The 288358-nt window shown below is 29.6% G+C and overlaps 5 protein-coding genes across 17 annotated transcripts; 2 read left to right on the plus strand and 3 right to left on the minus strand.

Annotated features, from left to right (window-relative positions):
* The first annotated feature begins 57495 nt into the window (after window positions 1-57495).
* LOC129960212 (long-chain-fatty-acid--CoA ligase 4-like) lies at window positions 57496-140311 on the plus strand. Of its 6 annotated transcripts, none has more exons than XM_056073450.1 (18): window positions 57496-57599; window positions 120603-120697; window positions 124919-125065; window positions 126605-126808; window positions 127635-127815; window positions 127923-128029; window positions 128136-128277; window positions 128431-128505; window positions 129177-129246; window positions 130467-130525; window positions 130605-130669; window positions 132374-132445; window positions 132523-132662; window positions 133888-134060; window positions 135079-135153; window positions 136715-136903; window positions 138036-138311; window positions 139891-140311. In XM_056073450.1, the coding sequence occupies exons 1-18, from the start codon at window positions 57596-57598 to the stop codon at window positions 140070-140072; spliced, it is 2256 nt and encodes a 751-aa protein (XP_055929425.1). In that variant the 5' UTR covers window positions 57496-57595; the 3' UTR covers window positions 140073-140311. The 6 variants fall into 6 exon arrangements, with proteins under 6 accessions (XP_055929425.1, XP_055929426.1, XP_055929424.1 ...); XM_056073451.1 differs by lacking the exon at window positions 57496-57599 and adding an exon at window positions 93027-93247; XM_056073449.1 differs by lacking the exon at window positions 57496-57599 and adding an exon at window positions 103604-103731.
* Window positions 140312-146346: 6035 nt separating this feature from the next.
* LOC129960710 (leukocyte elastase inhibitor-like) lies at window positions 146347-205095 on the minus strand. 4 transcript variants are annotated; one of them, XM_056074277.1, is made up of 5 exons: window positions 205046-205095; window positions 162189-162485; window positions 158045-158361; window positions 148229-148467; window positions 146347-146763 (listed from the first exon to the last, which is right to left on the minus strand). In XM_056074277.1, the coding sequence occupies exons 2-5, from the start codon at window positions 162465-162467 to the stop codon at window positions 146414-146416; spliced, it is 1185 nt and encodes a 394-aa protein (XP_055930252.1). In that variant the 5' UTR covers window positions 162468-162485; window positions 205046-205095; the 3' UTR covers window positions 146347-146413. The 4 variants fall into 4 exon arrangements, with proteins under 4 accessions (XP_055930252.1, XP_055930254.1, XP_055930250.1 ...); XM_056074279.1 differs by lacking the exon at window positions 205046-205095 and adding an exon at window positions 189192-189288; XM_056074275.1 differs by lacking the exon at window positions 205046-205095 and adding an exon at window positions 183344-183473.
* A 10759-nt stretch (window positions 205096-215854) lies between these two features.
* LOC129960489 (von Hippel-Lindau-like protein) lies at window positions 215855-220106 on the plus strand. The gene is made up of 2 exons (XM_056073958.1): window positions 215855-216383; window positions 219339-220106. Exons 1-2 carry the CDS (start codon window positions 216062-216064, stop codon window positions 219494-219496), a joined length of 480 nt encoding a protein of 159 aa, XP_055929933.1. The 5' UTR covers window positions 215855-216061; the 3' UTR covers window positions 219497-220106.
* A 19800-nt stretch (window positions 220107-239906) lies between these two features.
* LOC129960008 (esterase OVCA2-like) lies at window positions 239907-284417 on the minus strand. 5 transcript variants are annotated; one of them, XR_008783498.1, is made up of 11 exons: window positions 275312-275746; window positions 274047-274091; window positions 273897-273919; window positions 272372-272442; window positions 271971-272051; window positions 269072-269187; window positions 263761-263839; window positions 260094-260234; window positions 259159-259286; window positions 255447-255745; window positions 239907-241546 (listed from the first exon to the last, which is right to left on the minus strand). XR_008783498.1 is itself a non-coding variant. In XM_056072998.1 (10 exons), exons 2-10 carry the CDS (start codon window positions 274068-274070, stop codon window positions 255731-255733), a joined length of 678 nt encoding a protein of 225 aa, XP_055928973.1. In that variant the 5' UTR covers window positions 274071-274091; window positions 275312-275746; the 3' UTR covers window positions 251044-255730. The 5 variants fall into 5 exon arrangements, 3 of the variants coding, with proteins under 3 accessions (XP_055928973.1, XP_055928971.1, XP_055928970.1); XR_008783499.1 differs by lacking the exon at window positions 239907-241546 and adding an exon at window positions 250830-250952; XM_056072998.1 differs by lacking the exon at window positions 239907-241546 and having other exon boundaries at window positions 251044-255745.
* LOC129959661 (uncharacterized) lies at window positions 249330-251430 on the minus strand. The gene is made up of 3 exons (XM_056072550.1): window positions 251124-251430; window positions 250232-251001; window positions 249330-249896 (listed from the first exon to the last, which is right to left on the minus strand). Exons 1-3 carry the CDS (start codon window positions 251428-251430, stop codon window positions 249330-249332), a joined length of 1644 nt encoding a protein of 547 aa, XP_055928525.1.
* Window positions 284418-288358: the final 3941 nt, after the last annotated feature.

Raw genomic sequence — 288358 nt, forward strand, 5'->3', positions numbered from 1 at the left:
AGGTAATTTTATGTTTAAAATAAACAGCATTAAAAATATTTATTACATACATGTAATTGAAATATAAAATAAAACATAAATATTTTATACAGGAAAAAAAAGAAAAATATAGTTTTATTCTTCTTTTCAAAAAAAAAAAAAAAACATCTGGTGAACATTTAGTGCGTCTAGCTTTTGTTCAGTTTTTGAATGAATCCCTGCGTTTGTCCACTTGTTTCAAAGCAAGACTTTTATAGTTAATGATAAGTTGAAGTAATCAGAAAGTTTAGCATTAAGTATACAAGTACTCAAATAGTTCATAAATACAAAGTGAATACGTGAGTATATAAACACAAAAAAGTTTTCCAGTATATAAATACAAAAAGTATACGAGAGTAAAAATACAAAATACAAAATTTATAAATAGTACTCCATATTTTATAAATATTGAATTCAAATTATGAAGATTTTTAAAAGGTAAGTATGAGCATATACCATGCCATCTATCAAAAATTCAATTCAATTCAGATTTTCACATAAACATAATACATAAATATCACAAAACATAAATATTTTATACAGGAAAAAGAAGAAAAATACAGTTTTATTCTTCTTTTCAACCAAAAACCTCTGGTGAACATTTAGTGCGTCTAGCTTTTGTTCAGTTTTTGAATGAATCTCTGCGTTTATCCACTTGTTTCAAGGCAAGGCTTTAATAGTCAATGATAAATTGAAATAATTAGAAAGTTTATCATTAAGTATACAAGTACTCAAATAGTTCATAAAAATAAAGTGAATACATGAGTATATAAACACAAAAAAGTTTTCCAGTATATAAATACAAAAAGGATACGAGAGTAAAAATACAAAATACAAAATTTATAAATAGTACTCCATATTTTATAAATATTGAAATCAAATTATGAAGATTTTTAAAAGGTAAGTATGAGCATATACCATGCCATTTATCAAAAATTCAATTCACTTCAGATTTTCGTATTCGCATGAAACAATTTGAGACAAAAAAATGTCAAACTCAAAACTAAATTACAAATAAGTTATATTTGTATCAATAGATGTCAGCACGAGTAATATTTCATTGTTTAATACACTTCATTTCCAACGGAGGCATGTTGTTGTTTTCAGAAGCATAGTTTCCATTGACTGATTGAATATCTTTTTATATTAGATTTCATGCATCACATAAGCACGAATTGACTTAATCACTTTTGTAAAATTTTGCCATGAATGTACAGTTTTAAATCAAGACTCAGAGAAGGATAAAACCATTTTTTTTAAAAAAAAATTTAATATGTATATATTATCAGCAATGGATAAAATGGTGTCATTCTATAGAATGCCTGGCGATTTTCAGCAAAGTATGAAATAGGAGAAATATTGTATTCTTTACCTAAGTATTGTATATAATACCTAGACATTCTACGGAATGACAAATGCTATTTAGGCAAAATATGAAATTAAATTTTTTTTTAATATGTATATATTACCAGCTATAGATGAAATAGTGGCATTTTGTTGAATGCCTGGCGATTTTAAGCAAAGTATGAAATAGAAGTATTGTATACTTTACCTCATCACTGTACATAATATCTAGATATTCTACAGAATGACAAATGCTATTTAAGCAAAATGGAAAAAATTGGCCATGATTAGGCCATGATTTAAAAGATGTTCATTCCTGAAAAATGAAAATATTATTTTGAAAGAATAATGAAAGAGTACTATTAAAAAAGAGAATTCAAAGGAGGTCAGTAAACAAATATAAAAATAAATTATGTATTGAAAAAAATCACGAACTTTAACTGACTCATTAAAATATGGTGTCACCAGTATACTAATAAGAGTTAATAACTGCCAGTTTTGTATTTTTTTTCACTTTTTTTTTTCGTTCCTTCAAGATTGTCCAAGACAATGACAGTTTTACTGCTCATTTCATTGATGATTTATTTAATTAACAGTCACATTATCTATCTAATTATTGCAAATGAGTTGTCTAAATTGAGCTAATACTTTATGACTGTACATACTATTTATTCTGAAATGAATTAAAGAATATTATTTCAATGTGAACAATAAAACAAAAAATCTTGGTGGGGTTTCTTCAGTGTTCCCTTGCATTAAGATATATTACTTAAAAATGAAATACTTCACTTATAAAATATTTTAAAAAATTGGAAAAATAAAAATGTAAGCACATTTTTTAAAAGCATTTTGCTTTTTTTTTTTTTTTTTGTTCACATGTGCTCAAGAAAGAACTCTCCATAAAACAATTCCCAATGGAACTTAAAACTAAGTATTTACTATAAGTTACATTAATTAAAAGTTATACAGTACTTAAGATATTGATTAAAAATTATAATAAAATATATGGATGAAATGTATATGTTTTTATAAGAAAAAAGTCTTGCTTATATGTCATAAAAAAAACTTGTATAATGACCAATACGACTTTTTTCTACTTGTCTTTTGCATCCAATTCTTAATACTTTTTACATAGAACAGTAATAGAAAAGGTTATTTAATCGGACCAAGAAAGGTTTCCTCCTATATAGATATATACAAATAGTCTGAGTGATATAAAAATGATATAAAAACAATAATCATCAGCCGATAAAAGGGCTGTATACTGCCTTTTAAGAACAAAACTAATTTCCATAAGGCTTTAAAGCATCTTAATGATTACGCAACCAATCATATTTTTTTCCTGAAATATAGCAAATTCAAAAGTTTATTTCATAAGCATATTTGCCTGTATTTATGCTGTATTTTCTTTCCACAATTAATGTTTGGTATCCCAAAATAACAAGACAGGTTAAACTTGTTCGATGCTATTATTTCTCATTCGGTTCGCTTCAAGAAGTTTATGAATTTCATGAAGCAGAGAAGATGAAATATGAGAAGCATTTAAAATTGATGAGATCCGTCCTCATAATGATACGGATTTAAACAAAATGAATACATGATTTTGAAAACAACAGACACATGTTTATAAGTTGTAAGATCCAGTGTTCAGGAGACAGATGACCCATGACTACTCATTTTACAAGAAAGAGACTGCATAGCAGTGGACTGCTCATGGTCACGCTCAGTCCTTCTAGGGGTCAAAACTGCACCGAGACAAGATGCATTCCCTCCCTGTATGTTTTTTTTTAGTTTTTTTTTTTCCTCGGAGACTTGAATGCCAAGCTCTTTGTTGAGCACTGGAGCGTATCCTTTCATTTAGTGACTGAAGAAAGCCTATAAGCCGGTCAACTGAGTAACATTCCATCAACTTTTTTTTTCTCGTTTATTTCCAAAAGTGAAAAGATTACTTACTGCAATGTTTATAATTATAGTCCTAATTTTAATTCTGTAATAAAATAAGCTGTATCTTGTTAAAATGAAAATAATTGATATAATCAAATGAAAATGCGAATTGTGACCATCGCAAACATTTTCTGGATATTCAGTTTTTCCATAATGCAGCCCTCTATACACAATGGAATGGTGTAAGTTCGAAACTTTTGATGACAGATTCAAAGGCATAGCGTAAACTTAAGATGTCTGGCAATAAAATTTCAAGGATCCATTTTGAAAACATGAAAAATATACAGTGGTGTAACAATGGAAAATGGCTCCCAGAATGCAGCATTAGTTTTGTTCACTCTTACCCATTATAATTAGCTTAGAAAGTTAATATATGCCACCATTTGTTTAAATGGAGTCCTTCAACAATGGATCCCAGAAATATATATTCCCCCTTCTACTGTTGCTTAATATTATGCTTTAAATTACGAATATTTCATCATTAATATATTTTTATTCGTTTTAAATAGATGTTGTTTTTATTATTTAATATTATTTTTTTAGTTAGTTAGCGCATAAATTTGAATGTGCTGTTGTTTTATTATGCGGGAAATAATGATTCTAGCGCAATAAAAACAATTTTCATTTAAGCCAGTCATATTTGATATTTATAATGAAAATAATTTAAGTTTATTGCAAATAGAAGTTAAAAGAAGAAAAATATAGGTTTCTTTTTTGTCGGATTTCTTAAAAAGTTACATTAATCTGCAAACAAAAACAGAACTTGCTGCACATGAATGAAAGAGATATGAAAGAGCACTAAAGATTTCTATTGGATAAAATTACTTATATTTGTTAGAATACACGGAGCAGAGAAACTTGCATTTAATGTGCCCTCCTGAAAACATGGCTGTCAATTTGTATAGTGTTGTCCGGTTCACATGTATGGCCCTGCTTAGAAATTGCTGGTGTCTATCATTCACTAGGTTTAAAACCGTGGCAGCATTTCTTATAAGTGGTCTTAATGCATTCCATGAAGTATTCGCAATACATCTTTGGTCCTGTGATGTTAAGAATCTTAAAAGTTGCAACCATCTCTGAAATGTATTGTCTTATGCGGGAAGCTCCAACAATCATTTAATGCTGGAACTCAATAAATTCTCACCTGATAGTTATAACCACATTAATTCCATTCGTTATATATATCTAACTCATACTACTGTTTTCTTGCGATGTGCCGCCACTTCTAGTGATTGCAAATTTGCCGACTTTTTCTTTTCCTGGTAATTAGAATCAGTACGTTTTTTCTATTCCCAAACAGAATCAGTACGCTGCCAAGCTATCTGAGATTCTTTAAAAATATGAATAAAAATTAATATTATTAAGGCTATTCATTTGATTTATGAAACCACTTGAAAGGTCGTAGAGAATTTTCTCTCATTGCATCAGTAGACTCAAAGCGATGACCAAAAAGAGTTATTTTTCGTAATTCATATGTTAAAAAAATTGCATGTTGCTTTATTTGGTAAATACCGAGATTGTGGCTCCCTATTTCTTGCATTTTTTGCCAAAATTCACGAATAATGAGCGCACTATCATGTTAAAATATCAATTCACAACAATAAATGCCATTCCACAAAAATTCAAGTCGTTTTAGATATAAGAACTTATTCAACACTGTTTCTAGTTGTTTAACGGCAATCGACAGACACCTTCTGATTTGAACAACATGTTAATGATTCTACAAAGTAGATGGTCTACCTGAGTGTGATTTATCTATGATGGATTCTTTAAATTTTGTAATGGGGCCGCGGTGGTCTGGTGTAAGGTCTCGGCTCGCGAGCCGTAGGGTTTGATATTCGAGACCCGATTGCACCGAAGAACCGTCGTGTAAGGGGGTCTGTTGCACGTTAAAACTGTCAGGGCCAAACGTCATCCAGCTGGTGTGGTGTGGTAGGGAGAGGAGGGGGGTGCCAGTTCAGGTGTTGTTCTTGTCATCTGATCGCGGTTCAAAATTATGAGGTCCGTCCCAAAATTGCCCTAGCGTTGCTTTACAACGAGACGTTAATATAACTAAGCTAAATTTTGTAACATTCAAATTTCCTTGTTTTTGATAAACCCCTATCTTTAAAGACTTTTTGAAATATTTCATATAAATTTGTTGCAAAAATTGCATTGTGGAAATCAGCTTGAATGGATATACTTTGCTTACTTTCATTTGCCAGTTTGGAGAAATGGGCGAAATCAAAATTCTGACCTCATTAAGATATTAATTTCAGACTATAATAGGAAATCAAATATTATGTTTACCATATGTTTATATAATCATGAAAATATCTTATAAGAGCTGCAAACAATTTTTCTCGAAATTATATTTCAAATGAAGCATTGACCATTCTTTTTGATCACAGTAGTGTATTTCTTATTTTTGGGATTTCAAGGTAATCGGATTTTTGTCTCTTCTTGAATATCCATTATGAATTTACGTAAATGAATCGTCACGAAATTCAATTATGCAAACTCAGGCTGAATATTATTTCCGTTAAAACTTTACTAAAGCATAATTAAGAGAAATAAGAGTTATTTCCTCATCCATAACAATAGATATTTTTAAGGTCCTCTGCTGCAATTTAATTTTTTTTAAAGCTTTTTGAAGTCGGAAAGATATGTTTTGATATTTCCTTTGTAGTCAGGAAGTAATTGCTGGAAAATAGTTAATTATTTCTTTCGTACTTTTTGTGAAGATTTTATCGTTATGGATAGTTCTGTTCAGTTTTTTGAAATTTATTATTTGTATCTGCTACTGAATCCTCCTCTCTAATTATATTCAATTACGAACTTTTGAAATAAATATCAAACCTCCAAGTAAAGAACGAATGAACTACAAAAACAACAAGTTTTTCTTATTTATTTTTTTTATTTACTGCATATTTAAGGTTCTTTTTTGTGATACCAATCTAAACAGATTAACATCTACACCAGACTGAAATTCTGATTTCCCCCTCCCCCCCATTTTCCTTCACTTTTTAATACTAATATTTTAAATGGATAAAACATTTTATTCTTTGATATTACTATGCAAATAAAAAACATTTCAGTATATGTAATAAATAAGTAGTTTTAAATACAATCTTAAAGACCTTAAAGAACAATGGTTTTAATTTCGAGATGGAAATATTTCTAAAATTCTAATTAAAATATCTTAAATTTAAAATCTGCATTTTTATTATTAGAAAGCATTAATATGAATTTTTGTAATGTATGCCATTTAAGGTGTATGTACACACTTGAAGATTTTTTTTTAAATTTTAACTTTAAAAGTCCAGTTTCTTCACAGTAGGTCATTAATATATGTTTGAACTCATTTCAGTGAGAAAAAACCACATTATACTAATTATTAATTAATTAAATAATATTTAATGAACTAATTAGCCTATTTTTTGAAACATGATATCTTAAATTCTAATTTGCACAGACACATAATTCTAGTTGGAAATTATGAATAATATTAGTCTCCATATTGTCTGCCTCAATCAAGTTATAAAAATATATAGTTTTTTTAAACAATTTTTTCATCAACAATGAATAGAAAAAGAGAGATTTTTTTCTGTCATTTTAACTTTTAAATAGTTATAAAAAATTTATTTCTATAAATATAACTTTGATTGAGGCACAAAACATCCGCTATTTCATACAGATTATTTTGATATATAAATAATGTATTTGGTTCATTTCTTGTTGAGTTATGATTGTTTGAATGAAGCAACATAGTGGAAAAATACCATTCTTCATAAAATGAGTTTTAAAAACACCGTAACTAGAGTTTTTAAACAAAGCTCTTCAAGAAAAATAATTATAACTCGAGAAATATTTCGAATATTGACAACATCTTAGTATCGTTTGAAAGCTAAAGGATCAGACAACATTATTAAGCAATAAAAAATATTCGATATTTTGAACGATTTTCGAAGTTTCAAGTATATACATACACCTTAATATGCCACCAGATTAAACTCACATTTGTAAAAATCATAATGAAGTTTTATGATGTTTTATACTCTCCTCCAGTGCTGGAATGAGAAATAAGATCTGTTAAAAACAAATAATACAATATTCAACAAATTTTGTTTTATATTTTCATGCTATTAAAATGTCATTAATAACACAATATAAAATCTGGGGTCTTCATCTTGTCTTTCATATTTACATGCTATTAAAATCTCATTAAAATTTTCAGCCTATAATATGATGGTTGAAAATGGCATTTCGTCATAAGCCAGATAGATGTCTTTGACGATTTTACATCTGGTCTGGCTACATAGCTGGTAAATTCTATAACAAGGAATAACAAAATCCTATTTTTTTTATTTCTCTAATAGATTAAATTGAACAAAAAATTACCATTAAACCTATCTAGACAGAGCATTTTTTTTAAATTTGAAATATCAACTAAGCAATTCTGTATAATATAGTGAATAAAATATAGCGGAAATAATTTTAAAAATCTATTTTAAACTTATATTTTATTTTGGGTAGTTAGTTTATTTATGCTACAAAGGATTCGAAAAACATAAAAAAATAAATATGTAGACCATGAGCTTCTACTGACAAAAAAAAAAAAAAAAAAAAAATAAAATAAAAAAAAATGAAAAGCTAAGAAATATTTATAAAATAATTGATACTCAAATTCTGCTTGTATTCTATTCATAATTTCAAATACAAGATTATGTCTATGATGTCTAGGCTCTCTTTGAAGCAAAGGATTAGACAGTTGTGTGACAAAAATACATTTTTATGCCTACTAAAGATAGAGTCAAAATTGACTAAATTTCGAGTCATAGAACAAAAATGTGATGCATATATGTACCACTGCTTAATGTAGAATTAATTTTTAGATTGTTATAATAGTTTCCATGAGATTAGATTTTTTTTTAAAAAAATTTATTGATTGAATCCGGAAAGCCAGTATGCCAGTATCTGTAAGTTGTATTTTTATTTACACATTTATAAAAAAAAAAAGTCACATTTTGGCAGGAAATACTAATTTATCTATTGCTTAGCATCCCATTTATAACAAATTACTTTAGCTTTATAACTTTTTTAGCTGTAATGTTCCGAATGTAAGTGCTCTTTGTGCTGAAGTTTATACATTTCCCCCCATCTTTATGACCCTTCCTTCGGCTTCATACCTTCGAATCAGAGAACAGATATTTGCAGTAATTCAATAAAGCAAGATTGATCGATATTTCATAACAGCCTGGTCGGTTACTATTGATATTGTACATACTGGCGTACAAATTTTGAGTCACAGAGCAAAAATATGATGCATATTTACCTTTTCTCAGTGTGGAATTCATTTTTAAATTATTGTAATTGTTTCCATGAGATAAAACTTTTTTTTTTATTTATTGATCAAATCAGGAACGTTAATGTCTGTGAGTTGTATTTTGATTTACACATTTATAACGAAAAGTTATAATAAATTTTGGCAGGAAATATTTATCTATTTATTGTTTAGCTTCCCATTTATAAGAAATTGCTTTTTAATAATTTTGTTAATTGCAATGTCACGAATATAAGTTCCCTTTGTGCGGAAGTTTATACATTTCTCCCCTCCCCCCATCATTATGAACCTTTCTTCGGATTGATGCATGCGAGTCAGAGAACAAATGTTTGCAGTAATTGAATAAGGCAAGATTGATTGTTTTTTCATAACAACCTGGTAGGGTTACTGCTGGTATCGTTATCGTACATGTTAGCTTACAACCTTAACTACAACTGTGCTATTTTTATATATTCTTCAAAGAAAAGAAAATCACTTTAAGTAAGTGAAAATACCTAGAAATATTTAACTGCAGGTCAATGCAATTAAGAATTACTTAGCAGTCATGTCTCTTCATATTTAATCTCTCCATTGTTCGTCAGGTCAGGCGAGATAGAGAAATGAGGAAGCTGTGAGTACAAGAAAATTAGATTAAGAACTTCAAATGATTTATGTTTTCCTTTTTGTTTAATTAAAATTTATTTTATAATAAACCTTTTTGAACTTTGTTGTTCAAGGAATGCATAGAAATTGGTAGAAAGTGATGTATTCTAAAAATTCTGATTTAATGTAGAATCTTATTTTTAAATTATTAATAATAATATCTAGAAAACCGGGACTCACTCGGTAGTTTTTTTTTTTTTTTTTTTTTTTTTTTTTTTTTTTTTTTTTGTAAAATCATGTTTTTTCGGAAAAAAATATTTAAATACGAATCACATACTGATTAAAAAAAATCATGAATGCACTTAGTTTAACATGTTATTCGAAATAATATGCTATATTACAGTAATCATTTTGCAATTTATCTATCATTACTTTTATTTTTGAACTTATACTCAGTTTTAAATGGTGAAATCGGGTCTGAGATGCCGCTAGATGACAATGTCAGCATGAGAACCGATAGAAAATTGCTCTAAAAGTTAGTTTAAAAAAATGGTTTTTGTGTGTGTGTGTTTGTAAAATTTAGTTTTTTCAGGAAAGATACCCATATATATAAACTTAAAAAGCAAAAATATTAAATATAAATACATAAGAGAAAAATAAAGCAAAAAGCATGATTCGAGCAACCTGCAACACCCCCAGCATTTATGCTGTTCTGTCCACTACACTGCACAGCCCACACGGCGAAATGGAAATTAAATATATTTATTCTAATAGTTATAAAAGTTTTGTGTGTGAAATCCGTTTTTTAGGAAAGGTATCTATATAGATAAACTTAAAATGCAAAGCCTTATCTAAATATAAAATTTGATCCAAATCATTACAGCCGTTTTCTAGATACAAGAAATAAATTTATATATATGCAAGAATTGCTCGTTTAAAGTTATAAGATATTGTTAAGTCTAGATGTTAATTAGAAATAAGTTCACCTAAATAAACTATTTTTTCTATTATCCACATCATTCGAGGATTAAAAAAAAAGGATCTGCAGAAAATACAAAAATATGTAGCTTGACACTTCTTATATAGCATTTATAGAGCATTGAAAAGTGAAATATTTTCTATAAACAAAGGCATATAGCTAGCAAAATCCGTTCCTCAATCTAAAGGAAAATTCTCAATATTAATTATATCAGTTTTTCAGCAACATTGTTCCAGAAATTACATTTAATTTTTATATACTTAATGCAGATGATTATGTTAATATACTTAATGCAGATGATTATGTTAATATACTTAATGCAGATGATTATGTTAATATACTTAATGCAGATGACTATGTTAATATACTTAATGCAGATGACTATGTTAATATACTTAATGCATAGGACTATGTGAAAACGTTGATTATTTCCGAAAATACAATTTTTTTTATTTAATATTCTTAATGCTTGAACAGTATTCTTTATGCAACCGTTTTAATTTTGTTTTTAAGCCCCTTTTTTGGGAACTAAAAACTAAACTAAAAACTAACTTTTATGAACTAAAATATATATTGATTTTTAGGTTCACATTTATCTCTTTTAATGCTATTTTCATCTTTAAATATCATTTTCACAAATTCTAATGTTTGGTAGAATTTTTTTTTTTGACGAAAAATCTCAGAAATTGAAATCTATTACCTATTTTTGTTCAAATTTATAATATTTCTTAAGTAATACTGTATATTAATAATACTGTAGTTCCTAAACATCAGAAGAAGTAATATACACATTTAGAAATATTATTTAGTTGTTTTAATGCTTCAAAATGAGAAAAAAGTTAACTGAACTGAAAATTTCTTGTTATTTATCAGTCGAACACCAATATTTAAAGAGTGGATATAATATATTTTAGTTCAGGAACTCGGTAAAATATTTCTTACGTTATCTGCAAAATTTTAAGCTAATTATTTGATAAACCTCTAAAGTAAAGGATTTTTTGTTTTATACCTCTTTTTAGGCAAAAAACCCTTACTTTCCAACTTTTCAAAAAGTTTGTAATGTAATCAGTATATTTTTGTTACCCAAAAATTAAAAAAAATATAACTATTTCAGAAAGTTTTTCAAAAAATTTACATACTTTAAGTCCAATATTTTAATATGAATGGCATTATTTGCATTCATTAATAAATTTATTAGAATTTTCAAATAATATTTTTTATATAAGTTTGTATCCTTTTCAATGTTGCCTTGCAGCTACTAAATCATCTACCATTTTTCACTTCTCTAAATGCCATTTTTTATAAACCTTTGCGTATTTCATTAACATTTTTTTTTTATCAAAAGTAATTTTTTCGATGAAAATTGGAATTTTTTGAAGTGATAGGATCTTTATATCAACTTCTTTGAATTTGTGAGCCAGGAGTCGTATCTACTTTATGGAATGTATCACGAGTTACTTATAATCTATCAAAGTCATCATTCTGTAATAAGCTACTAAAACACTCCATATTTGTTAAATTAATAGTTGTTGTTGCTTCTTTGTTTGCTCAAGGTTCAGTTATTTTGTCGGTCTGTCTTTATTTCTGCTCCCTTTAGAGAAAAAGAATTGTTTAACCTTTAACCTGCATAGTCCTTTCTGTTCGCGACTGAATAGCTTATTTCATGGGTAATAAATTTTATAGCATGACGTCCGTTTCAAGGTTTAAAATATTTCCCCTTTTTTGCTTTGTTTAACATTTGTTTCTACTCCAAACTCATCGGAATTTCAAGGATACGGTTATTTATCTAACGCCACTTATCTCCTGCAAGGTAGGATTATCAAATAAGTAAAATAAGCAACTGCCTAGGACTCCCTCGACTTTGGACGGCCCTGAAGCCATTAGACGTTTTGTGGTATTTTCAGGGATTTTTCATATATTTAAATTAAATACAAACATAATTTAAATTTTAAAACATTATTCTTAAAATCTTTTCATGTATATAAAATCATTTGCAAATCAGCGTAGGTTTTTTTCTGCTTGTAAAATTTCTTATTAGTTAACAGCCTTGGCAAACTTTGAAGTTGATTATTCATGATGCATTAAAATGTTCCGTAATTTTTATACAATTTTGTTTAAAATTAATTTCAAATTATTTTTTATACGCTAAATATTAAAATAAAAAGGTGAACGATTAAACAAATGGTCAAAAACAAGTCAAGGTTTTTTTAAACAATTCTGTCGTTATTCAAACGAAATTTAAATGCTTTGTTATTTAAGTTTGTCACTATATTTGTTACTTAAAAGCTGCTTACATTGTATTAAAGTCATTAAAAAATTGCATTTTGGAAAGGAAACAAGGTTCCGAAACTTATATTACATAAGGAGTCCTTTAGAGTTTAATTTGGCCCTCGTTTCCAAATTTGAAGATAGTGGCAGATGTACTTTGTCACATCTGTGCTTACTCTTTATCTAATTCTACCTGCTCTTATTTTTTGGAATTATTGTCACATTTTAAACTTTATATTTGTAGATAATATATGACGCGATGGTTACCTATGGTATTTGGTAATCTATCAATGTCAGTTTGAGAATGATACTCTATGTCTCTGATAAAGGAACAAAGTTTCAACGGGAAATGCTCATGGCCCTAATTATTGTTTTCTTTAAAGAAATGACTAATACTGCGTTCTAGAAAAGTAAATAAATAAAATGAGAAAAGAAAAGAATAAATTAAATGAGAAAAGAAAAGAAATAATAAATAAAAGGGGAAAAGAAATAAAATAATAAATAAAAGGAGAAAATAAAATAAATAGTAAATAAAAGGAGAAAAGAACAGAAATCTATATACTTATAATAAAGCTCAATGTGTGTGCGCGCTCTACAGGTCAGGTCATTTGACATACAGCTATCAAATTTGGTACATGCATACCTTAGAGGTCGTAAATGTGCACCTGGGGGCCCTTTATTTGAAATTTTAATTAGAATTTTAATTATTAATTAAAAACTAACTTTCCTGCCAAAAAAAAAACTTTCATTTTCCCCACCGCCAACTTTTTCACCAAAAAAATCTTCCATTTTCCCCACCGCCAACTTTTCCGCCAAAAAAATCTTCCATTTTCCCCACCGCCAAATGAGTAGGGCTTCGGTTTTTTTTCTCCCAACAGCAATGAGGCTAGGGTTAACATTTTTCGGCCGATTATTTCAAACGATTCTGTTTATTTTCTTAATGTTTGATGCATTTAAAATTAAACATTGTTAATTAATCCATGTTTCAGATTCATTCTGAAGTACTTTTGAATTAAAATAACACAGAATAAAGGAAATAAAAAATGTCTAATCTGCATAGCGTTACTCCAACTGACGTAGAAAAATTCAAGCATTTGCGTTACCGTAACTGGCGAAGAAAATTCACGCATGCGCATTGTGTTCTGATTGTTGCCATGACAACCATTATCAACAAATGATTTAAATTATTTTTAGGTTAGTTGCATGCTTTTGTAAGTAAATTGTATTTATGTTAGTTATATATTTTTTGTATATGCTTATAGTTTTAAGTACATCGTTTTTTAAGTAGTTTTTTTAACCTGTTTTCAATGAATTAAATTATTTTTAGGTTAGTTGCATGCTTTTGTAATTAAATTGTATTTATTTAGTTATATATTTTTTTGTATATGCTTATAGTTTTAAGTACATCGTTTTTTAAGTAGTTTTTTTTAAACCTGTTTTCGACCGATTATTTTAAACGATTCATTTTATTTTCTTAGTGTTTGATGCATTTAAAATTAAACATTGTTAATGAATCGATCTGTTCATGATGAATCTGACAAAATTTTGTTGACAAATTCTTGAGATATTACATAAATTAAGAAAGATATTCTTTAGTGCCCATAAAGTTTAAACGCTCAGTGACTCTATTATCAGTAATCATATTATTAAAAAAAATGTTTTGTTTCAGTAAAAAATATTATTATATTAATTGCAGATTAATCATTTACACTTTAATTTAAAGCCTAAATTCTACGAGGGGTAACAGAAAATTAGAGAGATACATATCACGTTATGACTGAAGGCCTTTATAACATTATGAGTAAATTATATGACTATCAAAATTTGAAATTTTAAAATATTTTGCTGAAGAATCTATTAAAGTTGGAATTGTGTAAAATATTTAATGGTACGACCGAAGTTTAACCCCCTGCTTGGCACAATTTTTAAAAATTGCCAACAACGGCCTTGCGAAAAGTTCAAGACAAAAGAGCAGATGTTCAATTATAGTGCATAATAAAGATTGCCAGCTTTGGCGAGTTATCGCAACTTGGCGAAGAAGGGGGTTAAACTCCGGTTCAACCCATTTAATTATTAAAATTTAAAGGAACATTAAGATTGGTGAACCGGCTGGTCGCCAAATGCGGCTAGTAATAAATAAGATGAGAGAAATGAGCTTTTAAAAAATTTATTAAAAACAGAATTCATCTATAACTTTGCTATACTGGAGATATTTGTAAAAATTATTTTTACATGTGTATAATGCTATTGCAATATAATAAAATGAGGTATAATTTTCAGTTTAATGTAAATTTAACAAAACAGAATACACAGAAAGAATATTGAACTCAGTTTAATGTGGTTGTTTTTAATGAATGTAATTAACATTTAATTCTTTCACTTGTTTCCTAACTCCTTTAATAGTACAATTGTCTTCCACAACATACTCTTTAGCAACAAAGTGAAGCAGTGAAGAAATGTACATCAGTAATGAAAATGATTCAATGTGTGATAGAAGGACTGTTTTATTTTGCCTGAAAATATTGTATCGATGACTAAATGAAAGATATGGATGATTATTACCGCCTAAAAATGACTGGTAACCAATAAGCTTTTGAAGATTCGCATTTAAATATAAATCAAATGTCATATATTTCTTGCTTCCCTTTCGATCATTTTAAGGAATCGAAAGCCTTAAAGCACTAATTTGCCATCTAACAGTATATGAATGCATTGAAAACTACTACAAGATAATCGATTTTACTGTTATAATTATTTAAAAATTATAATTGTAAAATAGATGATTATTACTGCTATTGATTATAAACAATTAATTAAAATCTGATTCATTGTTGTTATTGAATAATAACAATATTAATACTATTTTTTCCAAATAATAATCAACCACTCAAAGCCTGACTTAAATTCTGAGCGAAAACTATATAAGTTAAGAACATTCGTGCAGATCAGAATCAAATGTTTTCAACATTCCCCTTTAAACTGCTACAGAGAATTTATCTTCCATAATTATATGTCTTTTAATTATTGAAAATACATTGCCATTTTAATTTGATTAGGATAAATAATCAAGAAAGAATTTACTGAAAAACAAAAATTAGACTCGAGAATTCTTCAAATATCAATTAAAAATATTTCCAATCGTGATTTATCAAATACAAAATCAAATACAAATTATATTGTCAAGGCATACACAATGCAACTTATCGTTTTATATATTTATGATGGTATTTTAATAACAATTTCTTTTGAGACGCTTATTTTTTCAATTCGTTCTTAAAAACCATTCAGTAGTGATAATTGCAATAATTTCATATGATTGAGAGAATTCGGCAAACGTTAGTAATAATTGAATACATATATATATAATGTGTATATATTTATTATATTTGTATAAGAACAATTAATCTAACCAATTTTAAAGTAAAAGTAAATTTTTATGCAAAAAATATGCTTTTTACTCGACTGCTTTTTCCACAATCCAGTACTTGTAACATGTTGCTGAGTGCTTTCTTACATTGAAGTTCTTCCAAGAAATGTGCATTAAAATTTAATTTTTCTAGAAAATAACAAGTACTCTCGTCAAAATACGAAAGAACTCATATTAATTATATTTAAAATTCTCAAAAAAAAAAGCATATCTGTTCAATATGAAACTGCTAAAAATCACTTAAATTAATTCAGAATTCATTTATTCTAAGTAGGAAAACCTGTTCAATCATATCAAGTCATATTTTATTCTGTTTTGATTCATTTGCCGTCGTATTTAAACACTTGATATGATTGAACAAATGTCAAGAACACGTATTAAACAAGTGTCAAGAACTAAAGACTTTATTAAGATAAAGGTAAGATAAGTAAAGTAAAGATAAAGGTAAAGGAAGCAAATTGCTACTTATTTTTGTAGAAGCACTGTCAGTGATTTCATGCTAATTTTCAATCTATTCTAAATTTCTGCACATATGCTATAGGAAATCGCATATAATTTTACAATTGTTTTGAATTTTACTCTCCCTATCTTTTCCTGAATTTCTTGTCGATAGGAAAGACTTACTGAATTTGAATTATCTTATGGTCTAGACTTTTATCGTAATCTTATTAAATATTAGTCCATGAAATAAACACTTCTATACTTATAATGAAGCTCAATGTGTGTGTGTGTGTGTTGGCGCTCTACAGGCAAGGTCATTTGACATACGGCTATCAAATTTGGTACATGTATACCTTAGAGGTCGAGAATGTGCACCTGGGGTACCTTTTTTTGAAATTTTAATTACAATTTTAATTATTAATTAAAAACTAACTTTCCCGCCAAAAAAATCTTCCATTTTCCCCACCGCCAAATGAGTAAGGCTTCAGCATTTTTTTTCTCCCAACAGTAATGAGGCTAAGGTTAAATGAATTTCGGCTGATGATTTCAAACGATTCTGTTTATTTTCTTAATGTTTTATGCATTTAAAATTAAACATTGTTAATTAATCCATGTTTCAGATTCATTCTGAAGTACTTTTGAATTAAAATAACACAGAATAAAGGAAATTAAAAATGTCTAATCTGCATAGCGTTACCCCAACTGGCGTCGAAAAATTCACGCATTTGCATTACCGTAATTGGCGAAGAAAATTCACGCCTGCGCATTGTGTTCCGATTGTTGCCATGACAACCATTATCAACGGACGATTTAAATTATTTTTAGGTTAGTTGCATGCTTTTGTAAGTAAATTGTATTTATGTTAGTTATATATTTTTTGTATATGCTTATAGTTTTAAGTACATCGTTTTTTAAGTAGTTTTTTTTAGCCTGTTTTCAATGATTTAAATTATTTTTAGGTTAGTTGCTTGCTTTTGTAATTAAATTGTATTTATCTTAGTTATATATTTTTTGTATATGCTTATAGTTTTAAGTACATCGTTTTTTAAGTAGTTTTTTAAAACCTGTTTTCGACCGATTATTTTAAACGATTCATTTTATTTTCTTAGTGTTTGATGCATTTGAAATTAAACATTGGTAATGAATCGATCTGTTCCTGATGAATCTGACAAAATTTTGTTGACAAATTCTTGAGATATCACATAAATTAAGAAAGATATTCTTATTATAGTGCCCAGAAAGTTTAAACGCTCAGTGACTCTGTTATCAGTAATTATATTATTAAAAAAATGCTTTGTTTCAGTAAAAAATATTATTATATTAATTGCAGATTAATCATTTACACTTTAATTTTAAAGCCTAAATTCTACGAGGTGTAACAGAAAATTAGAGAGATACATATTACGTTATGATTGAAGGCCTTTATAATATTATGAGTGAATTATATGACTATCAAAATTTGAAGTTTTAAAATATTTTGATGAAGAATATTTTAAAGTTGGAATTGCGTAAAATATTTAATGGTACGGCCGGAGTTTAACCCCCGGCTTGCCGCAATTTTTAAAAATCGCCAACAACGGCCTTGCGAAATGTTCAAAAGCAAAGGAGCAGATGTTCAATTATAGTGCATAATAAAGATTGGCAACTGTGGCGCGTTATCGCAACTTGGCGAAGAAGGGGGTTAAACTCCGGTTCAACCTATTTAATTATTAAAATTTAAAAGAACATTAAGATTGGTGAACCGGCTGGTCGCCATAGGCGGCTAGTATGTAATAAATTCATAAACGTGGTTTTGGAATTTTTTTTTTTTTTTTTTGAGAAATCTACGCTTTATTCTTGTTGTTCTACGTTACGTTACTTGTTCTTAACTACAGCTATTTAGATGTAGTTAAGAACAAGTATTCATATTAAGATGTCATTAATAATTTATTTTAGAAAAAAAAAAAAAGAGTTTTTACACAGTTAAAAAATAAATAGCAAAGCATGTAATTGTATCCTTAGAGAGAAAACTTACTTAACTACATTTTACAAGATAATAATTTTATATTATAACAATTCATTTTACTACTATATTCTACGCAATGCTATAATAATTTATATTACTATAATACTTTAAAGATAAGGTTAGGAATTTTTTTTCGGTTTCAATAAAATGTTACTGAGATTGGAGTGATTTATTGCCTGAATTCGATAGTCAAATAAAAAACAACAACTAATATCTTAAATTGGAGACACAGAAAGTAGTTATAAATAACCAATTTTCATAAACTAGTTCAGGCTAAATCAAAATGGTTCCGTTCAGGAACATTAAAAACACTAAATGTTGAAAACCTGTTAGCTAAAGAAAAGTTAATTCACTATAAGTTTTAGAACAAGAAATAATCTGATATTAGTCCAGTTCATCTTGCAGCAGATATTTTTAATTTTAAATTTAATAACGCAAACAAGCGATTCTGAAACAAGCGAAGCTTTCTTATTAGATGGCTTCACTTTCATTTAAGAAGTTGGACAACAAATGCAGCTAGACTGTATTCCGTTGAAAACAAATTTTGTTCTTAAAAGGAAAAGAATCGGCTATGGAAGTGAAATGCTGTAGAAAGAATTTGAGAATATGAGTCTACTATTACAAAGGGGGGGGGGAGGTTCGATTGGAGATGGTGGATATTTTATAACATGGCAGACACAAAATATTCACTACTATCAAACATTATGTATATATTACTAACATCTTCTGAAATAGTTTGCTGGAATTTTTTTTATGTAATCCTTAATCAAGTAATTAGTTAAAATAAACCTCATTTCATAAGCAGTGCCAACAAAAATCAAGGAAAGAGATCCATTTCAGTTCTGTCTTTTGGTAACCATACAAGAGCATAAGCTTTAGTTTTGTTTAGTGTGATGAAACTCCCATTTTTAATCTATAAGAGGGATCTTTTTCTTCTTAAATTTTAAGGTCTGGTCACCTGCGATGGCACTCCACTCTCTAAATTTCCTCCAAAAACCACTGCCAGGACATTAGATCCTTGTCGACATTTCTAACCCTCATTAGATCCACATACACGACGGATCTCTGATGAGTTAGGTCTCGAACCTTTAACTCATCGATCCCAAGAAGACACTTAACTACTAGGTTATATAGCCTTTCCAAACATGCAAATAACTAAATAATGTAAAGTCTCGATCCAATAAAAGGTAGCGTTATGATCAAATTCTTTATTTACAGCTTTATTACATAAAAACAACTCTTTCTCATCTAGGTTAAATGAATGATGCTATTTATAGCACGAAATTTAAACAAGAATAGTTCCTCGAACAAATTTGGAGAAAACGCCTTCACAAGAACAGCTAACAGGCGGTTGGCGTCTCAGGCTACTGCCGGGTTAGCTCTAGGAATCCACCGAATTCCCTTCGGGTTGAATTTTTCTCAGAAGTCCACTTCATACCAAGCTCCTCTCTCTCCCTTCTTCCGAAAAATCTCACCTTTTATCTTTCTCTCAGACTCCACCTTTCCTGTCCACTCCCTGTTACCCAATCACCATTCAGAACAACCTGAATCGTCTCTGGTCGCCCGTGGGAAATGTCCATTGATGATCCACCCTCCACAATGGGAAAAATGAAGGACATCTGGACATCTGGAGTGTTTGACACTCTCGCCTTTCGAAGACACGATTTATTTCCCTGGGAAACGCACGTGTGGTTCCTTATCTGGATTAGCACTAATTGGCCAGACGACCGTACTTAAAAGGAGGGTCTTCCATTTGGCAATCTGGAGGCACTTAACACTGTGGGAGTTTCGTTGATGAAGAATGGCCCGGAATGTAAATTATCGAGTATGGGAAAAAGGAATGTCACAGTGGTCACCCAGGGAAGAAGCTGAATCGTTACAATAATAATTGATTTACACAGGAAATAAATCAATTTTATTGTATCACCCTGTTATCGTTTTCCTTAAATAAATTTCTTATTTTCTTTTTGGTGTAGTGGCGTCACTCAGTAGCTTTGGAATGGGGAACTGGGATATTTAAGTACCCTTGAGTGCGTCGTATAAGCGAAATGTCAGAAGGTTAATTTTTTTTTAAAGGGAATTTCCTCAAGGGAGCGAGAAATTACTATTTTGCATCAGGTGCAATTTTTCTATAATGCAGGTGCACTTGATTATGTAAATCTCCAAACTAACCATGATTTTAACCGAGCCTCTATTGAGCTCAGTTCCGTTTCGTTGAAATTTCAACTGCGCACTTGTTGTTCATCAATTGAATAAGAAAGGGAGAAGAAAAACAGCAGTCAGCAAACCGTTGGCTTTCGATGCGCAAGATTCCACTAAAGGGGAGCTAATCTTCTAACGATTCATTTGCCCTTGAACTAGTTCATTGATCAGCAGATCTTACGAACTGCTATTTTAGATCGAGCTGAAGACAAGGGAGAAAGAAGAAAAGCAGGTTTCTCTCTCTCTCTCTCTCTCTCATTCTGTCACTTACATTGACCTCGAAACTATGTCATGCCCAGCTTGTACGGTTGACCATTCCGCGCGTAAGATATCAAACTAATTATACGGTGGGGATTCTTCCAGTCATCTCAGCAAGCAAAAATGTTCGCTTGGAATTTTTACACAATTATTTTGTCCTAGATATCGAAATACCTTCCAATGCCACCCATTTCACATTATTTGTTCATGTGCTATTCATTGTGGACAACACGATTGTTGGATACCATTATTATTTTTATCAAGAGCCGTAAAATATATTTAATTTTAAAGCAGATGTCAAGCACAGTAGCGGATTTTCGACTAGGCAGCAACCTAAGGCATATACAGAAGGTGGTTGTAAACTGACCAATTAAAAAATTAGCCTAGTTATCCAATAAATAAATTTATAAAACTACAAATTTCATGATTACAAAATATTACGACTGCAATGCATGTTTACGTTGAATTACAAAAAATCGTTATTAAATAAATTAATGCATAATGAATTACCTATTTATTAAATGCCATTAATAAATTAATTATCAATTAAAGTAATGTATTTATTTAATTAATTATTAAATAATTAATTTAATCACTTATAAAATTAACACATTAATTGCATTTAATTACATTAATTAGAATATTAACTGACCTTTAACTGGTTAATTTGAATTCCACTTGGCATGTTATGTAAAATAAAATTTTTTACTTTCCTAATTGTTTGAATTTTAATATTTCCTTATTATCTATCATAATAATTGAATAGTTCCATCTGAAAGAAAGGAAATTATTAACTAATAATTGTGGTTAACTTTTCAGAAATTTTATCACTTTAGTTATTTTGCTGCATTACATACGTATCAAAGACATTAACAAATAAAAATATAAATATTTTCACAGAGTTATTAATAAAAAAATTCAACCAAAATAAATCATTAACACATTATTTAAGTTAAGATTTTAATGAAATGTGAAACTAAAGTGATTTGTATTAAATGATCTGGCATCATAATATGCACTGAAAAGGGTGACAAAAACCCAAATCCATTGCTGGGAGACAATGATATTAAAATATGAGAAGGAATCAATTAGATATTCATTTGATTTAACTGCTCAAAGCTAAAATGCATAGTTAAAATTATTATCTCCTAATGAATTATTTAAAAATTCTATTGAAATAGCTAAATGATTAATATATAAAAAATGGTTAATAATGCAGTTTTATGTTAACAGTGTAAATCGCTTATTGAAACACATTAAATAAAAATACTTATCTAAAAAGAAATTAAAAAGAATTATAAATAAAATTATTACAGTGTTGCGTTTGAGTAACTGAGTATGATAGTTTAATGATTTTTTTTTTTTTTCATTTCTTGATTTTCAAATATTCAAAATTATAAGATTTAAAGTCTGTTTTAATACAAACAAACAAAACATGAGTAATTAATAAGTATGAAAATAAAAAAAGTAATTTTTCAGGATTGCAATTTCTTAGTAATGGGACTAATAAATATGTAGCTTTGCAATATGGTGCATCTTTAAACTTCTATATTTTTGATGCAATATAGTGCATATTCTTTCAGTGCGTTAATTTAATAAAAAGCACTTCACATTAAGTTTTATAAAAATATTTTAAAAAATTATTCATCTGGAGAGAGATTAGTGTAATTAGTTTTCGAAAATTTTTATACTTATCTTTTATTTTTTCTTCGGCCTCATTTATATAAGCATTAATCATTCTAGTAAATTAAGTATATCGTGCGTTCTGTGAGCTAAAATTCCCATGAATCATCTCAAAGCATGACAATTATTTACTCACATATTTTGATTTGACAGACAAAACATTTCAAAACAGCACACATTTCCAAATTTCTTATGACAACAAATATAATTTATGGATAATAATTGTTTGTTATAAGTAGCATATTTTTAATTTTTAAAATTAGTTTAATTCATTTTTTTGATAATTAACAGGTTTTATACTCAGTAATAATGTATATATGAAATCTATTTACATGAGTATTTACATAAAGGCTTTAAAAAATTCAGTATTCGTTATATAAAAGCAAATGCGATTGGATCTTAGTTATATAAATATGTTTTTTTTTTTTTTTTTTTTTTTTTTTTGCTGTTACAGTTGTAAAAATAGAGCTTATTTTCTGAGCATCATTCAATGAATTATATGCCTCAGGAAAAGAGATTATTTTCAGTGCTTGAATTTTAATAAACAGAAATAATAAAAATGAGACATATCGTAGTTAATAATATTGTTACGAAATTTCCGGGGGTTCGTTTGGATAGTGGGAGTTATATGGTGTGGAGAACACTCAATCAGCAGTAGAAAATGAAACAACGACATTTATTTACACGAAGACACACAGGACAGCACAAAGAAGACAACTATATACAGCACAGAAAACGATTATCTTCAGCCGAGACGTGCAGCATACAACAGCAGCTCTACTCCGTCGCTTCTCCGCTTGTCCCTGTAAGACGAGTTCTTCAGCGTCGCTTCCGACTAATCTTCGACTCCACTGGTCCACGCACGACTCAATTCACCGTCCGGCTCACAACTACGACGACTCCACTGGTCCACGACCACTCTTCTCTGTCGCTTGCGACTACTTCATCACTGGTTCACCACTCGACTCACCGTCTACTCCCCGGCAGCTGCAGCTCCTTTTATAAGTCTCAGGAGGCGGGGCTAGAAGCCTCTTAACCAATCAGGAACGTCCGAGGCGTATCTCCGTTCCTACTGGACGGATCGGGAAAATTCTCGATGTTTCAAGTATAATCTATTTTGGCGCCAAAGTAGCCAAATTCGTCACCAAGTCGCCAAGTTTGTCGCCAAGCTCTGGGACCTCCTATGGAACCGACTATGCTCGGAAGCCGCCTCACAATATATATCCATAACATAAATTCAATGTGTCCCAAAATTTTTTCTCCTTATGTCTTTTCTTGAAAAATCACAATATTCACAATCTGTTAAAAAATACTTTATCATTTTTTTAAAGTTATTTAAAACATATTAGATTCATCATTTCGCCTATAAATAGAAAATGGTCCGAAAAAGCCTTCAATAAATTATGTTTGAAAATTGATACTAAATGGAATAATTCGCTATATAAAAAGATGTGAAGCCAGATTTTAAAAAATAATTCATGATAAGATTAAAATTCTTCCTTATGGAATTTAAAATATTAAAATATACACTTATAATTATAAGCTTATATAATATAATTATACACTTATAATTATAAGCTTATAAACAGTCTGAATGTAATCCGAGTTTGAATTTAAGAAAAATGTGCAGACGCTTAAATTTAAAAATCTTTTTTTTAGTAATTTGTATAGTACTCTAATGAATCCAGAAAAATTTAAATGATACAGTAAGTTTTAAAAACATCCTTTTGAATTTTCTGATTACTCCATATTTGATGAAAGCAATGCAAAATAATAAAATTTAAAACTGAATGAAATTTGTGCAAAATAGATCGAAGGAAAAGAATTATAAATTATTTTAAAATAATATTAGACAAAATAAAAATCTAAATAATTCTTTCAGGAATTTTTCACTAAGGAATTCTTTAATTATTTTAGATAAACAAAGTGCCTTTGCTGATATATACAGTATATTTTAGATTGTCTTCTGATGCTGAACTATTTCAATAGTTTTGGAGTCCTTTCAAGACAGAAAATGGTATTTTGTTACAAGAAATCAAAGTAATTTTCAAAAATATTTCATTATAAATCGCTCGTTGTGACAAGCTGGTTCGCCGGGAATATTTGTTGTATTTACTTTGAAATAAATCTCTATTAGATAACTTAATATTGACGATTCCCCCAAGAAAATAACTTCAAGCATCAAATTGTGATAGTCATATTATTTTAATCGTCTCACACCTGTTCTGTTCAGTGCGTATAAGAGTTATACTTATAGAGTCAAGTTCCATGGTAATATTAAATTTTTTTTTAGAGGTAGTGTAACTTCATTTTTTATTTCTCATGTAAATTAGACAAATGTTAAACAGAATCATTTATCATTAATCGTTTAACATCGTTCTTCTTTCGTTTTCAATATGGGAAGAAATTTACAAGATTAAATATTTGACGTAGCAGTGAAAACGGTTTGAATTTCCTTTCAACAATGAATTGTATTGTTAAAAATGATCTGAAATACATAATTTTTTAAAAATTGCCAAAACTTAGGGAAACTTTGCAAGACAATTAAATTGACATCATTAAAAAGCCAGTTAAAAAAATTTTTAAATGGTTTTCTGGTATAATATTTCAGAGAGATATAAAGAGAACCTCTCTTGATTTTTAATTAATTAAAAATTAAAAAAAACACTCAGAGGTGAGCATTCTAACCCTTCAAAGTATATCTGTGCTAAATTGGTAGCTCTAGATCAAACGTCTCTCCTCAGAGACCCGACGCACACGCACAATAATATTCTCCTTTATTATTAGAATATATATAAAAAATTCTTCACTTTTACGATTATGATACTGCATTTTTCCTGATAAAACTTTATAAGTACTAAAAACTGATCTAATTCGTTATTAAATGCGTAAAAAATATATGTATCTAAGTTAAGCATGTCAAATTTTAATCTCTCAGCAAAAGTACTTTCTCTCCGCTGGATACATTAGTATAAAAAATAGAAAATTGTCCATTTATTTCTATTATGTTTTTTTTATAGAAAATTCTGACACATACAACTTTAAAAGTTTTCCCGAAGAGAGGATGATTCTTCATAATTATTTTTATTGCTGTTTGATTTTAATGACAACAAAAACTTTAATGATTAACATTAAATTTAAAGATTAAACAACAAAAAATAGTTAATGATTAGCAATGTCATGGTTGTTTATTAGCATTTGGAGGTTTTATGCGAAAGATCATTATAACATTTTGTAATGATCTTCCTAAAAGCGAAATGATTTCCTAAATCATTATCTTAATTTTCCTAACGATTCTCATAATTTTCTTAAGGATTTTCCTTAATGATAAAACTTCTTAAAAGACTGCATTCAGTTAATTGTAGCTATTTCTTTAGCGTATTAATCTTCTGCCTAAATTGTGTTTTAAACTATTTTTATGAGCACATTTTAATACTTTCATGAAATACCTCATGGACATTTTAATTCGTCTTGAATTCGCGTTTGATTACATTCAAAATAGATGCAATCATGCATTTATGTAAAATGTTTCTTCATTGAAAATCATTTTGACAAGAAAATGCTTGATTTCGTCTTCTTTTCAGGCTTAAAAATCACTAATCTTTAAATGCAAAGAGAAAAAAAAATATTAAAGTAAATGAATCAAAACTTTAATAAGAGTGTAAAACATGGGAGAAAAATATTGTATTACCAGAACGAGTGATATGGGACAGTATGATACAGCACATGTATGTACGCACATGATACAATATATATATATATATATATATATATATATATATATATATATATATATATATATATATATATCACTGCTCACTAATTTTAGTGCCAGAATACGTGAGGGAAAAAGGGAAAAATAGTATTTGTATAAAGGGGTCTTCCTGAAGTCCTAAGACTTCATATCTTCATAACTTCAGAACGGTGATAGCTATAGCCATGAAAGTGGAGTTAATTCATTCGGTAGAATTCATAGTTAACCTTCCTATTTCGAAAACAGTGTGAGAGAGGTAGTATGAATTTACAATGTTGTACATCATCATCGATTTAATTCCTTACTTAAATCGTACAATTGCTTTGATGATGATGTATAATGTTGAACATCATCTTCGAAATTATTCCTTACTTGCGTCAGTGTTAAGATTAGAAGCCATAAAACACATATTTGTTTGCTCATGATTTCTAAAATTGTGAATTCCTCCGTAGAGTGTAAGTTCCTTTCATGTTCGCATTCGAAAAATACGGAAGGAATTAGGTACTCTTTCGTACAGCTTCGTACATGATACAGCTTTATCATGTACTTAGAGCTCCACACTACGTTCTTTGCTGACATTATATGAATGTCTGATGCATGTTTTTCGTGTAATGACTGAACAGCAGGCGGAATTCGCATTACAAGGCGTTAGAAAATCCCTTCCTGCAGTATTATAAACCATTCGATGAAGTATTATTTATGGATTAGCCAATGTGTAACCTTCTGTATTGCACTGTGTAAACTTCTGTCTAAAAATTACAATCCAGTTCTTACAGTTTTAGCAGCAAAAAAGATAAATGAGCCTAATTGCAAATAAGGTGTGTCCATTATTCAGCTTTTTGTGAGATCATTGTTTTGAAATCGAGACCAAGTAAATGCACATTTTATTCGTCTTACTCTTAACACTATATGAATACTGCATTTTTTTAATACTAAATCAGTAATGTAATATAATTTTGTATCAACTTTTATCCGCATTTGATACATTTTGGAGATAAATATGCTAACCTCGAATTTCGAAACTATGTGGAATTTTAAGGATCTCATTACGTTGCGCATAGACAATTCACTAAACTTAAAAAGCAATTTTACTACTGCCGCTGTTCTGAAATTAGGGTATTAAAAATAGCTTAACTGGGCACTATAACTTAACTATATATTGCCAATAAAAATATTGTAAATAATTATAAAATATTAGTTAAAGTACAGTGAAAAATCTTTGCACTTCTAGAAGCAAGTTTTCTGAATGATTTAGAATTAACTTTGAAACAGTTTTAGAACAAATGATATTCGAAAGTACTTTCTTCTGATCATAAAGATCTAACTTCTATTTCAGAAAAATAACGTTTTTTAAAAAATGACTAACCAATAAAAAGTGTAAAGGTTTAAATATTTTAAATACAGGAGCAGTCGATGGATTCAAATTTAAAGCATAAAACGTAAAAAAGACTTTTGAATCTTGAAAAAGACTTTTTTATGTCATCTGCAAAGAAATGAAAATGGTTATCTAAATATTTTCCTAAAATATCATGAAAATTTGATTTAAATAAATTTTTAATATTTATATATGCCACTAAATTTCTTAATATATATCATCAGGAGAATTTTAAAAAAATTCCGTATAGACATAAGTCAGTAATTTGTATGTCATTTTATTGTGCGATAGTCTTAATAAAAATTCCAAATTTTTCTCCTCAAATTTTTTTTTTTCAAATTTTTAAATTTTGCATTTAAAAATTACCTCCCAATTTTTCCCAAATACTTCCCAAATTTTGTTCGACATAATTTAAGCATTTAAAATGTAGACAACAATTAATCTTTATATAATGTATGTTTTAAAATGTTATGAAGATATCGATTTTGGAAATTCAAATAACTGTCACGTCGAAAAAGTCTTTTTAAAAACTTTTAGCCTGTAATTACATTTTTGCGTTCAGTATTCAAGAACTGTTATATACGAACTAATTTTTATGAAATTATTTGATAACCAACAACATATTTAAACAAATGATTGTTTATTCAGCGATAAAAATATAACAAAAAGAAAACAACTGCTGATTCTCACCTTTTCATACGACTTGAACACAAAATTCAATGTTTTAAAACAAAATAATTTTATTGATAAATAAATTGCATTGAGAGTTAAAGCATTTTTTGTCTAAGATCTCACATAATAATGCTTACTTGCTTGCATGTTTCATTGGAAATAAACAAATATTTGAGTAAAAATGGCGAGTTATTCAATCACTAGATAACTCCAACTGAATTTATTTTGCTTAAAATGACATCAATGTCTTGTAACATTTTACAAAATATCTAATATGCTAAGCATTACAAAATGTATAGAAACTATCATCACTATTATATCAAAATGTAGTGAGTAATATTCGCTAAAAAGCTCACATCTTGAGTAATATTCGCTAAAAAGCTCACTTCGTGAGTAATATTCGCTATTCGCTTTAGTGATGCAAAACATTTGTACAACTAAGCTGCATTTGATCTCAAATTGCTGTATGTGCTATGAAATTGTTATATGTTGTACCAAAATACCATATTTTGGTAGTGGTTCCAACTGTAACATCAAAACACCACATGTTTGCTGTTTATGTGTTTTATAATAAATGCTGAAGTGGTATTTTTTTTTTCTTTACAATTTTTTACAATGCAATGAATGAAAGAAACCGATTCTTACCCGGCTGAAGAAAAGACATAAAAAAAGTTTGAATTTCAAATAAAAATTAAATCCTCATCACAAGCAATAAAAAAAAAACTCCCATTCCACAAGAACTTCCAAAATAAACTTTAAAAATGAAATATTTGCAACGAAATGCCGGTTTAAAATTCAGATATTACCCTTGACAGTCAAACTTCCAAGATGTGGTATTCAAAAGGAAAGTTAGTTTCTTGTTCTTTAACGAATTCATAATCACTCGAACGTGACTTAACTAGCTTGAAGGCCATGGTTATGATCTAAATCCCTACCAACAACAATAAAAGAAATGAAACTGAATCCTTGTCCTAATGGTTTGATTTCGTGCTGTTTCAAATGGCCTGAGCCTAGGTCACCAAAGCACTTATGGAAAGTATTGAAGTTAGCCTTAGGCTCTCTAAAACCGGATAGAAAACATTGTTTCTGACTTTCGCTCTCGCTTAACGGGAAATGGGTATTATGATGTACCAAATAGGAGTCATTTAAATGTTTCTCATCATAAGCAATTACCTTCCGTTTATATTTTTCTAATTTCTTTTCGTAAAGTAGTCTTCATCTAATCAATGCCATTGCTGTCTTGTTCTGGATATTATCTGATTAATTTCGAAGGCGACCATCAATATTGGAGATATCTATTGCAGATACAACCTTAGTACCATCAAAAATTGTATCATCAAAAATAACATTTCAAACAATCAAATTAGCTATGCTATGATCGTAACTACCTCGAAATACTTTTTTTTGGTAAATTTTTTTACAATGTTTCTCAAGAACTTTACTACAATGGAAAAGTTTTGTCTGTCGGATCCTTTAGTTATATGGCCTATCGATCCAAGGTTCGTCTCGTTGATAAACAAATACTGATATTCCATTAGAACACATTATTACGTAGCAAATATTTGCTTTTTTCTTTATCCAGGATGGCATACTCCCTGATAGTCTTTGTGATTTTCTTTCTCCCTTTTATTTTCAAATAAAAACAGTTTTGTTTCTTTATTTAACCCTTTAAAGGGCCATTTTTTTCTAGTCATATTATGTTAAAATATTTTTAGGCTTGAAATTAGAATAAGAAAAGGGATTCATTTAGCTTATTAGATAAATTTAATTGGATTAATTAATTTGGTTAATTAAGTAACAAATCATGACACATCATTTTGTCTGAGATAAAGAACTGAAGCATCTAAGTTTCTGACTTACTAAAAAAATTTGTTAGAATTTATGCCAACCTACATAATTTCATACAAAGATTGATAAATTTGGTGGGAAGCATACTTCCTACGGCCCTAGAAAGGGTTAAAAGTGACTTCATTTCTATGCAGTTTCTATTCATCATTCACAAGCTAATTTCACTATTTTCGAATACATCTCAATTTGATCATATTTTGACACTACTTAAGAGTAAAAATAGATTATGTTGTAATGTTCAAGTGACTGTTAGATTTATACTAGACGAACTAGTGTATTAAAACTAGAGTTTAATTTAATTAATTAATTTAATTTTACCAAAAAATGCCGGATTTACCAATGTTGACCCAAAAGCACGGCACTCATACTATTTCTCCAATCGTCAAAACCTGAACAGCCATAAAAATATCAATCTCAACAATCATATAAAACTGTCAGCATTTGCCAGCCATCTAGTTTACTGGAACTTCCATTCTATGTCAGTATTACATCTCGGGAATATCAGATTTTATCGTAAAATCCTTCATGCACGCTTTACATCTTAAATGTTTTGTTTTGTTAAAGCAACAGCAGATCAGACACATTACAATGAATATAAGCCTAACACAACAAGGAATTATCATTTAAACTATATTTTCATGGGAATCAATTGCTGACCATTATTGGCATTTAAAGTGTCATATAAAAGATTATTCAGAGACAATAACATTTATTCTTAGTGCCGATGACCTAATACTTCACTTTGCATTATCGTGACACTGAATATTATAAGCATGATCAAGCGTTTAAAGTATTTACGCCAGCTGAGTGCATTCCAAATACTTTGCTTTCTTTTGACTGAATAAGGTTTCACTATTTAATAGTCTCGTCTTCTGCATAACTGATATGATCATTTTTTGAGCAATGTGCTATAATTTTCTAGGTTCTAATTTACCATTTATAAATTGAAGAAAATAAATCTAGTTCATTGTTGTTACAATGCACGTAAAGAAATGTTAAATATACGGAATGGTAAAGTCTGGGAAAAGGTACGCTATTTTAAACCCAAAAAATTTATTATCAAGGATTCATTTATATCACATGATTATGTATGGGATGTTATTTGTTATATTTGACAAAGATGAAACATAGAAATTTCGTTTTGTACTAAGCGACCAACACTTGAATCCATCAAAAAGCGAAATATTTCCATTTCAGTGAATTACTGGATTGCTCACAAGGCTATAATTCTAATAATTCCAGTAATATATCACAGTTGAATGTAGCCATCATTCAAAAATGTCATCAATCACGAAAGGAAATGCCATAACAAGATTCATTGATTTCCAAAGAAACATTATTATCATTTAATAGAAACGAATAAATCTTATGCATTTTATGCATTTGTTGCTGCAACACATGCATAAAAATGTTAAATATACAGAATTAAAGTCTGGATAGAGGTCAGATATTTTAAAACCAGATATTTTTTTGTCAAGACATCAAGTTTTGACTATCATGTCACGAATGCATTTGCGAGATCATCAAATGTATTTGACAAAAATGAAGCATAGAAATTTCGTCACTATACAATTACACATATTTTGTATTCAAAATGCCATCAACCAAGAAAAAGGATGTCTCAAAAATTCTGGACTACTAGTGATACTATTATTCCTATAATGTTGCACAACTGAATATACTTAGTATTCAAAATGCCATCAATCAAGAGAGAAAACCTCTCAAACAGATTCATTGATTTAAAAAGAAACACTATTACTATTTTTTAGCTTTCGTACAGTACAATATTTGAAAACACTATTATGAAGCAAAATAATTGTGGCTGTTTGATTGATTGCACTCAACATAAGGTTAAATAGCTGTATCCTTTCTAATTTAATCTTAAACAGCTGTACCATGTGTTCATTTTACAATTTTTTAGCTATAACATTCAGAATTTTCTCATTTAATAATTTACTTAAGTTTTTCTCTTGATGAACTTATATTAATTCTAATATTCATTTGTTTCTGGTATTATTTCACCGTTTTTATTGTTTATACTGCTTTTTGAGGTAGTTTACTTTTGCAAAAGTCTCAGGGGCATGGTGATAGGGACGTCTTTTTTTATTATAGAGGGTGTCCCAAAATTAACACAATATTAGAACTTGACACCATTCATGCAGTAAAGTGTTGCTAACCCTATTATAAAACCATTTGACAACTGATAATTTAGGATTAGTAGAAATGGAACGTTACACGATAGAATAATTCATTTAAGGCACATAATCTAGAGGTCAATTTGCTCAGAAAATCCCGTACTGGCAACACTTTTGTAATTATGGACGTCTATCGAGGCAACATTGCTCAAAATTACAGCTTGTTGAGTCTATGCAGCGTCGAGGTGCCGTACTTCGCAGGGCAAAAGTAGGTACGACACGTCATTCGGAGGTATCCCATTACTTTTTTCACATATATATACATTGATTTTATGTTTACACATATATATAATATTGTAAACATAATTTTGCAGATGCGTTGCCAAAAAGAAGAAATTTTTGAAATTCAATTTATTTCCCCGCGAGAGGTATTTTGGGAAGAAGAGAGATGATAAAGAGATGTGTTTGTTTACATCAAGACGCTAGAGAAAAGTAAGAAAAGTTTTCCCCTCTGTGATTTTATTATGAGATTCTGTTAATTATTTCTTCGACTTGTGTAGACTTAAGAAAGGCAGTCTTAGATATATTTAAAAAGAATATGTAGGTGTTAGATATTTGTATTTCTTCTCTCGTAGTGTGAAAAATAGCAATAGTCATCAGTTTACTAGAGAGCGTGTTAGAAATAATTAAATAAAAATGTGGGATTCAGATCAGGAAATAAGAGAACATTTTAGAATTAAGTAACATAGTAACATGGGCAAATTTAAGATAAAAATCAGGAAATTAATTGAGATTTAAATTAGATTAAAAGTATCGTTACACACGCGCACGCACGCACACACACATACACAATATAATATTGTAATTACAGTAACTATTTTTAAACGATAATCTGAATGAAAAGAGTATGCATATTATTTTCACTGAAATAAATGCATTTTATGGGTTTTTTAATGTGTTACTTCTTTTGATTAAATTATTCTTACAGCTTAAAAGAACTGCCATTTCAAACATTTTCAATTCGTGACATACTCATTATTTTTAAGCAAGACGTAATCTGTTTTTTTAACTTTTGTAAATTCGTGTACAGAAGAATTTCCTCTCTTCTATAACTAAAAATAACCAAGAAATGAAGATTAGAATTTCAAATCAACAACATCTTCGAGTGAGTGCCGCCCGTTGATTTGTTTATCTATTTCATTGCCGCCATTGAAATGGTATGAAATAGTAATATTCAAGCTTCATTTGTTCGTCAATTTTAGAGAAGAAAATATACTAAAATTACTATTTTTGTGTGTACTAAAACGTCAGTGAGTCAAAAATATTTTATTAAACAGAATTAATAGGACCAAGGGATTGATAAAAATTTGGATTTCGTAATGTTTTCAACAGTACGTTCATTTACTCAAACCACATAAAATATAATTCTTTGCATCGTTTAAAATATTATTTCAATTGTAATGAAAGTGTCTGTGTCACCCTTACTTCAAACCAAACTGTGTAAATATGTTTTTCATTTTTTCAACAATGGCTGAGACAATGTTGGAAAAATGAAAAACATGTGGATATAAGTGCTATTCTTTTTTGATTCAGCTTTCAAATCCAAAATTTTTACGAATAACTTTTTTTAAGCATAATATAACCAGCGAAGGAAGTTTGATCCTTTTCCTATTTTCCCGGAAAAGTCCGTTTTTACGAGTTTTATCTCAATAAAGCAAAGCACAACAAAAAAAATAACCATTGATGCATGAAATTAATTTATTTATTGACATAATTCGAAGGTAAGTTAAAAGAATTCAGAAAGAAAATCAAAAATGTTCATAATCAAAAATTCAAATGAAAAATATTAAAAACATTACCTAAAGCTACAAGAGACAAGGCTGAATAAGTATAGTATATCGAAGAAATTAGGGCAAACAACGCAACCACCACAAAATGCTACAACCACGAAAGATTATTATTTGCTAACAGATTAGCTTACGAAATACTTATGATTCTTGCAAAAATCATAAATGTTTTGAGAAAATTCGACTCATATAATAAAAGAGTATTAAAAAGCATTAAAGACCATTTTTGGAGCAAAAGTTTAAAGTAACATTATAACCGTAAAGTAGCTGTATTAGTAGCACTATCTATATTAACTGATATTTTACATGCCTATTTTTAGTGGCTTAAAAATTAGCTGCTGGGCAACGATTAAAGTTAACTTCTTGTAAAATTTAGTAGTATTTCATTAAATATTTTTGAATAAGAATATGGAAATTGAGGAATATTTTATGGATAAATTATGGAAATTATGGAATTATGGATAAATTATGGAAATATTTGTCTGCAAATTTTATTATTTTTTGAAAATGAATAGTCGTTTGCTGTTACCTAAGACATAAGATCTAAAACTAAAATCTAAAAAATGAGGGAAATCTGTGTCAAAACAAAAACCTTTTTTTGGAATGAAATAACAGATACTGGATTTCATGTTTTCAAAACGAAAAATAATGCTTAACGAGTTTATAAGTGTAGCGAAAAATAAAATCAGAAAAAATATCTGCTAGATTATATATGTTCTGGAAGAAAAAACTGCATTTTTCAAAACTTAATATGTATTAAATTTGTTTAGTATTCAGAAACTGAATGAAATTTAACTAAGCTATGCGCATGATAAACATTTTAAACAATTGCGAATTTAAATTTAAATTTCCTAAAGTTAGTATAAACATTTTGTCAAAAAAAAAAAAAATAACTGAACCAGTCTGTTAAACAACTTTATTTTGATGATTTGCTCTTGATAAGGGAATTATCAGATAAGAGAAGAGGGTTATGACCTGTCCATTGAACTGGCGCCGTGTAATCTGAGAAGGGCCCCTGATGATTGGCATGAAAGCGAATTAAACTTGATTGGATGCATTTTTTTTTCTTCATTTTTCCCTCTCTTCTCAAATCCTTTCTGTTAATTAACGAAACAGAAGAATTTATTGCCATTCATTGGAAGCAATGTTACGTAGGAAAAAAAGGGATAAAATAATATACTGAAACTTAAAGTTTGTTGACCTATTGTCTTCTTAAATAACAAAGGAATTTGTTCCCAATCACCTGGAGGCAATTTTAGCTGCAGGTATTAAATAATGATCTGATATATTGGGTTTTCTATCTTTTTTGCTTATTTACATACCGTAGTTGACCAATCATACATTTAATAAAATAGGGTACTACAATAATTTTGCATGTCAACGATGCAAATTTCTCAGAGACTCTACTAGTCTCTACGGTCATAGTTCTCCACAAAGTAACTGTAAAAGAATATATAATATTAATTATTTATCAAAAGCATCCCATCAACTATTTAAAAACAATGAAATACTAAGCATATTATATATATGTATTTGGAAGTGAAAATCTTATAGTGTATCCTTCTTTAATATATTAATGCATTTATCCTTTCTTGTAATGAATAAAAATTTAAAAATATATATTAATTTAAAAATAATTAATTTTATTTTAATTTTAAATATGTTGCAATTTCATGTGGCTATTAAATTCAAATCTGAATGGATAGCTCTTAAACAACACTATTCTGATTTTAAAAAATCACGGAAAAATCTTTATCTGCGTAAATCAATATCTTTCTATTTTCAAAAAAGATAAAAAAGGATAATTTTTCTTATTTCATCGGAAAATAATCTTGGCTCTTACTTATATCTCATGGGAATTAAGTGCTATTTTTTTCATATATCTTGATTTTTTTATCACATAAAAATCACTTGAAAGTTTATTTGTTATCATAGTTTCATGTTTATCTAGATGAGTCTGCGAAATCGTTTTGACAGGCCATTTACTTCAGCGGCCGCAACATTTTACCATTTAAGCAATTTAAGCTGTTTCTTGATTATATTGAAATTATTAATATTACGTAAATTCAAAAAATGGCTAAATACAAAATTAAACTTTTTTAACAGTAAAGAATTTAGAAATACTTGTAAGACTGCTCACATTTTTGTGAAAAAATAACTTTACAAATTTCTAACAAAGCATTTAAAACCGTTTTGTTCGTTGAAATTAAGCGAAAAGTTATCCGAACTGCATAAAGTGATGTCATTAAAGGAAAGTATTATTTAATGTTCAAAACATCTGTTTAGCATTATGAAATACATTCGTGCAAAGAAAGAATGGCAGGTGTTTTAAAGTCGATTGTTGGGTAAATTGCATTGCTATGTTTACTTGTATCTGAATTGAATTATAAAACGAATTGAATAGAATTATCTGTTTTAACAGAGAATTGAATATCTAAACTCCATACAGCATTAAGTTCGGTTTACTGGGGTAAGTTTATATATTTATCAGTAAAAATATATAAAATATTTTATGGAGTATATATTAATTTCCTCCGTAATACTATGAATAGCGAACATATAGCTACAAGTATGTAATCTCAAAACTATACAATATTTTTTCAAATGTATAAAAATTAGTTAAAAATTAAGAAAATAATTAAATTTGTATATAAAGTTTAATTAAAATTAATTGATATAGAACCATTAAATGATTAATAACAAATTCTTTCCTGAAAAAATTTTTCATTTCAAGTAAAAAATCTAATAAGTCACTTATTTAATTTTCAAAATTGATTTTTAAGGGAAAATATGTAAATGCTCTAATAGGTAGCACTACTCAGTTTATACTTGCTATTAGGATGTTAGAATTTGGAAATTTTTTTATATATTACTTTTCTTTCTCATATCTGCGTTTCTTTTAAAAACGTTCTTTCTGAATATTATAAGTATTTGACGGTAAAACTTATACAGATTATTGAAAAAAAGGTATTTCCAAGAAAATTAGATGGTTGATTGCCTTTCTTTAAAAGCTTCATATAGAAATTAAAATATCTGAGGCATATTAAAGAAATTCAAACTCTTTAATTGGCTTCAGATATTTTAATCATCAATAAAGGATTGAATGAAATTTATTCATTATATTGATGATTTCATTGCAACACAGTTTACAAAAAGAAAATACTATAATAGTCAAAATTTTCGACAGCGAGGTTTTGATAATTTTCCATGATTCAATCCTTCTTAAATCTAGAGAAATCAGTTTTGGGCTTGAGTCTCTCTAGTAGTAAACGAAGTAATTTAGAAACACAACCTGTTACAGGGATAAAATTAAATATGCAGCTTTTATAGGGAAAAAATTTAAATATCCGTGAAACCTGGGAAAAAACTTGTCGGCGCGAAGACTTCCTGTTATTCTGTCCTGCAATTAAAACACACAACAATCAATAAAGATGGAATTCGGCATTCTCTTTTATTGGCAGATTTGGAGATCTGTATTTAATTTTGTCCAAATCCTCAAAACGTTGGCAGCGTATTCGTTTACATGTGAATATGATAACACGACAAATGTATATAATAAAATTTGCCGTATCAACTTCCTATTAAAATTGTTCTGTGCTAAATTTTGGATTTATTTGCTACGAGGTTCAAAAATTCTATGTGATAAAACTGAATATTTTGTATTCTATATGAAAGCGATTTTATTTTCTATACGATAAAGTGAGCATAAAATGTGTCAACTTTTATTAATTAAATTTTTGAGTTTTTCGGTGTACCTAATAATAGAGAGACCGACAGACAGTCAAGAAGATGACAAAGTCGGTCCAACACTTGACGCAGATTTACATTTTCAGCAATAAATCTATATGCCAAATTTCATATGTCCATGAAGCTGAATAGTAATCCTTAACAGATGATATTTTAACGACATCTCTTGCAATTTGATATTATAACAAGGAAAGATAAGTGGAAAAAATTTATCTGTCAAATTGAATAAATAGAGTCCTGGCATTTCATAAATTTTCGAAATAAAATAAAGGTGCAAAGATTATGTTACGTTCTATTTAGTGACAATCTTAGATGACATTGTCTATACCATTTTGGACTTTGAATATTCCTTTATGAAATTTATCAAAATGGGCCGTTGATTAGAAATTACATTATCTTCTGCTATATGTTTTATTCCTTTATTGCCATATCACTTTGATAATAGATAGTGGGAAAATATTTCGCAGCCTTCGGGTTTATTCAAGGCAATTTTCGTTATAACTCCCAGAATTGGCTTGGTATATGCTATCAATGATCGTTTTATTTGTAGATAATAATTTATTATTCACTTTTTTTCCTTGAAGGTATTATAGATCTACATTTTAATCTTAAGAATTTTTCACTATATTTTAATGCTTGTGAAAGTATTAATCTTAGGGCTGAAGTAATTACATGGTACATAATCTCCTCTCTCCCTTAATGATTTTTCTATAAGAAGCTCTAATGTTGATGTACAGTTTGAGACGAACAGGTGTTTGTTAGGATGCCTATCAAATGTCATTTCGGCATGTGGCATATTATCTTTGAGGACATAAACCACTACATATACTCATGCCTATTAACCCCGGGAGGGCACCTCGAAAGGAGGATGAGATGGTTCCGGTATGGGGGTTGGATCTCGCTACCCTGGAGGGTACACAAAAAGGTGGGGGACCTGGCTCCTCCCATCGATGACGGGACGTACTTCCTTCGGGAAGGGTTGTACCGTGACCGGTGATGGCCCTTCAGACTCAACCATAGTTCCCGCCAGTGTTGCTGTTGCGGCGGTCCGGTCATTCAGTTTTCTTTATCCATGTGCCTTCGGGCGGGTTGGAGAGTCAGTGATATGACTACTCTTGTCTATTGCTGAAACACATCAAACGCGGGATATTTCTCTCATAGGTAAAAAAGAACAATCAAACGAAATTCAGAGACTGTTGGCTTATGTGCATGAGGGCCAATCAGATTTATTTCTCCAAATTTAGATTTCTCTTTGCCCCGTATACCAATTTATAAACATTCCTGGTTTTTATCTTCTTTCTTGAAATTCTTTATTTATTTTTTATTTTAGTTTATTTAACGTTATTTTATTTACTCATTTATTTATGCCATAACCTTATTTTAATTTTATTTAATGCGAAATTTAATGCTTTGAGTACCATTAAACTGCTTCTGTCCCTCTACCGTGGCTGTTTTTCTTTGTACTTTTCCATTTTCATGTCTATTATATCAACACATGTCTTTATATCTTTTAGGAAAGGAACGTTCCTTCATCTCTCAATTCTAAATTTGTTGTCATCGTTAATGGAGCTTATTAAGAAGCAACGCTGCTGTTGGCACATATCATATAATCAATAAAATAAAATATTATATTTAAACATGAATATATTTTGAAAGAATACGCATTAGAATTCTTGTTGCAATTTTGTAATAGGAGCAATTTTGAATTGCTGTTTCATGCGTTTTTCCTATTTGCATTTTGGAAATATTTTGAATATATGTTGCATTGATATTGAAATTTAAGAAGAAATAAGTTCTTAAATTTCAATAGAAGTCTTTCCTGTTATGTTTATAGTGATTCAAATTATGATTAGTTTTGGAAGACGCATGTGTTAGATTAAAAGACCATGCAAGAAACTTATATGTTTATTTAAATACTAAATATCAATGGATCTAAATGTTTTATAGACAAGCTCGACATGAATTTAATACAGACATTGGAAGTAACAATATAATTTTCGCATATAGTTCATCAATTTGAAAAAGAGAAAATATTGTAATCGTTACTTGTTAGTATGAGAATATGGTTATGCGGAAACGCATCTTCAGGTTTCTTGCACCCCTTTCTCCCTCCCTACTAAGTCTTTGAAAAAGTAGCTGTAACTGTAGCTTTATTTTAAAACTAAAACATATAATGAAATATTTTAGATACTATATCGATGATTATGATATTGTATTTCATATAAACATTTTTACCTTGAGCATTTTATTGATTTTGAAATATTGACTGTTGATATCTATAATAATAATATGTGGTTAATATGTGGCTTTCCACGAATAGAAATTTCAGGTGAGTAAATAATCGCGAATACGATTCGCTACTTTTTTTTTCTTATGATTTTGAAATCAAAGTGGAAACGTTTAAAAGAAACCACAGGTTCTGTACGATTACCTAGAAATAAGAAAAGTTGAAAGATTTTTCTTTATACTATTCTTAATACCTATTTTTCTGTTTAGATTCTAAGCATGGGATAATGAAGTGGCATTATATTATGTATAGTATTGTTTTGATAATTTTTCTGTTTTATTTTGATATTAGCGGTATATATCGAAAGCAGAAGACTTAATTCGTATTTCATGAATAATAAAATCGTTTTTTCTTTTTAAATATGCCAAACAAACCCTGATACGTCCACAATAACAAGACTTTTTTTTCTATATCATCGGCTAGAAAAAAGATTTCAAGAAAAATATAATGCTTTCTGGTGTATTTTTTATGTTCTAAAACATTCATTGTCTATAAGATTTATTAATATTTAACTTGTTCTTTTCTTAAATACAACCGAGAAATTTAAATGTTAAAATGTTTAGAATGGTAGATGGTTAGAGACAAAGAACTATTCATTTCTCTTGTAAATATTCTTTTTAAAGTGGGAAAGAGATATTTTCATGGTAGATACACGAACAAATCTTGAAGAATCCATCATTATAGAGGATATTAATTAAGTTGCTTAACTAAACGTTTTAATTGTTTTTACAAGTAAGCTTCTAAGCATTTGTTTAATGAATCGACCTCCACACACTTACATACTCACACAAAAAAACCCTTTTTTCAAAGAAGTTTAATATGACAAAATTTGTAGAAATTTTCATGATGCCTGTACATAAAGTTTCGCCACTGATTAATTGAATCAGCGGCTGGTGAATTCGTTAATTAGCTAAAGTTTGACAATATTTACTCTTAGAAATTAAATTGTGTATTAACACGTTGACTACCAAGACAAATTGCTGGTTTTCGGACCATGAAGTCTATTTAACTCAATCATGCTATATTATTCTTAAACTTAAAATACGAATATTCCTATAAAAGCTTCTATGAGATAACTCAAAATTCACATCCTAGAAAAAAGCGTAAAATATGAGTTATTTTGAAATTTGCAAATAACAGTTTAATTACAAAATAAAAAAATTTTGTCAAATTTTGAAAGTTTTTTTTTTTTCTGTTGGGATTTTTTTGGCGCGAATGTTACTCAAGGCTGTTTTTCACCAAACGCATGATAAAACTTAGATTCAATCATGATATTCAGAAGAAATTAAAATTTAAAAAGATCTCGGAGCTGAAACATAATAAAATTTTAAAGTGCATATTCAAAATGACTTTAAACCTATTTTAAATTCAGATAGCCTTTAAAACGGTTAACAATTTAATAGTAGAAAACTGAAGCATTGTAATAAGAGAGTCAAACATAGTTAAATTTTATTATCCGGCTGCAGATTCTTAACATTGCGCAGCCGGGCTTTGTTATGGGAATTCAAAAATGCTTGATTCCAAAACAAAATAAACAGGAACATATTCCACCATTTTTATCTTACCACAAATGCAGTATAGAATATCTTCTTTCTTAAAACTCATACTTGTGGCTTACTGCTACTTGTGCAGATATATCACCAATAAAAATGAGAGTTAGTCTGAGCAGAGCAACGGAATGCGTGCAAAAGACTATACTAGTTTTACAAAGTTCAATAAAAATTTGAGAAATTTAATTGCGTTTAGAAAGGGTTCGAGGAAAAGCAATAAAAAATTAACATATTTAAAAGCATGCAATCAAATCTCACAACTGACAGAAAAATATTTATTTACCGGCATTCGTGATCAAATCCTATAATGAAACACTTGCATCCTATTATGAAACACTCCAATTTCGTGATCTTGCATACCGCGAATATTGTGATGGTTAAATGAACTTTCTTGCCGTAGGAAAGGAATTTTTCTCACGTTGATATTGTTGTATCATAACTCTAGAAAAGGAAAGAATGCAAATCACACACACAACACACACACACACACACACACACACACACACACACACACACACACACACACACACACACACACACACACACACACACACACATATATATATATATGCTTTCAGATACAAGGTGTCCATGGCCTAATATTTAGTTTTTCAACTATTCTAGAGAATTCCAATTGGAAAAATGCTTTAAATGAATTATATTTTATATTGATTGCGTCAATATACATACAGTTGAAATTTTTATTAAATCTCAATTTTTATTCAATCCTCCAGCCTTATCAATCATAATTATAAAAAAATACTTGGAATACTAATATTCAAAACACAAAATAAAATAAAAAGTAAAGCTCTACTCTTCTGCAACTTAGAAACTTTAACTTAGAAACTTTGTATACACCAAACTTTGAACATCACTATTTTAGACAGTTTTAATAGCAGTCTCCATTAAAATCCACCAATCAACAAATGGCACTTTATTAAAATAGCTGTTGATTGGTTTAAAATAAAGAAATTCATGTTTTCATAACTCGGTCAGTATTAGCTCTCTGAAATGGGGAACTTATTTTATAAAAATATTGCTAAAAATATTTCATTAATAAAACTGGGGGCTATATATGAATGATTGCATCTCGATTTTTCAATAGTACGTTTGCTGTCAAATTAGACCATATAAAGCCTTTTTTTTTTTAGTTGGAAAAGTTGTGCCTATCTTAAAGACTTTAAAGATTATCTAAAGGACCACAATTCGTATGGACATCCTGTGCACAGTAAAAAAAATTACAATTTTTCAGTAGTTCTTCTGATTAAAATAACACGTAAACTATTTTTAGTAAATTATACAAAGAGCCAATTAATAGTATTTGATATCAAAAATGGTGCTGCGTGCCAGTCAGAGGAGACAAATCCCTGGTTGAACTGAAAAGAAAAATTTGGAATCATTGTAAACGAAAATGCTGATCATAGATTTAAGAAGAATTCGGAATTGATTTCAGCTATTTAGTTGGTTTGCTTTTGCACACTTTTATTTTGCTTGATTTGTTTTATATTTTGAGCAATGAAATCTCATAAACAGTCTTTCTCTTGTTTCTTGATTCTGAACATTTCTGGGTTCTGGATGGCTGTTTAAATCTTGTCAGAACTCAATTAACCATTAATATATAATTAAACTAATTATATATTTCTTTTACATTGCACCACCTAGAAGAGCAATGCAGAAATTGATTTCTAGATTCCAGAATATTTATAATAATAAATTATAAATTAAAGGGAAAAAAGCAGAGAGTAATTAAATAAAAAATTATTTCTACTTTTTTAATACAGTAATAAAGGAGTCTTTCTAAAAATTGTATTTATTTAATTTTTGTATTATTTATAGTAATTTTTTTCCTTTTTGTTTCTTTTAGGCCCATTTACGACAAACTTCTAAAAGGAATAATATTTCTATAATCAAAAATCTATTTAAATTTATATAATTATAAGGTCTTTTTGAATACATAATGTTTTAGTCTTTTCATAGGTAATGATCTTTTGAAATAATCTCATAAAACCGATTTTTTTCAAAAATGCTATTGTCTCTATTACAAGAGAACCCCCCCCCCAACTTCCTAAATGGGTACGGGGAAATCTGAAGGTCCGGACCAAAGCGACAATTAACATAGACACTGTAATGAATTCAAAATAGCGCCCATTACGGCAGGGCTTATGCGCCAACCTCTCACTTAGGTTGTATCAAATAAACGTCCCACCATCAGAATGGTGGTAACTCAATCTCGCACCATATCAAAATCCACCAGAGAAGCCAGAACCTGTTTAATTGTATAGAAACTTATTCCCAGTCTGAAGTGCCCCTCAGTAAGAATTTTTGTTGTAATAAAATTAAAAGGTACATTTTCATTAATCTCTCTACTGCAGTATGTTAATGAAGCCATACATTTTATAATATATTTATTTTGATATACGGCATTTTCTAAATATAAACTTTTTTATTTTACATAATAGAATAAAATATTAGTGCCTAAAATTGCTTAAATAATAAGAGTAACACACTCATTTTACTTACAACGGAAGTGCCTGCAGTTTAAGGTGTCCGGTATCTTTATTTTGTCTGCCGTTTCATTTTTCTCAGTGCCTTAATTTTGATGTTAAAATTGCTTTCTTTAAATGAGTTAAGAGGGTTAATATATTCAGATTTATAGGTTTTTTTTCTTTTGAATTTCAAATAAACGGTCAAAAATAAGGAAGGCTAAAATTGCTTGGCATCAGTCTTTGTTTCGTGATCGCGAGTTCTTACCTGCTTCCATCTGATTTACCATTTATGAAGGATGGCTGCGCATTTAATTTCTCGAGGGCCAAACATTCTTATATTCATGCCGCCATTGGTGATCAATTTGTTACTCAGATTATTGAATTTTTAGACTGTTAAATTATAAAAACAGGGTGCATTTTTTTTAAAAGAAAAAATTCACCTTGTTATTTTATAAGATTAAAAGAAAAGGAATTTAAGTGAATCAGTCTTCTACAAATTGCTACACGTACAAATTAAAAAGAATTTGTACTACGAGATAAAAACGGAAGGGAGAATCCTACTTAGGAGTAAATGTCTAAAGTAATTGCTAACATCTACTCCAAAGTTAATTTTAACATTATTAACATTAACATTATTATTATTAATTAACATTATTATTAACAATTACTCCAAAATCAATTTTAACATTTGCACAAACATGTGATTGAATGTTTTTACAGATGAATTTGAATTTCCTTCATAACATTACAAGTATCAAATTAAATTTTTGAGTAACAAGTGTATCAAATTAGATTTTAAGAAAAAGATTTTAAAATAAAGAAAAAATGTACGGACATAAAATTAATATCTCTGAAAAGGTAATTTTTTGAGTTTTAAGATAATATAAAAACCTTTTTGTGAGATAGTTTAAGAAGATATAAACATAAATTTTCATTGCCCAGATATAGTGATTGCATATCTGGCGACGTTTAAGCCTGTTTTTGCACTCGATTAATCATTCCATTTGATTTCTATTTTTGTCATCTTGATTTCTTTTATATCTTTTCTTTCCTTTGACTGAACAAATTTTTCGGTGATACGGCGAGCCCTTCTCCCAACATTCCTATTACTATTTTGCAGCTCCATTAATTAGTTTAAAGAAGTGTTGAATAAAGCGCAGCTGGAAAAATATTCAGTGGAGCAGATGGAAAAGTTTATTCAGCGATTCAATTACATTTGGCTGCTGCCATTTAACAATAAGTAATAAGAACGATTCCTGTTCCATGTACGTTAGTGTTTTATTTATGTAGATGCCTGGAAAAATTGGGGTATGGAGAGTTGTCTCATGTGTTGTCCTCTTCATCTGACCACAGTTCAATAATTTCTCGCCGAAATAACCCCGTGCACCTTCCAATCTTGATTTCACACTTTTAATCAACATAAATAAGTAACTTATATCTATTAGGAGGAATATAAAAAAGAAACATCAAATTCCATTCCCATGTTTCAAAATGTGCTTTCTCAAATGTTCTTCTATTAGAATAGTTAAAAATTCTTTACTAATGCGTCAAAAAACTGAATGTCTTTCGAATTATGGATTGGTGTTATGAACTAAAGTATTATCCTACAATTAGATATTATAAATAATTGGTCCGGAACTCAAACACTATTCATAAAACGATTAAGTTGCCTGATAGAACTCTTAAAGTAAAGGCACTAGACCATTAAATTACAATAATAAAAACTTAAAGATATAAACTAGAATAGTAAACGACTTAAGGATAAAATCACGGATACTTTACTTCACACTTTAAGATCATACTTTAAGAAAAAACATTATATAGATCAAATATTTTTTTAAATATTATAATTCGAATACTAAATGTGAAATTATATTTGTAGTTAAAAAAAATGGAAATTATCGTAAAGACAAGTTTTATACAGATCAAATAATTTAAAAAAAAATATTATTCTTTGCTAGAAATTCAAGGAAATAAAATTCTTGAGTCGAAAAGTGATGAAAAATGTATATATACAAGAAACCATGTAGCTTATATCTTGTCAGATACTTAGTATAAGCCGAATCATGAACTCTTAGAGATGTAGGGATTAAGGTGATTATAAAAGTATGCTAATTGAGGGTATTATATCCAGAATATATTACTATAAACACAACGCTATCAGATAATAGTTGAAAAAATTGAAGTTGCTAAAAAAAATCTTGATTCGTGAAAATTCTTTTAAGCCTTAAGTTTCACAAATCTTTATTTTCAATTTAAGATTCAGTCATCTCACAGAATCATGTTGATTCGAGGAATAAACAAGGCATTCGATCAAGAATGTCTGATTTTGAACTTAAGAGACATCTGAAGAATGAAAAGCAAGCATTTTCTAGGAATGATACATGAAACAATTGCATGCAGATGAATTTTTACTTTCTTGTATACTTAGTATAGCATATGTATATGAACTCGATACTTATATGTATAGTATACTTAGTATATGAACTCGATACTTATATGTATAGTATACTTAGTATATGAACTCGATACTTATATGTATAGTATACTTAGTATATGAACTCGATACTTATATGTATAGTATACTTAGTATATGAACTCGAGATTTTGACGAATCTCCATGTTTTAGGCCTCCATGAATCCGAAAAGCACATTGTTTGAAAATGTCCGTTTGTCTGTCTGTCTGTGATAAATAAAAATGCTTTGATCTAGACGGTTCAAATTCCGTATGCAGTTTTTACACCAAATTTACAAATTTCTATCAAATTTTGAGTAAAATCTGTTCTGAAGAAGTCCGTCTATCCGGCTGTTCGAATATAAGTTAACACGATAATTACAAAATGGAGAGACAGAGATTAAATTCTTTATACAAATTTAACATCGATAGTGCAAACACCTGTCACATTTTGAGTCAAATCCAACAAGGGGTTGACTGTCTGTAGGTCTGTACTTTCAGAAATATATAAACGTTATGATTCATAGACGCAGTGACTTAAATAAATCAAATTTGGTATGGGACTTTGAAACTTCAATTGTAGTTCATTGTCAATTTTTTGTTTTAATAGGCTGGGAAAAGAGGGTATAAAACGCAAATTTGATTTTTGGATACTACTAACGCATGTCACGGATTAATCACCAAATAACTCGCCAAGGGTGACACGATTAATTCAATAAAAATGCTAAACTCACGCCAAAAGTTCGTAACTATTCATAACTATTGTACTCCAATGCCATGTAAAGCATTCTCTGGCCTGGGAAATTTATTAGAGTATGCAAGAAAGTTTTAGAGAGACTACTCCCAATGGTTATTATAAATAAAAATTAGCATTTCCTGACTCTTTGCTTTAATTAAAATAAATAACTATTGGGTGCGTGTAAACATTTTTGGTGCTCACTGTAATGTTAGGAAACTGACACTTTATATATCGCATTTCTTTTTTAAAGTTAGCAAACATCAAATAACAAATGAGTAATAACATTGGTAGTAATAATATGGAGAGTATTACAGCTTCACGCCGATAGATGGCGTACCTGTCCAGTACAAAATTTCTGTTAATTCTTTTTTGTATCAGAACGTAGAGTGTGTAAGAACGATTTTGTGACCTAGACGTGACATCCAATTGTGAGAGGTGTCCTAATCTGTAACAGTCTACCTGAAGAGGTACAAAAAATGTGTCCGAAAATAAAATGGTGTTTACCAGAAAGAATGAGTATTATTTGAAGAGAATTACAGAGAGGGAATATGATAAAAGAGAAATAATTGTTCTTTCATTTCTTTTCTTCTTAACCGCATCAATTTTCATCTGTTTCTATAAAAGAATTCACATTTCTTTTCAAGAATTTGATATATTACTGATCTCTCACATGTTACACTTTTTTATATTTTTGCCCTGGTTGAGAGCAACCAAGTTAAATTTCAGTTTTTTTAGTATTAGTTGTATAAAATCCCACTCTGAAGCTGCATGAGGGATATATTAGGACGGAATTCGTAAATATGAGCCATGTATATATAAAAAGGACGGGGCTTAAACTTGTAGTCTCTCTTTAATCTTTACTTTGACTTCAAATACAATCTGGCTAAAAAGGTCGATCTTTTTATAAAGGTCACCTGTTTATTGCAGCCTCCCAAATCATTTCATATTTTGCTCAAAATGACTTGACTAAAATTTCGAGAGAACCAAAAGAGGGAGCTGCTTACCTCGCTTGCCCTCCACCCTCTTTAAATTAGATATACTGTTCTAAATTATGATTTATGCTGATTACTTGAGAGGAAACTCGGTTATTTGAAGTTATTAGCCGAGATTTTAGGAAAGAAGGCAGAGCAGCTGTTTGATTTTCCAGTTTATGATATGATAGTCCAGATATTTTATTTTTCGGTTGAATGTAGCATAAGAAAATCAAACCTTAGTTCTTATAAGAAGGGAAACTGTTAGTTTTTCTGATGCTTGAAGCTGCAAGTTCTCTACTTTCTGATTCATTGCAAGAAGATAAAGATTGAGTTTTTATCTTCTTGCTATTGAGCAATTATTTGGTTTCCTGATGTTTGCATTTGCTAATTCTGACAGTTTTCGGTCGGTATCATATAAGAAAATTTTGATGTCTGTCACTGATTACCATTCTGTACAGCTGTCTACAGAACAACGATCAGATATGAATTTTGTCCTTATAATGTAGATATATATGCAAATTTGCATCTTCTATTACCATACATAAGTATGCTTTCGAGTTACAGTTATTGCTCTGACTGGATTTTCATTGCTTTCTAACTATTGTTACAATTTTTTGCTGATATTGTTTTTATTAAAAAAATTTGTTACAGTCTTCGGTTTTTCTTCTAAGTGAGTTTTAGGAAGTAAAATATCAGATTTAACTCTCCTATGTATCTCGCTTCGCAATTAAACATAGGTTTCTTTCAGATCGAATGGACAATTGCTTTCTTTCCTGGTTGTTACAAGTCACATTTTCTCTTAATTATTAGGGTAAAGGAAATTTAAACTTTAAAAAAAATCCTCGAAGGAAATTAGAGTGAGAAATGCCTGCCATCAAAATATATTTTAGTTTGAAAGGTAATTTAAAAATTTAAAAGTTCACTTGAAATAGATTGTGAGTAAATACTCCGGCGTATACGTGTCTCTAAATCATCTATCAATATATATATATATATATATATATATATATATATATATATATATATATATTGAATGATTTTTTTTATGGGAGGAAGGCGTCGGAAAGTTTCCATCCTAAAGTCGCAGGTCTGAAATCAGTGAATAACGAATATCTGACATATTCTGAGGTAATGGCGTAGCTACCACGGGCCAAGGGGGATGGACGCTCCGGACGCAGTCTTAAGTGGCGTCATGGAAACAAATATTAGTGATTTTATGTCAGTGTTTGTAGAGAAATATCATGAGAATATGAAAAAAAAAAAAAAAAATCATGTGCTAGGCGCTATTTTTCTTTGCTACGCCACCTCCCTGTTGTACTTTAAATTTCTTTTGAAGACTTTAAACCTCCTCATTTGGTGCGTTGAGTAAACTTAAAGGTAGCTTTGACGTTCTCCACAATGAAAATTGCCGAAATTTCAGTTGCAAATACAAATGTACATATAAATTTTCACATGTGAAATTTAATATTTGATAGAAAATTTAAGATATATAGAATGAATGATTTATGTTAATAATAAAACACTAGAAAATATTTTTTTAAAGCATTTGTTTTTAAATAGCAAATCAAATATGTGTTGTGATGAGATAAATTTCAAGTTCATAAACAAAACTCGGTATGCTCAGAAAAAATAATTATTAGTAAAACCACTCCAAAATTGGTATAATGTATGAGTACAGGTTTAATAATTACAGTGTGCCTTTTTCATTTAAATATACTAAGAACAAAAATTTCAAAAAATAATGAATATCATGTAATTTGAAATTATATATATATATAAAAAAAAATCATACTTTGCGTGATAAATAGCCTCGAAAGATTAATACTATTGGGCAGAAAAAAAATAAAGATATGTTTAACAGATGCATAATGTTTGTAAATATTTATTTCATAAAATTTGATATGAATGTAATGAATAGAATATATTCTATGCGCACAGAAATTTTAAAAAATACGTTAAAAATAAAATCTATTTCTCTGTCGTAGGAACTCCTTTTAGATTCATTGTTAAAGGATAATTTACAAACTTTCGCTATCTCAAATCTATTCAAATTATACATTTCTATAGTCGATGAAATGCTCCTTAAAAGTGGAAGACGAAACTTGATTCTTAAACTAAAAAAATTATCAAACTAAAACTGCAAAATCAATTGTTTGAAGGAAGAAATGTTCTCAGTTCTCTTAATGTGCATTTCTTCTCTAATATTTTATGAATTATCTGATCCACTTCAAATTGAAGAAGTACGTCATATATAGCCCTCTGAAAGTTCAAAAGAAACGATAATCTTAGAAGAAAAATAACATTTTCTTTTATTTTATTTCTCTGAATTCCACTTTTCTTTGTATAAATTGCAAAAATCAATCAATCAATAAATAAAATGGTGAAATGTGATTTTGGATTGGTTATGATAGCTACTATGGTAGCTATAAATTAAAGGGTTTGTTACTTCGTCTTATATGTTCTAATACTGAGAATTTCACAAGAAAAGACCAGAAAGTCAAGAAGCCGGTAATTTTAAAACTTACTTTAAACATTGAATTTCTTATAAATACAATGGGATATATTTAAATATTTTCAATTTCTATGTAATATCTTTCTAAAATTTTTAAATTTTACGTACGATTTCAATTTCTGATCCTTCTTGGATAAAAATAAAATAAAACTTGAAATAAGTGTTTTTCTTAATAAGGGGAAGTATTTCTACTTTTATTTATTTATTTTTGGGTTGAATCTTGATCAAACGATTATGCTAGTTAAAAAAATGAGTTTCCCATTAACTATTTTGACAGTTAGGAGCGATACGAATCGAAGGATAAGCTTCAAGAAACAACAAATGTCTTAAAGAAATCTTCCCACCTGTTGCATTCTCTTTTGACATTTGATGCATCACTAAAGAACAGACTAGTATATCTTGTTGTTTTGCGCTACTTGCAGATTCTTTTTCTAAGTAACAGTTCCTTGTTCTGAATTTCATTGTACTTGTTTACGAATATAACAGGATTGAATAAACCTCGTTTCATTCAAACGAACAGAAGTTATTTTATAAAAATTAATTTTAAAATTCTTTCACGAATTCATTTATTATTTTTACATCCTTCTTTTAAATTGACTTGTTTCATGTTTCTAAAGATGGAATTTTAGAAACTATTTTTATCTTACTTCCGTATATACTAAAGTTTTGAAATTTTATACATTTATGTATTGATGATTACAATACATTTTAATATTTTAAAAACTTAATTATGTGTTAATTGATTGATTTAATAATTGATTAACTACAGTAAATATAGCATAATCGTAATTCTGGATGAATTATGATCATGTTATATATATCGCAGTAAATTATAAACTAATTATTAAAAAGTAGAAAATAATATCAATGAAAATTATTTTTTATTAATAAAAACGTTTTACTAAGAAATGTTTTTATTAAATTTATTTTCTAAGTGATAAAGTCAAAAAAAAAAAAAAAGTTTGTCGGAGCTCTGTCACTTCGCTCATCAATGTTCGACTACATAAGAATTTTTAAAAATATTTTAACTAATTTCAGCTGAAATATAACTAAATCACTAAAACTGTTAGTATCTTTCTTTGTGTAAGAAGAGTAAGATTGATTTGTGTGTAGGGAAGACAGGGCTCAAGAGGAGGCAATTGCGTTGCTAGTTCATTCAGCATTCATGGCCGAATTAGGATCTGTAGGGGGTCTAGAAGCAATACATGTTCCGCTCCCCCCTCTTTTGTTTTTGTTTCCCAGTCTTCCAAAACCAGATATTTTTTCATTGATCTTCATTTAATAACAATAAACTCAAGCTTTAAGTTACAAATATCACGACAAACCAAAATGACAAATCATTTAATTATAAATCAGCTTCAAATGAATTGATTTTAGCTCTCAAGATTTTAAAGTGATTTTGATCAAAATGGTAAAAAAACTATAAAGTTTTTTTTATAACATTCTGAATACTTAGATGCAAAATTTGCCAGGACTTGCAAGACAATGAACAGCAGTGAGTTGTAATCAAATTGCAAGGCATGAGAAATGTCATAAAAAAGTGTTCTTAAAGTTAAGCGAGATTCGATTTTAATTTGAATATGTTCGAGCACATTTCCTTTGTATATCAAATGAGGGCACAAAATTATATTGCCCTGAAAATGCCATAAGAAAATCTTGGGGACCTCCCGAAGTAGAAGGAAGTCGTCTACTTTGCCTGTTTCATACCTCCCCCCCCCCTTCTTGTTGGCGTTATGTTTGAGCTGACAATGTTGGTAATAATCATAAAGATGGAGAAAACGCCTCAATGCAAATAGCAACATTTCTGGTTGAGTCATTTGGGTTATTAAAAAGTTTTAAAGCAGTGGTGCGATTTCTCAACATAGTTTATTTGTTGAATTGTTGAACGAAAATAAATTATTCTTACTTGCTTACTTACTTGCTTATTACTTACTTGATTTCTTATTTACTATCTTCATATTTATTAGTAAACAATCCATAACTATTAATTTACATATCGTATAAAATCTTTTAATAAAAATCTAACTAATAAGGGACATTAATCGCTATTAACGCTTTAGCGGAGCAAAATGAGATTTTTTTTCACCCTTTAGGTTAGTCACCCATTTTACTCCATTCTTGCTCAATATATATATATATATATATATATATTTGCCGAGAGGGTGCGAAAATTAAAAAGAAGGCTGGCTAAAGAAGATGGCAATTGGAATCAATGAAATATGCATTTTAATATATTATTAAAGGGAGAATAGAAAATAAAATCAGTGAATTCCTTTCAAGTTTTAAAGTCAACACTCGACAGAAAATTGAACTCACAGAATGATAAAACTCACTCAAGAAAAATTTTGTCTGTGATCTAAGAAATTCGAACCGTTAGGGAAAAAAGCGCTTTACTTTTCAACCGTAAAATACTTTATAACTAATTAAAAACAGAAAATAATTTTATTTATGCATCGCTATAAGCATTATTAATAAACAATGAAATGCATAATTTTTCAAACATAATTATAGCTAATTTAAAAACCTAAAAGCGTCAGGAATCCGTCTTGCTCCTTTTCCCTTTGAATACCAATGCTAAGCACTTCTTCCCGATCGATCTATCAAAATGCCAAAGCAGGATATGAATTGCCACCAGGAATGCAAGTTTAGGAAGGAAGAGATTATTACGAGACAGATATAGGTAAACAACTAAATGGATGCCTACGATTAGCGGTGAATGAAGCAGACAGTTAAAATAGCGATTAGCTTGTGGTGGAATCCCAAGTGGTGGTAAGAAAGAGGTGATTAAGTGGGTGGTAACATTTTTTAGGTTTCTTTAGGGAGAATTTTTAAGTAGTTTCGTTCTGTGCAAATGCGAATTGTGAAAACTTAGAGAGGTGGAATGATCTAAAAAGCTTGTAAACAGATCCCATACTGGTTTCTTGATACGAATATCTACTTTATATAATTTCAAATTCAACTTTCTGACTGAATTGTTGATAAATCGAAGCAGATTAATAATTTAGTGTATTGCAGGAGAAGGAAGATATAGATCTCTCGATAGCTTTAGAGAACAAAATGTTTATGTTTTTTCCCTCTCTTTTTAAAGTCAAATAGTTAGAGGGCGCCAAAAAATAATATCATACTTGAGACACGGTTTACTTTTGCTGAGCCACTGCTCACAAATAAGGACACTAAATCAAATTTTACCTCAGAAATCTCTTCATGCCTAGTAATTATAATAGAAAGAATTTTGTGTACATTTATTTGATTCATTCAATAGCTGGTTTTAGCTTCTGTCTACCAAATGAGAGCAGCCTATAAATAAATAGGTTTACTACTAATTTGTCTATTTAAGAACAATTTGTTTAGAGAAAGTCTTGAGTATATGCCACTTACAAGAATATAAAGATGATTTTTTCCTAAAATAGTGTGTGTGTGTGTGTGTATGTGTGTGTGTTTAGTTTATAAACGCACTCAGGAACTTGCTATCTCATTTGATCCTAAAATAGCCATTCAATTAGAACTTCAAATATGAAGAGATGATACAAGACAAACTTTTTACTTTATCTGTCATAATTTTTTTTGAGTCTAATCTTCATCGTTCTATCAAAATTTTGGAAAAAGATATTATTTCAATGTTAATTTAAATTATTGTTTCAGATTTTTTTAGTTTCTGGAACAAAATGCATTGGTAACATAGCTATATTAAATTCGGTTAAATGCTAAACAAGTACTGGAATTGGATTTTGAAATATAAATATTGTATGTCACGTAAAAAAATTGCATAATATATAATTTATTTTTTATCTCATTTGCTGTTTTACATCAATCTACTTAATACTTTAAAACCTCTGAATTAAAACATGTGAAATTAATTTTATTTATTTTATGCAGCAATGAAATGCTAAATTAAGTAAGTAATTTATAATAATTTTAAACTAATCAATTTTTGCAATCTTTACGTATTATAAGCGAGAATGTATGTGTGCGTGCTGAAGATCTACAGGTTAGACCGTTGACCACCAAGAGTTTCCAAATTTAACATAAATATACTTTGGAGGGTGATATAGTGGAGAGGTTTTTTTAAAGTTTTAATTCATTGAAAATAAGCTACATTTTGATGGGTTTTTTTTTATAACTTTCTAAAATATTCCTTCACTCCATTTCAAGGTCTAAAAAATTATCTTTTCAATGATGTCAGTTTAGTTACTGTAAAATTATTTAGACTAGATTTAATTAACTTACACATATTTTTTAATATATTTCACTACAATAATTTCATTGTTGCGAACGTAACCGAAATTGTTTTAATTTTTCATCAAATATTTGATCACCTGATTTTCTTCCATTGTTGAAAGCTAAAGAAGGATAGCATTTAATATCTATATAGTTTATAGGACGAATTAAAAAATGAAGTTATAATACGGTTAAATAAATTTAGCAATGAACCAGATATAATAGAGCTATGATGTTATGGAAATAGAACTTAGCATATAATCTTTCATATGCCTTGTTCAATTTGCATATGAAAGATTATTAAAGTAAAACAGCTTTAATGTCTGACAGTTTGAAGGAATCATGGACATACTTATTTAAACGATTTAACTGAAATTAAAAATCTTTATTGTATATACGGCGAACCAGCTTGTCTCAAAAAGAGACTAGTAAATAAATAAAAATGCGTTTTATCTGTGTCATTATAATTCTATTCATTCTCCTCTATAAAATATATAATCTATATTAATTCTTCGGAAAACATTCTTTGAAACAAATCATAACTTTTTTCCAATATTCAATAATTAAAATGATTATTGATAAAAAAAATGCGGCTATTAAAAAAAAAACCCAAAACATTTTTCGTTTTTTATTATATACCGAGTCGATTAATCGATATAATAAAATAAAAAATGCTTTGGGACCTCTCAAATATGAAGATGTTGCGAAATATACACAAATCAAAAAGAAAAAAAAAACACCTTTTTATTCTTACAAGAACACTATATTCGAAAATTATCAAGTTACTATTCATTTTGAGAAAGTAGCAGTTATCCCAATTATTTTCTTTAGACTTTTAATAATTTGACTGCGAAGCTCTTTTCATTTCTTTTGACGTTTCTATTCACCATAATGGAGTGATGTATTGCATATCCACACACCGTTTGTCATTTTATCTTAAGTATTTAAGACCATGCAAAACGATAAAGACAGTATAGAAATAATTGAAGCATTAATGTCATCCGCCTCAATTATATGTTGATTGATTGACATTTCCTCTCTGTAAATTGCGTTTCATTGAACGGAACGAGAAATGAAAACTAAGGATTTTTGCTAAGCTGAATGCCGTCACTTGAAATCCTGACTATTTTACTCTCATAACAGAATTTCATGTAAAGATGAATTTCTTTTTTGTAAATCCATATTTCACTTCCTTTATTTATCAATTTTCTGTTTATTTACTGTACTATTTAGTGTGTTATTTTCTGGGATTAGTCATAAATTAATTGATGATAAGGCATAAAATAACATTTACCAAAAAGCAAAAAATTAATAATTTTTTTAAAAAAATATCAATATAATTCTACTATTTCTTGATAGAATTATCAAAAAAAAAAAAAAAAGAAGATATTCTTTTTTTTTAAAGATAATTCTATCAAGAATTATCTTTAAAAAAATTCTAAGATAATTCTTGATATAAACCTTTTTGTCGCTGCAGTCCAGTTTAATTTTTAAGCTCAAATAATGATAAGTTGTTATAAAACAAAATAATAAATTCAAATAATTCTATATTATTGCACACTATTTCTGCTCCCAGTCAAAGTACCTGAGCATAAAATAACATTTACCAAAAAGCAAAGAATTAATAAAATTTAAAAAATATATAATATAATTCTACTACTTCTTGATAGAATTATCTAAAAAACATTAAGATATTCTTTTTTTAAGGTAATTCTATCAAGAATTATCTTTAAAATATTCGAAACTAATTCTTGATATAAACTTTTTGGTTGCCTATCAAAATGTTGCCATCCAGTTTAATTTTTAAGCTCAAATAATGATAAGTTGTTATAAAACAAAATAAAAAATTAAAATAATTCTATATTATTGCACACTATTTCTGCTCCCAGTCAAAATACCTGGGTTTCATTTAATATCAATTCATTGTGCATCAAAGAAAGATGGGTTCATAATAAAGTGGGTTAACGTATCCGTAGTTTCTCGGACGGAAAAAGAAGACGAAAACCCATACCTTCGATCAACTTTTAATTGCATACTTCCAATGAAAGAGATCACCATTAACTGAACATGCATGGCTGGCTTCACACTAGAAATTGGTAAAGCATGCATATAAATCTATCGTCTATTTGCGCAGAAGAGATGCAGCAGAGGTATCAAAGATTAAGGAAAGATACAAAAAACCATTACGAGATTTTCTCAGAAAGGTGCATTTCCAAACATGCCACTGGAGGAGCAGATCTAGTTGCACCTGAGCGAAAATCCAACTGGGGCACGAGGAAGGAAGGACTGATTTCGTGTACACAGCCCCCGTGACTGCCCTCGGGGAAGGCAAGAGAGAGAGAGAAAGAAAAAAATAAAAAGAAAAAATAAGATCGGGAATTTCTTCCTTGAGGTTGCCGAACTGTGGTTAGACTAAGGTTCAACTCCATCGATGACGAGGTTTTGGGTAATCGTGTGAGATGCAGAAAAGTTTCGTTTCAAGTCCACTTCGGTAATTCGTAGGTAGCAGTCGTTTTGAGATCATGGGTAAGTTAATGAAGTTTCTTTTCATTTCTTTGCTGCTTATGAATTTATAAACATGATAAATGATTTTTATCAATGATGCTGTTCATAGAGAGGTGTTGTAAACAAAAATTTACTTATAATTTAAGCATTTATTTATTTATTTGTTATTAGTTTTACTTTTTGCCGCTGATTAATGAATTTGCAATTCGTCCATTTTATTTAAATTTTATTAGCTCACACCGCGTAAAATTTTTATATATCATTTTAATTATTCTAAAAACAATTAGGCATCTGAGATTAATTCTGATTTATTTTGTTTATGTTACTAAGAGGTTTCTATAGCTATATCAGTTAATTATCTCTTTAAATTAAATAATGATTTTTTTCCATATCTTTTATTAACACATTTGAAGATAGTATATACTTTAACGCTAGTTTGATGATATAACACACATAAAGAATGTTTTAAAATACCTTAACATTAGTACTAGGACAAAATATTTCAAATCTATTCATTTTCTCTAAACTTTATCGGCATTAAACAACATTAAAATTAATTCTCAAAATACCACTAGTATAAAATTATTTAGCACTAATATTTTGGGACAAACCTAGTAACTGATTAATAATTCCATCCACGTCTTGCAAAGTGTAAGGAAACCATGCTATATTCTTTGATACTTTCCTTCTAAGCTGATCTAACGTCATTTAACAGAATTATGAAATATTTCGAAGGAAAAAATTTATGAAACAATGTAAATTGTGCATATGATTGCGATTATCAGCATTGTAAATGAATATTATTTCTGATAACCATATTTAGTTAAAAATTTTGCATTATTCACTGAATGCCATATAATTTAAATAACAGGAAATATATAAAACCGCTTGTTTGTATAAGATAATATCAAAATATCATGTCTTATCTTTTAATATGACAGAAGTTGATCTTTTTGTTTATGTATGAACAAAGAAACTGATAATAATTCACGTGCCGATAAAAAGAATTAAATTTCAATCTTAATTTTTCAAGACAAAATTTTCCTCATTTATAATGATGACTTAGGATGTTTTTTTTTTTTAAATTTTTATTTTGAAGAATATGCAACTATTATGATACTATATTAGAATATTATCTAGTATTAGAATAAATATATTATGAATGAAAAAAAAAATATTTGTGAAAGCTTCTCCAGTTCTACGACTATGCCGATTATTGTTTTTTTTTCGCATAACTTCAAAGCGAAAATTATTTTAGAAAAAAAATACTGAAATAAATTTGATGAATATGAAGAACTGCAAAGTAAAAATTTTAACTTTTGTGATTTAAGTTAAAGCTTGTTATCCGTATATGATAGCAGTAATTTAAAATTTTTAAACATTGTAATGATATCAGCAACATAAAAACCGATTAAACTTTTTCTTAGATATAAATTATCTCTCGTTTTTACAAAAATATATTCTTACATAAATAAAAATTTTCCTTTTTTTTAATTAACCCAAGCCAACAGTAAATAATGAACTATAAGCGACAACATTATTGATATATGATATATATATATATATATTTTAATGCGTTTGTAGTTATTAAAAAAAGATCTTTGAAATTTTAGAATTTTTTATCACAACGTACTGATTGCTGGAGTCTTAAAATAAATCCGATTATATCAATTACTTCTACGTATTAAACGTGTCAAGAATTATTATGTATATCTTAACTGATGTTGATTATTTATTGAATAATTTTTTCCTTACCGTGAGCTTTTCTTGACATTGTTAAAAACTTCAGATTGTTTCTTTATTAGTTGAAAGTGTGAGATTTCTATTCTAACACACTTTATTGAAAAACCATTAAGAATGTTTCTGAATAAAGAATAAATAAAAACTTCAAATTGTTTCTTCACAGGTTGAAAATGTGAAATTTCCATTCTAACGCACTTTGTTGAGAAACCCTAAGAGTATTCCTGAATAGGGAATAAAAAAATCACCCGTTTATTGGGGAATTAGAAAAAATTTTATAAACACCATTTTGGTCGTAGTATATTGATACTATATTACTATACTATACTATTGATACTATATTATACTATTGTATATTGATATTGGTCGTAGGATATATAGTATATTGATACTCAATATTATACTATTTTGCTTTAACATTGAGCCCATTATCAAATAATTTTTATTTGAAACTAAGCTCGTTATGAAAAATGACTTGCATTTTATATTGAGTTTATAACAAAATAATTTTCTTTTGATGCTGAATTCACCATCAAATTATTTTCATTTGATACTGAGTTCACAAGAAAATAATTTTTATTTGACATTGAGCTAACTATTAAACGATTTTCATAGCGATGTCAAGAAAGTAGATTCAAATCCTCCTAATTCATAAGAGAGTTGCTATTCTTAGGATAACTTTATTTCTTGGCATCATGCGAGTGTCAAGGTGTTGTTTATGTTTTCAGTGTCTCTTAAAACATAAACAACACCTAAACATGCGCATGGTTTCATCTGACTGGATATGTCTTCAAGCTTATGCTGTTATTGGGTGATCCATAATACATTATTTTCGCTGACGAATAATTTACAGATATTTGAAGCATCAAGAATGAATTAGATCTTAAGATACTCGATTTAACAAAACATTTTAGTATAATCAGAGAATGAAAATTCTGCTAGAATGATAGAAAGTAACTCTCAATTATATTGAAAAGAATATTTATAAATGATTCTATAATAAAAAAATAACCGATTAACTATTGGGACACATCTATAACTATGGGCAGGTATTTTATTGGTAGTTAGCATGTAATATTGATATATATATATATATATGTCTGACTTATGCCGCAGAACTTCAAGTAATTAGTTATCTATCCATTCTCTTATGATGAATTGTAGTTAGTTTTCTGAGAGAAACATATGTCATTTGTCTCACTGTAAGAAAATTTGGGCTAAAATTTCATGCAAGGATGATTTTATGTACTGTTATTTGTGTGACTGACCAAAGATTACTCGATTCTTTAGTTTCATGGCTTTTGTATGCATGGATACAAAGATGTAGTGCATGTATGGGTAACCATAAGCAGCTGCTCCCACCCACATGATGACACATGGATAAGTCTAAATGCCCTGGCGCCGCGACAGTATAGGTGGAAACTAAGGTTGAGTCATAAGAGCCATCACCAGCCACGGTATAACTCCACCCATAGGAGGCACATCCCACCATCAGTAGGGGTAGCTGACCCCACACCTTTCTGACCCACTAGGGTCGCGAGTACTAACGATCATACCGGAAGTGTCTCATTCCCATGTATGAAGTGCTAGCTGGTAAGACCACATGTATGGGCAAAGGCGGTATAGATACCGCAGACGTTGCTTTTAAGAGCATGCCAAAGAGACAAGATATTAGCTCGTTTATGCCACTTCTCAAATAGCTACTTCTACTTAAATTCAAATATGATGAAGGGAAAAAAATAATAATATGTCCTGGGTGAAATTTACTTTTGTTAAACCACTGGTGAAGACTGGTAGAGCGAAAACACATACATTGCCCGGGTGACATTTACTTTTGCTAGGCTACTGTATATGTATTTTTGTAATTATCACAAAAGAGAGCATTTTCTTTTTCAATTTGTGATTTGAACTTTGTTAAGAAACGCATATCATATCAGAAATGAAAATCAACCACATATCATTATATAAAAACCATGGCCTTATTTTCTTGTTTCCTGGGAAACTTCAGCTGCCTTTATAATGAAAAGAATAATATAATTATATAAGATAGATATTTTTGGGCCAGAATATGACAATTAGTAGAGCATTCATTGCACTCTGAAAGCACTTTAAAATTCATATTTTCATTCATTAAAAGACATTTAAAATTTACTACCAAAAGATTTCTACATATTCTTTTAACTGCAGTCATAAATTTAATGACATCGCAGATTTTTCCTGAACTTTGAGTTATTCATCCATTTCAGTTGCGTATTTTCTCTCTACATGAATGCCCAAATTAGTGTAACTTCGATACGCTCTAGTAGGTACAATCTACTCACAATTTGCCCCAAGAGATTTGCTGATTAACAGCGTTTGACTGCATTCGCAGACCTTAATGGAAAGCTTTATTTTCAAAACACTGCTGTTTATATCGTAAACTTTTAACATGTCCAGTTTTCTGCCAAATGCATTTAAAAACCACAAAGGATTTTCAAACGTTAAAAGGCTACCAAATAAATCCCAGTTTTCGAAGATAATTGGCAGCATAAGAGACAATGCAATTTTGGTTCTTGGCATCTACATCACGGAAATGCGTTCTGCTCGGTCAGTCATTTCAGTCATTGAAAGAAACGCGAAGAAGAACCAAAGTGAGTTTTTGTAGGAATTTATTCACTTTTTGAATTTATTCACTGTATATTTGTTTGAAACCAGAAATGTGTGACTTCAGTCTTGGATTTTACTGATACATTATAGTGACAGCTGTGCATTTAGTTGGTATCTTGTGTCCTTCAAGGCGATTGAAAAAAGATAAATGTTGAAAGTTAAGAAAACTTTTATTAGGCAGACATTCGCCTACCCAAGAGCGGTAAAGTTTCTCTTTTATGCCAAGATACCCGATGGCGAATGTCGGACTTCCGCTTCACACACACCATCGAAGCCTTATCTAAGAATCGAACTTTGGTCCTCTGGTGTAATAACTGTCTAATCAAGCTGGTGGCATGACAGCAATTGTTTCCAACATTCTGGTGTAAAACTCAATGCCTAATACACCTTATGTGCAATGCTACTCAGTGAAATGTTACTTAAAATGAAAAAAAAAAACTGGAATATTGAATGACATTGTATTTAATTGTCTTCACTTTTCTTCATAAAATGGGAAAGAATATGAGCTTCTTAATATTGTCTCAGCAAAATATTAATCAGAAAATTTCCTATATTCATTTCTAAAAGGATTCCATTTGTATCATATTTAGTAACTTGCTCAATCAGAGAAAGAAAATAATACTGTAAACGTCATATTTTAAAGAATGATCTTTGTATATTTTTGTCTATTTTAAGAAAAAGATTTGTGCTTTATACATTTTATATGGACTAAAAATGCCCATACGGAGGATTAATCAAATTTATTGTTTATAACCTTTTAAACGCCAAGTGTATATATAAAATTTTCAAATTGACTGCAAATATCATGTATATAAATAATATAACAATTATAGAAAAACCTCTCCTTCTATATTATTAGCACATAACAGCTTCATATCAAATGAATAAAGTCCTTTCAATGCTTCAAAAAATTTATTTTTATCACTTTCTGACTCCCCGATATTAAATGGCCTTCCCAGACTAATCTGCCTTTAATAATCACCAGATAATATGACTTGTATGACAGGCAACATGATCTGGATTAAATGTTTAAAGAAAGAAAGATTTTAATTTATTAATATAGATGAAATAAATAATTTTAAACGCGGTGCATTTCTAATTTTTTTCTTTATATATATACCGTTGATCAATAATAAAATGTAAATATAATATGAAGCAGGGCGACCGATGCATAAAATGTTCATCTGTGGATGGTATTTTCTGCAAGCAGTGTTGAACAATCAAGTGAAAAGATATTGTCTTCATCCCAAATGTTATAGTAAACCAATGTGGAACGATTGAAAATGTTATGAAAAAATCTAAGATATAAAATGAATAAATTAAAAAGAAAATGCATGATAGACCAAGATAAATGAAAAATGAAAACGTACCGATGATAAGGAAAAGACGAAGAAAAGTACATCACAAAGGAAATGGAATTTGACGAAGACATCATTTTCTCCGCTCTAGCAAGGACCGGATGTTTTCATTGTTTCAAGTAACGAGACTTTGCGAAGCATGTCAATAATAATTTTGGCTGGAATAGGTTAAAATCATTCGTAGTGGAATTCACTGAAAATTCTTCATTTCTATAATTTAATTTCTTTTAGATCTACATAGAGCATGGTTAGGTATAGATATATTTCAATATTCCAAAATCTTTGAAAAATTTATTTGTTCGCTGTTTTAAAATTCCAAGCAATGGAATTCTTCATATTATTTACATCATTTAAAAAGTAGTTATTATATTTTGAAGAAGTTATTGCATTGAAATTTCAATGATAGTTACATTATTCTGTAACGATCATTCTTATTTTAGCTGTGATTCACTCGTTTCATTGAAATTAAAATGAAAAGTAATATGCATTATTCAGTTTACATTCAATTTTTAGTTGAATTTAAAACAGTAATATGCATTTGTGTTTCAAAAAAATCCTTTTAGTAGTATACTGAAAAATATTTTAAAAGCCACATATTTAATATTTGATTAAGTTTGTAGAAATGAAATTCACTTTTATTCACATTAATATTTATAAATAATTTAATTTGATAGATTTTTTTTCTTCAAAATAACAGTTTATGGATTTTGTTTAAATTTGATAGAAAGAATTTTTTTTTATTTTCTAAATCTGCTTTGAGTTTTTTTAAAGTTTTTCTCTGCCAGTTTTGATTTTTCTTTTTAATTTGATATTTTTATTCGTTTCTTATTAATGGAAAATAATACAGATTATTTTTAACGATATAAGTGCTTTCTAGGAAAATATGAATGCACAAATAAGGAATTGCAAAAAAATGTTAAGAAATTTTATTAATCATTTCCCTTTTATTTGATTAAAAATTTTCAAATCAAATAAAAGTTTTGCAGGTTGCCTTGTCTTTGGTTTTGAAAGTGCATTTTAAAATTTTGTTCTTGAAACAAGCGCTTTGTTATTTGTATACAGTCTAAAATGAGTATTCTAACATTAAATGTCGAAATAGTTTTTTTTTTTTTTTTTACAGACAGTTTAATTTTAAAACACTTTAAACTAAAAATTAAGCATTCTTTTTATCTACCCTTATACACTTAAATAAAAAAAACTTTCTAATAAAATTTTTAAAATAGTGGGGAAATTATACATAAATGTTCTAATGCCTTTTTTAACCAAAATGTTTGTACAACAATTGATAGTTGAAATGCAAAATCTATTTTTAAAACAATGACAAAAAATGGTTTTGCAACAATTGTTTCGAAAAATGTCTGACAGAAAAATCACCGTAGCAGTTTGTAAGTCTTAAGACATGAATTCTTTTTTTTCAAAATAGATTTTTAAAAAACAAGTTCACGGAATTTTGTAAACTGGGATTTTTACCTACAAGTAGTAAAAAAAGAAATATCTTAAAATATTCAACTTGAATTTCGCCACACTTTGAATTTCAAATTCTCTTTTGAGCGAACAAGTTTGACCTCTTACGCTTGCCAAAAGGAGCTCAGCATGAAGAGACTAGCGAAGGATGTTTTTGAGCAAGTTTTATACTGCAGTATATTGCCTCTTTCTTTCTGAACAAGGCCTATTCTGTTGGTGAGCATGTTAATGAGCCGCTTTAAATAAAACGCACATCCTTAAGCATCCGTCTTAGAGGACAATTCAAGGCATAAAAATGAAACTGAGTAAAACAAGTTTTTTAGAATGAGTATTGCATCCTCACATATATTGCCACATATGTTCTTATTAAACAGTTCATTTATGAGCTAGAAAAACTACACAACTAGCTGTGTAGTGTTTGTTAGAAAAACCTTTCCAATCACATTTAAAGCATAACTGATAGAAACTAAATGTAGGACATCTCTTCCCAGTTGATAATTTTTTCTTTATTACCTTTTTGTTGAAATTGCATCATCTAAAGTAATTTATAAGGTTTTTCAAAATTCCAAAATGAGAAACTAGTCCATTCATTATAAAATAAGTCTGAAATGTATCTGAGAAATTTGCTGACTTAATTTTGATTGCTTATCAAGCTACGAAGAAAAAAAAAGAGATGATTAGTTGATTAATATTCTCGCTTCGTATTCTAATCATAAATTATTTTTAAATCTGTAATAGAAATGAAGGAAAAAAAAAACTATTAACAGACGTAAAGAAAAAGCTAATTGATAAACTTATTTCCTCGGCTTTTCTGACAGTAAAATGTTAATGGCTAGCTGATAAATATCTTACTATGATTGAATTAGAAATTTGAATTTGCATTTCTAATTTCATTTTTGGGGTATAGACAATTTTCACAAACTTTCGTTGCAGTAAATTTTCCTTAAAGTATGCTATTGAAAGGGAGACCAACTGACTTTTAATCTTGGAGCTGCCGGTATTAATGCGTTTTAACTAGGGTACACACTTTAAATCAGTTGTTCCTCTGTATGAAGTCTATAAGATATTAATTAATGTTTAGCTTTTTTTCTCTTTTTCAGCAACACTGAGTAATATAGAGTAATAAGTGTTAATCTAATATATAATACTAACATTGACTTTTTATTACAAGCCCGCCAGCGTCAATTTATTTTTTAAATATGTCCCAAATACATGTGTAAATTAATTATCCCTATTTATTTAAACTTCCTTGTGGAAGTTTGCTTTTAACTCTTTTTCTTTTTTTTACAACTTTAGTGATTAACAACGGTTAGTTTCTTTGGATATTTTTGGAACTATAACTTATTTTAAAAACTTTATACATCGTGTCAAAGCAAAATAACTTCTTTTATTTCTTGTAAAACATTTTTTAAAGTTTCTTTCATCCTCAAAAAGATGCTAAAAACTTCCAATAAATACATTACAATACCGATCATGGAGTCTAAAAAAGTTATAACAATTTTCTAATTTTTTACTTCATTTCTATTTTCTTACATAAAATTTGAACTTATTGCTACTAAGTTTTATAAAACAATGGACTTTAATAATAATCTTCCATAAATGAGAAAAAAACCCGAAATAAAGGAATAAGAATTATGAATTCGTACTTTTCAATGAAAATGTTAACGTATGAAATCTTGTTTTTGTTACATTTTAATAACTTCTCTTATCTACTTATGTAAATTTTTTGTACTTGTTACTACTATCTAACACACGCGTTGAAAATAATGTTTTTTATTGAAAGGAAATGAGCTTGTAAACCATGTGTAACAAATCCATGAAGGAACCCGAAACCCGATTGTTCAATCGTAATCAACCCATTTTCCCCCCTACAATCTTTTGATTTTTTCCTATGTTTCACGGAAGAGTGATTTACAAATCCGCTCAAATATAATATTCTTCACACGACGGAAATATAATAAATTATACAAGTTTGCTAGTAACAAACAGGAAAATCGTAGAAAGAAAAAGATTACCAAAGATTAATTGGGAATTCCCTCTTGAGAGGAATACGGTTTTTCATTGACTTGTTAATTTAAATAAATCAGAAAAAAATTTTATTTGAAGTATGCCGAAGCCCATTCACAAAAAGTGACAGATACATTAGGAACACCATTTTGCAAATATCATAAGATTAAAATCATGACATAAATACAAAAGATGGATAGGAGTAGGTCAATTAAGCAATATTTTTGTGTAATATCATTTCAATGGAATGAAATAGAATGTATTATACAAATTCAAGAACAGTTTAATTATAACACATAATTAGATGCAAGATATCTAATCATTTGCATATAAAATGTTTGAAAAGTTTGAAAAGAAATTGCTTCATGAATTTTAGATAATTTCTATTAATTTAGTAGTTTTCGTCATGTAAAAATTGTTTTATGTACTTTAGATAATTTCTATTTATTTAGTAGCTCTCATCATGTAAAAATTCCCTTTTACCCCAATTAACGAATCTGATAATTTCATGCAATATGTAAATGAGTACAAAAGAAGAACATAGGACTTTCTACAAATTTGTAGCTAATTCAAATGTTATGTTAATTAAACGTTTCTTCTTTCTTTGTCGGAAAAGCTGCACTTATTTTCTTTCTCGGTTTTAAACTTTCTTCATCAAGAACTATTTCTCATTGTTGAAATAAAAATGTTTGAATGAAAATGTTATTAAGACAATATAATCTTCTATTTAAGATTGTAATTAATTAAACTTTAATACGAATATTACCCACTAATTTTTGCTTATAAAATTATAGATAATGTGAATTAAGAAATAAACAACTACATCTGAAGCTTACTCATCGTTGTTTTATGAAATTCTGGGGAAATATGGTTCTCCAAACATTAACTTCCTCTTATGACTGCCCACAGGTTACTGAAATTCTCAATAAAAATCACATTATAAAACCAAATCACTTCCTGAAAACTTCGAAAGCTGAAAGAAAATGTTCATTTTGGAAGTTCTTTAAAACACAACTCACAACCAACGAATGACTAAAAGTGTCGCAAATCTAATTTAAAGAACCTGTTTCACCTTCGCTGAATGGTGTCAAAAACCTCAATTTGTGAAACATTTGGTAGGTGGATGGGTTTTTCTATCAACGCGCGTTATTGAATATTCTGTATAGAAAAATGTTTATATAGTCTCTCTTCCCTTTTTGGTTGAGATATAGAAAAAATTTCGGAGATTATTTATGGAAAAACTAGTAATGAGCTTCAGTTTTAATTTTTCTTCCCAATATTAATATTAAAAAAAAGGGGCAAAAAATGGCTATTTTTATTTTATTATTATTTTTTTGCTATTATCTATTATTATTTTTCTCTCTATTATATTTTTAAAAAATTTAAAATGCTATTAAACTTTAAAAGAAATGACAAAATATCAAGTTTGATTTAAACATAAAAATATGATAAACTATTATCGATATTAGCTTTTTGTCAGCATAGATGTCTACTATAAATAGTAGAATACTAATTTTTGTGGTACTTGAAAAAAAAAAAATTTTTTAAATTTATAACGTTCTGGAAAATTTTTCATAAAAAATTTAAATAATTTTTTTTTAATATTTCAACATTAATATTTTCTTCCTATTATTATTTTTCATCTTTATAAATTTTATCTTTAAATGAACAGAATCATTTTTTTTTAAAAAAATCGAGTACAATCTTTTGGTCCTATTTTGTTTTAAATTGCTGGAAATGAAAGAAATACCTATAAAGGACATTGTGCATGTTTTTACCTTTTTATCAAATAAATATGCTTAACATGTCTTATAAAATCACTAGAAAATTATAAAAATATATTTAGGATTTCAAATAATTTTTAAAAAAATCATTAGATTTTTTTAAAATTAATATCTTGCATCAAATAAGGCTAATCTAGGCTTTTATATGCGCATTATTACAGGAATTAAGAAATATGAATTTAATGTCCGCTCAAAATATGAATAGATTGAAACCATAAAAATAGGTCTCATTTGTGAGGGTTTATGGATTTATTTTTTTATTTTATTAAGATGCGGGTTTATGGATTTAGCTGCTTTCCTTTTTAACTCTTAACAATTCATTTATATTTAATAAATAATCAAATGCCGGCGTTCTGGGTATTATCATAATCAGCTCAATAATCATAATCAACTATCATATTATCATAATCAGCTCAATAATCATAATCAACTATCATATTATCATAATCAGCTCAATAATCATAATCAACTATCATATTATCATAATCAGCTCAATAATCATAATCAACTATCATATTATAATAATCAGCTCAATAATCATAATTAACTATCATATTATCATAATCAGCTCAATACGGAACTGACACAGCCTATATCAAGAAAAACTGACAGCATTTTTATCATTTCTCACAGATAAGATTTTAAAAACAAGAAAAGGAAAAGCTTGTTACGGCTGTCATAAAAGTTGAGTTAACTATGATTTCAAAGTTAACGAACTTACCGCACTAGTTATTCAAAGCATTATGTGAAAAGTTAATTTTTTGTAACCATTTCCTTGGAAAGAAATTCTTCAAATGATATTCATACCTGTACTTTTTCAGTCTTTTTGAAACGATAGTTATGGATGTGTACCAGATTTTTTCCTAATAAAATCGTGGTTTGAAATAATAATAGTAAAATTTCTGAAAAGAATTACGATAGCCAGAAAATTATTTTTCAGTCTTACTATAATTAATATACATATTAAATTAACTGTTTTTCTATTTCCAAGAAATCATCGATGTAGGATTTGCTTGCATGCATATGTTTATTAAATAAATTTTTTTTTTGTATGAGCATATTTAGAATGATTATTTTTATTATCTACTTGTTTTATGAATTTTTTTAAAGAGAAAATTTTTACAAGCTTTATTCAAATGAAGCCTGCTTCTACAAAATCTACGTTTTCGAAAAGATGAAGCTAATATTTGCTTGTAAAAAATATTCGAATTTAAAAATGCTTAATTTTAGAATAAATATTGCGCCTTGATTCATTTTCAAAACTTGTTATCTGAAACTTCCAAAATTTCGTTTATTAAATTTTAAACTTCTTCCATCTAGAATATTCTCGCATAGCAAATATTGGAGCTAAAATTCATCAGATTTATTTCTCAAATATTGGAATAAAAATTCATCAGATTTATCTGACAAATATTGGAATTGTCTCTCAGATTTATTTAGATTGAAAAATATTAACAAAATTATTGATTTTAAAATTAATTAAAATTTTGCTGTCACTGTCCTGGAATCGGTAATATTTATTTTAATAGCATCAAATTTCTCAACTCAGATTTATTTCTCAAATATTGGAATAAAAATTCATCAGATTTATTTTATAAATATTGGAATTGTCTCTCAAATTTATTTAGATTGAGAAAAATTAACAAAATGATTGACTTTAAAATTAATTAAAAGTTTGCTGTCACTGTCCTGGAATCGGTAATTATTTTAATAACATCAAATTTCTCAATTCAGATTTATTTCTCAAATATTGCGATAAAAACTCATCAGATTTATTTCACAAATATTGGAATTGTCTCTCAGATTTATTTAGATTGAAAAAAATTAACAAAATGATTGATTCTAAAATTAATTAAAAGTTTGCTTTACTGTCCTTATCGGTAATATTTATTTTAATAGCATCAAATTTCTCAACTCAGATTTATTTCTCAAATATTGGGATAAAAATTCATCAGATTTATTTTACAAATATTGGAATTGTCTCTCAGATTTATTTAGATTGACAAAAATTAACAAAATGATTGACTTTAAAATAAATTAAAAGTTTGTTGTCACTGTCCTGGAATCGGTAATATTTATTTTAATAGCATCAAATTTCTCAACTCTATTGCAATATACTTCGTACCACAATCTTGTAAAATTCATGCCATGACATGTAAAAAGAAAGTGTTATTTCAATTCAAAATTGTTAACGTTGCTGTTGCAAAGATTTTATGCCTAAAATAAAAGGAATAGCTTGTTTTAAATAGGAAAATTTATTCTTACGTTGTATCTTTGAAGCATACAAAATTATGTATGCTTGAATACAGTGAATATCACCAAATATTTAAGCGGAATTAGATTACTGAAAATTATTCTAACTTATTTTTTTTTTTTTTTCGTGGCTTCGTAACATTGTATTTTTTATTTCACTCGCGTGTTGTGAAAATTAAACCTTCTATCATGCATAAAAGTATCGATTGTTTACATGCCGAAATGATTTTCTTCTTTTCATCATTAAGCAAAGAGCAGGCATAAATTTTGGCCTTAATTTTAATTTTTTTAAAAAAAATTTTTATCGGTATAGGGAGCTTTTTCATTATATTTTATTAACGTTACCCTATTTGTGATTGCACTTTTATACACTTAATTAAGCATTAATTTTCAAAGAAATAAAAGAAATTTCTGGTTATAAGTCAGACCAAAATATTTTAAATTTGATTATTATTTTCTTTAAAACAATAGCAAGGGAGAAATTTATTAATTACATTTTATTATTTATTATTAACTAGCTAAATTTTTTTCTATTGTTACTCGAACTGATAAAGAATCGAAAATTTTCGAAATAGGATATGGAGGCAAGAGAAAACGCGAAGTAAAAAACGTTTTCAATATTTTCAGTGAATTGCAGTCATATTTAGGGAAAAAAATGAGAGATTAAGTTTTATATTTTACTAAAAATGACAGCATTGTGTCTTATTCCTTCATTTTTTACTTTAATTTTTTAAAATTATTCCATATATTTTGGAGCAAGTTTTCTTTCTATAACAATATACAAACTTATGCAAAACAGTAAAACCTTATACATTCTTTCATTTTTAAAATGCCAGCTTTAATTGTAATGACTTGAGTGTAAAATTGAAATATCTATTTAAAATATCCCTCTGTATTTTGGAACTGTTTAATCGTATTATAATAATGAAATCAATGTGATGAATTTCTTTCTGTTTTATCTGCAGATAAAATAGCAAAACCACTTCTTTGTACGCTTTTTTGAACAAGAACATTTATAAAACAAACAACCGAAAGATACAATCGAGTATGGGAAAAAACCTTTCATCCATTAATCGGTATAGGAAATATATCTTTAACTAAATCTTTCTGAGAAGAAAATATCTTTCTTTATTACCCTCGAAGCTACATTGAAACAAATATAATTACAATAAATAAATGTTGCATAGATTTTGGGGGGATTTTTTTTTGGTGGAATCATTTTGTTTTTGAAATAAATGTTAATGCAATTATATTTAAGTGGCCATTTGTTAATTTTTCTCCCTTTAGAGATCAAAATAAAAAATAAGGTAAAAATCATCTTTATATTATCCGAGAAAATGAGAAAATCATTACTCAGTTACTTGGAACGTAAATTTCTCAAATTAACTTTTTGCAGCCTTTTTTCCCCACATAAAAAAACTTCTATGTAATAATTTTTTAAAAAAATAAGACAGATTTTTAATTTCAGCTCTTTGATAATACGGAAAAGATGTACTTTCTTTATGTTTACTTCTATATTTGTTTAGGTAAATGTTATTTTTTCCAACTATCCGAATCACAAAACGAGGCCAGGTAAATAACATCACATAATAAAAGGGCAGTCTGCAAATTTCTAAAAAATTCTTTGCGCAGAAAAACATTTTATTTTTTTAAACGTTACCTATTGATTATTATTTCGAAGACACGTGTATTAGTGACACACGTTCAAAGCTGCGTGAAACATATAATTTAAATACTTTCTCAACGGCAGGCTTTCAGTCCTTGACCTTGAACACGTGTAGAGAAGTAATGTGAACCGGTTTAAACCAATCACATCTTGAAAAGATTTTTGTACTCTTTTAGCGGCATTCCCTTCTTCCTGCAGCTTTTAAAGATAATATTCCGAGTTACTAAAAAAATAAATTATCAAAGAATATAGAATTGATATCGAAAATTTAGAAAAAAGAGAAAAAATTCATAAGAAAATCCACCATTCTTTAAAAGGAAACTATTTCGATCATTTTCTTAATATTTTAAATTTCTCTTGTGCTAGTAATTTTACCATTATCAGTTATAAGTGTAATATATAAATCCAAGCAGCTTTTACAAAACAAAATTATCTAAATTAAATTCCCAATTTTTTTTTCACCCAGTTCAAAAGATTCTTCAAGAAATTATCTTCATATTTCAAATTTCTCACGCATAATCATTTTTTAAATGAGAAAGTCACTTTAATCTAGGGCAGAAACTAGCAGTTTGTATTCATGTTAATGCCTAATTGTAGCTCTCTTTAAGCTAGCCAATAATATATATAACAAAATAATATGTTAAATTTAAGAAAAGGATAACACAACCCTAACCATATATCATAAAAATTGCTTGTAAACCTTACTATTATTTTTAATCTCTAAATATTTTCTTTTGAAGACAACCTCCTAACGGCGGATCAATTGATTGTTGACAAATAAAAACCGTAATTAATTGTTGACTCTCTAACTAATAAAAGCCCGTTCAGTTCATTAACCGAAATCTCATTAAAAGCCATACTGTTACTATTTTTAAAGAAGTTTATGCTTTAATTTTATCACTTATATAAATTGAATATATTTCAAAATATTTGAAATTCCAGCTTACAGTTTGATAAAAGTGAAATCGTAATTTATTCATAAGAATTGTTAATATTACTTATTATTTTATATAAGTAATTAATTTGTAATAATAATTACCACTATTATAACACTAATAATAAATAATTAGATTGAAATGATTGCAGTACTTTTAAGCAAAATAAAAATACTCATTTTAACAAAAAAAATTATTTGGTTCAATTTTTATTAATGCATATTTCATCCTTCAAGTTGCTGACATGGTGTTCCTCAAATATTATTTTGTAAATATACTTCTTAAAATAGCTCTTCACCGAAAAAATGTTGCCGACCCCTGGTCTATAAATTTTTAAAGGTAGGGATTCGTCATCAAATGGGGTAGGAAAATATTTCTTGAAAGCTGTTAGTATCCGCATTTATATCTTAAAGATTTTGATATAGCAGAAAAAATTAATTCAAGTAAATAACCGGATTATTACCTTTTAATTGGAATTTTTAATACATATAATTGCAAATAAATGTTTCATACTATCATTTAATGTTTTAAGGAACGTTTTTTTTTTTTAATGTTTTCTTGCAGTCATTGAAAAATATTGAGTATTCATAAAGCAGAATAGTAAAATATGCATTTCAGTTAAAAGTAATACATATACATCATTTTTTTCGCAAACAAATCTTGAGAAGGAAATCCATAAAAGTCTGGTCATATCCAGACAATTTAAATCAATTCCTTTAGAAAACTCAATTCCCTGAATTTGGAAGCGTTCCACAAAATAAGACCATTATAAGATATAAAAATCTCTAACTTTCTCAATGGTTGAAATCAAATTCACTCGATTAAACATTTTCTTCAAGGTATATCTCTCTCTTTCTCTGTTCTTGGTTCCTTCGTTATCACCAGCAATGAAAGAAATTGTAAAGGATGTTGTTCAAAGAAACTAGGTTTGGCATCTACTGCATGAACTCACAAAATTATTCAAGGTAGCATTGGTGACGGCAGTTAAAAGTTATCTTGAAGGTATATCTCTCTCTTTCTCTGTTCTTGGTTCCTTCGTTATCACCAGCACTGAAAGAAATTGTAAAGGATGTTGTTCAAAGAAACTAGGTTTGGCATCTACTGCATGAACTCACAAAATTATTCAAGGTAGCATTGGTGACGGCAGTTAAAAGTTATCTTGAAGGTATAGCTCTCTCTTTCTCTGTTCTTGGTAAATTCGACAGCAGTTAAAAGTTTTCTTGAAGATATAGCTCTCTATCTCTCTGTGTGTTCTTGGTGAAATCGATATTATTAGTATTGAAAGAAATCGAAAAGAATGCTGTTCAAAGAAACTGAGTTTGGGCATTTACTGCATGCACTCACAAAATTAGTCGAGGTGGCATTCGTGACGGCGAAAACGAATGATAGAATATTTTGAGAAAAGAAAGAAAAAAAAATTATACCCATTGCAGGAAGTTAATTTTCTTATACACGTAATTTTCTAAAGCCAAGACATTAGTTTAAGTGCGAGACATTTTTAAGACATAATTTTTTAATTTAATAAAAATTATAATTTATTATAAATTTTTCAGTGTAAAAATCGTGCAAATATATGCACAATATAGAGAATGTAATGCTTCACAAGGTTGTTCGTTGGACCTGAAGTGCTCAAACTTGTCACTTAGTTATTTTTGGGGTCGAAACTACTTACTATGAAAGGTTTTTTTTTTATTTCTTATTAGATTTTAAATAAATTAAAAATTAATCTAAATTTTAACAATGCCTTCAAAGCATTTTAACGCACAAAAACTGTTTTTGCACCATTTCAAAATTTAATTTCAGAGATATCAATATTATTTTCCTGCAATTTTTCCTTTAATATCAATAATCTTTCAAATTCTTCAAGCACTATTTGTAACAATACGTTTTATAATGAATTTCAAAGTAATATCATTATTTCATCAAATTTTTTGCTCTCGAGCTTTTATCACTACAACATCATGATAAAAAAAAATTGCATTGTTTTATATATTAACTTCAATTCAGAACTTTCACTTTCGTTTTTATTAGCAGGATGTTTTTTAGTACAAGATCAATATCAACTACTTTTAACATTATGATAAAATAAGGTTATAGTGTTTAGATATTAAATTCAAATGAGTACTTTTATTTTCTTTTTTATTAGTAAAATCTTTATAGGTGCGCATTGTTTCTGTAAATAGCGTGATTAAAAAACCTTTACACGCAGAATATTTCGTCTGAAACAATCAAACCGAACGAAATAAGTTAGAAATGTTAATGTATCGAACTAGAAATTCGAAATTTAAGGAAGTTTATTATTATTATTCGACATGATTTAAAATGGCACCTACTTTAAATATCAGGGAAATTTAATCATAAATTAAGATTAAATTAACATAGATTGGTTTAGTTACATTAACGTACCATTTGAAAGCAAAACCAGGGCTACTTTGGGGTGGATTCGTGTAATTTCGAACCATCCTCAGCTGATGAGAACAACCCCTGAATTGACACCCCCCTCTCCAAACTTCCACAACACCAGAGAGAGTACGCTTGCCCCCAACGAATTTAACGTGCACCAGATCCACTTACACGACGGTTCTTCGATGGAATCAGGTCTCAAAATCTGAAACCTTGCCACCAGGCCATCACGGCCTTAAATTAACATCGAAGTGATTTACAGGTTAGTTAGTAGTAGCAGTGCAAGTATTGATTGATTAACAATAATCTGAGTATCAACGTCAAATATTTTAAGCTTTATAAAATGAAATATTTTAACATGGCTAGAACACTTTCCAGACTTTATAGAAGTCCTTGGTTTCTTATATATTATTTAACTTTTGTTCAAGGGCTTATTTTTAAAACATTTCCTTTAAAAAAAAACGAAATTTTAACCTTGAACACGCATTTGAAAATTCTGCCTCTGTCCTGTCAAGTTTATTTTCCTTTATTCTGATATTTAATTTAATAGCCAGTGAGTTTCACACCAGATAGTTATCTGACTATCAATCATACGCCAACAATTTCAGTTGTAAAGCGTAAAACATTGAAAGAGAATCGCTCCCTTTCAGTTGTGTATTTTTGTGTTAAAATGCTCTAAATCTTATAATGATGATTTTTCCTCCTAAATCTTTAATTCATACTTGCTAAAATGCGCGTTTTAATCTTTCGTAATCGTTTAAAATCAAATATATTCAAACAAGGGTTTTAGGAGATTTTTGAGGATAAAATAAAGTGGGGAAATTGTATTGTGTGTAAGTGTACCCAAAATTTTTGAGTACACTTACACTAGCACCTTAAAAATTTTAATAGCACCTTAAAGTGAGTGTACAAAAGTTTTGTGTACACTCGCTTTAAGGTGCTATTAAAATTATAATTCTTCTTTTTCAATATCCATATAACTTGTTTAGAACTAAAAAGAATCCATGTCATTGCTGCCAGTTTTCCTGTTTAATTGATGTTAAATATAAATGATCAATACTAAAACGGGGGAGCACAGATTGGAAAATTAAGTTATGGATGAGATTTAATATAATGGTTGAACAACTTTAGGGCATTCATTCATTAAATATTAAAGTTCAATAGCCAATCGATTCCGATATTTAGTAATATTAACGTCCCGTTTTAAAGCAACACTAGGACTATTTGGGACGGACCCCATAATTTGAACACCTGAGCTGGCAACCTCCTCTTCAAACTTCCACATCACACCAGCGGTAGGATATTTGGCTCAGACGGATTTAGAGAGCATCAAACCCGCTTACGCGACGGTTCTTCGGTGGAACCAGAACTCGAACTTGAAGCGCTGCTGTTCTGGAGTCGAGATCTTACCACTAGGCCACCAACCAAATCCAAGAAAACAGTCTTTAAATTTTTGGCATAGCTTATGTACAAGTAATTTGTTCCTATCGGTAAGCGTCTAAACAACGCAATCAATAAAGCATTTCCTTAGCATCCATAACGTCAAAGTAAAATTCTGGACAAGCTTTTCTTTAAAATTTTTTTTTTCAAAATTAAATTTACAACTTATAAATATTTTTTATTAATATGCGTTCATTTTTCATGTAAAAAGAAACGTTCATTTATCTAATACTTAAATTATAGGTAAAATTTATTAATTATTTTAAAGTTATAATTATTATAAAATTTATTATTTTAATTTAATTTTGTATATATATTTATTTTTAAACAAAAATAATTATAAATGTAACTTTAATTGTGACAGATATTACTTATAGTTACTCGTATGAAAAAATATATTATATTACTTGTAGTTACTCGCAACAAAAAAAAATATTATATTACTTATAGTTACTCGTATCAAAAAAATTATTATATAACTTATAGTTAATCGTATAAAAAATTATTCAACAATTCTAGATATTTCTTCTGCACTTCTAAATTTCCTCACCTATCAACAATATTTCATGACAAGTTGAAACTGAGAATTCCGATGCAATCCATTTATTTTTAACTTGCAAACCTTAATTATAAATAATTGCATCTTTTAATCTTAAGTTTGATACTTCATTGTATAGTGAATCTGGCGCGATTTCATCCTCAGCCTCCGATACGTTATCATTATCAATATTCAGAAACATTTTCACTTTAGAAAATCTTAATTATTTAGATTATGCTGAATTAATTAAAGAATGATATAAAATTCTGTAATCGCAGAAAAGTTTGAGAAAACTGTAGAAATAATTTTACAATTCTTGTAAAATTTTATAATATATTGTAATTTATAAAACATTTATCCCATTGATCGTGTTCATTACTTTCGTACACTTTCCTTTTACTGCTCGTGCAGAGGTGAATTTTGTTGAAAACTCTTCTTTTTTATTCTTATTCGAGTTTCATTTAGGGTTCTTAAAATTTTGGACCATTTGCCTACATATTCGATAATTTAACATCCGATTTCTACGGCTTATTTATACATCTAATAAACTATCATTTGTTTTCTTTAATTTCTGAGATAAATACTGTTTCGTAGAATTAGAACAAATTATCTCTCATGGTAAAAATTCAAAAATGTAAAATTTTTGGGGATTTTAAGATGATAATAGTTATTAATATTACTTATCATTCTTACATTTATAATTATTTTATTGTTTAAGAATTAAATTATAATTATAATTCAAGTATCATATGAATGAACATTTTTTTGAATAAAAAAGAGGTAACATATTAACTCAAACTATTTGTAAATTATTGATTTGAGGTAAAATAATTATGAAAGAAAATTCAAATAAAACATGTGCTAGTTCCAACACCGTCCTCGAAAATGCTACTTTAATGAGTGAAATATCTGAACTCTCTGCAAGGTAACATATGTATTATTAGTATAGAAACTATGCTGAAAGTTTGAGGGCCATTTTCTCAGAATTAACTAGATTTTGTGCTTTAATATTATATTGAATGAACAATCGCAGAGTATATTACTAGCATACTAAATCCCGTTCCGAACTGAATTTTTCAAACCCGGCCCTCCTCTTCTGAATGTGTTATTTACATTCAGGAATGTGTTATTTACATTCAGGAATGTCTTATTTGCATTCCTCTTACAATTTATTTGATACGATATGGGCTGAAAACGTTCTATGAACTAAGTAAACCACAAAGTTCAGTAAATAATGAAAATAATTTTACCATTATGTTACCTCCCAGGTCAAAATGTTAATTTCGTCAAGTTCTAATTTTTAAAATTATTTTAATTTAACATTTTAAATTAAATAGTGAAAAATGAACTTTAAATTTGAAAAAAAAATCAAACAACGTTTCCATACTTAAAGCAATTCAAGTAGCATAAAAGAAAATGTTCTGATCTGTTCAGATAAAAATTTAACTAATCAAACTAATTTTTTTTGTTACTGAAACATTCCCGTGTTTGAAAGATTAATTTAAAAGCAATACTTCGGAAATTTTCGTTATTTTCTACGCAGCTGTTTTTTGAAGCACTTTATCTTGAGCATAAAATTTACAAAGCTACATGGAAAAACACATTTTTTTAGTGTGTTTTTGTAACACAACGGAAAAAAAATTGCTGTGAATATCGAGGTATTGTTTGATAATAAAATATTAGTTTTTTATAAAATAATACAGCTCCACAAAATGGTATTTTGCTCAGCTCTCAATGCGTAGAAAATGCTAAATCATTAAAATTATCGATTTATGGTTGCTAATATATTGATGGCCATCGTAATTTTGAAATATTTTTACAAGTAAAAGCAAGCGAAATTTAAATAATAAATTTATAATCATTTAAAAATTAATTTAATTTTTCATTAATATAATAATTTTTATTAAAATATCCAGTATATAAACAGGATATTTATTTTGATTCATATATATCTATATCTATATCTATACTTATAATAAAGCTCAATGTGTGTGTATGTGTGTGTGTGTGTGTTGGCGCTCTACAGGCCAGACCGTTTGACATACAGCTACCAAATTTGGTACATGTATACCTTGGAGGTTGGGAATGTGCACCTGGGGTTTCATTTTTCGAATTTTTAATTAGAATTTTAATTATTAATTAAAAACTAACTTTCCCGCCAAAAAAATTTTCCATTTTCCCCAGCGCCAACTTTTCCGCCAAAAAAGAAAGCCAGCGCCAAAGGAGAAAGGCTTCAGTTTTTTTTTCTCCCAACAGTAATGAGGCTAAGGTTAAAATTTTTCGGCGGATTATTTCAATCGGTTCTGTTTATTTTCTTAATGTTTGGTGCATTTAAAATTAAACATTGTTAATGAATCAATCTTTCAGATTCATTCTGAAGTACTTTTGAATTAAAATAAAACAGAATAAAGGAAATTAAAAATATCTAATCCGCATAGCGTTACCCCAACTGGCGTAGAAAAAATCACGTATTTGCGTTACGTAACCGGCGAAGAAAATTCACGCATGCGCATTCTGTTCTGATTGTTGCCATGACAACGTTATCAACGGGCGATTTAAATTATTTTTAGGTTAGTTGCATGCTTTTGTATGTAAATCGTATTTATGTTAGTTATATATTTTTTGTATATGCTTATAGTTTTAAGTACATCGTTTTTTAAGTAGTTTTTTTAACCTGTTTTCAATGAATTAAATTATTTTTAGGTTAGTTGCATGCTTTTGTAATTAAATTGTATTTATTTAGTTATATATTTTTTTGTATATGCTTATAGTTTTAAGTACATCGTTTTTTAAGTAGTTTTTTTTAAACCTGTTTTCGACCGATTATTTTAAACGATTCATTTTATTTTCTTAGTGTTTGATGCATTTAAAATTAAACATTGTTAATTAATCGTTCTGTTCATGATGAGTCTAAGAAAATTTTGTTGACTAATTCTTGAGATATTACACAAATTAAAAAAGATATTCTTTAGTGCCCATAAAGTTTAAACGCTCAGTGACTCTATTATCAGTAATCATATTATTAAAAAAATGCTTTGTTTCAGTAAAAAATATTATTATATTAACTGCAGATTAATCATTTACACTTTAATTTAAAGCATAAATTCTACGAGGGGTAACAGAAATTTAGAGAGATACATATCACGTTATGATATTATGAGTGAATTATATGACTATCAAAATTTGAAGTTTTAAAATATTTTGCTGAAGAATCTATTGAAGTTGGAATTGCGTAAAATATTTAATGGTACGACCGGAGTTTAACCCCCTGCTTGCCGAAATTTTTAAAAATCGCCAACAACGGCCTTGCGAAATGTTCAAAAGCAAAGGAGCAGATATTCAATCATAGTGCATAATAAAGATTGCCAGCTTTGGCGCGTTATCGCAGCTTGGCGAAGAAGGGGGTTAAACTCCGGTTCAAGCTATTTAATTATTAAAATTTAAACGAACATTAACATTGGCGAACCGGCTGGTCGCCAAAGGCGGCTAGTATACAAATAAAGAATTGATGAAAATTCGTGAGAAACAACATTGTACAAATAACTATACCATTAAACAGTAAGTTCAGTACAGATTCAACCTTTGCATTCAAGAATCATCCAAAAGATTGAAATTATATTGAAAAAATTGATTAGAAACGGGAAATCCCTGTTTAGATGGAACGTAAGAGTTTTTAGAAAGGTTGGCGATCAATTCGAATTGAATAAAATGCTAATATTCGAAATCGTTTGAGGAAAGAAAAGTTAATTCGAAACAGTTCGATGAGGAAAGATTTATAGCATGTACTGTCTCCTGGCAAGTAGATGTACAACATTAGATGTTCAACATTCTTTGGGCCGCGGTGGCCTGCTGGTAAGGTCTCGGCTTCGGAACCGGTGGGTTCCAGGTTCGCGACCCGATTCCACCGAAGAACCGTCGTGTAAGGGGGTCTGTAGCACGTTAAATCCGTTATAGCCAAACGTCCTCCCGCTGGAGTGGTGTGGTGTGGTGTGGAGAGGGGGGTGCCAGCTCAGGTGTCGTCCTCGTCATCTGACCACGGTTCCAAATTACGAGGTCCATCCCAAAATATCCCTAGTGTTGCTTCAAATGGGACGTTAATATAACCAAACCAAACCAAAACATTTATTCTTTATTTCAACAGAAATTCGAGTTATCTTCATAAATTATAAATACGTTTTAATATCATCTAATATGAGTTATTTTAAAGCTGACAAAAAATGACAAAAGGGCTCTAATATTCATTTTGAAATATTTGGCCTTTTTCGTATGTAATGGTTAAATCTGTTTAATATTATTATTATTGTAAAAAGACACTCACTCAAAATAAATTCTTTAAAGAAGATTCAAAGAGTTATTTTCTTCAGTTTTAAGATGATAATTTTAGAATACTTCCCTGCTTTATGAAATAATATATGATTTAAACATAAGAAGAGAAGAAAGAACATTCCATAAGTACCATTATTTTCCTGTAGATTTATAAAGCTCTTCATAGAATCCGAAACTTAACACGGATATTAGATAGCTGCTAAAACGCCACTTACGATAATTGTTCTGAAACAAAATCGGAAGCTCCTAAGCACATCAATCTGCTTTACTGAATGAATGGAAACTTACTGGATTTATTACCTTGATAACATTTCATGTTTGTCTACGCCATCGTATTGTGTTAGAAGTATTTCGCTTACGGAAATCTTGGGGGAATTCTTGGACCTGCGACTTGGCCTCCAGGCTCTCCAGAACTGAACCAATTTTTTTCTTTATCTAGATATACATAAAAGCATTTGTTGCACAAGTCATCTGGAAGCTTTATTCTCTGTAATAATGGATCAGTATGGATGCGTAATATTTCTATTTGCTAAAGTGTGAAAAGAATAAGACTCCAAGTTCTATAGCAGATATTTCTAGCATTATATATATTATTATCAACCTTCTTTGTTCTCTACAAGAATTCACTGATATCCTATTGTCGATACCATAATACCACCTGTATTATGATATACATTATAGGTTATATTATTTAGGTTTAAGGTAAAAATTTTAATTTAAATAACAAATTATATCGCTGTTTTGAAATAGTTTCTAATCTACATGGTTCTTAGAATATGATTGATATAGTGAAGAATTCCCTGATATCCTATTATCGATATCATAATATCACCTGTATTATGATATACATTATAGGTTATATTATAAAGGTTTAAAGGTAAAAACTGAAATTTAAATAGCAAATTATATCGCTGCTTTGAAACAGTTTCTAATCTACGTGGTTTTTAGAATATGATTGATATAGAAATATTTTTGAATTATTAAAGGGGCTGGGATACCCTGGTTGGTAGGGCGTTAGATTCGCGTCCCTTGGGTTGCGAGGGCGAATCCCGCCGGCCGAAGACTCTCCGCGTGTGTGTGGAGGCTGGCGCACGTATAAATCTGTCGTGGTCACAATGTCTTCCATGTCGAGAGTAATACCACTGGGAGTACTGGATCAGGGGTGAACGTTCTCTGATTAAGGTTTACATTACGATCTGTGGATGAGTGAATGAAATGCATGAATGAAGTCCACCCCGTAAAAAGGGTTGTGACGCGTGAGTAGCTAAGACGTACTCTTGCCCTTAAATGGCCCTACTGAAAAACAAGAGACGCACCCTTGGCTTAAAATAACTGACTTCGTCGGTGGGTTTGTCTATGACAAGTATACCATTGGAAATACTATTTTTAAAGGAAGAATCGCATAGATTTTTCAAAAATTTGCAATATGAAAGAAAATTTATTAGTTTAATCTCATCATTTTTAAGCATTGCAAATAATATCATTGCCTTTAAGAAAAATAATTCCCGTGAAAAACAGTTTAGTGGAGTCCAAATGACAAATATGATTCCACAAGTAATATTTGAAAGGTATAAAAAATGTGCCTAACGGAGTTTGACAATATTTTTCAACAATTTATTTGGGAGCGTCTAATTATATCTATTAGAGAAAAATAATATACAGAACATATGCGTCTTCATAAACTGTGACATCTGAATTGCAGAAAAAAAGAAGAACTTCACCATAATTCGATGATATGCTATATTTGTAAACACAAATGTTACGTATCATCAATCGTAACGTAAATGCAACGTTAATTACTTTTGGAGGCGCTCTTTGTGAAATGTATTTCATAAACTTTGTTTCACTCAATATTTATATCATTTTCTACTTGCATAACAAATGATATTTTGAAGGCCGGAATAGCCTGGTAGGTAGGGAGTTGGATTCGCGTCCCTTGGGTTGCGATTTCGAAACGGCCTGACGAAGCCTCTACGTATGTGCGATGGGTGGCGCATGTATAAATCTGTCGTGATCACAAAGTCCTCCATGTCGAGAGTAATACTACTGGGAGTACTGGATCAGGGGTGATCGTTCTCTGATTCAGGTCTAAATTATGATCTGTGGATGAGTGATTAGAAGCAACAACAACATGATATTTTGAAAGAAATTTTTGTTGAAAATAAATAATCACAATATTCCTAATAAAATAAAATCGAACCCCCCCCCCCATCTATTTAACAATTGAAATGAATGAGTCTATAGGGAACAGAGGATGATTTTGCAGGAAAAAAATTTTGTATAATTCTTAATTACAAAAAAAAAATTAATATGGTCGTTAGAAATGCTCGCACGGCCATTACTAAATAATGTGTTTCTTATCATTTGATGCTCAATGATAATAGAACAGAGAAAGTTATGTGTCACGAAATAACGTCACGAGATTTTTTTCCTTACACACGTTAACGTAAGAAAGTTACTTATCTAACTGATAGTTTCCTGAAAGGAAATAGATAGAATTCAAGAATTACTATTTTGTCATTCAGAATCAAGTGCGTTCAAAGCAGAACAAATGGATTTAAGTAATGGATTAAAGTATATAAAAAAGCTAAATTACTGTTTCACGGGAATTTAAAATAAGGCAAAAGGTTCGAACTGGCTACTTCTACAGATAAAACTTTATTTTAATGAGAGATTATAATATTATAAAAAACGCTAATGTTCTCCGATTTGTATAGAACCATCTAAAATCAAAATTCTTTCTTCTAATTCATGTGTTTTATGATGATGAATTTCCATTTTCTTTCCTGTTTTGTAGGAAAATATTGGAATCAATAGAATAATCGCTTTTTCACGTGTAACATTTTATAGTATATATATTCAAAATTTAACACCTACTCCTGATTCAAACGACTGGGACACTAAGATTTATAACTGTAACATATGTTAATGTTATACCACGTGTGGATATTCTGGTAAATATAAACATCTTGTATTTATCGTAATGCAACCTGCTTTTTCAAATCTTTAGTGTTGTTTTGAAGTTTTGTAAGCGGAACTAAAATCATTTTCTAATTGTCAGGTTTTTTCTCATGACAGAATTTTGATATCACTGGCAACATTTTGTGAAAGATATTTATGGACTTGCTAATTTATCATTTTTTGGTTTTTGACTTAGTATTAAAACCATTTCTAAATAAATGGTAACTGAAAACGTATCTTAAAATTTCACAATCAATACAAATATTAAAAAAAATTGAACAGAAAATTTTAAAACAAGAATGCGTCAATGAATTTTTTCTTACTTTCAGGCTTTAATTTAATATTAAAGAATGGCCTTAAATATATGCCATTGATGGGTATTCCTTGTATTTTCCCATTATTAGGTCAAAGAATAAGCCCCCCCCCCAAAAAAAAAGCATTTAAGACTATATATTTAAAAATTAGATCATTCTTAATAATTTAGAATTCACAGCTTCATAGTAGCTTAGAATTAAATTATTGGAATTTCTGCAATAGTTCCAGTTTTTGACTTTTTGAAATTGTTCTGGTTGTACCGTCCTTCATTTGTAAATAGGTAATTTTTGTGAAAAATTAAAAAAATTGATCATCATATTAAATTTAAATTTAGTTCTCAAGTGTTCCCTATGCCAAGCATAGAATATTTTCCTTCTATTTTACTAAAAAAAGGTTATTTAATATTGCAATGGAATTTCTATGAATTTTATTATTTCAATCATGCTTCGGTTTATTCTATTATTAGAACCAATAGAAATAAGCTGTTAACTCTCTAACAACTAACGGGGTATATATGTTCCCACCTGTAGTTAAAATCCGTAGTTAAAGGGTTAAAACAGAACTTGTAGAACTTGTATCTATTGAAGAGTAAAAATAACTTCCAGAGGGTGAAGTACTACATTTAGGAACCAATAGACGATACCAGCAAAATAAAGATCAAGAAACCAAATGTCCCAGATTAACTGGGACAATGTCTGTCTCCAATTGTTTATCCCGATTTGAAAAAATAAAAGAATTCCCCCCCCCCATTTTTCTAGCTTGTCACTAGTTTAAATTCAAGAATGTTGGTCGCTTAAGTTGTGAAACACGAGTTAAAAAAATCCTAATGTTCAAGCATAAGTACTTTTCTGTCGAAATCACTATTGGGACCGAACTAGTTTTTTTATCATGACTCTTTGTCATGTAAAAGTTTTTATAAAAAATAATATCGTCCGTGGATTCTGAAAGAAATAAAGAATAGGATATTCCCAAAAATATCAAATGTATACTCTCCCCTCCCCTTCTATAAAGAATAAAAACAGCTCTATAGTGTTATAAAAATTAAGAAATATGTTATAGATAAAGTAAATATGTGAACAAATTATTATAGTTAGAATTTCATCAAGGAACTTTATTATCATACAGATTATTATTAATTATTTGTTTCATAAAAGAGAACTATTAATTATTAATCTCATAAAGGCGAATTATTGATTATTTATAGCATAAATTATAATGATTCATTTCATAAAAATGTCATTAATTAAACAACAAAAAACTTCTTGAAAGCAGTTTATAACTGTAGGAAGGAGAAACCGTCATCCCTCCGCCTTCTTTCAAGTTCTTCAATTTTGTTACCAAAAGTAATTATGAAAATCATCCTAAATTAATGCGTTTCAATTCAATTTATTGAATAGCTATTTAATATTTTTTATTCGTTGTTAATAAATAAGCCATTTTGTTATTTATTTATTTTTTTAAGTAAGGGATCGAAAGAAAATTTTTATATGCTTATTAGCGACATAAATTTTTCACATGAAAAAGACGCCGTACGAGAAAAAGCCGATTAATAACTCCATGAAAAATTTCACACTATTGAAGTTGTATTAGTACAACTAGAGGAAAAGAAAAAAAATTCTATTGTGGTACATTTTTTCGGTTTGTCATATTTATTTGTACGCTAAGATTGTTAATGTTTATGAAATATTTAATAGATTGCACTGTTTTTGAAAAGTAACAGTATGACTTTTTCTTGCTATATAAACCAATAATACAAGCACAAATAGTTCTTCCCTTTTTTATGTTCAGAAACTCTTAGTTTAATTATTTTGTTTGATATCATGAAATGATTTTTTTTATTGACTAAGACTTCTTAAATTATAGATTTGGTTATAAATCGCGTTACATAGCATTTTTGGGTCATAGGCACTCTTACAAGTACTGTTATCGAAATAAGCACTCTGGCAAGTACTGTTATTCAAGTACTCTAACAAATACCTCAATATTAGTTAAGAATAACAGTAAGAAATATGTTTTTCTGAGCATATGAACATTTGGGCGGGATTGGGCAAATTTTTGAGTAAATATAGTAAAGCGGCAGATATTTTCCTTTCTTTTGAAAAAAAAAAATGTCGCAAAAAGTAAAGTACGAAATACCCTACTGAAGATGTTTAGACACAAAATTTCACTTTCTAGTTGAAGAATTTGTATATATTTCAAAGACTTTTTTTTTATTTTTAGGTGCTTTCCATTAACTTTTGCTTAAACAAAACGACTAATGATTAAACTATTGACTATTGACTAAATGACTATTTTCTTGACACAAAATAGTCCATTTTTCAAATGAATGAATGCAGTAATTAGACTTTGAATCTCAAATATGAAGCATATTTCCAATTATTTTTTCTATAAATAATGAAAACGCTGATCAAGTGCTTCATTCAAATTAATTGCAAATATAACGTGCACATTTTAATATTTAAAAAAAAAATATTTTTCATTTCAGAATAGAATTATTTATAAATGCATAGGTTTAATTTATAATTTGTATATTTCTACCTTTATTCTTTACTGAAAAGGAAATTAAAATCTTATAACAATAACAAAAAGAAATCCCCATTTTGTGTGCGATATTTTATTTTACGACGTTCCTATTTCTTATGTTTCCTTATTGCATTTTGATTGGCATATTAAGGAATATTTCGAGAATTTCTTCCATTATTATTATTAATTTGTATATGCGATGATAACAATTCGTCGTTTAACAAAACCATTTAACATCACTTAATAAACAATAATAAGCTAAATAGTTCGCAACTTGTAAAGAATATTTCTAACTTTTATCACGTTAGATAAGAGCATATGAGTAAACTGTCTCATACAAAGTTTCTTTTTTCTTTTTTTTTAATCCTATCGTAAAATTTGGGAAATTTAGTTGCACATTGTTTCTTGTTAAGCGACGAAACTAAATTTAAAATAATCTTATCGAAAATAATTCCTTTTTTTTTCATTTATTTTAATACTTAAAAAGCTTCTTTTATTTTTTTATGTCATAAAAATGTACTTTTGCATGCGTTTTTAATAGAAACTAAATTGAACTCTGTTTGTTTCCTTTTTAATTTGGCTTGATAATCAGTTTTATTTTGAATCCTCTGAATTTGTAATATTTACATTTCTGAGATTTTTATAATTTTTAACGAGGACCATTATTCGATTATTCTACCTATCTATAAGAACACACCATTATTCCATTATTCTACCAAAATTTTGTAACAACCAGTTTTGCATTCTAATCATTCACATATGTTTCCAATTATGCTTCCTTAATCCCTGCCAATCCACTTGCTCGAAAATGTTTTGTCAAAATTGGGGCCAGATAAAAGAAATATCTGGACCCTGATCACAAATATGAGACCACCTGGGCCTCATAAAAACGGATAGTAGCCAAATTTCCAATTTATCTGAATTTTCATGGAAAAGTCAGCAATGAAAAAAATTACAACGAAATATTTGAAAGAGAAAGAATTGAAATATTGAAATATTCGAATGAGAGAGAATTGAAATATTCGAATGAGAAAGAATTGAAACATTGAAATATTCGAAAGAGAAAGAATTGAAATATTCGAATGTGAAAGAATTGAAATATTTGAATGAGAAATAATTGAAATATTTGAATGAGAAAAAATTGAAATATTCAAATATTCGAATGAGAGAGAATTGAAATATTGAAATATTTGAATGAGAGAGAATTGAAATATTCAAATATTTGAATGCGAAAGAATTGAAATATTGAAATATTCGAATGAGAAAGAATTGAAATATTGAAATATTCGAATGAGAAAGAATTCAAATATTGAAATATTCGAATGAGAAGGAATTGAAATTCACTTTAAATAAATTATATACATATTAGTGTCACACTTAGCAATGGATAAATTCTTCTGGCATCGTAAAATATGTATACATATGGATATCACACGCAGTAGTGATTAATTTCTTTTAGTATCTCAAAAACTGTATACATATTGATGTAACATACTGTAATGATTAAATCCATTATCTAAAAGACAATGCACATACTGATTAAATTTTACGTTTATCAAAAATATATTATCTTCGATGAAAATTGCTCTACTCTCTAAGCCTTTTATTTGCTAAATAAAAAAAAACTTTCCAAAATTTAATAAAATATATCAGAATTATGTTGCCTAACTGAGTTTAAAGAAAATATCTTACCTAAATCGGTAGATTGAATAAAGAAAGGGAAATCGATACCGGATGTTTTTTGACGATGATACGGATGAATACTAGAACGCTCAGCCCGTAACCTCCTACACTAATTAATTGTTTCAGGAAAGTGCCAAATAAATGATTTTAATTTGTTAAATTAAGATGCTTTTTGAAATGCTGAAGCTACATCCCCCCCACACTTTTTTTTTACATAAATGCCGGATAGATACATTCCCGATTTTCCCAGTGAAGGAACATTAATAAAGGTCATGAGTGCATATCTTATAAGGATGATAATTTACATTTCTCGATACAATAAGTAAAACTACTAGAATATATCTTATAGGCAATTCAAATTTGCATGATTAGGATCTCTTAAAATCATGCTTCCGAGCGCAAATTAGTTTCGGTATCTCGAAAATTCAGATAAAACGTAATTCTATACATTCTTCAATATTAGTCAAAAAGACAGTAAACAAAGTCATCCTGGACAAAAGTACAGAATAATTTAAAGCAATCAAACAGATTAGAAACCGCTACAACTGCCTTGAAAGCAACAACAGGAAAAAATTGAGCACAATGTATCAGGAAATTGAAAGTTTTGTCTGCGCACATAATTGCTGTACATAATTTCCGTTGGACACAAGGGCAACACCTATGAGATAATGCAATTTATATCAGACCATGTGAAATATGTTCGCAGCCAATGATTTTTGTTCGTTTGTCACAATGTACATACTATGCAATGTGTACATTTATTTCAATCTTTCGAAATTACTTCTTGTGTTTTCGTTTTATTCGGATGCGTCGTAGACTCTTTGCTAATGCTTCTTCTGCCTGTACAGGAAACGCAAAGTTTTTATTGTACAGGCAATAAACGCAACAACAGTAAAAGCATTGCGTTTACTGTAGAGGCAGTAAACACAACAACAGTAAAAGCATTGCGTTTACTGTAGAGGCAATAAACGCAACAACAGTAAATGCATTGCGTTTACTGTAGAGGCAGTAAACACAACAACAGTAAAAGCATTGCGTTTACTGTAGAGGCAATAAACGCAACAACAGTAAATGCATTGCGTTTACTGTAGAGGCAGTAAACACAACAACAGTAAAAGCATTGCGTTTACTGTAGAGGCAATAAACGCAACAACAGTAAATGCATTGCGTTTACTGTAGAGGCAGTAAACACAACAACAGTAAAAGCATTGCGTTTACTGTAGAGGCAATAAACGCAACAACAGTAAATGCATTGCGTTTACTGTAGAGGCAGTAAACACAACAACAGTAAAAGCATTGCAAATGTTTAAAGAATACTTCGCATAGTAGTGAACTGATTACTGCTTAGATGGTGTCTATGTGACCAGGATAGACTAACAGAATAATTATTACTCATAAAAAGTTTTTAGCTCCATTTTTAATTTTTGTATTTTTTTTTAGTCATTATTTACTAGACAGGATGAACTATGTGTAATCGAGGAAATAATTTTGAAATATGCTGTATTTCAATGGAATTTCATTAAGTAATTCTATAGTTTTTTAAAACATTATTTAAAATTTATTTCCCTATAGATATGCGCATTTCAGGACATGGCAATTTTTTGCTATGTAAATGAGATTTCGAAATTTTTTTTCCAGAGTAAAAAGATAACGAATTTCCCAAGCAAATTTGTAATCTTTTTTGTTTAAACTTAATTAAAATGAATTTGTCCAATTTATTTCCCTGTAGAATTTTTTTTATTTGTCACGAGAAATTTTTCCTACATGAATAGGATTGCAAGATTTTTTCCACAGAAAAAAAGATAACGAATAAAAATCACTCAAACAGAACTGTCTTGAGAGTTACTTTACTCTTTTCTGAACTAAACTAATTTTGTATTTGATATGTGTCTTGCTTACGTCTACTAAGGAAAAACTATACTTCTAAAATTAAAAATTTAGTTTCTTAAGTATTCCAACGTTTTCAAATGAGCGAAATTTACAGAGATTATTAGTACAATAATAATTTATTGACTTTTGAAGTTTATATTCATCTTTTAAAAACTTCTGGTCATTTGACGACGAGGTTTATTCAAAGTTCTTCAATTTTTAAGTTACAAAATCCAAAGTATATTTTCAGGTATTGCTCTTTTTACATATACAGCACAAATCTCATTCTGTTTTTTCGATAGTTTCATCTCCTCGATTTAATGGAAGAAAGAAATGGTATTGAAAATGCTCAATCTTGTCTTCTTGACGTTCCAATTAAATTATCTGAAAATACATAAAAATCAACAAAAATTTTTAATAAGTGTAAAATATATTGTCTAGTGGACCATTTTCTCTTTTAGTTAACATAAAATATTTCACCAATGTATTTTATCTCTGCTTGCATTATTTAATTTCGGAGAATAAAATATTTTATTTAATATAAAATAATTTTTTTTCTATTTTAGAAAAAAAAATTACAATCAGATCTATTCAACCCAATAAATCTCATTGTAGTCAGTAAATATATATATAGTTATGAGGGAAAAAATTACAAAATTTATATTATAGAGACTCTTAATGTGGGGCACATACAATATATAGGGTGTTCATTAATTATTGTCGGGGTTTCCGTACCTCATAACTTTCGAATAAAAAATATTACGCAAAAACCGATTACGTATTCGTAAATTACAACTCAAAGAATTTTATTAATGATATTAAAGTGTAAAGCTTGCACAATTTGCACTTTGTAGGCATTCAGCTGAAGGCGATTATGTATTCGTAAATTCGCTGAACAAATTTTGACTCGAATTGAGGATGATGAAAATTACCTTCGGAAAGGGTTCTTCAGTGACGAATCCACTTTTCATGTGTCAGAAAAAGTGAATAAACATAACTGTAGAATATGAGGCTCGGAGAACCCGCACGGTTATCATAAGTCAAAATTTGTTCAGCGAATTTACGAATACATAATCGCCTTCAGCTGAATGCCTACAAAGTGCAAATTATGCAAGCTTTACACTTTAATATCATTAATAAAATTCTTTGAGTTGTAATTTACGAATACGTAATCGGTTTTTGCGTAATATTTTTTATTCGAAAGTTATGAGGTACGGAAACCCCGACAATAATTAATGAACACCCTGTATATATATATTGTGTGTGCCCCACATTAAGAGTGAACAAAACTCACTAATGGCAATTCAATCCCATCGCTCCCGGTTAATTTCCGCCAAACAAAGCGAAAGAGAGAGAGAAATAAAAAAGACGTTTCAATGTGAAAAATAATAACAGACCTGTTCTGCCATAGGCAATATTAGCGCGTCGCGTTTGTTTTCCAGTGACGTCACGAAGGTGTTTCGACCTTGATTGGTCAAGCCTTTTCGTCGCACAATGATAAAACGGTGGGATTGTCCAAACGTTTTAATGGTTATCGTCAGTTGAAGAGATACCGAATACGCGGGTTACTACGTTGCATCTTTTACTCATTGTTTTTGTGTTGTTTCTTCTTTTATCATGCGATAGATTTCAGTACTCACTATGATAAAACGCATTTGTGTTTCGATTTAATGTTTCTTTTTTTCGTCAATTCATTACTTTTTTATGTGTGACTAACAGTTGAATTTGAATCTTCTCTGTTGAATCTATGAGTCAAAAGTAAGTAGGATTTTTTCTTTTCATTTTAGAAAATATATTACAGTACAGTAGTTACTTTAAAGAATTACGGAGAATTGTAAAGATTTTTTTAATTTGAATATCTTAGCTTCCATTTTAAAAGTTTAATGAATCTAGAAATAATAATTATTTGTAATCTAATTTTTAATTTATTTTTCTAATTTTTTTTTTAATTTACAAAAAAAAAAAAAATCTTTCCAATTATATACTGTAAAAATGCTGGGGGAAAAATAAGTAAAGAAAGAAAGAAATATTCTATGATTTAATTCATTTATATTCTATGATTTAATTCATTTATATTCTATGATTTAATTCATTTATATTCTATGATTTAATTCATATTTAAATCATTCATTTAACTTTTAAAAATAAATCTTTGTCTTCTACAAAGTATAGATAAATCAATGATATAGATATGTAACTTTCATTAAGGATAAATAAGAGGTGTTTTCACACTGAAAAAAAAAATAAAAAAGCTATTTTTTTTTAAATAGACCTACGACTTGTAAATGCAGAAATCTATTTTTTTAATTAAATAATAATTGTATATGCAGCTCCCTACTGTAAATACTAATTAAAGTATTTTCTTGTTGCTTCGCTTCCTTATTCATTTGCTTATCCGCTACTATTACTGGGAGCTTATTGTATGAAAAATTATTTCTGTAAACAAAGAGTTGAATTTAGGGTAATTAAATATTAATTAATAGTTTTATCAATAACTCTTAATATTTATTATTACATTGAATAATTTAAATATATATACTGATTCTCTGAAATGTAAGTTTGTATGGCATCAAGTTTGCAATAACAAATATGCATAATGTGAGACAAGTAGACACTAAATAATTTACGGTACTCTTACGGTAATTTCTCTTAAATTACTCTTACGGTAATTTCTCTTAAAATCACTTTGAATTTATTTCTAACGTAACAACATATTGAAATATATGTAAATGATTGAGCATTTTTTGAATACTGTCATTATTATACTCAAATTCCACTACTTTTTGACTTCGTTAATCATAGCCATGAATTGGGGAAAGTGGGATTGTAACAATTTTTGAAAAAAGGTTTATATTTTTTAATGTATTAGTGATTATTTGATTATAACTATTTTTAATAGCTTAATTATTGATTTATAATATGAATCGAAAAACATACAACGATTTTAATGATTTTAGCATCAGAAATAATTTTCAAAGCTTGTCGGTTGTTACAGTTGGATACAGTCCGGATATAGAGGAAGTTATAATAAACGTGGGGCAAGTTGTAACAATAACAGCAATAATGACTGAAATTTATTCCCCTCCCCCATTATTTTATTAAATTAAAATTCACAAAATATTTGATAATTATTTGCATTGGTATGGTGATTAAAAATGTTTGCAAATGATTTACAGTAAAATAAAGATAAAATCCTTCAACCAATCAACATAAGCCATTTTGCATCAGAATTATAGTAAACGCAAGTAAACAATAGATTGTTTCCTATCGCACACATTTTAAACTCGACATTAAGCATTGAGCCCATTTTCCTTCATGAGATGTGCCGGCTGCGGTGGTCTATTGTCAATGTTTTGGTTCTGGGTTTGGATTGTATCCGGTTCGATACCCGTTTTCACCGAAGAACCGCCCTGTTGTACGCTAAATCTGTGGGGACCAAAAGTAGGCCCGCTGATGTGGTGTGGAAACTTAAAGAGGGTTGTCAGCCCTGATGCTCTCCGCGTCATCCGAATGTTGTTCAAAATTACATGGTCTATCCCAGCGGTTCTTAAACTATGGGTCGCGAAGCATATTTCTTGGGTCGCGCTGAGTCGCAATTAATAGAAATACAAAGTGACCAAGCATTTCGATACAATTTCTACAAAAACACTGAATCTTTATGTGCTTTCTGGTTAAAATTAAAAACCGAAAAGCCAATAATTGTTAAAGAAGCCCTAAAAGTATTATTGCCCTTTTCAACAACATATATGTGTGAGGCTGGTTTTTCGGCTCTGTGTGTAATCAAAAACAATTACCGGAACAAGTTAAATCCTGAAATAGATATAAGGTGCTCCTTGACAAGCATTCAACCGAGGTTTGAAGATCTTTCAAAATGTATTCAAGCACAAGGTTCTCATTAAAACTGTATGACTTGCATTTCAAATTTAAAAGACTTAACATATGTATTGATATTTCTTTTTTTTTAGGAATAAGTTAAAATGTCAATTATTTTCAAAAAGTTATAAATATATTTTAATTTGGTCAATAAAAATTATTAAAAACACTTGATTATTAATTAAATTTTCCTTGGATCGAAAAGTACTTTTGTTTATCTTTATTATTAAAAAAATAAATAAAAAATTTGTAAGTTAAAAAAATCATCATCGTAGGATTGAAGATTTTTTAAAAACATGAACATATTTCTCAAATTTGGGTCGCGGCTTAAAAAGGTTAAGAACCACTGGTCTATCCTAAAAGAAACCTAACGTCGCTTCAATACGGAATGTTAATTTTATATAATATTCTGTCAGAGTTACTGCACGAATCTCCGCAAGCTAAGGCCATTCTTTTCAAAATCATCTTCTTCGTTTTTCTTCTGGATTTTTTTTAACCTCACATTTTTTTTTTTTTCTTATCCTTTTTTCTTGTTTTCGTTTTTTATTATTTATGTCACCATTTTCTTTATCAATTGCTTCTTTTGCAGATAGATCATTTAGGATGAGAAATTTTTATTAAGTGAGCCTTTGTTATTATCTTTCCTAAGCGAATCCTTTGAGAGAGATTGGATCTTTGAAGGAATATGCTAATATTTAAAACAGAAAGTCCAACTACGTGAATTACAAATAAATCAGGAATAAGTCCCACAATTGTAATATGTTACAATTTAACCCGCTATTTTATTAAAACTTGCTCCATCGCATAGTTTTGGGCATTTTTGTAGATTGAAAAATATTTTGATCAGAAGCAAAATTAAAGCAGTTTTTTAAACTTTAATAAATGTTTGAAATAAATAAGTATGAATATTTTTGAAAAAACCAACTAATTTATCTTAAAGTTTAGGAAATAAAAGGGAGAACAAAAATGAAATGGAGTGCATAGATTCTCATTCATTGGGCACTAACTGTGCTTGTGTAATAAGGTAGAATCATGTATAGAGAAAATTCTGTTTAAGAATATCAAAAACCTCTACGTAAAGTGAGTGTTACAATTTGGCCTTGTTACAACTATCTCTGGTCCCCCTAATGAAATGCTTCTCAAGTGGTCCTTTATTATGATTAGTATTAAATAACGTTACGCCATTTATGATTTAACCATTTTTTTTGTCATAATCGTAAACATAAAGGACGTAATTTTAATTGTGTATTCCATCCGCTGTGAATAATATTAAAGAGATGATTTCTCAGTGGTGATGTTATTATCAACATGATCTGAAATCCATTTGGATTTCGTTGAATAAAAATTGTAAAAGCCGAAAATTTTATTAAAGAAAAATTTACATTCGCCATTTTTGAATTTAATCAATATATATAAAACAAAATTTTAGATAGGCAAATGCAGAATCTCATACAATCTTAAAGGGTCGAGGTACTAACCCTTATTTTCGTAGCGCTAAATCTGTTAGAAGCTTAAGTTAGTTTGCTGCGGAAGTTTGGAAAAAGAGATATACTAATTTAAGCTCATTTTATTGTAATGTAATTACTACTTAGAATTATCTTTTGCAGTATCGCATGATGCAACATCGGATTTGAGTTTCTTTTTGATGAAAAATCCATTTTTGAACAATATAAGTTCGAAATATGACATAAATTTAATATAAATTTTCTTGAAATTACTGTAACATAGATAATATGTTAGAATTTTCTATAAAAATGATTGAAAAATGAGAATTCTCTATAAAAATGATTGCCATTTCCTTTCGACAATATTCTTTACTTAGATAGCATGACAATGGATTTAGTTCCAAAATTGAATGTGTAAAAAAAATGTTCATTATTGATTGAATGAATTTTTGAGCTGCGATTTATTTCATTTTAACCCAATACATTTATCTCGAGTCGAAAGCAAAAATTTATATTATTAACAGGGGAAAAACGATTAATCGCCTGTATTCCTAAACGACAAATTGTTTTTCAAGACATACGAATGACTTCTTGTCGTACTCTTTCTTCTTTATTAATACATTCATTCCGAAGGAAAAAAAAAAACTTTTTTTTAACCTGATTCTTTGAATTGTCTAAGCAATCGATAGGATACCAAGCAAATGCCAATTGTTTAAATAGATTTCAAAACAAATTAAAAGTCGCATAACAATAATAAGGTCGAAATGAAAGAAAAAATTTAATTAAAAGTAAGTATATTTTCATAGGTAGGATGTTTGAATAACTTTTAAAAACCTTTATCGAGACATTTTTGACAGCAAACAATTTTTACACAAACATTTAGATTTTCTGGAATTTGTTATTATTTGAGGTTTATTAAAAGTTTATCAAAGCAGTTATTAGAATTTTTAAATTTAAAATTCTCCAGTCGTAAATAATTTACTTTAAAAACTTGTTTGTCTTAATATTACGAAATTACCAGTTACTGAATGAGGCCAATGTGAGACGAAAACGTAAACACATTCATAAAGACTTTTTTTCATAATTCATTTTATTCTTTTTTAAAACAGACAAAAAAAACCATCGTTTCTTAGAGGTTTTGAATCAGTTTCGTCACCTGGGAATATAAAATGCTTTTCATAACAATTTTATGAAAATAAATAAGTGCTTTTCAATAAATGAGCCCGTCGGAATGTGAATATATCTTACAAATGGAGGAAAATCAAAACTCTGAAAATAAATTATTTATATCAATTTTTAGAGTCATATAAATAGGTAAATATGTTTGTTGCACTTATAAAAGCAGCCCAAATGATAATTCATGAACAGTTGGCTTGTAAAATATATCTGCAACAATATAAAAGTGATTTTGTAAAGAAGTATATATTTTTAATAAAACAGAGGAAATTGTTACTTTGGTGATCGTTTTAACCAGTTAACTGTTTCGACCTCTTCAGAAAATGCGTATCTCAATTGTGTCACAAAAATTTAGCGATGACAGGTATACTCGTCAAACACAGAGTATGTGTAATATGAAATTATGTTGTAATGAAATGACTTCTATTTTTGTTATTTCAATAACCACATTTATTTATTTACTTAAACTAACATTCCTTTTCTGCATATGAACCATAAAAATTGCCGCCTCTTGAAAACATGTAAAAAGGATACAAAAGGATCCTCATCCCGGTTTTTATTACTAGTTGCATCATTTATTGAATAGTCTAAAACAATTTATGATTGCCTAGTTGCTTCTGGGATGACGAATGCAACACATCGATACATTTAAGAAAAACAATTCATGTTATATGCAGAGTTTTTAAAAAAATAGTTTTTAATAATTCCTTTGATTTAATTTGTTCCTCTGATTTCGACTAGGCTTCAAAATATTTTAAACATCTTGAAATTTACGAATATGTTTGAATTTTTACTAAATTTGTAATTCAAACTGCAAATTGTCACTACTTATTACTCCTGACGAATAAACTCGTCACAACGTAAAATGTTGTACTTTCTATATGACGAGTATACTCGTTAAAAACAATTAACTGGTTAATTTACACAGATAGATATGTAAAACACAAATACAAGAAGTTGAAAAGGAGGCGATTAAAAATACATATAAAATATGGAAATACAATACAAAAAAATGCAATGGAATATAAGATAATTTCTATTTCACCCATAAACTGTGTCTATCAGGAAAAATAAAATCCTTATAGAAAGTCGAAAACATCGAGAATGAAAAAAGAAAGAAACACTTAAAGACACACAAAAGGAAGGAATACCGTGGAATATTACTAATCAGAAGGGAAATTTCACATGATATTCTCTTCCTGAGTAATTTTCCAAGGTATTCTTTCCTTTTTTGTTTGTTTTTTCCTGCTTTCATTTTTCGCTTCTTCTGCGTATATTACTGTATATGATTAATATTTCTATAACTATGTAATCCATATTTACTGATATGAAGCACTTTTATTTTATAAATAATACATGAAGCACTTTTATTTGATAAATAAAAGTGCTTCGGAGGTGATAATTCGGATGTGAGATTGTCAAAATCAAGCTGTAGAATCAACAATTTTGACTGTTAATGCAAAAATAATGTCGAATTCTAATCGTTAAAAAATATCCGAAGGGAAAATAATTTATAGCAATATTCATTTATTCCAATTAGATACAATACACTTCAATAAAATGCCTTTGCTTATTTTTTACTGTTTATAAAGTTTGAATTCAAGGAAAAGACTCTATCCCTAAAAAGTTATATGATATTTTGAAAGTTATGAAACGAACTTCAAGGGTCAGTCAGGCACATAGAATACATCATTTTTGTAATTGAATCTATATAAAAACAGAAATGCATAGGAAGGAAGCTCTACAAGAATGTCTTTCTCAATGATTTAAGTTAAAAAAAATACACTGTATGAGATGTACAACACAATTTTAATTGAATAAACAATAGCATAATAATCCAATTGAATGAATGACATTAGAAGCATGTATAACTACGGACAGCAAGCAATTTGAAACCTTACTTTAAGTATTCTAAAGATTTATTGTTGATATTATGGCCTTATTACCATTATTGTATTTGTCCAGCTCCATACAATTTGTAATGTTCTTATACAAGCAACTGAGCTTTATTGTACAATTATAAATTTTATCCCATTAAATCTGATTTATATTTATTTGACATATTCTTTTCTTTTATTTAATTCACAGACAAAAAGTCATGTACTAATTCCCCCTTGCATTCTCAGGCCGTGGTGGCCTGGTGGTAAGGACTCGGCTTCGGAACCGTAGGGTTTCAGGTTCGAGATCTGATTCCACCAAAGAACCGTCGTGTAAGTGGGTCTGGTGCACGTTAAACGTCCGGGCCAAACGTTCTCCCGCTGGTGCGGTGTACTGTAGAGAGGGAGGTGCCAACTCAGGTGTCGTCCTCGTCATCTGGTCTCAGTGCAACATTGCGAGATCCGTCCCAAAATAGCCTTAGTTTTGCTTTAAAACGGGACGTTAATATAACTAAACTAAACTTCCCTTTTACATTTCCGACTCCATTTTCTATTGAAAAAATTGACTTGTTTCTATGCGGCAGAAATATTTTTAAAATTTACTCCATGATTTAAGAAACACACTGCATATTATTAAATAAACAATCAATAAATCAAATCCTTTTTCATACTTTCTGAAAACTGAAATGTCCTGATGAGTTAATCCTGAAAACTGATTATAAAAAACTCTTGTATTAATCAAGTAGACGAATTTAGGGATATCGTGCTCTCCAGTATTTAACAACTCAAAGATAGGGAAATTAATTCAAGACACACATTAAGTCAGGCGAATTTCATCTTGGATTTCATTGCGTGTCTTGTATGAGGAAAAATGTAAGGCAACGAACGCATAATTAGACATTAAATGACATGCGTAATTACATTTGTCATTTGACCGTAATGACATGTGAATTGATTCTATTTTCAAATGGATTATTAGTTGAATGGCTCAATTTTGAGTATCATAATTGAAGCTTTTTTTCAGAATTCGTCGGTACAGCTTATTTATTTAATCAAATTGTACTAAAAATTGATTTCAGAAATATTAGTTTTGCTATCATAAATGCAAAATATAAAAAAAAGGATATGCAGCCAATTTGAAAATCAGATTTAAGCAATATTTTTCTATTATTTTAAACTCGGTTAATTTTTTTATTCTAATTCCAATATTTAATGTCATACTAAGAATCCGGTCTAACATTTTGAGAAATTTAATTAACTTCAGATCATTTTTTTTTTTTTTGTAGTTTCATCACTTATCCTTCAAAGTTTTCCTAGATGAAAATTCGAAAATTCTAGTTTTTGAATAACCACATTCTTCTTCAGACTTCAGTGATCTAATGGATAATGGAGGTCTCGGATTGCAGAATTTCGGATTCGCAAAAGGAGTTTCGAATTTGTGAGACCAATTGCATTAGAGATTCGTCCTGCGAGGAAGTCTCATGAAAGTTATATTCGTTGGTTTCAAATGTCTCCAAATGGCATGATGTAAAAGCTGAGGCTCGACTGAAGAGTCGGGTATCATCCTTGTCTTTTAATTGAAACTCAAATTTAAATGTAACTTCAAAACTGGACTACCTATTTTAAAGATACACAAGGACTATTTTGAGATGAAATTCGTAAATTTGAAACGTGGTTAGATAACGAAAATATCTGATTCACTACCACTCTTCATAATTTCCATTCACATCAGCGGGTGGACTTTCACTTTCGACATCAATATTTAATATACACCAGGCCCACATACGCGGCGGATCTATTATAGTATCGGATTTTGAACTTGAAGTTTTTCTAATACCTCACCATCAGATTACGCTGCCCTTTAACCCTTTAACTGTTTCATTTTATTTACTATCTAATAAGATGACTCCTTCTATTTTGGGAATATTTTCTTATTTTGATTCAAATGGAAATCCGTAGAATACTCGACTTATCTATGTAATAGAAGTAATATTAATATTGAATTATAATCGTTATGAATGGTTTATTAAAATTCGATAATGATTCGATGGACTTACGTAACTCGGGCAAAACAGTTAAGCGGTTAATAACAGAGCATCAGGCTTTGCTTCAAACAAATATCTTTCGTTTAGCTTGATGAATCTCTAGTTTTGAAGCATCATGAGAATTATTTTAAGAAGAATCTCGCTAAATTTCCCCCTGGTCAGATGTCGAAGGCGATATCTCAATAGGCACACCTCTCATCATACTTCCGCGCCACACCAGGTGGAGGAGATACTTCACATGCAGTACAAACGGATGTTAATATTTGGAGGATGAAATTTTCTCGAGATAGTGTGACGAAGAAATATGAGGATAAAAGTAGTAGTTCAAAGATTGTGTGTCATTCGACCAGGATTCAGAAATACAATGTCTGCTCCTAATTATCCTCCTGTAGTTATAAATGAAAAGTTAATGGGAAAATTGAATCTAATCTAATAGATTCAAAAATAGATTCCCTTGGTCTTTTTGGCCATCTGTATAGTAAAATGATAGAAAATAATAATTAAAAAAACTGCATTTTGAGGTTCTTTCATTAGGTTTCGCACAGGTTATGGCATTTTTTTTAAAATCATAATCACTATTCAGAAAATCGAAATTAAAAAGGTGAATAAAGGTGTGAATAATAATCAGTAACTGATGAATTGCTATTTGTGATCATTTTGAGGAGTAAATGACTTGAAAATCAGATATCAGTAATGAAAATGGTAAGCTAAATAATAGGAAAATCCCAGTGGTTTATACTCATACGCGCAAAGCATATAACTGTGGATCAATGCAAATTTCAATTAAAAACAATAAATTGGAATATATTCATTCATTTAAAAGAAAATATTTTTCATTAAAAAAAAATACTTTAAAAATAGATTGGCCATATTCTATGAGTAGTAGAAGTTAGGACTTCATTTGACATTGGTTTCCCTCTACAAGATCCTCAAAGGATGCAAGGTGCGCTATAATTAATGATTTATCGATTATTGCATCATAATTTTGATGAGAAATAATAATAGCAGAAACATGCTTAAAAGCAAATTTTTTTAAACACAGTCCCGTTATTTAAAAAGTGTCTAATGCAATCAATTTCATTGTAAGTAAGCATAAGGATAAATCGGGGCACTTTATTCAAAATTGGAACAAATCCGGAGCATTTATTTAAGACTGCGCAAAGAAAAATTAGGACTGTTCCAACTAATTGGAACGTTAAGTTAATTTAGCTATAAGCATATTAGGACTGTTCCAACTAATTGGAACGTTAAGTTAATTTAGCTATAAGCATAAACCGAGCCTTATTTTCATTAATTGATGTAATCTTTCATAGTATAACATTAATAAGTTACATGTAAATTTCTAAGGTGATAGTTATTAAATCAATAACTTCTCTCCTGCATTGATAATCTGTTATTATTCATTATTATACAGTTATCGTTAAATAACACGCCTTCCTTTGATAATCTAAAGTCGCAATACGTGTTGAATGAAAGACTCTAGAACACAAAAGAAATAATCATGATCTTCCCAGTATTCGATCATTTATGTTTTGAATAAAAGAGATTGTGTTCTATTGTTTCTGGCTCTTTCATTTATATATTCTAGACCGTGTCTAATAACCCTTGATTCAGGCTCTTGTGCGACATTCATCCAACAATAATGAAAATCAAGATTATGAACGATTTATTTATTTATTACACGGAGTTGTAATCGAGCACCAAAATATGAACAAGCAACTAAGCTTCGAGAACCTCATCAGAGGTCTGTTCGGCTTCCATTAGTCTTGTGAATGGCAAAAAGCCTTTCTCGCTTCTCCAGTGCTTGGAAATGGAACATGAGATGGGTAATTCGTTCTTTGGATTTCATCATCTCTGCTTATTTTCATAACTCTTAAATTTAAATTCTGCATTGATCTATTGATTGTAATTTTCCAATGCTTTATATTTTAATGAATTTGAACTTTTTAAGAAGAATATCATTTTAGTATCTGTTTATTCAACATGTTTTTAATAGATCATAGGCATTTATATTAACGCCAGAAGGCTATAAATGCGTTTCTAATTTACCAGAGTAAAGCACAGTATGAACAAATATAACTATTGCACTATAAAAATAACCCAAAACTAAACCTTTCTTTTCAAATGTAGTGCTACAGATGTACTCAACAAATTTGTACAAGTCAAAAGAGTAAAGCAAAAAAAGTTAATTATGTTATAAATCTTCGATTTTATTAATCATCATTTCTCCTGGAAAAAAAATTATTTTTCAAATCGCAGATTGGTAAACGGATATTTGCAAAACAAGAATCTTTTGTAATCATTTTATATAGATAATAACTGAAAAGGAATTTTCAATTTTGATTTAAAGTTATAAATTTACAAACATACGATTTCGAGCAGATGAATTTGAATTATAGAGAAAAATTACGAAAATCAAAAATTGAGTTTGCATTATTTACAAAACCCAAATGAGAAATAGGGTCTTTGTGTTTTTATCTGTAAGAAAAAATGACGTATAGAAATTTCCTATTGCGAAGAACTTCAGTAACGGAATAGTCGCTCTAAAAATGCTTTAGATCAGTTTCGTCTTCGCGACCTAGATCTTCACGTCAGTTCTAGCAGAATAAAACATTCGTCGGCAATATTGTCATTAAATGACAGTTGATTTATTTTAATATTTCACTCAATTTGAAAGACTGATTGGAAGTTTTCACTCTTTGGTTGACCAACTTAGAAATGGCGAGTATAGAGGCAGAAAACATAATTTACGATGTGAATGAAATCAAGATAATCAACTTTTTATACAAACTTATTATTTTTTTTCGTTTTCAAGTTGCATATTTTGTTTGTACGTTGTAACTATTATTGCTTAATTTGAGTTTTTATTAAGCACGGAAACTAAGTTCGAAGTTTAATGATTGCAGATAAACAACTAGGTAGTGTGACATTTGACTTCTTAATTTCTAAAAGATTAAATATTAATGAAATGGTTATCTTTCTGACAAAAGAACAACGCATCTTTGTTGTGTTTATTTATAAATTACAAAAATTAAATTATAGCATATCCAGAGTAAAGTTTCTTGAAATTATATTGATTTATTATATCCAACACTTGCACGTGTCCAGTTAAATAGCAAGTCTTGATGTATACAAAAAAATGTCTTCAGACTTTATAAGAATTCTGCATCGATAATTTTAATGATTCAAAAATTGAATATTATTTTAAATACTTAAAAAAATATTAAATGCTGAATTTTGATTAATCGTTTGGAACAAAATTCATTTTAAACTCTCACTTTTATCGCAGAAAGAACAAACTCTGTTTATAATCTTTTTTAAACAAAGACCGAACATCATTAATATTTGTAAATATAATTCTTTCGTAATATTCGGTTTCAAAATTTCATTAAAACGGTATTCATTAAGAATGTGAAAAACAATTCATACTATTTTTGCTCATTTATGAATGAAGTTTACTTATACATGATTTTGAATAAATATTTAGGAAACTTCTTTTACTTGGTTTTATACATCTTTTCTTTGTGACAGAAATTAGCAATTCTGATATTGAAATGGCATTCGACCAAGCCTCTTTCTCTACTAAATTAGACAACCAAATGTGTTTACACACAGTCCTTTAAAAGAAACTTTAGAGTTTGAAACAAAGAAAAAATAGTGACCTTCACCGGGTGAAGTCTCATCTGATGACTTGATTCTTGATACTAAAATGAAAGATTTTTATCACTGATAATAAAATATCGCAAGAAATTGGTTTGAAGTTTCCAATTTTAGAATCGGTTTATCAATGATAGAAAATTTCTAAGCTGTAGATATGTCATCACTTAACCAAGTATTTACTAGGGGGGGGATATTTCAGTAACAAGGGCAAAGTATAAAGTTTCATGAGTTTTCCAGTGAATGCTTTCAAATTATCCAATTTTCACCGGGGAGGAGCTGAGTGACGTCACTGAGGTCTCAAGTTTAATTTGGAGACAGATGGGAAAATTGGCTCGGTCCTTCTTTTTGAAATTACAATCACTGGGATTCTGCCGGCTTTGCCTTCGCTCCAGTTTTCTCCGACAGAAAATCTGTTTTCTATAGAGGGAACAATATACGTACATATAAATTTGTGTCTAGGTATGACCGTTGCAAATGCAGGTAAGGAATTCGATCGAATTTATATATATACTTATATACTTCTGCTTCTTATGTATTAGTTCTTTCGAATTGATTGATATATTTCAATAATTTAAATGCCTTTAATAATTAATAGCATTTATTAGATTACGCTTTAAATTTCTAAACCATTGGCTTCAGAATATTTCGTGCGCTATTCATCATGAATTAAAGACTACCGCCGTAAAGTTACTGGCTGACTTTTAAGTTTTTTATCAGCACACACAACATTTTTAACTTCATATTTTTGTTCCTATGCATCTGCTTTTTTATTTTGAAAGCATCTGTTTTTCATATCTAGCGTTAAATATTTTTTTTAAATGTAAAATTCAAAGCAATAGCATAACGTTATTATCCATTCGTTACTTTATTATTGGATATAAACGCGTCACTGCAGTGAAATAAATGCAATATGGTGATCATGACATTTATTTTCAAATATTTCCTTAAGTACTTAAAGCTGAATAAATCTTAAAAATTATAATAAGCTGAATTTCTATAGTTGATACTCATAAATCGTCCTTGAGTCAACTAATGTCAAAATTTTGAAAATAGCGCATGCAGAGAGTATTAGCTACTAAGTTACACAATCGCCATCTATTATATTCATTTCTATCTTGTATTCATATGGCAATTGCGATTTCAAAAGTGTTTCTTTCAAAGATTTGATATTTTTACAAAACATTGAGAGATTAATATATTTCAATTTTTTAGTCCTTTAAAATATTTTTCACTCTCGTAGAAAAAAAAAAAATACTGTCGTTTCTTCTATAAAATGTATTGTTGTTGAATTACTATTTAAAAATAAATTTTAAGTTCTGAAATTTCAATCGTATTGCACTTCTTTAATTCAAATTTAAATCTTCATTTAAAAGAGTGGTAATATCTTCGTTCTCAGAATAGAATTATGCCGTAATTAGAAACAGCCATATTAAGCCGAATCTATTAATTAATTTTACATTAATCTATTTCAGTACAGCTGCGAGCTTTAAGAATATTGAGAAAACGTATATTGTATGAGGGGAATTTTCTTATACTCGTGTACATTTTTTCGTATGAGGTGTATGCAGCAATATTTGCAGTATTAATAGGATAAAAAAAAAATAAGAATCTTTTCGATCATAAATTCCGGCACAATCTATATATAATTCTTCAAAATATGCGAGCTCGATGACTATTAACCCTTTAACGTCAAGCCAATATAGATGCAGAGTTTACAAATAGGTTGACAACTTTTGCAATATTCTTTATTCATCCGCGTGAATAAAAAAAATTCATGCTCAATTAGAATTTTTACTATAAACTGGTATATAATAATGCAGCAAATGAAATCGTATGAAATAATTCAGATAAGATTTCTACCTTGATTATTGTAAGATTAAATTTCATTTTCCGCGTTCCACATTAAAAAATTTCACTTTGAATTTTTTACATGAATGAATCGATAACTAATCGTTAACTGTGAGCTAATTCATCAGTAATGACTAAACAGTCATTAACCGAGTCTCATTAAACAGCCATTAACTAAAAGCAAATATAGTAAGCTCTTTATTTTCCTAATACTTTTATTAGAATGCGTTACTAAGTTAGAATTCCCTATTGGAAAGATATTTTGAGAACACCCAAAATTACTTAGAGAAAGCTTCTTTTGAAATTGTGGACTAGAATGATTTTCTTTAACAAACATTTGTTTCTTATTGATTACTTTTATTTAAAAATATCTAATGATTACTGATGAATTTAGCGTAATATAAAACTATATATCTTGTAAATACAAATTCACATACAGACAATAAGTAGCTTGGAGTTTTGTGGAAAAGAAAACTCTTACGTTAATCTCGTTCAAAAACCGAATCTTGCTTTTAAGTTTATGTATACTGATGCTGAAGTCTTGAAGACCGTTTTCATTTAACTCCTATTGTGATAATAAATATTTTAAGTGTATTTTCTCACCTTTTTGTTTAATCAAATTTATTTTGCTTAGAATAAAATATTGCATATTTTACTTATGAAATATTTAGGTTAGACAGCATTCAAGTAATCAAACGTCAGGGACAGTCTCATTTTCTGTTCATAAATTTTTATAGTATTCCACTTATATGAAATGGATGACATGCTTAGAAAAGGGGGGAATTCGTTTCCATTTTTCTGTATGCTATTCAAGAAAAGATTCTTTTCATCAAGAATTTTAGTAAATTTATTTTAAAATGCCCTAATAGTAAAGCAATTCTTTCCACATCACTGCATTCTAATACGGTATTGAGTTAAGATTTTGCTACATTGCAATTTGCTGTTATCATTTTTAGAAGAGTACTCGGAATTTTCTTACCGAAACTGACCTGAGCGAAAAAGCAGCGATTACCGTTTCAAATGGAGCATTGGTGCTTTTTGCATATCATCTTTATAGCACACAATACTTAACTCATGCGTATAAATAATAACCAAACTCAATCAGCAATACTGTATTTCTAATCTAGAATTCATGTCATTCACAATTTTTTTGAACGCGGTCTTTGCTACAGACGAATTCAATGAGAACTCAAAAAAGATAAAATAATTGTAGTCGCTTTTGACAATTTATTTATAAATAAAATGAACGTCCTCTCCAAACATCTAATACTTCCAACTCATCTGAAATGCTATGGAAATCAAATTCCATCTCACAGAAGCCTGTTTTGAAAATTCTAGATTGCGAGATCTCGTCATTATGAATGCGTTTGGCTGGCTGTCAAGTCTGAGAATTTATGGAGACAGCGGGGAATCCACTCCAAAATGGTATGCAAGCAAATTCTAGCGCATAGAAGCCTTTTGCTTGTAATTCCAGATTTCTCTCTTGGCGATGAATGCGCTAAGCCGTTTGTCAATTCTGAGAATTCCTGAATTAATAAATCCAGTTTCCAAAATATATTAATAAATCGGATCTAAAACTAATGCTATAAGGAATTCAATCACGCGTGTCTTGTGCAACCTACTACGTTCTACATTCTATGCGCAAATGTATACCTTTTAATGAAACAAATTGCGTGTCAGTATGTCTCGTTTGTGGTTCTACGGAGTTTAGTTATTATCGTTCCGTTTCTTTAAAGCAACAGTGTGGTTCTGTTGGAATGGGTAAGTAGTTTTTCTTTAGCTACAAAACTTTAAAGTACATTTAATAGCTTATAAGCTTTTTAAAACTATTTTTATTATTTGAAAATTGTTTGGATTGTCTCTTAATTTATTAATTATTAGCATCATGATAATTAACCGAAAAATATTTCGTTCACTCTAGATATGTATGAAGAATTTAGTTAAATGTTAAGAATATTGCTAATCTAAGCATTAAAATGTTGAACTCGGTGAGGAATATAATTGAATTAGGGAAACTAGTTATAAAATTACATTTAGACATTCCGTTCTTGCTAGGAGTGATTCTAATTTGGAATGTATTTTAAGAATCTATTTAACATAATGAATGAATTAATTATTGCAAAATTTTTTAACATGTTTTGTTTTCTTGCATTTTAGCCTTGATGCAAAGCTATCTTTATCGATTAAAAGAGAAAGTGAAAATAAATTCTACCAACAAATTTTAAACGAATAACCTTGATAAAATTGAATAAATTAGTCGCATGTTTTTCTTCGATGGGTCTATCTTTATAGTAGTGGGTTTTGAATCGAAAACGGTTACATAACAACGATGACTGTAAACATAGAAATTTATTGTTTGACATTCATTGATATCTTAAAAAGATCTCATCATGGCGTGAGGGAGTCGAAGTTTCGTTAGTTCATAAAGCACGTGCTTCTTTGGTAACGGGTAAAGTTCATTTACGAATATATTTGTCATCTGATTAGAAAACTGTACTTTTCAGTTCTCGAGCGTTTCGTCTGATAACAAGACCGCGAAGTTAATAGTCTCGGAGGACATGGTTATCTCTATGCTATGATCTTGAACTATATCTGTGGAAGAAAAAAAAATGAGTTCAAGTTCTTGAATTGCGTAAAGTAGAGCATTGAGAACAGTTAAGGACATATATTCTTAATGTGTTATTCCATAAATTAAATCTTCAAAATTAAAATGGATTGCATTTTATTTAATTTGTAAAAAATATTGCTGTTTTTATGACCCAATTTATCAGAAGGCGAGCAACTTAGTTCGTCCATGCTTTTTTATTATTTTTAGTTTATAAAAAAAATTGAGAAATTCGTCTATTTTATGAGATATTTCAAAAGTTAATTTGAAATTCACGCTGTGTTTGAGGCAAAATGATCAAAAACTATTAATACCAAGCTTGATTTTATACATTTTTAAGCCTATACATAGCAAGTTTATTAGTTGATACGAGCGATTTCTCTTTAAATAAAATAAAAAAAAATCGAGTACATTTAAAACTCTTGACCTGCGATATTTTATTAGTTAGTTCAATTTTATCAGTCGATGATTTTAAAATTCTGTGTAGTGTCTTTTTAAGTTTTTTTTTTGTTTTAGTTATGAACTTATTCCTCTCGTATATTTAAGATCAAAATCAAATAGTTTATGTATAGCTTTAAAAAGAATTAATCTAACATAGGAAAAAAAAATTTCTAAATTGAATTATGGTAGCATCAAAATATATCGCATGTTTTCTAGTACAAAGGAAAATGTACAACACTACGAAGTAGAATTCTAAAAAGTGATTTTACAACCGATAATAGCACTATTCTTAACAACTAAAAATACGGAAGCATCACAGCATTATTTTTTAATAAATTGGTCGATATTTAGTAATAAAACTTTATCTAGAGTAATTTATTTAAGAAAGAGCAATTCATCTGAAAATTCATTTAAGAATTTTTTTATGATCATTTTCACCTTTTGTTATGATTACTTGAATTTCATTTATGTCATGGGCATCAATTTAATAAAAGCACACTCACAAATAATTATAATTTTGAATAATTATTCGAAATATTATTCGAAATCGATTAATTTTTTTAGAATAACAATTTAGAAAACTTAAACCTTACAGTTACGTAACAATGGCATAATTTTTATTCATTGAAATTTCGTAAGATAACGAATAACAGTTATTTCCCCAACTTTCGTTTTAAGATATATCTTTTTAATAAAAAAAAGTTTCCAATCGTAGGATTAATGTTTAAAATTGAAATCGCTACGGCCCAATTGGCGTGTTGACTTACTCCATTGTCCATGTTTCTTCGTGAATTCAAAATCGATTATTTAACTTTTCGAAGAAAATCGAGGCTAATTTATTGCTTAAGGTAATTTTTTTTATTGATAACCTTGTTTTATTTTCAAATTCAGCTAAACATTTCCTATTAGCGTTTGATATGTTTTTGTTGTTGGTTGTAGATGAATTTTTATGAAATCAGAATATTAATATATTCCACTTTATCCTTTTATTAAATAAATGTTGTGGATAAAATAGTAAAACTTCTATTATAAAGTAATTTTAAAATCTGCTATCAAAAGTTACATTGATACTTATCACACGCAAATGACAGCTGTGTTGATCTAGTGACATTAAGTATTATGGTTTATTAATCGGTATGGGGATAGTATCAGCAGTATTAAGCGGGATTTGAAAGGGTGAGATGTCAAACAAAACATCTGCCTTTAATCACCTAATGTGGAAAGACGTCTCACGCACATCAAGATGTTTTTGTCGCAGAATCGCCGGAACGTGCTACACATGTCAGCAGGCAATTGTCACAGGAGTAAAAATGATGTTCGCGATCCATCGATACAGATAGTTTGTCGAAATATAATTTAAAGGAGCATAATCTCAGGTCGAAAATTCATTAAGAAGATATAAATCTTTTTTCTGATTTTTATAAGGTATCGGATACTTTGTGTGGCTTCATAGCGAATTATAGTGGAATGTTTTGGCACGTGCACCTGTGAATTTCCTACCACCACAAGTGGTTAAATAAGATCGAAATCTAAAATTGATTCCATTCTCTATCTTGATTAACAAGTTCTTTGGTTCACCTGTGATTCCCGTCTTTTAAAAAATGACTCTTCCTCTTCTATTATAGTAGACAGTGAATAAGAGATTGTGTGAACCATAGGCTTGAGATTTTGTGAATCGTATGTCAAATGGCTTCAATGGTAGCCAATGCGCTACATATTTGAATCTTTGTCACATTTTTATAACAATTAATGAATCACCGAGGAAATATTTTTGAAAAGTATAAGTAATGTCCAACTGTGTTTTCATTTAGAGGCAAAAGAAAATTTTCTTAATTAACTGACTTGCAATAAAGAATAGCATTTTTGAATCCGCACATTTTCAGCCAGTTTTAAAATTTATATATGTAAGATGATTATGTAGAATGTTTAATTTCATAACCTACATAGTTATTTAACAAAGGGATAAACGAATCCCTTGCGGGAAAAAGGACGAGTCTAGCTCACCGTTGGTTTTGCAAGCTATTTATGAACAATCTAACTAAAGTTACTATTGAATGGATAATAATTTAAAATATTTAGTGGATTTAATCTGACAATATTATATTCCTTTTTTATTATTTGCGTAATCATGATCATAATTATATTTAACAGAACTATTAGGTAGGTAACAGCCAAATTTCGTTAGCCAGTTTTCATTTTTTAAACATTTTCAAAACTAAATCATGTTTGTAAATGTCGGTCAATACATATTTTGGGTTAAAAAAACGTATTATGTAATAAACAGTTTAATGAATAATATTAGAGCAGACTTCGAAGAATCATCAGAAATTGTTAATATTAATCTGATTAATGAAACTTCTGGATGGAATTCTGATGTTAATGGAATAGTATCACGATGGGATCGGGAATAGAATATTAGGTGACTAATATGTGATAATAATGAAACTTCTGGAAGTGCAGACACATCAAATGAATAGATTTAAAAGGAAATAATGTGCCTAAAATTTATATATATAATTACATAAGTGCTTGTAGTAAATATTCGAATTTTTCACAACTAGATACTAATCCTGAGTCATTGGGGGTCTTTTAAAGAGTTGAATCTGAACTTTGGGAAACTTTATCAACAAAAACTAGTAGGTAGGGTGAGAAATTTTTTCATGATTAACTGAAGTTAACTCCTTCATTCCTTACGATTTAAACAGTAAAATATCACCTCGAGTGTACAAAAAAAAATGCACTCTACTAACATTAATTTCAACTGCAAAACGAATAAAATGGTAAGCCATTTTACAGTACGTTTATATTGGGTAATGAACCATTTGGCATTTTTTACTATTAATTGATACGAAATCTTTTCACGTAAGATTTGTTACGATGAAGTTGCATCATTTATTTAGCCATTACATAACAGTATTCTTCCGCCAAAGTTGAGAGATAAAATATGTTCCTGTGATTATTTTCAGATAATCGATGTTAATATAACTTGAATGGGGGGAGGGATTTTTTCCAAAATTTTGATAGTGAACAATTCGCTTCTCTCGTAGAAGAGCAGGTATAAAGGATTGCAAGTAATGTCAGCGATAAGATAAGGGCAGGGAGCGAATATACGTCAATTTAAAAAAAAATCGCTTTCTTTTTTGTGGTTATCCTTCCTTATAAAATGGTTCTTGATACTTTCATGAGAAAAGTTGGCTTTTTTTGCCTCTGACGATCTGTTGTGTTTATGTAGTTGGTGTAGGTAAAATCTACCATCGGGTTTCAAAAATATTCGTGTTATTAATGTAGTTCGGAAGTTTGTACAGTAGAGCAACAACTCAAATATTTTCCTCGTCACTTGACCACGATTAAAACTACTATCCCATCTCAAACAGATTTTATCTAGATACCAAATATAATAAGCTGAATATATAAGAATAACGAAAATTTTATAGGAAAAACTATATGTGCAATTAATATATGTCAATTTTAGTTTTGGAAATATACGCCATTTAATGGTGCATTATGGAAAATATCTCAATTTTGCAGCATTTCTTTGGAAATTGCAGATTAGCTAACTATTGCGATAAAAACATCTTACAATATCAGAATTACAAAATCAGCATGTCAGAAAATTGTCACGTAATTGCTCCTTTCTAATCAAAAGGTGATTATCATTTTATGGTGGGATTTTTATGGCATAAACATCTGCAATATCGTACAAGCGTTATTCTGGCCTTGTGGATGTTGAATATAAATCTATTTTTATAAATACTGTTGCATGTTATTTCTCAATTGGCTTTTAAACAGTATTCTGATTTTTCAATTAATCATGTAAATTTGATTAATAAAGGTATCTAAGCTCAAATTTGGCTTTACAAAGCCAAAACTGGTTCTTGTGCAATAAAACACAAATAATTCTATCTGTTTATTTAAAATGTCGTTGGGAAATGTTTTCTCTTTTCTAAAGAAAATCAAATACTGATAAGAAATCGTACTATAATTTATGAAAAACTTGAATCTTACCTTGTTAAAACCCCTTGTTAAAAAGCAAAATCTTACTGAAGTAAAAGCTTAAAAATTAAAAAGGGTTAATCTTTAAATACCATTGTTTCTACTCTCCCCTCCCTTTCTCAAGTGATTATGTTATAAAAGGATAAAAAAATTGTCGAAGTATTAATGCGCAATCATCTAAAAGAAAGAACCGGTTTCGGACTTTTGACAAAATGATGGTTCCAAGGACTTCCCTTTATGTTTTGACATAAAATAAAAAGGTTTTAATTTGTCTTATCTGGCTAAATAATAATGGCAATAAAAGTAACTCCAGCTTTTGGTAGAATAACCAAGCATTGTTCGTTTGACTTTTTTATATGGGACTGGTTTTGAAAGTTAAATACTTTGGTTTAAAAACATTCAAGCAAAACGCATTAGAACACGCGAGGCATGAATGAAACTTAACAGTTACGTGAATGACTTACTCGTAAAACGTATAATTCGACTTGGCTTAGTTCAAGTTAAGCTTGTTAAGTATAGTTAATTTTGCAGGACATCAATTCATTGAAAAATTCAAGTTTAGAAAAACGAAAACTTAAAGGATTTCAGCTTCAAACACCAATTTTTAAATCAAAAATGTCAGATATTTATTTGTTAAATTGCAGTTTTGATAAGTAATGCACAAAAAAGCAAATGGCAAGTAATCTTAATAAAATTATATTAAATATTTTATTAATTTTTTTTATTGAATACAAAGTAAAAACAAGCCTTAAAATAGTTATTCGTTTACGACCAAGTACCAACATATTCAACAACAAAAACGGTTCGGAACCCCAAAATTCAAAATAAATAAATTAGCTTTGAATTTAAATTATAAAATCCAATTTGTAGACAATATTTTAACATTAGTCTGATAAATTTCCTGTTAACATAAAGAAAAAGTTCGAATTATCGTCAAATTAGAATATAACGTTTGAAGTAGCTAATCTGAATTGCACAACATTTCTTACCTGTAAGAAGTGAATAATGAAAGCTCCACGAATGGGTTAGTATTCTTCTCCAGCATTTTAAATTGTACCAAACGTTTCGAAAATACTTGCTTGAAATGTACAGATAGGAGCTACATAATCATAATTTTGTGCTTTAAAACCAGTTTTCCAGAGGATTATGGAAAAGCTAAAATTCAATAACACAAATGTACCTAATCTAAATAGGTATATTAACACAGAAAGCCACTTAGTTGAAAGAAAAGCAGCAGTGTTTCTCATACCAAGTTTTATACAAAAGTATGTTTAATAGAAAAATTAAATTTTAGCTTAAAATCTAATTTTATTAACATGCTTTCCATTTACCGAAGACAGTTAAATTAGAACGTCTGAAAAAAGCTTCTGTGATGACATTTATTGAGTAACAGATAAGTAGAAATGTAGAATGGTTGGATTATGAATAATTATTTTACAGAAATAAAAAAAATAAAAAGAATTGAATACAGAAGCATAACTTCGCAGGCTTCTTATGTATATTAAAAACTTTGCACAATTTTGTTCATTTGATTAGACTGTTTCCAAGATTAGAATTTTGTAATCCATTTTTTATCCACCTCCTGTTTTAGAGTTTTGAAATTTCCTACACGTGTGTTCTCAATGACAAGGCTTTATTCTCATGATTTAATTATACAATCAGCGACATCTGGTAGTGAATTCCGGAAAAGATTATTTGATATTTATATTAAAATGTTAGAATGAGAAATACTGCAAATCTTTACAATAAATTTTTTTTACAAACAACTATGCTTTAAAAACAGTTTTTATTTTTTAACCTACTTTCAGAATGATAATTTTTATTTCCGTTTAGTATCGCAAATAGTGTAATTTTTAATCTTGAAATTTTCCTCTTGATAAAACACGAGTTGACTCTTTGAATCAATCGCCTCATCGCTGAACTGATGAGGTGGCACAGATAATTTTTTATCTTTTCGATTGTTTGTTTTTATTGAAATTTTAGTTTAGTTTTGAATTCACTATCGAAACAGTGCATCTATTATTAGTTGTAAATGAGGTATTGATTTTTTTCTCCCTACGAATTTAAAATGCAAATTTAATAACTAATTCAACACTTTGTATAAAAGCTGTTCAAATTTTCATGTACATATGTTTGAATTTTCAATCTGTTATTTAGTTGAATCAATAATTTGAATTTCTCATACATATAATTTTTGGAAGAACTCGGTTGAATTTTTCATGCATATAATTTTTGGAAGAACTCGGTTGAATTTTTCATGCATATAATTTTTGAAAAAATCAGTTGAATTGAAATTTTATTCAACGGATTTATGACTATGATTTTATAATCTTAGCATTTATTTCCTTGTTTTAGAAATATTTTCTTACAGCAATGTAATAATTTTAGTTTCACAATATAAATATCCAGAAATCCATCAAAGAAAAATTAATATGAGAATGTAATCTTTAGGTGGCAAATGAATCGAATTTTCACATACTTAAATTGCAAACAAAATTTTATTTTCAGTGAAGGCAAGATTCGCATAATTATTTGGCATGGTTTTTGGAAGGTAGGATAGGACTTTTTATTTAATATACTATTGTTATGTTCAATTATTTGTTTTAAAAGTATTGATTTTAATTCCAGCATTCCATTTCTCTTAAATTATACTTTGGCGACGAAAACGTCAAGCAAAAAGTTAATAAATGAGAAAATGAGTACCCATTTTTTGTGTACACAAATATAACTAATGAAGTGATGCATTTTCAGGAAGCGCTCTGAAATTACTTTAAATTTCAATAAAGGATACAAAATTTCAAAAATATTACCTCAAAAATGATACTAATTTTTATTATGATTTCTGAGAAATATATCTGAAGTGAATAATTTTAATTCCAGCAAAAAGTAAATTTTATTATTTTTAAGTATAAAAACTAAGTTATTTAAAATCATATTTTTAAAATCAAATGAAAACCACCTGAGATTTTTTTTTGGCCAAGATATACGTTTTACATTTATTTAATGTTATTTCACAGTGTAAAAATATCAACTTTTTGTTGGATTGTTTTTTCTGCAAATTCATCATCTTTGACAAATCTTCATTGTCAGCTTGAGTAAAAGCTTACTGAAATGCATAAAATAAAATTTTCGGTGTTTAAGTTACTCTTTTGACACTTAAAAACTGCGGTCTAATGAAAAAAAATGACAATGTTTAATTGGATCAAGTTAGGAAATCTTTAGAATTAAAATTTCAACCTTGTTTATAAAAAAAGGGAAAAAAATTATGTATATATACTTTTGAGTGTATGAATTATTTAACAAAATATTTACACTATGAAAAAATATATATTTGTAAACCATTTCTGAAACGTTTTGTAGATTTTTAAAAAAATTAATATTGAATATTTGTATTTAAAATGAATATTACGTAAGAAACGTACCCAATTCAAGTCGTTAAAATATCACATAAAATGGAATGAAATAATAAAATTATTTAATTTTTAACTTTAATTTCGAACTCAGATTTTTAACTCTTATTTGTTTATAAATTTGATACAATTGCTTTTGGGAAAAATTGTACAGTACAAGGTTTAAACTATTATGACTGTGAATCTGAAATACAATTCTTTCCTTTTAATCGGAATGCGGAAAAGTATTACAATATCTAATTTTTGCCATTATTTCTGTGAAGATTTCTGATGCTTCTGATTTTACAATAATATCTCGAAGCATTAATGATAATAATTCGAGGTAAATGAGTATTTGATAAGTGATAATAAACGCAAATTGTCACCCAAACATGACGTGTTGTGACGTAATGTGTGGTGAGAGATTTCCTTCGATTACAATTTGCTCACAGGTAGGTTAACATTCATCAATAAAAGAAAAAAAAATGTACGAGAGGATTACTTCGATGATGGGATACTCTCAATATGTTCTGCATTCCTATTAACATGTTCGATTGGTATGTTTACACTATTTCGCATTTTCTATGTTAATGGAAATTTATAAATGAAGATAATTTATTTCAAAAAGATTTTTAGAAAATATTTAATCAGATCCTTTATGTTTTCTGTTTTCCTTTAAACTTTAATTGCAGAGAATTGAAAAATAGGGACAGTTGAAGAGTGTCTTTTTCTGTTTTTTAACCCTTTCTAGGGCAGTGAGAAGTATGCTTCCCACCAAATTTATCAATTTTTGTATGAAACTATGTAGGTTGGCATAAGTTCTGACAAATTGTTTTTAGAAGGACAAACTTAGATGCTTCAGTTCTTTATCTCGCACAAAATGTGTCTTGGTTTGTTACTTAATTATTAATCAAATTAAATTTATCTAATAAGCTAAATGAATCCCTTTTCTTATTCAAATTTCAAGCCTAAAAATATTTAAACATAATGACTAGAAAAAAATGGCCCTTTAAAGGGTTAAACAAAATATTTTTAGACTGGCATGCAGTCTATAAATTGCCAATGTAATCACGTGCATTTCGCGCAGAATGTAAAGGTCTATTGGACAAACCACGTGGAAGCTTTATTTGATTATTGGTGCTCTCCAAGATTTTCAAAAATAGAATTACTTTTAATTATTAATTAAATAAAAAATTTGTTTTTCTCAATTGCTTACACAAAAACTATAATATTTTTTATAATTTTATTTTTGCATCATATCTTTCAGTAGTGTTTTTGTCAATAAACTAATATCCAAAGTAAGAAAGTTTTATAAGTCCAAAAGTAGAATTTTCACTACAGTTTTTATTGATATGCTATAGGCTTGCATTCTTTCTATAAACTATGATGTAAAATTCATTAGGCATGGAATGGAATGGCTGATGCAATCAAGCCTAGAACATTATCATGCCACAATATCTGATTAGAAGTTCGAAATTTAAAGATTTTTAATCTCTTCTTGCATTTAATAAGAATTACTAATCTGTGTTTTCGATTAAATTGAATTTGAATTTGCTATAGTTTTGAAATTCAAATTAAAAATAACTTTTAAGCTGATATTGAACATTATTTTTTCTTACATTAAATATATATATCTTCAGTTTATTCGAATTGCATCGAATTTCGACAAATACTATTTGGAATTAAATTTTATGAAGCTTTCCTGTCATATATTTAATTTTTTAAAAATTATAATAAAGAATGTAACTTTGTAAAAGAGTAAAATAAAAAGCCCAGGATTTGAAAATCATTCAAGATTGAAATAAGACGGTTGAATTCCATATAGTGGAACATTTTCTTGTACAACTATAAGTAATTTTATTTTTGATAATAGTGTGTGTATTTTGTTTATAAGCATTTGTAGCACCTAGCTCTCGTGTGTAATTAATCATGTGAATCTATTTGAGTTCTGAAATGGAAACGTCATTGCTAAGGTCTCTCAATAGAAATATGGACTAGATTTGACTCCCGCTCATTTAAAAAATTTTGAAGATTTTTTTACTCTTTGATAAATATTTTTCTTGTTAAATTCATAAAGTCTTTAAATATATTTCCTTATTTTCAAGAAATTAATAGCTCCGTTACTATCAACCTAAAACATGAGAGGAACGCCTGACATTCCTTTTTGAATGGTTTGTTTGAACAAATGTGAACAAATACTCCTGTTCACTAACCCTAAAATGCTGCATCTTTTTCTTTTTACTCAAACGTGATGCGAAGTTGATTCGTAGTTAGAAATATTTTTTGCTGAACTAGAGACGCCAGAATCTACATAGGCGATGTCTGGCCCTCAACTGTCTCAAAGATCTAAAGATTGCATTGCTAGAAAAAGAGATTTCCCCCACCTTTCTGCCACGTTAAACACTTGGTTGAATAAATTGAACGTTTTTATTCCAAATTTAATGCCGCATTTAATAATTTATGCAATTTTGAAATTAGTGAATGACGTTTGAAGTATTTAACGACACGTAATGCTTAACATATCCTTTTCGCTTGATTGTTAAACACCTATACATATTTAATAACTGTATACAAATTGCATTGGGAATATAGGGTTATCAGTTAGCAAAGAGCGCTAGAATATAACATTCATAACGATTTAAAGCAATTTTCATTCTCTCATTATTTATAAAAAATCTTATTATCTCAATATTTATAAATCTCGCTACATTTTAAGATCTTACTATTTATAAAAATTTCTAAACATGACATTTTATTTCAGGTAAAGGAAAAAACGGCGTTGTTAAAACCCGGGCGGCTGAGGAACCAGCTACCGAAAAGCATCGTGAAAGAATCTCAACTCTACCGAGGGAACAGGTAATTAATATTTATCGCCAAAGTAGTCAAACATCCCGGACTAAGTGGTCAAACAATCGGGATGATCTCGAATTTTTGTATCTTTGAATTAAATATCCCTGATTTTACTTGTCATTCAATGACTTGCATTGAGAATTATTAAATAGATTTCAATTTTTAATAAATAAAAGATTATTTGCTCTACTTGTAAAACTGTACTGCTACAACTCTTGGTATATACCCTCAAAGATGTCAAATTCTCTCCCTAAAATGAATGTTTTTCTAGCCTACCTAACATTATGTAACATTTTTTTTAATAAAATTATTTTACTTAATTTCTTAAATTCCTAATTTTGCATAATTATTAAATCTTACCTCTTTAACGACGGCTATATCTGTTCTATTTCCTATAGAAACATCAATTATATGCAAGAGCAAAATCAGTTCGGAAGTTTGCCAATGTTCTTTTTAATTTATAGGCAAGAAAGTTATGTGTTTATAATAACTTCTGTATTATCATGTAATAACCATTAGCCACTAACCATCAAATCACTTCGCATGCAAATCGCACTTAACCTAATAAACACGCACGTGTCGGACTTCAGCCTTGAATATAAATAAGACGATTCGAAAAAAGGACTCTTTTCGTTTTCGTTTTGTTTTGTATAGTATTGAATAAGATTAACTTTCTTTTAATTATCTCACTCTAGATTATTAACCTATTCGTTTACTTCCCATTTTTTCACTTTCTACCAGTATCTCATTCTATTTTTTACCGATTCGTTCAAAAGAAGAGGGTGGAAAGTTAAATTTTTAAAATGAATTTATCTTATGCTTGGATATTTCAAAATAGAGAAAAAAACGAACCATGCTTTTGGTGGTAAGCTGACTTTACTTTCAACATTATTGTTGAGTATTATAAGTGTTAAGATAGCTTGTTTTCGATAAATAATTTCATCTTGAGTGCGTCTAATAAACTACTAAATATCTGTGCAGGGCAAAGAAAATATTAAGAAATTTTTTTGTGTAAAATAATACCAATAACTGAAATTACTAACTATTTTTATCTTCAAGATTATAATTAAATGCCAATCCTATTTGAAACATTGGTTGCTTTCTCCTTATAAAAATCTCAGCGGTGTGCTCAATGTATTCAAGTAAGTCGCTAATTCGATGCAAAAGTCAATGATGTATTTGTTTGAAAGGTATTAATGGGGAAATTTAATAGCAATGTTTTCATATTTGAAATACTAGAATAAGTACAACCGAAGAGCTTCAATTGTAAGAAGTTTCAAGCGATTTGCCAAGAAATGAACATTCACATTATACAGTTTCGACCTTAATTATTGTTTTTTCTTGGTTATTGTTATTTCTAACATCCGTCTCAATTCATCTTTTGTAAAAAAAAATTATGAAAATTGTCTTTGATTACATAAATTAGCAGAAGAGCCTCAAATCTTCCTGGTGTATTTTGAGTTATCACGATTTCTGATTAAAACTGTTGTAGGAAAACTGGCCTCGTATTTCAGAAACTATGGAATATCAAATCGAAGAAAATCTCGAAATTTCGTGTTTTCCTTCTTAAAACCTCATTCAAAATTCGACATTCCTAATTAGAATGCCCCGAGAGGACAGCTGGTTACTCATTGTTTGATGGATAAACTATTTTGGAGGATTTAAACTGGCATAATTTGCCACAGTCACGCGTCGCTAGAATTTACAATTTTCCACAGAGTCATGCATTGATAAGATTTATAAGTATTCGCACGGCGATTTTTTCAAACAGGAATTCGTCTATAAATTCTTGCCTTGTGTAGTGCTGAAATTCCTGAAGAAAGTTTTATTCCCTTGCCCCCTCAAGAATGTAAAGATTCTACCAATAGATACCATCATTTAGCTTTTGAATTTAACATATGGTGTTAATATATTGAGTTCAACATATAGTGTTACCATATGTATTAATATATTGAGTGATAACATTTCAAGAATAGTTTAAAATGCTAGTAGAACTTGTAATACCATATTTTTATCTTCTGGGTTAAAGTTACTTTTCCTTCAAAATGTTTATAAAACAATATCCTTGTGGTTGTGTCAACTACGAAAACGCACTTTAGAATTATTTTTTTTATTAATAGTATAATCGTGGCTTTGATGGGATCAATATTTAACTCGTACGACCATACTACCCATGAATGTGTTAATGCTGTTTCAATAGTGTTTTAAATTGTAGAAAGTCCTCTCACTCAAATTTCTTCTTAACATTCGACTGGAATGAAGTATGGAGAAGTGTTTTGTTTTGCCTAATTTTTTTTTATCTCGAACTTCAGGTACATAAATTCATTGCGGGATACAAAACTTTGTCAGAGTAGAAGTCTACAAATGTTCAGAGTTTGTAGACGTTAATGAACATTTAAAACTTTTTCGATTGTTATGGCTTTGGCATAATGAAATGTCAAATCTAACATTTCTGTTACGTGGTTTATATATTCAAAATACTTTCAGCGTCTTGCAGAATATTTGCCATAATGGCTTTATCACTTTTAATACCACTATAAAAACTTGACTGAAAAATTAATAGGTGCTTTTTTTATTTGAAATTGAATGGAAGGCTATTACATTTTAAAATTTTTTTATGAAAACATTAAGCAAAAGGAACTGGAAATATGTACATGAAATCCGATGTTTTTTGTAAAGAAGAATTTAACAATTACCGGAATAGCAACTTATTAATCATGGCAGTTGCTTCTATCGGAGAGTCACTGCATTTTAAGATTTGGTAGCTTCTCCTGTAAGAATCCGAAAACTTTTTCAAATGTTTCGATTCTTGGGGAAGGGAGGGAAAATGATCACAATTCGTTTCATTATTCTTCTTATGGTAACTCTTTTTATTGTGCGAATCAATTTTTGTTTACCTTTTCATATCTTCATTATTACTGAGATATACATTTATAAAGTGCATACTATGATGTGCACTATAAAATGCACATCATTAAAGTTTTAATGAATTTAAAGTGTATGTTTTAATAAAGTTGAAAAGAAAATACGACAATTTTGTTTAGTCTAATAAAACTCATTTGCATTTAGTATGCGAGGGAAAAACATTGGAACATTATTATAATTTTATAAAAATTTTCTTATTTATTCAAGATTATTAAATTTGATTTTTTTAATTTATAAAGATGTGTATTACCTGTTTTGAAGTATACTTTTCTATTAATAATAAATGAAAAATTAAACCAATCAAAATAGTAGATTAGCAAGTACTAGGATTGGAATTATAGAATCAAAAGGGATTGGCCCCTACTAAGGAAAAAATTATCTTTTCTAAAATACTGTTAAAAAAATAGCTTTGATCTCAAAAGACGAATTGAGAACTTTTGTGAACTGCCAAAACTCTAGAATTGGAACTCAATTTCAAATTCTAAATTTGATTCCTTTTTTTTAAGACTCGTTGGAATAAAGTTTATTGTCAGTGATGTTTAGCATTTTCACTTTTTCATAAGTACTCCATTTTGAGGTTAAAGCAAGATTTGTCAAACTAAATAAAAATCAATTTTTTTACAATCTTGTATTTTAGAATAATGGATTAGTTTAAATGAATAGACTTCAATCCGATTATATTTGATCAGCATGATATTTCACGCATGATATATCAGCATGATTGATATTGCTATGAAGAAAATCTTTTGTCAGGACTTTTTAACTTGTGAATCTGGCCATTATAATATAGGCAAATTATAGATAAAAATCCTTCTCAAAAACAAACATATGACCACATATATTAAATAACACTAAAATAGGAATCGAAAGATTCAAGCTAAGAATGTTTCGGGACAAAAATTGTGGCAGGCTGGCAATTCAATGTTATTCTCTTTGGAATATTTCTAGTTCGGTCGCCTGAGGGCTCATTTGTTACAACATTTACAACACTATGTAAGAAAAAGTTGTTTTTTTGCACATTTTATATTTTTCTTGGCATTATACGCTTACACACCAAGATTCTTAATCTGGTATTAACATTATTCAAAGTGACAATTCATTGTCATTATTTAAGCGTGATTGAAACATTTATTGTGAATGTCAAATCTTATTTTCATCATCTGTTATTTGTATACAATATCTTTTGGGAAAACTCTATTGCTCATAAGATCGAAAAGTATGTTTCAAAATGATTCATTATTTTATAATAAATACTTGATGTTTTTAAAGAAACTATTGATTAAATCTGATATTCTTTTCTAGGAATCTGCTTCCACCATGGATCTAAAAACGAAAATTTTACTTTTGCTGGCAAAATGTATCATGTTCTTCTACGACGTGATCACACTCCCTGTGTACTTTTTAATTATGAAGCCGTGGAAGATCTGGAGAGCGAAGAACACAGTATGGGTAAGTTCTCTTTTTCACTTTTTATATTTGATATTTACTTCAAGAACTTCCGCCAAGGAAAATACAGCTTTAGGTATAGCCTAAATGCATTGTTACGAATTTTCTTCCTCACCGCTGGGTTCGTTTTGATAGTGGGTGCATGGTGTGGAGAATACACAATCAGCAGGCCTCAGTAGAAAACGACGTTTATTTACATGAAACACACGAGTACACAAAGATGACGAACACACAGACGACAAATATTTACAGCCGAGACAAACACAGGACAGCACAAAGTAGCACATTAAATACGACAGTAGTCCACAGTAGTAATCGTCTACAGTACACAAAGCGGCTAGACAGAATCCAGCTGGAGAGGTGATCCTGGCAGCTTCGCTCAACCATATCTCCAACGGCTGAGCTTATCGCTGTCTTCTCTCGCTTTAGCTACCAACTCACTACTTCTCACAACTGGCTACACACAATATACGACGCTACCTCCACAGTAGACAACAAAATTCAGCACACAGCAGTTCAGTACTCGCTCCACACAACGCTGGTAATTCGCCATTGCTTCGGTATTCTCTGAAAAGCTCGTTACTTGTCGGCGACTCCGACTACTCACAACAATACCGTAGCTTGAGAGTTCCGGTCTTTTATAATTCTGGAAGGCGGGGCTAGAATCTTCTAGACCATGCAGGTGTATCTCGGTTCCTAATGGGCAGATCGACAAAATTATCGAAGTTGTGAGCATTATCCATTTTGTTGCCAAAGTCACCAAATTTGTGAGGCAAATCGCCAAATGGTCGCCAAACTCTGGGATCACTAGCGCGATATCCGGCAGCCTCCAGTACGGATGACTGTAAAACGGTCTTTCTTATGAAGACACTATTCGCGCTGGGAAGCAAAATTACAGGTTTGTAATAGTATATTATAAATAGTGTTCATATCTCTGGTCTTTCTCTACATTTTCAATTAAGATTATGTTAACTGGATGAAGAATCCCACTTTTCATGATCATGTAGTTGAGGTTTCAAGTTTTGATTTCCATATCGATCTGCTGTGTTCAATGCAAAGTATACGTTAAATATGTCGATCTGTATATTGTCCTTGCGTTTAAATTGTGAAAATTTGAAGTTTAAATATTGCTCAAATGTTTCCTTTTTCGGGAAATAACTGCTATTTAAAGAATTTCACTAGCATTTTTGTGAAAATTTGATTTTATATATGAACAGTTATTTCAATTATGCTTTATTCTGACAATGGCCATCGATTTTATACGGAAATCTTAAAAAGTATCCGAAACCTCAATAAATAAAACTAACGTGGTTTTTCTTAAATGTTTTTGAATACACGAATGAATAAAAGTATTGGCACTACTTGGTATTTCTAGCTTAAATATACCATGAAAGCACAGTTGTGCTCAAATATTTATTTTGAAACACGCGATTTTAATTCTTTAAGGTTGCCTTTCTAAATAAACTTATTTTCAGTCGTTTTTTGTTTTACTGCATGTTTTTTGGAGATTTCTAATAAATATCACCATTTTATTTCTCGCAGGCGAAACAAATACGAGAAGATGACCCTTATAGTCCATGCGTACGACTTGTCCGCAACTGCATCAATCCTCTGGAAGGCATCAAAACTATGGATGAGCTTTTTCGCATGTCTGTGGTGCGGTACGGAACCAAAAAATGTGTAGGAATCCGTGAAGTCTTGTCTGAAGCTGATGAGTACTTCAGAAATGGAAAGGTGTTCAAGAAGGTAATTAATTGGAAATAAATTGGTTACTTTTAATTTTATAATCAAAAGCAAATGATTCATCTTCAAAATTTTCTCATTCTTTTTTTCTTGTGGCCGTAACTTAACAAAACTGCTGGAAGATTTTTAGACTGATGCTTCTAGTTTAACAGCTAAAGCCAATTGACAAAATATACCGAGTATGATCGTAAGCCATAATCGTGGAATTTTTTATTCCTGCTTTGTGAGTTTAAGAATTAGTCTCTATTTTTGGTACTGAAATAAAAATCTTAGCACTTCTTTTAACCATTTAAAACAATCCATTCAAATTTAGGTTATTTTCGCAGTTCAAAACTCTTCTAATTTCTAATATAATCTAAAGTTCTATTCTTAGGTTTGCCCTAATTTTCTTTATGATTGTGAGTTTAGAAGATCAATTCATTAAATATTCAAAATCCAAAGCATTGTGAAGAATACTCTTGTTTTTGGCTGGTTTCTCTTTTAAAAAAATCACAAATTTCTCAATTATTTGGAATATCAACCATTATAAAAATTGACTTCCACCAATTGTTAAATTAAAGAGAAAATTCTATTCTTGGATTTGATCTCCTTTGCTGATTACAATGAGCTTAGACTATCGGTTCATTAAATATGTAGGAACTTTTTAAAAAAAATCGGTTAGAAAATGGAATATCTTATTTGGAATTTTAATAATTATAGGAATTAGTTAAAATTAAATTGAATTATTACATTGAAATCAGGGGCAATTTTATTTGTGGGAGTAAAAAAAAATATTTAAAAAATGGAAAATGTTAATTCGCTTTTCAAGTTCATTTTCAATTTTTTACAGGTCCGACTGAGTGACGAATACAAATGGTTTTCGTATGTTGACATTGATCAGAGGGTTGAGAATTTGTGCAAAGGTATGCTTGAGCTAGGATTGCAACCAAAGAAACAAATTGTGATATTTGCTGAAACAAGAATAGAATGGATGTTGACTTGCCAAGCCTGTTTCAGAATTAATGTCCCGGGTACTGTATTTTCTTAGATATAATGGATTTTTTTTAATCAAAGTTTTTGATTTTCTCCACCCCCCCCCCTCATTTTTATTTCAACTTTCGATTATTGTATATTTTAGTGGCAACTCTTTACGCAACTCTTGGTGAAGATGGCATAGTTCATGGCCTGAATGAAACAGAAGTCAAATACATATTTACTTCCCAGGAACTTCTACCAAAGTTAAAGGTTGGGTTTATGTTATGAAATTTTCATAATTTTTTCTGGAAAAGTTATTTATATTTAATTGACTTTTGCTGTTTTATTTTGGTTGAAATATTAAAAATTTATGCAGAAAATTATTGGAAAGCTTCCTTGGGTAACCCACATAGTTTACATGGAAAATATTAGACCAGCAGATACTACAGGTTTTCCTGAAAAAGTGTCAATAGTCTCCTTTTCTCAGCTTGAAAATATGGGAAGTGCCTGTGATCCTGGTAAGTAATGCAATATCTATAAACGGAGCTTCATATTTCTATTTAATACAATGTGTATATCTGCTACACATCTAATCCTAAACATGATAAATTTGCATATATATTTAATCCTCTTTTATCATAATAACAAATACTCGTTTCATGCATTTACAGTATCATACGATGCCCCTGAGCCTAACGATACGGCCATTCTAATGTACACGAGCGGTTCTACAGGCATTCCTAAAGGTAATATTTCTTTACTTACTTTTTCATACATTAACTTAGTTTGTTTCATTTTTGAAAAATTTCATGTTTAATTTTTATAATAGACTTTACACTCGCTTTCCGATATGCTGGAATTTTTAAGCTTTATACACCTAAATGCTCCGATGCCTATACGCTGTTTTTATAATTCTATAACTTAAGTATCAACAGATAGACTAATTGGATTTCAATTCCAAATAAGTGGTGCCATCTGGTGATGAAAATGAGAAATGAAAGACTAAAAAGTGGAAAATAGTTAAAATAAAAGAATTTGTTTTTAATACAATGAAATGTTTTTAAAAAAAACCTTTTTTATTGATTACATCAGCCGAAGTCAAATGGAGTGTGATAAGATATTGTGCAAAATATACGTATTTAATAAACCTCAGTGTGATTCCATTGCATTTACATGGATAGTTGAATTTCCAAAATACAGCGTTCTGTGCAAAGAAAACAGTTTAATTTTAAATAGTTCTTTCTAAAGCCGTAAATCACAGTCCACGATGAAATCGTCGCTCGTAGCTTTGTCCTCTCTACCAGCTTGAATGGCAATGATTATAGTAATCATTTGAAATTTATGAATTCTGATTTCCAAAATATTGAGCTAAATTATTCCATTCAAACTATATCGTAATCGCAATTCTTTTTTAAAGGTGTGATCTTATCTCATAAAAATATGGTGACAACTACATCTGGTCTACTTGATTGCATCCCGAAACTGGAGTAAGTACTTTTCTTATTTTGAAAAAGAAATATCGAACCGAAGTAATCATTAACATTGTTTTTATATAACAATGTTTGGTCAATTAAGTTTGTTTCTAAGAATTCGTTTTAACATGTGGTTGGGTTTTTTTCCCAGTCAGTTTAAGTATTTGTACAGTTTATATAAGGATAGCATTATTTTCAGTAGTTTTGAGTTAAGTATGCAACATTTTTGAAACAATTTTGTGTATATTAAGATTTTTTAAATGTGCCTGATACAAGACTATTTTCATCTAAATAATATAAAACCGCAATCTAATGGCTTAACACTCGATTAGAAAATTCGTGCTTTTTTTTAATTTTTGATATGCAAGAAAAATATTCATGAAAAAATAACTCAAGATTAGGCCATTATTTTAACTAACACATTTAAAAAAAAAAATTGAAATAAGGCAGCTCCAAGGCTTGTAATATCGTCACAAGGATAAAAACCTCATAATTCTCTCGTCCCTCTCCTTGAAGACCATTGTTATTTTACAGCTTGAATAATCTGAATTAAAAAATGGTTATCTATCAATTGGAAAAAATGACTAGCTGTAATAAGCTATCTCTTTTGAACAAAATTGGTCAAAAAACTTTGTACGAGTTTTTTTGACCCCCAATCACTTTATTGAAAACCCAATTACTTTATTGAATGGTCCATAGAGGGAGGGGGGAGAGGACACGAATGTTTTGTTAATGCAATCTATCATTTCTATGCGTCTGAAGATGGTTATATTTCGTAAATTATTCAGGTTTTAATCTGAAAACTATATTGAAACGGTTCATTGTAGTTAAGTTTGAAGAATACAATGGTAGATCAGTTGTCCCTGACATCTGACCCGATTGAAAATTGAGGTCCGCTGCAAATAGTTTTCGTGTAATTTCAAAGTGAGATACTAGTATTAAAATGAATTCAGCCATTGTCCATTCTTGATCTCACACTTGTTGTTTTTCGAATTTAACTCTAAAATCCCTCAAGTCGTAGATTTTATATCCAAATGGAGGGCTTTTGAACCTCAAAATGCAAATGAATCGGAACACGGATTTAAAAAAAGGTGAAATTCATTGAATAATCTTGGAATTTTTGTCAGTGTAAAATTAATAACGTGCTGAATTAAGCAAAAAATGTAATCACTTTTTACGTAAAATGGTATCCATGTTCATAAATGTCTGAATAAATGTTATCTATTCTTTTTTAGTGAAAACGATCTCTACATTGGATATTTGCCTCTGGCACACGCTTTCGAAATATCTGCTGGTGGGTATATTGCTTTTCATAAATTTGACAATATTAGATGTTTTATAACCGATGAATTAATTGCTGGTGTTATTTTCAGAGGCCTTTTTCTGTGTTATGGGAATACCTGTTGGATATTCATCTCCTCATACAATGACTGATAAGGTATTTAATATTCTTTAATGAAAATTACCTTGTGTTCCCACATAATGAAGAATATAGTCATTTCCCGAGAAATCCTATATTTCTGTAGAATATCGTGACATTGGTGCGATATTTGCTTGCATTATTTTATTCCGAAAATCCTTATGCTTAATCACCTGGACACTCACGATCGTTAATAGATCGCAGAATCAAAGACAAATTATTTCATTCTCAGATTCGGAAACCCTTCTCGCTTTTGCGCATGCGTCAGGAAGCGTTTATTTCGGCAAAAGAAGAGATGAGAGAAAATATGAAAAGATTTTTACATTTAGTAATAAGATGAACTCGGATTATTAGTGAAATTGGGCTGCGTAACAACAAATTATCTTTCTACGTACAACTCCTTACGATCGTCGGAAAGTGTTAGTCTTGCAATCCTGAAACGAACAATAAAACGTAAGAGCACTTTGGAAAACTTCTTCCTCGTAAGTTTTTTTTATAACCAGTACATTCCCTCGCACGGAAACGTCTTCTTTATGTCTGTGAAATAATTAGTAAAATTCTCTATAAACAGCTTCAAAATTAAACTGATATACTTACACAAATTTTAAATATTTATACTTGAAATACCTTTTTTATTGAATGCATATTGTACAGACTTGTACGGCTGTTTTCAATATCTCATTTTACCTTAATTACTTCAAATATCCTTTTCCTTAATTGCATCCTTTAAGTTACATTAAATCTAAAAGATCATAAAATCTGGTCACATTAACCCAGAAATTTAGATATCGAAAAAAACTAAGCCAAGACAAAGGATTAAAAACATCTTTCCAGTCGCTTAATCATTGACAGTACTGATAGCATGAGCCTTCCGTCCAATATATTGAAGTGTTCTTATTTATTAAAATAATTATATTTAATGTACTATTAAAGTTAAATATTTACTCTTTCAAAAATTAAATACAGTTATAATTTTAATTCAGGAATTGTTTGCTTACGAGTAATAAAACTGGTCAAACGAAGAACACTAATCTAATGCTAAACATGGAGTTAAAAAAACTAAAATACTATAGATCATCTAAGATTTCTGATCATTTTGTCTGAGAAAAAATTCACTATACCCAGCAAAATCTTAGCTTGTACTGAAATCGATTACGCTTAATTCGTACTTTAGTTTGTACATCAGACGAACAGTGACAACATTTTCCGATCTTTTGTTTTCTTCATTTAATAGAAAATTTCTTATTCGTTACATAACAAAAACCTTTATTCCTGAATAAACAGAAAATATCTTCGAAAGCATGAAGTTTATATCTTTATTTCAATATCTCAGTTATCTGAAGTTTGTTCTTGATATCAGTTTAAATTTCATAAAAGTGCACAGCCTATTACATAAGCAAGTGAATAGTTAATATTTTAGCTACATAACTATAAATCGAAGAACTGAAAAGTATGATTTATTTTCTCACTGAAAAGTATGATTTATTTTCTCACTGAAAAGTATGATTTATTTTCTCACTGAAAAGTATGATTTATTTTCTCACTGAAAAGTATGATTTATTTTCTCACTGAAAAGTATGATTTATTTTCTCACTGAAAAGTATGATTTATTTTCTCACTGAAAAGTATGATTTATTTTCTCACTGAAAAGTATGATTTATTTTCTCACTGAAAAGTATGATTTATTTTCTCACTGAAAAGTATGATTTATTTTCTCATTAGGGAACTGCAATAATGTCTGGTTGTAAAGGTGATGCAACAGTTTTGAAACCCACCATTATGTGTGCTGTACCTGTAAGTATTATTTCATATTTCGCAGGTTTTTAGTTTGTTTTCAATCAATTTCTTTACTAATTTCTTTAATGTTTCAGCTGATGGCTGACAGGATCCGTAAAGGAGTGATGGAAGCTACAAAGCAAAAAAGTAGATTTGCTCAGGAATTTTTCCAGTTTGCTCTGAAATACAAGTTGTTCTGGCACAGGAAAGGATTTAGCACTCCGATTTTAAACAGGTTTGTGGAAATTTATAAAAATCTCCTTTGCAAATAAAGAATTGCAACAATTTTAATTTGAGAATATTTTCTTGAACTTCGACAAAATTATAGCTGTAAAATTATCGATGCGATTCTTGATTGCACAATAGTTTATTCGATAGTGAAGATTGTGTTCTGGAGTGAAATGACTTGAAGACACATGTTATCTTTTCTGGGGTTTATTGGTAACAATAACAACAAAAGGCACGTGAATACGCCTTAGTGTAGAAAGCCTAGAGAACTACACATAAAACTCTCTCGGAAAGAGCCGGGATCCGAGAGCCGAGATAACACTCCCTCTAGTACAGGAGTCCAGTTCGCTTCTGTTAGAAAAAATATACTAAACAGGGAGACCACGTGACACATCCGCCCAGGGAGATCACGTGGTCAACTGAATTCTCAACAATAGCCGTTAGGGAGGAAGAAATAAGAAATTTGCGTATCATCTTTATCTGATATTCAGTTTAAAGATGAATTTTTCTGACCAGCAGTTCAACAGAGATCTTTTATTCATCTCCACTGACATTCTCGTCCGTTTTAGGGTTAATAACCAATTCAGTTTATGGGATATCGGTTGTATGAATATTTTATAATAGAAAAGCATTTCTTCATGCCAAAATTGCATACTTTTCTAACTTTAAATTTTTTTCAGTTTTAGATCTTTGCCTATTATAAATGTCTCCGAATGCTAAAAACCTTTTATCTTGAAATTAGCTAAGCATGTTTCCATAAAACAAAGTGAATTTGCTGTTATGTAACTTTTTGAAAAAATTATTCATTTACAAGGATGGAATACTGAGCAATTTTGAAGACATTTTTAAAAATTATGAATTTTTGCCATAAATATTTTCTTCTTCAAACCGCCAAATAATTTCAATCATTATCTGCTTCTTAGATGAGAGTTCCTAATTTTAATTTATTTCTTAATTAATTGTGCCAAAAGTTACATGAAAGTTGCATCTTTTTTATATCAAGATTTGAAATATTGTATTTGAAATTGAAATATAAATTATTTCAAAATACGAAAAGTCTGCAAATTCAGAAAAGAAACTTCTTCCAGAGCAGTTTACTAAAAAAAATGTAATCAAGTATTATGTAATCATTTGTAATCACCTCTATAAATTTTCGTTCACCTCATATACAAGACTCATCTGTATTGACGTTTTATCTTACAATTTCTTGCTAAAACTGTATCTGTTTTCAGGCTTATCTTTAATAAAATCAAGGAGATGATTGGCGGTAGAGTCCGTATAATGGCTTGTGGCGGGGCTCCTCTTTCACCAGATACACACGAATTCATTCGAATGTCATTAGACGTACAAATGCTCCAAGCCTACGGAATGACGGAAACGGCCGCTAGCGCTACGCTGATGGCTAGTAAGTATTAAAATGTTTCTTATCTTTTAACTGCTCGTATCATGTGCACGACATGCTCAAATAAAAATGGGACTGTGGCTCGAGTGGAGTCTTTGTACCTGGTATAATTTTGATATTCAGAAAAGGGTTTTATAAGAATGGAGAAATGTTGCTTAACACTGTTCGCTGTAATTGCCAAGTGAAACAAAAGTAAAAGAGAAGTAAGATACCATGGGTTCTTCTAAAGACTCAGTGGGCAGTACCCCAGATGTTAGTGGAACTGCCGTTTACAGTCTAGTGGTATAAATGTGTACGTCACAAAGACGCTCATCTGTATCCATTCAGTTTACCAATAGCAGAGCGGTTTTGACATTTACAACTAAATATGATTGTCCTGCTCTGAGCATGTCATGTCTGCTCAGATATATCCAATACTGCAGCATCGTAAAGCTAGACTGAAAAACATAACACTATCTTCTGCCGACAAAAGTTGGATTTTTCCTTGTCGAGTCTGTTCAGAAAATCCATGGCATGACGTTATTTGTTTTATCACTTCTGTTCCACTCAACATACTGCCAATAAGTATTCTATCCTAGATTTTTTATTACATACAACCATCTACCAGAAAAATCTGAAATTTTCCTTAAGTGGAATACTGCCCCTAGAACCATGGTCCCATCTTTATTTGGAACATGCCGTATTGGTTGCATTTTTTCTTCAAATTGTTGAGCATTCAAAATAGAATAAAGGCTTTATTGGAAATCTTCTCCGTGTTGACATATTTCTGTACTAATACAGTATAGAAAATACTGCATATAATTGACGAAATTTTATCAAATATATAATAGTTGTAAAAATTTCCTTATAAAATGTATCGAATGGAATGAAAAGTTTTTTTTTTTTTTTTTTTTTTTTTTTTAATCAGGACTTGAATCAGTTTTATTAGCATTGGATGTTAAAATTACCTTGAAATTTTATAGAAGGTACATTTAAGGCTGGTTAAGGCAAAATATTATAAACCCATTTTTTTTTCTTTCAGTAAATGACTTTAGCACAGGACGGGTAGGAGCTCCTTTGAGTAATTGTTACATTCGACTTGTTGATTGGCCTGAAGGTGAGTGTACATATAGCTTTTTTGTATGTATTAATAATTTTATTTGATATTTTCAAAATTATTTGTGGGCCCGGATAGCCTGGTTGGTAGGGCGTTGGATTCGCGTTCCTTGGATTGCGAGTTCCAAACCCACCGGCCTAAGACTGTTAGTGTGTGTGGTGGCTGGCGCACGTATAAATCGGTCGTGGTTACAAAGTCCATGTCGAGAGTAATACCACTGGAGGGCCGGGATCAGGAGTGATCGTTCTCTGATTCAGGTCTAAATTACGATCTGTGGATGAGTGAATGAAAAGCATAAATGAAGTCCGCCCCTTAAAAAGTGTTGTGACGTGTGTATAGCTAAGTCGCACTCTTGTCCCTAGATGGCGGTACTGAAAAAACAAGTGACGCACCCTTGGCTTAAAATCATTGACTTCTAAAGTCAGTGGGCTTGTTTATGACAAGTGCCATTAGATATAACAACAAAATTATTTCTTCTCAAGATAAACATTTTAATTTGCTTCTTAGAGATAAGTTGTTTGTGATCGACAATTTAAAAAACATTTTAATTTTTAAAAAAACAATTTCAAAATATATATTAAAAAATGGGATATCAATAAATGATCTGTCAAAATCTATAGTCTTGATGAATGTAGATTTAAAAATTAAACTAAACAAGATACGTATTTTTCCTTTTTAAATTTAAAGCTTAACAATGATTGCAAAACCAAATTATTAATCGAACGATTTCACAACATAAATTTACAAAATGTCATTATTTTGAAAAAAAACTAATATATTTCATCAGCATTTAGATAATTAAATGAATTTCTCAACAGAAATATAGAAAGGTTCATCCTTTTTAATCAAATTTAATTGCTTTGGCCATTTGCTTCTTATATTCTGGAATTTTCTTGGCTATCATCAAACCGCAGATGTTTTTTGTGCATATAATCAAAATGACAGCGCATGTTTTTCTTATTAGCCGGACATGATCCTTTTTAGCTATTACATTATTTTCAAAATATAAAAATAAAGCATTTCGCGTCTTCAAGCAAGAAAAATTAAAATAAGTAATCAATCAAATAAAATAATTTAAAAAAAGCAACATGAGAAATTACACCATATGCATTACTACCATCAAAATTTACTGAGTAACATTTTCGAATATTAATTTTAAAGAACTTAATCACGGAAAGATCGCAATCGCTGCATATTTTATTACAAAAAATGGGAAAGATTCATTTCAGTGGGTAACTGCTATATATGGCTTTATGTATTGACCATTATAGGTAATATCACACTGCGTAAAATCATAATTTCTCAAATTATTTTCAGTGTAATTTTATTGAACTTATTAAAATTATAAATGATTTGTGTAGGCTATTTTGTTATTTCGTTGTTTATCATTTTGAAATTTTTATTCTGTTTGTTATTTATCTTTAAAAATTTCATTTCTTGCTTTATATGGTAAAAAATAAATTCCTGATATGGGCTAACTTTCCACTTTCTCCATTCATGCAAATCAATTAATGCTAAATTGTGTATATTGCAATTTGTAATATTTTTCTTTGTTGAAAAGGAAACTACCATGCAACTGACAAGCCATATCCAAGAGGTGAAATTGTCATTGGTGGTGATTGCGTTTCTTCAGGATATTTCAAAAACGAGGCCGTAACAAAAGAATGTTTCAAAGAGGAAGATGGCATTCGATGGTTCTATTCTGGTGATATCGGGGAGCTTCATCCAGATGGTACATTTAAAATTATCGGTAAGACTTTTCTTTTGATACCTGGAAACAAGTTTATCATGAAGTGAAATTCTTATTAGACTTTTCTGAGACTTGTTACTACTTGCGTGAAGATAATTCATAAAATTCTGACGCAATCAAACATTTTGAGTATATATTGGTAATTCGCAGAGTGCTGAAATTACTTTGCGTTTCCTTTTATACTAGTTTATACTGTTCTATAATAAGCAAGTTACAACTAGTTTTATTGTACACTGTTTGCGTAATAGTAATATTATTCTATTTTCTGCAAATTAAAGGCTTTTTAATTCTTCATGTATGTGCATTGTATTTTCTTACATAGCGTGCTACATTCTTTTTGAAAAAATGTTATATGGACGTAAGCTTAACAAAGATTGTCACCAGTGACTAAATAGCATTTAACTTGACTTTCCGAAATGCATGAGAAATTATTAATGTCACTAGATTTTAATAGAATTTCTTCATAATTTTATTATTTAGCTTTATTCAATTCTTTCTGAACTTAATTCCAACTTTCAGCAAGAATCAAATGTTTTGTTTCATAACAAAAACTGCAAAAATTGGCATTAAGAAATTTGAATCTGGACATCTTGATTGCTGCTTCTGTACTTTGTGCTGTATAAAATCATACGCAGTTAAAATACAGAACTATTGAAACTTTTTTTGTGTACATATAATAATGAGAATAAATTTTGCTAAATAGTTGTATAGATTTAAATTTCACTGTGGTATTTTAAAATTATTATTAAAAAGGAATCTTGAAAATAAAAAAATTCAAAGCACATTTTCCTTTTTTTCCTTGTTTATGTATATAGCTTTATTTCAACTGGCCCATTTAATTGCTTATATCTAATTAAATTTAGTCTATTGAATTAAGTATTCTCCAAATGTTGTCCTTTTCATTTTATTCGCGAACATTTTATTGTACTGTTCTTCCGCTTAAAAGTATCGCATTTTGGGCATTCTAGCAATTGTCGTTTCATGTTTGTTTTGTGAAAATAATGAACCATTTTAATGAATTTGCTGCTCCTTCAAAACCACTTCTTATAACCCAGGAATACAAATTCCGCAATAAATATATATAAATTGTAATGTTCAGATATTGCCATTTAGTTTTCTATTTCATTTGTAGATCGTAAAAAAGACCTCGTCAAATTGCAATATGGCGAGTATATATCGCTTGGAAAGGTAGAAGCTGAGCTCAAAACTTGCCCATTGGTTGATAACATCTGCGTCGTTGGAAACGGCTTGCATGACTATTTGGTAGCCTTGGTGGTTCCAAATACTGAGCAACTAAAAGCTTTGGCAAAAAAACTCGGGAAAGAGGATATGCCGATGAACAAACTATGCTTTGACCCTGCTGTAATAGCTGCTTTTTCAAAAGCTATCATGGAGCAAGGCCAAAAAAGTAAGCTTTTTTTGTCAACTCTCTATTTGTAACTAAAAATGTAGAAAGTCTACATTAATAATATTTTAGATGAAAATTGTTTTAAATCGGTTCTTCTAGTTCATGAAAATCTGGAAATTCGGATCTCTAGGATCTTCAATAAATTTGTTTTAAATGTATAAAATGAAAAATTTCTTTTCGCACAATTGCTCCTGGCTCTGCTTTGTATTGAAATTGAAAAAAGTTTTATTTACAATAATGTTGAACAAATTTTAAAATCGGAATTTTTAAATGATTGGTGTACAAAAGAATTTGGTAAGCTTTTAAAGAATCCGTTCCATTCAGATAGTTCCAGATTTTATTTCGAAATGAAATTATAAATTTCACCTTGTTCAAAACGTAATGCTTGTACCTTTATAATAAATAATAAATACTCTTTAACTTAATAATACTAATGATTACGGGAAAAAAATTGATTTTTTTAACAATTTTTTTTGTGAAACCTAACTTTTTTTGGGCAGCATTACAAAAATAAATGGCTATGGCATCATCCAACTCTTTTAAAATAATTAAGTTTATTACATAAAACTTTCAGATAACACAGAATAGTTAAAAGGTAAAAAAAAAACTAATATCGAAGAGAATAAATCAACTTCTAAGCACAGATTCGTCAATTGGTACTGTATAGAAGCACTTTTGTTACTGGTGGTGTACAAGTGTCTGTCCTTGATGGAACACGAATTTTTCGATTGGCCCAGTTTTCATTAACACTATGCCGTCCGCACGTCTGATCGAGATATTTTTGTTTGGTGCCAGTAGGACTTCTTTGGCAAGCGGTTGTTTGAAGTTTCCTTGATCACAAATTTTCATTTTCATAAAATAAATAATTAATTGGAATAATTTTCGTAAAATAAAGAATGATAAATGATAAAAAAAAATCATAAAATAAAAATTCTCGAGACACTGAAGGGGTTTCCAGACATACGTATGGCATAGTATTAATAATCCCAAACTCTATTAAGTTTAGTTTAAAGTTAGTTCGTGAAAAAGTTCTAAAAAAAACAAAACAAATAAAGATGCACTTTGAGTAAAAAAAAAAAAAGTATTATCTGTCTGCTGAGGGCGAGGTTAAAGAATGTTGAATGTAATCTTTTTGCCGCTGCGAAGGCTTTCTTTTTGTAGAGGAAATAAAAAAAACTTCGTTTCTCTGAAGAGAGGTTGGTCCCGATTTGGGTGTGATAAGCTGAAATTTAAAAATGTTTGTCTTGTAAATGCAATTTTCCTAAAGTTCTGACGATTTCCGTTGGAAAAGATGCATTGATAAATTGATGTATATCGGTGACAAAACTGATGTTTTTTTTTTTAATTCTTAACTATGAACAATTTTATTAAGGTCTATATCTAAATTTATTAATGTATCCCTAAAAAAATTGTATGAAGATAGTTTAGTTTATAACCTCAGTTAAAAGCTTCGGAATTATTGCATAATATATTTCACACATCCTAATTCTCAATCAGTAACTTTTTAAATCTTTTATTGTGTTGATATGAACTCAATTTCTTTAGAGCTATATTTTAAAAGAACATTCTTGTGTTTTAGGCAAACTAATGCGCACAGAGATTCCGACCAAGGTGAAACTGTGCTCTGAAGAATGGCAACCCGAATCGGGTCTGGTCACAGCTGCTTTTAAAATTCGAAGGAAATTCATAGAACAATTTTATCAGAACTCCATAGATGAGATGTATAATTCGAGTTTAAATGGTACATCTAAATCTACATGATCCTGTGCTGAATATGTGTTCACTTTTCTAGGATGGGAGAAAAAGACTATTTCATTAAAAGTACTTTTGAGCTGAGAAGATTCGGTTTTGAAGTTATTTATAAAGTTCATTATGGACATCTTTTACTGCACCTTATTAGAAACTCCATTCACTCTAGTTTTATGTTTTGTGGTTCATGGAAATATAAATATTGAAAGTTGTTTTTGTATATTTGTTTGATATTAAATATTTTCTATTTATCTTTGTGTGCCATCCGTTCTTCTGACTACAAAACAAATACATAATTATATAATGAAGAGATTCTTCGGACAATAAATGGTCAGGGACTTAGAGATATTATATATTATGTACAGATGTACAGTCATTTCGTTTTGAACTAAATAGAGCAATACTAATCTTGGGCAAAAACATACGAATATTACTAAACACATCAACTCTTTAATCATCTCTTAATTATACGATACATTCTGTTTAAGGCCTACGTTGATATTTCGATCCATAGAGGAACATAAAATGCCTAAAATAATTGAGTCTATCTAAATATATCCTTAAGTAATTAGAATTTTGATGCAGATTTTTTTTATTCAAATTAAATTATAATTCGATCTCCAAGTCGGGCAAGTAATTGTAGCTAATGTTAAATTACTCAAATTGTTAAAGCTTTTCATAATTTAAATGAAATTTCTTACTAAAACCAAAATATCTTACAATGCGATCAACAAAAATCTTAAATTCAGAAAAATATAATCAAACGTGGGTCTCTGTGTTTAAATAAATGTAAATTTTAAATAAAAAAATTATCAATTTACTAAACAGTAGAGATTATTGCCTACTTTTTAATCTTGATAATTGCATGGTGGCTCCACGCAATAAGAATTCAAAATTTCATTGATGATGTGAAAACACAGTTCTGAAAATGCAAAGATTTTTTTTAAAGAAAGATTTGTAAAATTTCTGACCTCATCATAGTAAGAAGAAAGAAGAAAAAAAAATAGATTACAAAATTTCATATAATCAAACACCGAAATGTCACGTTATATAAGTGCTTTAAAAACGGAAGACAAACTTTATACATTTTGGATGGATGTAATATCCTTATCCGTGGACAGTTGGAGCACAATGCAAGACTTTCGACTTTCATTGTGTTCCAACAGCTCAATTTAAAAAATAAAACTTTTTGACAATTCCTTAATCCTCTCACTTTAATGAAATCTATTCTCACAGTTAAAACACATTATGCATTTAATGATTATTAAAATTGGAGTTAATATATTAAAGATTTTAATTGTTCGAGGTTGATGAATTTCACCTTAAAATCTTCTTAGTATTCTGATATTTTGATTTGAAAAATAAAATACTTAAATGCTTTTTTTTTTGTATTAATACTTATCGCCATAAAGATAGATTCTAATAAACTTTAGTTTTAACTTAGTACACCTCAACTAAAACAAGCCAAAAAAAAAGTGTCAACTATTTCGTTAGTTGAATTTATTGTTTCTCGGAAAATCAATGAATTGCGGCACCAATATTACAAAATAATGCTTTCATTCTAGATGGAAGAGTTTGGAACTTGCAAAATAAAATGGAACCCCACAAAAACCTGTTTTTACTTGCATTTCATGAAATCATTTAATATATATAAATTATCCGGTTTAAAAGTTAACAATTATTTTTCTTGGAAGAGAAAGCAAGAAATTTTTTTACTCAAGAATATTCTCAGTATAATATAATTTTAGAAATACCTCCACTTTATATGGTAAATTTTCTTGCAAGATTTGCCTGAAATAACCTGGTTTACACGAAACTATCCGCAATACCATCGCACTGGTGAGATTTTCACTTTCGTGAAGAAAGATTTTGATAATCACGTCATGGTTTATCTGCACGCCAGCGCTTGTTGTATCTCCATAATTTCGATTTATTTCTGTCATTCATTTGAAGAATGTGTTGTATTGAGAAAATCCCATGATATATAGTACCGACCAGCTGATAAGTCATTAATGTGCAGCAATTCTATTAGCTATATGTACAGAAAACCACTGCTGATTTCGCATTTTTCTGGAGGTTACGACATTGCTGGAAATTGGATTGACTGACTTCAGAAGTCAGAGCACCTCCTATCTACATAGTTTGGTAGTAACACAAAGAAACATTAATTTCCTACAAGATTACTTAAATAATTAACACTTTTACTGTAAGTTTTATTTTAAAAACTGCTAGTTTATTGAAACATAGCTTATAAGTGCCTTTTTCTGCATGCACACTTTAATATTTTATAAATTACGATGGATTTATTTCTCTCCCTCACATTTGCTCCCCCTTGATAATAAAAGTAACGTTTTATTTTATTATTAGATAGCACATAAAATTTGAAACAAAAAAATGGATATATTTTGATTTTTTTTCCACTGAATTTTTAATTTTTGTATGGTAAAATTAACACCAAAGAAGTTGCCTGTGATATAAGTTGCCTCTTTTATTTTATTTTTTTCCCACGCAATTTTCTCCTGAGTTTTAATTGATAACCATTATTCAAGAATATGCTTATGTTGAAAAGTAGTGTTAATTAATTATAAAACAATGTTTGCTATACATTTTTTGACAATCCAAACAAACAAACAAAAAAACCTTGATTTGGTTTTATACCATTGTATAGCCACGAATTTTTGAATTTTATCTTTCGTTTTTAAACATACCGGGCGCCATCTATTAACAAACAAAAGATGCTATAACATCTTTTGCACATTCTATTAAATTCTTTTTTTTTCTGTTCTCCCCCCCCCCCCCCAATTCTAAGAGAAGTTACATCAGTACATCATTACATTCGATTATTAATGCAATGATGTATACAACAATAAATTCACCATATTTACGAAAATCCATAGTTCTAACTTGTTTTATAAGCAAATTATAATCGAATTTATTCTTTCGAATTTTCAGGGGGGAAAATAAAGGAGGAAGCCATTTCCTCTCTCCTCTGAGCTGGGATGTTTTCAGTTCTCAGTAGCCGAAAGTCAAAAGAATATTTGATTAAACTTATATATAATTTTATTCTTCATTACAAGCATGTCGTGGCGCCATCTGTTGCTAAACGAAAGATATTTTAAGCCTCTTGCAATTCATAAAATTCTATTTCTTTTCAAATTGAAGTGGGCTAACTAGCTCCTGATTACAAATATTTCTCCTTTAATATATATACTAAGAACAAAATACGCCTTTAACTTGTTTTCATATGGTTTTCTCCCAGCTTAGCATTTAATAATGAATCAAATTTAAATGTGTGAATTAAATTTGATTCATTATTAAATGCTAAGCTGGGAATGTGTGAAGCATTTTGCACGGTTTTGCACTCTTTACTTTTTTTACTTTAAGCATACAGTGAGCAGTGAGACATATTTACTTTACCTACATTTTTATTTTTTGCAAGAATCATATAAAAAAGTAAAAAGAATCTACATACATAAGAGGAATGTAACTTTGTCTTTAACACAAAGCTAAAGTTTGGGGCCGATTTTGCAGAAATTTATCACTTGTGTCCTTCAAAATAAGTGAAAAATCATTGTCAATATTTTAAAGTTCCAGAAGTTTTTTTAATTCTTTTCACTTAATTAAAAATTTAGCAATTATTTAGGGTCTTTTCATCCTATTTCCTAAAATAATATATCGCAAGAATGATTTTTTACCATTTTAAAATGAAAAAAATTATCTTCTATTCATTGATTTAATTATTGGAAAATATTTTCCCCTGTTATTAACAAATTGATTTCTTATGTGTTTCAACAATACTTTTCACTGCAATGACGAAAATCAGATTATTTTCATAGTTTTATAGCCGTATAAAATTATGTAATATGTTTCTGTTTTCTAACTTATTATTTTGAATTAATAAATTAAATTATTTAGTATTGTTTTTGACATTTAATTTATTAATATTTTTAAGAATATTTGTGTTCGTTCCAAAGATTTTATATATTTAATAAATATTAAAAACTTCTGCTGTCTAGGTGTTGCTTGATTTCATGGCATAATTTTCTGTGTCTCCACAATTTCATCAAAATCACATTATCATTTTCCATTGCTAAAACAATGATTATCAAAGTTATTTTCTTTTGATACATTAATTCTAAAGTGCAGATTCCAACTTACAAGAATATTTGCATAATATATTTTCTAATTTACGTTTCTCAACTCAAATCCAATTAAATAAAATGATTTTAATTTCATTTTATAAGATTTGAATAGTTAAATAATTTCTTGTACGATTCTTTTTCATGCAATAACGGAACAATACTTTTTGCTTTATTTTACAATGCCAGAATGTTATTTTCATTTTCGCAGTTACTACAATTTAGGATTTTTTTTTTGACAAAGAAAAATATAAAAAAAAAACTATAACTCTTTATAAAATTCATTATTTGGGAAATTCTGGCCGCGAGCTCTTTTTAAATGATATTTTTAATAATTTTCTTGATCCAGCTTTGGAATTTAATTTCTTTTTCAGGTTATTTTGTTTAGTTTTCCGGTCATCATATTATGTTTTGATCCTATATATTTCATAACGAATATATTTTTAAAATTTCTCAGCATTTGATTTGTGTTCTCTTATTTGTTGTACATCAAATACAGCAAGAGTTATCGCAACTGGCAATCGGCAAATAGCCATAACATCAGAACAATAATTGAGGTTTCTGAGATTTAAAAAAAAAAATGCATAATGGATTAACAATCAGGCAATGTTTTAAGACGAAGAGTCGAATGGCGTAACCATTTATGTTTTTAAAATGAGTCAGTTGGTCATATTTCACATTTTGGATTTAGTTATAGATTCGAAGTAGATTAATGAAATGAAGAGAATACAAGTCTTGGAAAGATATGTATAATCATGTTCTCTTCACTCTTAATAACGACAAAATAAATGCACATATACTGAAAAGGAAAATGACAATAAAGATTTTGAAGACGGCGCGAACCAAGAAATTCATGCAAATAGATGACGGATTGCAAACTTTTACAAAATTTACCGAGTAATTTTCATCCATATCGTCAAACGATGGTATGAGATACGATGATTTTTTAAAAATTTCGGCGAATATCTAGTTATTAGGGAGAGATTCGAGGTGATATGTTATCACACCATGAAATGTGCAATTTTCATGTAACAGCATGAGAGATAATTTATATGAATATTTAATTGTGTTTTTCTGAAGCACAAAATTATATGATTTTAATATGTGCCATTTTCAATATTATATTTAAAGGTGGTCAATAGATAAAAATCAAATGTCCAAAAGACTTCACATCCTACAAATCCTTATAGTGACATCCGTAACATGAACAAGCTGGTAAGTTCTAGAAACATAATTTCATTTATTGGAATGATATCTTTTCTGGAATCAGTGGGGTTACGTTGCTGCAAGATAAGATATTCATTCTACTGTACTTGTAGAAATACTACTTGGAGATGCATTCTACTGTACTTGGAGATAATTCAATCCCTCAGCCTTAACTCTATTAATACGGAAAGACACCAAATGCTGGTTTAACGAAACTAGGTAGACGCCTAGATGTATGGATATTACTATGAAAATTTCCCCCTTTCGTTAAGCGTGGTTGAGGAATACCCGAGATGAATACTTTGTTCATTAACTAAGTCACCCAAATTGGTTGGGGGATATGGAGGTTTTCTGAGGTTCTAATATTCACAAAAATATCCGAGTATACATTTATTTAATAGCTATCAACTAGTAGGTCCTCTTTTGTATATCAACTCCTTCAGAACACAGGATCTCGTGGTTTTTGAGAAAGAGAGGGAATTTCATTATCTTTGAAAGAGAAATTGGGATGTTCCAGCATTTGAAATACATGAATTCGAATGATCTTAAAAATGAGATTGTTAATGCAGAAACTAGAAAAGCAACAATCAATCATATTGCCGGAAGCGTCTAATTGTCATATAAGAGGTGCCTCCCTCTAGAGGGATGCTAGAGAGGAATAAAAACGTCTTATCACGTTTTTTTCATAAGTGTATGAAATTAGTGAAATTAAATAAACGGCTTTCAACAATACAAATCAAGCTTTCTTCTGTTCTTATTTGTGATCCCTATGATCTAAAAACTTTGTTGGCCCATAGTAAAAAACAAACATATTTATGCACTAATAATATAGATCTTTTGTAATAAGTTTATTAAATAAGTTAATATATAAAAGGAAAGATATAAAAACTTACATACAATAGACACATGCAATATAATAACTTAGCAATGAAAAAGTCACAACACAAGTTCTATTTTTAATACACATTAAAAGTATGAAAAATCCGTTCAAATGAAAAGAATATATTTTCAAAAGCTAGCAATGCGCCCAATAAATAAGACAGCTCCTGATTTTTTGTCCATTACCAGAAAAATAAATGGTCGATTAGCTTCAAAGTATTGTTCATCAGCTTGTCCAATTCTTTCTGCTAAAGCCACGGTTGCAGCATTAGCTAGACTTCCCTTTTCATCCACTTGAATGAGTGCTCTGTGAATGAAATCTGTCACAAATAATCCATTCGAAATCCCTCTTAAATCTGCTTCAGTCGGAGAGAAGATATCTTTGATTCCTAATGTCCACAGTAAGCCAGTCAGCTGTGGACTCCTGTCAATTGTGAAACGTGGTAAACGGATATTGACTTCTTGTTTCTGCATTGTGCCTAAAAATATGAAAAAAAAAATTATTGGAGTAACTAGTGTGGTTGGATGTATCCAGAAGCTTTCGGTTTTAATTTCATTTCATCAGCTGTAGTTTTTTTTTTTTTTTTTTTTTGTCTTTTGGTATTTGATCGCTTTTTTTCGTTATTGCAGCGATTCTTGAATATGATGTATATTAAATCAAGCAAAAATATCCTACCCTGACCCTCTTAAGAAAAATTTATAAATAAGTAAATATCATTACATAAATCCACAATCGCATTCCTAGGGTGTAATGGAAAGTTAGAACGAAATCAACTCATATTTATTATTAAGGCTAGTATATCGTAACACAGTTTCGTGAAAACAATGGAAAGCTATTTATAGTTATAAATATTTCGCATGAAGGCTTAACAATCATTAGAATAACTAAGATTTGATGTTGCGTTTAGTGAATAAATAACATAATTTTATATAATAATAATATTTGTGTAATATCGATTTGTAAAATTAAAAAAAAATGTTAAACAGAAAAATTTGAATTTTAAGCATTTAAAATTAAAGTAAAGTAAATAATGTTTGAAAATATATTGATCATTTTTTTTTAATTATTATTTAATTTTCATCAAATCTAAAGGTTTTAAAAAAATTCAAACTGCTAATCATTTAAACCGTAAAAATAGAATAAACTCCTTATGAAAACAATCTGGAACGCTAATAATATCAGTCCTTATATGTTTGGGACTTTATATGAAAGAACAGGAGATAATACATAAATTTTTGACAATGCGTTGAAAAAAATGTTCTTGTCATTTTTCCTTTTTATAGTACAAGGTAAATTAAAAGTTATCCTTATTTTTGCGAAAAAAATAGATCTAAAGAAAAAAATGACTACTGTGCGCGCATCCATAGAGTGTGAATACTGTGATCATGTGAAATAAACTTGATTCTCATAATGCCTTTTTCTTTTCGTTTTTCTTTAAGTCTATACATGGCCACATGCCAGCAGCTTACACCAAAGCAGGAGCAGGGAGCCGTCTTCCATTTTCTTTGGTCGAAAGATTTTTTTTCAGGAGTTTAAATTATTAGGACACTTCACACAATATGGAAATAGTACTCTTCCACATTGAGGCGTATACAAATGGATCAAGCTGATCTAAAACGACCAAATACGTTTGAAGCATGATGAGATACACGGAATTTGTATTGCATTAGATGCCTAGTCAAAAATCCAATTCTCATATAGAATGCATAAGCATGTGAAAAGCAGAACAAAAAGTATCAAAAAGGTAGGGGACGTTATTGAGAAATGACCTTCTTACTCATCCTCTGACCTTGTTGACTTACTGTCCAAATATAAAGTACGAATAATTATTTATTTGCCCTATTACTCTATTAAAACCGTCACAGAAATATCATCCATGCATTTCTTTTCTATACAAAAGCTTCATATACAATATTTTACTATAAAACAAAAGATAACATTACCTATAAGATATTTTAAAGACGTCGCATTTAGCTGAAGGAATCCTCTTGCATTGTCTGGGAGTATTAAGAACATGGATACACGTGGCTGTACAAAAGGCAGTTCAAGGATACTGGCTGAAATGGATGGGCTATGACCAAGAGCAACGAGCATCTTTCCAGACATAATTGGCACTTGAACACGATGATGGGGTGTCACGTAAAAAAATCCATTGGGTTCAGTGGCTTGAGGATTGAACTGCCTACAGGAAATCAGAAAATTAGGATTAAAATTTTACATAGATTTGTTTTATTGTTTCGAATTTGCTTTAGCTTATGTTATCGCATGAATGTCGAATATTTGGATATTAGCAGCGATTCCTAAACCAGAAGAAAATATTATGCCAAACATTTTTGAACATCATATAAGAAACTTTATTTTCTAGCTACATCATTATCTTATCATTTGTAGAAAGTGGATTATTTATTTTTAGCTACATCATTATCTTAACATTTGTAGAAAGTGGATTATTTATTTTTTAAATTCAATAATTTACAAAAATAAATTTTATAAAAGGAATGATGAAACCTCATCATGATCGACAGTTAAGAGTCTTTCTATTTGCATATTAATGGAATTCTTGCTTTCATTTTATTGTGGACTTAAAGGAAAGGATAAGAGTCTTTTTCAAATTAATATTCATTTTGTAGTCATCAAGATTTCAATATTAGTTTCGAAGCAATGCAGTCAGTAATTATTTTCTGCTACTTATACATTATTTATTGATACTAATACATTTACTTATAGTATAATCAATGTTCGACACAGACTTTTAAAAATACGTTTTTTAAAAATCAATTTCAAATTTTAACGCACAGAGGAATAACAAAAAATATTTATCGAAATTAGATAATGCACTACTTGATCTATACTGGTTTATACTGGTTATGATAGTTTGCAATAGTTTACATCTTCAAATTTTCTCACGACTGATGGTTGATTCCGATGGCTGTTAACTGCTTAAATACAGAATTAAAATGAAGTTATTTTCTGTTACATACAATTATACTAATTTTCTAACCCCAGTTCCAGATAAATTTGATATCTCAAGCGACTAACTTATTTATCGTCATTATAAATGTTTCTTTATTTTACTTACTGTTAATAATGAAAGAAAAATATAAAAAATTTACATCTATGTAGAGAAAATAAAATATTATCAAAATGTCTTGAAATGTTAATGGAAAAAAGTAAATAAAACTAAAACTGAATTATTATTCTAAAATTGTATTTAATGCCCAAAAAAATCCCTAAAAAGTATAAAAATTTAAAATTAACGAAACTGGGAGTTAAATAAGAAATGACATATTATTGAAACACTGCCAGTTCTAATCCATTCAAATCTCTTTCATAGATAGACAGGTATAATTCCAAAAATACTTTTTTTCAAATTCATGGAGGCTAAAATGTAGATATTCGTCAAAGTTTGAAGGTCAAATTTTTCAATAATTACAATACAGTTTCTTTTATACTCCATACACGAGGAAATAAAATCCTAAATACAGAAAGAAAAAATACAAAACGAAGAGAGCTAGATGGATAACATTCGGTACACAGATTTAACATCCATGATGTAGACAAATTTTGTGCCAAATCCTACAAGGGGTTGACGGTCTGTCGGTCTTTACTTTCAGAAATATGAAAAATCAATAACTCAAAAATGCAATGACTTAAATATATCAAATTTGATATGTAATTTTGTGACCACAATTATAGTTCTGGGTCAGTTTTTATTGCAATCGGTTTCTAAACCACGTCTAAAATCCAGATTTGATTTTCGGATACTATTAACCGCATATCAGTTAATCGCCAAAATCATCGCCAAGGATTACACGATAAACAATTAGAAATGCTAAATTCACGTCAAAGATTAATATCTCATAACTATTGTTCGCCAATGCCGTGCATGGAGTTTTCTGGGATTTTCTTTGGAAAACCTTTATTAGAGAATATGCAAGAAAGTTTTGAAGAGACCACTCCCGCTAGTATTATATTCATGAAAATCAATATAATAATGTTTCTCATATCGATAAACAAATTCATATCTAAATTGTTTCCTATAAATTTATATTTCAAGTTTTTATGAGAAATCTGAAATATAAATAAGGTTCGATAATTATCAATACTTAATTGCAATGCGATATAATATAACAAAACCAAGTAAATATTTAAAATAGAATAATCTGTAGAATGAAATTCATATTCTTTTTTAAGGCAGTGATGAAGGCATATTCTTTTTTAAATTCCCTTCAATCCTTGAAATATTTTTTGCTCGAATTACAATGTCCGATCGTCATTCTAGCATGCAAATTAAGAATTATTTATCTTGCTTAAAATAACTACACGCATGGTTATAAATGCTACAATTATCAGCTAGAGAATACGAGATTATCAACAATTAGAATCCTAAACCTTTTAAAAATTGTTATTTATAAAGAAAAAAATAACTTCTCGTTGTTATTAAAGTTAGACGTATGGTGGATTTAAACTTATACAGCATAAATCAGGATTAGCCTCCCTTCGAAAAGAGAATGCACATTAAAGCATCTTAAGTACACTTTGAAACCAAGACAACCTTCACTCTATGTAATTCCTAAGCCATTGCATCTTAATAAAATCCCTCCCCGCTCTTCAGATATTTTAGTCCTTTATTGATCCGGAGGCTGAGAAAATGAGATTAAATTATATTTAAGCCAAATACAAAACAGAAATACAAAATTTAGCTGGAAAGCAATAAATGATACTAAGTATATTAAATGATAATTTGTATCTTTATATTGATACAAAATATATTATATTATACTTTGTATCATTATATTGATACAAAATATATTAATCATACTTTGTATCATTATATTGATACAAAATATATTATATCATACTTTGTTTCATTATATGATTATTCGTATTATTATTATGATACTTTGTAACAATAAAATTATACTTTGTATCAATATAAAGATACTTTGTAACTATAAAATTATACGTTGTATCAATATAAAGATACTTTGTAACTATAAAATTATACGTTGTATCAATATAAAGATACTTTGTATCCTTATAAAGATATTTTGTATCAATATAATGATACTTTGTATCATTATATTGATACAAAGTATCTTTTAAGATAGTTTGTATCCTTATAATGACTCAAAGTATCATTTTAAGATAGTTTTTAGGTGGGAATCTTGCATTTTTATTGAATTTATCGTGAAAATATGTATTTCGGGCGCTTTTTTGCGGACAGATTGACAGAAACTTTGGCGTGAAACTACAATTGTAATCGTAAAATAACATAACGAATTTCATTGAGTAAGGCATTGCATTTACAAGCTTGGGGAAGTATAGATAGACAGATGGTCAACTTCTTGTTGGATTTGTCTCAAATTCTGAAAGATATCTGCAATGCAGATTTTGAATCTGTGTACCGAATTTCATCCATCTAGCTCTTTGTATTTTGGAGTTATCGAGTTCGCTTGTAATTGAGCAGACAAATCAATAGACTTCTTATAAATGGGTTTCGTTCAAAAAAAATTTTTTTAAACTATAAATTTGGTCATTAGCACATACACCCTTTGTGTAGTTCAAACAGTTTTTGAGTTAACGTATTCAGATAGACAGACAAACATAATGCTAAAAAGAGAATTTTCGGAATCAGGGTGGTTTGAAACATGAAGATTCGTCAAATCCTTGAGTTTGAATTTTTAGACGATTACAGTGCTTCCTCTGTTTCGTGCAGGCCGCGGTTGCCTGGTGGTAAGGTCTCGGCTTGTGAGCCGTAGGGTTTCAGGTTCAAGACCCGATTCCACCGAAGAACCGTCGTGTAAGGGGGTCTGTTGCACGTTAAATCCGTCATGCCAAACGTCATCCCGCTGGTATGGTGTGGTGTGGAGAGGGGGGTGGCAGCTCAGATGTCGTCCTCGTCATCTGACTGCGGTTCAAAATTACGAGGTCCGTCCCAAAATGGCCCTAGTGTTGCTTTACAACGGCACGTTAATATAACTAAACTAAACTAATCTGTTTCGTGTAAGAGAAAGTAAAAAATCTATCGATTTCTGAAGTGAAGTTGAGTTTCCTTTTTAATCAGTCATATGTTTATTTACATTTGGATGTATGTGGTTTAAACACCCTTTTTGTGTTCTGATATCGGAAACATGGAAAAATCCTTTTTTCCTGTGGAAATAAAACTAAATAAATTAATCAGGCCGCTGATTTTCTTACTTTCTTTTTACTTGCTCATATACGTAGTTTAGTGAAAATATTCAAAAAAATTCGAACTCGAGATTTTGACGAATCTCCACGTTTCCTGAGTTCGAGAAACACATTTTTGGAAAATGTCTGTCTGTATGTATGTGACAAAGATAATTCAATAACGCTTTGAGCTAGACATTTGAAATTTGGCATAAGGTCTTAACACCAAATTTGCAGATTTATATCAAATTTTGAGTAACATATGTTCAGAAAAAGTCCGTCTCACCGGCTGTTTGAATATAAATTAGCGCTATAATTACAAAACGTATCGAGCTAAATAGATAAAATTTGGTATACAGAATTATAATCTATAATGTAGACACCTTTCACATTGTGAGCCAAATCCAACTATGGGTTGATTGTCTGTCGGACTGTACTTTCAGAAACATGTTAACGCAATATTTCAATAACGCAATAGTTTAAATATAACAAATTTGGTGTGGGATTTTGTGACTACCAGTACAGGTCTGGGTCAAATTTTTGTTTGAGTCATTTCGGAAAAGCATTTCTAAAACACAAATTCGATTTTTGGATACTATTAGCGCATGTCAGGGATTAATTGTCAAATAACTTGCCCAGGATGAGGCGATAGATTCAGTAAAAATGCTAAATTCACAGCAAAAAATATTTTGTAACTATTGTATGCCAATGTCAAGTAAGACGTTCTCTGGCGTTTGGCTCTGGCTCTTTAATTTATTAGAGTGTGTGCGAGAAAGTTTTGGGAAGACCACTTCAGCTTTTTTTTTTTTTTTTTTTTTTTTCAAATTTTTGTGAAAATTATTCAACGGTCTTTTACTTGTTTGTCAATTCGTGTGCACATGAACACCAAACGTATGATTTCATCATCAAATTTGCAAATCTGCCTCAAATTTTGGAGAAAAACAATTCACATTGATTGTTTGTTTTTAAAATTCAAGTGTGTATAAAATCGATAACTCAAAAATGTAACTCATTAGATAAATGAAATCTGCTATGTAATCTTTTCTTTAAAATTGCTAACATATACAAAATTTTGGATAAAAATTTTGAATTTTTTTTTTTTTTCAAATTTTGTTGAAAATTATTCAACGGTCTTTTACTTGTTTTTCAATTCATGTGCACATGAACACCAAACGTATGATTTCATCATCAAATTTGCAAATCTGCCTCAAATTTTGGAGAAAAACCGTCCACATTGATTTCTGTTTTTCAAATTCATGTGTGTATAAAATCGATAACTCAAAAATGTAACTAATTAGATAAATGAAATTTGCTACGTAATCTTTTCTTTAAAATTGTTAACATATACGAAATTTTGGATAAACTAGAATGGATGAAAAAGTTATAAAATGCTTAGTAAAATTTTTTATTATTATTAAATGCATGATATTGTGTTATACGAAAAAATTCAGAGGATAAAACAATCGGTGGTTGTATATCTCAGAAAAACTCCTTACTTGAAAAAAAAAATGATGTTGAATCGTTTAACTCTACAATTCCCCCCTACATTCGCTACACTATTAAAATTCTACCGTTAAATTGTTCTTCTTTTTTTTTTTTAATGTGCGTCTGAGAAAGGGAAGGAGTACAAATTACAAAGAAAAATAACTGCTCTATCTTATAAAATTAAAATAAAAGTAGTTTACTGATCTCTGTGATGTAATTGTTCAGAAATGCTCGAGTCGATACGCATATATGAAAATACGCTCAAATATAGTACATGTTTACGAACACTTTATGAAAGAATTTAATGACCACCTGAAACGAGAAAATAGCAGAATTAGATCGCCGTGTCTAAGGAGTAGATTAATTGCATTAATGACCTGCTTTGAAGCAGTATAAGGGCTATTTTAAGATGATTTCGCAACTATGATAAGTATCAATGGTTAGATAATGAAGGCGAAATCTAAGTCAAAATGTCAAAGTACCAATCTACTGGATAAATGGAGAAAATCAGTATTTTCTCTATTTATCTATTGGGAAAAGAATGTTGGAAATGATTACTGTTATTTCTAGAGATATAAATTATATCATTAGGCACATATTTTTATTATTTCAATAGATAAATTTTTATTTCCGTAAACAAATTTTCTACATAAGCATATGATTTAAGAGGTCACATTTGGAGGCATACCTTATAATATTTAAATATATTTATTCTAAGCTGCACTGAATTAATATAAATGAACATTTATTCTAAGCAACACGTTTTACTTAAAACAAGGATAACAAATGATATGGGTGTTATCAAAATAATTGATGAAATGAAAACATCAAGTATATGCATCAATATGAATGCATGTGCGATTAATTTATCTAAAATTGATAAAAGAATTAAAATATCATTTACAGGCAAATATTATATTATTCGTGTATATAATTTAGCTCTATACATTTTACTGTTCCGTCCAGAACGTTTAGAGTCAACAGCTTATATAATAACATTTTTGACAAATTTAATTATGTAGATAAATCCTCATTGTATAAATATTATAAAATTTTAAACAATTTTTTTTAATAGTAATATTTTTAATGTGTCGTTTGGCATTTTTAAAATCACATGTCTGCAAGTTTTAAACTTCTGTTATTTTTTTTATTGTTTTTATCTCCGATTATATTCGTCTTTTGAATTGATTATAATTTTTATCCTTTATAATATTGATTTTATTCAGCTTTTGGATTCACACTACGTTTTCAACATTTTTGAGGTTAAATATATTTAAATTTTAAATCGCTCGCATATTTTTAATGTTTTTAGGGTTCACAACTTTTTAATTAGTGTGTTTTTATTATTTTTAGATTGACTGTATACGCTTATTAAATATTTAATATGCTTTATAATATTATTGTTATTTATTATTTATAGTTTTTTGTATATTATTCATTTTGTAATGCACTCGGTAATGGGGCTTCTTCTGTAAAGTGCATTTTCTATTAATAAGTAATAAATAATAGTAATTATTATTACAATAAATTAATTTTTTTGGTCTACCTATTTCAGCCCACTGTTTTGTCTATTATGCCAAAAATAAAAGAATTTAAAGAATTAGCTGCAAATTGGAAGGTAATGGAAGCTCCCGTTACAGCATTATTTTCTGAAATATTTGATATTTCAAATAAAGGATGTGAAAGTTATGTCTTCTGCAGGTGATTCTATTTAAAATTTAAAATTATGTTAACAAAAATGCATATTAATAAATACATTTATAAATTAAATGCCGCGTAAAATCCCTTTTATAACTCGCAAATTTAATCGGATGAGAGAACAAAATCGACAAACGGTTTTCTGTCGGCCGTATCGATTTAATGCAGTCGTTTCCATGGTGAAGTTGAAATGAGCGAATTGAAAGAGATGTTCTTGTTGCTAAGCGTGTGAAAGGAGGAGGGTAAAAGATAAGACTTCTAGAGTTGCTTAAAAGCTTATGATGAAATCTAATGTGCCTAAGCTCCCGGTCTCCATTCTCGACCCACGTTTACGTATTCTTGAGACGCCAAAAATAATAGCATGTATCTCTCATGATTATGCTGCATATTAACTCTCTGACTGTCGAATTTTCTTAAAATTCTATGTAATATTTGCAAATAAGTTCGGCCATTTTTAAAGCGAAGCAAACTGCCATTATATGCCAGCCGATAATAGCATGATATAAATCAAATCTGTAATAGTAAAAGATAATATCATTAACTCATGTAAACAACGGGATTTAGTAGAAAATAGGCATCTAACCCTTGGAATTCGCTGGATAAATAATTGGAGAGTAAAATATAACCATCTCACGACGATAAATAGACAGACAAGATATAAAGACATGGACGGACGTCGAATTTTATGTTTTAAAGATTCTTTGAATACATTTTTACTTTTTTGAGTCTCACAACGAAAAGCAAAGTATTATTATCACCAATTAATTCAACCAACATATTTTAATGAATCGATTAGTTTCAAACTTTCTTATTCTCGAAAAAAAACATTTTTAGAATCCTTTCTCTCTCTTTATAAATAAAATAATTCGAAAAACTGAAATGAACTAAACAAGTGAAATTTGGTAAAGGATCTTAGTATTATATTTTTAGAGTTGTGTCATATTTCGAAGCAAATCCGTCAAATAGAAGTTCGACTGTTTATCCATCCGTCCATGCGCATGCAAACGCGATAACCTAAAAGCGCAACGAGCTATGTGGGTGAAATTTAGAATACAGTGTTTTTCGCCAAAATTGTAGTTCTGTGTCATACTTTGGATCAAATCAGGAAAAGGGCTGATTCACCGTCGATCCATCTATTTGCGCATTGGTAAACGTATTACCTCAAAACACAACAAGATGCTTGGATAAAATTTAGCATGTTGTATCCTATTTTTATATATGGGATATCTGCTTTGAATTTTGGAAGAAATCGGGTAAAGTGGATAGGTTCAAATTGGATATTAGACTTTCTTCACTAGAATTCGAATCTAAACACGAAAGTCATGGGTAATGAGAAAATATCTAAGGAAGTCAAGGACAGAACATTCCTGCTTATTAGAATGCGTTATTCCGCAGGAATTAAATTTGTTTTTATCTTTAGCATCATGAAAACATGGCTCGCTACTGCTGATAAGTAAGCTGTCCTTTAAAATCACAGTAACGACAACCACTAACAAGTCTGATGACTATTAGATGGTTGCCATACTTAGGGGAAGTACTATTACGTCATGCAAATGGCTTAGTTTAGTTCAGTTATATTAACGTCCCGTTTTAAAGCAACACTAAAGCTATTTTGGGACGGACCTCGTAATTCTGAACCGTGGTCAGAAGTCGAAGATGACAACTGAGCTGGTACCCCTTCTCCAAGTTTCCACACCACACCAGTGGGAGGACGTTTGACCCCGACGGATTTAAAGGACACCAGACCCTCTTACACGATGGTTTTTTTGTGGAATCGGGTCTGGAGCCTAAACCCTTCCGATTCCGAAGCCGAAACCTTACCACCAAGCCACCGCGGCCCAAAAATGTCTTGGAGGAAAGAAGAAAAATAGGATGCTTAGATCACCAGGGCTTAGAATGTCTTGTCAAGTCATAAAAAGTGAAATCTGAAATCTCACCATCGCATTAGAGTTTAACTGAAATTAAGAAACCGTTTGTCAAAAGTTCTTTCTCTTGACATTGCTGAGAAATTTCATCTTTTACCGGTTCAAAAATAAATATTTTAAATATCTTAGTGAGGCAATGCTGTTAAGTTTAACACCATATATCTTCTGAACTAACTTCTCAATTTCAAATCGCATCTTTGACACTAGATTGAAATAACCATCTGTTGGAAAATTAATCAATTTATGCAATACATACATTTCAAAGAAAATGAAAAAAATATTTTTAATTATTTTTTACTTTATGCATTAGAGCTGATAGTATATTGTCACACAATATGCTGTTTGCGGGTTTTTTTAAACAGCAGGATTATTTATAAATAACGAACTTTACATTATTATTTCTTTGTAACTCCGAAAAATATAATTTTATCAACAATTCATATGTCTACCAATTAAAATTTAAAAATAAGTATACTTAACCATTTCCATTGGCTTCTGAAATGGACAGCATTAACGATCATCATTTTCGTGGCCTGACTAGGACTCTTATGAAGAACGGCTTGTATCTTGCCCTTGGTGGATTGCCGCACCCAAGAATTGACAGCAGTTAAAGCAGATGTGTTCCTGAAATCCACTTCTGTCAAAGATGCAGCGTAGATATATCGTAAGGCGTTTTCGTAATAGCGAGAAATATTCGAACTTTGCTGCACGAAGAAACCGTTAGCAATTTCCAAAGAATCCCTCAGGCTGTTGTCAGCTGTCAAATCTTTACAAAGTTGTCCGAATGCCTCGTGGATCTGAACGAAATAAAAAAAAAATTGTCAAATACATTTATAGGATTGCTTCATTTTAATTTTGAAATGATAATATAATAACTAATTTATTTCAAATTTTGTTTGTTGTAGTTTTACAGTTCATAATGTAATTGCAACTTTCGGTAAAAATCTACTCAACTGAAGAATTTCTTTAAGAGAATGTAAATTTTGAACCTACTGAAATTTTAATACTTTATGATTTCCCGATTTGAGGAGAGAGTCACGGAGTTTCTGAACTCAAGGTTCTTAACCTCCAGACATAATAGGTGAATAGAATATGGCATGGCAATGAGATTACTTAGTACGTGGTTGCGAAAGATAAATGAAGGATTAAATTATTAAATAACAAATTACTAATAAATGGCGGGAGAATGAAGAGAAGGAAAAAAATTTACCTGATTGAACTTCGAGAAATTCTGTCCAGAGATAAGTTGGTGATAAAGCTATGGTGATGTCCAAGACAAATAGAAGATGACGAGGTAGCACTTTTTTGGAAGTGAAGTTGTCGTAATTTTCAATTTCTTTAATTTCAATCTTATCGCTTTTGTCGATTTTTTCAAAGAAACGCATTGACAGTTTCTTGTGGAAGTCTTGCAAGGTTGCAACATTAAGATCTTTCTGTATGCCTTGGCTCCTGACAAATCATGGCACTGATTTGCCTAACCGTCACATTTTGTAGTCTTTCTAATGATATTATATAAGTCCTAGCGGCAGTCGAACTGATTTGAGATGCATATGATATGAGAGGTCGGAGCATAGTCTTGAAAATGAGAAATGTATTCCTTATTTTGTTAATGAAGAATACTGTCTCTATCTTTTAATGTAATAAAAAAAAGTTTCAAAAATTTTTACCGAGCTGATTTCAACCTTCATGGCAGGTCTAGGACATCTAAGACATTTTTAAACCAGACGATTTCATTGGAAGGGAAAGAAGCGTGAATATTTATCATAAAAAGTATTCAAAATAAAATAAGTTCTGAAATTATTAATCGTCTTGCTAATAAAACTGATAAATGTGTTTCAATTGATAATGTAGATTGCGTTGGCGGCGACGGTATTAACAATAAAAATTTAAGCCTGAAACACCTCATTGAATAGTTGCAAATTGCATGTAATGACGGATTAAGTGAATAGGAACCTGCTAAACAGAAAAATTCATCAATGTAAGGCTACACCCATAATAAAAAGTATATTTCCTCGTTTATTTGACAAGGATTGATTAAGCGTTTCATTGGAACTTCCTATTAGTTCGTTCTTTGCATTGTGCTTAAAATATACTTTGTTTCTTGACAAAAATTCATATAATTTCCTACGAGATTGATTTTAGAAATTATCATTTTCAAAGCCTGAAAAGCATTTATAATTGCAGTGAAAGCGGAGAACAGTTGAAATCTGATCTTTCAGAGAATAAAAACACTTACTTATTATAATTCAGAATCGCATGATCCCGTTCGTTGCCACAATTCATGCCTGCAATTTGGACTATCTATACTCAGAAAGTACGTGTGAATCGCATACGATTCACATGACAACCACCACATGGGGGGGGGGGCTACTTAAGGGGAGATTCAAAAAAATATCGACACATACACAACCAAAACGTTTATCGCTTGTAATGGTAATTATAATATTCATGAAAAATCAGATTTTAATTCTTGAAGGGAGTAAAGTGATAGCAGTACAGAAATAATTGTAGAATTCTTGAGTTACTTGATTTATAAGACTAAATATCAATTTATATTTATGAAATTATAAAATATTACATAAATAAAATTGGATAATATATGTTTATAAAGTAATAATAAATATTAATTCATAACTAAATAACTATAAAATTTTTAATAACATGCGTGAGTGTCCTGAAATATTAATACTCAATTATCTTCATTTCGCTGTGTCAGAGAGCTAAGAAAAAGGACTGTTTCAGAACGTTTTTATTAAATTTAATTACACAAATACTTTTTCTTTGTACAAATTTTTTATTGTGTTTTATTATATGTTGATTTTATTTTTCGATGATGAGTGTGTGTGTTATGATTCATTGCTCTTTATTTTGCTTGTTTCCTTTTATTTGTGTGTCTTATGATTCATTGCTCTTTATTTTGCTTGTTTCCTTTTATTTGTGTCTCTTGTGTTCATGCGGTACTGTAGATGAATTTTTCTGCAAATGACCTTCAATTCCTTTAATTGACCGCATAAATAATTAATCCTTATAGACGGAATTCTTTTATTCGTTTCTCAAGACATGCTTCGTCCAAAAATTAAACTGAACTAAGTTTTTCGGAATGGCACCATCATAATTTTCATCAACTTATAAAATGTTGAGGCTCTTTATGAAACGAAACGCAACCAATCATTGACAGCTGATGGGTCACATCAGTTTAAGTTCCGATTTTGATCTCTCAAGAATTTCAGTAATCTAAACATTATAAACAGTGAAATATTAATTCATAATTCATAAGCTTTTATATGTGTTAAATATATATAATATTTGAACATTATTCTTGCAATCAAAACTTCATAGCTATAATTTCAAGAATACTGGCTAAAATTAAAAATTATAAAATTAAAAAAAATTTGTACTGTGTATTAAAAATTCTGTTTGTATCTATTGATTTTCCAAAAATTTAGTGAGAGAAATAAAAATGAATGTACCAATTTATGAATTGATTTTTTTAGAATGATTTTATTCTTTTGATATAATTTGGTAATTTATATCATTCCCTAGGAAATCCAAAAACAATATAAAAGAAATTATATTAGAAATATTCAAAATCATGTATTCTTTAAACAATTGCTTTGACTTTAAAAATTATATATATTATTAAGCATTAAAAAAAAGTTAGAAACAAAATTTAACTTTGCATTCATAAATATTCTAGAGATCAAAAAATAGTTGATAAAAACAATCCCGTTGAAATATGTCAAACGTAATATTAAAAAATCATCACTGCCTTGTACGAATGGCAAATTTTCCGAGTACTGCGTGTTTGTCGAGCAATTTTTCAGTGATACTTTTTCGTAACGTTTATCTTACAGGCATAATAAAAACTAATTATATGTAAAATATTCTAAAATAAATTTTTTAATAAAATAAATTAAAATTAAGCATTTCTAAAATAAATTTTAACAAATTATTTGTTTTCGAAAGCAGCATTGTTTTTTTAAAAAATATTAATAAGAAAATAATTGGTGACAAAATTTAATTATATTTTAGAAAGGTTTCTACTGATCAGAAAAGGATTCTATGAAAAAAATTTTACTGAAAAACATTGAAATAAACAAATTTATCTCATTATCATTCAAATGACAATTTCTCAGAGTATCATTTGTTTGGTGTGTAGTTTTTCAATGATTTATATTCCACTGGGATCATTTTACAACCTCATAAATAATGTAAAGCAAATAATATATGCAATATCCAAAGGCATTCTGAAAGTAATTTTTTTAAATTTTCTTTAATCGCAAAGTTGCGTGCACAATAATATTAAAAAGTAGTTACATAATTTAATTATACAACTAAAATCTTCAAACAGTTATATGCAAAATGTTATGTTGAAATACTTGAAATCAAACAAATCTAGCTCAGTATTATCTAGTTTAAATACAGAGTCTCCAGAATATTTAATATTTGCAGAGAATTTTTCTAATGATACAAATTCTCTCAAAAGTTAGATCTCTATTGATATATTTAAAAAAAACCGTTAGTAACAAAAATTAATATTCGTTTGAAAATGCTCTAACGATAATAAAATGGCTATATCCAAATAGTTCTGTTAAAATATTTAAAATAAACAAACTGATCTTACCATTGTCTTGTTGAAATGGCAAATTCCCAGAGTATTGCATATTTGTTGAGCAGTTTTCCCTCTTGATCCAAGGTGAGCCATCATTAGTATGCTGTATATACTGAAAGGAGAGTAGAGTATATTGCCTTGTTGAGGGCTGTTTTGGACCAGAAGATTGAAGCCAGTAATTGAGAAATCTAAAATAGAATCCATCAAATGCTCGTATTTGAAGCCAACGGGATATTCTGTGGTAGCTATTGGTACCATGAAGAATAGGGGAATGCAATAGATAAGCCACATTTCTAAAGAAGCTGGATTCTGCAAAGTAGAAAATAACTACTAAGTTAAGACAGGATCAAAGCGAATTGAATGATATGTATATAATAGAGCACTTTCAAGAAACTTTATGTTGACTTGAGCCTCTTTGACCTTTCGGGATATACAGAAACCAGTCCATGTTTGTGCTTCCTTCGGGACGTGTAATGTGTATTAAAGTGAGACAGATAAAAGCAGTTAACTATGCTTAGACTGAATATATTTACAATTTGTATGCATAGTATATTCTTACCTTAATTTGACTCGAATAAAAGATATTTTTTGCAAACTCGGTTGTCAAAGTTGCTTTGTAGAATCAGAAAGGTGGGTATAATTGATGCTGAAATCGAGTGGTTTTTTCCGTGTACCGCTTACACCGAAATGGAACACAATTATATCCTTTTTCTTCTATCGTTTGGTTCTCTTACCTTTCAACAGAAACAAAAAAAATAAGAAGTTAATGTGATGCGTTGCTGTATTAAATGAATTTCGGGTCATGCTACATAGAGGGCACTGATACCCATTCATTAAATTTTTGCCCCACCCCGACTTCACTTCTCCAACTCCATTTGACGGTAACCAATCGAGTTCTTAATTGACAGTTATTTCTGCCCAATTCAGTAATTAGTCATTTTAGTGAATGGGGCGGTGTAAGAAGCGTAGTAACGCCCTTGAGTAAGTGGATGAAAAGTCCTTTTCATTTGTATTAGCCGAGATGTTTTGACTGCACTGGAAATCGACAATCTTTCTTGGTGAACTAAATTGTTGACCCTCAACAACTGTAAAAAGGTTCTTGCTGCATATTAATAATGATTGGTTTTATTGTTTAAGGAATAACGTTACGAAAATTGTATTGAAAACATTTAATTTGTCAGTTTTCCTTAAAAAGGTAGCATTTTTTTTATTGTCTCTCTAAATTCATATTAATTATAAATCTAAAGCTCGTATTAATTATAAATAAATAACAAATCTTCATTCTTATATCAAAATAAAGGAAATAATAAATCTATTGTTATATACTATATCAGATATAATGAGTTCATTATCATCTGTTTTTCTAGAAAAAGCAATATAACGCAAGCAACAAAAATAGCGAAAACGGCTCATGGCTCATTTCTCGAATACTTATCTGTCAAATCTTATATTTAAGAAAAACACTAAATTGTAAAACTGCATAACTACATTGTGGATATTTAGGACAAATAAAGGAGTTTTGTTTAAATATCAGTAAAATATTAGCATTTTGTTTAAATGTCGTATTCGATTATGCGAAATAGGATATCTGATTGATAGTTCAGGAGATTCTAGTAAAAGCTAAAACACCATGAAAAAATTGTCTAAGGGCCAGAATATTAAAATGTTTTTTTAATCAGAACATAGGCTTGGTACTAGAAGAAAAATGGGAATACAATGCAAGCATCAAAAAATTATATTTAGTACAACTAATCACACGAATTTGTTTTTTACCAAAGCTTATATTTAAGTGAAGTAATAAATTTTAGCATTACACATTACATTGTGGAGATTTAGCATATGTAGTTTAATATTTTTATGATTTATAAAAAAATTAATTAGTCGGATTTTGAAAAAGAAAATATGTTTTGCTTAGCATAGATGCAAACATGTAGTGTTACATGACCATAAAATTTTTAGTAGTAATAGTTGGAATAGTAATATTATCATATCAATTTGAAATTGCACGAAGGTTATTTTGGAGTCATTCTCGTAATTTTGATCCGTATTCAGATGGCGAGTATATCGCATTAGCTGGTTCCACCGCTCCAAGCTTCCACACCAGACCAGCGGAAGGTTGTTGCAACTTCATATTTAAAGTCCACCAAGTACCAAGACATGGAATGCGAGTATCATAACTATGACCATCTGATCATAAAACTGAGATACTGTTAGTAAATACCAAATATAAATAAAGCTTGTCCATAAAAAGATTTTTTATGTATTTATGCGGTGTCTACTGATAAAAATGTACAGTGCATGTGGTGGATAATTCACTTTTCTCTTGAAGGCTTGTAGATATTATATGAATGAACATTATACAAACGGCCCGTTTTCTTCAGTATAACGTTCCAAATCGACATAAACTGAGAGTATTTAGAATAATATTTCAAATAGGTTTAATTCACTTACTAATATGCAATAGACTCGCTTCATACAAATAAAACTTTAATAAAAATTAAGAACTGCAGTTAAGAACTACATAAATTCACAAATTAATTAGAGAACTATATAATTTTACAAATTAATCAGAGCACAATATGACTTCAAAAATTACTCAGAAATCCAGACGATGAAGAAAACAGTAGATTAGACTCAACTTTCCAGGATTCTACATCAAACTAAAGGGAAGACTTATGATTTATCTAGATAAATCTAACGTACATAAAACTTAAATACATGGCAAATATTCGACGAAATTAATATTAGAACACAACATCTTCTAAAATTCTGACTCACATCTAAATTTTGCCTTCATAAGTTGAAACCCACTTTCTTCTTTTTATTCGATGATTTCTAATAACGAGATATTCTAAATTGTGAGATTTCATTGATATAGGCAGTGTTCTCAACGGGTTAATAAAGGCCATTAAAAATTTTTGATAATTTTTTTTAGTTAACCAGAATTTGGGAGTGTCGATTATTTAAGAGGAAATCGACGCAATTTTCCTGTCCAGTTCTTTTAAATTTATTTAATTTAGTTATGTCTTATTTAGAAATATTGAGTGGGAAGTAAAAAGTTAAGTAACCTTTATGGGAAGTTCACTGAAAAAAAAAGCACGTAATGTTGGAGAATATCTTTCAACCCTTTACGAACAACTGTCACGTTTGTTGTGACGTCACAAAATTGGTGCACAAGACAAGCCGCCCTTCCTGTTGTGATATAAACGTTCTTTTTTTTTTCTTCTTTGTTTGCTAGTTTTAAAATAAATTACAATTTTTTAGAAAATAATTCTAACAAATTCAATCCTTATTCATTTCCGTTCATATTATCCACAATAATTGCTCAATAATTTGAAATTTCGAGAAGAAAAAAAGACTGAATGCTCATTGTCTAGACGCATTTGTTCTATTTCGTCTTTTCCAGATTAACATCATATTGTTTTCTTTTATAGAAAGAAATATTAAAAATGTTAGAAAACTAATTCCATTTGCAAATATATCCTTGGAGTTCATTCTCACGATTGTTTCGAGAAATATGAAAAGTAGGTTTCTCGACAAATATTTTTAATATTTATTGCTTAAATAAAATAATATCTTCATTCAGAAATATTTTCATTGAATATGTAATTAAGGTCACGCTTATTGCAATATAAATAAAAGTCATTGTGATTATGTTTGCATATAGTATGCATTTTTGTTCCTCCAAAATAAATAGGTCGAGTTCTTCGAAATTTTGTAATGAAAGTAACCAAAATTTCGATCAGAAATTAATCAAAATTCTGTCTTTTCCTATAATAATTTTAAGAGGAAATTAATCTAGAATAAATATTTTAAAACCGTTTTAAGATTCACCTTAAGATTTACCATTTCACTGATATTAATTTCACTTTTGCATAATATTTTTTTCGATCGTTATTAATTTTTTAAAATATAAACGCGATAAAATTAATGTTAATTTTAAACTTCTCTACCCCTATTTTTTAATTTTTGTTTTATTTTTAATGCATATTTAACCGGGTCTTTATCAGTAGCGATTTAATATTACTTGAAATCAGGCATAAGTCAATCACTCAAAAGGAGACGAGGAAAGTAAATTATTGCCAGAAATGAAATACATTTTCGATTACGGCAGCCGTTTCAGGTTTTGAGAAATTAATCAATAATTCATTTATTTTCATAGAAACTTCAGAGCAACGTATTCTGAAACGGTTGATTCTAAGATAATTTTTTTTTAAATTACCTTTTCAATGACACCGATTTTATTTTTGTGACATTTTTCTATTAATTGTTATTAATTCTTTAGAAAATTAATTACAGATGACTTTGAAATAAAGAAATTTGTAAGTATTCATTTTGATAGGTAAAGTTAAAACTTTGAGCTACTCAACTACTATTTTTTTTAATTTCTCTTTTATTTCAATGCCTATCAGGAAAAGGATTATTTATGTCACAATATTTTATTGAAAAATAATTTCTTTGACAAAAATAATATATATGAAAGACTTTAAATTCCAATTATCCCCGGGAATATGAACTATTTTCAAACTGTATAGCCACTAAATCATCTGTGGATCAACAAAAACATCTGAAGGAAATGTAATAATATTTCAAACATGCCATCGGATAACTGCTGGCATGGGGACATGTGCCATGAAGAATTTCAAATCATGCAATGTAAGCAATACTTGAGCTGACATTCTGATGTCATTTTGCCGACTTTTTAATTCTTTTGGAAATATCACCACATCATGAAATCGCCTTTTGAAATAGAAACGTATTACCAATCTATGGTACAAGTACAGATATTTCAAGACTTATTCTTACTGTTTCTAAATGCAGTAATACTTTTCAGAATTCTAAGATTCTAAAATATTAATAACTATTAATATTACTAATTAAGTATTGAAAACTAATAAGCTTTTTATTATGTTTTTAAAGGCTATTTTTTCTTTCTTTCCAGAATTATAACAACGCCATTTTAATCTTTATAAAATGAGATTAAGTTGAGTTAAACGGCACACTAGATTTCTAAAGCTCCTTTAATTTATTCATATAAATGTGGAATGCAATTACTCTACTTTGTTCGTAACATTTAATTAAAAGTTATTAAACTTCCCTTACTTGTCATAACATTAATGATTCAGTTCTTTAAGTTCCTCAAGATTATTAAAGCACTAGAAAAAATTAAGTATATGAATGGCAATAAGATTTTAAAAAAAAATTAAACTGAGAAGAGTGATATTTTAAAAAATGACACATTTCTTTGTCAAAATGCTCTGAAAAATATCTAAGTTTTTCAGTAAAATATTTAAGACAAAAAAAAATTGAAATTTTTAAAGCTAGAGAAAGAAATTGAAATACATTCTGCCCTTTGATTTATTTAATATTACAGTGTATATTTCAGTTACTGAAAAAAATTTTATTTTTTTAAATTTAGCACATTTTTAAAACGTCTCACATTAAACTATCTCTCGTCATTTTAAAAATATGGAGATTAATGCTTCCGTTTCAAATAATCAAAGGATAAGTCATCTGTTAAAACTCAATATCCGAACAGCTGCAATTGTGTATTTTAAATCAAGTACAATGGAAATGTATTACAAGCGGTTTATGAGTTGAAAACTCACAAGAAGGTACGTCCCGTCATCGACAATGACATCACTAATTAAGTAACATGGCCATGAGTGTACAGAAGTGACAAAGAAGTTGCTTACGTACACAGAAATTTCTCATTCTCGTGATCGAGGTGGTTACAAGAAGCATTACGCGTCCAGGTGTTAAACTTAAGAGCAAATGCCTTGAATATGCTTGAAAAATAATGAAAGAAAGTAACCGTTCAATGCAATTATTCACTGTCGAAATTGTCGCAAAAATATTTTATCAGCTTACAGGTTCTCAGAAACTTTAGTTAAATATGCTTGGTAAAATATATTAAATGCGAAATTTTTAAAAATCAGATTTATTTAGAACTGACAACTTATTTTCCAAATTAAATTTTTCCTTCTTTCATAATGCTGATAATTCTTAGAGAAAAATATATTAAAAAAGAGATATATTTAATTTTCTGATGTTTTCGCATGTCTAATACAAGTGCAAGAACTGCGCCTTTGTAAAATGAAAAGTCGAAATTCCTCAGATTCAATAATAAAAATTATATTATCTAAACAAGACTTATTAAAATAGGATTTTTAAAAAAATTATAATATGTTCTAAATAAGAAGAGAAACTTGTTATTTTAGCTACTAATTTTATAGCCATGTAGTAAAGTTACATTAAGCAAAAACCTTTCTGATGCAAAACAAGGTCTTTTTGTTGCGGGACTCATAATTGTGAACTTATTCAGATAACAAAAATGACACCTAAGTTGGCACCTCTCTCCAAAATTCCTCACCACACTAACAAAAGAATATTTAACTTTCAATGTCATATTTAAAGAAACCCAGGCCTACATGTGTACAAGATATTACAAAAAATCGAGATTCGAAGCTTCCCCATACACACCTTCCTCAGATTCGAGGTGGAGTTCTTATAAATATGCCAACGTGTTTTAGGAATCATATAGAATCTGGCATAAAATTTGTGTGCAAATCTCTTCATTAGATTAATAATTTTTTTTGTTTATTAAATGTAGAAAATTCCCTTAATTTAAAACGAAGCAATTAAATTTCCCAAACAGCTAAATAAAATAAAAAATGTAATAGTCTGCTTTTGTGTATTGCATTTTTCTAAACTAATGAGATTTTCCTTCCATTTATAATGGGATCGTGACTTTTTTACAGTTGAAAAAATTGAAGAAGCTCTCCTTTAAAATCATTTTAGTGTTAAAATTCGTATTTGAGTTGCTGCACATTGAACTTCTATAATCTACTTTTAACAAATTGCTAATTAAATTTGTTTTTTTATTAACAGGATAAAAATAATTTTTAGCATTGTATTTGCCATCATAACATGAGTTTCCAACAGTACTAATTATTTTTTTCATTATTTAATCTCTCGATCTGAAATTACTTGAGAAAGTGAATAAAAGAATGACAAGGAAATAATCAAGTAAAGGGAATTTTTAAATATTTGTCCTTAATTCATGTTCTCATTCTCTAGTGACTTTGCTCGGTGACCTAAATAGTCCAAATTCTATGTAACACATTAGAACAAAGGAACTTTTTTATTTGTTGATAATGATGCGATTTCAATAGATTTTCATAATAAATTTTCAAAATAGATGTGTAGTTGTAGTATGTAATGCATATGTGTATTTAAAGAAAGAAATTCTATTGTAGAGTTTAAAGAATGATTAAAATTAAAATTCTGATGATTTCGTAACGTTGTAAATGAAAATCACTGTTCAAAAATGACTCGAAATTTTACCTAAATCACTTAAAGCTAAGGAATTCTATTTGGGGAAGAAAAAAAAATATTTCAAATATGGTGTCATTAGAAATTGTATATGAACCTATATAATAGAAAATCCTTCATGGTAGACAATGCGACAATTTTACAGAGGTAAAAATAAAAGTGTGGATAAATTTAGAATTAAACTATAGCAATAAAAGAGATAGTGAAAACACTATGAGATAATACATTCACAAGAATGCCTCCTTCCCCCTTCACGAATTTTGCAAAGCTTTATTTTTCATGTCAACATTTGAAAGATTTCATAGCTTCTTATTGAAGTTTTTATATCTTCTTATAATTAATATATTTGAAAAAAGAAGGCATTTTAGTTATTTTCAAAAACCGCAAGTGACTGTTTTGTCAAAAAATCATTAACAGCCCTAAAAAGCGCTAAGAATAAATATTGTTTGAATGAGAGAACTCTTTAGCTTTTTAATACAATAGACTTATAAAATAATTTTTAAACTATTCGCTTTATTTACACATTTTTTAAATAATTTTATTTTTATCTTATGACTGTTCAGAACTCAAAAAATTGATACAATCGTTTCACTTTTTCATTTTAGTGTAATAGAATTTCAGTGTAAACAGCAAGCGATTATTTTTTTCAAAAATAAAAAAGTCTGAAAAAAACGCTAAAAATAAAAATTAGTTAAATGAGAGGACTATTTCGTTTTTTAGTACAATAGACGATTAAAATCATTTATAAAATTAGTCGCTTCACCTACACATTTTTTTAATATTTTTATTTTTTTATCTTATGACTGTTAAGAACTCAAATACTTAATACAATCATTTCATTTTTTCCATTTTAGTGTAATAGAATTTCAATGTAAACCGCAAGCGACTTTTTTTTGTCAAAAATAAATAATAGTCTGAAGAAAAACCACTAAAGATAAAAATTGGTTAAATGAGTGAATTCTTTCGTTTATTAATACAATAAACGATTAAAATCATTTTTAAAACCAGTTCGCTTCACTTACACATTTTTTTTAATCTTATGACTGTTAAGAATTCTAATACTTAATACAATCGTTTCATTTTAGTATAATAGAATTTCAATGCAAACCGGAAGCAACTTTTTTTTTTGTCAAAAATAAATAATAGTCTGAAAAAAAACGTTGAAAATAAAAATTAGTTAAATGAGAGAACTTCCCCGTTTTTTAATACAATAGACCATTGAAATATTTTTTTTTAAACTATTCGCTTTATCAATGATTTTTTTAATTCATTTACTTTTATTTTAGGACTGGAAAGAGCTCAAAAACTTAATGCAAGAGTTTCATTTTTTTTTCATTTGCGTGTAATAAATTTTTTAAAAAGATAATATCCCATTGAGAGCTTTAGAAGGAAAAGGTCCCGGCCAATAAAAAGTAGCTGATATATACCAGATAAAAAAAAAATAACATCTATTGCAGCGCTTTTTATTAATTTTTCTCACAGCAAAATCAACAATTCCTAAGTCTAGGAACTAATATCATTAAACGATATGTACATACATCTGTTAAAAGAAATTGCTCTTCTTTTGAATCAGAATGAGCCGTTTGCCTACTGGAGAAATAATATTCTTTATTTTTTTCTGAGAAATAATTATTTTTAATAGTTGAACATCTTTTATCCATCACTATAAATAACTCGTTAAGTAGGGTCGTTTAATGTTTTCTTCCCATTGAGGCCTCGGGGATGTTTACATTAACACTGCATTTATACAAAACGTGATCTGCTTGTTCAAGTCCCTTTTGATCCCTCGTCTCCCAGGAACTCCATTACTCTTACTTACTGCATAATAGATGTTGAATTCAAAATTAAATTAATGCAAATATTTAAAAAAGAATCACGTGTGAAATATAATGTCCTTGACTATTTCAGCTTGAAAGGCTCTGGTACTCAAAAAGCTGGGGGGAAATCGGTTTTTATTGTTTTTCTTTAACGATAAGGATGATTTGGATGCAAAAATAGGAAAATGACATTTATGGTCCGCATTCAATTTTTAAATTTTCTCCCTTAATATTTTTTTAACTGAATCCATCCTTCGTTAAACAGACGATATAAGTGAAAACATATTTCCACATTATTTTAATCGATATCTTTCTTCCTTTATATGTTTTTTTTAATTTAGAATTGTTAGAGATGAGTTTCAGTAATGTTAGTTTTCTATATAAAGTTAGCTTCTAATCCCGAAATGTACTTATTCCCAAGCAATGTATGGAACTAGTAGCTGTAAAGACACAACACAGTAAACTTTTCATGCAAATTTGTGTAATAATTCCTAAGAAAACCTGGCGCTGGATTATATATATATATATATATATATATATATATATATATATATATATATATATATATATATATATATATATATATATATATATATATATATATATATATATATGAAAAATGTGAAGATATACCACCAACGAATATTACTGCTAACATTAAGCTCTTAGCCAAATTGGCAGTGTTATGATGCATTTAAAAAATCCATCCTCCTCATATGACTAAGATCATAATTTTTCAATGCCCATGATTGTTAAAAATAAAAATTTCTTCTTACTGTACTTCTAATTTCAAAGTCACCTATTACAAATCTTTGTATGCTTATTTTCACTTTTTTCGGAAAAAAATTAATTTTTAAACGTGTTTTATAAAATCATTTGAATGCTATGAATACAAACTTCCGTGAAATTGAAGAAAGATTATAATTTAAGTATTTAATAATTGAAATTTTATTTGGTCCGAGGAAAAAGGGAAAATATAAAAAAAATCTTATAGAGGAATAAAGTTTTAACTTTGGCAAAAAAAAATTAAAAATAAGAAACTATAAAAAGAATTGTTGCGATACAATGCAAAAAATAAGACTCATTTTTCTTCTTGTTAAAGCTCCAAACCAAGACATAGGAAAACAAAATTATTTTATTCAATTATAAAAAAAGAACCACCCAAATTTATTCTGCTGTAACTCATCGTATAGGAAAACTAAAAATACCATCTTAAAGGTAATAATATATACTAAGAGATTCTACGCCTAAAATGTTCATAAGGGATTGTCTACACATTTAAAGCAGTGCAAACTTTGAAATTTTCCATGGCTCCACTATTTTTGATGTCATAAAATAGATTTTTCGTCAAACAATTATCCAGAGTATAAGTTTTGTTTCATATATGACAATTGTATAGGGATATATTTCACATTTTCTGTTAAAGAGTCTTTTCCATATTTGGATGTATAAAATTTAGATATTTTCTAGATGTTGGTAATAGTATTTTTATATAATTTTTTGACATTTTAAAAGCATCTCTAAAATTACAATTTGCATGTTACAATCGACTGATGTTTAATACATGGCAAAAATTAATCTGAAAATATATCCTACGTTCTACCAACCTGGTACACAAATCGCAGAACATTACTATAAGTGTAAATTCATTTTTTACGTACTTTCATTTTCCATACTTTCAGCATTTTTTGAATGAGTTAAATTATTGATTCCTCGCATATTCTGATATAAATAAAAATTTAAAAGCATGTGTAATTATAGGAATAATTATTATATATATCATTATAAGAAGAAAGAAAAATCCATAGGATGCCTTTAAGAAATAACCACCTCAATAATCGAAATTTTTTGTTAGAATGTCTTGAATAAACAATATTAAATGCATTCAATTCAATTGGCATAGAAAAAATATAATTTTATCAACAAAATATATTAAATGGAACAATAAAATTAATTAATAAGAGTTAAAAACATTAATAATAGATCTAAATTTAATTTATCAAAAACAACCTAATTATACTTAAAATTCAGAAATATGAACTTAATTCTTGCATCGGTCTACAAAGCTTAAAATTTTTTTCAAATGGATGTAAAAGCAGCGTCTTAACAAAATTATTTGACGAATCAAAATTGTTCATTTAATTGAGATCTAATAGATATTAATTCTAGATAGATTCATCTAATAGATATTAATCCCAAGTATTTAAAGGTTACTTATAATCTCTTTTTTAATTTGTAAATATCGAACTTTTAAAAACAATAATAACATAAAAATGAATTTCATTCCAAATTTTATGTATTTTTTTAAGAAAAACACTTTTACTTATCAAAAGAAATTCTTACAAAACTTTATTAATCTTTATTTATTAGTTCATTCATCGAAGAAATCAGGTTGATTGAAATTTATTATTTTTAAATTTTATTTAAACTACTTCATCCGTCCTTTAAATATAAAACAAAAAAATGAGTAATTTGATACTGTCAAAAATAGCTGTAATCTAAAATATTAATGTTTCTTGTATCTATAGAATTATTTGAAATTGTTGATTTTCACCTGTATACGGAATAAATTCAAAATACATTTTGCATCCAAAAATTAGAACTGAATCCGTCATCTGATAATATTTCGAAGCCTGAATTTAATGCCTTTTATGATTATATATTATGTTATAGTAGTTACAGCTACAGAAGATTAATTTTATTATATATAGGACTTCTGTAAAAAATCTTAAGCACATACAACAAACATCAACAACTTTAAACCTACTTCTATGTTCGGATCCATTTCGGTACTAAAGCTATTTAATTTTGTCATAAAATTAAAAATAACATGGTTATTACGTTTTTATTTTTAATCAACATAAGCCTTTTTGTCAAAAAATGCTTACATACACTGTGTTCGGATACTTTTGGGTCCTAAAATGCATAAATTTAAAAAGAAAAAGAAAAATTTCCTCCTTTGCAATATGAAGAATATACTTATAAATAAAAATATATTTATTATTAAATCCGAATGATCGGTTTTTTAAGGAAAGTTCTTGATTTGTTCATGTGATTTGTTATATATTATAGCATTCGTTATATGATATACTTGATTTGTTATATATTATAGCATTCGTTATATGATATACTTGATTTGTTATATATTATAGCATTTGTTATATGATATACTTGATTTGTTATATAATATAGCATGCGACAACTTCTCTCCCTCATAAATACTTGGAGAGATATTACTGAAAAGGAATATAACTATGATTGGAACAATGAGAAGAAGCAAATCTCCCAATCCCTCAGAATTGCTCCAAATTAAAAACAAGAAAGTTTGTTCATCTTCATTTGTGCTTACAAATAACACTATCCTCGCATCATACATACCCAAAAGAAATAAATTTGCTATTGCTCAAAGCACACTACGCTCTTGAAAAAAAGAAGACACATCAGAATCTAAAAAACCTCAAGTAATCTTGATCACAATTCTACAAAAAGTACCGTAGACACTTTAGATAAAATGATTTCATCTTATAGAATAAAAACTAACAGGTTGCGAGTCATAGTATTTTCAAATATTTTTGATATTTCGGTGGTGAATGCGTACACACTATTCATGGCAACAAATCCTAATAATTGGAAAGAAAAATCCAAGAGAAGATAGTCCTTATTGGTGATCTATATATGGCATTAATACAAAATCATATTTGTAGAAGATATGTGCTCTCACATCTAGAAACTGCACCTAAATTAGTGAATAGTTAAATGATTTTAGAAATTCTAATGCCGAAACACAGAGCTAGGCGAGCACAAGCAAAAAATGGAGGTCACTTCTATCTCTGTATGTCAGACAAAAAATTTCAAAATGTTCATACGATACGTGGTAACTAACTCACGTCGCACTTGAATCAAGTAAGTACAAATTTTACTTTTACAGTTTCTCAGTGAGGAACATTTTTTTTTCTATATTGGAAATACAGTTGTAAGCAGGTAACTTTGTCCATATAATAACATAAACATAGAAAAGAATAAAATTTTTACTGTATTTCAATTACTATTATTTTTTTTAATATCGGAAATAACTGATAAATTTATCTAACATAATTTTAGCTTATGTTTTTTTATGTGTAAAAAACGGGATTTTATGATGTTTTTATATTTCCTTTGTGCACTATTTAGAATTATATGTAAATAAATATGCATAAAAAATGTTGTATTTTATGTCAAATACTTTCTTGAAGATAAAAAGAAATTTTTCCATTAATTTTGTTCAAAAAATTGAAAATGAAAGTATTGTTAGCAAATAAAATAAGAAAAATTCGGTTCATTTGGGTTCGAACGCATTGTATGTATATTTGAAATGAACACAGCAGCAGAGTAAGTTTAAATAAATAGAAATGGCTCATTTCTTTCTAAAATATGGAGTTTGCTATACATTAATTATAAAAGGAAAGAATTTAATTAGTATATAAGTATATAAAATTAAGGAATTACTGTCTTGCAAGATATTTATTGGGAAATAAAATCCAATTAATTGTTGACTTATATTCTGAAAGTGACATGCTATGAGCCGACGAGTGAAAATTCTAAACTGCCACAAGAATAGAGATTCACCGCCATATTTAAAATTTATTAATAAAATATTACTTTGATTTGATATTTTTGCCACTGACGAAGATTTTTATATATTCTTACGTTACTGATAAGTATTGTTTTATCTGAGGTATTTTTTTTCAACGTTTGGGATAACTATCGCTGCTTATCTTAACAATTTTGAAATAAAGAAGTTTTTCAAACCGGCTGCGACGGTCTGTTGTGTAGAAAGTAAAATTTAGAGCATGCGGTGCCTTCGGCATCTGAAGAAGGCACCAGGCAGAATTTTTTAACTTAAAAAAATATTCTACGGCTTTGCTAGCGCCTGCGCGAGATCCTAGTAGCTTTGCTAGCTCATTGAACATAAGGACTGTGTGGATAACAGGAACAGTACATCATCAAAAGAAAAACAAGCAATCAAACCATTATCTATTACAAAATTTCAAACAAGCATCCTTTTCCCTACTTCATCAATTCGTAAAAAATATATATTCCACTCACCCTTCATCCATTTTGCAGGATCAAAATATTTCCTGCCATCCCATTCACCACATATATGTTCTTAAACAATTAGCGACATAGCGAATTATCAAGGAAACCGCCAGATCAGAAAAACGAAAAGTGCAAGGAATTCCATTGCAAACAATTTCTTAAATTAGAAATTCAGACGATTTCTAAAACAAATACCTACAGCTAAGTATTGCAAAAGAATAAATATATTCTGTGCGTATTCACATTAAAAATAACATTACAGTGTCTTATTAACAATAATAATTTTTTAATTATAATACAAAACTGAATGAAATTTTTTTTCTAATCTAAAATCTACAAGTGTTTTTCATAAAATAGTTGTAGTTCATGTATAACTCAACCACTGTAAAAAGTAGTAAACAAAACAGCATTTGGGTTACCGTATTGGTGACAAACTCGGGCGCACGCTAAACTACGCTTCAACCAAAAAAAATGTATTTCTTAGTGCACTAAGAACTTAAAAGTATTAAAAACTGTTTTAATTATTAAATGTATGAAAAAATTACCATTATCATTCCACAGATACTGATAATAAAATGAGAAATGATGATGCATAAAAACTTGAAAATTAAACACTGAAAATTAAAAGATTATGCCTGATGTGCAAAATCAGTTTTTCATCATGAGAAAAATTATCGTAGATTTACTTGATCAAATTATAAACATTTAAGAATTTCATTTTTTCTAAATGTATTTGTTTTGATCATCTAGATGTGTGTGTGTGTGTGTGTGTGTGTGTGTGTGTGTGTGTGTGTGTGTGTGTGTGTGTGTGTGTGTGTGTGTGTGTGTGTGTGTGTGTGTGTGTGTGTGTGTGTGTGTGTGTGTGTGTGTGTGTGTGTTTAACAATAATTTAACATGCATATTTTGAATCCGATAGTGGAAAATTTTGAAATGAATGTGGCTATAATTTTGTAAGTAAATCAGTCTGCATTTAACTTCCTACTGCTTTTAAACTCAAAAGCAATTTAATAAAACCACATGTACAGCCGCTTAATACATATTCAGCATTAGATATGAAATATTTGAAAATAATTCAGCAAAAAATCAGATAAACTCATTCAGGGTGCTATTTTTGATGGTCGTGCATGTTTTATGACTCGAAAGTCAGATTCAGATATACCGTGTCAAATATAAGATAAAAGTTTAAAAATTTCAATAAATTATTCAGACATCTAGTGCAATGCGACAAATTAATAAGTTATAGAATAATCAACTTAAATAGGAGCTCTGATTGAAACTCGGATCTGGGGTGGTAAGGTTTAAACTGTGGGATCAGAAGACACCAGGTTTGAAACCTGATTCCATTAAAGATCTGCCTTGCATATGGGCTTGGTGTACAAACCCTTTGATGTCGAAATCCATTTCAAAAAAAGCAATAGAGTTGCTTCAGAACGAAACGAATTTCTTATGCAGCTCCAATAAAGTTGTTGGTTTTGCGATATAGAATAATACTCTTAATTATTTTGCATTATAACTAGTTAGTGAATTATTAAAACTGTACAAAAACCTTTGTCTACATATCAGGCCTTCTTTATAATAAGCACATGATGATAAACTTAAATTTACATTTCATCCTTTATGATTTGTATGCAGTCAATCTGAATTCGGTTTCTCTTAAAATTTTCAAAATGTCAAATTAATGTTTTTTCACAAAGGACAAATATTTTTATAATTGGTGTTCTTAGTATTCGATAGAGTACAAGCTTTTAATTTCAAAAATCATGATTATCTATTTTAGTAATTGAAATATCAACTATTCCAATGTTTTTAATTGACTGGAATAATTTCTCTGATAAAAACTCCATGTTTAAATGGTGGTTGTACCAACTGATAAAGACCTACAGAATTCTAGGCTCTCAGAAGCTAGATAAAAAGCTCTCTGTTTCGTGACTGGAATCTTGGAGAATAATCACGATTCTATCTTCAAAATGCGAGCTTAGGAATTGTATAGTGATGTTTAATTTCATGGAGCCAAGAACAGCGCTTGTACCAAGACAGTAGAGGGCCGCAGAAATCATGCAGGCATGCCCAGTTTCAAAATCACGAAATGATCTATAATGGTTTTCTTGCATATTTAATAATAATAATAATTAACAATAATAATTTTATATTTAGTAATCAAAATAATTTAATATAAAGCTTGATATATAGCTTCTTCCCTTTTTTAAATTAATTTGGAGCAATTTAATCCAAATTTGATAATTTTAAAGATCACATATCAAAAGCTATTTATCTTGCTTCTTGCAGATAAACATGTATACTGCGTACCTTTTGATGGATTTGGTCCAAAGTAGGATACAAATCTACATTGTAGATATTAAGACCACATGTCAAATTCCATTCATCAGTTTTTGCATCATTCATTTATCGTATTCCCATATACGCGAATCGGCAGGCATTCTTCCTTTTGGCAGATTTGACCCAAAATTTGACAGAAATGTACAAATTTGGTATTGTGTTACATATTAAATTTTACTCATTCATCTGCTTTTTTTGTTTTTGAATTATGATGTTTACATATACACAGCTAAACATAACAGACATAAGTCTAAAATATGATTTTTGTACTTGAGAGATGGCAAGTCATCATTTATTATCCCTAAAAGAATTTAATGTTGGAAGTTATCCGTGAATACCATTTTTAAATATTTGCTCTTAAATTGTATTAAATGTTCAAAAGCTTTTCTTCGTTTCACATGAATATAAACTATCGATTCCATTTATTATGTGACAAGTGAAAATTTTATTAGCGCATGCAACAAAACATAAAAGTTAGTCAGCAACTGTTAACAATTAATCTAATTTACATTTTAAAAATTCAATATGTATTTGTTTACTAATTTGTAATCTTATTTAACGAAGAATTCTGATCATGGAATTAGTGAGACATTGTCCAAAATATAAATAATTTTCTTGTTCTATTTCTTGCTAAAAAAGTTTTATTTTTTCAAATGGCAGATATTTTCTTAAAAACACTAAATTTTTTTCAAATCTTTAACAGTGAGAAGATGTTATTTTATTATGACTTTATCAATATTCAAATGCCACGTTGAATTAGGCATTCGGAGAATACAAAATCTAAATGTACTAAATGTACTGCTATTAAAATAATTTAATCTTCTTATCAGCTAAGAAAGGAAATTACTGCATGTCTGATGAAGACTGTATTTGAAATTTAAAACATTCATCAATAAGAAAAGCAATGCTTAATTGTTATATCTGTTTAATTTAGAGCTTATTTCAGGTTACCAACTACACTTCGTTTGTTTTCGTTTTATTCATTCTAGTTCATTAATTAAAATCTGATCCAGTCTATCAGCAATATCATTTATTATGAATAAGTCATACGTGAAGTTCGATTATCCAGTCGCAGCTCCTCCTCCCAAAGGCCAACGGTTAATTAGTAAAACTAATAATCCGAGCTGTAACGTGCTGCGTGGGGTCTTTCTGAAAGATCATGACTCATACAGTTCCTTGTGACTGACACAGCCTACGGATCTCTTCCGTAAAAGGGTTGTCAAGTCTTTTGGAAAATTCGCCAAGTGGCTCTAACAGACGAAAACAAAAGCACGTGTATCCTTTGCGAATGATTTCGACTCTCCTGTGATTAATCGTGTGAAGTTTCTATACAGTTCTGTTGCAGAAGAGTTGATGTCTCCCGCCAAAGTATTTTATATCCTAACGCCATGAATAGCTAATATATTTATTCATTGGTGGAATGCGGAATCGAATCTGATTCGCATTTGTTCGAAGACAAAACACAAGAATATTAGATTCAATTCAATGAGACTATAATTATGGAATGAATTCGTAATGAAAATTAAAATGAAATGTATAATTTAACCATAAAATATGATAATAAATCTTTAAAGAGATACTTCAATATTAATAAAATACGAAACTTTTTCTTGACTGAATATTTTGTTTGCATGTGCTGTTTAATAATAAGTATTATTTGCATCATAAAAGCAAACAAGGGAAAAGTTTTCTAAAAGATGTTCACTTTTCATAACAGCCACAATTAATGACAGACGTCTTAGAAATGTCAAAAGTGGGCAAAGGAAAATTAAATTTTAATGCACTCGCAGGACCAATTCTCTGTAACTAACCAAATAATTCCAAATCGCTGATTACACTTGATTATTAACATCGAAAAACAAAATAATTCTATTTCTAAACTTCACTTTACAAATCTATAAACAATGTCTTAATACCTTTCGTAAGTGAAAAAAGAGCATGTTTGAAAGCTTATGAATAGCTCAAAACTTGCGAAATAATATGTGCTTAATAAACGAGATCTGTATTGTTTGCTAGATTGACTTGCATACTCTATACCAAAATAGATAAAACTGCACCTTATGTCAGCCTTAAGAAAGAAGACACAAGGTGAATAAAATGTGACGAATTACTTCCTACCATCATATTCATGTCCATCATACAATGCATCAAAGCGCACAGATCCCCAATTCTGCGCACAGCCGATGGCCGATCCAGTGGACAACTAATTGAAGAGGTCTAGAATCACCAAGAATAATCTAGGGATGATTATAAAAATAGAATGTATTTAACGAACTAGTATTCCTTGCCTTCTATGTACATAAGCGGTAAGCTGACAGTCCTCCTGGATAGGCAATGGTTGAATATGCTTTGTTCCACAAATGCAATGAAGTTTAATTAGAGAAAGAGAACGACAAACTTTAATTGATGTTTACTTATTTTGAGACTTACTATTTCAAAAGCAGTTGTTTTAGCTATTGGGAAGACCGAGTAGGTTATTAATGTTTATTCCTTCTCTAATAGCTACAACCAATGTTATAATGATAATATGAATAGTTACGATGCCGGAATTGTTAAAGAAGCATGGGCAATTTCTTGCTTTAAGATCCTACCTCCAAATTTCCTCAATATATTCCAAATTAAAGACATCCGATTTGGAAAAGAGAACTAACACTATATCATCATAGCGGTACTGCTTCCAAAACTTCCTGCATCTTCATTTTAAAATCGGTGCTAATCCGAATGGATCCATTCTAAATTCTATGAAAATGCAATGGTTGATTGCATACATCGACGTAGTGTAATATCTCAATAGTGCTCATATCATTAAATTTTAATATTGGGTTACCTGGATTAATATCTATTACCGACAATGCCACACAGAACCAAAAATCATTCCAATAAAATAGGTATGAATTATTTGTCATAAGAATTTTCAGTTAAATTTTATTCAAATTTCTTTCTTTCTTTCTAAGTATGTCATTCGAGAACTCTAAGGTTTTTGGAATTAGTAAGTTAATTTTATTATCGTGGCTATTTATTATTAAAACTTAATAAAGAAAAGCACAAACACAATTGTAGCGGCATCAGTATTTTGTTTTTGCTCAAAGTTACAGTTCACTTAAGAGAATTTAAAAGATAATATTTTAGATCATAAAGTTTAGAAGATTATTCTTTCGTGGTAAATTTCAAACTAATGACTATTTTTGATTTTGTTTTACTGTTTCAATTTCATAACATCATTTCCATAAATAAAAATATAAAAGTAACCATTCTTGAACTTCTTTTCACGATCAGTTTAAATTATTAATGTCATTGCAATTAGTTAAATGATTAATGTCATCGCAATGTCATTACAATTAGCTCTACTTAGGGAGTGATTCATGTTTATATTGTTGCTATTTTTAGTTCTTTTTCACCAAATTTTGAAAAATATAACTAATTAATAAAATAAATAACTATATTTTAAGCTTGAAGGAAAATGTTTTAAGAATAAATGAATCAAGTGGTGAATATTTTAGCTAACCTATGTTAATCAGAGATTAAGCCAAAAATTATTTTTAGAATATTTTTCTGAAACTCATTTATCTAGATTTACTTTTTTTTTTTTTTTTAGAAATAAGACAAATTCATCAATGTTGAGTTTAGCATTCAAGGTGATTCATTTTTAATTAAAAAATCCTTTATTTTATCAACTATTAAAAATTTTCTTTACTTCATGAAGATATAAAAGAATTAATTTTATTTGGATTTTTTTTTCTATCTTTTACTCAAAATGAAAGCGTCTAGCATATATATCATCAATAATTGAATGTCAAGAAATAACTAAAACCCAGAAGAAGATAATACAGTTTATTAAAAACATTGATCATTTAAATTAATAGCTTACTAAAACATTAAGAAACTATTATCAGTGCATTAACAAGATGCGCATGATTTATATTGTCGATTTTAATTAAGAAGCGATTTTATTTTATAGTAAATCTGTATGCATGAGAAAATAAACCATTAAAAAATCCATTTTCTTTGAAATAGTGTTCTTAGAATCTGAAAGTTAAATAAAAAATATCTTATTAGAAGAGAATAAATGAATCTATTAACCAGTTAACTGTTTCGACCTCTTCGGAAATTGCGTATCTAAATTGTCATAAACATATATAATCATAAATATAATGATTGAACAATTATTATATAAATATAATAATTGTCCTTGAATAAACTCGTCATAACGCAAAATGTTGTACTTTTTCCCATGACGAGTATACTCGTCAAAAACAGTTAATTAGTTAAGCTGTATTGTTGAAGAACTGCACTATTCCCCCCCCCCTCCTTATCGAAGATAAGTAAAACTAAGCAAAAGAAATCATAAGAATCATACCCCTCACCTTAAACATTTACGAACGGACATCATTTATTAGAATTTATAAATCAAATATGTTCTCTTTAATAATCATGTTCACAATCCTTCTAATAAATGGCAGCATATTTTTAATCTACACGAATTTTCATTTGTTATTGTTAATAATTTCTTATCATCGAATATTTACTTTAAAAAAAATTATTATTCACCTTGATGAGAACGAAATATTACCTGAGACATAGAATACTTTTAACTATAGTTACCATAAAAAAATGACCCTGTTTCATCTTTCGATATCCGGTGCACTTGAATGACAGGACAACTGCAGGCAATAATATGGGAAATGTGAACCTAGCAAAATAGATCCCATTACGAGTTTTTCATGCGTCGAACCCCTCACGAGTGGGATACACTCACTCCATTAACCAGTCAGATCAACCCCATTATTGCACAAGCAGGGGAACTCGGAACCTGCTGACTCACAATCAGCTCATCCTCACATTCGAGGTGGTCTTATTTGGCGAATTCATGTTGTAATAAATGAAAATACAAGTTGACAGCAATTAGAAAAATATGAGTAGTTGTCTTGTCAAGGAGAATAAAACGCCTCCAAATCTGTAGAAAAAGCTCTATGAAATGATAATATTTTCGTATAGAATTTAGTTTTATTACAATGAATATTAATCCTTGATGTGTATATAAATATTTTAATTGCATTTAAAACATTATGATCATATCTTAATCTGTCTAATCAAAAGTAACAGCATAGTTAACAATCGATCTGAATTGTCATTGTCTGTAACAAAATCAGCTACATTAAAACTAAATCGTTCCTGTTTTTTTTTTTTTTTTTTTTCCATGATAATAATCTTGCTTCCTTTTACAACTAATTTCCTTAAGCTTCTTAAAGGACAATTCTTTGTGTGGTCAAGTGGCTATATTTATTTCAATATCAATTAAGTGAAATAGAGAGGAAATGCAAAACAATTTTTTATAAGTTTTTCAAATAACTTTCAATCAATTTTCACTCGGAAGGATTTCATTTTAAAAAATTAAACGTTATAGTATACGCTCGCGTCCTTGAAAAAAAAAATTAAGATAAGTTTTCTCTGTCTCGACAGCGTCGAGCAATGAGCTGGGGTATAGGAGACTGCCCTTATTTCGTTGGTCTAAACTTGTTCTTTATTTTATTTTATTATCTCGTCAAAATGCAACTGCTATATTTACTGTCCCTTTTGTATTAGCATAATGGCATATTCGCTTTCTTAAATAATAATATCATCGAATGAAATTATTCTTATCAGAAATAAACCTTGCAATGTGAAGTTAGTCACTAAATAATAAATAACGTATCTTATTTTGAGATCTATGCATCTATCCAATATCAGTCTATCAATATGGCGATATTGACTTTCATAAATACTGGAATGTTTTGTAAATCTTTATATAAATATAAAATTTCGCCTTTAAATAAATTAGGCTGTATTTTTAATATCACTATCATTAAGGTAATATCGATAACTACAACTTTGATTGTTTCATTGAAAATAATGAATTATCTATTAGAATAATAGTATGAAATTCAATTCATTTAATTTGGTGTGAAAAAATTTTTTATGAAAATTAATTTTTCGGAAATTCGGATCATTTCACTTACAAGGAAAATGCAAGTTACATTAATTTAGTTTATAATAGCTTGGAAAATTTTTAAATACCATTAAAATAATTTCTAAAGGATTAGGTAAAGTTGGGCAATAGTATATTTTATATTGTTGCTGCATTTATCGTCACATGAATTCAAATTTTCAGGGGACATCAGAACTACTTCAGTTTGTAATTTTAAAATAATTTACAAATATCATTGTTCTTATGGTAGCACTCCCGGCAAGTTGTATCTTTTTCTGAGTTAGTTATTGAGAAAATAAATCCGCAATGATTTTAAGAATTATCTTTATTTTCAAAAATTATTTTTCTAAATAAATAATTATTTTAAACATAAACATTATAATTAATTATAATTCATATAATTATAATAATAGCTTCTATTTCAAATAACCTCTTTATTTTTTTTTATTATTTATAGTAATCAATCGTATCAATCATGTTTAGTTAAAATTTTATTAATAGACAATTGAATTTTTTATATTGTGGACGTTTGAATAAGTGGAAAGGCTTAATTATTAGTTTCTTCATCATAAGACAAGAAATAAAATAGAAAAGCTCGTCATTTTTTACCCTTATAGCATGGACTTTTAATCAGGTAAAATCGTTTTCACATGGCATCTGCACCTTTCTTCGGGAATATTTTTATTCTAAAATAGAACCGAATTTTTTTTAAATCCAATCCGGTATGTTTTCATAGGGGAAAAAACTATGCGATTATATTTCCATCAGTAAAATTTTGTCCCAAATTCTATAGACATTAATGGTAATTAAAAGCATATAATTAAAAATAGTTATTCAGTATATATTAATGTCATGTTTTTAATCACTCTCTTAAGAGTTTTTTTTTTTTTTCATAGATGTTGAAAAATCTAAAATAAGAAAGTAAGTTTGCATGATTCCAATAATTCACTCTCTACAAATCTCCTTATCTAAAGTGGAATCGTATCTCAAAATAGATTCATAGATATCTTTATCTCGATTTTAGAAACCTTAGAGATTGCATTAGCTCAAAATCTTTAAAATTTTCAAAACATTTTATCTTTCACAGATGAAAAGTTCAAATATTGATAAACTTTGAACCCTAAAAGAGAATGAAAATTTGTAACCCATCATATAAAATATTCCAAACTTATACCAAAATTATTCAACTCGAAACTTCTGGTTTCAAATTTTCGTAATATAACAAAAATTACACCTGAACTATTTTCTTATTTCTCCATTTTCAATCTGATTAGAACAAGAGGTTTTCAATTTCAGATTGGTAAATTAAATGAGTCAGCCGTACTTTACAGCCGTTTCTTTGGAAATAAATGAGATTAAATCTGACAGAATTTCATGACAAAATTAACAAATGCTAGAAGCATAACACAAATAGTTGCTTAAATTGCACAAACAAGAAGTATGAGTTGGAAAAAATAACGATCGGAATATTTTTACTCAGAATTTTCTTTTTGATTATAAAACGAAAATACGAGAAAAGTTGTTAAGGCTACTATATCTAGATTTCTACTATTCGTTCTCATATATACTTTTATATGTTGGCAGGAGTCTTGATCCAACAGGTACATGTTAGACACCTGATCCAACATTCTGAAGTACATGCTAAAAACATATAATCTAATCTTCTTTTACCTATTCTTATGTATCGATGTTATCATTTTCATGAATACTAAAACGACAGTTAAATAAAATTGTATTCTTTATTTGCTTATTTTAAGCATCTTATCGAGGTTCCTGAATTTTATTTTGATGAAAATCACCTGTAACTCGAAAATAACGAAACAATTCGGAATCAATTGCGATTCTTTTACATATTAAGATATTTATTTTCTTTTATGAATCGGATCGAATCTATGTAAAAGTTACCGAAACTCTAAAAAAATTACTAAAGTATAATTTAAATGTTTTGAGTATAAACAAATGGCTTACATTATGTAAATAATAAAAAATAAATTATACCTTTTTCATACTTATACAAGTTTATTAAATTATTCTTTTGTATTGTTTTTCAAAGTTATGTTCTTATTTGAAAAATAGTCTTGAGGGAAAAGCCATAAAAAAATCAAACAGTAATTGTAAAAGTTTATCTAAGGTTATACTTCTGTAATTACTACTAACTTTTGTCAAATGAATAACAAACAACAGAAGAGTATTTTTCGAAACATTAGTTATCTGTTGTGGTAATATTAACTATGAAAATAGTAAAGATGTACTCGAAGAGGATTTAATTTAGACAAATCGTTAAGTCAATTTTATGGAGAAATGTTTCGTTTCTTTACTTTAAGGGGAAAGTACTTTCATTTATGAAATTTTTTTTATCGTTCGATAGTTTGATAGCGAAGCAGATTTTATGTTTTGTATCCAAATGGAAAACCGTGTGACAATCTTTAATGGAATAATTTAAATAGTGAATTCCTCTCTTTCTCATTTAGGAAGACGACAATTCTGAAGTAATATTTTACGATAATTTACTCGCTTCTAGAATACAATAATTTTCTCATTTTTGGAATGTTCTAAGTGGTCTCATGTTGTGAGTCTTTCGGAAAGTTTTAGAATGTTTTGAAAATGGCGGGAAAATGCTGCATGATGAAAATTATCTAATTTTGTCTGTCCAACTCAGAGCACCAAATATAATCCAATTTAAAGTCCAACAAAAAGGTCGTAATTTTTTTGTTAGAAAAGAGAGGAATTATTTATTTATTATAATTTGTTACATTTTGTTCTCAAATGGCTCATTTTATATCGGAGATACGTATATATCAATTTTTGAGGTTCTGAAAACGTGAAAAAAAAAAAGCTTCGATTAATGTAGAACTTTAAAAAGTAATAGCTTCTGGATATAGAGTAATTACACATCGCTTTAGAATTACTCCAGTATCTGAGTGAGTACCAAAAAACAAATCTTTTTATCGGAAATTTCAAAGCTATTTTAACCTACCCTAGTAATTACTCTAATAACAGTTTTGAATTCCTTACAATAAACGGTTCGCCACCTGCGCATAAATTTAAAAAATCGTCTGCGAAAAGAAAACACATCTGTAGATTATTTTTAATGCTTTCTGCTGTATAATATATTCATTGGAAATATAAACAAGATAACAGCCAAGCCTTATCTTAAGATAAAATTCATCAGATAAAATAACTGAGTCGTTCATCTTATCAATAAAAAGACCTTTTATGCAAGCAAAGACTATTCAGAGAAGTTCCATACTGTTCGAAAGATACGAGACGTTGTATGATCTGTACATTTTTTATTTAAAAAAAGACTCAAAATATTTCTACAGAATGCATCTCTCTGCTATCACAGAAGCAACTTTCATTTATAATTCCAATTAAGAATTCTGGTCAATATATTAATCTATAGTACTCATCATAAAAATTGTCTTAAATTTTTGAGAACTGGCTAAGTTTTTTTGAAAAATACACATATGTGATTAAAAACTTTACAATTCTGGTTAGTTTAAATGCTGATAATTTATCTATATAATGACACAATATGTCATAAAGTCATATAATTACTTTTTTACACCTTTTATTATTATTATTATTATTTCATTGTTTATATTATTTATTTATATTTAATATTATTTATTTATATTTATTAGTATTTATTTATATTTATTATTTTACATTACTTAATTACACAAAAAAATTCATACAACTTTTTATATGTTAAGGTCCCTAATGAACAGTTCTCTATTATGTGGTAAACGTGCAGATAGACGTGAAAAGTGCCTCATAGTAGTAGCTTCTAAGTAGTTCAAAAATGCATATAAAGAGATCGTTAGTCTGAAAACATCTGCGAACTGATTTTACAGACTTATGCAAGTTCTTAACATTTTTGCTTTTGGCACTTACTTTATTTATCACTTTCAGGTACTTTATTTACTTTATTTAGATACTTTCATTTACTTTATTTATCACTTTCAGATATATCTAGATATTCTTACTTACTGAATATTCTTGTACAAAATCATCTTTTCTCTAAAATTTATTTCATTCTCAAAGGTTAAATCCGAAGTATTTAAAGGCAATCAACATGTTATAGAAAATATTCATTTAAAACTTTCATTTCATCTTTAGCTTATTTAAGTTTTTAATAGAAAAAGAGCAAAAATCTGCAATATACGTTTCAAGAATCTCAAGAAGCCTATCTAGAACTTAATATAGGATCCTTGCAATATTCAGCCACCTGAGCTGTCTTTCATTTGCAAAAATTCGAGATTTTCTTGTTGTTGTTCATTTAAAAATACAGAAAAACTTTATAATGGATGCAGAAGGTAAACAATATATCTTTCACTAAAAGTTATGTGTCTGAGAAATCTATCGAGCATCACTTGCTGAAAAAAAAATATTGTAGCAAAGTCATTTCATCTATGGCCCAGCTGCGATGGTAATTATACTTGGATAAAAAGGAGGGGGAATAATAATAACTCACTTAATTACCTATCAAGGTTATCTTCCTGGGCTCTTCTTGGTGGTCGTTAACGAAACAGGTGCACGGAAACCGGACCTGGCGGACGAGACAGACAGCGCGGTTTCAGCCACACGAATGGCTCTGAATACAAATGAGAGAGCTCTCAAAACAAGGAACCGTATTTGGCGATTCTACGCAGTGAAAGGATTCAAACTGATGCTTATATCTAAATGTAAGCTTTTTTGAGATTTTAAGTGTGGGTCTCCGACATGTTTCTCTTAAGTGATCCTATTTCAACTACAAATCAATAAATCACGACCTTATCTTAGTCAAATTTTTTCTTTACCCTAAAAATAACATTTAAATATGAGTTTTCTTATAATTTTTTATTTACTTTTTAATAGAGCCTAAAACGTTTTCCCCTCGGATTTCTTTCTACTGCAGCTATGAAAGCATAAATAAGAAAATCCACTTACCTCTACCTATGCACATTTTTTTTTTTTACGTCACTGAGTGAATGCATATATTAAACAGGAGAAGAAAATTGAGAAATAAAATATTAACTAGATTATTAAATAGAAATTCAACGAAATATACATTTGTCTTGGAACATTTTTACAAAATTTTCAAATCAATTCCTTTTCTGGATTATTAATCTGAAACTGACTTTTAACTGTGGAAAACGCATTTAACATTTTAAAAGCAATTTTAAATGCTTATAACGTCAGCTTGGAAATGCTTACAACACCTGCTGTGAAGTAAGCAAAAATATTTCGATTTAAAATTCTAAAATTTTACCCACTGTATAAAAAAAAAAAAAAAAAAAAAATCCAAAAATCGATATTTTGAGCCAAATGAATTGACTCCTAAGTGAAAAATACAAAGTGGGACCAATTTATTTCCAAATAAGTAGCAATCATATGTTAGAAAATTAAAAACTTGTAAAACAGAGGAAATAATTGTTTTAGAGCGTTGAATTGATTGACGGAAGAACCAAGATTAGCTAAGTTGCACCATACATATGGTTGAAATATAAAATTCTTGTTAAAATAGTAAAATCCTTTTTAAAAAATGCCGTATCTTGTTGTTTCTCATGCTCAATTGTGAACAACATTACGAAACAAGAGCCCAAGAATAACAAGTATACTAGTAGAATACGTAGTTGTGAATTGTTGATGAATGAATTCAAAATAAAACTTTAAATGGACAAATTACATTCCAAGTATTAGAATGTAATTTTTATATGTATTCTAAGCATATAAAAAATCACAGGAACAAAAATGTAAAGTGCTATAGGAAAACAAATTCAAGAGCTCAACAAAGAATCTTGGTTCCGAAAAGTATGAAAAATGTAGATAAATTATTAAAACTTTTGTGTAAAGAAATAAGTAGGAAGTTTAAAAATGTTTTAACGAATGTCATAATGTTATTAGGCAGTTTTTAAGATAAGTTTAAAATGGGGCATTCCAAAATGAAAATTAATAGGGAGCAAACAATAATACAATCTTTTTTGTACTTCGTTGATATGATTTTTTCTTCCGTTTTCTATGTTTTAATACAGTGAAATATGCGCAAAAAGCGGATAAACGTGACTCAGGCTATTAAATGAATCCAAGCATGAAAAAATGGATTCTGTGATTTGGGAACTGCCAAAATTATAAATTATTTTTATACATAACTTATTAATAAATTATAAATAGTGATGGGGGCGATTTTCTCTAGTCTTTTCATTTTTAGAGTAGCATGAGAAGGAATTGGGAATATGCAAAAAATGTATTTGTGTTAAAATTTCGTGAAACTATATAAGCACAATTAACAAATGTTTTTCTGGTGATACCTCTTCCTTTCTTCTTTCTCTATCTCCTTAACTTTTTAAATCTGTCATCTTGCAAGTTTGTGGAAGTTTTTTGAATTTCTCCCTAACCAGGATGTAGAATATTACATGCTAGATGCTGTGAAACACCGTTCGTGGTATGACTGTTTTGATATAGTTTAATAACTTTTCGTTTAATATTATTACATTTTTAAACTTTTTTTTCTCGCACACGAAGTACTATATGTGTATTGTAATCGTCAAAAAATTTAAACTCCAGATTTTGGCAAATTTCCATGCTTCAGTCTTCCCTGAGTTCAAAAAACACATTCTTTTTTAATTGTCTGTCTGTGAATATGATAAATCAATCACTTTGAGTTAGATGAACGTAATTTGGTTAGCATTTTTTATACAAAATTTGTTGTTTTATCAAATTTTGAACGAAATCCGCGTGCAACTGAACTCGTTAACTACAAAATGCAAAAAATAGACAAAGCTTGGTACACAGTTTTAGCATTCAAAGCGTAAATGCCCATCAAATTCTGAATCAAATCTTTCATCAGAATGACTTTTTGTCAGCATTCTGAACCAAATCTGTCATCAAAATGACTTTTTGTCATCCTATGCGTTCGCATGCATGTAAGCGCGAAATTCACAAACACAACAACTTCGATATATGAAATTTGGTATGTGATATTGCAATTTTGGTTTCAGTTGATCGATGAAAAGATGTACAAAAGGTATACTCGATTTTCTTTACTGTATTGCGAAACACAAAACGCTCGTGTGTGAAATTCGGAAAATATAATTCTGAGCACTCGCGGCTTCACAGCTTAGCTCAAGTTCCACAATTTTTGTGATAGGGAAATGCATTTATTATGAAGAATGCGTGAAAGTTTCAGAGAAATGGTGGTTTAAAATGAGTTCGTCAATCTCGAAAAAGTACAATATTATGTGCTATAAGTTGTCTAATTATGCAATAGGTTTTTTATATTATACATGTTTGAAATGTGTTTCAGAAATTTAATGTTATTATAACCAACTAAAATCTATCTAATCGCATCCTTATCAAACAAATAAGGAGTTATCTATACTTTGTCCAAGTACGGGCTGGGTAGTAGTAGAAACAAGATTCTCTTCTAATTATACCAAAATTATTACAAGAATTACCATAAAAAATGTCTAATTATTAGACAAAACAAATTATTAAAACGATAAAAGCCATCATCATCCATTAAGAAATGTCTTCTTAGCAATCACATCGACGAAGTTCCAATACTGCTGCAGGCATTATTTTGTACATTTTTTTATATCATAACACGAGTAGTAGTTGTAGAGTATCCTGTCGATACTGCTACGTTCAGTGGTGGCGGGGTGGTCGGCTGTACGCAAGAAGAAGTAGTTGTAGAGTTCGACTGAGGTACTTCTTACAGTTCTTTAAAGTTATTATTATAACTGCAACATCCTTTTCTAATGATTAATATTTGTTTAAATGATCGGTCATTAGAAGAAAGTTAGGATTCCCGATTTAGAATTCAATAATTCTTAATCTTTTTTTTTTAACAATTTCTTTGTTAATATCATGCAGGGCTTAGTTTTACAGAAAGAGATACACTTGAGAGTAAATTAACTTGACTCTTAAATATTAAGTGTAAATAATTCATGATGTGTTCTTGGTCTAGAATATATCATTCATGAAGGATACCCATCTTATAATGTATTCTTGGTCCAGAATACATCACGAAATGGGTATTCTTAATAATACTTCACCCAAAGGTAAGTGAATAGTTCACGTGAGAGTAGGAATGTATTTCTTTATTTCGAGAAAGCTGGTGTTAAATTCCACGATGTAGAAGCCAGCAATACGCAGTCAGATAGAAAACAGACAATATTTAGTTTTATTTGCTATTGTAGATAACATATACAAGTTACAAAGAAAATTTTGTGAAGGAAATACCTGGAGATTTGATTCTAACTTTCAAAAACCGTCTAACATTTAGTAACCTTAAACTATATACCTACACAAATTAGCTGTGTAACTGACTTTCATTTACAACGGAAATAATCGAAGCAAAATATGGATGATCGTAAATCATTGATAATTTCAGGGGATGAGATATGTTGGAGGTAATTACCTACTACTCAATGTATGAAAATGATATCTATGTCTGGAATTAATTGCAACAGTTATACAAAATATCTATATTATTATCAAGCTACATAAATCCTTGTTATGAGTAGGTAGCTAATTACCTATAATATAATTAAAGTAGTCAATAAAAAGGAAATTCTATCAATGATGCTTTGCAAAGCTTTTTTTGAGGGGATGGAGGCAAATATTCCAAATTTACTTGGATAACCCTGCAATTTCTTTTATAAAATCTCAAAACTAAAAAAAATAGCCTGAAATATGATAAAATGCTAAATAGCTGTTTGAAGCTTGATAAATGCTTAAAACCATCATAATTTAGCTTACATTCATAATTAAAAAGCAGAAAATTTATTTAGAGCTTATAATATTTCATGTGATAAATTCAGTATATCCGAGCCTTAAAAAAAATTTTTCTTTTTAACTATTTTAATTTTTAAATGTATTCTACTTCAACTAAAGAACTCTATTTTAACTTATGAGTCGTTCAAAACTTCAGTCTCTTTCCTAACATTTCTCAGATTCTAGTTACTATAACCCCAACTGTCTGATATCGAATTTCTGTAATGAAGTATAATGAGCATAAATAAAATTACTTAATTAAAAAATAAAGGGAATTTTTATTTCGAATTTTAAAAAGCTGCGATCGCACTTATCATGCTTCTTTATCTACTTTTGGCTCTTATCAGCGATCACGTCACTGTACGCTGGCTTTTGACCATGACTTTAAGCACTTTAATATGATGTACCAAATAATATAATATACCTTCTGAAGATTTAAACAATATTTCGTCCATTTTTAATATGTCGACAACAATAAACAGAGTTTTGGATTTCGCCGATTGTCAGCTTTTAACCTGTTAACTGTGTGTGAACAAAATATTTCAGTGCAAAACGAATTGAATATAAGTTAATTACCCAGTTAACAGGTTAAAATATCTATTCAAGGTAACAGTCTCTTACGATTATATACATCCACTTCCATACCACTGTGATGACTCTGCAAATTGAAATGGTGCGAAATGGTTTGAATCGCTCATCTAGCGCGTCAAAATCCAAAATTCTCATTTCCTAAAATCAGCTATAACTGTGGTTCAAACAAATTTTTATATTCCAGAGTTAATAAATCATCAAACATTTAGTACCAATTAGTCTTTATTTTTTACCTTCAGTACCTCAAAGTGAGGAATTTCTCGCGATTCCACTCAAAATGAGTGTGCATGAACTCTCATTAAGAAAAATGGAAATTTATTTTCCACTTCCATTCCCTTTATACAATGGAAAATTATTTTTAGGGATGAATTTTAAATTTAAACTTACAATTTTTATCTAATTTAAAAAACAAGACAGTTATTTGATATTTTATATCATTTCAACTTAATTCAGTCTATCATTTACAGAGAAAATTGGAACAATATTAGACTTAAAAATATGGGGAGAAATGTAAACACTTAATATTTTGGAGTACATCCATTTGTACGCATTTTTATATTAAACTAGAAGTTGAATAATAAATTATTAACTTTTGGGTCAAAGAAAAACAAATTTTAACTGCTCTTAGGAGCAATTTTGTATTTTATTTAATTATGTGTCTCTCGGCTATCTCCATTCAAAAGACTTTTTTTTTTTTGAAAAGCCAAAATCTGCGATTTAAAAAAAAAAAAACTTGAATGGAAAATTCAAATTGCATGCTAAAATGAAATGCAGTACATCTGATTGCTTGAAAATGTTGGACAACGTAATTAAATTAAAAAATTTTTCATCTTGCATTAGTCTAAAATAAGAACGACTGAGAAATTGAAGCAATAAAAGAAAATTTTTAAAGAACAATGATAATTGACTAAACGGCGAAGTGCTTATTGAAACTTGTTTACTAGCAACATCTATTGCAGGTGGAGTCCTATACTCCAGCCAAGGGCCAAAAGAATAAAATTAAAGAAATTTAGTCTCCAGATTTAAACCAGTGGATTTAACTGATATGCCACTCAGATTAATGTAAAATGTTATTAATGTGATGAAAAATATAAGGTTAATGTAATGTATATTGGCACATGCCACTCAGGTTACAAAGAGACAGATCTTGAAAATAAGATGGGAATAATAACAACTACTGTCGAAAGAGCCACCAAAATAAAGAGGTCATATGAAATATTCAGGAGGAAAAAAATCCTTCTGTTCTGACACTTCTTTTTTTTTTGTTATTGTTGTTGTTGTTGTATAAATAATATGAAAATGCCTGCAAGAGCTCTCACAAAAGGTACAACTAAATTATTTATCCAACTTATCATGATATTGTAACAGCTAAAAGAAAATGTTATCCTTCTGTTTCGGATAGAATAACTGTGGAATCAGCAACTGAAATAAAATGTCAATACATTACTGATTAATTATAAAAAGATTTTGTTTGGAACAAAATAAAGCTATTATACATCTGTATGAATAAGAAAATTACAACGTAGAAGGTACAATATCTAAATTAGGCTGTGGCGTAAATAATTTCATTAAGAAATGTCTCGGAAAAAGAAGTAAATTATATAATGGGGTTTTGGAAGTATTGAAAAGTGCAGATGTTTTCACTCGTCAATTAAAGGGCATCTTTCTCAAAATATTCCCCAATACATTGAATGCATTTATGCCACTTTTTTTTCCAGCCTTCAAACACATAATGAAGCCATTTTTTGATAGGTCCTTCAAAATCGCATCTGCATCTACCTCCATCTCTGGTATTGGAAAATACTTACCCGGATTGTTTTGAATAAATTTGAAAAGAAACATTGCATTGGGATGAATCAGGGTTATGAGGGGGATAAGACACATGTGACATTGAATTCTGAAAGCTACTGCACAATGAGCACAAACATGTGTCAAGTGCACTCTTTTTGTAAGCAACGTGTGAGGGCCACCCAATGAAATGTTCGGTCTTTCGGATAGGTCTCTTAAAATAATTCGACTATCTTTCTTCACTATCACAGTTTGCGTGCTGATGTTTATATCCATTAGAGCGGTCACTCGAACCCTGTCCTTTTCAATCGATTGTCTTCCCTCTTTAAACATTTTCTAGCTGTGTTATAATGGCCCGAGAGCTTTCTGTAGCATCAGACTTCAGCCGACTATTTTTCAAGGCAGAAACAAAATTTCAATGTGTTTGTTACGTGTCACATTCATTTTTGGCGTAGGCGAAAATGAAACAACGCATGCTTGGACAGCTGCTAAGACCACAGAAGTGACGTTATACCCGTGAAACGTGCAATTTATTTTTCACTTACACAGATATACGTGTAATATTAGTTTTTATTTTTTAATCACGTTAAAAATTCATGACCTTTCTTTATTGAACAGCCCTCGTATATCTACCTTCAAAATGCTTTTGATTGTCACTATTCAATTTTAATAACACTTTCTTATTTGATTAAATTTAATTTTTTGTACTGAGAATTATAATAAATAAACCCTTTATCGATTTTCATGAAATGAATTTTTGAGATTCAATTAACAAAGATTAAAAATAGCATGTTTCCGCTCTGTTTTTACAAACATTAAAAAAAATCATTTATCGCATTTATATTTTTTTTCTAAATATGGCGAAATTTCTCATTCTGCATTATTACATATATTTAGAAATGCACTCAAAGCAGAAAGTATAAAGCAGAAGTGAGGCACCTTCTGCTGGTCAAATCGACTTTGGAGAAGGTAGGTACTACCTAATGTAGAAGACTAATTTATCTTCAATATATAATGGGTACGTTTCCTTTGTGAAGGACATTCAAGGGAAAAAAGATATATTTAGAAATGCACTCAAAGCAGAAAGTATAAAGCAGAAGTGAGGCACCTCTGCTGGTCAAATCGACTTTGGAGAAGGTAGGTACTACCTAATGTAGAAGACTAATTTATCTTCAATATATAATGGGTACGTTTCCTTTGTGAAGGACATTCAAGGGAAACTGGCATATATATTGTTTTTGGCTTGGAGAAAATCCAGAAAAACTTTCCACTCTTAGCTTACTACAGAAATAATCTTTGCTAAAATGCACATCAATCTATCAATTTTTAGATTGAAATCATGGAGCCCTTAACCCTCTACCTTCGATTCCTTATCCATGCCAAGTGTTAATATAACAGATCACTGATGGTTTACATATTCATCTTTATCCGAAAAAAAACATAAAATATTAGATATCCATCCTTATTATTAGATATCAGAAAATACTTCACATTGAATAATTCTTCGAGATGAACGAATAATGAAAATGAAATACAAATGTGATAGCTCAATCTCTCTCATTTTCTAAATATAATCATCTAAATAGGATTTGTGGGAGTGGTTTAGTAATGAACGCATACACATTCAAAAAACAAAGCAATTTTATTGTCATTTCAGAACATGTCGTGATTTCAAAATGTTTTTAGTTGTTATGGGAAGACACCATTTTTAAATCCTCTGTTTAAGCCTAAAAACCGTGAAGTTTAGTGTTTATTATAGTTATCAGTTTCAAAATTACATCCCATTTAGAAAGCATTTCAATAAATAGATAACATTCAATACCAGTTTTTTCTGCTACTATAATTATTTCTATGAACATATATGAGAATACATTGCAATGGAAATAAATGTTCATCTGACTATACGAATTATTTTAATCCTCTCATTCCTAAGACCAATTTTGTTCAGGTACTTCAGAATACTGGAACACCCAAATTTCTCTTTTAAAGATAAGAAAAATTCTCTATTCCCACCCCCCAAAGAACTGCGATAACAGCCGATGTTCTTAAAGGATTAACATACAAAAGAGTTTTCCACTTAGCTGATATCTAATAAGTGTGTGCTCAAACATTCTTTGAGTATTCTTAGAAAACTTTCCTGTCCCCCTAATCCACCGCCTAAAGCCCCGTTCCAACGACCTCTGACTGTCTGGAGACAGGCACACTTTTCCCTCTTTCCCTGTCTTGTGGTTTTCCGAGGTTCTTTGGTGTCTGTTCAGTTTACTGACAATTTGCAGGAAATTCCGGACCAACGTCCACAGGCGAGGATGGTTATACGATGGGTCAGTTGGCAGATTTATGACTAAATCCGTAAGACCACAAGTCGTCGGAACTCTAGTTATTGAATAAAGCAGGCTCCGTGGGTGTTCAATGAATTACACTTAAAGAAAAGCGGAGGAATTTGACAGTGATATCCAAGGCGACTCGGGCGGGTACCGTAGCTTCGTTAAGCGGGCGTTTGCGGCCTTTCCGTATTAATAGAATTAAGTAGCCAATGCTTCATTAGTAGAGTAGCTTTTAAGCAATTAGTGACTTATAATCCTTGTGAGATTGATTAATATCAATAATGATTTCAGCTTTGGTGTTTACATATCGTCTTAGTTCAGTTGTAATCTAAAAAAATTTTGAATTCGTATAAATTTAGCAAAAATTCTGACAAAATCCAGATAAACAGATTCTAATTCATATAATACAGGCTTGGTTACTAATTGATGGTATTAAATTAATTGATGGTAATTGAATTGACGGTACTCAGAGATTTGTAACTCTGTTTCTACTTAAAGGATCCGAATGAAGTTTCAGATATTTGTTACTTAGACCATGTTACCGAGGTTTCCATTGGGAAAAGAATAGTTTGAAATTTTACCAACTGATGCCGCTCACTATCTAAAACCATATGGTAATGTATAACTCATTTAATATCGCTATAAAAGCTATACGTATATAGTTTGCAGAAATAATTCCCTTCCAGTCAAACTGACGTTGACCAAGTAAAAGAAAGTCAGAAATGATGATAAATTTTATAACTTTATAAAATTACTGGTTAAAATATCAAGCTTTGTACGGGATTAAAATCCTTTCATGTATAATATTTTTAACATATAAACTTATTTTATATAAGGTGTTATACTGCTGAAAATCCTTTCACCGTCTGCTTTTAAATAAAATTAGAATATCAGTTGAACCAGACAAATGTTAAAAATCACCTGCAGCTAATTTTCTCCATAAACTATTAATATTTATTACGTAAGTATTGCAAATTTTATTCCGAAATTGTGAGATTTAAAAAAGATTGTTTTCGTTTGAATGATTGACTTAAATTTAATTTTATTTTAAATCACTACTTTAGGACCAATAAAAATATTGTCAAAAGACCTATTAAAATAAAAATAGAAATTAAAAATATAGTGGTGAAGTAATTCAAAGTGTAAAGTTCTAGGATGAGCCAGTATACTTATACATCAGGCAGAAAAAAGTTTTTGTTGTTCTTTTATACATTTAACTGTCCAATAATTATAGATTCTAATACCCTGTTTACACTCGACCATTTAAGACCATCCATCTAATTTTGGAATAATCAATTTCCTACCAAAGCCAATGTTTTGCCCTGTAAAACATTAAGATATTGCATCTATATCGATATTTCAATTAAGGAAGCTAGTTATTGCAATTCGGGCGAATTTTATTTTTTTACCGGTTTTCTTATTTTAATTTAAATTTAATTTTTCTTATTTATTGCTTTGTCTTTAACTGAATGCAACAAAAAATTTTAATTTAACTTAACTTCATAAAAGCATAATTCAAAATCGCTCCAAACTTTTGAAAATTTTCTCTATTTAAAAGTAAAGGAAATTTTATTTGAAGAATTTAGGAAACTGGTCTTTAAGTTTTGCATTTATTTTAATTGCATAAATACACATTTTAATTAATTATTGCGTATAACCAAACACAAACCATTACATATACAACCATTGTTAATTTTCATAACAGAAAAATTAAAGAAGTTGAAAAACATTTAACTTTTTGAAATTTTACTGTTAGTTTTAAGTCTCAGTGTTAAGTTTTGACCATTGAACAAGAACATTTGTGCAATTTTCCTTCCCTCATAAAATGTAATTTATGGATTATCGTGTTTGAAAATAGTTCATATGGATTTTAGCGTTTTTGTATATATGAAGATGCGGAGAAGTGTATATACATTCAATTATAGTTTCCATTAGCACCAACAGATGGCAGCTCAAATGCATGATACATCTCAAAGTTGCTATAAATGACTATTTTCGGAACACTTTTTTTCAAACACATAAAATTTTAAAGAAGCTTACATGTTTTTAATTAAAATTGAGTATAAAATTAAGAGATCGGGTGCAATTTCATTGACTTTCAAATTATAGGACCTCTTTAGTGAATTTTAATGAAAATTTGTGCTTTCGGTAAACATATTTTAATAAATTCTATTTAATATATTTCTAATTAATATTTGCACAATACATAGTTCATTTCATAATTAAATATATTACTAAAAGATTTGTAGTGTCTTTAAAAATTTTGAAAACTTTCCAAATTTTATAAAAACACTCAAAATTTGTATTAAAAAATTTTGAGTGCATTAAAAATTATCTAATTCTTTTCATTAAAATTAATAAATATATACATAGAGGTTAGATGTTAGTTCATAATATGGCTGGAAACAACTATAAAATTTTGGGAAAATTTAAATCAAATATCTTTAAAATATTTTTCGAAACTGTGTTGACAGTAAAGAAAACATTGTTTCTCCTAAAACGCCTTTAAGGGTTTTAATAGAGCATTAAGAGCTCTATACTCATTTTTGAATTACTAAAACTCGTCACATTCGCATGTCAAACTGTCTTCGGTATAATTTTAAGCAAATTTTACTTTTTTTTAGCAGTGTATATTTCTGAATAATTTTATTATAGGTGATAACCTAAAATTTCGATATATGAATTTGCTCTTTGCCAGTTCCAAAGCAGTTTATAAATGTCACTGCATCAACTGTTATTTCTAAATACTTTGGTATTAAAGATTTACACTTTTATTTATTTTTATAACTTGTACTATAACTTTGTATATAGTTATTGCAAATTCAAAAATAAAGCGTTTTTGCATACCCATTTTATAATCTATATACTGCCTATAAAGTAAACGAAATAACTTTCGAAAATATTCGTCAGAACAGAAATTTCGGGTTATTTAAGCATTTTAAGCATGCAAGACAAATAAATGTCTCATGTCAGAGCATTCTTAAAGATAATATAGTTCAAAATGGCACAACTGCCTTTTTTTACCAAAAAAAAATCTATGTGATTGGAGAAATTTGTCATTCTCTCCTCTGTCTTGTAACTGAATCGATTTATAACCCAACAAGATAAGAGACAAACATCAAAATATAATAAAGAATTTTGTGAATTTTGCTTTAACGACCTAAGAATGTTATTACCTAGAGCCAATCCGAAATTGGCTGCAAGTAACCCTTAATCCTTAGCCTCCGGTTTAATTACTCATTTTATTTTTCTGTTGGAAAATATTAAACTGATTTTAATATTTCTTGTCATTTTCTTCATTAAAAGGCACATTATTCATAAGCATAAGGCACTTCATTGAAGGCGCATTATTCATTGCATTTATTTGCAGATCTATAGCCGAAAATTCTCCGAAATTCGGTGACGTAATAACAGTGGGTCATGCAGGGCCCATGCTTTGAGTGTCATCGTTGGCGGGGCAACATTGAGAAATCATTTATTTGCATTTAAAACTCTTACATCCTGTATTCTAAAAAATGTAAACTGTTGCCATCAAATCTGGTGTAACATAAAGGATACAGTCAGTTTACAGCCGAGGAACCTACTATAGCTAAACTTGTCAAAACAACAATGTTACAGCAAAAATCCTTTCTGTGTGTTGTATGATGAAAGTCTCACAATTTCGAAAAGGGATTATGATGCTTTATTTCACTTTATTTACACGAAACATGGGTAGTAAAACACATCAGAAACATACTCAAAGACACTTCTTGCAAAAATATAATCAACAACGCAGAAAATCATGATTATATAGTTGCAACAGCACAGAACACTCGAAAGGGTTCCGATGGAGATTAAAACTCCAAAGAGATTTTCACTTGATTAAATCTGAACTCTTGCTCTCTGGCTTTAATAGCCTTCATAATATGTCAGTGAAGCTTCTAGAAAGATATCGCATACTTTCTCCTAATCCAGTTGGCGCCGAAATTCCAGTAGTTTCTGGAATCTTCGTTTTCTTACCAAAGTTGCCACATTCATCGCCAAATGGTCGAAGCATTTATCGTCAAAGTCGGGGGTCACTAATCTAGCATTTGTCGCCACTAAAATATCTGCAAAACACTCTTCCTTACCAAGAGATTATCTGTAGGGGGAAGTAATTTTATAAATTCGGAACAATATTATATTACAAAAATCAGATGATAAAAATTCACATCTATGAAAAAGTTTAATAGTTTCCTGTTTAAACATACTGTTATAAGCTCAATTTTGTTTTTATATATATTTATATTTTAATTTTTTTATTTGTAGCAAAATAAAACTTGCCTTTGCCAAAGTTATTTAAAAAAAAAAAAAAAGGCTTGGGACTTAATTTCGTTTTAACAAATCTTATATTTTTTTTTCAACGTAATTTTTTCTAAAAATGTTTTTCCTCCAAATAATGTATAACTTCTCTGCAAATTATCATTTCAATTTCGTTTAGTTTTAAATAAAGCTGCTTATAAAAATATTTAAAATATCGTTAATAATCCATCCAAAAGTACGATTTTATGACTGTTTATATTTTTGGGGCTTATTATTATTGCACCGGGAAGACTAATTTGGCTGTATTCATTGATTAGTAACAGATATTTGGATTTTGCTATATAATTGATTGATTTTCTGGAATCCAAAACAGCGATATATTTATTTTGATTAAATTCTTTGTATATGATTATTCTTCAAAATTCTTATTCTTATTTTGCTAGTCGATAATAATGTAAAATATATTTCTGCCATGAATGGTTTAAACTTGTTATTTCAGTGTCCTAAAGGTTTCAAAATTATGTTTATACTTCTGTTATTTCTTATTTTACGAGAATTAACTTTTTAAATGTTATAATGATTTATTATTCAATTCCAAATATTTCCTGCACCTTATTTATTTTAAACTCAAATATCATTTCAAATATTGAAATCATCTGTTATAGTGTCTGCTACAAAATATTTGGACATAAAGAATAAATTTATAACATAAGCATAACAAACATAATCGTAATATTTGGATATTACAAAATAAAGTGCATTTAAAACATTATTTGTGATGAAAAACAAATCGAAAGAATTTGAATAATTTTTACCCTTTTTTTTTTTTTTTTAATTTGAATCATTTGTTTCAAAAGTTAATATTCATCAATGGTAGCAACTTTGCTGTCATATTTCTGATTAAAAGGTTCATTTTCAGATAAATTTTTTTCATTAAATGATAACTTTCCAAGTATGCTATAAATAATAGCTATTTTAATTAAAGATGTTATTTTAAGTTGTAGAAAACTATCGTTTTTCAGTTTGTTATATGCATGAAACATGTTGTGTAATTTTTTCAGTACCAAGCATAGCATAAATGACATTTTTATTAATTAATTGAGCGTTAATTATTTGAAACTTGTGTCATTGAGGGAAGAAAAATTAATGAGAAATCAAAATTATTTGTGAACAGTTTAATAAATTGGAGGACGCTTTCTATGCAAATGAAGATAATTTATATAACAAAATAATGCAACTACTTTGAAATAAATTTATTTTCGTAAGTTCAAAATAATTTATTATGCTCAAGATGCAGCATATAAGAAATGTTTATTCGTTCATGTATTTTTATCACTAATTAAATATATAAACTACATTCTTCCTCTTTTAAATGTTATACAATCCATTATGTTTTTTCACTTTTAAATGTTTCATACATAAAAAATTATAAATTTCAAGCTTTATTTTCTCTGTAATGATTTCTAGAAGTAAAATTATAACCAGAAGATAACTGATCGATTTAAATTATCATGGTGTCTCTTATTGTAAATAAAGTTAAAAATTAATAGTTAAAGTTAATAAATTAATTGCATTGTCTATTTTCCAAAAATAAATAGCAAATTTAACCAGTGTTTACAATTATGAATCTTGATTTTTATCCACTTTCTCCTCACCGGTGATAATAGCAAAGCTAAATTCTAGATATTAAAGACAAAATACATAACTTTAAAAAAAATAAAGTTGCTTTATTAATTATTTTTAAAATGGCATATCATGAAATATACACATATTGTGAAATAACTAACCAAGAGGATTAGAGGAAACATAAGAAAAAATATTTCAATTTTCATATCTAGTGTATATTAAAATTTGGCGCATAATTATTGTAAAGAACAACGATGTATAAAGTTTCAGCAACATTTTAATGAAAAAAAGAATTACTGTCTTGCAATATTTCGCATATTTTTTTATTAATTTTTTTTTCTTCCTGCCTTTACATTTCCAAAAAATACTTAATATCCTTAAGTTGAACACACTATTTAATAATATATGTGGTTTCAATACACTTAAATTCTACCATCAATATCAGCCATACAGAATTGCGCTATAGTCTAGAGAAGTACTTTTAGGGTAATTTTACTAGAGTTAAAAATACATTTGATAATTTCTATCAGCAAATAATCTCTTCCCGTTATGATAAGATTATTAGATAATATTAAGTAGAAATTTATCGAAACACTGGCATACATATTTAATTGTATTTTATATATCCTAAACTAATAAAAAAACTAATTTTAAAAATTTATTAATTAATTTAACTAGCATTTATTATGAATTTATAAAATTCCAATAGAGCATAGATTAGATAAACTGTTTAAGTATGCAAACGGACAAAAAAATGGTTTTGCTGTTTAATACTGTTGATAATTTTAAGCGATTTTAAATACTTCATAAAATGATAAAAAAATATAAATGATTCCATATATCTAAAAGTTTAGAACTAAAGGGAATAAAATAAAAATTAGAAAATACCATTCTTCTAATTAGAAAATGCTAAACAGATAATATCTCTTAAGATCTGTGTAGCGACATAAACATATCTTATATTCTTACCGTTATGAACAGATACTTCGTAATGCTTCGTTCGCTCTTTCAGAGCAGCGGAAATTCAGTTTACAAGTGTCAGTAATTGTCACTTAAATCCGAATTGACTTCATCATACGTTTTTTATCATCCAACAATAGACTTCCTGGTGATGAAACTAATCAAATAACACATTCTTTTGGCAACTGAAGATGTGTGTAAAGCTCAAGAAGTATTAATCACGAAGAAATCGAAAATACAAATTGTATCAAAAATGAGTTCTTTTTTACTGAGGATAAATCAAGCCAATAGAAATACCGGAATCTTCTATAAATGTTGATATTTTTTTCTGGTTCAGTGTTCTAATAGACATGATCATGAAGAGATACTTATCAGAGATTGATTTAGAGACAGAAATTATTTTAGGAATTTATTTAAAAACCATTTTTAAAGAATAAAAGGAAAGAAACGAGAAACTGACTTAAATTCTCAAAAGCAAACAAATGTATCAACTGCTATCCTTGCAGTCAATTTTATCGATATTTAATATCGCACTTCGTATTCTTGTCATTTGTATTTAATCACATTTCAATATTTAGTATTAAATAAATTCTCTTTTGGAGCACAGTCGATTGAATGTTGTGTAAAAAATAATAGCCATGTATTCAATAACAATATCCAAAATAATTGATAAAAAATAGTTATGTTTTCATTTTTTATGACGAGAGTTCAGTTCTTTTACCAATATAAATGCAAATATTTACGAATTTCACACAAATTTAAATTAGATAATTTAAAATAAAATATTAATTATACTAATTATAATTTTTCTTATTATCATCATTCTTTCTCAACTAATACAAATCCTAATTCAAGCATTCGCTAAAACGTTAACAAAAGTGAACAGGGAAAATATACTTTTCTCATTTCAGTAATTGTATAAAGCTAAAATAGGCGTGCTTTCACTGACTTCCCCTATTCTCTCACATTTTTTTGAAATATGAAGGAATGCCTATCCTGCATTTTCTTTGGATTATTTTTCCTCTCTGACTGCCTAATTTTTTTCTTTTTTTAGACAAAATAAACACGAGTGATTTTTTTTTTAATTCACCCGGTTAAATAATTGATAATTTTTCTCCGATTGTTTTAGCATTTTCATAGGGCAAGCTAGGCCTAGCTTTTTAGGTGTAAAACAGGACCATCTCAGGTATTAACGCATGATGCAAATATTTGAGAAAAAAATCCAGAAAAAATTATTCCTTAATTTGTCTAATTATCCCGTCATAATGAAAATTTCGTGTTATTACTCACAGCTATACTTGCGGCTTCACCTGAGTTTATTTCGTCTAAAAAAGAAAAAGAAAATATTTCGTCTAAGGTAAGAAAAAATCAAAAATAAATATGAGTATTTTATATTTAACTTCTTAAGAAATTTCAAGACATTCAACTGTAAATACTAATCTAAAGACTTAATAAGTAGGAAATAATATCTTATTGAATGAACTCAAACTAAGTAAGTAAAAAAAGACATCTTATATGCCAATTAGCCACACTAAAAATTTAAAAGTGTTAAAATATTAGATAAAATTAGGTTAGACGGTAAAAAATATTGCAACGTTAAAAAGCAAATCTATTGCAAAGATACTACAACTTATTCTGCGAAATAAGATAAAAAAAATTAAAACTTCTGAAGAAAGCAGCTTTAACACTATATATGCTCTCTAGTGATAACTGTGATTAAAAAATAAAATAATTTAATATTTCGACAAAAAAATGGAATTTCTACAAACTGCACTTAAATTAATTTTGAAAATTGGTTCAAAATCAGAGAAAAAAAATGTGAAAATGGAATTATGTCAATGTAAAGCTAATTTTTTATTAAGTTTACAAAAGTCTAAAGGTAATTTTTGCAAGTTGATATACAACAAAGTTATATTGGAGAAACTTATAGAGTTAATAGCAGAGTTAATCCTTCTAGATGATAAGAAACATCTGTACCAAATTTTCTTCAAATCCGTGAAAGGGTCTGGAATTATATAAGATTCAATCAATTAAACAAATAGATGACGAAACGAACAAGCAATCAAATAAAAATAAAACGAGATAAACCCGGGCGATCTCGAACTAACTTCATTAATTTTGTACTAGATATTTAATTTTAATCAAACTAAATTATACTTTATTGTCGGCTTAACTTTAAAATGTACTTAATGTCCCATAAAATGTAAATTATTTTAGAAAAACTAGTTTAAAGAAAAGTAATTTAAAGATATTTTTAGTATCATTTGAGAGGGTGTAACTTGTAAAGAATTAAATTCAATTTACCTAAGAAGTAATCTCAGTTCTATTCAAATGATCTCATTTCAAAATGTGAAAAATAATTTAGCTTTAAAAGGTTTTTACATGTTATAAGACGAAGAATGAAATTTACATAAAATGATTGCTATGTTGTAATTATTATTTTTGGTTAAGGTATCAAGCATTTTTTCAAAGTAATAACGTTTAAAGCTGTATTTTTAAATTATGTTAACATAATAAATCATACAAAAACGCTTTATAATAATTTAGTGAAACTTACTTTCGAGTGTGAATGTATGAGGCAGCTGGTGACGCGCCGATCTTCCATGGCTCCGTTCAAATAAAGCTGCATTCAAAATGTATGAACATTTGTTTTATGTTATCTTTCCTTTCATTCTTCTAAATTATTTATTCAGGTTATTATTAACTGTAATTATTGTTGCTAACTGTATCTATATCTCTAGAAAGTTTCTTCTACTGTTTATAATGAGATGTATGATTAAGTTCTGCATGATAAAAAGTCTCACATTAAGGTCGCCGAACTTCCATGGTTCAATCGGAAGATACAAATCCTTCATTTAAATCTAGCTGCATCCAAAATGCATGAAGATTTGTTTTATGTTATCTTTCATTTATTTCTTCTAAATTATTTATATAGGTTATTATTAACTGTAATTATTATTGTTAATTGTATCTATATCTCTCAAAAGTTCTAGAAGTTTCTTTTACTGTTTATAATGAGATGTATGATTAAGCTCTGTATGATATAAAGTCACAAATTAAGATAGAGTCGTGTTTTCATGCTAACTTAGATTACAAATTTCTCTATCGTATTTTATCTACACGATAATATAAACATTCTTTATTTAACTTTTGAGATAACTTTGCACATAATTTCGCCACTTTTCAAACGCACTCAATCTATAACAAAAAATTTGAAAAGAACATCTTGTAATAAATAAGCTATTAAAGAATTGTCTCAAAATTTCAAAAGCTGTACAATTTTACAATAGACCATCATCACATAAATATTTGGTTCATTCCCTAAACAATATTATAAATAAAACAAATGCCAAATTTCCTGTAGATATTTTAAACGAAGTTTCAATTATCTTCTATTATCGTAGTAATGAAAAGGCAGCATGGAAAACTAAAAAAAATTACGTATATAAATGAATTGCGGCAATTTTTTCTACTTAAATTGGAGGAGTAAAAATTCAGGATCATAAATAAAACATACAAAATTTCAAAAGTTTTATCATTAATAAATTTTGATGTAGGGAAAGATGTTAAATGCTTAGCATTTTTATAAGTAAAATGGAATTAATTAAATAATACTCATTCGTCTAAAATCAATTTATAATAAATATTCTATGAGGCATGGCTAAAAGCTTTATAAAAAAACGTTAGGTTTTATTTTAATATTAAAAATAAAATTATTTCAAATTTATTCTTCTGAAATTTATTCTACAAATTTATTCTACTAAATTTAGATCACTCTTTACTGAATTAGCCAGTCTTGCTCCAATATTGATTGTGAGTAATTCCATCCTTGGTATAGATATTCCCTTTAAAGGTGCAATTCTAGATCTGGCTAGAATTAATTAGCCTTCCTTCATTACCTTCCCTTCTTTTTCTACCCTTAAAAATATACAAGTTGCTTAAGCTAACTTAGACGCATCACAAAAGGTGTGAAGAGCTAAGCAAGATTCATTAAGATCTAAGGTAGAAAGTCTACGTGGTAATTTTAGAAATTTCAGTTCATGCAATTCATCCTTCCATTTTTCCAATTTTTTAACTACATCTTCAGGTAATTTTGAATCCCACGCGATTCCTAATTTACAACATTTTTAAAGGAGCAATTTAGGGATTAATGTTACGGGGCAAGTTAACCCTATCGGATCAAATAGCTGGTGTTTCTACAGGAAGAAATTTTCTTTTTGTCGTTTCTCACCCTCGTTTTCCGTTCCGATGAGTTCACATGACAAAATGTCTTCTTCCCTATCCCATGTTAGACCTAAAACTGATACCTTTTTTCCATTGGCATCCGACCCATCTTGTACATTTTCCCCTATCTCTGGAAGAAAATTATTTTTCCATCCACGTAAATCAAACTTAGCTGTCAAAGGCTCTTCTACTTGATCTAGCACATGGTTCAAAGCTTATGTAAGAAGGAAAAGGCTGCATGATATGCCAAATACAACCTTACAATGTCTATAGGTGATGATATTTTGGAGATTTTCATCTTTTCATCACATGAACAGTAAAACATTCCTATCTGATTCATTTAGGAGTATTTGGCAGAAAGGCCTGTTTTATATCCGAGATAATTCCGATTTTTCCCCCATCTAAATCCATTTAGGATAGCTGGAAATATTTCAATAAGGTTGGGGCCTTTTCAAATGCATCCATTTATTGATACTGAGTTCCTAGTTTTAGAGGATCTGTCAAATACAGGCCGTACTTTAGTAGAATTGTTTTTAAAAACTTCACTATGAGACAAATTATGTATCCCTAGACCTTCAGGATTAATCTTATCTTTATTAATTTGATCAATGATACCTTCACTTTCCCACTGATTGAAAACTTCTTGATATTCATTTAATTGATTCTCTAATTTCAGGTATTTAACTGTGAATTTAAGCCTTTTTGGGGCTAACTCTTTATTAGAAGGCAAAAGCGGATGTCCATCTACCAGGGTAAATTTTCCTTGTATCTACCTGTATAATATCTACTAACCACTTCTCTGAAATTTTCTAAATCAAGTTTCTGGGTTTCTGTTTTAGTACGTTTTGTTTTGTTCTCTTTAATTCCCGAGTAATCTAAATTCCAGAGATCTGTAATCTTAGAATTATTGATATGCAATTACAATACTAACAGTGAACTATTTTTGTTTGTATTTATAACATCAGATTTACCCATTACAGTCCTTACCAAGACTGTTTGTACATCAACCAAATTTTCTGAAAGATGTTTTATATTTCCCGTTAACAATTTACCAGCGTAATCAGCTCCAATGAGCAAATGAATTTCTGTAGGATTCTTTTCATATAGACAGGATCTTTCATTTATCGTCACATCACTTACCAGAATACCCATATCTTTAACTAGTTCAAGCAACAAGCATTATTCGTTTTAGGTAAGGAAGCACAGATTTTCTTTTCGTCGAGAACATCTAATTCAAAATTATAGCTCTCCATCAACATTCGACTGACTAATAAGATACCTTTGAGGCATAAGCAATTCCGCCGAATAAACCACAATTGGGGCAGTATAGCCTACCTTTGGATCTTGCGCCATTAAACCTGAATAAACCAACCGCCGAATAAGCCATGATTCACAGATTCCTTTCCTAACACCTTAAGTTTCATTTTTCTAGCAATAAATTTAGAAACATATGTAAGTTGACTGCCCATATCAATAATTACCTTTATTAAATGCTTCAAATTATTTTCATTAATGTAAGCAGTTAAGTAATATAATCAGAGTCTGACGATAAACTTCCCTCGAGCAACTATTATTCGCGAGTGTTGCGTTTTCATTCACTTCTTTTGATTCCGATGTCTCATTAAGTGAACGTTCATTTTCATAGTACCACATTTAAGTTACACGTCTCTTCCCACAGATGGCGCATTTGACCTTTGCCCTGTATAAAAAGCTTACATGCTCAGACTTAACACAGCGAAACAAGATCCCTTTTTAATGAGTATGGACTTTCACTTTTCAGGTGGCAAACTTTTACCATAAGTGCAATTGATGCTTAAATGAGATGAATCATCACAGAAAAGACCTAATTTAGCTTTTGGAATGTTACTATTGTATACAAATAATTCACTCGCAGTTAGATTTCTTACTTTTTCATTCTGCGCTTTGACTTTGGCTCTTATCCAGTTCGAATTAACGCGTGGAGGAAGAAGTGATTTCTCATTTGTAAAACATAATTTGGTTTTCACTTTTACAACTAACTGCCCATTCAGAAAATCAAGCAAGTCGCTGAGTGAATATTTATCTCCAAATTCTTTATTAAATTTCATACTAAATCTCTTGATAGAGACTTTAAAATCGCAAGAGATAGTAAAATGCTGAACGTATCTGATTCAATTTCTAATGATTCTAAACTTCTGAGTTTGTATTTTATCGAAAAATTGCCGAAAACTTTTAACATTATGAAAACGCTTAAGAGAGGGAATTTCTAATAACTTATTCATATGTGTATTTACTAAAATTTCTTTTCTACCGAATTTTTCTTCCAACAGTGAAATAGCTTTCACATAATTTTCACTTGAAATGGCAAAGCCTTCTATTGCTTCTAAAGCTGTTTTAGTTAAATGCACTTTTAGATAATTAAATTTACTAATATAGTCTAACAATTTATTAGTGTGAATTGATGTTTCGTGTCAGTTCCAAAAGGTCAACTATTCATTTATAATTCCAGAAAATGTAGGTATTGTAATCTTTGGTAATTTAAATTTAAATGTCTGATTCATATTGGATTCGTGAATAGAATGGGTGGGTGGGAGGGGGGTTGAGAGGTTCATGAACTATCTTGTTTTGATGCTAATTTCTTGTATGTTTAGTTGTTTTAAATCTGCAAGTGACCATTTGTTCTCTATATTCTTCAGCAATCAGTATCTTTAAGAGGTAATATTTTCTCAAAATTGAAATCTGTTAACTTAAGCGATTCGAACTTATCATTTAGGGTTTCTATGTAAAATTCGAATTCGCTTTCATCTGTTACATCTGCTTTAAAATCTGCTTCAATTTTATTGATGAGTTTTGTTATGGCACTTCTTAATGTTGTTCGTTTATTTTTTAGAAACTCAACTTGTTCAGCGTTCTACGTCATTTTTATTTTGCAGCTATCAATTAATTAATATTCAAATGCAATATGATATTCGAAAGAGATTATATATATCATATATCTTTATATAAACAAGCTCTCGAATTCTGGCAGGGAAACCATGTTCAGAAATTTCTTCTAATTTTTCAAATATATATAGATAAAAATTATTCAAATAATTGAATCGAAAATTCTACCTATTTTCTTGGCGAGAGCCTGTTCAATTCTTTGATAAACAACTGCAAACAAAATCCATTAGTATAGTGCATTCGACTACATAGAAACACACTGACACACACTTCTTTAAAGAAATATGTGTTGACACACAAAAAACAAACAATAAGCACTTCTCAGAAACATACAGACAGCTAGAAGACAGAAAATATTGCGCATTAACACTAAGTACAGTACAAAGTTACTCAGTTTTTAATTTCGGTGTCTCGTCCTCTGGCGGAGAAAGTCTGCTCTAGAAGCAAAAACAGAAAGTCACGTGGTAGTCCATTTTCAAGTTATTTTTCCTGATTCTGGTGCTTTTATTTCTCATAAAGTTTTTATTATTTTGTAAAACCCAACTTTTAAAACAAGTATCAGCCCTTGTCAACCAACTTGTGTTAGATAGTTTCTTAATAGTAGGTGAAATAATTTCCAGCAATGAATGAGTGCAGACGAAAAGGAGAAATAATTTTTGTACAAACATAAATTACTGAACTGCTGTGTTACAGCTCCTCTCTGCAGCAAAATTGCCAACTAAATTTAAAGAATGAGCAGCACAAGGAATAAAAATCTTATTTGTGCTGTGTTCTCTCTTTCGAACAGGAACTATCGAGTATTACTTTGCTGTGTTTGATACATTGTCGTAACTTTGTTCTCTACAAAATTTGAAGTCTAAGTGTACTTCTTTTAAAAAATGCAATATTTTATTTTCTGAATGTGATGTCTTATGTCCTTTTAATAGGAACCAAAAGGAATACATTTTATGTATTGCGAACTTAATATCCATTTGAATTATTAAACTATTCCTATTAAATCCGTGGAAATCATTCAGCTAACTGATATCACACTCATTACCAAGAAAAAAAAAATGAAAATAAAACATTGTGCATACCCCTTTACCCTAAATAATGAAGAAATTTATTTTGAATTTAAATAAAGGCAATGAAATTATTATTTTGCAATCTATTTTATAGTGTGCTTAATTTGTATATAAGAATATATTTAGAATGCTTAGAAAATTTGTTCGATTTCATTTCTTTTCTGGAGTTTAGTAAGTATTATACAAATAAAAAAAGTACCACGAAATATTTTCGGTCAAATATTATCCAAATGTACGACGGTATATTAAATAAAACTTCCCTCTTGGGTCTATTCCGCATTGGACAAAAAATTTACTTTTCAAATATTTATGTAAAATGCACCACACAATGAATTTAGACCTAGAATGAAGGAGACTGAGGTGACCTCATAAATCTGATTCAATGCACACGCAGTCGATGTCGATTTGTTGTCGATGTCGCAACGTACATCGACAGCAAATTTCTGCATTACAGTCTTGTTCACTGAAAAAAAAAAATGAATCTTGCATTGGGGGGGAAAAAAAGCTCCAACGAACGAAAACTCAGATAAATGATCAGATCAAGAAAGTAGAGAAATTCTGAAAGTTCATTAAGCATAAAAATAATAATAATAATATTTTTTAAATGATTTTATTAAATTTGAAATATTTTTTGAGCCAAAAGATTTTAAAAAAATTGCCATTGAAAGGAATAAATTTTTCATTAAAATCATTTGCATCAGTCAATTATTTCTGGTGTTTGTGGTACGGTTTTTATTTTTAGTTTGAATCAGTGTTAATGTTATTGAGAATTGGCTAGACGGTAAAAGTTGGAATGTGAAAAGTTTGAGACAAAAAAAAAAACTATTACAAAATTTTAAAAAAAGTCTCCATTTTGGAGTTGTCTTTTAACCCGGGCCTCTGGCGATCGTTTAATGCGCCTAGCCTTTAATCTATGCCTGCCTCCTTCTGAAATTTCTTTACTAAAAAGGTCGATTCCATTCGGTTTTCAAGTGGAATATGGAGGATCAGAAATCTCACTCTAACCGGCTCAAAGTAAATATTAGATAATTTTATTCAAAGAAGAGTATTTGTAATAGCATCAACTCTGGCTTTTATATTCATTTAAAGGAAATTGTATATGAGATTAGTAAGGTAAGTTAAATATTTGCAGGAACTTCAATAAAAAAATTATTTTTCGGTGTAGACTTAAACTTGAAAAATTTTTTTACTTACTAAAATGAGATAAGCAGCTTATTGCTTCAAACGATGCTCATTAGCCCTTGGTCTATTTTGGAGAATTTCTACTATCGCTTTGGGAGAGTTTCAATATAGTCAATAGGTGCCTACTATTACTATTACTTAGGAAGTTGTTTTCCTGGAAAGTATTACTCATTTTCCTTGAACTTCGGTAAGTATGCAAGGAATCCAACACATGAAGGGATTCATTTTCCATCACGATTCAAGACCTGTAATCAAAAATATTGGTTTTAAAAGTATATCAGGGATTTGAATTACTTCTCCGTAAATAGTATTGATCATTAGAATTTATGACCTTTTGATAATAATTACATAATAACAGAACTTAAAATGTTCGTTATCAATATTTCGGACTGTTAACTGAATGCAATTACTTTTCTCCAGCATTCAACTGTTTATTCGCTTGAAGCAACAGCCTTGATTGGAGAATCGTCTATTATCATTTTGGATGCGGGGGGGGGGTCTTTGTTGTCATTGATTAATCTTGAAAAATTGTCTGGGAAGTCCTTTCTTGGAAAGTAAATCAACAAGGACTGTGATGTGAAATGTTTGTTTCCCTAAGCATTGACGGATTGCTGTTCTTGAAATTAATCAGATTGAATTGATTAAATCGAAAACTTTTGTTATTTGAATCCCTAGCTCAAGAGCTATAATAAAAAGACTCATCAAAGTTCATATCGATTATTGATTCCCTATTTGCACAAAATGCCCAATAGCATTGTTGCGATATCTTCTCATCATTAGCCGGTATTTAGAATATTGAATAACATTGTGGAAATGTCGAACAATATCTTGTGCTAACAGATTGACATCTCTCAGTCAGTAGTATTCGTTACTAGTATTCGCAATTTCTTTTTTGCTTTTGATATTGCGTTCAGTTCGTAAAATATTTGTCATCCCAATTCAGAAGAATGATGATAAATATCTGATCATAATTAGGAGTTTATGTAAGTGATAGCGGCGAGCACAACACAGCGTATTTTGGACAAGTCAAAAATAAGTTTAAAAAATTACATTACTTAGATTTACAGCTCTGTTAAGATTTGTTAAAGATTGTAATTCCCAGGCAATGGTTAGTATTGTGATTGCTTAGACATTCAAATTTGTTTAGAAAACGTGATTCATATAAAATGTGTCTGTATTGCAGCAATTGAAATACGCTAACATTACAGAATGGACTAATCTTAGAGTAGGAGTCAAACAGACAATTCATTTTTAATGAAAGGGTGCATGGATGATATTACTATTTCAGGGCTTAATGGCATTCGTTCTAAGAAAAATCGAGATATTTGCACCAACAAGTACGAGTTAGAGAAAATCCACTTTTTCAATCATTCAATCATTCAGTATTTGGCCTATTATGTAAGAAGTTTCGGTTTTAAGGCATTCCTATTTGGCAGCTCTGCCGCATGCAACAAAAAAGAAATAACAACAGACGCTAGAGTCAGTTTGATTCTTGCACTGACACGGTAAGAATCTCTCCTTGTTGAGATTTTACCCCAGCTGAATAAAATAATTGTGTAAGATCAAAGATCGGGATTTAAGTTGCTAAACAGGCTTTATTTAAAAGTTGACTGAGTTTTGAGGAGATATATCAATGGCTAGAGTTCAAACACCAGGTTTTCGTTCTGGACCGTCCAGGACACCTTGCTTATTGGAAATCACCAACAAAACTGAGCGATGCATCAACATCATTTGGCTTGATTATTTTGCTCGAGAAGTCAACTTTGGCTGTGTAAAGCCTGACGCAAAGAAGACAATCCAATCGTACGTTGGCCATCCTTGGATCTGTCGCGATTCCGTCACAAAAAGGCGACTTCTTTTGAATAAGGAGACTTACTTTGCCGCCACCAAGTCAGCCCTGAATGGAGAAAAGAAAGACAATTTGCCTGTTCTGGAGGTGACTGCAAGCAATCCAAGTAAATATTTGATTTTCAACTTGTAAAATAATGAGTTACTTGGAAAATTTATTTGGGTTCTTTGTTATGTTTTCCATAAAATTCTTTTTTTTTTTTTTTTTACAAATAATTACAAGCATATAAATTTCAAGTATTATCTTTTGAATTTTAAATAAGTAATTTTTTTCTGCAATTTCAAAGCTTTATTTACTTACAGTTATTCAATGAACTCATTTCTATTAACTGTTTTTGTATTTTATATTGGCAAAAACTTATCTAATTTTTATTGTCTATATTATTTTTAGTAATTAATCAAAGTAGTTTATACTATGAAAATTCTCATTTTTTTATGATGCTTTTCACTTTCAAAAATAATGTTCTGTGGTATAATCAATATAAATCATTATTAAGACGAAGGCAAAGATTAATCAAGTTAATTGAGAATTTGGGAAAAAAAGAAATAGCCATTTATTTGTTTTAGAATATTGTGAACATAGAGTAAAGTGATGGTTTTTTAGAAATCTTGCTAATTAAATTAAAACAAACCTAATTAAATTGAAACTTATTGATTTATATCTCTATTCAAAGAATTCATTTAGATGTAAAGAATTAGCTTTAAAGGAAAGCGGCAATTAAAATTGAGTTCTTTAACTCAAACATTTGGCCTTGCTTTTAACGCTATTTTAGTAGTATTATAAATGAATATATTTTTCAAAAAATTAGATTAATATAACTGCGTATTATCAAGCATTAGTATTAATTTCTAGATATATCCATTAAAATTCTTGGCACGCATTATATATGTTAAATTTCCATCCCATTTGGCAATTTTCATTTAAGATTAAGATATCTTTAATTTTAATTAAAGATATATTGTTTTGTGTTTTAAGACTTCATGTATACTCAATTGCTCAGTGAATTTACATGAAAAAGAATTATTTATCAATAAATTTGTGTACTTTCCCATTGATGGGACCCAAAACATCACAGATCTTGAGTGATAATGCTATTTAGTTGCCCCTCAACATTTATTGCAAAGATTTGATACGAGTCGTCATTAAAATTTGGCCAGATTTTATCCGAGGCCCCTCTAATACAAAAGTATCTTCGTTAGCTACTTGAAAAAATTATAATTATGCTTTTTCTAACTTAATTACTGGCTTTGTATTGAATAAAATTTCCTATTTGTTATCTTTTTCAGATCATTAAAACTGTTAGATTTTCAGATCAGATTCATTAATATCACACTTATGTGGTAGTTTTCATGAATATAAATATCTCTCTCAGTTGGAATAATAATGCATGCTTCATAAAAATTAATATCAGAATTAAAATAATTACATGCAGGTGAAGTTGTCTTATATGTATTAATTAATCTTATAATTGTTTAAATTAATCATAATCAAAGCTATTGATAATTGTCTGTGTATAGAAAATTACCTTTATTAAAAGCTGTAAGATGCAGGCAGGTAAAAGCTATTTAATAAATTGTTAGATTTGCAATAGCGTCATTATTTAGAAGTGTAGAGATAAAAGGACTTCAATATTTTTATAAAGGTCCTCCCTTCCCTTTGAAATTTTTTATTCACTTCTGAATTTTTCAACCTTTTTGTAATACAAAGGAACAGTTTCAGTTTTCTTTGAATTTTGAGTAAAGACTAATTTAGTGATTTCAATTGTTTTTCAAAAATTAAAATTAAGTTTTGAAAAATGTTTTTTTTTAAAACTTAATTTGCTGAAAACCAAGGTCTATGTCTTTTATTTTTTTACAGAACACATTTTTTGAATAAACAATGAATACTTTCTACAAAATGTGGGTTTTTTTTAAGGCATTTAGTATTTTTTTTCACTTTCACAATAAAATATCTGCAGTATTTCTAGGGAAGTTTATTTAACCTTGATAGGTATTTTAAATAACTGATAGGAAGAAATTTTGAATTTACAAAATTTGCAAGTCTGTACATTAAAGTACATTTGCGAGTAAAAACATCAAAGATCTGATTTTATTAAGGAGGGTGTGAAATACATGGATCGAATGATATTGATTGTATTTTTTAATTTGAAAGCACCCTTTCAATATGACAATATTATGAATTTTCATTTGTAATAATTAAAACTATATTTATTTAGAATGTAAATTGCATAAATTATTGAAAAATAAATATATCGGGTGCATTTAAGTATCTGTGTTTGAATATGTTTTTTTTTTTTTTTTTTAATTGTTGTTGTTGTTTTGTTTTTGTTGGTGTTGGTGGTGTCTGTATTTCAAAAGTATAGAACATTTAGTCACTTGATTCGTTTTGGGAAAAATGGGCCACGTTGGAAGAAAAGCATGCAATTTTCCAAATTATTGATATAGTGCTTAGTGTTAATAAGGAGAGAAATATATATATAGAATAAAGGGAGAAAATATATATAGATGCATTGTCTTATTTTTAGTAATATAGTGTCCTATGCCACTGAACTACAGATTGTATATCATTTTCCACCATATTAAATCATGTGAACTGAAATCTTTATTCTCTAATATATACATTCTAACTAAATACTTTTCTGTAAAAGTATTTCTGGTAACTTACACTGTAACCTGAATAAAAGTATAAGTTTTACTTTTTGAAGAAATATATTAACCTAGTATAGTTTTACTTTATTGTTTGTTGAAAATTAAGACTGCAAATTGAACTAAAAAATAATTCTTAGATTGTAAGTGCTTCATTATGGAACTAATGAATAGTTCAAATGCATTTTGAAAATAAAAAGAATTAAATTATATTGGTCATCTTTGAAATCTGTTTTGTCAAGCAGGTGAAATAGTATGCATGCTTCGCAATCATGGGCTAAGGGAATTAGCAAATTTAATTTTTAAAAAATTTATTTGTTCATATTTTTAATAAAAGGGTTAGTTGGAATGTAGAAATGAAGTTATTTTCTGTTAGTTTATTGTTCATTTCTTTTTTTTTTTTTCTTTTTTTTTAGTGTTCACACTGGTTGACATTGGTGCTGAAGCTGTGAGCCGTTTGCTCCCTTCTGAGGAGAGATTGACAAGTATGCGATTGCCACAGAATGTGAAGGACCTGGTTAAGCTGTACATCAAAAATTCAAGCTTTGCTATTCCTGATGTTGCAAGTCTTTAAAGGAACTCATCATTAATGTTTTTGTTCTCCTCCCTCTTTTTTTATTTTTGTATAATGTGCAAAATTCTTTTTTTCTGTATTGCATTATGTGTAAAATTCTGATTCTCTCTATATTGTATGATGTGCAAAATTCTGATTCTTGGTGTATTGTTCAACGTGCAAAATTCTGATTCTTGGTGTATTGTTCAACGTGCAAAATTCTGATTCTTGGTGTATTGTTCAACGTGCAAAATTCTGATTCTTGGTGTTTTGTTCAACGTGCAAAATTCCGATTCTTGGTGTATTGTTCAATGTGCAAAATTCCGATTCTTGGTGTATTGTTCAATGTGCTAAATTCCGATTCTTGGTGTATTGTGAAACGTGCTAAATTCCGATTCTTGGTGTATTGTTCAATGTGCAAAATTCTGATTCTTGGTGTATTGTTCAATGTGCAAAATTCTGATTCTTGGTGTATTGTTCAATGTGCAAAATTCTGATTCTTGGTGTATTGTATGATGCACAAAATTCTGAATCTCTGTTATATAATGTGGGAGACTGTATAATCAATCTCTTGTGTCATTTTATTCAGTTTTTCCCCTTTACTTTCTTTAAATAAAACTTTTAAGTTAAACCTAAATGATTCTTCATTTGTGTTTTAAGATAATGCTCTAAGATCAGAAAATTTTCTGTTAAAATATATAGATATTTTTAATTAGCCTCAAGTTGTATCAAATAACTAATTTTAAAATTAGCATAACTTTTTATTAACGTATTATTTTTTTATTTATAATTTTTACCTATGTTAAGACTTATTTTTTCAGTTTCAGCCTTATAGCATCAAAGAATATTTATGAATTACTTTTGCTCTTTTTGCTTTCAAAATGGCTTTTAAACAATGAACTGGTTAAAAAAAAAAAAAAATCGGGAAAAGAGCATTTGCTTATACAAGAATAAAATAATATGCAGTGATTCAAATAATCTAAATGATTTTATTACATGTAAATCATTAATCACAATAAAAGATGAGTGTTTATGGAGCTGTCCAAGTCAGACATTTGGAATAATAACTATTGAATTTGACTCAAATACATCTCAAAAGATGTTAATATTTAACACATTTTCTTTGAAATTTTAATTAGATGCTGTATTTATTCAAAGGTAATTGAAATTTTTGACATACTGGGTTAGAATTATAGCATAAAAGCAATGTTTTTTAAACCATTTTAAAGTTTTAACAGTTATTTTTCCAGTTATGGCAATTTCATGGATACAACAAGTTTATTCACTTGCTTAAAAACTTGGTACTTGTTTTTGAGATAATTTATAATTGAATTTATTTCTATAGTTGCAAAGGTAATTCATTGTTTCATCACATTTTTTAGTTGCATTTCTTCAATTTTTAAAAATCAATACTTAAAGAATCTGCTTTTAAAAAAATGCAGATTGAAAGAAGGTTTATTATTTTAGCTTTGTATTATGTTCTTTTATAGTTTTTACTTCAAATTTAAGGAATTGTTACAAATTAATGACTTTTTTTTTGTAGTGTCAGTTTTTAAATGCTGTTGTGTAGTTCTCTAATACAGTAAGATTTTTTTTTTTAAATAATTTCTGAAGCGATGATATTTTATTTCCTATTTAGTAAAATAACTTTTTGTTTTTATCTCCAAACAAGATTCTTCTAAGGTATAAATTGATATATAATTCATATATACCTGGTATGTGGTGAACTAAAAATGATTACATTTTCTAATTTTTTCTAATCATTAAAGAATTAGATGGAGCTCTCTAAGATAGAACTTTGAACCAAGAGCTATTGCTTTTATCTTTTTCAAGTTGCTTAAACAACTCATTTTGAAATCAATTTTTTTTTTAAATACTTTTTGCAATAAATAGATAAGTTACTTGAAATGCAAACTACAATATTTACTAGGGGTAATTAAATATTCTAGATATTTTAAATTCCTTGATAAAATTCCTTACAACTTATTGATGAGGCAGGACTTGAACATCAAGTAAGCTGATTATTATATTATTTGAACACCATTGTAATCATCTAAATAAGAGAGAAAAATGGCAGAATTAAAATATGTGTTGCATTTTTAAATAAAACTTCTAAAGATAATATGGGGGAGGGGGGAGAATACTCTGGCGGTATTCTAGTTAATTCAAAAACACACTAAGCAAAGATGATGCAAATCTGTAAATTGAAACTAATCTAAGACTAACTGAATCCGAAGTAGAACCATTAATGGCTATGATAAATGACTACTTTTATTTATCAACTCTTTTGAGGGCATGATCAAATAAACTAACTTTTGAATTGCAGAATTTTTCCTTCATTTTTGTTTCAAGTTAAAATATTTCACCATATCGCTGATTTGATATTAGGCAGGTACATAGCAATAATGTGCAGCACAACAGATTTAGGGATCGATAAAATAGACAACCATAAATTTACCTTTTTGAAATAATATATTTCGTGAGAAATCATGAAAAGAAAGCTGTGCAAGGGCAATTTGAACTAAAAAGAAATATAATCAATATTTCTAGAGAGCAGGCTGATCACTAACACCAGCAAGTATTGAATAAATAGCGTCCTACATGCAAATCTTAACTGATTTTATGAATTCGGAAGCTTACATTTCCATTCCGACTTAATAATATCAGTATTCTAATTGATTAATCATGAAGAACTCATACAGATGATAAGTAAACATAAAAATAGTATGTCATTTTAATGAATGTATTTTTACTACGGGTATTAAATAATTATCAGTTTCAAATGACTTTGATATTTTATGTCAATGCAAAATATAATACACAGGGTATTCTAGAAATATTTATTCACATTTTGAATATCTATTATGAAAACAATTAATAGCATTAATAAAAATTTCAAAAATAAAATTAATATATGTAAATGTTGAATATTCACATTTATGGGAAATATTTGAATTTTGATCGCTATTGTCCAGGAGTTGCTGAGAAAACCGACCGATTGAAGTGCAATGACAATAAAGCTATATATTTGGAATTTGGGTATATATTCTTCCACTAGTTGCTTTCATCACATTGGTTGTTGTTGTTGGTCTTCAACTATAAACATATGCTTCATGTACCCCCACAAAAAAAAAAAAAAAAAAAAAAAGAGAGAGAGATTTGGAAAGCGTGTTTGTTGAGGAATTAGGAGAGAAGAAATTCATTACTATCTCTTTATTCTGACCATCCATTTAACCAGTCAATGTATTTTCAAAGAAATAGCCATTAAACTTACAAGCTGAGAAAGTATCCTGTTCAGTTTCTGATATGTTCATATGATGTTCCTGATAAATTTTGTATATTGTCGAATGTGGATTATCGGTTATCAAATAGCTGCGATTGTGATGATTTATCTTATATTAATGAAAAGCGTTCCATTTAATGGAATTATATAAAATTTAAAGAATTTTATTTAATCGAATTCATATATTTGACCTAATTCATTATATTTGACCTAATATTAGTGAAAAAGGTTTTATTCAATGATAAAAAAAAATAGCAGTATTAATTTATTAAAATGAAATTTTTGATAGTTGAAAAGAAATTACAATTTTAATCTGAATTACGAAGCATTGATTCATGCTATTAATTGTTTATATAATTATTCAAAACGAGTGTACATTTTTTGAGGTACCATATAGTACTTACTCACAGATTAATCGATATTCATCATGCATCTGACTGATAATTTTATTTTTTCAACTATTTAAAAAGTACCAAATAATGTAGAATCATCTTGTCTGAATCCAGAAGCAAATAATGTCTGTAGAATTATTAATTTATATGATCTAAAAAAAATACGTTCATAAAATTAAGAATTACATTTTAAGTTTGTTTGAGCTTTAATAGGAACGGGTATCAAAACTTTGAAATGAAGGGGGGAGGGGAGAGAAACTTGAAAGTAAACAAGGATTTGCTTTCTAAAGTGAAGCTTCATTTTCCTTCAGTTTCATATTCTTAATAAAAAAGAAGCAAATGTAAATTGTTTCCGATGACCATATGCATTCCACTTTTACAAATCATAAAATGCATCTGAATATATATATATATATATATAGATAAAAAAAAAAAGATCAGCTTTGAATATCAGTTGCTAGCAGATATTACTAACGGCTTATAGTGATAGGAAAACACATTGACTGTTAAAATAAACTCATTACTAAAGTTGTATATAAATTTATGAAATCTTATTAGAAGAGTAATTTCAGAACCAAGCCGACTCCATAAGTACATTTTTGTAGAATTTAATTTAATTTAATTACATTAATAATTAATTAATACAATTTAGCTAAACTGGTTGCAAAATAAGAATGAACTCCAAAACATTCTTTAGTTAAGCGTCAAAACAACATTTAATGTATTCTAATTTTAAACGTTTTTAATCTGTATCTTAAAATTCTAAAATCTGCATTTTGTGAAATGAGAAATTCTAACTTTATATCATAATTTACAAAGTACAGAAAAAAATGTTCTCTTAAGAAATATATGATTAGAAATAAATTTTGAAACTCGACAAAATTTGTATCTGAAGGTTTTCTTAGCGATTTTACAATTAAATATATTAATAAGCAATTTAATTTTTCAATAATCATTTTTCCGCATTCTTCATGCTATATATATATATATATATATATATATATATATATATATATATATATATATATATATATATATATATACTTATTTTTCTTTTAAAACCACAAGGCAATTTTAAAAGATAATCGCAGAAAAGTTCAATTTCATCTTATTTCTTTCAGATAATAAACAAATGAAATGTATTTGTTTACTATTCTTATTTCATTAGTGAAAGGATACTAAATGCTTTTATAGCTACTTAGTAGAGTCGAAATGAACTTAGTAAAGCCGAAATGAAACGCATTATTTGCCTCTTTCAGAACCATGCATAGTTTGTTTATTATTATTTGTAGCCAACATGTGTTGCGCGTGTGGACGACAAAGTTTGGGTACGTTCAAATATTTTAACAGTGGTAAACCTAAAACAAGAGATTAAAATGAAAAAAAAAAAAAAAAAAAGTTATAGAATTTTGTCAGAGCATTTTTTTTTTTTTTTTTTTTTTTCTTTCTTTCTTCTTACGCCTATAAAATTGACGCAGCCTCAAATACGAAATAATAAATGTCTTCATTCTAACTAAATTTTAGAAACTCAGGTCCAGGAAAAATGTCCAGTTTTTACATTGAAACTCTTCTCCACTTGAATTGTTGATTATGACGATGAATATTTATTAGCTTTCGTCTTAAGCTGAAGCTAAATAATTTCAGATCTGTTTTCGTTTGTGTTTGTATTGAATCAACCGTATTATGAATAATGGAATAAAATATAAAATCAAAAATATACCTTAAAAATGTCTTTAATTCTAATCGTTTGATCGGTACCTATCTAAATCCTTAATTAACAAAAGCTTCTTTCTGTTGGAGATTGTTGACGAAAGGCATAGTAGGTTTAAAAGATATTAAAAATTAATTAAATACTATCACGTTTAAAAAGATGTATTGGAGAAATAAAAGGTTAGGAACCGCTAATCTAGAATCTCTTTGGTTTATCAAATTGCGCTAAAATTATATAAAACCTTTATATTTATTGTCTAACATTTCTACCTATAAATATCACATTTTTACCTATGTAAGTTGCTTCCCTCAATTTATATTTTCATCGGTTTTACACCACTATTCCTCTGGTCCTTTTCAAGTAAAGTGTAAAATAGAGGTGATACGGCATTTGCTCTAAAGCAGAAATGAATTCGCATTTCAGAAATCCGGCAGCTCCGGATTTGAAGAAGTGAGATTCCCGGATTCCTGGTGTTCCCAGGCAAACAAACATCCCCGGTTGCCATAGGAGATTCCGCGCGCATGCTTCACTCTATTGAAGGAAACATCGATCCATTCAACTCAGCTGAATCGATCGATAATGTACGTCGAAAGCTCCTAAATATAGATAGATGTATTGGAGATAGGTAGATCTTTTGCAAAGTTGCTCAATCTTAAAAATTAAATGCATCTTGTGCGCAGAGGAGACCTGGATCTGAAAAAAATGGTTGCTAGGAGACAATTAGGGCCCACTCGCATCTGCAATGCGTTCTGTTTACGAAACGAATAGATGAAATTTTAAAAAACCGAGAATTGGAAGTTTAATCCTTTCAATGGCGGCACGTGTGTCATTGTATTGGGAGGGTTTTACTTAACGCCTTTCATTGTGTAGTAATGATTTCTGAATAATTAGTATATCCTTTTTTAATTAATTTCAATAGTTTAAGAATTAGTAAATAAAAATTATTAATGTTAATTTTTTTTATTTGAAGAGGACTATTTTTAATAAAGAAATTTTAATTAAGAAATTACTAATTTTTTTATTGATTTAATAACTTCAAAATAAATTTTCTGAGTAATTTTTTTCTAATTATTCCTTATAAGGATTTAAGGGATTAACTATTAAAAGAATTAATTGAAAATTGTAAGCTGAAATAATTTCATTTGTAGGAATAAAGATAATATTAATTAATTAATATTAACTTTTAAAATAAAATCTGTTCTTCTGATTTTATGTCGATCGAAAAGATTAAAAAATTTCTCTTTAATGTCCGAATGGCTATCAAATTGCACAAAAATGCCCTTTGACCAACAGAGAGATAGAGTTTCCTTTAAAGGATTATTATTTGAACTATGATGGAAATTCACAATTTTGGTGTTAAAAAATTATTAATGTTTTTCGAGCTGATATTTCGCTTCTCTAACTAGTTCCATTTTTTAGTTATCAGAAATGAACCAGCTATTACATTATTATTTTTTCGTTACCCTGTTCATATACACAGATTTTAAAACGTGGAAATTTAACAAAATCTCGAAGTTGGGCATTTAAACAACTACAACATATTCTCTTTTTTATACTCCGAATTAGAGAAAGAAAAAAGAAAGAGACCCCCCCCCTAAAAAAATCTATATTTTCTGAGTATATTAATCGTATACTTTCATTTAATTTACAAGAACAGTGCACTCTAATAGATTAAAATTAAAACTAAGCGTCGTTTAAATATAGAATATTATAATAATATTCCTAATTAATTATATTTTAAGAGTTAATAAGTTTTATATTATTAAGTTATTTATATATTAAATTGATAAGTTTTATATTATTAAGTTATTTATATATTAAATTGATAAGTTTTATATTATGTTATTTAAAATAAAAAATATTGATTTATAATTTTAAAAATGTCCAGTTCTATTATTAAATAATATTTATATTGATTCAGCTGTAAAAGTTATTTTTTTTTTATTATTTCGTTTAAAATTGCTTTTAAATTTAAATCTTGATTTATATATATATATATATGCGAAATACTGAAACAACTCTCTCACGAGGGAATTGAAATTAAAGATTTTTCCAGTTTATCAGAATTTGCTACTTAAAACTGCTTATATGAAAAATTAAAATCGATAAAAAAAAATCTGATGTAGAAAGTTAGAGAGAAGAAATGGTGATCCTCTTTCTAACTTTCCTCTATTTGCTATAGTGATGTAGTCCTATTTAATATGAATATACTTATTGTTGCTTTTTAAGAAGTGTGATTCATTTAAATTTTTTATATTTTATTCTAAGTGAAGAAAAAGCATATGACTCTAGAACCGTATCATCCCCCGGCAAGTCAAAGCTTTATCTTCACAACCTTATATAAGATCGTACAGAATTAAATTAGAATTGCAAAAGCTATAAAGACACTTCCTTTTGGACTTTTCAATATTTGTAAGTAAAAACAGTGAAAAAAAATCAATTTGAATACAATAATAATAATAATCGTAAATAAAAAAATCAATTTCAATTATTATTTTTTCAGTTTCATTTATCTTTTTTTGAATTTCATCTAACGAGAAATCTTTCTTGAATCGAAAAATGTTCAGAACTCAGTTTCAACATCTGCCATTAAAACTGCGCTCGAGAGGAATTTCTTCTTCCAGCAAGAGGCCCTTAGCATGAAACGCGCATGCGCAGAATCAACAGTTGGAAATTGGGATGAGGAGAAATCAAAGAGGCCTGGGAATGGCGCCGCGAGGAGAATGCCGCCATGTTATGTAAACAACCAACTGTAGCAGGTAAGGAAGTTTCTATAAGTGCTGCACTCTAGTGAGCAACCGGAGAAACTGACTAGGAAAGTTGGATCGATATTGCGGGAAATATTGATTTTGACGTTTCTGAGAGGATTAAAGCTTCTTTGAGAAGACAGCAGATAAGGAAAATTATCTCAACCAATCTTGAATTTTTTTCAGCGGAAAATAAAAGCGTCGAAAAAGAATGTTGATGAATTTAGATATAAAATGGAAAACCAAATAAGCAAGTGATTAAATTTATGGATTGAAAAATGTTGGAGGTGCTTTAATTCTGCAGTTTTATTCGCAAGCCACACATTTATAAATGAATATTTTTTGACAAATAGGTCTATTAAAACTCATGCATTGTTTATAATTGTTCAACAAACCACTGAAATTTTCTTCACATTTTCTCACAGATAATATTAAGAAAAGTAATAGGTTAAATAGTTATGTATAGCCACACATTTATATATAGATATTTAAAAAACAGCTCTAATAAAACTCATGCATTGTTCATAAGTTGTTGAATAAACTACTCAAATTTTCTCACAGATAATATGAAGAAAAGTAGATTTAATAGCAATTCGTTAAATAGTTAATTCACCATTATAAAAACATCATTGATTTCAGGTTTCCATATCCAGGATAGATGATTTTATCTTTAGTGATGCATTTCCACCTGAATGAAAATATTAAAGTTATTTTAAAGCATTTTATTTATTTGCTCCAAGTTGCCACTCACAATGTTTAACTGAATTTCACATCATTTTTTAAAAATTATTAATAATTTATTTTTAAAAAAATGGATGTTCTGTAGTTTATAAAAATCGGATGGGACTTTCTGTGATTTTTACAAGACGTTATAAGATTTAAAAATCGTTTGGTTCAAATGTTAATTTCATTTTAATTAAAGATAAAAGTTGTGGATAATAAAAAGATTTTTGAGTTACAATACAGTATATAAATGAGTTATTTAATTAAAAATATTAAGCATACTTCCAAAAAATGCATTTTTTTTTCATGGTGCCAGCATTTTATGAAACATTATCTAATATATAAAAATGGATTTTTGTTTGTTCATATTTTATGCGCAGCCGTACCATTCATCCAATTACGGTAAAACTTTGCCAACTTATTGCTTTGAATCTAGAAAATCCATGTTTTTCACACGACCAGTTGGATGTTGGATGTTCGCGAATCGGACAGCAACGAAATTTATTTGTTTTTTGCCGAAGACGGAAAAACAAAATATATTGTCTACCTTAAAGTATACTTGGATAATAAAATCAAAAAAATAGAATAAATATCATTTATACTTCTCCTTTATATATTATTTAATTTCATTGAATGCATTCATCGTCGACAAGAAAATAAATATCATTCTTTTTATCATTCCTAATTAAACAAGACAGCTATTTCAAATTTCAAACGATATTTCCAAAATTATTTCTTCTGAGGCAGCAACGCATCTCATTTTTACTTTTTTACATATGACATTTACTGAGAGTATCCAACTAGAGCTGATCTGTTGTGATAACTGTAATGTTATAAGCATTTAAAATTTTCTTTACAGATTGATAAGAATAAAGGAGGTTTAAGCAAAAATTTCATTATATAATTAACTTTTTGTTAAAAAAAGACATGAAAATATTTCATCTCCATCAACATTAGGTATATCATTTAGTAAGTAAATATATAAATAAAAAAAAATCCTCTCGGCAAGCTGGAAGGCAAAGGTAGATTTCTTCATATCCAAGTTACTACATGGCAATATAAGTTGTTGATGTTAAAAGCTGTCAATATTAGTTGAAAATCACTTTTCACTCTAATCAGAATCACTTTTCCGGCTCTAACTTCTGAGAAAAACTTTAAATACAAAAGTTGTTCGTCTTAATGAGCCACTAATTTGGCGAATTGAATTTATCTTTCTATCTTCAGTATTAAGAAAGCTAAAGCAAAATGAAAATGTCCACCCCCTACCATTTCCACCCCACCCCTTTTGAACTAGATGGACCATTTACGAACTCGTCCGAGATTTTTACATTTCTAACAAAATATTCCAAGCCAGTTAAAATCCAAAAATTACTCTAGTTATCATGTTCATATATATATACAGGGTGTCTCAAAAACCTTGACCGCGACTTTTATTCCTTAAATATTGATCATAGACATATATTGTAAATTACAAAGTTACGTAAAAAAAGGAGTAAAAAGTTATGAAATCGATTAAAATTTTTAGGGGATTAAACTTTAAAAAAATACAAAATTTAAATATTTATAAGGATCCCGTACAAAAAAAATTGCTCAGTGAGTAAAATGTGCCCCATCCTCTAATAAGGTCATGTGCAAAATTTTAGCAATTTATCCCAAAAAGTCTCAAAAATATGAAACTACATAAATGCTGACTTAAACCACATTTCGATGCCAGCATATGAGTTCGCAAATAGAAAAAATCATGTCGGATATTCGTGTTTTAGGGGTCGTACACAAATTAACAAAGAAAGTAATAATTGAATGTTTTTTTACAAGTTCATTGACTGTGCTATTTTTAAGTTATATTCTGTAATTCATGATTTAAAATTTTAAAGTATTTTTCAGGAAGCATAGATTTTAAAATTTGTTTTTAAAACTAAAGATATAAAGCATATTTTATTTCCTTATGCTGCTTTCCTGCGTCGCGTCATCTGCACTGAAGCTGTAAACATTTGCATTTTAATTTGTGATTGACCCTTCACCAACTTTGTTTTAACATATCTTTGAGAGTTTTCATGACAAAATTCTGAAATTTTGTACATGGCCTTCTTTGAGGATGGGGCACATTTTGCTCACTGAGAATTTTTTTTATATGGGGTCGGTATAAAAATTTAAATTTTGTATTTTTTTAAAGTTTAATCCCCTGAAAATTTTAAATCGATTTCATAACATTTTGCACGTTTTTTTTTATGCAACTTTGTAATTTATAGTATATGTCTGTGATCAATATTTAAGGAATAAAAGCAGCGGTAAAGGTGTTTTAGCCACCCTGTATATATATATATATATATATATATATATATATATATATATATATATATATATATATATATATATATATATATATATATATATATATATATATATAACTTTTGAACAAACGGTGGTTTTGGGTTCTAGGGACCATGATCGATGAAGAACTGAAGAAATTTTCCTAAAGTCTTGTCATGAGAACCATTACAATAGGTAGTCTTCCTATAGGAAACTACCTAATAAATATTAACAAGTTAAAAGTGAATATATTATAGTTGCCATCTAAAAATCTGTAATATAAATCACTCAAATTACAGTAAGCACATATTATATATATTATTAAAATTAAGGAATACTAAACATAAGTAAAATTATTACTGAATTTTAGGTTTTAGGTGTATATACAGCCAATAATGTAGCAGCATAGGGGCAAAGGAGATACTTAGGTTTATTAACCCTTTAAAGGGCCATTTTTTTCTAGTCATATTATGTTAAAATATTTTTAGATTTGAAATTAGAATAAGAAAAGGGATTCATTTAGCTTATTAGATAAATTTAATTTGATTAATTAATTAATTTGGTTAATTTTAATTAAGTAACAAATCAAGACACATCATTTTGTCTGAGATAAAGAACTGAAGCATCTAAGTTTCTGACTAACTAAAAAAAATTTGTCAGAACTTATGCCAACCTACATAATTTCATACAAAGATTGATAAATTTGATGGGAAGTATACTTCCCACGGCCCTAGAAAGGGTTAAAAGAGGAACCACATAATATGCATTCCCCAAAGCAAAATATCAAAATCTGCCACTACCTGTATGCTTATTTTTTAACGTTCTTTATTTAACTTCAAGGTAATTCTTATTTCGTCGTTTAATGCATCTACAACATTTGTGTTCCTTCATTTACACAAAGAATATACTTTATTTCGGATAAAGTATATATAATATAACATTTTTTAAAAATGACTCTACATCACTGAACTTATCTTGCATTTCGTGTATGTATGTATGTGTGAAATAATTTTCATTTTCCCACATTCTTAAAATTATTTTTTTTCTACTCACTAGAATTCAAACTTAACCTTAATTCTCCAGTTGCATGTGTTTTTCTATTTCGAAGCTTCAGAATCTAAATGCGTCTAAAATAAATGGTGTCACAATATAATTACTTTCTGAAACCTCTTAAGTTCTGATTGCGTTCCCTCTTTTCTTGGAAAACTGGAAAAGAAGTCTTTCTATGGCCTCCTTTTCCTGTTTTCTGGCTTCCTATTCGAACTGCGTCAGTACTCGTCATGGATTTAACAAAGAGCTTATAAAAGAATCTAAAAAAAGGAGCTTGTAATCATGAAAGAATAAAAGCTGTCGTTTGGAGAAATTCATCATCTACATTTTTTAAACCAAAAAATAGCATTTCATATATATAATGAATCTTTTTTTCTAAATTCGAGCAAATTTTTTGCAATTCCACATAAGTATATATCATGCAGGAATGAATATTCAGCACAAATTTTAAATTGTATTACTTAAAAAAAAATCTTCCAACTTTTTATATTCCCAGACATATTTTTTTATACAAGAGGTAATATAAAATATGGTAAAATCTTGAGACAGATTTTTTTTTAGATGATTACATTAGTCTTCTTTCGAAGGTGAGAAAGTAAAAATCTTCAGTGCAGAGTTTCTTAGCTTAAAATGAATAATTTAATCACAGAATGTTCTATAAATGTCGTGTTAAGAGATGTCCCTTTTAGCACAAGATATTCTACAATATTTCTACGATGCTGCTTGACATTCTGAATGCTGCCCAATATCGTGAAGATACAGTAGCAATGTTACTGGGCATTTTGTACTAATAGGGGTTGATCTTCTAAACCTTACTTGCTCAAAAATCGGAACTCATTGTAAGGGTCGAACTTGCTTTGTGGTGTGTGAGTGTTCTTGGAATGAGATCTCTAGCGAATATTCATTAAGAGCATTTTTTTATGGAATCATTCTTATTCTTTGTGTTTGGTTTGGTTTGGTTTGTGTTGGTTTCTGGCGCAAGAGCCATGCTTGGCTATCCTGCGCCATATTCTTTGTGTCAGGAGTGGATTTAGGCAGTTTAAGTCCTAGGCAGTGTACATTATGTGATTCACCTTTTAATAAACTGATAAATTTAGCTACTATTATAATATCGTTTTAACTTAATCAGCTTGCTAAGATTTACACTATATTAATTTTTCATTTTAGTAACTTCTTGGAAATGTATATTTTTACTTATAATGATTGTTTGTGTTGCATTTACATCTCTACACTATTTTATTTCAGTAGATGTTCGGGGTCTATAAATAGTGTAATAGCAAAGTGAACATAAGGTAGCACACAAGAAAAATTATCAATTATACTTGATAAAGTCCTATTATTTTGTAATTCAAAGAATTTGAAGTTTTTACAAATTTAATTATCTTGCAACTAAACTTAGGACTTGCAATTTTTAATCGACTTATCTGATTCCTCCCTCATACCAGCGATCCAACGTATCTATTATGGAAATCCCCTACTGTTTTGATTTGCAATAATTTTTCGCAAAATATTTTATTAAAAAATAAATATGGTTGGACTTGAGATTAAAACTAATCTAAATATCTGATATCTCCTTAAGATGAGCAACTGGCTCAAGAACAAAAGCCTTCTTTTCTAAGTCCTTAAAAAAACAAGTTTGTTGCCTCTTTCGATTACACGTGAAGTGACTTTTCCCTCCTCCATTAATAATGCAAATATTATGGAATCTAAAATTAATATTTTTCATATTAATATACAAATGATGCCTTCCCTTTTAAAATTAATTTTAGTTAAATTTATATTAAGTGATAACTAATAGCACTAAAATTATTTAAATATTCGATTTTCATCGGAGAAGTTGAGTTTTTTTTATTCCCTCTGGTGGAGAAAAGGGAAAAATCTGTTTCCCTAACCAGATGTATTTGAAACGCCGACGCGGCGACATGTGCTCTTTGTGTTGTGTTGTGTTGTGCTTGTGTGGTAGTTTAGAAATGTCCGTGTCCATATATGTGTGAAAATAAAACCAATGAAAGTTTCAATTCCTGCTTCGTCATTAATTGAATTGTTATGCACTGACTGTAAAGGAGACGACCAGTAACTGTATAAAATTTCAAGTACTAGGAAAGGAGGGGAAAATCGAAAGTAAATTTCCATCTTTACAAATGAAAATAAGGCAGACAAACTAGAAAGCTACAAATTTGGTGTAAAGTCTATGTACTAAATTTCATATGTCTAGTGGAAAGTGTTTTTGAGTTATTGTGTTCACAAATGGACAGATAGACAGACATAATTACAACAGTGTGTTTTTCAAGCCCAGGCAGATCTCAAACATGGAGAATCAACAACGAATTTTGAAGATTATAATACCTTTTCTATATACACTTTGTATACGAAATAGTAAAAATAATTAAAAAAAAATACAATAAATCAACAATATTTTTTAAGCTAAAGGCATAAAAAGAATTGTTTATACCATAAAATTATCCAATGGAAGAGATAAAAACGATGCAGTTAAGTCAATCAGAATATTAGTACTTTATTCAAGAATAATTCGTCAGGCTCCTATATGTTTTATAACAGTATTTATAGACATTAACTACATTTTTTTATTACGGTGTTTATAGACACCGAACGACTACTTCGATAAAATTGTGCGCAGACGTAGATGTCACACAGCCATGAATCCTAAGAAATAAAAACATAATCATTTCCATAAAGTTATTAAAATAAAAAATTAGCCAAAAATAAGTACTAATAAGTTGAAAAAGTGAAAATTATGTTGTAAAGTGTGCTTAAATTCACCAGTTTATTGAAAGAGAAACCACATATTGTGCATCGACTAGGTCCTAAACTGCCTTAAGCTGCCATTGTTTAAAATTTAACGGGGCTGATAGACAAAAAAAAAAAAAAGTTTTTAAAGGGATATAGAAGTTATTAAAAACTTTTAAGAAACCCTGCATTGATGAGTTTTACTTTTTCATATGCCAAAGGAAAATACAGTAACCATCCAAAAAATTCTGCCTCAAGATTTCCATCTTGTTCAAACGTTTAAAATTTGCTTTACAGTTTTAGCACTAGGTTTGTTTGTTTTTGTTGAACGAAATGTTACCATTAAATCACGTGTCATGAAAGGAAATATCTGGTGAATGTTTTAGATACTGAAGAGTGATATCTATATATTTTTCAAAAAATAGAACAGATTTTTTTCGGGGAAAAGGGCTGCTTGTCGAAAAATGACTTCAAATATTTTCGTATTTGAATTCATGGTGGAAAGGGAAAACTCATATTCTAATAGTGCTGCTGTACAATTGTGAATGATTTCTGTATGATTGGTATTTAGAAGAAAGTGATGGCAACACATTTTTCGATATGTCAGTCACACACCGTTCCGCTCGATTTCTCAGTTTTTTAATGCTTTTCAAGAAGCAACTATCATCAGAGTAATATTTTTCTTTCTAAATCTAACATATTAAGACATTTGAAATTGTAGAACACTTTTAAAATGGGGATTTTTTTAAAACCGATTTACCGATAGAAAAGTACTGACATTTTTCAACGAAACTTTGCGAAAAATAATGCAATCAAAGATTTTTGAAAAATATTAACCCGTAAAAAACAACACATACATAAGAGGAATAAAGTAAATAAATAATAAAGTTCTCTGTGCAAATGAAAGGGATTGATTTGTCTAAGATAAATTTTCAATTAATTTATTTAGAGTGTTTAAGAGAAATATGGTTTAATAGTTTTCCTGGTTGCGTTGGGTCTTTGTGGATTTTAAGGTGAGAACAATATTACCGCATTTTCCCAGGAAGTAGCGAAATAATTAAATTTAAAGATACTGTTGCAGAGATTTTAAATATTGCAGGACTTTTAATAATAAATACTTTATTGGATATTTTATCAATATCGCTAGAATTTTAGATCAAGATATTTTTCACGTTAAGTTTTTTAATGATTATTATGACTTCCAAAAGTTGGAGCTGAATTAAATTCTCATCTTGAATAATTTTAGGAGGTTCGGAATTTCTTAATACAATATCTACCTCGATATCTGCCCCCTATGCGACTAATTATTGAGGAAGAATTGCCTTTCAAGGCTCTAAGATGTTACTTCGGCCTTATCCGAGTCTGAGAGGGATAGTCCGTTAGTTCATAAGAGGCTAGTATTTTCTTGCCGTTTTTCTTAATCTCCCAGTTTTAAACCTTAGCGTACCATCTTTAGTATTTATTGCTTCGAGTTTTCCAAAGCCTTCTTTCTATTTGTTGTCCTTTTTTACCTTTTTTTAAAATTAATTTTTTAATTCTATTTAGCTCGGTTTTGATGACAGGATTCCTTCAAATCTGCTAATATTTTTTTGTCCAGTTTCTTTAATTAATTCTTTTGCAAATGAGTGTATGTCACTTTCGTTTACTTTCTTCGCCGTTTTAGAAGCAAATCTATTCTCTTGCTGAAATTCTTTCATTTCGTTAGCGCGTTACTGATATCCTCTACATCTAATATTTTAATAGGCTGATATCGACAGTAATTTTTAGATAGGTTTGAAATTAGCTTCATCTGCCTCAGGTTGAGATTTTTAAATTCAGGGAATGGGGTAGAGTATTTAAAGTGAAAGGTTAATTTTACGGGGTTATGATCCGAGTAAAATTCGAAAGAAAAAATTTATTTAATATGGATGAATAAAATCTTTTCTAATAGCTAAATCTATCATTTTGGCGGAGTTATATTCGAATCTTGTCGGGGAGGGGTGAACTGTTGTTTAAATGTCTAAGGCTTGAATGAAGCGTACCGATTCTTTTCTTTTTCCTATAGAGATGGGGAATCCTCAATACTCATGCTCGCTTTGAAGTCCCTGTATATATGGTATTGGAGTTAAGCTGATTAACTCTTTAAAGGGCCATTTTTTTCTAGTCATATTATGTTAAAATATTTTTAGGCTTGAAATTAGAATAAGAAAAGGGATTCATTTAGCTTATTAGATAAATTTAATTTGATTAATTAATTAATTTCGTTAATTAATAATTAAGTAACAAATCCAGACACATCATTTTGTCAGACATAAAGAACTGAAGCATCAAGTTTCTGACTTACTAAAAAAATGTGTCAGAACTTATGCCAACCTACATAATTTCATACAAAGACTGATACATTTGGTGGGAAGCATACTTCCCACGGCCCTAGAAAGGGTGAAGTGCTTCCAAATCTATTGTGTTGAGCGTGGAGTCGCTGACATAGGAAATATAAAATGATATTAGTTTGAAGCGGCCTCTCTTATTAAATTTTGAAGGATATTGTCCTAGTTTCAACAAAAGGAAGTTTCAGTTTTAAACGAGAAAATGGGGCAGTAATTTTTTTTAACTTAAATTCTGATTTCTCGGTCCTGAGTGTTCGATTCCTAAATCTGTTTATTCTGCAGAAACTGCAATATGGAAAATGAAAATTAATTTCGAATCTCAACATCGCTTTTTTTAATTAAGAATATATCTGGACGTGCCTGTCTATGAAGGCCTTAATATCTGAAATTTGTTCTCGCTTCATTTTCGTTCGAAAATACTATATCCAGACTTTGATTTATTGTTATTTGTCAGGCTACTGAATTTTAACAATTGTATCAGTTACTAAAGAGCCGTTAAGTATTATTGTATCATCTCGGGTTTTCATTTTTGGTAGTTCGCTTGCTCCCTGGTGGCACCGTTCTGGGTATTTTGAACATGGTTTTCATTCCTTTTAAGAATTTTAAATTCTTTTGTTTATTATCCTGTGTTATTTTTGCGATTAATTTTCTTATATTGTAAGGTTTTTAAAGTGCAGATTTTGTTCGCCATTATCAGTGTAAATTTTTGTGCCTGCGTTGCGTATGATATACTCTAAGGTAACAAAAGTCATGGAATACTTCTTAATAATGTGTCGGACTTCCATTTGCCCGGCGAAGAGCTGCAACTCGACGTGGCATGTACTCAAAAAGTCGCTGAAAGTACCTCTCAGAAATATTGAGACATACTGCCTCTATAGACGTCCATAATTGCGAAAGTGTTGCCGATGCAGGATTTTATGCACGAACTGATCTCTCGATTGCCTCTCATTAATGTTCGATGAGATTCATGTCGGGCGTACCAGGTGGCTAAATCATTCGCTGGGATTCTCCAGAATGTTCTTCAAAGCAATCGCGAATAGTTGTGATCCGGTGACTGGAGTCCACGGCTTCGTAGGATCTGCGCTACAATAGAACCCTACCATCAGCTCTTGCCAACTGAAATCGTAGCTCATCTGAACAAGCCACAGTTTTTCAGTTGTCTAGGGTCCAACATATATGGTCACATGCCCAGGAGAGGTGTCGTGATGTTTATAAAGGTCTTCGAGTCAGTCTCCTGCTGCTATAGCCCATTAAATTCTAATTTCGCCGCTTTGTTTTAACGAACAAGTTCCACATTGATTCCTGCGGTTATTTCAAGCAGTGTTGCTTATTTATTAACACTGACAATTCTACGCGCATATCACTGGTTTCAGTCATTAAGTGCAAGCGGTTGGCCACTGCGATGTCCATGGTGGGAGCTTATGCCTAAAATTATGCATTATGAGGGATCGAAAGAAACTTCAAACTTTTTTTTAATGGTTTAAAAAAAGGAAGGGAGGTGCCACGACCTTCCAGGTTCTGAGGCTAATCTTAAAAGGTCACTTGACATTTCGATTAACCGTAACTTAAAGTCCTATCAATTACTTGCTTTATTATAAAAGATTTCTTGAAAAACTACTGTGATTCAAAAGAATATCGGATTTCTTATTAAGTAACTGCTGGTCTGGGTGGGGTGGTGGTCTGCAGATAGATTGATTTAAAAAAACTTTATTAGCCTTTTTGCCAAATAAATAATTTTGCAAGAAAAAAATACAAATTTTATGAATTAAAAAACATTAATATTTTGTAAAATTTAATTTATCAGGTTCCTATACGTTGCATTATTTATGGACACCGAGCGTCTTCTTGTGGATGTTATGCAGCCATGAGTCATAATAAATATGAATACCTATATTTTCACAAAATTATTGAAATAAAAAAATCATTAAATATTGATTAAGTTAAAACGTGTTGAAATGCGATACTAAATCGACCAGTTTGTTAAAATTGAGACAGCATAATGTGCATTGCCCATAATCTAAACTACCTAAATCCACCATTGATTCAAACGAACAGGGTGATTGCAAAAAAAAGGAAAGAAAGAAATGGCTTTTCAGTCTGATTCTCAGTACTCATTAGGAGCAATTTCTCTTCAGAAGAACACTGTAACAGCGCCTAATTACAAAGAATGCTCGATAACTTCTTGCATGCCTCGAATTTCGAACACGTAATAAGTTGTACAAATTCAACACTTATCCACATAACTTTTCTAATGCAGTCCGTGGATCAACAGATCATTAAGGATTTTTACTGTGGGAAGTACTGTGATCGTCAAAAATTCTACTTTGAGATATTCACCACGTTTTGTCTAAAACGCAATTAGCTGGAAAATATAAAATTTGGCATGTGGTCTTTACGACGAAATTGTAGATTTTCTCATAAATTTTGGTCGAAATATATCATAGGAAAATCTGCTTATCTGTGGCCCCTGTAAGCTTGAGACCTCGAAAATGCTTCGAGCCAATAAATATTTGAAATTATCAATATGCGTTTATCACAAGGTTTTGAACAGAATTTTTGCAATTCTACTTAAGTACGTATTATTTAGAAGGGAATATTTTAGTAAAAATTTCAAACCGATATTCGAATAATTTTTCGAAAAATTCAACTATTTCTAAAGTGGGGAATGCTTGTCGAAAAACGATTTCAAAGTCTTTAATATTTGAGTTCACGAAGCAAAAAAGAAATGTTAGATTATTCTAAAAGCATTGCTTACAATTTCAAATGGTTTTTGTGGCTATGCAGAAAGAAGTTATCATAACACATTTTTTGATATCCCAGCCAAGCACTGCTGCGCTCAAAAGCTGAGTTTTTAATTTTTTTTTTTAATTTTTCGAATAAAAACTGTCTTTAGAGTTATTTCCTTTTTAAAAAAATCTGTAATGTCACATGCATGAATGAAATGCATTTTGAACATTTGTATGAAGATACTCTCATCTAGATTAATTAAAATCCACTTATTCGCAGAGTTCACAGTTCACGGATACATCACATTACAGAAATATTAAAATCCATTTATTCGCAGAGTTCACAGCTCACGGATACATCACATTACAGAAATATTAAAATCCACTTATTCGCAGAGTTCACAGTTCACGGATACATCACATTACAGAAATATTAAAATCCATTTATTCGCAGAGTTCACAGCTCACGGATACATCACATTACAGAAATATTAAAATCCACTTATTCGCAGAGTTCACCGCTCACGGATACATCACATTACAGAAATACTTATAAGAAATACATAAAAAACATCTTCACACAAAACACGCACAATTACTAGAGGAGGAAACATTTTTCTTAACGTCTACGCCACACCAGGTGGCGTTAGAAGTTCGGTTAAAGTTAAAAACAAGGGGACATGTTACAGTCTCCCCCTCTGGCCCTACCCGCCGCCTCGCCAAGGGGCTGCTAAGGGAGGAAGGGTCTTTCTTGGTCTGCCTCTTTTGCAAAGAGAAGTTACATGCTTAGATGATGAATCTTGATGAGGGCGCAATGCTGAGGTGCGATAGACTCCAATAGGAACATCAAGATTGGCCATCTCAAATACAGTAGGAGATAGTTGGCCGAGTATAACACAGGGACCATCTCTGCGTGGCATAAACTTTGATGTTCGCTGTCGGGCAGAACTACTTAATGAATGTTTTTCACCCAAACCCTGTCACCTACACTGAATTTGTAGCTAGGAATAAATCTTCTGTACCACGAACAGGTTTGCATGAATGGCAGCACCTGTTTTACATTCTTGGGAGGAAGCATTTCCCTGATAGCAGAGGCTTTACCAGGGTCCACTTCCACTAATGAACTTGTGATATAGTGTCCAAGATATTTCAGTCTACCACAGATAAAATTACATTTATTACGATTTGCATGTAGTTTAAATAGTAAGAGTCTCTCACATACACCTTTGAGATCATTAAGATGTTTTTCAAAGGTTTCTGACAGGATTATGATATCATCATCGAAGTAAGAACGGGCGAGAATGTCACTTAGGCCCCAGCAGAACTTCTCAATCAGTCTCTGAAACGTGTCTGAGGCCGACAAATGCTATTTTGTCTCTGTCAGAAACCCAGACATTCATCTGGTGGTAACCCGACTGTAGGTAAATCTATAGTTGTCATATAAGGTGTATGCTTCGCTCCATGAAGCAGGTCATCCATTCTAGGTAATGGATGAGAATTAGTCACTATCGTTGCATTAAGACCTCTATAATCGATATAAAGACGGATTTTCCCGTTCGCTTTAGGAACGAGTACCATATACGCAGCATACGGGTATTCACACTCGTGTATAATGTTCATTCCAAAAGTTCATCTTGTTCTTTCTGAAGCAACTTTTTCTTTGATGGTGGAAACCGATAAAAAGGCACAAAAACAGGGGGATTGCCTCCGGTGTTGAAACGGTATTCAATGAAGGGAGTGGGCTCTCCACCAGGTTCAAAGACAGTTTCGCACCTCTTTAGCGATGACCCAGTTCATTTCTCTGATCAAGCATTAGACATATTTACCTTCGTTATCGCGCAGTAAACATGTATTCTTCTCAAAGGTGTTTCGGCTTTGAACTTCTTGGATAACTACTTTTTTAACAAAATGATAAGTTCGTTGTGGTGAGTCATTAAAGAACCAGTTGCGGTGTTTCAGATTCAAAACAATGCCAGCTTTTTGTAAAAAGTTCATTCCCAAAAGTGTTAGGTTCCCTGCAAAACAGAATATTTAATTTATAAGAATAATATAAATCTCATATGAATGCAATACTCAACAGAGCACCTCAGAGAGCGAGGGAGAAAAAAATATAATGAAAACACTTTTCTATCCAATTTATATTCAAGCTAAAAGTATACATTAGTCATTAAACCAAAATGAAAGTAACAAAATAGTGGATCTTTCATTTCCTCTTCTAGTATAAACACAGAAAATGTTATGACTCATTGACCTTCACTTGAGTGAGAATAAAATTTAACGAAAAAAGGAGAAAAATAGTTTATTTTAGCAAAGAGAGAAAAAAATACTAATAAAATAAGTTTCAGTTTAAATGAAGATTACATATACATGTTCTGTTTAAATAAAGTAATACTTAGGAGATACGATATTAATTTGCATTAAAAATAATTCTTAAAATAACAGAATTATATCAAGAAGAATTCCATTTTAGAACATTAGGTTGGAATTCGTTTTACTTAAAAAAGATCATTTAGCTCTTCATAATAACAGAACAACAATTCTTAGCAATTCACAAAATATTAATATGTTTTCTGAATGGAATACTGAACTGCTAAGTACTTAAATGATTTAGGTATTAACATACTCAAGAAATTAATAAAGAATTTTTCAAAAGTTTCGTTTTAACACAATTATACAATAATGACGTACAGCATTGGGAACACTCAAACATTTGAGAATGCATTCAAATAAATGTTTTAATGCAGTTTCGTTTTAAAATAATAATAATTAAGCAATGGATTGCTTGAGACACACAAAATCAAGGAAAATATATGAATATATGCAGATTATATCGTTTTTAAAAAAATTACATTCTAATTAAAAATAAAAGAACTGTTTCAAAATAACAAATTTTGTCATTTGGATAGTTTAGAATAGTTAATTTTCAAAATTAAAATATACTTTCGATTCGAGATAAATCTTTAAAATTACAATTCTATTTATAAGATGGAAAACTGTGAACTTTCAAAATCAAGATATACTTTCGATTCGAGATGAATCATACAAGAATGGTTTCGAAATAGGAAATCTTTTAGACAATATCGATTCAAAGAATCGTTGAAATTATATTATTTATGAATGTAATTCAAAAGGATCAAGGTGATCAATTCTAAATATCTTTGAAAGTAATAAGTTACTTATCCTGTGATAAAATCCGCCGCCCGCCCTGTTCGGTTCAGGGCTAATTTTGTAATGTCACATGATGAGTGAAATGCATTTTGAGCATTTGGATGAAGATACTCTCACCTAGGCTAATTAAAACTTTTTAATCTTTTGGTTCACAGTACACGGATACATCACAGGAATACTTACATCTTCACACAAAACACGAGCAACTACTGGAGGAGGCAAAATTTTTCTTAACGTCAACGTCATATCAGGTGGGGTTAGCAGTTCAGTTAAAGTCAAGGGAACTGTTACAAATCTAAAATATAGAAACCATTTGAAATTGTAGAATATTTTAGAATGCCTTTTTTTTTTTTTTTTTTGACAGATAGAAAAGCACTTAATGACTTTTCCGGAGAGTCCTTTTTGGAAAAATAATGCAACGTAACATTTTTACGACATATTAACTCCTGTTTAACACATAGTGGAATAAAGCATATAAATAATAAATTGCATTCCTTTTACAAAGAATGGAAAATAAACGTGATAGATGTGGAAAATAACAATGGAAGGGATTACCTTCAAATTAAATAACAAATATTAGGAAATAAGCTTAGCGTAAAATTAAAAGCGAAAATGAATTTAACTCATGTAACTGTCTTGTCATCAACAGATTTTATCTAGGAAGAGTTTCAAAATAATTTATCGTCAGTGACCTCATATTATCAAAATCCGTCACTGTTGTATGGATGATATACCAGAAACGTAGAATATGTAAAAATTTAACAGCCTAGTTGTTATACAAACTGTAAAATATTATATGCTCTCGTTTAAAATGAATGTGAAGTTTCTTGATCCAAAAAAATCTCTATCAGTGTCCTTCTAGTATAGATTTTAGGATCGCCTTATTGAATAGTTTGACAACTTGCCAATATAAGATATTCCTTGAAGACTGTCTGGAGGACACCAATATAAATAGGCGCGTGTTTGTCAAAGGAAACTGCTATTTGTAAGTTGGATTGAATAAAACGTAAAATAAATTGAAATTTTGCTGTTCTCTTATTTCCTAGTCGATTTTGGGGCATTTTAAGCATTTGAATAGGATCGAATTGAATAAGGTTTTCATCTATTTTGGCTCTATTATTGTTACCTGGCAATGGCACAATAAGGGTGAGGCTAGCAGAAATAATGTTCAAGACATCATTATTAGATTGTATATTTCGAGAATCAATTGGATGCATTTAAGAATTTTTTTAAATAAAACTTTTATTCTCTAGGTTTAAACAATTTCTAATGGCTCTATTCAAGTGTAGGAGGATATATATAGTACAAACCTTTTTATAACCTACGGACCTACTCAGCTAAACCTAATGATCCCTTCCTCCCATTTGCGAAAAGGAAACCTTGTTAAGGTTATTTCCAAATATTTATGTCTCAATAGGTGAATGGAATTTTTTTCAGATACTTTTATTAATTTTAAATAATTCAAAACTAAACGAAATTTAATTAATTTAACATAATTTCTGGAAACACTATCGAAGACCAATATTCTTTTTATCTTTTCAGTGACATAAATTATACTGTGCAATTTTTCTTATTTAAAAACATATAAAATTTTCCTAGATATGATGAAGTATGATAGCAATTTGTTGAAGTAGTTTTTCATTTTTGAAATTTAAATCAAACTCACTTCATATTCCATAAATCTTTAAGATACTTTTTTTTTTTTTTCATCTGTGGAAAAACAGTATTATATCTCAGATTTTTTTTAATCAAGACATGTTTATGATTTAATAGCGTAATTTATATTTTTATTTCAATTTCTCTTTGTGATTTTAAAGTATGCTAATTTTTATCCTAGGATTAAGTTGTTAAATGAAGCTTATTAAATGTACATGAATAAAGATATTTTCATCATTTTTAAAGTTATAAATATGTCTTACTATGCAACTCATAGGGAAAATGGTAGTTTATGTATTAAAATTGAAAGTATCCGCAGTTATTAAATTATTATTCATTTATGCCATATGACAGGATTAAATAGGTATTGGATAATTTATAGCTTGTACTAGGACTGAGTTAATCTTGAGGGATTTACAATAGATGATGCAACTTGTTATATCGTATCGGACACTTCCCTAACTATATTCATGTTCAGAGGTCTTCATTAGATTTATCTTTTAATTATGTGCCCTTTTGTTGTAGCGTATATATATATTCAGCTTCGAAAATGTTGAATTATAAGCCAATAAAACACCATGTGCAGGAGGTTTTACTTTTCATATTTAATTTAAAGAAAAGTTCAGCTGAAAGTCATTGAGTGCTGTTAGAAACTAATGGTGAAAATATTCCATCAATAAAAACGTGTAAGTGATTTCGATACAGGTGACAAAGAACGTCTTCATTAATCGAAAAAATTCAAAGAAGAGGAATTGGAAGTATTACTCAACCAAGATTCATGTCAAACATAAGAAAAACTTGCTCATCCGTTGAATGTTGATTGTATAACAGTTTCCAAACGTTTAAATGCACTCGCTACAATTCAAAATCAAGGTTATTGCTTTTGAAGCTGAAAGATGTTGAATGGTAATCTTTCAGGTGAGCATAGTTGATTCAACGCCAAAATAAATAAACTGTATTATCACTGATGATGAAAAATAGATATTCTACAATAATCCTAAACGTAGAATATCGTGGGGTTCGCCTGGTCATATATCAACATCGACGACAAGGCAGATATTCATGCCTCGTATTTGGTAGAACCAACATAATATTGAGTACTAAGATGCTTAATTTATCCAAAACTATCAAATACAAATTCTAATATTAAAAAAGAAATTGAAGCCTTTCCAGACATTACAATTAATATTTTAAAATATGATACAGAAATAAACAAACGATGCAATGCAATATCAGAAGTCTTTTATTTCTTAAATAAGAACTGAATGATACAAAAATATTACATTTTTGTGTACAGTTTCAATTAGAAAAAGCCATAATAAATAAATATTGGTAATAGTTTTGACAAACAAGTCGATTTTAGTAGATTAATAACAAGAAATCACACACACAAAAAAAATGTTTTATTGCAACTTTTTTTATTGCACAAATATGGATGAAGTTATGATTTCTATCAATTTTCAAGCTTTTAAAGAAACATTTAGTTACAGAAATTTTATAACAAATATAATTTTCACATACTTCTAATATTTTCATAATTTAAAGAAAATTTTTATTCATCCTACTTCTATAGCATAAATATAAACAAAAATGGTAAACATCAGTTTTTATAATTTCTAAGAAGGAAATATTTACTCAATATAAATATACTATTTTTCATTTAACGTTTTAAATATATGGCAAAAGCAATCTTTCAGATATATGTACAATAAAGTTATACAATAAAATAGTGTGTTAAATAAAGTGTAATAAAATATAATGATAAAAATGCAATTACCTATTAAATTCTCTTTTGAAGTTTCAGAGGCCATTATATTGGTTTAAATTGGCGTTATCATATACATGTTAAATAGAAAACTAAATACTCTTCTAATTTATATTATAGAACAATTTTTAAGTTTTAAATACTTTCTGTTAATAACATTCCAGAAAAGCAAATACATCTACAAAATGTACTTCATCAGTATATAAAATAGATATTCTTCTTTCTTTTTTTTTCAATATGCTTGATGGAATTTGTAAAATCCAATGCTATTTTCCTTCATTTTTTTTTTTTTTTTTCAATAAAAAGCTTTGTTCCTGTATTTCACGAATTTGCAAATTTCTGGTATAATAACTTTCTAGAGTAGTGGAACAGAAGTCTATCCAAGTCATAACATTATGTGCATTTATTTGTTATGGGATTTCATGTTTAAAGATTCTTATGATCATTTTAACAAATTTATTAGTGTTGTGGACTTTAACCCTTTCTAGGGACATGGGAAGTATACTTAAGGCCAAATTTATCAATTTTAGAAGGAAATGATGTAGATTCCCATAAGTTCTCAAGAAATTTTTCTATAAGATAGAATCCTAGATGCTTCAGTTTCTTATCTCACACAGAAGGATGTATTTCGATTTGTGACTTAATTATAAATTAACCAAATTAATAAATAAATCAAATTAAATTTATCTAAGTAGTTAAATGAATCACTCTCCTTAAGCCAATCAAATCCTAAAAATACTTTAAAATACCATGACCAGAAAAAAATTGCCCTTTAAAGGCTTTATGTCTTCGTCTTAAAAGTATGGTGTGAAAATTCATGCAAAGTGGCTACGGCGTGTTCAACTGAGGGAAAATCCAAAAATTTAAAGAACAACAAGTTTATTAATAAAACCTAAAAAATTAACCTTTAAAAAAAAATAAAAAAAAACAAGTGTGGTCTAGGAGCCTGGCGCTGCGGAGTGCCGTGAAAATGTTGGTGCGAGCTTTTATAATAGAAAAATGTGACATTGCCACAACAAAGGCGTTGAAACAATAAAAAAGCCAACCACCTTACAGCACTCCTACACCAGTCTCCAGAGACTAAAAACAGTCTGCCAACATTAGTACACATATAGTTTAAACATGGGAGAAACAAAAAAAAAAAAAAAAAAAAAAAAAAAACTCATAAACGAATTTTTACTTTGCGACCAGAGCTGGTCGTGTACGCCTTAGAGAAATTAAGTACACTACAAACATTACAATTCAAAAAGAAAGCCGGTTTCAACCGGTCTATTGTCACTTGAACTTCATTGTTGATTAAAAGAGTCAAAAATTTCTCTGCACAATTAACGACTTCAAATGGTTCTAGGTATGGCTGTGAAAGGGGTCTTCTCACGCAATCGTCTTAAAAACATGTGCGTTTAGGTAGACAAGTCCTTGTACACAAAAACTTTTTGTTGACGTGTCGAGACATCGGCTCTGGTTTCAGTTTACTCACCCTATCCCTAAACTGACAGAGAAGGTCTTCTGTAACAGAAGGTCTTTCTTCTCGGAAAAACAGTCCGGGAAGTAGCAGTGGGGAAACCGAAAATCATCTTAGCTGAAGATGCAGAAATATCTTCCTTGACCGGGACATAAATCCCGAGCAGGGTGACAGGCAAAATTTCAGTCCACTTCTCAGTAGTTTCGCACAAGATTGCCGCCTTCAATTGTCGACGAAACCTTTCCACCATTCCAATGGCTTGTGGGTGGTAGATCGTTGTTTGGGTTCGGTGGGTGCCCAGGAACTGAGTGAAAGCTTTGAAGACATGTCCACCGAAGTTAAGCCTTGGTCCGTTGATATGAACTCCGGCACTCCAAAGCTGGAAATCCAGCTGTCGAAGAGGGTCTTGGCCACCGCTTGTCTTCTGGTCAGTCATAGGAAATGCTTCAGGCCATCTGGAGAACCGGTCGAGGACTGTGAGGAGGTACTGGTATCCGTTGGAGGGTGGAAGAGGACCGACGATGTCGCAGATTAATTGTGAAACCTTGAGGATGGAAGCAGAAAAGGTACCCAGGCTGTTTGTGTGACGGTGGACCTTCGATCGTTGGCAATCAAGGCAAGCTCAGGTCCACATGGTGACGTCTCGTCTCAAGTCCTTCCAGATGAAGCACTTGCGTGTAAGATCAACGCTGGTTTTTACTGCAGGATGATGAAGTTGGTGAAAAATTTTGAAAACAGATTCACAGAAACAAAGGTGGACATAAGGTCTTAAAGTTCCGGTAGAAATGTCACAACACAGTTTAGGACTGATGGGTTCAGTTTGAAGAAGTTTAAATTCAAATTTAGGATCACATTTCAGAAAATTAAGCTCTTTATCCTTAGCTTATGAATGTGCTATGCCTTGATAATCAATAGAGTTGGGAACTTCAATGGTAGAAACTCTTGTGAGTGCGTCAGCCACAGAATTGCTCTTCTCGCTCACAAAACAGATATCAGTGGTGAGCTGAGCGATAACTTCGAGGTGAGCCGAAATCTTACTTTGCGACTGAAGAGGGTCGTGTAAGCCTTAGGACAACTAGGTACACTAAAAGCATTATAATTCCAAAAGTAAGTGGGTTTCAACCAGTTTATTGTCACTTTAACTTCTTTATTGTTGATTAAGAGAGTGAAAAACTTCTTTGAACGATTAACGACTTCAAATGGTCCTAGGTATGGCTGTGAAAGGAGTCTTCTCACGCAATCGTCTTAAAAACATGTGCGTTTAGGTAGAGAAGTCCTTGTACACAAAAACTTTTTGTTGACATCGGCTCTGGTTTCAGTTTACTCACTCTATCCCTAAACTGACAGAGAAAGTTTTCTGTAACAGAAGGTCTTTTTTCTCGGAAAAACAGTTCGAGAAGTCACAGAGGGGAAACCGAAAATCATCTTAGCTGAAGATGCAGAAATGTCTTCCTTGACCGAGTCATGAATCCCGAGCAGGATGGCAGGCAAAACTTCAGTCCACTTCGCAGTAATTTGGCACAAGATTGCCGCCTTCAAATATCGACGAAACCTTTCCACCACTCCAATGGCTTGAGGGTGGTAGGCCGTTGTTTGGGTTCGGTGGGTGCCCAGGAACTGAGTGAAAGCTTTGAAGACATGTCCACCGAAGTTAAGCCTTGGTCCGGTGATATGAACTCCGGCACCCCAAAGCGGGAAATCCGGCTGTCGAAGAGGGTTTTGGCCACGGCTTCAGTCTTCTGGTCAGTCATAGGAAATGCTTCAGGTCATCTGGAGAACCGTCGACAGCTGTCAGGAGGTATCCATTGCAGGTGGAAGAGCACCGAGTATGTTGTAGTTTAAGTGGGAAAACATTGCGGATGGAAGTAGAAAATGCACCCAGGCTGCATTTTGTGTGGCGGTGGACCTTCGATCGTTGGTCATCAAGGCACGCTCGGATCCACTTGGTGAAATTTCGTCGCAAGTCCTTCCAGATGGAGCGTTTGCGTATAACATCGACGCTAGCTTTCACTCCAGGATGATGAAGTTGGTGAAGAGTTCTAAAAACAGATTCACAGAAACAAAGGAGGACGTAAGGTCTTAAAGTTCCTGTAGAAATGTCACAATACAGTTTAGGACTGATGGGTTCAGTTTGAAGAAGTTTAAATTCAAATTTAGGATCACATTTCAAAAAATTAAGCTCTTTATCCTTAGCTTGTGAATGTGCCATGCCTTGATAATCAATAGAGTTCGGAACTTCAATGGTAGAAACTTTTGACAGTGAGTGAACCACAGATTTGCTCTTCTCGCTCACATAACAGATATCAGTGCTGAGCTGAGCGATAAATTCGAGGTGAACCGAAATCTTACTTTGCGACTAAAGTGGGTCGTGTATGCCCTATGGCAATTAGGTACACTACAAGCATTATAATTCAAAAACAAAGTGGTTTCAACCAGTTTATTGTCACTATAACTTCTTTATTATTGATTAAGAGAGTGAAAAACTCCTTTGAACGATTAACGACTTCAAATGGTCCTAGGTATGGCTGTGAAAGGGGTCTTCTCACGCAATCGTCTTAAAAACATGTGCGTTTAGATAGACAAGTCCTTGTGCACAAAAACTTTTTATTGACCGTGTCGAGGCATTGGCTCTGTTTTCAGTTTACTCACCCTATCCCTAAACTGACGGAGAAAGTCTTCTTTTGTAACAGAAGGTCTTTCTTCTCGGAAACACTGTCCGGGAAGTCGCAGTGAGGAACAGAAAATCATCTTAGCTAAAGATGCTGAAATGTTTTCCTTGTACGAGGCACGAATCCCGAACAGGATGGCAGGCAAAACTTCAGTCCACTTCTCAGTAGCTTGGAACATGATTGTCGCCTTCAACTGTCGATGAAACTTGTTCACCACTCCATTGGCTTGAGGGTGGTAGGCCGTTGTTCGTGTTCGGTAGGTGCCCGGGAACTGAGTGAATTCTTCGAAGTGATGTCCGTCGAAGTTACGGCCTTGGTCCGTTGTTATGAACTCCGACACTCCAAAGCGGGAAATCCAGCTGTCGAAGAGGGTCTTGGCCACGGCTTCAGTCTTCTGGTCAGTCATAGGAAATGCTTCAGGCCATCTGGAGAACCGGTCGACGACTGTCAGGAGGTACTGGTATCCGTTGCAGGTGGAAGAGGACCGAATATAATGCAGTTTAAGTGGAAAAACATTGCAGATGGAAGTAGAAAAGGTACCCAGGCTGCTCTTTGTGTGGCGGTGGACCTTCGATCGTTGGCAATCAAGGCACGCTCGGGTCCACATGGTGACGTCTCGTCTCAAGTCCTTCCAGATGAAGCGCTTGCGTATAAGATCTACGCTAGCTTTCACTCCAGGATGATGAAGTTGGTGAAGAGTTCTGAAAACAGATTCACAGAAACAAAGGAGGACGTAAGGACTTAAAGTTCCTGTAGAAATGTCACAATACAGTTTAGGACCGTTGGGTTCAGTTTGAAGTAATTAAATTTAAATTTAGAATCAAATTTGAAAAAATTAAGTTGTTTATCCTTAGCTTGTGAATATGCCATGCCTTGATAATCAATAGAGTTGAGGACTTTAATAGTAGAAACTCTTGACAGTGCGTCAGCCACAGAATTGCCCTCCCAGCTCACATAACGGTTATCAGTGGTGAACTGAGAGATAAATTCGAGGTGACGACACTGCCTAGGAGAACTGTTACCGTTAACTTTGTGAAATACAAAAGTCAGGGGTTTGCGATCAGTTAGAACTTTAAACTGCCTACCTTCCAGCATGTGACGGAAATGTTTTACCGCGCTGTGAATAGTCAACAGTTTCCTGTCGTTGGTAGAGTATCTCTTTTCGGTGTCGGTCAGCATCCTTGAAAACAATGATATGGGCTCTGCAACTGCGCCGTGGATTTGCTGCAAGATTTCTCATATAGCGTAGTCTGATGCGTCGACTACAACGGATAGGTCGGCTTCCAGCTTCGTATAGGCTAAAACTGTATCTTGGACTATGGAATTCTAGTACTTTTCAAAGAGTGACTTTGCTTCATTGGACTACTCGATAATAGAATTACCCTTCTTCGGCTTTCATTTGCAGAAGTCGTGCAGGGTTTCTTGGTCCTCAGCACTATTTCTGAGGAACTTGTGGTAGAAGTTCAAGATCGCTAGGAATCTACGCAGCTCACTTACCGTCTTGGGCTGTGGATAATTCCGCAGGGTTTCAACTTTCTCAGGTAATGGAGAAATTTATTTGCTTGAAACCAAGTACCCGAAGAACTCCATTTGGCTTTGCCTGAAAATGCTCTTTTCAGGGTTTAGGATAATACCAAAGCTGTTAAGATGTTTGAAGATTTCTTCCAGGTCTTTGATATGCTACTCCTCGAACTCAGACACCAGTAACACAACATCCAGGTAGGCATAGCAATTTAGACCTCTCAAGACGTTGTCTATGAATCGTGGGAAAATTTGAGCTGCGTTTGACAATCCAAAGCACATCCGGTGGTACTCGAAAGATCCAAACGGGGTGAGGATTGCAGTCTACTTCATGGATTACTCCTCCATAGGCAGCTGATGGCACGCTTTCACCAGATCGGGCTAGGAGAAGATGGTTTTACCCTGTAACCCAAAAAAGAAATTATGCAAATGAGGGATTGAGTACCTGTCGGGGATCGCGAGGCGTTAAGTCGACGACTGTCTCCACACAACCTGTACTCGCCATTCTTCTTTAGCACCATGTGGATGGGAGTAGACCAAGGGCATATAATGCCTCTGTTAAGCAAGGATTATATCTCCAAGCAACCACCTTCTCAGGCGAAAAACGCCGATCCTTGACAAACACTGGTGGTCCTTTCGTCAACAGCAGCTTGTGATACGGAGAAGAGTCGCTTAAGGTCTTCAGTCCCAAGCATGGCTTGCGAGTGCTGGAACCCTTGATAGAGATTGATGTCAACGTGTTGATCAACCGACAGTTCTTTATGTCAACTAGCAGACCATAATGCTCAAGAAAGTCAGTTCCCAGGATGGGTTTCTTCGCATCATCCAGGAAGAAGGACCAAGAGAATAATCGAAATTCTAGAGGGAGTCTAAAGTGAGTTCTTTGCTGGGGAAGGTTGGTATCCGGATGTCGTTAACTGCGTAAAGAGTGAAGTTAGGATCAGGAACTTGACTAGGGAAACTCTTGCAAGGCAAAACACTTACACTCGTTCCAGTATCCACCGGAAACTTCGATCCAGACCTCCTATCATGGACAAATAGGCGAGCGAACTTCTGCTCATCCCCGGTCGGCGCCTTAACATGGGATGCGTTTAGTTTACCTGAAAGGAGCAGGGTTGAACGCACTTGTCAGCTTTAATACCGAAACGTGCGTGGTACCAACAGATTCCGCGAGGTTGGGAATTGGGTCGTTTTCTACTTGGACTCTTTGAATTGGAATGTCTTGGTTTGCTGTACTTGCTACCTTCTTGCCTGCGAGTCAGCTGATGTACGGCTTCTTGAAGTGCTACGATTTGCCGCTGCAAGGAGTCAAGAGTTGCGGCTGACGACGAACATTCCTGTACTTCTCTGGTAGATTCTGAAGCTTCGGCTATTTTTATAGGCAATTTTTGACAGTAATTCCAAAAAGTCACCACTAACTGCTAAGATTTGTTGCATGCGAACTGGCAAGCGTTGAATCCATTGGGATTTAAGAACTTGTTCAGTTACCCTAGCGCCAGCCAAAGTTCTCATCCCGAAGTCTAAGTAACCACGAAGGACGTCTATCTCTTAAGCTGTTATCCTTATGAAGATTTTTTTTAAATATGAGATCGGATGGTAAATTTTTTTGTTAAAATTCTAGATTTTAGATTGAGGTAGGAATTTTTAGTGACCGGAGCGCGAACTAAGTCGGCCACGTGGGCCAAGACCTCGGCATCAATGGACGACACGATGCAATGGAATTTCGTCCTGTCATTCGTGATGCCGGATACCGCTAAATTTGCAAAAACCAGAGGTCTACGTCCGTCTTCAAGAAAGGAGGTGCCCTGAAAGCTATTCTGGAAACTTCTCTAGGGGGATCATCTCCAATTTCCAATGAAGGTAAAGTTTCCGAGGGTAATTTAGGTTTAGTTTGTAAATCACATGGTAACAAGAAAAAAGGATAAATTCAAATATTCAATTCAAAAAAGAGAAAAATCTTACCAGATCCGGTTGCAAGTAACTTCCACAACACCAGAATTAACCTCAGAAAAATGCATTCGAAACAAACAAAATTTTGAATACTAAAATTTTGATTATTGAATTTAAACAGCAGGTCATCAGTTATTATGATGCGAAAATTAAAGCAAAGTGGCTACAGCGTGTTCAATTGAGGGAAAAGCCAAAAGTTTAAACAACAAGTTTATTAATAAAACCTTAAAAATCAACCTTTATAAAAAAAAAAATTAAACCAGAATGCTCTAGGAGCCTTGCGCTGCGGGGTGCCATGAAAATATTGATGCGAGCTTTTATAATAGAAAAATGTGGTGTTGCCACAATCTTAATAAATACGTTGAAACAATAAAACAGACAACCACAGTTCGGCAGCACAAAAGGCAAGTTATAACACTCTCCTATTTCAACTTTTCAGCAAATAATGATTTTATAATGGAGAAGTTGGACTATAGGATCCACCATAATCAACTGCATTATAATGTGCTTCTTCTGCACAGGTTGATAACTCAAGATATAAAATTTGAAAGCGAGACACGAATTACCTCCTGTAATTATTTAGGATTGCATTTCTGGAATCCCAAAATCATCCCCAAACAAGCTGCTCTACAAGAAAAACTAAAGAAGTGCTGACTTTTGGGCCAGGTTTTCTTCACAGCAGAAACTTTAGCATTTAAATCGTTTATAATGAAGGTTGCAAGACCTCTTTTATAGTTGAATTCTTGTTTATTCAAAATACTCGAAATTCAGTCAAAGTCCTACATGTAGGAATTCTCGGTTTGACCTTTTGTGATGGCCTTGTAACTTGTATCTTATCTGCCAGAGTACAAGTCATCAGCCTACATATATCTGAATGACTTTTCGGAGCGCTGGAACTTGTGAAACGAACAAAAATGATCTCATGTGAAGATGTGAGATCTCTTCATAATATGAATTGCAATATCAAAAGGATTTCCTTCATAGTCAATTTCTCTGTCACAGTTTTCTCAAGTTGTTATATTTTCTTCTTGAAAGGATGTTATTTCAGAAGAAAATATAAATGAAATGTTTTAAAGCAAGAATTCTTTTCTGCATAAAATATAAGCAAATGCATTTATCAGATCTCTTAGAGATGGCTCTAAAACCAGTAGCTCCTGTTAAACGTAAAATCTAATAGGGAATTTAAAAAGCATAACAGGAAATTTAAAAAAAAATGTTAATGATTTTACTAAAAACATAAGTAAAGTGCGAGTTAGAGAAAATGTTATTATCACTTTTCAATCAAAAAGTGCTATGTAAATCACATTATATATTTCACTTCCAAAGACATCACTTCTCCCTTTCCTAAAAATAACTTTTTCCATACACTTCCTTGAAATTCTAAATAAAACTATTCAATATAGATAAACGTGAAATAGTTACGCATAACTCCCTATATTTATTCAATCTAATATCGAAACCATAGCCAAACCTCCAACACTGATAATATATATATTAAATTCCTGCAAGTGATCTGCACTGGATTGATCTCATTTACTCCGAACCATATTATAAATATTAATAGGAATGTACAAATAATAAATATTTTAATTCATAATTAATCAGGCATGAAACATAGAAATTAAATTTTTTAAAAACTTATTTCATGAGAAACTGCAGCATATTCTACAAATCATTAAACTAATATCGTATTTAGGTTCTAAAATTCAGAATTTCAAACTTACTTCAATCATGCTATGACCATTTCAAAACCCAAGATGAAGTCTACTTTTCTCAGGCCAATATTCAATTCTTCTTCGAATAAGATTGATATAGTTTGTCAAATGTACACTTGGAAATCTGATTTCATCCACAGCATTCAAATATCATTGATGATATCTGAATGCTACAGCAGGTCACATTCCATTATCGAAATAATCTTCAAATTGTTCACCACAATCTTCAGCAAGAATTAAAATAAATGTTTCAGCAGTCGTAAGACAGTGCTTAAGAGAGTGAGTAATAATTATCACTCAAACTCTTTCTGAAAAGATGCAAAGTTGAATTCTGAATAAATGCATTTCCATCAAATAATTGAAAAATGACATGAGTGCAAATATATGAAGTGGATTTATACATCAGATACCTAAAATTATATTCTTATATATAAAAATAAATAATTACTCAAACAAAGCATTTACTCAATATGAAGTCAGAAATAACACATACTAATTTCTTTTCATTATGAATGACTAAGCGAATTAATTAGTTTAAATTACAGTACTAATCTAGCAAGCATTTATTTTATGCATTTTTGGAATTCATAAATATTACACAAACTAATTTTTTGAATACAAGTGCAAGTTACATTTCAAGCAATTACTAAAAAATGTAATAACATTTTGATTACATTTTCACATTCTAGAGATATTATAAACAGAAAGAGAGCTGCAATTGAAAAGAAGATACGCATGCATAAAATCCACAACAATTTTAATAAAGTAAATAAAAATTCAATTCCCAGTTTAACAATGGTGTTCCTGAAAAAAAAACTATTAGCTTTTAATGATAAATTAATTTATTTTTTTAAAAAAACACCAATAAAAAAATTACTTTATAAAAGTTCGCCAAGAAACGTGAAATATATCTTTTCAAATTAGGATTTAAAGCTAAAACAAATCCCCTATTTAAAGAGAAGTTAAAAGTGATTTTGAAACAAACCTGGCAAACAAATATTCTTTCAGAAGAACATTATTTTCTACTATTCTCCTTAATATTAGTTTTCTTTCTCATCCACTTGTTAATATCCATAGGTTTTAAATAGTATTTAATGAAAACTATATCATCGCTAATCGCAATTCCGCTTTCAAAATTCGAATACAAATTCTCAGTTGTAATATTCTAGTGAATATATAGTCAGGCACAAATTCTCAGTTGCAATATTCTAGCGAATATATAGTCAGGCACAAATTCTCAGTTGCAATATTCTAGCGAATATATAGTCAGGCAAATCCACTTTAATAGTGAATTAAAAGGAAACAGTGGGTGATATTTCTGAAACAATTTTATATACTTCCTTATAAAGATGACACCCCTCCTAACTCCAGCATAAAACTGGTCATCTTGGGAAGGCAGTGATTGCCACGAGTGCTAAGAATTTTATTTCCAAGGTCCCGGCCATGAGTATTTTGTGCTTCGCAGTATAACGAAGGAAATCAAGTATACATTTTAGATGTCTTTCAGTGAACCGACTGAAAGAAAAATTTCGCACAGAACTACAGTTGTAGCAACAAAATTACAAACCAAATTTCATTTATCTAAATCACTGCACTGTAGTTATCTCGTTTACATAACTACAAATGCATAAACCGATCGACGGTCAAATCCACTGACAGATTTGGTTCAAATTTGATATGTATTTATATTTTGTGTAAAAATAAATCATACCAAATTTTAATTACCTAACCCCTTTTAATTATCGTGTTCGTTTGCACTGGGAGATTCAGACAAATTTCCAATATTTGGATTTCGTTCAAAATTGGATAGAATCTTATAAATTTGGCATAATGATCACATATGATCCGTTTACCTACAAGTTTTTTTGAGTTATTGTTCACAGACTAAATTCCAAAAATGAGTGTTTCGGATTCGGAGAGGTCTGAAACATGGAGATTCCTCAATACCTAGAGTTTGATTCCCCCCCCCAAATTACAATATTTTCTCTTTTTATACTTCGTATAAAAGAAAGTCAAAAGAACTATCACTCGAATAAAGGAAAATATGAAGTTCGTAAATAACGAAATATGAAGTCCAAGCAAAACCGAAACACGAAATTTACATTTAAAGGCATATAAAGGCTTCGCATAATATTAGCAGCATGAACCAATGATATTACTGGAGTTTCTTCCATATTTGAAATAGGAAAGGAATGGGAACATGACATCGGAGCGGCTTACACTCGTTACGCTACTGCTTTTAAGGCACTCCAAAGGTTTGTTGTAGCTACTGATTTCCATTTATCCTTTCATACTTGGCATGTTGCAAATAATTTGTGTTGTTATTCTTACAAATGCTATTGTAAAATCCCATTAAATCTATATATATTTTAAATGGTGTATCCTTTTAGATAAATCCACTGACAAAATGTCTACAGTAACACTCTCAACTTCTTTATATCTCAACTTTCATGCTCTATTCCAATTCAATGACTTGTTTCCAGAAGTCCGATCAATCCATAAACTATATAAATGATATTTCGAGATTTCCCGTATAGACTACAGCACATTTATTACAGTTAGCTATTATCAGACAGTTTATCGAAGAAATTGCCAAACAATATCAAAAAACATTCACGTACAAACATAGCTACAATATATATATATATATATATATATATATCAGTTTTTTTTTTCTTTTTTGAAAACCCATACAAAATTTCTATACGTATTAGTTATTTTTTTTAGTCACTTTGTATTAAAACTCATACATAAGAGATTTCTTTTTCTTCCATCCATAACTTCTGACACTGTATTATTTTTTTCAGATACTAATTTAATTAGAAGTGCTTCTATTCCCCTTTCCAATTTGCAAAATAAAGAATTAATTAAATACCGAAGATCTCAAATTATCACCGAGTTCAGATGTAGTATTTTGCAAATTCTAGCACATATTTTGCCATTTCAACTGTTCCTGTACGCAACTGTTGATAATAGTAAATGAAAAGTTAAAGCATCTTATTTTTTTTATCACAAATGAAAATGCATCAACGTTCTTATATAACGATATTGATAGATAATGAAAAGATTACTTCATATTTGCAGATTTCCTCGAAGTACATTGATTTTTACAACACAAAATAATCAAGTTAATCCCAATATTCAATACAGAAGAAAATACAAATCTATCAAAAGGTCGTTTACAAACTTCAAGAGTAGCTAAGGCATACAAGAAACAAAAATATAGTTGAATGAATAAAAATATTCGTAACTTGTAGAAGTTCGGACAACAAGTCCTTTGAGCATTTATTTTAGCTACTTAAATGATGCGCCATACCTGCCATTGTATCTGTCATGTGGCTCATAATGGATTTTTTTAATACTGTTACTCATATAACTGTATTGTTGCACTATAGCGTTTCTATTACATTAAATCTATGCTGTCAAGCTTATCTGGTTTATCATTCTTTTCTTCTGCTCAATTTTCTTCGGCCCTTTTTTTTTTTTTTATCAGTAAAGATTTTCCATGACGTGGTCGCCATTTTCCATGTTCTATTGCAAAAATAATTGCCTTTCATAAGCAATAACTACCTTTAAACTTTGTAAATGACCTTCAATATTTCCTAGCGATTATTGAGAGGTATCAATATAACGAGAACAAACACAAAGAAAACTGTTACATTTTATGAAAAATTAACAAGCTAAGAAATCATAAGACGTCTTAGTTACTGTCTTTATTTACATTTCGCATATTTTTGAAAAATGGTAGATATTCAGCCTTCACGGAGCTTTTAGAAGGAATAAAGTGCCCTCCATCATGATAAACAACTGACGATGACTTGAAAAGAGGAATTAATTCTTCACTTCGATCTAGGGGGGAAAAAAAGGCATAAACACACATATCACAATATTTAATACTTCACATTTTTTTTTCTTAACAAATATATAGATAATGAAATTAATATAATTTAACCCTGTAGTGTTTGCATAAATATCCCATTTAATTATATTTTTATTTATTTCTTCTGATTGTAAACAATTGATATTCAATCTTGTTCTTTTGCCAATCATTAATTCAGTAAAAGGATTTTCATTTTTGCTTTTATTTCGCATACATACACGTTTTAATTTGTAGTAAACTGATTCAATTGAATTTATGTTTCCCAATCATATCAAATAAAATTAATATAAAAAATCGTATTCCACATTAATCATTTAACAGCCTGAAAAATTATCTAGATGTACATGCTTGTCGCCAGTGGTGGATAGTAAGGGGGGGGATCACATGAATAATGTTATGAAATTAAATCGTGATATGATTTTAATATGACCTTATTGCGCGGCGTTTTAATGGAAGCAACTGTTCCAATCAGCTAAAGGCCGACCCGTTCAAATAATAAATGGTTCAGGGGGATTAAAATTGTTGATATATACATACAAAAGGCAGAACAATTAAATTATTACTTTTGCTACACTATCCCGTCTACTTTATATAAATATCTTCCGTTATTTATTTAGTATCATTTATAAGATTAAGCACTTTTTAAATCATTATTAATATTTTAGAGCATCTGCTGAGACAGCATTTATATGAATAAAAGGAGCATAGCAAATAATTCTTGGTATTTTCGAAAGTTGTCAAAATGATAATGAATATATCAAGAGACATAATCTTACCTTTTGATATGCATGCATCATTTTCTCCGATAATGTGCAAACTTTCTTTATTTATTGGCTTTGAGTAAAGATACTCATGGCATTTGGCAATACTTCGAAAACCAGCTATTATTACAACAAAGTGAAAGTCGTACTCAAATTCTGAAAATTAAAGGTAAAAAAACTGAGAAATATCAAAATGAATATAAATTGTTATTATTTAATTTTAAAATGAAATAAACATATCAGAAAAAAAAATCTTAACTAGCATATTGCAAGAATTAAGCCATCACGAGTCTAAGAAATAATAAAATTTTGTTGAATGACTTAACAATAAAATCACAAAAGTATTGGTAAACAAAATAAGTATCCATGCAAAATGTGAGAGAAGAATTTGCAACCAGTCTCCAAACTATATTTTAAGCAAAGTCACCTTTTGCTAAAAAGTGTCTATAACAAAAATCGCATTAATTGCATTTCCTTACAAAGGGATAATAAATTATAATTATAATATTAATAATAAATTATAGTTTTTATAGAAAAATTTAAATACACACACACACACACACACACACACACACACACACACACACACACACACACACACACACACACACACACACACACACACACACACACACATATATATATAATTTTAATCTTTGATTAAAAACATCTTTTCAAATTTTAATCGATTTTTAGATGTTGAATCCAGCCTCATCTTTTATTTAAATTGGCAATATTATCTTCAGCAATAATTAATACAAAGAAACTCTAAAAAACTGAATTAAGAGCAAACTGAATAGAATCAATATATGTTACAAACATTAGAGATTCAAATAATTGGTAAATTCGACAAAAATGTGTTTACAATATTATTTTTACAAGACATCGGGCGAAAAAAAATTATGCTAATTATACAAAAAAAAAAAAAACTGTAATCAATTACGTATGGGTTCAGAAAACTTAATTTATTAATTCTAGATAATACTGACAGATTTTTATCAAAATAATTTTAAGTTAAAAAAATTTTAAAAATCAGAAAAATATAATTAAATAACTTCTGTCTTAATTTTTTTTTCATGTGTACAATTTTTAAAAATTTACACACAAAAAGTAACTGACTGTTTCCCGCCCCAGATTTTAAAAATACTCAACTCAAATTTTAACATTAAAATATAATTAAATAACTTTTATGTCTTAATAATTTTTTTTTCATGTGTACAATTTTTAAAAATCTACACACAAAATGTAACTCACATTTTCCCTCCCCAAATTTTAAAAATACTCAACTCAAATTTTAACATTAAAATAACAAAAATCTGAAAATATTATTTTGTATTGATAAATTAACTAATATATACAGCTTTTATTTTAACTTTATTTTTATATAGAAAATTTTATTATATAAAACGTTTTCTATTCATATAAATATTTATATGAGTAGAAATAATCAGCATAGAAACAAGAACATTATTGTTACAGCTAATTAGGTATGTAAATAGAGAAATGATAATTAATATCACTAATTTTACCTTCTAAAAGAAAATCTTTCATTGACAATTTCAGATTCTACATCTTATAAAAGTTTTTTTTTTTTTTTTCCCTCTCTCCTCCTTTATGCTTCTTCTTTGAATGTTGTTCCACTTCGCTACGAGTGAAAAATCCTTTGTTTCATTAACTTTTCGTGACAGTTCTTTAATTTCAACAATGTATAGTATATGTGGGTTGCTGAATGTATTTAAAGGAAAGTCGGTAGCATTAATTTTCTATGGAGGATAACTTACAACTTTCGTCGGTTTTCTTTTATTGATATATCCAGTAAACAAAGATTTATGACTGTTTTCCATTTATCGTATTCATTGCCTGCGGAAACAAAAAGGAATATCTTCCTTTGCACTTCTCAATTAAATTAAGCACCTTTAAGAACCTGTTTTCCAAAATTAAGCACTTTTAAGGTGCTTAAAAATGGTTTTCAAATTAAAGCACTTTTTAAGGACTTTTCATGACGCTATGCACCCTGATATATTTTCTACAGAACCTGCCAGCAGGTTCCTCTTTCGACAGATCCTTGAGGCTATGCCACAAAAACTAATTACCCAAAGGAAAAGAAGGGAATTTTTGCAATTCTGCGGATCTTCAGAACTGTAAAAACTAATTTTGACACAGCTTTTGCCCTCTTTGAGTATGGTAACAATTACATCATTAGGAGTAATAGCTGCAATTAAAACAACAACGTTCTTGTTATTTGTTCAAATGCCTAGTGCAACACAGACAATAGGTACATCAACATTTTATGTTGGTGTGTACGTGTTCTCCAATTGACTCGAAAATTGCAAGAGAAATGCTCCACAGATTGTTTAAAAATTTTCTATCAATGAATTTAAACTCATTAAAAATTATCTCATTAAGAAAATTTCCTCAAGTTTCCTTGTAATTTTGCAGCTTGGGTGCAGACAAGACATTCGATGTATTCATTAAAAATAACTGTTACTACATCATCATAATGATTAAGTAAGATGTTTCTCTATGTACGATCTCTTGCTTTAGTCATACAACAGTATGAGTGCCTTCATCAAGAACATCACGCAAGTTGTCAATGGTAAAAACTGATAGTTCTGAAACTGTATCAGACATAAGAAAATGCTTTTTTTTTTTTTTTGTCTTCATCATAATGCCATTAATATTGAATTAAACCATGAATGTTGTTATCAACTACAATGTGAAAAATCTTGCAAATTGTCATGTGAAAACAAAATGCACATTATTCTCTTGAAAAGCTGCATTGTATCAACTTGAATAATATGTTTCTCGAATATTACTGCAGTAGCTGACATTGTCTCGCCAACTCTTTTCAGCTAGAGATATTTAATATCATCTTAGTTAATTTCTGAAATTTTATGGCATCAATAAAAGATTCTTTGTAGATTCTTACAAATATAGCTCTGTAGCAGCTGACATCATTTTATACAATTAAACCAGATGTCAGCAAGGATAAATCTTCATATCAATAAAAGGTGAGCATTGTCGCTATAATGCTTCGAATTTCTAGCAATGTATCTCATTAACTCGTAGTTCTACTCAAAGCTCTATTTGATTGCTAAATGAGAGCATGAGGTTGTATTTTTCTGATTTCACAAATGTAGAAAATATGGGCTACTCAACTACCTATAAAAAATGTCTCCAAAAAACCCTCTCTCATGCATAAGGTCTCTAAAACTTTTTTTTATTTGATGCTGGCTAAAACCAGATAATATCACTTCCTTGTTTTCTTACAAGGGGTGTAAGTCTAACAAAAGGTTTTGATAATAACTTTTTAATATTAAAATGAAATTAGTTCTCACCAGTAAACAGGAAAAAAATGATAGAAATATGTTAAAAATACTGCAGAAAATCAGATTTCATACTGTCTCTAAATCTAGTCTAAATATGAGCACAAATGTTAAGAAGATTGCAAGGATTTCATTCATACTTATTTTCCTTCTCATACTTAAAATATTTACGATTTCTTCTCTTTCGATTAATTTGTATAAGTAAGTTGGATCAATCTAAAGCCAAAAATTACCTTTCAATCCATTTTTTTAAATTAAGAATATGCTTTAGCGTTATAAAAGTACTACCACCACTAAAAATAATACAACGATTATTTAAATTAGCATTTGAAAGCTTTATCAATTAATTTACAAACCTTCGTGTTCTTTTAAAGCACAAATCAAAGCAGCAAGTGCACCTCCTTGACTAAAACCTAGAATTCCATCAAAAGGTCCCTAAAAATTAATAAAAGAATTTTAGAATTCTGAAATAAACATGTTTTAACATAGAGGATATTGTAAATGAATATTCTGTTTTAAGTAATCAAAGTTTTCACTGGCTTCTTCCATATAGCTTTAGAAAACGTTTGTTGCTGTGATCATATCATTATTTCTTACGTAAATTTGTGATCTGAAGACTAAGCACTAATAAAATAGGTTGTCTCCTCCCTCCCTCTTTGTTAACCATCAAATAAACTAACAAGGAAACTTTTTTTAAAAATTTGAAAGCGTTAAACAAAAAGTAACCTTTTAAACAGTGGCTGATAAAGAAATTGTTACCCCTCATCCAAGCAGTTCAACAGAAATGTACTTTCATATAGTGAGGAGGCATAACAGCATTTTTATTGTTCTAAAATGCGGTTAGAAAATCGTAAACATGCATGTCTCCCTATGTTCTCCTTTATCAAGTACGATATCACATAGATGAATATCGTACTTGATAAGGGAAGAAATAAGACAGTAAGACAGAAGTGGGAAACACACACACACACACACACACACACACACACACATATATATATATATATATATATATACATATATATATATATATATATTGCTTTTAAATAAAAGATTATTAATTCGAAAAAAAGTTTTAAAAGTTATGAGTATTAAAAAAAAACAATACAATGAGACACAAACGTTAAAATAGTATAATTAGGTCATACATACATTTAAAGCACGCACACACATGCACATTAAAAAAAATTTAAAAAATTAAGCAAATCACTTGTAATTCCCTTTGAAGTATGTATTATACCAAATGGAATATCTGGAAAAAAATTAGATTAATATCCGCGTTGTACTTCGGGAAAAAACGCCTTTTCTTAAATTGTTGTTCTATTATTTAAAATGCTTTTTATATGGTCGCTATTCATAAAAAAGTGGTTAAGAAGTATTTTGAACACAAATTCCGATCTCCAAACCCATACAACATTACATTCACTAACATAACTTATCAATGTTTTCGGTATTTCAAAATGCTTTTTTTACTAATTTTACTAAAAATGCTTTTTTTACTAAAAAATGACCACATAGGTATTAACTGAAATTGCAAAAAACACGTATAGCATCTAATATTTTTTTTACTGCACAAATCTGAATACAAAAAGGACTTGACATTTTTGGCAAACCTCCCTTTTTGCGAAAAAAATTGAACCACCCCAAAAATACAGAAAATTACTATATATGGTATTTACTAAATATTTCCTTCTTCATTGATTTGGCATACTGCCAAATTAAAAACCCTGAATCTTGAAAATTAAAAAAAATGTGGATGCAAAATTTTACCGAATTTATTAATGACCGTAAAGCAACTGTTCACATGTTTGGTTTATTTATGTGTTCGGCTTCGAAAAAAGTCTGGGAAAACGAATTAAAAAAAAGTTCGTTTAAGAAAAATGAGTTCAATTATTGTAGTTTAAATCATAAAATAGAGCTTAAAGGCAGGATGCATTAATATGCTATTAGCGAAATTTAGCTGCAACAAAAGGTCCGTGCAAAGAAACACAATAAATTGCAAATATAACGTTTTGGAGGGGGGGGAGGCAACGGATTCTGCAAATGGCGAGATATATTTTATATCAAGCATCTCTCTTATGAGAAAGGCAGTAGAACATTAATAATGTATCTGGGTGTTAAAAAGCACTGACATGAAAAGCATGACATTTCTGAATGGGTGCAATGGTTGTTGGAAATTTAATAGGTGCTTCTCCACTCAGAAAAATGAATACAGTTTTTTTTATTTATCTGGAAAATAGAAAATGGTGAGAGGGAAGTGATCATTACTAACATATCTAGAAATCATGAGCTTTCATGTGGCTGGGACTGGAAAATTCTTTTCTTGGATTTCCATTAAAAAGCATATAAATCATTTTTTTGCTTCGTTTCGATAGTTTTATTTTGTCTTTCTAATCCTGATTGTGTTAATATTCATTATGTCATGGGCAACACCATGCAGGTACTGCTAGTTTTGAATGTTAAGAAGGTAATGAAATTGCTTTTGTAAAATCATAATAAATGGAATAAAAATCAATTTCTAAAACCTTAGAGCTTCATAGCCATTTATCTTTTATACTACTGAAGGTTGATAAACCTTTAATGCATTTTAATGGGGGGAAAAGGTCATTAATAAAAGACTGTAAGCAAAGCTTTCTTTCAATGCAATTTTGTGTTTTGATATTTTTTAATTCTCACAATAGACATCAAGAAAAAAACACTGAGAAATGCATTATACCAGGATAAATAGTTCCGAATATGATCCAAATACATAAATGCCCGATATATTTGGGAAAAAATAAGTAATAAAGCTTACATTAAAAACGAAAGTTATTTAAGATTGTAGATAGCTTACAATATTTCTTATCTGTATAAAGCCATACATTCATGAATGTAACTTTCAATATACTATCAGCCTGAGTTAAGATCATTTATTGTGAAAAAATGATTGATTTATTCAAATATTTTTAAATGGTTTAATAGCAAAATACAAAATGCTCCAATTATTTAGTTCAAATTAGAGCTTCAGTAGTATTTCATATTCAGATGAAAGAATTTGCTTTTAATAAAGATTATATTTACTCATTGTAAGAACACCACACAGAATTAAAAATAGTTTTATATGCATGCTATTTTCAATGCCCATAGCATGCTAGTTAGTAACTAAGTATTGTAAGAAAAGAAATGATTGCAAAAGTGGAAAATTTATTTTTTAACAAAATTTATCATCCTTTATGTCAGATTGTATATATTTGTGAGAATAATATGAAGCCATGAATATAATTTATACATCATGCAGTGATTAGTTCTCAATTATTCAAAAGATTTTACTTAGCGTATCTGGAGGGAATTTTATTCCTATCTGAGAGTTTCATTATGCAGACATTTGATAAATGGTTTTAAAAATCAGCAGTATGAAAATACACCAATAATTATTAAAAGGGACTAATATGCAGTTGAATAAACGTGATCTAAGGGTCAGTCAGCAGTTGGACGAATAATACACAAAACACAGTTATTATTAAATAACATTCACTTAAAACTTTGAAAATTGAACATTAGTCATTTGCTAAAAATAAATAAAAGTAAAATATCCACATCTTTGCAGGAAAAAATTTCAAGAAGGAAAAACTACACATATGAAATTAATTCAAATGCTATTGAACTCTTTAGTTAAGTAAAGATACGATTAAAAATGCTTCATTATATGAAAAAAGGAAATGAGTATGATGATTTATAGAGAATGAGAGAGAAACAATAAGATTAATATCAGCAACTTCCATCGATGCGCATATGCTTTGTAATAATATTGGATCTATGCATTATCGATGGAAAAAGGAGTGCCAGAGCCTAAAATGGTTAAATCAGAGAAAAGGGCTTTGATATGATAGGAAAGCTCTTGAAGGGGAACTTAGCAGTCACTTATACAGATGGCTTCTCAGACAAATTCCTCAACAAAGAAGGTGCTGTTCTCTTCCTTCTTCCAGATGGTAAAAGACAAAAACAAAATTAATACGTGCATAATTTCCTCTACAACAATGATCTTCTAATAATTAGGGAGGGCCTTATCTTATACCTGAGTAATTCACAAGCTACGGACTCCACGATTCAGATTCAAAATCGGTTTGGAAACTATCAGAAATGGAGATTAGCCTCACTTCCATTATGAATGTCTATAATGGTTTTATAACAAGAGAAAATCCTGTGTGCTATAATGGGTACCCACATATATAAATATGGAGGGTAATGAGTGTGCTGATTCATTGGCCAAAGAAGCCTAGTGACACTGATCAATCCAATGCCCCCAATCATGCTTGCAAACGCAAATCCAGCGACCAGATGTAGACTTTTGACTCTTACTCTTAAGAAACCACTTATAACAGACTTTGATTGCCTAAGAAACAATACATCCACAATAGTTAGATCAAGAACAAAACACTATAAGGGCATGGAAATTCATTCAGACAAAACAAGATCATGCATCACCGTAAAAACTGCTTTGAAGTCCAGCTCATGCCAAAACTTATCTTTGAGTGCTTAGCTTTTGCCACAAATATATTAAAACTCAGAATGGTACTACTCATTGATCAACTGCTGGAAATCGTGTACAACCCTGAGGCACCGGAATTGGCCACAATTATTCAAACCTTTGGGGAAGTCTGATGCTGAAATTGTGTTTTAAATTTTTCTTTGGAATATTTCAAAGATTTAAGGTATTGAATATTTTTAAGGTTTTTAGTGCATTGAGTTATATGTTTTGAAGGATATATGAAGTTTTAATTATTTATTGCTGTTTGCTACTAACCCATAAACATGGGAACAATAGCACTGAATCAATGCAATCTATTAAATGATTTTTTGAATGATATAAAAATAAAATTTATTTCAGAAATCTTCTTGATACAGAGCAGCAAGCAGAGAAAATAAAAGAGAACTTCAAGTAATGCAACATGCAAATTTTTTAACTAATTTCTTTCATCCACGTTTTGAATAAACAGTTAATTAGTTTCAATTCTAAATTAAACCTGAATACAACATTGTGATTTATTTGCAAATAGATATTTTTCCATTTAAAAGGGAAAAAAAATTTTAATTTCTGTCAGAAATTCATTATTTCGAAAAAAAAAAATGTGAGAGAGGAAGGGAATAAAATTCACAGAGAAAACTGATAAAAATACACCAAATAAAAGCTGTTTAACAAAACGAATTTCCAAGTTTTAACACTTTTTTTTAAAGCTATAAAACTTAAACTGAGCTCCTCATTTTCAATTATTTATAAACACATGTAGAGGTGATTTTTATCTCACCCTAAAATAAAGATTTTTTCTTCATGCATGTGTTTAATTTTGTGTTAATTTCATGCATGTGTTTAAGTTTTTAATTTTTGTTTGCATTTTAAGTCTTTTTTTTCTCTTCAACAAACATGTTTTTTTTTTTTTTTTTTTTTTTTTTTAATATTATAATGCATTTACAACTGCTCCAATAAAAAAAAATATTCTTAATTTAAGCAATATATTGCGATAAAATTTCTGAAGCAAAGAAAAATAAACATATAAAAAATTATGAATATTAAGAGCAGCCAATTCTTTTTCTGCAAGGAACATTTTTAGCTTCCTTGAGAAACAAATACTTTTTTTCTTACTTGGAAAACATAGAAAGAACTATTTAACTATTTTCTTGATTAATTACCTGAGATTTAAAAGCTTCAGCAATGGTATTTACAGATTCCTCAAAACCTTCAACATCATTACAGGATGTTTTGGAACTGAAGTCTTTAGTATTATCACAGAACCACCAACTACGACCTAAATGCAGAAATAGTGAACATATTTTATTGTGAAGCATGTAATAGAGGAAATAAGAGGATTTGAAGATATACAAATAACTGTGAACTTAGCATAACAATAAATTGGAAAAAATCAAATTCAGGTGAAAAATAGCAAACAAATCTCAATGCAATACAATTACAAAAAAATTTTAATAAAAAAAGTTTAATACAACTATAAAAAAGTTTAATTACATAACAAAATATAGAATTTTAGAAGTAATAGGAAATAGCATTCTAATCTTAAAAACAAAAGAAGATAGGGGGAAAAATGTGGCACAAAGATGCAAAGCATCATCCATTCAGTACAAAAAGACACATAGTGGACAATAATGCTAAGAATAGGATGGTTAAAAAGTGCATTTGTTTTTTCATGATTTCTTGCAATTGAAGTTACAAAACGATTCAAGAAAGAAAAAAATCAACTAGTTATAACAATATAACTTTATTTGAGATTTTCAAATTTCTTACCATCCGCTGCAATGCATATTTGGATCATCATTTGAATTTCACATAGCACACATTGGAGCATAGAGAGTAACACATTGGCATAAGCATCCATAATTTGTCGTTTAAGGTCCTATAATGTTTGTGGAGGCGTCGCATACATCTGCTGTTTCAGGTATCCTCACAGGAAAAAGTCATGTGAAGTCAGATCAGGGGAATGTAGAGACCAATCTTCAAAAACACCATACCCATTTCTTTGCAAAGTTCCTTGAAGATGTACTGCTTGACTGGAAATGTCTTATGAGCAGGAGTGCCGACATGTTCAAACCATGGATTTCTAAGATCAAACAACAGGTTCTCCAAAAAATCTGGTGTTACTTTCTGAAGTAGTTGTAAATATTGTGCACCTGTTTAGGTGTCACTGTAAAATATTGGCCTATCAGCTTGTTATTATAAATCGCACACTAAATATTAATAGCAAATCGCTTTGGATGTCTAACATCGTTAAAACATCTAAGATTTTTCAGTACCCAGTAATGGAGTGCTTTGCCTATTGTATATACCATTCCGTGAAAAGCATATCTCATCCATCCACACTATATCTGCAAAGAATGTTGGCTGGACATGTATCCAATTCATGAAGTTGCATCTTGCAAACCGTTGCTTGGTATTCCTGTTCAGAAAAACTTATTGAGGCTTTGGTCGATAAGGATCAGCTCCTAATTCGTTTAGGATTTTCCAAACATGACTTTTTGAGAGGCCACAGTGTACTGATCTCTCTTATGCTACATTTTGGATATCAGTGGTATATGCTAATACCTCATCTGGTTGAAATTGCCATTTTACCTTAGCTGACTTGGTAGATCAAGCTTGACTAATCACGCAGCCTCTCTCCATTAAACGTTTTACAAGAATTAGGATGGTTTGATGAGAGGGATGCAGGCCTGCAGGAAAACATTGCAGGTACAATCTTGCAGAGGATCGTGACTTGTGTCCACATTCACCAGATAGTAAAACCATCTCATAATACTCAGCCTTGTAAAACTGTTCCATGATCACCAGCATCAAAAAACTCAAGAAGATATATCTTTTATAGTTATCTCAGGTGAAGAGATGTGTCATCTCTTATATATCTGCATGCTGCAAAATCTTCGAACACAAATGCAAGTTACATTGAGATGACGCGACACTATTTTACAAAATCACATATTGCCTACTTTGTTTATGAAGACAATCAATACAAGGATGCAATCCTCAGGGTTTCAACCACTGTGTTTTTTTTATTGGAAATCAGAAACAATATCTCTGTGCCATACTGCAGTATCATGTTTTGCCTGAAAGATGATCATTTCCTCTTCCATTCAAATTTCATGAGATCACAGGGTAGGAAATCACAAAAAAATAAATGTGCTTTTTAATTACTCTATTATTTGTATTAATATTCACAAGGTTCTTTTCATACTAAATCGTTGATGCTCTACATCTTTGTAAATCATCTTTTTTTCTCAATCTCATTCTGTTTTTGAGATAGGAATGCTGTCTCTGCAGTTTCCCACCAAGTAGCGCAGTAGGCGGCTTTATTCAGTAGCGCATCGCAACTTTACTATATCTAGACATCACTTTTATAAATATAGCAACAGAAGTTAAGAGGGTGGCAAGGGACTTTAGAGAGCATACTGTATATTAATGATTGGTAAAATCAAAAATTTTCGTAGAAAGGATTCTTCAGCCTTTTTTCAGTGTTAAAAGTCCTATATTTTATATTTCTGTTTAAATTTAACAGATGTAATAGGTAATTGCATTTCGAAATGTGTCACTGATTAATAAATACACATAAATGCATGTATTACCCCTTTAATTTTTTTTTCCTTAACAATTTAAAAATTATATACAATAAACCAAAATATATGCTTCAAGTTTATAAAAAGCAGAATTTCAACATTTCCTATCAATGGAATTTTATTGTAAAATCTAAATTTTAGTCCAAACATATTTTATAATCAGAAAAAAAAATATGTAAACATTAAATTAATAATCCCAATAACTGAAGAAGCTTCTGTAAAATTTCATACAATTAAGAGTAAATTAAAAAAAAATTAGCTTCAATTAAATATTTAGAAACAAATATTCACAAAAAATCAATTGTGGCGTAAAAGAAAATATTTTTTATGTAGTTTCTTTACGAAGGTAACTGACACTTGAATTTAGTTGAAAATCCAAGCATTGAAGAACATTTAGCAACTGAATTTGAAGATATCAATAAACCATAATGCTTACAAAATTTTATCAAAATAAATAAAAATATTGTACACTAACCTCCTCTCAATTCTGTGGCTCCTTCTTCAATTGCGCTGACACATGATTCTGAGGGAATTTCATGGGGTGCATCCACAAATACTGAAAAAAAAAAAATGTATTGCATAATTGTAATATTAAACTAAACAAGTAAATATTTAGAAAAACACCTCTTATTAATATCCGTATTAAAAAAATATATTTTTATTATATAATGGATTGCATTAAAATAATGTTAACAGGGAATAGGCTAATACATAATATTTAAAAGATGATTAATTTTAGATAGAATATAAAGCTGCAAAAAGAACATAGGAAAAAATGAAAACATTGATTTCAAGTAACTTTTGAAAGTATATTATAAAAAATTCAACAACTCAATGAATTCATATAAATGATTTTTTTTTTTCCTTTATTTTTACCTAATTCAGCAGTACTTTTGATAGTCTTTCGAAAACCACCAATTTTATCTTTGAAAGATTCAGCATCTTGTCTAAGAAAAAAAAAAAGAGAAAAAAAAACTGTTACATTTACTAACAATATTTGACACCTAATGATGATAATAAAATCTTTTTAATAAAAAGGCAACAACACTTTTAGAAGTTTTAAGGCATATTTCAAACAGTATTGTAATATATCAATCATTTTTTTAATCTATTCACATACAAAATTTCATGCCTTTATCTGCACAGTTTGCTTATTTTATAATTTAGAAGAGTTTATCATGAATATCTGTTAATATGCAAATATTTACCAAATGTTGCAAATAGTATTGCAATATTCAATCAAAATGACTTGAAAGAAATTTACTAATCATGCATACAGTTGTTTACTTTGAGTGGCTGACAACTGCAACTTTGACTCAATAAAGAAGGGAAACTAGAAAAATTAAATATTTAAGGTATCTCAGCAAAAGAGTGCAATTCCAAAAAAGAAAAAAAAAATGATTTGCTTGCATTTTTGTGCTTGTTACACTCTATGTAAATTTGATGCATGTGTTTTCAAGTACAGTTAGAAGAATGAAACTTGTAGGTGTTCATTTTGAATAAATTTTGTAAACATATCAATGTATTATTTGATCACTTAAAAAATTAATAAGACTTAATCAATGTATTATTTTTTGATTCTGTCTTTTCAATAACCTACTGTAATATGCACATCAACTTTGAAATGTACAATGAAAGATTCATTCAAAAAACAGTCTGAGGTATGAAACAGTAATTAATAAATTTGTCCTTTAATACCCATGCAAATTTAACAGAATAGTATGAAACTTTGTGTGTACACAGATAAACATAAGAGTAATATTTCCTAAACTGATATTGTTAAAGGGTTGTATAAAAATTCAACTGTCTACATTTTTTACTATCAATTTCCACACAATCTAAAGTGTATTTATATAATTGGCCACTATATGTAACAAAACTTTGTAATTGAAAACATAGATTTTGAAGTAATATTTAAGTATATAAATGCTTGTTACACCTTTTTGAGGACAACCTATATAAATAAGAATTATATAAACACTCGATAAATACCTCTTTTAAATACATGTCACAGATGCGACAAGAAGAAATATAGTCTTGCTAAGTTTATTATTTTTGAGAAAATGAGCCACATCTTTGTTCCAGACTACAAATTAACTTTTCTTCTACATATGAAGAAATTTTCATTAAGAGTAAATAAAACTGAGATTTTTTTTTAACTTTAAATGTACTGGTTTTAAATGTATATTATAAAGTATTGATAAATTAATTAAATGATGATATTATAAGATAATAAAGGCAGATGAAATTAAAGGGTACAATAGTGGCACTATGTCTATAGTCAGACCCGATTTAAATGTACTGAAATTTAGCAATTTTAATTTTAGAAATTTCTTTCTTAGAAAATTTAAAATAAATCCATTGAATTTAATAATTGTAACTAACATTAAAGCCAGCATACCTGTAACCATGAAGGCACAAAATCTGAAAGAAACAAGAACAATTACAAATAAGAAAAATCCAATTTCAGAAAAAAAAAAAAAACTTAAATTTAAATTTAAATAAAACTGAATTTACTTTAAAAAAATATAAAAATAATTCTTGCACATACTTTCAGTTTTTTAGGAGCTGCCATATGATATTTGCCTTCAAAGACCTGAAAAAAATTGTTTAAAATCTAATAATATATTTAATTATATGAAAATTTCATTTCTCATAAACCTTGCTTTAAATAAAAGCCTCAAATAAGCAATAAGCATTATGAATATTTTTAAAAAGCACAAATTTTTTGAAGAAGTTAAATAATGGTTGAAAGAAACAAGAAAACTAAGACTCAACTTACTACTTTCAAAGTCGCCTTAAATTTAATTTTTTTGCCAAAATTTTTTTAAAGTGCTTTATAACTATTTATCAATCTAATAAATATCTGAAAAACAGAATAGATTTGCTAATGTTTAAGCTAAATTTAAATTTCACTGAAAGCTTTATGAGAAATATATAAACAGATGAATTCAAAAAGTAAAATCAAGTAATTTTTTTAGACATTCAAAATAAAAATAAATAAAAACTTGTAATGTCTAGTAGCTAATGTTATTAAGATACTACAGCAATAAATTAAAAAGAAACATTTCTTTCTAAAAATGAGAAAAAATCCCATTTAACTGATTAACAGGGGAAAAGGTTTATTGCTGTAGGAAATGAAATTTTCCATAAAAAGTGTACCTAATAATTATATGAACATTTTGAACTCGGATTAATCGTTTTTATACAAATAGGCAAACTTCCTACCTGAATTCAACAAGTTAAAAGAATGAATAAATTTTTATCCATGAACTTCATACACACACACAGATATATATATATATATATATATATATATATATATATATATATATATATATATATATATATATATATATATATATATATATATATATATATATATATACTAGCCTTTATACAGTAAAAAAAAAAAAAAAAAGTCTTATAAGCCTTACTGAAAGTATCTTCACAAACGATGAATCACAATTTATCTAACTGAAGCATATTGTTGAATAATAGAAATCCTTTTTTAATATAAGTTTTCATCAACAAAATAGGATAGACATTAAATAATTATAAAACAAAGATAGTTCCAGTGTCTTATTTTTACAAAATATAATTGTTAAAAACTAACCAGAATAATTTTTTATACACAATAAATAACATTAAAGAGCTGGTTGACATTACAAGTTGAAGTAATAAATAGTATAAGAAATTATTAAATTTAATATGATAACAACCCACGTAAATCTTTAAAAGGAACAGAGAAATAAATTTGATTATGAATTTGGAATAAGAGAAGCATTATCAATTCAAATACGCAGGGATACTCACCTAGTCGGGGAAAGATAAACAGAAAATTCAATATCGGCGGTAAATCTTGACGCCGAATGGGCAATGTTATTGTCCACAGGAGGATGGAGGTTTGATTTCCGGCGTATGCTCCTGAACGGGATAACAAAATCAAAACACGAATATCACAAGAAATTTAATATCTGCCAGAATCAACAAAGAAAGCTAAAATAGCTTTCACTTTATGACAATCTTGAGCGGAGAAATCACAAATCCAATCTAAAGACAGTAAATACAACCCAGATTGGCACGGAGGGAATCTCTAGCGGCCGTATTCACGAACCGTAGTTAAACATCAGCTGATAATTAAGCGCTGCTCAGCGGTCAAATCGGTATTTCCAGACAAAACCGGTTATCGATTTTCCCCAGTTTTGCCCAATTTTTGATCATCCGACAACGGATGGTCACATTCTGATCAACTGTTTTTCGGGCGTAGTTGCCGACTTGCGATGATTTCGAGATGGAGAAATTGGTAATGTTTAGACTAATAAAGAATCTAATATCATTGTTATCGCGTATTTGAACTGAAATTGATCGTTTTTGTTCATTACAAGAAACGTATTAGAATATTATTTTGAAGAAAATAAAAATTATGTTTGCTTGTATTTTGATTTTATCTAAGGTAATCTATTAAATATTCTTGAGAAATCCGGAATTTTATTATCTGTATATTGTAAATTATAATATGATTTTTTAAAAGTAAGATTGATGCATAATGAGGACGGTAAGATGCAGAATGTATCCTATGACTACCTATCGTGTTTGTTAGTTCACGAAAAAGTGTGGATTCGAAATATCTACCTGCTACGAAAAGCAGTTCCACTTCTTCTGAGACAACTCAACTCCTGGAATTCCTGAAAACGAATTCGGAACTTTTTTTCGGCGAACTTTGCGATGTGTGGCGTTACAGTTCCATCGCATATGTTTATACTAAAAATCCTGTTTATAATTCTGTATATAATTTTGTAAATAATTTCAACTAATTAAATGTCTTAGTATTTTTTAGATTGGCTCTCTTCAGTGTTGATGACTGATTGATTTAATTTAATAGCAACTCGAATTAATATCGATTCGTACGTTCGATGTGAATTCATTTCAGCGCGAAAAGAGCGATCGCAGGCGAGGTGAGTAATCCCTATTCATTTTCATTGCTCATCAGTTTTCGATTGCCACACTAACTTGGTCGGTAGTGATTGTTAGTGGTGTTCCAAATCTGGATATCCATCCATGTACAAGCGCATGTGCAGTTGTCTCAGCTGTCATGTCAACGGTAGGTATTACCTCAGACCATCTAGTAAATCTTGCCTTCAGAAATGGGAAGCGGTCTTTAGAGGTATGAGACGCGTGAGGATAGAACCTGGGACCTTTTGGTTAGCAGTCCAGTAACGATCCGATTTTACCAAAACAGCTGTTCGGGTAGAAGCGCTGTTACTGGCTTATATGCTATTCACCACAGGTCCTATGTAATCGAGGTGGATGTTAGAAAAACGAACATCTGCTTCAGAAAATGTGCTTAGTGGAGCTTTCGTATACTGAAATACCTTAGCACGCTGGCATTTAGTACAAGCACGAACTCTATCTCTAATATCAGATTTCATTTTTGGCCATATGAATCGTTTGGATATTAAATTTGAGGTAGCTCATGTGCCAGGATGAGATAGGAAATGCACATTTTCAAATATAATTTGCCTACATGCTTTCGGAATAAAAGGTCGTGGGTGATTAGTTGACATATCACAAATTAGATGAATATCCTCCAAAGCAAAATAATGTTTTTCTATCTTTAATAATGAGTTAAATGTAAGTAGTTGCTATAATTCAGAGTCAATTAGTTGCTCTTGAGCAATTTTTTTATAATCCAATTGTGGAGAAGCTGTGATAGCATCGATTTCGATTCGCGAAAGCGTATATGCAATTATATTATCTTTACCAATAACATGACGGATGTCAGTTGAAAATTGGGATATAAAATCCAAATGTCTAAGCTATTGAGGACTACATTGCGTTTACCGTCTGATCTTTAAGAGACGATTATATTGTAAATGCAACTGCAACACCCACTTATGTATCCAACCTCATTTTAATGATGAGGAAACTTAATCCAACAAATCCAACTTATCACGGTAATGATAAATTTTTTTGTAAATCCATCTTTGATATCATGTTCACATGTATTTTTAAGAATTGATAAAGTTCGACCTCCTTTAACTCCGCCATATTCTGGACCTCACAGTCAAAACTCCAACAGATAAAAATCTTGTCATTGATTTAAATGGCCATAATGTAACTGTCACTGTAGACAGATGCAAACCAAAGCGAGCAATTGCTTTTGTATTGTGGGCATGTTACTGAGCTGCAAACCACAAGGTCCCAGGTTCTATCCTCGCTCATACCAATTCGCCACAGTGGTGATCTCGGACGATGATCCTTCAACCTTCGTACAGCTGCTGTGGCGCCATCTACCCACAGAAAACCAAAGTCGTCAGATTCACTTGACGCAGCAACCCCAAAAAAAGGCCGCAGCAACCCAAAAGTCGTCAGACTCACTTGACGCAGCAACAGCAACTACTCACCCACACACGCTCGCCGTAACGCTTGGTGTTACTCAAATGGGTACAGGCACATTAGACTCATCAGCTGAATACATCAGCACTCAACAGCCATATCGTTCATCTCACCTCCGATTCACAGGAGGTCTGTAGTGAATAGCTTATAAGCCAGTTAACAGCTATGCTACACGAGCAATTGCTTTTGTATTGTGGTCATGTTGCTGGGCTGCAAATCACAAGGTCCCAGGTTCTATCCTCGCTCATACCAATTCGCCACACACTATAAAAACTTTTCTGTATCATCTGTTTCCATGGCTACCTCTAATTATAATTTTTCTGACATTAATCAATAAGTTCTTTGAATCAAATATTATGTAAACATCATAGTGCATTTCATTGATTAGGATTTTAAAAAATTATATAGGTCATTTTAGGGAAAACTAATTTCTGTATCAGCTTTATCATATCTTTTTCATTTCCAGTTCTTATAAAATTAAGGGATTTTTTTTTTTATTTCCAACTTTTGTGCTACATGGATATTTTACCCAAAGCTTTTTTCTGGTATGTGTTACTAAGTTTATATACTGTATCATCATATATTAAATATATTGCATTATTCATTATGCTCTTTTTTGTGGGAATTAATTAGACTTTTTAATTGTTGCTTCAGAGGAAGAAATATGCTTATTATTTATATTTATAAAAATATGAATATGTGAAAGAAAGGCAAAAGGAAATTAAAAAGTCTGATATCTGATAAAGCAGCTATCCACGAATACAGATCAAATACGCTTCTACAGTGGGATGATAGGACCAATTGAAAGAAAGGAATTTTAATGTAATGAACCAGATGATTAAAATACAACTCAAGTAAATGTACAATCATTTACAAGTGAAGAAGATAGCATAGGAAAAGTTAATTCATGTAAGTCATCTGAAATTCAAACTCTTTACAATTGATCGTGAAATGTGAATTTCATTCAGATTAATGTTTAAACTATAAGCCTAAGAACCCCAAAACAATTATGAGCAATTCTTTAATTTTAGTTTTCATTATCAGCTCTCTTATTAACCAAACTCAACATTTTATTTTTTTAAAATTTAGTAAAACTTTTTCATTTCTTTACAAATCAAAATCAAATTTCTTTACAGCTTTATTATTCATTAAATCTTTGTAAACTAAAAGGATTAATATTTAAATTAAATTTTGTATGGTGAATACATTGCATTTATTTTTTTCTGTTTAATTTTGTAAAAAATTTCATAAAATTAAAGCTATACAGATGCTTATTTTTCCTTATCTCATTCTTATGCTCAATGTATATAAGAATATCGTATTATACACCAATGCAGGCATTTTATATAATAAATTGAAAAATAACTTTATTACAAATAAATATCGGTTAAAGTGAAGATTAGTGTGCCCTCCGAGTTTGTCGCCAATATGACTAACTAACGGAACGCTCTTCTAGCAACCCTAATGCTGTTTTGTTTACTATTTTTTACAATGTTTGAATTGTACATGAACTACAATTTTATGAAAAATGTTAAATAAAAAATAAAAAAATATATATCGATTAAAGATTTTAATTTTGTATTTTATTATAATTAAAAGTTTCTTTTTACAACTAATAAGACACTGCAATTTTATTTTTAATGTGAATACGAACAGAAAATATTTATTCTTTTGCAATTTTTGATTGTCAGTATGCGCTTTAAAAAAATCGTCTGAATTCTTACTTTACGAAATCATCAGCATTCTTACTTTAAAAGTCAGCTGCAATGGAATTCTTCGCAGTTTGCGTAATTCTTTTGGTGCTCTAACGGTTGGTTCCCTTGATAACTTGTTATGTCGGCAATTGTACAAGAATGGATGTCGGGTAAATGGGATTGAAGACAGTATTTTGAGTCTGCAGAATGGATGAAGGGTGAGTGGAATATATATATATATATATATATATATATATATATATATATATATATATATATATATATATATATATATATATATATATATATATATATATATATATTGAAGTATTTCGAACCAGCAGAGTGGATGAAGGATGAGTGGAATATATTTTTACGAGTTGATGAAGTTGGGAAAAGGATGCTTGTTTGAAATTTTGTTATAGATAATGGTTTGATTGCTTCTTTTTCTTTTGGTTATGTACTGTTCCTGTTATCCAAGCAGTCCTTATGTTCAATATGCTAGCGAAGCTACTAGGTTCCATCTCCCGCTGCTAGCGAAGCAGTAGGATGTTTTTTTTAAGTTAAAAAATTCTGCCCGGTGCTTTTTACAGATACCGAAGGCATCGCATGCTCTAACTTTTGCTCTGCGCCCAACAAACCGGCTCAATACTTATCAGTAAAAAAATCATAATTATATTGCGGATAGTGGTAACCATAACTGTTCTGCAGAAGTGTTATTTACTTTGTACGCCATCTTTATTGCTGACTTGGCATTCTTGGCGCAGCAAGGGGTACACTAAACTTCACTTTTACCATAAACATCCAAGTACATCACTATAACTATTGTTTTTAAAACAGTTATTTTTACAGTACTACAGTAGCTTATATTGATATTTTAAACCCTTCGTTACTAATGTTGCATTGTTTTTATATGTGAACCATTCATAAAATATTTTGATATGTATTAGGTTTGGAAAAATTTAGTAAAAATTTAATTTCATGTAATAATTCTGTTAATATGCTTAATTGTAAATTTTTTTAATCAACATGCTCTTGTAAATTTATTTTTAATGAAGATGAATTACAAACATATTTGTATTTGGATTTAAAAAATTCAGATAGAAATAGTACTCATATAATCTAAATTTTCATAGCTATTTTTCGGAATCAGGCCATCATCATTTGTTATCTCTCGGAACATAATAACTGGTATCAGAATTTGATTCATAATTTTAAGCATACAAAAATATGTTTCAAAGTTTGTCAAAAAATATCAAAAGATAGTTTATCATTATAAAATTTAACAAATACATGTTATATATATACAGTGGCTCAAACAATTGAGAGTATGCCTTACTTTTACTTGATAAATCTGACTTTCAATATAAATAACACATTACCGAGAAGTGCAAACATGATTTTATTTTTACACATGATAAATGGTTTAATTTAAAGTAAAAATAAAGAAAAATTAAGAGAAAACCTCTAAACTGAAAAATTTCAGAAGCATTTTAAATAAACATACGCAGATTTTTTTTTCAAAAAATTGAGAATACACCAGTGAAATTTTTGTAATATCTCGCAAAGAAAAAAGTGTCAATATTTAATTGCATGTCTTTTAGCTTTTATAATGGTCTTTAAACGTCCTGGTACCGATTTGACCAATTTTTGGGGGTATCTGAAGATATTTTACCCCATTCTTCTTGCAAACTTGTATTAAATGGGTTTTGTTTGTAATTTTGTGTTTTTGAACCACTATTTTGAGTGTGGCCCATAAATATTCAATGGCATTGATGTCGGGGCACTGTGGTGGTGTGTGTAAATGCTGTTTACAATGAATAAGACACCACATTTCGACATTACGTGCTTTCTGTTTGGAGTCGTTATCCTACTGACTTCTGGAATCAAGTAATATTCAGTGACGAAAGTAAGTTCAATGTTTTTGGTAGTGATGGTCGATGCTATGTTTGGAGAAAGCCCAATTCTAAACTTCTTCCTAAAAACACCAATCCTTTTGTCAAGCATGGAGATGGTTCACTTCTTGTATGGGGCTGTGTGTCTGCTAAAGGAGTGGGAAATGTAGTTTTCATTGATGGAATCATGGGGATAAGATAATATTTGGATATATTGAAGAACTATTTAAAACTAAGTGCTCAGAATTTGGGTTTAGGGTAAAGTTTTCTGTTTCAACAAGATAATGATCCAAAACATACAGCTAAAATAGTTAAGTTATGGTTGTTGTATAATTGTAAAATGCAATTGCACACCCCTCCTCAATCTCCAGATCTCAATGTGATTGAAAATTTGCTAGCACAGTTAGGAAAATCAGTTGAAAAACACGATATTAGGTTCAAGGAACGCTTAAAAAGAGTATTACAAGAAGAATGGTCGAAAATATCCGGCGAAACAACTCAAACTCTTGTCAACTCAATGCCAAGCCGTTTACAAGTTGTTCTAAATGCAAAAGGATATGCAACAAAATATTAATTTTTTTTTTCTCTTTTTGTTGACAGATTTTGCTAGATGTATACTCAATTTTGCGACTTTGGTATTTGTAACTTTGACATAAAAATTACTGTAATAAAAATATTATTGATTCCTCCGTTTTGTTTTTTAGTCTAATACTTTTCTTAATGTATATTTTGTCGTTCTTATAAATATTTGCCATAATTAAAAATTTGAAGATCAAAAAGAATAAAATTAAAGAAGAAAGAGTATGTGTATACTCAATTTAGGGAGCCATTGTATATGTAAGCATTATTTTATGTGAAACAGAATGCAGTTTCGAAGACAGTGAAGAGACATTCGATTTCGTGACGTCTTTTCATTTCATCTTGGAGAAGCACTCATTATGTGCAAGCAGGAGCGACGAGCAACGCACAACACAGAGCGACACAGAAAGAAATGAGGAAAAAGCCCTTGAACATTTTATCTCTGGTCTTATACAACCTGAGATATTGATAGGGAAAATATTTCTCCATAGTGCTTATATATAATGAGATCTCGATAGGGACCCTCACTACACGCACCAACGAGGCAAGGGAAACACAGGGATTCCCCCAAAAAGAATTTGTCATGTTAGCGGTATTTTGTCCCTTCACTCGGAGTGTGGGAAAGTTAGGCTTTTAGCCGATTCAACAATCTTACAAAGCCTCCCCTGAATCAATCAAGTACAGAAAGCGGAATTGGATCAGGAAATAAGAGAATATCTTAGAATGAAGATACTATGGGCTAAATTAAGATAAAACCTTGGAAATTAATTAAATTGAAATTAGAGTTTAAAATATCATTACTTATATATAAAATAAGTATGTTATTTTGCATTCAAATACTAAAGATTGAACAAAGAAATTTATTATAGAAATATTTCAAGCAATCAAAATATATCTCATTTCTGTTAAGTTTTAATTATCCTAGTTCATTGCTGAGTTATAATGGAGCACATTTTTATTCCATTCAATCCAAAACAACAAATGCCTTCAACAAGGAGTCAAGTGAAAAAAGGTTTTATATAGAAATTTTTATATTGGAATTAGTAAAATTAAGTTTCATGAAGTAAAAATGAATCTTGATAAAGATCTGATTGTTTACTATCCATGAATCATGCATATATTTTATGTAAAGATATTGCCTCTAAAATAACCATAGTTAATATCACTCTTATTCAAATTTATCAGAACTATATATTTTCTAGTTAACAACTGTTTACTCATTCAAATAAATTTCAAAATTTTACAAAAGGTTTAGTATGAGATACTAATAAATTCTCATCTCTTGCACAGTAAAATTCAGCAGTATAATAATATTATTTAAATTGACATATAATTATTTGCTTTGTTTAAATGGATATTGGTTTTCATAAGGAATTCTCCCATTTTCATACACAGTTTTGACTGATTTTAAATTGTACTTTTTACAGTTTCAAATTCTTTTTTTGGATTTTCTCATAAACAAAGGGCATAAATTAATGTAAATTAATAAAACACACTTCTTTCAGAAATTAAATAGTCAGATAACAATTTAATTTCTGTAGGAAACTATTGATATTAATGTAAAAAATAAAATGCTACGAAAATTTACAGCCTACCTGCTAAATAAATCAAGCCAGAGAAACAATCCAAAAAAAAAAAAAAAAAAAAACAACGAGTTGATATTATACAACCATTTCTATGGGATTGTCACTAGACATTAGTGCAATTAATTCATTGTAAATGGAAATCTGATTTCTTGTAAATAGAATCGATGAACAATAAAAATAGCAATCGTATAATAACAATAACATTTTAAGGCGCCAACTTTCAGGTGATATTCATGTGACATATTTGGACCAATGAAGATCCACTACTAGGACGAAACCGCAGGAAAAGCTGGCTACATCCGTCCGTCATAGATTTTGCAATATTATAGCGAATTTTTTTTCACTCTCAAATTAGAGTGCTAAATTGTTTAGATTCAGATCAGCTTACAATAGTTTTGGTTTTTAATACTGGAACCTTTTCACCAGCACAAATCTCCACCAACTGGGAGAATTTTCGGCATATTTTAAATTCAAAATCCCTCCCCCCCCTTCAAAATTAATAGCAATGATGACGCAGAAAATGCAATTGGTAGTCTAGGAAAAATTCTAACGGAGGCACTCGTAGAAGCCTCAAAACCAAAATTTAATAAACCTCCAGAGAAGCTTCCTTTAGAAATCCAAAACAAAATTAAACTGTGAAATTACCTGCGGAGACTTTGGCAACGTTCTTGCGACCCGCAGAATCCAGGATGAAGTAGGTCACTTCGAGCAACGGCGAGCTGAACTGCTAGAAAATCTTGACACGCGCGGACTTTGGCGCCGCTCCTCCTTTCTCAGAAAACCTCTCTCCCCAATCCCCCCTCTAAGGGGGGAGACGGGAGAACTCGGCCTTGCTCCAATAGAAAAGGCGGAAATCTTGGCGCGTGGCTGTCAACCCCCCCTGACGAAATACGTCACAGATCAGCTGGAGAATTTTTTGACACGTGAACATGTAAACAATCTCGAACCCGTTCGGCCGACGGAGATCATAGAATTTATAAAAAACGTTAAGCCGAATAAATCGCCAGGATTGGACCTAATTACAAATCGCATGATTAAAAATCTCCTGCCTAAATTTATTTTATATTTAATTTTTTTAATAAACAAACTAATGGAACTCTGTTATTTTCCCGATTGCTGAAAAACAGCTGTGGTTGTCCCTATTGCAAAACCAAACTGATTTGACTTTACCTCGAAATTTTCGTCCCATCTCGTTACTTAGTAGCTTGAGGAAAGTGTACGAATCTGTGCTTCTCAAACGCCTGAATCAATTCCTCAGCAATAATAATATAATAATTTCCGAACAATTTGGATTTCGGAAAAACCTGTCGACGAATCACCAGCTAATTCGCGTGACAGAATTGATTGACAACGGCTTTGTGAAGTCCCAAACCACAGGTGCATTTTTTTCTGAACGTAGCCAAAGCCTTTGATAAAATTTGGCACGGAGGGCTTTTATTCAAGTGCACGTGACTTGGATTTTCGGCACAATTTGTCAAAATTTTACGCTCGTACCTACTCTCTCGTAAATTTTGGGTACGGGTAAATTAATGTAAATACACACAAGGATACCTATGTTAATTCTATTTTATATATAGATACTTATATTTACACACACACACACACACACACACACATATATATATATATATTATTCCTTTTACCGTGATAGAGCTTTTAATTATTTAACCAGTCACACCTCTTTCCCAAGGCACCATCAATATCTTTTTTAAGTGTTCTTTTAAATATATCTTTTTTTTTAAAAAAATTTCTTTTAAAACTTTTATATTTAATGTACTTTCACATTATTGGTTTTATTGCTCACTGCATATCATTACTCCATCTTATTCATCTTTTATATTTTAAAAACTTTTACTTATACTGACCCTGGACTTCTTTTAGATTCTTTTACACCCTATTTTATATACAGACTTATATATTTATATATATACTAAAGGTTTTTTAGTAAGCTTTTTATATTATTGACTGGCTTATAGTATTATGCTTATAGGACTATTAATCATTTATTGGATTTTACACTACTATATTTTAATTTTATTATCTCTCATTGCTCTCCACCAAAAATTCCTTTTCAACTAGATAAGTCCATTTATAAGTACTACAACAATAACTACTTCAACAGAAACAGAACCAATTACCACCCCACATCTCTAAAATCCCTTGGCATTGCCAAATAAATCAAGCTTTTAAATAATCAAGCTGGAGTTTAATAAATCAAGCTGGAGTTTTACGTAATTTTAAATAATTTTAAATTTTAAGTTTTAAACTTTTAAAACATTTAAAACTTTTAAACTTTTAAAACATTTAAAACTTTTAAACTTTTAAAACATTTAAAACTTTTAAACTTTTAAAACATTTAAAACTTTTAAGCTTTTAAAACATTTAAAACTTTTAAACTTTTAAAACACTTAAAACTTTTAAGCTTTTAAAACATTTTTAACTTTTTAAAGCATTTTAAACTTTGATGTTTTTCAATTTTAACTTTTATTACTGTTTTGTTCCTTTTATTGGGAAAGACCCGAATATGGGTGAATAATTTTAAATGTTAATTTTAGCTAGAAAATATTTAATGGATGCACCTCCAGGCTGAGCTGGAGTTGTGGTATATAGGATTGTGGTCCTTTGATCTTAGTGTTAATATTTTAAGTGGTTTATTTTAAGTGCTTAAATATTTAATATATATGTATTTTTATTCCATGATTGTGATTTTAATTTTAATTTATTTATTCATTTTGGTGTTGTTTGTGGGTGTTCTTGTTTTCTAGTATGGTGTGTCGTCTTCTTTTGTTGTAGGGCCACGCTGGGGGAGGTTGTGTCCACCCCCACCCTCCGGTTCCACTTCGTCTCAAATTTGTCAACATTTTTCTAAGTCCATCGGAACACAGGACAGCAAAATACTTTTAAAAATAAGCCCCCTGGCTTGGCTACCACTGCCAGCCGGAGGGCGGGTTGGGTTATTTTAAATTAAATTAATAAATTACAAAATAAATAAAATCCATATACCTATAGCCCGGGGGCCCCCGACTTCCAGTTGGTCCGGTCCCCATCCATACCTGCAAAAGAAAAAAAAATAGAAGATAATAACAGATAACAAATAATTTTAACCTGGGGTTTCGATGGTGAGATGAAATGTAATGAGATGAAGTTAGGGGGAGGGTGGAAATAATTAGAAACTTAAAAACTAATAACATAAAATAACAGAATCCTACAGTCATTTCACCTACAATAGAAATACAAGTAATTTATACAATTTATAATAAATGTAATTATAAAAGCACGGTAATAATACTTAAATAGTCTAACTACATCACACTCACACCCATGTTAGTAAAATAGCCCGACGGGCCTTCCTCCTCCTCCATGGCTCGCCTTTCGCTTTTACCTTTTTACCTGTATTTTTAATAAAAATATCAATGTGTTCTTGCCCAGATGTGGGGCCTTTCAAACACTCCCCACTGTTGTGGGTTGAGAAGTTGTTAAAATACTTATGTGCTCTACCATTCTATGTATTTGAAGCACTGCCCCTGTTATGGGCAATGATTGTATAGTTTAAATGTTTTAAATAAATCTGATCCGAGGGCTGGGCTGGCCCGTGAATACTTGGCGTGCTGGGCTGGATTTCATCCCCGTTCCTCCCACTAAAGGTTTTACACCCAACCCGGGTAAACCGGAAGGTACGTGGGCATCAACACCCTGGTATGTCAGAGGAAAAATAATTCATAACGACCTCAAAGTTGAACCCGTTTCGGAATTTATCAAAAGAACGTCCATTACGTTCTTCGAAAAATTACCCCAGATTCGCAACGAGCTACTAAAAATACCTGCTTACGATCCAACGTTACCCAACTCTAAGAAAAGACCTAGGGCTGCAATTGATAATGTATATGTAAATTTTCCAGCTGTAAAAAAGGCTGCGAATTTCTTAACACTGTTGCCAATCTGGTGGCTTAAAATTCTCAAGATTACTATTGTTTAGGCCTTAGATAGCTACGATAAGCTACACGCGCGAAAAAATTTCTCGAAATTTTTTAAACAGCCCAATTAAATCCAGCCCCCATAGAAAAGGCACGTGCAACGTAAATCCATTAAAGTTCTTTTTACCCCGTAAATAATCTTTATATTATTTTTAATCAATTAATTATATCATAAATAATGATAATAATAATTAAATACCAAATTTCATGACGTTAGAGTTTTATTGAGCTCGTCTAAACTAGTTTCAATTAATTTTTTCCCCTAAACTAACAAATTAAAGTATTTATTCCAAATCATGATGTGGAGATGCTCGTGGCCACTTTGTCACATCGCGGAACTCCGAAACATCATGACTTTGCCGTACGTTGCTGGCTATATCATTGCACCTGTTGGCTTGATGCTTGATCGTAAAACTAACGTTTGTGCATACCAATGATCATTGGTTGATGATCTGTCATTGATCATTGATCGAAGGATTCGTTGTTTAGCAACCGGTTTTCTTGAATCTGGCTCATGTTTACGGCAAGAGAGGATAAAATTTTCGCATGTTCTGGAACCTGACAATGGACACAATTTGGTGATTCAATGAGCCTTCATTTATGAATAACTGCATTAACAAGAAGAGTTCTAGATATTAATCGAAAAATTAAGACCTCATTGCGTCTAGATAAATTGAGTTTTTTTAAATTGAAAGCATCAGGTCATTTGTATTTCTCATAATATTTAGAATTTTCC

Source organism: Argiope bruennichi, chromosome X2 (assembly GCF_947563725.1).
Source record: "Argiope bruennichi chromosome X2, qqArgBrue1.1, whole genome shotgun sequence".
NCBI classification, from domain to species: domain Eukaryota; kingdom Metazoa; phylum Arthropoda; class Arachnida; order Araneae; family Araneidae; genus Argiope; species Argiope bruennichi.

Bases quoted from the DNA above. Each gene is read 5' to 3' on its own strand.
- LOC129960008 (XM_056072996.1), bottom strand. From the start codon at position 274,070: ATGGCAGCTCCTAAAAAACTGAAA. The intron at 273,920-274,046 runs GTATGTGCAAGA...TGTTTCTTTCAG, and splicing joins CAGCTCCTAAAAAACTGAAA to ATTTTGTGCCTTCATGGTTA. The intron at 269,188-271,970 runs GTTAGTGTACAA...TTCTGCATTTAG, and splicing joins AGCCACAGAATTGAGAGGAG to GTCGTAGTTGGTGGTTCTGT.
- LOC129960489 (XM_056073958.1), top strand. From the start codon at position 216,062: ATGGCTAGAGTTCAAACACCAGGTTTTCGTTCTGGACCGTCCAGGACA. The intron at 216,384-219,338 runs GTAAATATTTGA...CTTTTTTTTTAG, and splicing joins GGTGACTGCAAGCAATCCAA to TGTTCACACTGGTTGACATT.
- LOC129959661 (XM_056072550.1), bottom strand. From the start codon at position 251,430: ATGCTGACCGACACCGAAAAGAGATACTCTACCAACGACAGGAAACTG. The intron at 251,002-251,123 runs GCATGGCATATT...ACATTTCTACAG, and splicing joins CAACTCTATTGATTATCAAG to GAACTTTAAGTCCTTACGTC. The intron at 249,897-250,231 runs GTGAGTAAACTG...TTTATCGCTCAG, and splicing joins TCCGTCAGTTTAGGGATAGG to CTCAGCACTGATATCTGTTA.
- LOC129960710 (XM_056074275.1), bottom strand. From the start codon at position 183,367: ATGAAACAGGGTCATTTTTTTATG. The intron at 162,486-183,343 runs GTAACTATAGTT...TCTACTTTGCAG, and splicing joins AACAGGGTCATTTTTTTATG to AATCCAGCTTCTTTAGAAAT. The intron at 158,362-162,188 runs GTAAGATCAGTT...TATTTCGTTCAG, and splicing joins GCCATTTCAACAAGACAATG to ATCCACGAGGCATTCGGACA.
- LOC129960212 (XM_056073448.1), top strand. The intron at 128,506-129,176 runs GTAATATTTCTT...TCTTTTTTAAAG, and splicing joins TTCTACAGGCATTCCTAAAG to GTGTGATCTTATCTCATAAA. The intron at 138,312-139,890 runs GTAAGCTTTTTT...CTTGTGTTTTAG, and splicing joins CATGGAGCAAGGCCAAAAAA to GCAAACTAATGCGCACAGAG.